The sequence below is a fragment of the Pristiophorus japonicus genome, chromosome 13, assembly GCF_044704955.1.
Source record: "Pristiophorus japonicus isolate sPriJap1 chromosome 13, sPriJap1.hap1, whole genome shotgun sequence".
NCBI lineage: Eukaryota > Metazoa > Chordata > Chondrichthyes > Pristiophoridae > Pristiophorus > Pristiophorus japonicus.
Genome location: NC_091989.1, coordinates 73,994,797 through 74,283,154, shown reverse-complemented (window position 1 = coordinate 74,283,154; position 288,358 = coordinate 73,994,797). Strand labels below are relative to the sequence as shown.

The window sequence follows — 288,358 nt, the reverse complement described above, 5'->3', positions numbered from 1 at the left end:
TACGCTCCATCTTATCTTTTACAGTTGGCTCTTACCTCACAATCTTTTCCACACCATTATTCTGTTATGTAGTAACTCTGCATCAAGTAATTAATTCTGGGATAACAAGTCTTTTGCGTTTTGGAAGGCTTATCATAAACCTAAATTGAACTGGCTGTCTCAGGTACCAAATGGTGAAATCTATGTCTATTATTCATAGTCTTGTGAATGTCTGTGTGATGTAGTGCAGTGTCTTTAACCAGTGTCCAGAACCAGACACCATTATCGCTTCATTCAGTCACTCACTCATCAGCTTTCAGCTGCCAAGGCCCTAAAGCTCTGGAATTCCCTTCCTAAACCTCTCCATCTCTTTCCCTCCTCCTTTAAGATGCTCCATAAAACCTACCTCTTTGACCAAGCTTTTGGTCATCTGTCACAATACTTCACAGGGCTCTGTGTCAATTTTTTTTCGATAACATTCCTCTATTGATTTCATTGTTACCATTTTCATCCCTGATGCAAGTAGTTCTTTCCATGGAAACGTCCGTCTCCAACTACCGGTACAAAGTTATAGTTCATTTGAAGGCAGCAATTTTACGCAATTAATGGCTGGAACTAAACCATATTTTGTCCTGTTGCTTTTAATACTGGTTGCACACCTTATGTGACTATACAGTTAGTATACATGGTCTACATACATGGCAGACTAAGCATGGTGTTAGATACTGGTTTGTGGTCTGTTCGTCAAAGTCCACAGGTGGTATACCCATGCTACTCTGCCGGCTGTTCCTACCTGCGCACACGAGGTGGACTGCCAAGACTCCCCTCCTGGATGGCTCATTTTAAATGCTGGGAGAAAGCTAGAGAGAGCAGCAGCCCTTAAAAGTAATTCGCAAGTGCCCAGGTGGTCTGTTGGGACACTTTTCAAACTTGACTTTGCAGTCGGCTGGAGTGATACTACACCTGGTGTAAAGCCTAACTGGTAGGACATCATCAGCCAGAGGTGGCCTTGCACTTTCCGGCTTCAACACACTCGCGGGGCGGGGCGGGCAGATTGCTTTCCGAGTTACACTTCCATTCTTGCGTCAACATACACCAGACACTTCTTGGCATTGATACAAAATTAGCGAATAATGGCACTGCAAGTCTCCGATTTTACCGTACTTAAAGCGAAAACCACTGGACCTCTCCCCCCTCCCCGGTCAAGATCAGGAGCAGTGTAACGAGTATTAGGCACAATAAATGGTAACAGTGAGATTGGTTAATTACAAAACAGCATTTGCGATACTAATCACATTTTTATTTTTGCAATGTCCATTTAGGTCAGGCTAACAAGTCTCCAACTGTCGTCAACCCAATTGAATTCATCTTGACAACCGTAGGACAAAGGTTTCATTATTCAATACCTGCAGACACATTTTTTGATGAAGAAGATGGAGATGCCAGGAACCTAACTCTGACAGTAGCTTCAATTGATGGATCCCCTTCAGGAAGAGAGTCCTGGGTGAGATTTAATCAGTCACGGAGTACTCTGTTTGGATATCCACTGGAGACGGACTATCAGTATTCACCGCAAGAGTTTGTCTTAACTGCTACTGATTCAGGTGGACTTATTGTTCAAGAAGGTTTTGTGATTGAGCTCCGACTATCCCATGACACACCCTGCCACTTGTACATGGTCAGAACAAAAAACAGTTACCATTCTTTTCTTCAAGATAGAGGAAGAGTGCTCTACTTCCTAGAAAAACTTGCCAAGTATCTGAACGACTCCAGTAGTGAGGACATTGTCCTCTTCTCCATAAAACCAGGTTCCACACTGCTAACGTGGTACAACAATTCCTTATGTTCAGCTGGCAAAGGCCTTTTAAAGGAATGCCCAGTAAGTACCATTCAAAGGCTGCTCAAACTAATCCGCTTGCCAGATGGTCTTGCACATCCATCGTTTGTTGAGGCGATGTTACCAGAGTACAGAATTCTAACAGTTGAGAATGTCACTTATGGTGGAGCCTGCCTGCCTTTAATGCCCACAGCAGGTCTGAATACTACGATTATTCACCCTCGCAGCTCTTACTTGCTGACCACCGTCTGGCCCGCCATTCTCACAGTCTTGCTTCTTATTCTTCTAGTTGCTCTGTTAGTTACGATCTACTGCTTCTGCAGATACTCAGAGAAGATCCTCCCATCCGAGGAACTGAGTTTTCAAGAAAACCGACCAACTGCACGTGGCCAGCACTTCGAGATGGACGCATTAAGACCGAGAAAGCCACCCATGTTCATTCATCAGGCACCCCCGCCGTCACAACTGTGGGCAAGACTTCCCTCACCTCCACCATATCAACAAGTACACTCAACACACAGTGACATGCAACACGATACACCACCCCGCATCAGAGGGCTGAAATTACAATCTGAGCCGCCAAGATATCAACTGCCTCCTCCTTATGAGCTGCAATCCAAAAAACAACCACTGTCTCAAAAAATGCACATGAATAAAATCTAATTTATTTTGTTATAGAAGCTTTAAATTATTTTGAAACTGCACACTGTGTTACGCATCAGGGCAGAAAAGATAAAGACATTTACAAAATTAATCTTAAATGTGCAATGCTGGAACAAAATGCATGCGTTTTCACATAAAACAAACTTGTAGCACAAGCCAAAAATCAATGTTTGCATACCAAATAGTGTAAAATTACTGTTGATTTGCTGACTGGATCAACTGGGCCTGAATTCACTGGAGTTTAGAAGAATGAGAGGGAATCTCATAGAAACATATAAAATTCTGACGGGACTGGACAGGTTAGAGGCAGGAAGACTGTTCCCATTGCTGGGGAGTTCCAGAACCAGGGGTCACAGTCTAAGAATAAGGGGTAAGCCATTTAGGACCGAGATGAGGAGAAACTTCTTCACCCAGAGAGTGGTGAACCTGTGGAATTCTCTACCGCAGAGAGTTGTTGAGGCCAGTTCATTAGATATATTCAAAAGGGAGTTAGATATGGCCCTTACGGCCAAAGGGATCAAGGGGTATGGAGAGAAAGCAAGAAAGAGATACTGAGGTTGAATGATCAGCCATGATCTCATTGAATGGCGGTGCAGGCTTGAAGGACCGAATGACCTACTCCTGCACCTAATTTCTATCTTTCTATGTTCCTCTGTTTTGGAGACAAAGGTTTCTGGTGTCAAATGGCCCTAGAACAAATGCAACGGTCATGTTTTTAAAACAGCCTAACATTACTGTGCAGTAACATCCTGCGGATAGCTAAAGAACTGGCTTTCTTCTAAGACAATCGAGGAGTGCAGAAAAGTCTCATCTGTGTTCAACAGATACTTGCTCGATGCGGCAGTGTAGCTGTAGCACTGGGCAAGCAACCTACAAGTTGCGAGTTCAAATCCCACTATGGCAAGTGAGACTGAGGGCTCAAAATTGCCCAGGAGTTGCTCCGTTTTTTTTGGAGCAACTTGATTTTTCTGGAGTATCTTAAAAATCCCCATTTTGCACATTCAATTTGTGCCAGTGTAAGTGAGTTAGTTAGGATTTTTAAAGTTTTTTTCAAAAGGGGGCATTACCAGCCACCTACGCCCATTTTGGCCACTTTGGACAGCTAATAGTTACTCCAAACTAACTTAGGCCAATGTCTGTGGCCACTTGTGGCTGCACAGAAAACCCTTGTGGAGAGTTAAGAAATCAGCGCAGGTAGGTACATCGGAGGCCAGCAGAACTTAATGACTTGACTAAAGAATATGAATAGAATCAAACAGCTATACAGGACATCATATGACAAACTTCGCAAAGTTAATTTACTATACAACAGAAGTATTCATGGAAGCTTAAACTACAAAAATAATAGTAAAGAGACAAAACATATTTACATAATTTTTTCAAAATATCCAAATAAAAAAATAGAAGTACCTCCTGCTTGTAATTCTTATGTTCTTATTTAGGAAAGTATTTTCATCAACAGGGTTAAGGAAAGTCTTGATTAAGCTCATTAAAATTACTGGCTACACAGTTATCACCCCGCCCCCCTACCGACCTCCCCGGATCAAAACTCTTCTCTCTCCCGCCCCTGCCCCCGCCCCCACCCCCACCCCCAACCCGAGGAAAAATGTAATTGAGTGTGTGTAAAATTAAACTGGCAACCTAATGATATTTATAATTGTTTTTCTACAAAAATACCTGGATATAACTTTTGAAATGGATTTCAAAATAGACAATTCTACCTGAACCTTTGCATGGCAATGTCCTCAAGTCTTCAAGTTGTTTGTAGAATATTGACATAAAGTGGCAATAATGCAGGCAGCCAACAAAAGACCCAAGTGCTTTGGAAGAAGGCAGGCTTCTCTATCAAAGTCTCATTACTGTGCGGCAGGCCACCCGGCATGAGATAGGGGCGGGACGCATCGGGTCCTATGCTGCAGCACGCACACAGGGGCTGGGGGCAGGAGCTATTGCGCATGTGTGCACGCTCCAACGTGCATGTGCAGAGATGCCGGCACTGTTTCTGGTGCAGGGCCCTAGCTCCACCCCCCAATCGACTGGCCACGCCGCGCCAAGCCCCGGGAGAGGCAACACAGCGGCCAGAATCGGGGAGGAGGTTTTCGGCGTCGTTTTCAGCCCACAAAGTCGGCGCATTTCTGGTGAGTGCGCCGGAAAAAGGGGTGGGCCAAAGTTGAGCCCTGAACGTGGTCATTTGTGGGAAAACCATGACAGTTACTGGATTGTCATAAAAATTAATGTCCTTCACGTGATGCCAGTCCTGTACCAATGTGGTAGCCTAGCAAGCCACTCAAGCTGCATGTCACCGCCGCAGTGCAACCCAGATGATCAATAAATACACCACCTATATCCCAAGAACAAATGAAAATAAAAGGGAACTAACTGACTTTATATAACAAAGCAGTAAGTTAGATACAGTAGAACGGTGAACCATATTCTGTGACAAGTTGCGTGGATGTATATAGAACACTCATGAGTAACATTTTTAATAAGTAGAGCACTGAAATTTGTGTAGAGGCATAACGTTTATTTTGGAACAATGTAAGCTGTATGTAAAAATTGTCAATGTATTTTGCAGTAGAAAATGCCAACTTTAATAAAGACTAAAATTCTTCTTGATCTTCGTACACAGCACAAACATGTAATCTTTGTACAATGTGTTGCAAGTCATTTCAACAGCAGCAGTTTTGGAGACTGAGGTCGATTTCCTGAAAATGTCTCAGATCTTTTGTGGGAATTATTCATTTACAAACAGCACGACAGCTAACCTGGGCTTCGAAAACATCTTGCGTTGAAGCATCTCTTCACTGTCTGCTGGCTTTACCGTTTTCATGTGTATCCATTCTATAACACACAAAAAAAAACTATTTGCCAATATAGAGACAATGTACTACAAAATAATGAGGGGGGGGGGTGGAAATTGCGGTCAGAGGTTTCCTTCGGGCGAACGCCTCCGCCCGGAATTTTTTTTTATATAAACAAAAATACCTGGTGCCAGGGGAACGTAGGATTGCGGTCGGAGGCCTAGTTTCGCAATCCAGCGTATGGGAACATGTCTTCCAGGTACATACCACCAATGGACATCTAGGGGCCAAAATTGCCCCCCCCGACGAAAATGCGGTGCACTTACCCTGTTTCAGTTGTTTTTACCGACGCAGTTGAGCGATATTCCGCTCTTTGGCCTTTTTTTCCCCGGTCACAATGGGGGCGGAAGTGCTGCAGTGAGCGGAAGTTCACACACTAGAGGGGCGGAAGTTAAAGGGGAGAGCCGCTGTGATTCTTTAAGTTCGATCCACTGGGCTACCAGGGAAGGTTTCGGCTGGGCCAGCGGCCTGGCACCCAAGAGGGGGTGCCAGGCTGCCTGTTGATGGCCCAGCCAAACCTGGGGGCATAATCAGCGGCCCGACATGGCAGTCGGCCATCAGAAACATAAGATGGTGGCTGAGGCAGCAGGTCCTCCCCTTTAATGGCAGCCTCATCGCCATTTTGAGCACACTCCAAGCACAGTGCACCGGCAGAAAAAGCTGCCAGTGGCACCGAGTGGGAAGAGTAAGATTTTCTCGGCGGAATTTCACGATCGGTGTAACATTGGCGGTGCACACACCAATGACGCACTTAGGACAGATCGGCAGCAGTGGAGTGGTGGGGGGAAAAGAGAGTGGGTCACCGCTGGTGTGGAACATTCAAAACGGCGGCCATTCCGCCAAAAAGAAAATCGGGGGCCATTCCACTCCGCAGCATGGCCGCCGATTTCCGGCGATAACAGGCCTTAAGGGAAGGGGCAATTTCAGCTCCCTAGTATTCTCACTGATAATAATGGGAACTCCGTTGTACGAGCTCCCATTACGATCAATGAGAATATCCCCCAAAAACAAGAAACACAACACAATAAATAAATAAAAATACCTCAATTTTTAAAAATTAATTGAAATTGAAATTAATTAAATGTTTTAATGTGTTTTAATAGGGTTAAAAAACTTACCTTAATGGACAAGGTTTTTAATATAAAAATTAGTGATTAAATTTAATTTTTCTATGTTTTAAAACTCTTACGCTGGTAAAAGTAAGCTATGCGCCTGTTTTTTTACCAGGCGTAAGAGTTTGAAGGACATTCGCTGGGCAGGAGTTGGGCAAATAGCCCAATCTCTGTCCCGCGGATGTCCTTCCCCCGGAGATGCGTGTGATCCGTCAAAAGACATTTTGACAGATTGTAAAAGCCGGTTCTTGGCGCAAGTGCATCACACAGAGACAACCGGCTCTTGCGCACACCGTATGCACCCAGAGAGGCCGCAATTTTTGGTCCGTTGTCTTACTATTACTGCACCACAAACATCTTACAAATATTTGAACTACAAAGCAACATCATACAAATAATTATAGTAACACGAATCAAAGCAAGATTTGTCTTTAAAACCAGTTTTCAAAGGAAATGATTGGCGTTCATCGAACATTTTAGCGTGCATTACAGTGCAATTAATAGCCACGACTTACTAAGCAGATGCAGAGATGTACAAAAACAGGAGAAGGCTACTGACCCGTTTTCTTCCTTAAGATGCTGGTACAACTCAGCTTTGTTGTTAACAGAACTCAAGCGGCCAGCAAATTCCTGATGCTTTCTTGAATTTGCTGTATTTATCCTATTAGTCCACATAGTGAGCAAGGAAACTGGGCCTGCAGATTGTTGAGACAGACGGGGTAAAAAGTCAGTGCTTATGCAAAACAATACAAATATGTTACAGCTCCCCATCTGCACCTATAAACATGTAACACAAGGCATGGCCGACAACCAGAGCCCCTCGTATTCTGCAAACTCTTCCAATGAATTTTAATCTCAGCAGCTATACTTCACAATTTCCCTGCAAACGACAGGGCGGGTGGGACAGACAAAGACACTTTTCTCATGTCAACTGGTCATGGTCACCAGAGTCCAATTTCTGTTCACTACATCATAAATTGCCTGAAACTCTTTTTAACGTTGTACCTATATTAATCTTATAACTACAAAACCCTACTTCCTGTTATTACGTTTTTGTCACACTTGTGTTAACGGTTTACCATTATATATTCCTGTCCACACTGCAACAGAAATTGCCAATCTGAACTCTTCATACATCCAAGTTCACTGGATATATTCAAGAGGGAGTTGGATATGGCCCTTGCGGCTAAAGGGATAAAGGGGTATGGAGAGAAAGCAGGAAAGGGGTACTGAGGTGAATGATCAGCCATGATCTTATTGAATGGTGTTGCAGGCTCGAAGGGCCGAATGGCCTACTCCTGCACCTATTTTCTATGTTTACACCCTGCCATCAGTAGTAGCGCTATAGTGCGTCAGTTGTGCATCTCCCAGCTCTTCAGCTTGTACTGCAGAGAAACTCCTACACTCCAAACAATGCTGCATCTAGAATCATAGAAATTTACAGCACAGGAGGCCATTTCGGCCCATCGTGTCCGCACCGGCCGACAAACAGCTATCCAGCCTAATCCCATTTTCCAGCTCTAGGTCCATAGCCCTGTAGGTTACGGCACTTCAGGTGCACATCCAAGTACTTTTTAAACGTGGTGAGGGTTTTTGCCTCTACCACCCTTTCAGGCAGTGAGTTCCAGACCCCCACCACCCTCTGGGTGAAAAGATTTCCCCTCAAATCTCCTCTAAACCTCCTACCAATTACTTTAAATCTACACCCCCTGGTTATTGACCTCTCTGCTAAGGGAAATAGGTCCTTCCTATTCACTCTATCTAGACCCTTCATAATTTTATACACCTCAATAAGGTCTCCTCTGTACCAAAGAAAACAAACCCAGTCTATCCAATCTTTCCTCAAAGCTAAAATTCTCCAGTCCAGGCAACATCCTCGTAAATCTCCTCTGCACCTTCTCTACTGCAATCACATCTTACCTGTAATGTGGTGACCAGAACTGCACGCAGTATGCAAGCTGTGGCCTAACTAGTGTTTTATACAGTTCAAGCATAACACCCCTGCTCTTGTATTCTATGCCTCTGCTAATAAAGGCAAGTATTCCGTATGCCTTCTTAACCTCTTTATCTATCTGGCCTGCTACCTTCAGGGAACTATGGACATGCACTTCAAGGTCCCTCTGCTCTTCTACTCTTCTCAGTGTCCTATCATTTAATGTGTACTCCCTTGCCTTGTTAGCAGGCCGGTGCCATTGGAAGGAGCAGCGTGCGGCGGCCTGGCTCGGAAATTGGCACGGTCCTGGCCTACAAGACCATCAGCACGCCGATTTCAATTTGCCACTGTTCTGCCCATCTGACCAGTTTATTGATATCTTCCTGCAGTTTACAGCTTTCTTCTTCATCATCGACCACTCAGCCAATTTTTGTATCATCTGCAAACTTCTTAATCCTACCCCCTACATTCAAGTCTAAATCATTGATATATACCACAAAAAGCAAGGGACCTAGTACTGAGCCCTGCAGAACCCCACTGGAAACAGCCTTCCAGTCACAAAAACACCCATCAACCATTACCCTTTGCTTCCTGCCTCTGAGCCAATTTTGGATCCAACTTGCCATTTTGCTCTGGATCCCATGGGCGTTTACTTTCATGCCTATGCCATGTGGGACCTTATCAAAAGCCTTGCTATATACACTACATCATATGCACTACCCTCATCGACCCTCCTTGTTATCTTCTCAAAAAATTCAATCAAGTCTTTGCTTTCCAAATTGCTATTTCATTTGATACTATTATTTATAGTTAAACTCTTACATATAAATAAGAAAAGGTACTACTTTCACATGGGGAGTGAATTACATCTCCGTACCCTAGTCTCATCATCCCTCACCCTCGAACACTGCTTCTCCTTAAGTCTACACATAGTCTAAATCCGTCCCTCACCGCAAGCAATGCCCCAGGTTTATAACACATTATAAAGAACAAATTCAGAGGACTATGTTTTACAGCAATTGGATGTCACAGGTTCAGATAGCATTTTGAGACATGTTAGATTAATCCACTGCTTTGAGAACACGCTGTATATAACATGGGATAATAAATACCCAATGGAGACAACACAACTCACCTTTAACCTTTTCGAGTGGCTGTATCTCTCCTATGCTGACCCGGGGTTTTTTGTTTAGTGGTTCAGGGGAGTCGGGAGAGTCCTTGATTATCTCGGCTTCAGCCAGTTCCTCCTTCTCCCGTTCCAGCGCTCCTTTTAACCTTTACAAACAAGTTCCAAATTTCTATCATTCGTGACCGTGCACGGATAACATCAAATCATGTTAACATTCACAGATAACTCACGTTGGCATATGGTTAAACCTCAAACAAAGGGGTGCAGCATTTTGCAGCACCACCATGTTACGCTAGAGCAGTTGGTGCGGGGTCAAACGCTTGTGCTGCTGTCAGGAGGGGTCGAGCAGAGGCTGTGTGACCACCTCTCCTCCATTAGGATAATAGAGTGCGTCATCCCGGAGTTTAATTTATACATCTGTTCTTAGGATGTGGGTTACACCAACAAGGCAGGATTTATTCTCCATTCCTAGTTGCCATGAGGCCATTCAGAATCAGAAAGTGTAGGACTGGAGGCTAGACCAGGGAAGGGATGACAGGTTCCCGTCCCTGAAGGACATCAGTGAACCAGTTGGGTTTTTACATCGAAATAGCAGCTTTAATGGTCAGTTTTTTCTAGTGTTAGTCCACAAATTACCAGATTAATAGAATTCAATTTTGCGATGGTCGGATTTAAACTCATGACACCTGGGTTACCAGTCCAGTACCAGAAGCTCGAGGCTTTGGCACCCTTGACGTGACTCCAGGCAAGCAGCTTACACTGGCACTAGAGGATACCTTGATGGAGGTTAGCTGCCCACCCTCAATAATGCCATAGCTTGTGGAGACCAGTAAGAGTGGAGGCCCAAGGAGATAAGTAAAATCAATACAAGCATGATCAACACTGGAAATCGCAGCGGGTCAGGCAGCATTTGTGGAGAGAAACAGAGTTAACGTTTCGGGTTGATGACCCGTCGTCAGAACTAGAAACATCGACCTGAAACGTTAAAACATTACCATCTCAAGTCGGCCCATCATCCCTTTTGTCTCTCAAATCTCTCCTACCTTCCACCCTGTCACAGACCTTCCCTTTTGTTCTTTCCTCCCCTCCCCCCTTTCAGTGCTCCTTAAAAATCTGTTAATTTGGAACATTCGACAGTTCTGACGAAGGGTCATCGGCCTGAAACATTAACTCGTTTCTCTCCACAGATGCTGCCTGACCCGCTGAGATTTCCAGCATTTTCTGTTTTTATTTCAGATTCCAGCATCCGCAGTATTTTGCTTTTGTACAAGCATGATCAATTTGTTTTTGGCCATTTAGATTTCACAGCATGCCATTCTTTTTCATAAACATACTACAGTCCACACAGCTTTTAGCAGGAGCAATGGCGCTAATGCAATTTGCCCGCTATACAAGTTGGACGGTTTATACCACCGTTTAAAGCCCGCTAATCTCCTGCCGCTGACCATACCGGAACTATCCTGCACTAATCAGGTACATGGGCGGCGCTGCTGGAATTCAGCACTCTCTAAATCTGGCCCACCCATACTTTTCCCCAAAGCAACGTACACCATAGTTCTTGTGTAATGTACTGCACAATTGTCACACTGACAGGGATGCGGCACTTCCATACCAAGTCTGTCCACAGAGATCAGTCAGCTGTGCCTAGCTTCTCTCCTGCCGAATTTCCCATGTGGCACCATAACCGAGAAGTGTAACAGGTAACTGCACTGTAACAAAGTGCCACCTACCCACTGAACACCTGCTTCTGCCCGCAATACCCCGACAGGCTTAGTTAACACGCTGCAAGCAGCGACTCTGTAATTGACACTAACGCTGATTGCAAGTGGTTTGCGCTACTTGTCCAATTTAAACCACTGTGATTTAAATGTGGGCCGTTTACGTAGCAAGGACTGTATTTACAAACTCAGCACATCCTGGAGATCCTGCCTTACTGACCAAGAGCAGTGTAGACCAGAAGAGCTGTTATTGTATGGTGCAAGTGTAAGCAACAGTGCAGCTATATATCCTGCTGTATTTTGATCTGTAAGCAAATGTTGTCATTAATAAGGGTATGGGATACTCTTAATGGAGAAAACAACCTTTTTGTCTTTAGCACGCAATGACAGGATTAAGTACTCCCAATCAGCCATTCCATAGATGCCCCGATCAGTGGTGCCATCGATCTCCCGGTTCACTATACCATATACATTTTCCCAATCAGCCATACCATGCAAGATTTGTCTACACTGTCAGCGGGCAAGCAAGCCCCAGGTGGGCAGAGGAAACGTTTCCAGGACACCCCCAAAGCCCCCTTTATAAAGTGTAATATCCCCACCGGCACCTGGGAGTCCCTAGCCCAAGACCGCGCTAAGTGGAGGAAGAGCATCCGGGAGGGCGCTGAGCACCCAGAGTCTCATCGCCGAGAGCATGCAGAAACCAAGCGCAGACAGCGGAAAGAGCGTGCGGCAAACCAGGCTCCCCAAACACCCTTTCCTTCAACCACTGTCTGTCTCACCTATGACAGAGACTGTAATTCCCGTATTGGACTGTACAGCCACCCGAGAACTCACTTTTAGAGTCAAAGCAAGTCTTGCTTCCGAGGGATTGCCTATGATGATGATTCGTCCCAGCTTGCAGAGAGTGCCCCTAGAGTGAAATCATTCTTCTCCCATAGCGTCCTTATGGGAGTGGTATTGCCAATTGATGCTGAACTAGGGGTAGCCCTCTACACTTCATTCTGTTCATCTGCGAAGTCTGTAATGCCGTTTACTGGCACTGGGGAAGCGTTCCCTCTAGTTGCTGTAGCTAGAGTGGTTAAGCAAGGAGGGACATCCTAATCGGAGGCCTTGGTGTCAGTAATAAAACGGCAGCCTTTTAAAAGGCATCAATTAGTTTTCTTTTAAAGATTGACTTTCTTCATTGAAGCGGAGTACTTTAAAACAGGAGCATCCTTCCTTAGACACAGCATTACTTAATTGGCCCCAATGGCCTCTTCGTTTGGACGAGGTTGTACTCACCGCTCTGAATCTTGCCAGGATTTGTCAGGCTCGTAGTCTTTCACTACCTTTTCCGATTTATCTTCTTTATCTTCTCTCTTCCTCCGGGTCTTCTTGCGTTCCTCCTCTTCGGGAGGTTTGCTGCGGCACGCCAGCAGACATTCCAGCACGCGCTGGTGCTTCTCAGAATTGTTTAAGTGCGCTCTGACTAATGTTTCCAACTCATTCCACATTATCCGGTACTGTTCATCTCTGCAAGGGAGAGAATTGGAAGTACACTATAGTTATTACTGGCAAGCAGAGAAGATTGATCAGAATGGTACCGGGGTTGGGGGGGGAACACTTCAGTTCTGTGGAGTCTAGAGAAATTGGGATTGCTCTCCTTAGAGCAGAGAAGGTTAAGATGAGATTTGATAGAGGTGTTCAAAATCACAAACTGGCCAGAGGACATAGATTTAAGGTAACTGGCAAAAGAACTAGAGGCGACATGAGGAAACATTGTTTTTTTTTTTACACAGCGAGTTGTTGGGATCTGGAATGAACTGCCTGAAAGGGCGGTGGAAGCAAGATCAATAGCAACACTCAAGGAAATCGGATAAATAACTTGAAGGGAAAAAATTGGAGGCTATGGGGCAAGAGCGGGGGAGTGGGACTAATTGGATAACTTTGCCAAAGAGCCTGCACAGGCACGATGGGCCGAATGGCCTCCTTCCGTTCTGTAAGATTCTATCAAAACAAAAAAATCAAAATGCCACCATTTAATTCTGGCAGTGCACTGTGGTGTTATGACTCACTGTCAATGTATTTTCACTTTACGGTTGAACATTGGTAACCCAGCAAAGACTGCATGTGCACCGCCTTTCACCAGCTCTCTCCAGAGGTGCTGCTGTGTGTCTCACCTGTGTCGAGGCGTATAACACCGTTTCTAACAGCACTACATAGCTATATACTGCTTTAGGGAGTTACCATTTTTTGTAACTTTTTTTTTTTAAAAAAAAGGTTGCATATAGTGAAAGAAAAAAGACTTGGATTTATAAAACGCCTTTCACGACCAGCGGACGTCTCAATGCGTTTTACAGCCAATGAAGTACTTTTTGGAGTGTAGTCACTGTTGTAATGTGGGAAACGCATCAGCCAATTTGCGCACAGCAAGTTCCCACAAACAGCAATGTGATAGTGACCAGATAATCTGTTTTTTTGTTATGTTGATTGAGGGATAAATATTGGCCCCAGGACACCAGGGATAACTCCCCTGCTCTTCTTAGAGATTGTGCCACGGGATCTTTTACATCCATCTAAAAGATGGCACCTCCAACAGTGCAGCACTCCCTCAGCACTGCACTGGAGTGACACCAAAAATCCAGGACAGAATGGAGATGATTTGGTAATTCTCCCATCAACCACACCCAGAGACGGCACCGTTGGTAACTGGGATAGATTTTACACACATAATTTGTATTATGTAACTATCCTCACTGAATGTTACTGGAGAAATGATTCTACTTTTATCAGGAAACTCTGTTTGCTGTAAAATAGGTAGTTTGATGCAAGTCCTGCCCCATATCCAGCTCATTGGCTGACACAGTAGTGTCAATACTAACTCTGATTTTTCAAAGAGATATTGAAAGTATACATCTAGTATCTTTACAAAAACCCCACTAAAATAGAGACACAATCAATAGGTTAAAAGAAGCACAAAAGCTTAATCCAACACGAACCCCCCCACCCCCCCCTCCCCCCGAGAATGATGAGAGAGCTGAGCCCTGGTAAGAATGGGTCCATTGTGATGTACAAACTCACAGCTACTATAGGTAACCAAGCCAGTGAGTCTCTGCACCCCCTCCAAAGCTAGTATATCCTTCCTTAAGTAAGGTAACCAAAACTGCACGCAGTACTCCAGGTGCGGCCTCACCAATACCCTATACAGTTGCAGCAGGACCTCCCTGCTTTTGTATTCCATCCCTCTCGCAATGAAGGCCAACATTCCATTCGCCTTCCTGATTACCTGCTGCACCTGCAAACTAACTTTTTGGGATTGATTCCATGGTGTAATGGTGAGCACTCTGGACTCTGAATCTAGCAATCCTGGTTCAAATCTCGGTGGAGACTTCATGCTTGTTTCTAAAAGAGTTTCATGCACAAGGACCTCCAGGTCCCTCTGCAAAAATTTGGCAGATGGAGTATAATGTTGGAAAGTGAGAGGTCATGCACTTTGGCAGAAAAAAAAATCAAAGAGCAAGTTATTATTTGAATGGAGAAAGATTGCAGTACAGCAGGACCTGGGGGTACTTGTGCATGAAACAAAAAAGGATAGTATGCAGGTACAGCAAGTGATCAGGAAGACCAATGGAATCTTGGCCTTTATTGCAAAGGGGATGGAGTATAAAAGCAGGGAAGTCTTGCTACAGTTATACAGGGTATTGGTGAGGCCACACCTGGAATAATGCGTGCAGTTTTGGTTTCCATATTTACAAAAGGATATACTTGTTTTGGAGGCAGTTCAGAGAAGGTTCACGAGGTTGATTCCAGAGATGAGGGAGTTGACTTATGAGGAAAGGTTGAGTAGGTTGGGCCTCTACTCATGGGAATTCAGAAGAATGAGAGGTGATCTTATCGAAACGTATAAGATTATGAGGAGGCTTGACAAGGTGGATGCAGAGACAATGTATCCACTGATAGGGGAGACTATAACTAGAGGGCATAATCTTAGAATAAGGGGCCGCCCATTTAAAACTGAGATGAGGAGAAATTTCTTCTCTCAGGAGGGTTGTAAAATCTTGGAATTTGCTGCCTCACAGAGCTGTGGAAGCTGGGACATTGAATAAATTTAAGACAGAAATAGACAGTCATTGAAGGTTGGCATGCAGGTGCAGCAGGCGGTTAAGAAAGCAAATGGCATGTTGGCCTTCATAGCAAGGGGATTTGAGTACAGGGGCAGGGAGGTGTTGCTACAGTTGTACAGGGCATTGGTGAGGCCACACCTGGAGTATTGTGTACAGTTTTGGTCTCCTAACCTGAGGAAGGACATTCTTGCTATTGAGGGAGTGCAGCGAAGGTTCACCAGACTGATTCCCGGGATGGCGGGACTGACCTATCAAGAAAGACTGGATCAACTGGGCTTGTATTCACTGGAGTTCAGAAGAATGAGGGGACCTCATAGAAACATTTAAAATTCTGACGGGGTTAGACGCAGGAAGAATGTTCCCAATGTTGGGGAAGTCCAGAACCAGAGGTCACAGTCTAAGGATAAGGGGTAAGCCATTTAGGACCGAGATGCGGAGGAACTTCTTCACCCAGAGAGTGGTGAACCTGTGGAATTCTCTACCACAGAAAGTTGTTGAGGCCAATTCACTAAATATATTCAAAAAGGAGTTAGATGAGGTCCTTACTACTAGGGGGATCAAGGGGTATGGCGAGAAAGCAGGAATGGGGTACTGAAGTTGAATGTTCGGCCATGAACTCATTGAATGGCGGTGCAGGCTAGAAGGGCCGAATGGCCCACTCCTGCACCTATTTTCTATGTTTCTATGTTAACCGATAAGGGGATAAGGGGTTATGGGGAGCGGACAGGGAAGTGGAGCTGAGTCCATGATTGGATCAGCCATGATCGTATTAAGTGGCGGAGCAGGCTCGAGGGTCGTATGGCCTACTCTTGCTCCTATTTCTTATGTTCTTATTGAGGTGCGATCTTTTGGAAGGATTCCCCATCTCACTGGTACTGGTGGACATTAATGATCCCATGGTACTATTCAAAGAGCAGGTAATCTCTCCAGGTATGTTGGTCCTCCCTCAAGTACCACCACTGTTTATGGGATCTCCTGCTGTATGCAAAAACGGGCGCTATGTTATTTACACAAGTCAAGTTGCACTTCAAATTAATTTGAATACATCAGAGAAATGTGACAAGGAGCTACATAAATACAAACTTTATATAAGTTACAAAAATAGTAGAAAATGTTAAAAAACAAAAGATGCCATATTCAGATACAGGACATTGAAGCTTTTGACTAACTGCAATACTTCTGTATTCAACAATTATCAGTTCGTAAGAAAACATTTTACCTTTTGGATCCTTTGCCTCTGGTGCCAACTGTGGAAATGGGTAAGTGATCATTTTTTCTTTCCATATCTACTAAGTTGTAGATAGTTTTTTGACAGTTGAGGACGTCATCATCGGTTAGGCTCTCCTTCACAATTAGACTAGCTAAGGGAACAACCTGGGCATCAAATAACACAGGAAGAGTAAGTGAGTACATTGAACAACTGGGCAATTGGCAGCTTTGGACATACCAGGGAGCAATACTGCAAGTAAAATTTCCTTTCTCAACTCCCCACAACGTCTCAAGTTACTTTAGCCTGGCACCTACTGTGGATCATGGATCACGCTGCCTTAGAAGCTTGCAAAGGGGAGAATATAAAATAGGATGGCAATGCACTGAAAGGGTCAGGAATCTGAAAAAGGTCCACGGTATCAGCTTTGACTCAGTGGGTAGCACACTTGCCTCTGAGTCAGAAGGTTGTGGGTTCAAGGTTCCACTTCAGGAACTTAAGCACATAAATCTAGGCCGACACGCCAGTGCAGTGCTGAGGGAGTGCTGCACAGTTGCAGGTGCCGTCTTTCAGATGAGATGTTAAACCGAGGCCTCGTCTGCTCTCTCAGGTGGATGTAAAAGATCCCATGACACTATTTCAAAGAAGAGCAGGGGAGTTATCCCCAGTGTCCTGGTTAATATTTATCCCTCAATCAACATGACAAAAACAGATTATCTGGTCATTATCACATTACTGTTTATGGGAGTTTGTTGCGCACAAATTGGCGGCCACGTTTCCTAATTACAACAGTGACTACACTCCAAAAGTACTTAATTGGCTGTAAAGCACTTTGAGACGTCCGGTGGTCGTGAAAGGTGTTATATAAATGCAAGTATTTCTTTCTTTTACTTTGGAGCTATGCTGTCTTCAACGGCTGATTTCTCTGCGTCATATTCAAAGTGTCAGCAACCTGCAACGCAACGCAACGCAACACTAGAACCTACAGATTGTGTTTGCACCAGCTGGGCTCAGTTGGTAGTATGCATTTCACCAAATTAAAAAGTTCCAAGTTCAAGACCTACAAAATCTAAGCTGACACTGTACTGTAGGACTAAGAGTGCTCTGCATTGTCGATCTCAACCGAGACTTCATTCCACCTCTTCCAGTGGATCAGTAGTTTGTTAACTTCAATTGCACTATGCGAAGAGGAGCAGGGAGTTCTCCCAGTGTACTGACCAACATTCCTCCAACCTCCACCAAAATCCCATCAACTAGTCATTCCTCTCATGATTATCCTTTGTGGCAGGCTTTTGTTAACCCCACAGGGGAGTCTTTGAGGCAGCCGACCAGTTCATTTTTGACAGCGAAGCCGACTCCATGAAGGCGGCGTTCTTCCTCTGGTTTTTAATGCCAGGGTCGGCAAAGACACAGCCGTCTGGAGAGGCGTGATTGGCAGAGAGCGGGTCGGGAAATCCAACTCCGACGACACCCTACTCCTGACAAAATGTCTAGAACACGAACTCATCACCAACACCCTGTTCCGCCAGAGGGACAAATACAAGGCATCGTGGCAACACCCTCGCTCCAAACACTGGCACCTGCTCGACTATGTCATCATCCGAGCCAAGGATCGCAAGGATGTGCGCATCACCCGCGCCATGACAGGAGCTGACGACTGCTGGACGGACCATCGCCTAATCCGATCCTTTGTGAAGTGGGACACTAAATGTGAGTCTGTCTGTCTTCTTGATTGTTAGGGTAAGAATTAGTGGGTGCATAGCTTTAATCAGAGAATGATAGGAAAAGATGTCAAGTAAGCTAAATGTAAGACTCAAAGGCAGATTAAAAGAATGGCTTAGGTAAATAAGTCTTTTGAAAACAGACTGGTCAGCAGGGAAGGATCCACAGGTACAGCAGAGAAAAGCTTGCGAAGTGATCTTCAGTGATTGTGTAGAGATCATCAATCAATCAAATCATCATCATCATCATCATCATCGGCAGTCCCTCGGAATCGAGGAAGACTTACTTCGACTCTTGGAATGAGTCCTTAGGTGGCTGAACAGTCCAATATGAGATCCGCAGTCCCCGTCACAGGTGGGACAGATAGTCGTTGAGGGAAAGGATGGGTTGGACAGGTTTGCCGCACGCTCTTTCTGCTGCCTGCGCTTGATTTCTGAATGCTCTCGGCGATGAGACTCTAGGTGCTCAGCGCCCTCCCGGATGCACTTCCTCCACTTAGGGCGGTCTTTGGCCAGGGACTCCCAGGTGTCAGTGGGGATGTTGCACTTTATCAGGGAGGCTTTGAGGGTATCCTTGTAATGTTTCCTCTGCCCACCTTTGGCTCGTTTGCCGTGAAAGAGTTCAGAGTAGAGCGCTTGCTTTGGGAGTCTCGTGTCTGGCATGCGAACTATGTGGCCTGCCCAGTGGAGCTGATCAAGTGTGGTCAGTGCTTCAATGATGGGGATGTTGGCCTGGCCGAGGACGCCAACGTTGGTGCATCTGTCCTCCCAGGGGATTTGTAGGATCTTGTGGAGACATCGTTGGTGGTATTTCTCCAGTGACTTGAGGCGTCTACTGTACATGGTCCATGTCTCTGAGCCATACAGAAGGGCGGGTATTACTACAGCTCTGTAGACCATGAGCTTGGTGTCAGATTTGAGGGCCTGCCTTCAAACACTATTTTCCTCAGGCGGCCAAAGGCTACACTGGAGGCGGTGTCGAATGTCGTCATCAATGCCTGCTCTTGTTGATAAGAGGCTCTTGTGATATGGGAAATGGTCCACATTGTCCAGGGCTGCGCCGTGGATCTTGATGACTTGGGGGGCAGTGCTGTGCGGCGAGGACAGGCTGGTGGAGGTCCTTTGTCTTACTGATGATTCGCGTAAGGCCTATGCTCAGTAAATACGTTGACTATGACTTGGAGTTCAGCCTCTGTTTATGCGCAGATGCAGGTGTCGTCCACGTACTGTAGCTCGACGACAGAGGTTGGGGTGGTCTTGGATGAATACCGGGGGATCTCAGCAATGCAGTGATCGTGACCATCTTTAAAAAAGGGGACAAGTCCAACTGCGGCAACTACAGAGGAATCTCCCTGCTATCGGCCACTGGGAAAGTAGTCGCTAGAGTCCTCCTCAACCGTCTTCTCCCTGTGGCTGAGGAGCTCCTCCCGGAATCACAGTGCGGATTTCGTCCCCTACGGGGCACAACTGACATGATTTTTACAACGCGACAGCTGCAGGAAAAATGCAGGGAACAGCACCAGCCCTTATACATGTCCTTCTTCGACTTACAAACTTACAAAGGCCTTTGACACGGTCAACCGCCAGGGTCTCTGGAGTGTTCTCCTCCGTTTCGGATGCCCCCAAAGGATCTTCACCATCCTCCGCCTGCTCCACGATGACATGCAGGCCGTGATCCTTACCAACGGATCCATTACAGACCCAATCCACATCCGGACCGGGGTCAAACAGGGCTGAGTCATCGCCCCAACCCTCTTCTCAATCTTCTTCGCTGCCATGCTCCACCTCAGTCAACAAGTGGAGTGGAACTAAACTACAGAACTAGTTGGAACCTGTTCAACCTTCGCCGTGTGTGGAGAAACCAGCTGCTAAACACATTACAATTAAATGAACGAGGCAGTTAGGAAAAGCTTAGAAAAGGAGAAATGCACAGACAGGAAGGACAGATAATACAACTCGTGATAAGAATGGGAGGGAGACTTTCATTGTGCAGGGAAACCAGCTAATAGACCCCTGATTACGGAGCTCACGGACTATCAAAGCCATTGTGTGCACCATAAATTTATTAACTTAAAGGCAATATCTATATGCACACGAAACACAATGTAATCCATATATAACTGGTGGCAGAATTGTATTTGATTGAGAAGGCGGTGGTAGACAACCATACCTCGCCCGTGCATATGCTCGAGAAATAAAAACCTGATGTTGAATTAAGACCTACCCGACTGTGTCATGTATCTTACATTATTATATATAACTGTATCCTAACATGCTATACATGACTGTAATAAGATATGACCTGTAACCACCAGCATACCTTACCACCAGGGGTGCACTTGCAAGAGACAGGTATATAAGGACAGGTCTCAGGCAAGTGCAGCATTCCAGAGCTGTGAAATAAAGGTGCAGGTCCAGAGTGACCTTGACTTCACTACATGCCTCGTGTGAATCTGTACTGAGGGGACAGGACTTTACAGACTGGACTCGAGCGAAGAACCAGAGGTGGTCTCGGTTGAAAAGCAACTGAGACAGCGCGGACGCATTTCACCCGGACGAGGTCTGGTCTTTGAGGTGTTACCTCAACATTGATGTTGGTACATTTTGTGCTCATACCTAAATAAACTCTTGGCAAAAAGTGTACGATGTTTAAGAGATACCAAAGTCCCCCGTAAGCTGTGCCGCCTGCCTCCCCTAATGCACGGCCCACTCAAATGTTTGCGTATGTGCGGCATCTATAGTGGGAAAGCCGATAAGCGGCTGGCGTGGGTCCTTGCAGAAAACTACATGACCGCGCAGCGTCGTGGGAACATTGCCCGCTACATCATTTTTAGCTTGTGAAAACAAACTGTACCCTTCATAATGCAGAACTGGCACGATTTTATTTTAAAGAAGAACCTTAATAGTCGAGATTAATAACCCCGAGGCCCAACAGAATCTACCCTATGACATAGTGACTGGCAAGAGAGGGAAAACCAAACCGCTCAAAGCATGAAGTCGCAGAATAGTGCAAGGAAATGCTCTCGGTTTGGTCAACATTTGGCAACTTTAGCCTCCAACAGTGTGAAGATGCTGTAACAGTGTGAACAGTGTGTCATAAAACTATCATAGGCGGTCCCTTGTATCGAGGATGACTTGCTTTCGCACCAAAAGGGATGAGTTCACAGATGTTTCAATGAAGGACCCGATATTGCAGTCCTGAACTCCAATTGAAGGGTGGAAGATGCCTGTGCATGGATTTTTTTTAACATGTGGTGACCGTTGCACATCAGTCACCACACAGGCTTGACAGAGCTAGGCCTTTATCCAGTGGTAAGGGTTAACCAAGACGACTGGAGACCTGCTCTGCTGCACAGACCTAGTGCACACACATCGCAGTGTGGGCTGGGTCCTCGGCTCTTCTGGCCCCCTTACACGCATTTGCCGCACCTCCGCCACGATCTCTCACCGCATCTCCGCACCAAACATTTGCCGAACCTCCGCCATGATCAGTCGCCGAATCTCAGCCACGATTTCCCATCGTTCCTCTGCCTCAATCACTCGCCGCACCTTCGCCACGATCTCTTGCTGCTCATCTGCCCCGACCTTCCTGCTCCTTTGCTGTACCTGTGCCCTGCCGATGTTCCTGCCCACGCTCCAAACAGCGACCTGGGTTTTGATGATGCCCACTTCAAAATCGTCGGAAACTTGGAAAGGCATGCGCTGGAAGTTGTAGTGGTATACTCTTTTATAGGAGGTTTAGAGGGGGTATGAGAGGAATTTTTTTTCACTGCCTGAAAGAGTGGTAGAGGCACAAACCTTCAACACATTTAAAAAGTACTTGGATACGCACTTGAAGTGGCATAACCTACAAGGCTATTGTCCAAGAGCTGGAAAGTGGGAGTCGGCTGGATAGATCTTTGTCGGGCGGCACGGACACAATGTGCCGAATGAATGAATGACTTAAGATTTATACAGCGCCCTTCACGACCTTCATAAAACTATAGCTGAAGGAAGACAACAGTTTAATCTTTGTTCTGAAGGTATGGGTGTTGTATTTACTGAAAAGACAGGCTGAAATTGTGAATGTTGGACAACAACCAGAAAGAGAAAGATGACATTGTTACCCTTGAAAGATGTAAACAAGGCGAAGATTAATCCCATCACCTAATATGATGTGATTGGGATTACGGAGACGTGGCTCCAGGATGAGCAGGGCTGGGAACTCAACATCCAGGGGTATTCAACATTCAGGAAGGATAGAATAAAAGGAAAAGGAGGTGGGGTAGCATTGCTGGTTAAGGAGGAGATTAAGGCAATAGTTAGGAAGGACATTAGCTTGGATGATGTGGAATCTATATGGGGAGAGCTGCAGAACACCAAAGGGCAAAAAACATTAGTGGGAGTTGTGTACAGACCTCCAAACAGTAGTAGTGATGTTGGGGAGGGCATCAAACAGGAAATTAGGGGTGCGTGCAATAAAGGTGCAGCAGTTATAATGGGTGACTTTAATATGCACATAGATTGGGCTAACCAAACTGGAAGCAATACGGTGGAGGAGGATTTTCTGGAGTGCATAAGGGATGGTTTTTTAGACCAATATGTCGAGGAACCAACTAGGGGGGAGGCCATCTTAGACTGGGTGTTATGTAATGAGAGAGGATTAATTAGCAATCTCGTTGTGCGAGGCCCCTTGGGGAAGAGTGACCATAATATGGTGGAATTCTGCATTGGGATGGAGAATGAAACAGTTAATGCAGAGACCATGGTCCAGAACTTAAAGAAGGCTAACTTTGAAGGTATGAGGCGTGAATTGGCTGGGATGGATTGGCGAATGATACTTAAGGGGTTGACTGTGGATGGGCAATGGCAGACATTTAGAGACCGCATGGATGAACTACAACAATTGTACATTCCTGTCTGGCATAGAAATAAAAAAGGGAAGGTGGCTCAACCGTGGCTATCAAGGGAAATCAGGGATAGTATTAAAGCCAAGGAAGTGGCATACAAATTGGCCAGAAATAGCAGCGAACCTGGGGACTGGGAGAAATTTAGAACTCAGCAGAGGAGGACAAAGGGTTTGATTAGGGCAGGGAAAATGGAGTATGAGAAGAAGCTTGCAGGGAACATTAAGACGGATTGCAAAAGTTTCTATAGATATGTAAAGAGAAAAAGGTTAGTAAAGACAAACGTAGGTCCCCTGCAGTCAGAATCAGGGGAAGTCATAACGGGGAACAAAGAAATGGCGGACCAATTGAACAAGTACTTTGGTTCGGTATTCACAAAGGAGGACATGAACAACCTTCCGGTTATAAAAGGGGTCTAGTAAGGAGGAGGAACTGAGGGAAATCCTTATTAGCCGGGAAATTGTGTTGGGGAAATTGATGGGATTGAAGGCCGATAAATCCCCAGGGCCTGATGGACTGCATCCCAGAGTACTTAAGGAGGTGGCCTTGGAAATAGTGGATGCGTTGACAGTCATTTTCCAACATTCCATTGACTCTGGATCAGTTCCTATGGAGTGGAGGGTAGCCAATGTAACCCCACTTTTTAAAAAAGGAGGGAGAGAGAAAACAGGGAATTATAGACCGGTCAGCCTGACATCGGTAGTGGGTAAAATGATGGAATCAATTATTAAGGATGTCATAGCAGTGCATTTGGAAAGAGGTGACATGATAGGTCCAAGTCAGCATGGATTTGTGAAAGGGAAATCATGCTTGACAAATCTTCTGGAATTTTTTGAGGATGTTTCCAGTAGAGTGGATAAGGGAGAACCAGTTGATGTGGTATATTTGGACTTTCAGAAGGCGTTCGACAAGGTCCCACACAAGAGATTGATGTGCAAAGTTAAAGCACATGGGATTGGGGGTAGTGTACTGACATGGATTGAGAACTGGTTGTCAGACAGGAAGCAAAGAGTAGGAGTAAATGGGTACTTTTCAGAATGGCAGGCAGTGACTAGTGGGGTACCGCAAGGTTCTGTGCTGGGGCCCCAGCTGTTTACACTGTACATTAATGATTTAGATGAGGGGATTAAATGTAGTATCTCCAAATTTGCAGATGACACGAAGTTGGGTGGCAGTGTGAGCTGCGAGGAGGATGCTGTGAGGCTGCAGAGCGACTTGGATAGGTTAGGTGAGTGGGCAAATGCATGGCAGATGAAGTATAATGTGGATAAATGTGAGGTTATCCACTTTGGTGGTAAAAACAGAGAGACAGACTATTATCTGAATGGTGACAGATTAGGAAAAGGGGAGGTGCAAAGAGACCTGGGTGTCATGGTACATCAGTCATTGAAGGTTGGCATGCAGGTGCAGCAGGCGGTTAAGAAAGCAAATGGCATGTTGGCCTTCATAGCAAGGGGATTTGAGTACAGGGGCAGGGAGGTGTTGCTACAGTTGTACAGGGCATTGGTGAGGCCACACCTGGAGTATTGTGTACAGTTTTGGTCTCCTAACCTGAGGAAGGACATTCTTGCTATTGAGGGAGTGCAGCGAAGGTTCACCAGACTGATTCCCGGGATGGCGGGACTGACCTATCAAGAAAGACTGGATCAACTGGGCTTGTATTCACTGGAGTTCAGAAGAATGAGGGGACCTCATAGAAACATTTAAAATTCTGACGGGGTTAGACAGGTTAGATGCAGGAAGAATGTTCCCAATGTTGGGGAAGTCCAGAACCAGAGGTCACAGTCTAAGGATAAGGGGTAAGCCATTTAGGACCAAGATGTGGAGGAACTTCTTCACCCAGAGAGTGGTGAACCTGTGGAATTCTCTACCACAGAAAGTTGTTGAGGCCAACTCACTAAATATATTCAAAAAGGAGTTAGATAAGGTCCTTACTACTAGGGGGATCAAGGGGTATGGCGAGAAAGCAGGAATGGGGTACTGAAGTTGAATGTTCAGCCATGAACTCATTGAATGGCGGTGCAGGCTAGAAGGGCCGAATGGCCTACTCCTGCACCTATTTTCTATGTTTCTATGTTTCTATGAACTCCCCTGTGCACGCTCAACGTGTGAAAGTGACACTGCCGTGTGAATCAATGGCAACAGAAATTTCCTTACAGCCTGCATGTTGAAGATCGTGGTTTGAGATATAATCATTGGCCAATAGCGTGTATGTCTCTCGAGCTGGGACTTGGCCCTCTCCAATGGCACTTCCGTACTCCCATCCATCATGTAGCGCGTTTCCAGTACAGGAGCTAGTCTGTTTTCCCTCATGAACTCACCAAAGTCCTAAAAAAAAAAGAATAGTGCTGTGAGCCAAAAACACTGGATGTGCTGCAGGTCTTAACTGTTTATTGGAGGTGCATGTTCTTGAATTGATCAAGCCTTTTTTTTTTTAAGATGAGTAATTATTTTTATATCCCCCGCTTTGTCTGTAATAAAGGAGGATAGACGGATGATAACAAATTTTACTGAGACCGACAATTGCTTCTACTTAAGTCATTCAAAACAGTAATATTAGAAGACCAGTGAGAGCAATGTACAACTAATAACATTTAAAAGCTAACTCGCAATGTGTAATAGTAATAATAAATTGATCTGTCTGGATTCTCCTTGTACCATCTGTACTGTACATTATTTATTTCTTAGACAAGGAGTACCTGGCACAGAATCAAATATAAGAATGAGTGAGGGGAGCTAACCTGTTGGCTCAGTTGGCAACAGTGAGGTGCAACAACAGAGCCATACAGGTCAGGAGATGCAGGTCTGATTCTTGGTCTGTGCAGAGTTGGCTGGGAGAGCAGGGGGGGCTCGACAATTGGCCACAACGCTACCGAGCAGGACAGGGAGGGGAGGGGAGAGAGAGAAAATCCAGTCAGGGTATCTATTCCTGAGCACTACCTGGGAAGTCCAATGTCTAGGGGTCAGGTAAAGAGAGGAATGAGTGGGAACAGAATCAAATGGTCAACCAATGCTCAACGTCTGAGCACACACACGCGTGCGCGCGACACCAGAAAGTACCTGTGGAGCCATATCCCAGCCAGTGTCTATACCTCAGCACAGGAGGAGCAAACCGGTGGCTACTTCCCCGCTCAAAAATGAACAAAGGTGCTTTAGTATACTTGAGACAGCATATCCTGTAATGTCAATCAAGGCCAATGTGATCTCCTGGACTAGCTTTAATCGTCTAAGGGGATCAGAGAGGAATTTTCTAATTTCCCCACCCCCTTGCCTGTGTTTTTTGATTACGTTTGGTAGATGGGTAGTGTGTGTACTGTGATACATAAATTATCAGTTTCTTAAACGATAAGGAGATAAAGGGCAGGGAAGTGGACCCGAGTCCATCATCAGGTCAGCCATGATCATATTGAATGGTGGAGCAGGCTCGAGAGGCCGTATGGCCTACTCCTGCTCCTATTTCTTATGTTCTTCCAAGGCATCACAACTGCGTGGGACAGGCTGGATGAGGTCTTTTCCTGTCCATCATTTTTGTATGATTGTATGGATCTAGGTAAAACTGTCAAGTAAAACTTTCTAGTTTAAAAAGGAACCGCAAGTAAATCTCAAGTTATCAGTGTGCAGACACAAGTCAAAAATGAAAAACCAAATGAAGTAATGGCAAATATTATGCAGCATCCACATTCCTATTAGCTAATGCAACTAACATATATTAAGGATGACTGCATTTGAAGACAAGTACTCCACTGTCAGTGAATACATTACAGGATTCGATTTTCTGCCACAGAGCATCAATCAATGCTGACGTAGAATTTGTTTACAAGAAATAAGTAGTCAGCTTCAAAGTAAAAAAAAATTTAAGTCTTCTTGAAAGTCGTACTAAAGGCTATTCCTGTGAAAGAATGCATATATAAGCCTGTCTGGGGGTTGATTTTCTCATTGTACACTGCTGATTTAGCTTTTAAGCAGGCAGTCCGCACTGTCACTACCATTTGACATCAGGTCATGAAAACAAATCAATGATTAAAAACATACATTTTTGCAAAGTGACTAACCGTAATCCTGTAATCAGTAACCCTTCCTCCACACCCTTCACTAATCGATGGGGGGTCCTCCAGAATGGAGCGAACACTGCTTAATACATGCAGGAAAATCTCACCACCGTGGCTGCAAAGCATGTGACTAATCACTTTGGAACCTGACTTACGAGGCTGTTCCAACAAAACTGATCGACCTGATGTATACAAAAGGACAGAAACATCAGTTGTTTTGTAAATAGAACATTAGTTTCCTACATTGCTACATTACAACAGTGACGACACTTCAAAAGTACTTGTTTGGCTGTTACGCGCTTTAGGATGTCCAGAGGTTGCGGAAGGCGCTATAGAAATGCAAACTTTTCTTTTTAGAAGTGGTGCCAGTAGACATAGCTGAAGTTGGAAGGCTGTACACTGAACAGATTGCATATGCAGTTGTTGTTGCGATAAAAATGTTTCATACATCGCCAGATGTGCAATACAGGAGGAGAACCTGGCTGTAGTCGGACAACTTGCGTCAATTTGATTTATCTAGTGATTGAAGTGCATACAGAGAGGTTTGGACTTGAATCGCAGAGCTGGCCACAACTCAAACTGGGCGACCTCACAAAGTAAGTGATTGTTAACACACCAGTTCTGTTAACAGTGGAAACAGGATTAGTCGGATTTACTTATACATTTTGGAAAAACAGGATCGGCTGTATCTGTGGCTTTTGAGAGTTTTATTGCATAGTAAATGTTCTTGTCCATAAGAATATGTAATGCACTATTGTTTCCTCTGGTTTCTTCTCTCTCTCTCGATGCACCAAATAAGTCTGTAACAGATGGAGGGATGAATTTGAAAAACATGACGCCATGGTCAACCCAGAGGGAGGAATGGCGGTGTCCGCCCGAGGAATAAAAGCTGTGGGCTGGACATTCCGCAACCTTGCGCCGGGTTTTTCGGCCTTATTTCACCATTTTGAACAGAAAACAGTGTGGCGGGAAATTCCTCAAAGTCTTGTGCCGGTGGTTTTGAAACACCGCTGGGGAGTGGCCAACTTACATTTCTCCTAGCACGGCGTATGTGACCACTCCCAGAAAACTTTCTGGGCACTTAAGAAAAACCAGCGCACATTTAAAAAAATCAGCACAGAAAGATCCTGTTGTTTTTATGCGAAGTTTTGGAGGGAGTCAAGAAGACATGAAATATGCATCATGAAGCTTAATTTTTTCAAACTTAATACGGAGAAAATGGAAGTCTAATACAATTTTTTAATTTTAGATTTTTTTTCAAAGTGCCATATCACCCCCAAACATCTCATCGGGCTCGAGGATCGGAACGTTGGCTGGCAGAATCGCTCCCTCGCCCGGACACAGGGGCTTGGAAGCCGAACTGAAGGAATGAGAAGCCTTACACTATGCAGCAGCTTCAAAAGAAGCCCCGGGTAGGGGGAGGGGCGAGGGTGTTGTGTCGAGCCCGTGTTCAGGCAAGGGAGCGATTCTGCCGGTCAACCCTCGAGCCCGGTGAGGAGATGTTCGGTCAGTGGTGGGGTGGTACTTTGAATGTCCTCATTTGAATACCTAGCTTCCCGTTCTAAGCAAGCCTAGTGCGCATGCACAGACCAGGGTGTCGTCCATGTTGGACGTCAACCTTGGAGAGAGAGCAGAGAAGCTTTAAGCTTTTTGCAAAGGTACAAATTAATTATGGGGGCAATATTGACAATGCCATACCTTGTGCAAGCCTTCTGCATGAAGGTGTTGCGGAGGAGACGATTGATTCAACGTCATCGCATGAGAAACCTCAGAGCCGGTTGGGTGATGAGCAGGAGGCCTTACCTACGTCGGGTATATCGAGACAGGCGTTCATACCTGCACCCAAGTGATGCAGACTGTGTGAGAAGGCTGCGTTTCCACAAAGAAGTTGTAACTGAGATCTGTGAGTTAGTAAAAGCAGACCTGCACCCTAGAAGTGTCAGGAGGACTGCTTTGTCAGTTGAAATGAAGGTTCCAGCTGCTCTTTCATTCTATGCATCTGGATCATTCCAGGCCACAACTGGGGATTTGCGCACCATTTCTCAACATGCAACACATATCTGCACGGCAAGTGACTGCTGCACTATATGCCCGGAGGAATGACTAGATGAAGTTCCCCATGACCGCCCAGGCAATGCGTGAAAGGGCTGTGGGCTTCTCCAGGATTGCTGACTTCCCAAAGGTAAAGGGCTGCATTGATTGTACCCACATCGCTGTGCGAGCACCTTTGGAGGATTCCAAAATGTACAGGAACAGAAAAGGTTTCCACTCCGTTAATGTTCAGCGTGTGTGTGACGACATGCATCGCATCATGTTAGTTGATGAGAGATCTTGTGTTCATCCTACGCAAGAGCGTTATACACGCCATGTTTCAGCAGCAGCCAGAGGGGCAGTGCTGGCTGCGGGAGACATAGGGTTCGGCCTCGCCACCTGGCTCATGACGCCCCTACACGCAACCCGGATACAAGCTGATTGGGAATACAACATGTCGCACAATGCGACGCGCAACATAAGAGAGAGGATCATTGATATCTTGAAACAGCGTTTCCGATGCCTGGACCATTCCGGAGGCTACTTGCTGTACTCCCCTGAGATTGTCAGTCAGTTCACTGTTGTGTGCTGTATGCTGCATAACTTAGCCATCATGAGGCAGCAGCAGCTGGTAGTAGAAAACCCACCTGAGGGGAGAGTGGCTGATGATGAGGAGGAAGATGCAGATGACAGGGAGGAGGACAAGGAAGCCATGCAACTACCTGAACCCAGAGTACGACGGCGGAGGAGGGCGGGCCGTCGTGCCCCTTTAACCATTGCTTGAGCCTTGCGCCAGCAGCTCATCCGTGAACGCTTTGCTGCCTGAAGGCTCAGTGGCAACTATTCCAAAATGAACCATATTTACTGTTTGGACCTGTTCCGTAATGTGTTGTGCTAATGGAACAAATAATGGAAATGATTCAGTTATAATTTAAAATATATTTTATTCAAAAATGTAACACTTGTTTGTACTTAAGTTAACTAAAAATATTCTTGAATCAAACTTTAAAGTTTTCAGTGAAGATCACTTACAAACTTTTAAACTTGTAAATTTACATAACTTAAAAAAACTTTTAATGAGAATAGTTACAACAGTAACAACAACAACAGCAACAAAGAAAGGCTGCACCTATCTCTTTTCCATCTTATTCTAAGACCGCCCGCTGCGCTTGGTGACTCCATTCCCGCCCGCAGGCGGTGGCGCAGCATTTCTCGGGTTGGTACCAAGCTTATTCTTTCAAACATCGCGGACAATGCGCACTTCTTGATGGGAAGCGTGGGCAGGCGGTAATGTGGAGGGCCCGGCTTAGGCCTCTTCAGAGGCCGGTCTGGGGATTGCAGTGGGAGTGCAGTTGATTCTGTCAATGGGCGCAGGTCTGGGCGTGTTCCCTTATCCCTCCCTCACGTGCCCTGACAGTGTGTTAACTACCTGCAACATTCCCTCCCTCATGTCCCCGGGCATTGTTCCCATTTCTCGTGAGAGTGTTGTTACTTCTCCCGACAGTCCTGATACCTCATCACCCACCCCACTGATGGTGTCCAGGAGCGATCGGGTAAGGTCAATGCTCTCCGCACTCATTGCCATCATCTGAACCACATCTGTTACATCCTGCACCTCAGGAGAGAGCTGTCGAGCTCTCCTTCCCCTCCTCACCCTGGGTGAGCCTCGCTGCATCCCACTGGGAACTCCAGCCTCGCTCTGTGAAAAACCATGGAACGTCCCAACACTCGACCACTCAGGAAAGGGGCTGGCTCCTCAATGAGCGACACCTGCACCTCCTCCAGAGTGAGTACAACAGTGGGGGCTTCATCCATCACCTCCCCCTCCCCCTCATCCTATACTCTTGGTCTGGAAGGTGGGATTGAAGATGTTCTCTTCTGCATCGGCTTCAGCCTCATCAGGGTTGACCTCAAGTTCTGCAAAATATAATAGAACAGACAAATGGTTAGCAGCAGAGGAGGGGGCAGGGTGGGTGGCATGAGTAGGCTCACACAGTGCAGGCAGCAGGCTGATTTGAAGGACCACAGTGAATGATAGCACATTGCATCAATCGAAGCGTAGCTGACGGAGACATCCCCATGAACCGAAGCATGACTAGCCCGCGCAGTACTTGACATTTAGCAAAGCCAGACTATGGAATTTGCAGGACCTACCCTCTCCCTCGAGTGCGGGCCCGCCTGTGCAGTGGTGATTGCTTTTCTCCAGGCAGGACCCATCAAAACAGCGACCCTGTCTTCTAAGGATGTCAGTGGGTGCAGATTTGCAGGGCCTCCTCCTGTTCGAGTTCTTTCCAGTTTGTTGTGCACCACCTTCCTCTGCAAAGATGAAAACATAACTTTTTAGAGAGGGTGTCTTTCTGCTGGGTGGAACATATACAGATGGTCACATTTACAATTCCATTGAATAAATGAAAATATTACTTACACTAACTACTTGACCAAGGTCCTGCCACTTCTTTTTGCACTGGCCTCCAGACCTCGGGGTGGTCACCATTGGACAGTAATCTCCTGCAAGTTGGTTCCAGCGTTTCTTAATTTCTTTTGGTGAAACTTTTATGTGACCTCTGCTGGTGTCCAGCTTGTGCCATCTGACCTCAGTTACAGTAACCAGTGCCTCCATTTCATCCTGTGAGACATTCTTGGTCCTTGAGCCATGTTGCATATTGTATTGCAGCTCCGGTTTTCCCACTGAGAATTAAAGTTCTCACACACAATGGCTCTTTAAAAATGGCCGAATGCAGACCGGGAGCTGTACTGGGCATGCGCGCCCATAGCAGTCACATCAAAAATGTCATTTTTTTTTTGCACATGCGCAGAAGTGGAAGGAAATCTTTTTTTTTGACGCAGACAATAGTCTTCACCGCTCCGAAGCTAAAGGACAGGCTGCGTGGTGCCAATTTCAAAAAATAGAACGTGGAAACTGGCAAGTTTTTTTTTTGGAGTAGTTGGGGCCAAAAGAAACGGGCGTAACTCTTGCAATATGCCAAAAAACAGCATTGGGGAAAATTGAGCCCTTAGTCCCCGTGTTCTAAGTTCCCCAGCCAGGGGAAACATTTTCTCAGCATTAACCCTGTCAAGCCCCTTAAGAATTTTATATGTTTCAATTCGATCTCCTCTCATTCTTCTAGGGAATATAGGCCTAATCTACTCAATCTCTTCTCGTAGGGCAATCCCCTTATCCCAGGAACCAGTCTAGTAAGCCTTTGATGCACTCCCAAAGCAAGTATGTCTTTCCTTAGGTAACGAGACAAGAACTGTACACAGTACTCCAGGTGTAGCCTCACCAACACCCTGTATAATTGTAGTAAGACTTCTTTATTCTCATATTCTAATCCCTTTGTAACAAAAGCGAACATACCATTAGGTTTCCTGATTGCTTGCTGTACCTGCATGTTAACTTTCTGTGATTCATGTACAAGGGCACCCAGGTCCCTCTGAATGCAAATATTTCCCAGTCTCTCACCATTCAAACAATATTCTGCTTTTTTGTTTTTCCTACAAAAGTGGATAACTTCACACTTCCTCGCATTGTATTCCATTTGCCATGTTCTTGCCCACTCACTCAGTCAATCTCTCTGCAGCCTCCTCCCACCTAACTTTATATAATTAGAAAACTTAAGATACATTACACTCAGCCCCTTCATCGAAGTAATTAATTATAGATTGTAAATAGCTGAGAACCCCAGCACTGATCCTTGTGGTACCCCGCTAGTTACAGCCTGCCAGCCCGAAAATATTCTGTTTATTCCTACTCTCCATTCTCTGACCATTAACTAATCCTCAATCCATGCCAATATATTATCGCCAATCCCATGAGTCCTAATTTTGTGTAATAACCTCGTGGGGCATCTTATCGAATGCTTTTTGAAGATCCATACACTACATCCATTAGTTTCCCCATATCCGTCCTACTAGTTACATCTTTGAAAAATTAAAATTTGTCAAACACTATTTCCCCTTCATAAAACCAGGTGAAATCATATTACGATTTTCTAAGTGTCCTGTTACTACATCCCTAATAATAGATTCTAGCATTTTGCCTACGACTGATGTCAGGTTAACTGGCCTATAATTCCCCGTTTTTTTCTCTTCCTCCTTTCTTCAACAGTGAGGTTATGTTTGCTACCCTCCAATCCTTGGGGACTGCTCTAGTTTCTGGGGAATTCTGGAAGATTAATACCATGCATCCACTATCTCTGCAGCTACCTCCTTTAAAGCCCTAGAATGCAGGTTATCAGGTACAGGGGATTTGTCACCACCTGGTCACTTTAATTTCTCCAGTACTATGGGCTAGAACCCCCACTTTTTTTTCCTGCTTAATGCCCATTTAACCGCTGAAATGACGTATAACGCCAATATATCGCCCATTTTGGCCCAAAATGGAAACTGCCAGGCATTTTTCGGAAACTTATCGCCGAGCGTTAATTTCCCCATGTGCTTAACGCGGGAAAATATATTACCGCCCAGCCACTTTTTTTGGGCGGAATCAGCAGATGCAACGCTCATGATATTACTCAGCGTTATTTTCCACAGATTTAACGGCGAGATTAAATATTAATGCCCGCTCACTTTTTTTGTCGTAAAGAGCATATTTACCGAAACTAGCGGCAATGAAATCGCCCTGCATCAATTTCACCACCTCGCACACATATCGCCCACAATATCGCTCGCCCAAAAAACCGCCCACAAAAAGTGGAACTAACCAGAACGAATCACAGCGTTATGGACGCCATGTTCTAGATCACATGTCGCGTCCTTTAAAAGGCTGCTTTGCTTGAACCTCGGCGGAGTTCGGATGTACTCTGCAGGGAGTTGATGTGAACATCTAAAAACATCTTGACCGCACTGTGACCAATTGGAATTGAAGAAGTGATTTCGTCGGGACATTCCTCGTTTGTGACCAATCGGTGGAAAACAGAGAGCTACTGCAATGGGGCCTGTCCTTTCTCACCCTCTCTTGCTGACCAATTACATGCAGCAGATTCAACATCGTCGAAGGAACGCTCCACTGCATTATGTGCCCAATGTAAGACGTGACAGACGAGGAGGACAAGATGTTACACCCCCCACAAGTACATGGAGAAGCATTCTTACCTCCACTTGCCCGACACCACCTGCCTTCGGAGACTGCGCTTCCACAAAGAGGTTATCACTGAGGTATGCCAGCTGATAAGGGCAGATCTGCAGCCTGCCAGCACCATCAGAACTGCACTGTCCGTCGAGATCAAAGTCACTGCGGCACTGTCATTCTACGCCTCAGGTTGTTTTCAGGCCACAGCTGGAGATATTTGCGGACTTTCTCAGCATGCCACACATCGCTGCATTAGACAGGTCACTGAAGCCCTGTACACACGCAGGAGGGGACTTGATCAGCTTCCCTATGACCAGGGAGGCACAGAGTGAATTGCAAACTTCCCCAAGGTGCAGGGAGCAATAGACTGTACACACAATGCGATGCAGGCACTTTTTCGGGATGCTGAGGTTTTCAGGAACCGCAGGGGACTCCACTCCCTGAATGTCCAACTGGTTGTCGAGCACCAGCAAATTATACTGGCAGTGAATGCTCAATTTCCGAGCAGCATCCATGATGCTCACATCCTGCGAGAGAGCACTGTATTGGACTTGTTTAACAATGAGCCACAAGGTCAATGCTGGAGGCTTGGTGACTAAGGATATGGCCTTGCCACCTGGCTGATGACCCCTCTGTGTGACACCCATAACGGAAGCTGAGAGGCGATATAATGAGAGCCACAGAGCAACTCGCAACATCGTAGAGAAAACCATTGGAGTGCTGAAGCAGCGCTTTAGATGTCTGGACCACTCAGGAAACGAGCTCCAATACCACCTTGAGCAGGTAGCTCAATTCGTGGTGGTGTGCTCCATGCTGCACAACTTGGCTATCAGGAGGGGACAAGAATTGCCTGATGAATCTGACAGTCCACCTCACCAGAGAGAGGAAGAGGAGGATGAGAAAGCGGATGCTGACATCGGCCCAGACATTCATGCTGACGGTGAAGCCGTTCCCACGTCCCCCTGTAGATCGCATGAAAGGGCACATGGTGGCATCATAGCTGCAAGAGCCTTACGTCAGGAGCTCATCAATGATCGCTTTGCCTGAAAGAACATGTGTGTTATTTACAAGGCTGACAAACTGCTGGGTGTGCAGGTCATACATCAATGGTGGGCATCACCTTGGTACAGTTAAAGTTTAAGTTGATTTATGAAATTGTGATGATACCCTTTGATGTAAAGGAATCATCAGCATGTAATGGTGCAGCTATCGGAGCCAATGTGCTACAAGATTTTGTTAAATAAAAAACATTTAACCAGACACTAGTCTGAAATCATCAGTATTTCTGTACAAACCAACACTCCCCACTCCCCCACCCACCCCCCTCTCTTCCCCACCTCTACCCCTACCCCTCCTGACTCCAAGCCGCCTGGCCGAGGAGGTCCTTAGGCGATGTTTCATTGGGGGAGATGGGGCGACGGCCAAAGCGCTGCTTGGACGGATATGGGAGACGACGGTCCCGAGGTGGGAACGTACTCCGAGCCAGAAGCAAGATATTGCTGCTGGCTCTCGTGTGGTTGGCAATGGGGGTACGGCACCTTGGGGTGCAGTGCGACGCTCCGGGACCACTGGGAGCCCTCTGCCACCAGTGTTCCTGGCTACTAGCTCCAGGGCCTCCTCCATCCCTTCCATGTTATATCTTATTTATTGGACAAAAACTCGGTGCCAACTATGTTCTTGGTGCTTAGTAGGCTTTTTGCTACTGATGAATCTCCATCATTCCTCCCACAACAGCCAGACAGGCACACACCACAGCCGCACATGCTTTCAGTGCCTCTGAGCTCCCTCTCTCTGTCTCCTCATCTGCGCATGTCATGATGACCCATGACCTCCTGAATCGCAGGAATCGAGCGTTGCCATGCCGTTGCTAAGGACGGCCATACTTTATGGTAGAAGGTCAAAAAATTTAATGCTACCACCCATTTGATATCGCTCACGGTAACGCCCATTTTCAAAAATGGAAACTAAATGTTTTGAGAATGGGCGAGAAATCGGTGATCTGAAAACCCTTTTTTAACGCCCACGTTGGAAATAACGCCTATTTTTGGGGATAAGCACAAAAGTTCAAGTTCTAGCCCCTTGTCTTTACTTACTCTGATTTCTTTAAGTTCCTCATTCTCTCTGGACCCTTGGTTCCTATTTAATGTCTCTGCCATTTCCTTATTTCCCATTATAATTTCTCCTGTCACTGCCTCTAATGGGCCCACGTTTAATTTCACTAATCTCTTTCTATTTACATACTTTTGGAAACATTTACAATCAGTTTTTATGTCTCTTGCTAGTTTACTTTCATATTCAGAGATCAGAGTATAAAAAGTGAGAGATAATAAAGGCAGTAAGCAGGGTCAGGAAACTTAGTAGAGACACGGAAGGAGGAACGCAGAACCTGGTCCTGTCTAACAGGAAAAAGGGAATTCTCCACAGTCACCATCGAGAGCCCAGAAGGGTGTGTCACCTACACAATGCCAGGATAAGGGATGTCTCAAAAGTAGTTGGAAAGGAACTTGGGGGGAAAAAAAAGAGAAAGCACCAGTTGTGTGATTCATGTCGGAACCAATGACATGGGAAGGAACGGGGAAGAGGCTCTGCGTAGGGAGTATCAGGAGCTTTGGGAGGCGCGAGGGGGTAAAATCTCCGGATTACTACCGGACATGCTAATTGGCATTGGGACCAACAGATCAGGGAAGTAAATGTGCAGGGTGTTTCCTTTTCACGGGACGCTGGCACCAGTACTGGGACAGGAAGGAACTGTACCATGAGGGCGAGCTGTACCTGAATCAGGCTGAAATCAAGATCCTAGTGGAAAGGATAAATAGGGCTGTAGAAAGAACTTTAAACCAGTACGGAGGAAGGCAGAAGGGATGGAGTAGAAAAACTAGTACCCTAAAGATAAGAAAAAGTCAGAGTATAAAAAGTGAGAGATAATATAGCGATCATAAAATTCCTCTCTTCAAATTCTCTCCCTTTTGTCACCATTTGCCAATGGTTCTGCCCACAGCATCAATGCTGCTCTGCAACCATCCAGTCGGAGGGGTCATTCAAGTGAGGCACGTCAAACAATGCTAGGTTTTTTTTCCCCCACAGGAAAGTTTAACCAATAGCTTCACTTGGACAACATGAAAGGCAACTTATCTAACGAGTGTCTAATCTAATGAAAAAGAATGTGAAAAATGTAACTGTCACGTAATATCATAAAACTCGTCTTACAAATGATGTTTTAACTGCCTTGCTGAACTCAGGGAAATGTCAAGATTATTGCTAAACATTCTGAGAAGTTCTGACTCTTCGAACAAACAACTCTTCCAGCTGGCTCCAATCAATGCCCGAAACTGGTAGACCAAGGTTGTCAAAGTTTAGAGATAATGGATGAGTTATAATGCCTGGGTAAGATCAAGGAGTGACCGAATGGAAACCCAATTTTATTTGGTACATGGTTTATCGCTATTTAAGGCTGGGAAAGGAAAAGGAGTTTATCAGCTAATAAGCCTGTTCATTGTCAAATAGTAAAAATCTGCTCATAAGTTCTTAAAGTATGTCTGTTTAAGGTGATTGCGTCCTAAACACAAATACATGCAGTGAGTTATCTTGATTGGTCAGGCATTGGAATATTTGGGGCAAAGGGCCTTATAGTTTGTGAAATTGTGTAAAGATTGTGCTTTTAACACCAGAGAGAGGGGAAAGTTTGGCAAAAACGAGACAAGGGCCGAGGAGGAGCAGTACAGGTTTAACAAAAGAGTCTTCAAAACTGAGAAAGTGCCAAGTCCAAGTTCAAATGTTAAAGAAGTTTAGTCAGATACAGACGAATGTTTTACATACATCAGCAGTATGTAACAGTTGTATGTGTGAGAACAAAGAGGGAAAGTTTGCGCAGGATACGCCTGTATATGTATAGGCACGTGCGAGGTTAGATCCACCAGGAAGTGAAGCAGATGGAAGGGATACCAACTCCAAGTGAGGCATGCTTATATCATGCAGAGGTACCAGTTAGTGGATCGAGAGACCTGGAGTCAGTAGGTGACCATTCATTAAAGAAGTGCAAAGTGACCAACAGGATCAGAAAATAATTTTAGGTTGCACTGCTCCAAGTACAAATTGAAGAAAGACTTACATTTATATAGTCCCATTCACGACCCCAGGACGTCCCAAATTGCTGTACAGCCAAAGAAGTACTTTTTGAAGTGTAGTCACTGTTGTAATGTAGGAAACGCTACAGCCAATTTGCACACAGCAAGCTCCCACAAACAGCAATAGAATGAACAGATAAACATTTTTTTTTTTAAAAGTGATGTTGGTTGAGGGATAAATATTGGCCCCAGGACACCGGAGAGAACTCCCCTGCTCATCTTCAAAATAGTGCCACGGGTTCTTTTATGTCCACCCGAGAGAGTAGACGGGGCCGTAGTTTAATGTCTCATTCGAAAGACTGCACCTCCAACAGTCAGCACACTCTCAGTCCTGCACTAGAGTGACAGCCCGGATTCTGTGCTCAGGTCTGTGGAGCAGGACTTGAACCCACAACCTTCTGACTCAAGAGTGCTACCCACTGAACCACGACTTGCATTATTAGTATTCAGTTACAGTCAGTGCATATGAAGGATATCAAGCCTCTATAGAAAGTGTAGGATAACGAGAAAGATATCTTACCTTAGAGCCCTCAGTAATGAGGACAGGCTTCAAGAATTTGGACCATGTTCTTTAGAGAAATGCGGCCGAAGAAGGGGCAGGCTTGAGGTTGTTAAAATGAAGGGATTGGACTTAGACTGGTTACTTTGGGGCCAAGTTTCGGCCTGAGTTGCTCCTGTTTTTTTGGAGCAACCGGTTTAGAATGGAGTATCTTAGAAATTTGAATTCTCGGCATTTAGTTTGCTCCAGTTCTAGTCAGTTAGAATAGTTTCACTTTGGAACAGAAATTTTTTTTCCAAAAGGGGGCGTGTGCAGCTACTTACGCCTGTTTTCAAAGTTTAGGCAGTGAAAACTTACTCCAAACTAACTTAGAATAGAGTAAGTGAAGATTTTTGTAGTTTGAAAAAACCTTGTCTACACTTTAGAAAATCAGGCATAGGTTACAAATTAGGCGTAGAGAATGGGGAGGGGTTTAAAGGGAAGTTTACAAACATTAAACACTTCAGTTTTACAAATAAAGAGCCATCATCAATAATAAATGATAAATACATCAATAAATCAACCAATAAATCAATCAAAAAAAATTAATAAATAAATTTTTTTTTTTTTTTTTAAATCAATAAATAAAACATTTTCTACTTACCGACTGCAGCACCGGGAGTCCTCCAACAGCATGCTGGGATGGCCCCCCCAGTGTGTCTCTATCTCTCTGTCTATCTGTGTGTATGTCTCTCTCACACTGTCTGTCAGTGTCTGTGTTTCTGACAGCTGGGGGGGTGAAGGAGAGAGGAGGGAGGGGGAGGGGGTGAAGGAGAGAGGAGAGAAGAGGGAGGGGGAGGGGGTGAAGGAGAGAGGAGAGAGGAGGGAGGGGGAGGGGGTGAAGGAGAGAGGAGAGAGGAGGGAGGGGGTGAAGGAGAGAGGAGAGAAGAGGGAGGGGGAGGGGGAGGGGGTGAAGGAGAGAGGAGAGAAGAGGGAGGGGAAGGGGGTGAAGGAGAGAGGAGAGAAGAGGGAGGGGGAGGGGGTGAAGGAGAGAGGAGAGAAGAGGGAGGGGGAGGGGGTGAAGGAGAGAGGAGAGAAGAGGGAGGGGGAGGGGGTGAAGGAGAGAGGAGAGAAGAGGGAGGGGGAGGGGGTGAAGGAGAGAGGAGAGAAGAGGGAGGGGGAGGGGGTGAAGGAGAGAGGAGAGAAGAGGGAGGGGGAGGGGGTGAAGGAGAGAGGAGAGAGGAGGGAGGGGGTGAAGGAGAGAGGAGGGAGGGGGAGGGGGTGAAGGAGAGAGGGGAGGGAGGGGAGGGGGTGAAGGAGAGAGGGGAGGGAGGGGAGGGGGTGAAGGAGAGAGGGGAGGGAGGGGAGGGGGTGAAGGAGAGAGGGGAGGGAGGGGAGGGGGTGAAGGAGAGAGGGGAGGGAGGGGAGGGGGTGAAGGAGAGAGGGGAGGGAGGGGAGGGGGTGAAGGAGAGAGGGGAGGGAGGGGAGGGGGTGAAGGAGAGAGGGGAGGGAGGGGAGGGGGTGAAGGAGAGAGGGGAGGGAGGGGAGGGGGTGAAGGAGAGAGGGGAGAGAGGGGAGGGGGTGAAGGAGAGAGGGGAGAGAGGGGAGGGGAGGGGGTGAAGGAGAGAGGGGAGGGAGGGGAGGGGGTGAAGGAGAGAGGGGAGGGAGGGGAGGGGGTGAAGGAGAGAGGGGAGGGAGGGGAGGGGGTGAAGGAGAGAGGGGAGGGAGGGGAGGGGGTGAAGGAGAGAGGGGAGGGAGGGGAGGGGGTGAAGGAGAGAGGGGAGGGAGGGGAGGGGGTGAAGGAGGGAGGGGAGGGAGGGGAGGGGGTGAAGGAGAGAGGGGAGGGAGGGGAGGGGGTGAAGGAGAGAGGGGAGGGAGGGGAGGGGGTGAAGGAGAGAGGGGAGGGAGGGGAGGGGGTGAAGGAGAGAGGGGAGGGAGGGGAGGGGATGAAGGAGAGAGGGGAGGGAGGGGAGGGGGTGAAGGAGAGAGGGGAGGGGGTGAAGGAGAGAGGGGAGGGGGTGAAGGAGAGAGGGGAGGGGGTGAAGGAGAGAGGGGAGGGGGTGAAGGAGAGAGGGGAGGGAGGGGGTGAAGGAGAGAGGGGAGGGAGGGGAGGGGGTGAAGGAGAGAGGGGAGGGAGGGGAGGGGTTGAGGAGAGAGGGGAGGGAGGGAGAGGGGAGGGGGTGAAGGAGAGAGGAGGGAGGGGAGGGGGTGAAGGAGAGAGGGAGGGAGGGAGGGAGTGAAGGAGAGAGGGAGGGAGGGAGTGAAGGAGAGAGGGAGGGAGGGAGTGAAGGAGAGAGGGAGGGAGGGAGGGAGTGAAGGAGAGAGGGAGGGAGGGAGGGAGTGAAGGAGAGAGGGAGGGAGGGAGTGAAGGAGAGAGGGAGGGAGGGAGTGAAGGAGAGAGGGAGTGAAGGAGAGAGGGAGGGAGGGAGTGAAGGAGAGAGGGAGGGAGGGAGTGAAGGAGAGAGGGAGGGAGGGAGTGAAGGAGAGAGGGAGGGAGGGAGTGAAGGAGAGAGGGAGGGAGGGAGTGAAGGAGAGAGGGAGGAAGGAGGGAGTGAAAGAGAGAGGGAGGGAGGGAGGGAGTGAAGGAGAGAGGGAGGGAAGGAGAGAGGGGGGAGGGGGGGGAAGGGAGAGAAGGAGGCTGAACGGCCGGGCCCAAGACCTCGGGCTGGATTTACAGGTAGGTGGCGCCGGGTCTTGGGGCAGGTCGCGGAGGTCCGGTGGGGCGGGGGGGGAAAGAGAGTCGCGGAGGTCAGGTCGCCAGGGGGAGGGTCCGGTCGGATGGGTGGAGCCTTATGCACGCAGCCCCAGTGAGGCCATTCGGCCAGGGCTAGGAGCTGCGTGCTTCGGGCCCCTCCCACAGAGTTTTGGGCACCTGGAGCTATTGCGCATGCGCGCCCATTGCAGCACGCATGTGCAGAGGTCCCGGCACTGTTTTCAGTGCAGGAACCTGGCTCCGCCCCCTACAGCTCGTGCTGCGCCGCGCCCAGCTCCAGAGGCCTCCAGTGAGCCGGAAAATGGGTAAGTTTTTTTTAGGTGCACTTTCTGGCGCGAAAAACGGGCATCCAGGTCCGGGCTGCGCAGTTTTAGGCACGGCCCGAAACTTGGGCCCTTTCGGTGGATTATAGGTCTAGAAGGCATCCTATAAAATCCATAAATTGCCATAAAGCACTTCACACATCGTCACTACCTTCTGAAAAAGTGCTGAGACACGCGTTGACAGGGAATTGCTACAGTCCTTTTTAAAAGAGAACCTGACATGTTGCTGAGAGACAAATATATTTCTAGTTAGATATAGATATAGATATAGATATAGATATAGATATAGATATAGATATAGAGTGTTGGTTGTGATAATGACAAGTTACAGGGTACCTGCTCTACTCTTTAACTTAGCATTTGCGGAACTTTCCGGAATTTGACATCGTTTTTTTCCCTCTGGTTTTCTCACTCTCCCACAAGATTGTGTGGTTTAGGGGTGGATCAGTAATTTTTTTTTTCAATTCATTCACTGGATGTGGGCGTCGCTGGCAAGGCCAGCATTAATTGAGGTGGTGGTGGTGAGTCACCAATTCAGAGAGCACATTGTTGTGGGCCCGGGCTCACGTACAGGCCATACCGGGTAAGACAGCAGATTTCCTTTGAAGGACATTAGTGAACCAGATGGGTTTTTATGACAATACAGTCATTTCAAGGTCACTATTACTGACTTTTGTTTCATTCCAGATTTATTGAATTAACTAAATTTAAGTTCCCCAGCTGCTGAGGTGGGATTTGAACTGGCGTCTCTGGATCTAGTCCAGGGCTCTGGATTACTCGTCCAGTAACATAACCACTATGCTATTGTACCCCTGTGTACGAGGGTTCACTGTTGTCTGGCTGTGGTGGGTTTGATGGACTTTCCTTGCCTTTCTTTTCATAGATTAACATGCAGACTACATTTGTGAATCTTTAGCATTGTCAGCACAAAATCATTAACATGTGCAACAGTCGCAAACTGCTACAATACATAAATATGGGCAAAGGAGGTGCGATGCAATGCACCAAAACAGACGTTCTAATAGCCACAAATATCTCTGGGTTCTGGGACTGAATCTATCCACACAAATGGGAACGCAATTTCCTCTCTAATGGACAGTAACAAAATTACTTCAGGTATTTTAAAAATAGAAATGCCCGAAACACAGCAAGTCCTAGGGGGCGGAATTGCGTAGCGTACCGTCTGGGGGCGGTAACAGCCACGAGGCAGGAGTTCCTGCGGCAGGCGCGGAAGTCCCGCCCTGCGACCTATATTCGGGTTACCGCCCCCGAGAGCAAGAGGGGTGCAAAATATCGCGCTCCACCGGCTCTATGGGGCGCGAGCGGGACGGAAGGACTCAGTGAGGGGCGCAGCGCTACGTGCTGGGGGGCGCAGCGCTGCCGCATAGACAGGGCCCTCCCCTTCATTAAAGGGGAGGGGTAAGCTGCCAACCCTACCTGGACCCCAGAGGAGCGGGTGCCGTGGCAGCAGCCCGGTACGCAAGCAGAGTGCCGGGCTGCAAGATCACGGCATGGACCCCTGATCCAACCTGAAGGTGGCCATTTTTTTTCACAATTCCCCACCTCCACGTTAAATTTCACCCCGCAAGCAGTCTACAACCCGGTAAGCGCCCCCTGAAGCTGTCGCTGGCATCGCCCAGCGCAGCTTCAGGGGGCACTCCCGAAATTTTTCTCCGTGGCAAAAATGGGGCGCTGCGCATGGTGATGACATTGAGGGAAAAGGTCTGCACACACTTGCGCTCCTTTCATGAGTTCATCCTCTACTTCCTCTGTGCTTGAAGTTTGATTACCTGGCTGTAGTGTTTTTTTTCCACTCTTGAATGTAATCCTATTGTAATGTATGCACCTGCTCACAGGTTTGCAGAGCTGTTGAGTTGGGAGGCTCCTCAATTTCTGGTTGCACTTCAGTCCCACACTCCTGATCTTTGGGCACCCTGTGTGGAGGGGAGCGGGTAGGTCCGAGGGCCTCCTCATAGGACTGCTCCTGGGCATGGCCAAGGGTGTCATCAGCCGGTCCAGGCAGCGGGCGGTCGAGGGAGTCGTTCCGCGCGTACATCCGTGCCAGGGTGTCCTTGGAGATGGAGCACGCGGTGTCCACCGGTACGCTCGCGGCCTTCCATGAGAGGTGGGCGCTGGAGGGACTGGAGTGCATCATCACCCCCGGCAACCAAATTTTAATTTGATTTTACATGTTTTAAAGTTTAATTTGTTTATTGCTGGATTTTGAGTGTCCCCCTCCCCTTTTATAGGGGGCACTTGTAAAGATTTATGATTTTATTGCCCAAAAAAAAAAAATCACAAAAAAAAACAACAAAAAAAAGTCAAAAAAACCCAAAAAAAGGGCAGTTGAAAAATGTTTGGAGTGTCCTCCAGATTGGGGGGCACTTGACTTAACTGGTTAATTTTGTCTCCTATTAAAAGAGTTGTCGAGCTGTTGCCTAAGGGGGTACTTGATTTAATGTTTATTTATTTGCAACAAAAGAGTTGTTGAGTTGGGAATGGCTTAGCCAGTCATGTGATGTTCACAAGACTCAATAAAACCCCAGCCAGTTGGATTCAGGGGATCCATGATGAGGCAGGTGGTTGTGAGCCTGGTGGATGAACTGGTAATGTGTTGTGTGATTGTTCAACCCTTTGCTAATAAACCAACTAGTTCTTAATAGTAATGTGTTGCTATGAATTCTTAAGCAAAGAACCCATAAAGCAAATACATTACACCTACCTGCACATGCAAACAACTAAATCCTACCAGAAAGACTAGGGATGGAGGGGAAAGACATTTGGGCTGGAACTTGGTTCAGAGCAGGTAAGCAGAATGATTCCAAGCCTTAAGGAACTAATTTACAAAGTAAACTAATTTTCATTGGTGAAAAGACCAAAGGGAAACATGATACAGGTTCTAACGAAGGAACTACGTCTGAAATATTAACCTGCTTTTTCTCTTTTCAGGTGCTGACGGACTTTGTGCGGATTTCCGGGATTTGAAGTTTTAAAAAAAAATAATTCAAGGTCCCTGTTGAATACTTGCCTTTCTCCTTTTTAAGTTCCTTGTGCAATTTCCCAACTCAGTGGGACAGGCAGGAACTCTGACATCTACATAACCTGATGCCTGCTTCATTGTTGAACACACAACAGTAGCGTGCACTTTAATACTAATCATGTTTGGTCACTTGTACCAGAAGAAACAGCAAGGTAAAGTAAGTAGAAATGAAAGTGGTGCGGCTTTTAATCTGGACACGTAGCTTGGCCCCTGTCCAAAAGATATGCAGTAACGCTGTGATACAGTCCCATTCATTACTGTTTAATGAGACAAGGTTAAAGCAGCCAAGGTTTATTTAACCAACCTTCAGGAGGCAGGTCTACAATAGGGCATGACCTCATCTCATCACTGGTACATTTACAACTTAAACACTATGTTTTCCGATTGTAATGGTAACTCATTTATTTTAAATGGGTTACATTATGTTTGAGTTGGACAATCTGGGCCTTTATGTAGAATTCATGAACAAAACTAAATAATTAGTACATAAATACTAGCAATAAATTGCAGGGAGCAGCTATGGGAACAATGGCTGCAGTAAGCTAACTACACCTACACACACACACACACACACACACACATATATATATATATACAAACTCCTCACCTAATTGGCCATTAAGTCTTACTGTTGTCACAAGTATCAACTCTAGCCAATTCGGGTCTTGCTGCAAAAGCGGTTTACACAGAAATATTAAAATTACAATTAGCAAAACACAGTATCACCCTGATATTTGGCATAAGGTAGTGCTGAGGGTGAAAGGAGCTTTTAATGCAATGCAGTGTGTCATTCTATTTAGCACGCAATTTAATACATAGCTCAATGTACTCAGCTGAAGTGTCTTTGTGGAAGTATAACAGCAATCAAATATGACAAAATTACCCACCATTTAGTAAAAAGTTGGTTAGGCAGGAGGAGGGTCGGCTGTTTACATCTACGGGTGATATTCTGTAAGCTCCTGTGCAATAGTGCAACTCTGAAAGAAATACTTTATATTACACATTTTAATACAGTAGTGTTATCATATCATATAAAAAAGGATAAGAGAAATCTATATTCTTCTACATAAATGAATGTAATCATTCTAAACTGCGTCCAGAAGTAACATGATGCACTCTCTCACTGAGGCAAAGCAGTCCACCTCCACCTGGGAAAACATGCTTGGCGCTGCCAAGCACAAGAGAAATTATAATTGCAGTTCCACGGCAAAGTGGTACAATACCACAAGAACTGGTCACAACAAGCACCTGAACGTGTTTAGGTTCAGGGACATGCACCCAAATGAGCCACAGTAGTTTCCAGTTCCTTAACATGGGACTATGGAAAATTTAAAAATTTGGGTGTGATGTGGAGGGAGCTGCAGGGGGACAACAGAAAGGGGAGCAACAGAGGGGCCGAGGTCGCAGGAGGCAATATCTAACTGACAGGGTCTACAGAGGCTCAGCTTCTTTGCCCTCTCGGAAGACCTGTGCTTCTGAAGGCTGAGATCGTCACATCAGGTGGTGGCAGACATCTACAGTCTCCTGGTAGAGCATCTGCTCCCTGCTGGTCCTGGTGGCCACGCATTACCAGTCGCTGTAAAAGTCAACATTGCCCTCAATTTCTTCGCCTCGGGTTCCTTCCAGGGCACTCTACCAGATGGATTTATATGGGGTCCCACAGTCAGCTGCACATAAATGCACAAGACAGATTGTTTGCCAGGGCTGGCAATTATGTAAATTCCGTGTGATGACAATAGCCAGAATGTGCAAGCACTCGGATCTGTTTCTCTGGCTGGCTTCCCACAGGTGCCATCGATTGCACACACGTGGCAACCCGGGCACCACCAGATCAACCAAAGTGCATTCATCAACCGCAAGGCAAATCATTCCATCCATGTTCAGTTGGATGCAACCACAAGAAAAGGTTCATGCACGCCAGATTCCCTGGGAGCTGCCACGATGCTTTCATACTGCCGCAGTCCAACATCCCCGACCTGTTCGTACCTGGAAGTACCCTTAAGGGGTGGGTGGCTGCCAGACGACAAAGGATACCTCCTTCAAACCCGGCTGATGACACCTCTGAGAAACCTCACCAGTGAACTCCAAGAGTGCTACAACCTGAGCCAAATGACAACCGGATGCACCATCGAGCAAGCCGTCAGCATGCTCAAGATGTGCTTCAGGTGCCTGGACAGGTCTGAAGGTGTTCTTCAGTACTCACCAGCGAGGGTCATAAGAACAACATAAGAACATAAGAAATAGGCCATACGGCCCCTCGAGCTTGCTCCACCATTTAATACGATCATGGCTGATCTGATCATGGACTCAGCTCCACTTCCCTGCCCGCTCTCCATAACCCCTTATTCCCTTATCGTTTAAGAAACTGTCTATTTCTGTCTTAAATTTATTCAATGTCCCAGCTTCCACAGCTCTCTGAGGTAGCGAATTCCATAGATCCACAACCCTGAGAAGAAATTTCTCCTCATCTCAGTTTTAAATGGGCGGCCCCTTATTCTAAGATTATGCCCTCTAGTTCGAGTCTCCCCCATCAGTGGAAACATCCTCTCTGCATCCACCTTGTCAAGCCCCCTCATAATCTTATACGTTTTGATAAGATCACCACTTATTCTTCTGAATTCCAATGAGTAGAGGCCCAACCTACTCAATCTTTCCTCATAAGTTAACCCCTCATCTCTGGAATCAACCTTGTTAACTGCCTCCAAAGCAAGTATATCCTTTCATAAATATGGAAACCAAAACTGCACACAGTATTCCAGGTGTGGCCTCACCAATATCCTGTACAACTGTAGCAAGACTTCCCTGCTTTTATACTCCATCCCCTTTGCAACAAAGGCCAAGATTCCATTGGCCTTCCCGATCACTTGCTGTACCTGCATACTAACCTTTTGTGTTTCATGCACAAGTACCTCCAGGTCCTGCTGTACTGCAGCACTGTGCAATCTTTCTCCATTTAAATAATAACTTGCTCTTTGATTTTTTTTCTGCCAATGTGCATGACCTCACACTTTCCAACATTATACTCCATCTGCCAAATTTTTGCCCACTTACTTAGCCTGTCTATGTCCTTTTGCAGATTTTGTGTGTTCTCCTCAGACATTGCTTTTCCTCCCATTTTTGTATCGTCGGCAAACTTGGCTATGTTACACTCGGTCCCTTCCTCCAAGTCGTTAATATAGATTGTAAATAGTTGGGGTCCCAGCACTGATCCCTGCGGCACTCCACCGGTTACTGATTGCCAACCCAAGAATGAATCATTTATCCCGACTCTGTTTTCTGTTCGTTAGCCAATCCTCTATCCATACGAATATATTACCCCCAACCCAGTAACCTTTTATGTGGCACCTTCTGGAAGTCCAAATACATCACATCCATTGGTTCCCCTTTATCCACCCTGTTCGTTACATCTTCAAAGAATTCTAGCAAATTTGTCAAACATGACTTCCGCTTCATAAATCCATGCTGACTCTGACTGACCGAATTTTGCTTTTCCAAATGTCCTGCTACTGCTTCTTTAATAATGGACTTCCAACATTTTCCCAACCACAGATGTTAGGCTAACTGGTCTAGTTTCCTGCTTTCTGCCTCCCTCCTTTCTTAAATAGGGGCATTACATTTGCAGTTTTCCAATCTGCTGGGACCTCCCCAGAATCCAGGGAATTTTGGTAAATTACAACCAATGCATCCACTATCCCTGCCGTTACTTCTCTTAAGACCCTAGGATGCAAGCCATCAGGTCCAAGGGATTTATCCGCCTTTAGTCCCATTATCTTACTGAGTACCATCTCCTCAGTGATTTTGATTGTGTTAAGTTCCTCCCCCTCCATAGCCCCTTGACTATCCACTGTTGGAATATTATTAGTGTCCTCTACCGTAAAGACTGATACAAAATATTTGTTGAGACAATCGCGGTGTGTTGCATTCTGCACAACATAGCGCGGCAGCGAGGACGAGAGTTGCAAGAGGAACAAGCCACTCAGCACTCTTCATCTGATGACTATTCTAAATGGAGAGGAGCAGGAAGGTGAAGATGGGGCCCCCAACGCCAGACCAGCCGACCACATTGGCGTTTGGGACCCCAACGATGCCCTAATAGCTCGAAGGTTTAGCTACTCACTCACACTGGACCAAAGCAATAATCACACTCCCTGCCCCCCAACCCTGCTGACACAAAGCAGTCCTGAAAACAACCACCCAACCAATGCACGTGCACCAATTGGTCCTGTCATTTCATGCCTTTACATTCATCAACAAGCAATTAAAAAACCAAGTTGGCACTCGCCAGGCAAGAATGGTGAACACTGGAAAGTGGTACAAATTAATACATTTTATGTAAATAACGAATGACACTGACGAACACAGCATTTTCACAAACAACCATGTGCACACCCTCGGTGAAATACAAAGCTATTCCATTTCTTTCCCTACCGCTCATAGATGGTGCAACCCCTGTGGCTTCAGCAGAGGCAGAGACAGGCTGCTCTGATCCCTGCTGACTTCGGAGATGCTCGTGGTCGACACTCTCTGGGTGTTGGAGCCCCCGAGGGCCCCGCCAAAGACTGCTCCACCTCCACCTGTGGAGGAACAGACTTGGCTATCAGAAGAGGAGGCTGACTTGGGGGGTGCGGGGGGTGGGGCGGGTGGCAACTGGTAAGACATGGAAACACTTTGGCTGGAGTTCCCATTTCCATATCCTCTTTCATCATTATCCCTCGCCTAAGTCAGCAGCACATCAATATTACATCATTATTTCCTGTGCTCATCATTCTTGCCTTGCACGTGCCAACTCATATTTGCAATTGCTTGGTGATGAATGTTCCCAACTCCATGTTTGCATTGGCCTTTCAAAGAGTCATGGTGAAATCGCATCTGGCAAGAACGCATCACGCTCGCCGAGATGTATTGGAGATGCGAAACACAGAAGTAAAATGATGAAGAGGCATCCCTATTGAAATCGCCCCCTCCCCCACTCCCCCCAACTCAGATCCCCCATAATATCCACCCATAAATGTCTTGAAGATTCAGACAAGATTGCACTTTGTTTTGCAATAATTATACAACTTAGGGAACAGGTTTATGCTAATTTGTTAAATTGACCAAAATATTCCAAAATGAAACCTGTGATTTAGGGGACTAAAGAACTGGATTTAAGTGGCAACAGCTGAGAGTTCATTTGTTAATAATTCACTGGATGAAAGGCATAGCAGCATCAATTGCACCAGCGAGTTTAATCTTACTTCATACTTACCAACATTATTGGTTCGTGGGGTACACCACTTTAATGTCACAGTCTCTTTGGCAGCACTCTCTCTATTGCTACTGCATAGATGTGGATCAACTGCAAGATAAAACCAAAAACAGAAGATAGAATTTTGGTTGAACAAGGAAAATTCAAAACATTTAAAGCAAACTTAAATTCAATCTCAGTGTTCTAGAAGAGACGAGGTATCAAAAAAATATATAGTTCAACTCTTTCAAAGAGCATTTTCATTGGAATTCAAGTTCAATCCAAAGTGACTTGGATAATTTAACCACATAATTATCAGACAGACCCAATTTCAGACATAGTTTAAATTAAGTGTTTTGGCACATAATAGTCACAACTTCAGCCAGGAGAACAGTGCATGTGTTCCACAGCTTTCTCTATGGCTCCCATCAACACTGCTCTGTGATTAGTGAACATAACCAGGTTTTGCCCTTCTGCTGACACATGGCACTCCATCTAGTGAACGAGGTGAGAGCTGATGAAACTCAGCCAAGTCATTGGGAGTGAGTAGGAGTACCAACCATTCCTTTCTACGAGGAGTTTTGCATTTCTGACACAATTCATCATCAATCTTAACCTGCAACTTCCAAATAAAATCCTCGCAAGAACATAAAATACCGTACTTTAAAATCGATGGCATTCTGGTGATGGTGGTTACATTAAGTCACAGAATGTAAGAGCACAGAAAGAGGCAAATCGACCCATCGTGCCTGTGCCGGTTCGCGGAAAGATTTAATTTAAACCAATTCCCCTGCCCTTTCCCCGTACTTTAAGTTTTTATTTTTCAAATACTTATCCATTTCCATTTTAAAAGTGATGATGAATTTGGTTTCCAATGTCCTAACACGACCCGCTGTGTAAATAACTATCTCCTAGCCTCTCCCTTTGTTCTTCTGATGATGCCCTTCATTTTATGCCTTCTAATTACTGGCACGCCACCAGAGGAAAGAGGTTTTCTCCTGATTTTGTTTATTATTAAGATAGCTGATAGTTTGGAACACTTCTCTCAACCTTCTCTGTTCTAATGAAAAGAGCCCCATTTTCTTTAGTCTCTCCTCATAATGAAAGGAGTTCATCTCTGGTATCATCTCCATGAAACTCTGCTGCACCCTCTCCATGGCCTAGACATCTGTTGTGAAGTAAGGTACCCAAATGGTCAAAATTAATTAAATAGATTGTTCAAGGTTGATTTATATATATATTTATATTGATTCATGTACTGTACTGCACACAGCTGCAACAGAAATTTTAACCAACATTTTGATATATACATCATTGACTCACAGGATAAATAACTTTCAGGGGCACTCCTCGTCAGTATTAAACTTGAGCCATACCATTCAATACCCTCCAGCAATCATTTTGGAAGAAATTCTAAACCTGTTAAATGAAACACTAAGTTACACTACCAGTTACCTTTCTTTCCTTTGAAGTGGTCACCTACAAATGTTAGAAGAAGCGATATTAAAATTTTCTTCTACTAGGAAGAGGAATTCAAGCAATCAATCTAGTATGCTGCAACAGTTTCAGTGCAGGCATTGGAAATCCAAATTCAACTTACAAATGTGATCAGAATATTTACATACTAACTGGGAATGATGGAGCCATTTTCTGTAATGTAGGTGGCAAGTTATGGAGGATTTCGGCATGTCTGAATCACGTGTTTGTGTATTATTAGAACCATGGCGACAAATGCTTGAAATAACATGAGCTTTGTACAATATGTTAACATTCCTGCATCACTTGAGGCTTCTGTTCAACAGATTCTTAAAATTTAAATATACGAGTGCACTTAAATATATTCAATATTAAATTTCAGCCCCAGTTATCTTTCTCAAAATGGATAAAATGTGATTCTGTGTCACAGTGGAAACCACCTTGCTACTGCGATTAGTCATTAACTTCGTATTTACCACAGCCGAAGGGAAGGAGGGAGGAAGGAAAGGTCCCACAAAGAGCAATGAGATAAATGACCATGCGACTGGTTTTGGTAGTGCTGATTGAGGGATAACTATTGGCCTATGGGAGAACTCCCTTACTCTTCTTCATACCAGCCATGGGATCTTTTGCATTCATTTGAACAGGCAGATAGGGCCTTAGTTTTAACATCTGATCTGAAAGGCAGCAACTCTGACAATGCAGCACGATCCAATAACCGCCTGACTCAGATGAGAGTGCTGCCACTGAATGGTGAGATTTCAATGCAAGTGCAGATGATTGCATTTCAACTGGATTTCATACTTTAATGTGTTCAAAATTGCGTGCCATTACGGAAAAGGTACAATCAAGCAATAACACAATCATAGCAGCAAACATAACCCTGCTATTTAAGAAAGGAGGAATAGAAAAAAGGGGGAACTATAGGTCAACTGGCCAGACATCAGTAGTCGGCAAAATGCTAGAATCTATATTTGGGCACTTAGAAAATCGTAATATGATTCGGCAGAGTCAACATGGTTTTATGAAAGGGAGATTGTGCTTTTGACAAATCTTTTGAGTTTTTTGAAGATGTAACAAGTAGGATAGATAAGAGGGAACCAGTTGGATGCAGTGTATTGGATTTTCAAAAAGCATTTGATAAGGTGCCACACAAGAGGTTAATACACAAAATTAGGACTCATGTGATTGGGGATAATAAATGAGCAGGATTGAGGATTGGTTTATGGACAGAAAACAGAGTAGGAATAAACTGGACTTTTTCAGGTTGGCAGGCTGTAACTAGCAGGGTACTGCAAGGATCAGTACTTTGGTCTCAGCTATTCACAATCTATATTAATGACTTAGATGAAGGGACCGAGTGTACCGTATCCAAGTTTGTTGATGATACAAAGTTAGGTGCGAAAGTAAGCTGTGAGGAGGTCACAAAGAGGCTGCAGAGAGATATAGACAGGTTGACTGAGTGGGCAAGAACATGGCAAATGGAATACAATGTAGGAAGGGTGAAGTTATCCACTTTGGTAGAAATAACAAAAAAGCAGAATATTGTTTGAATGGTGAGAGACTGGGAAATATTTGCATTCAGAGGGACCTGGGTGTCCTTGTACATGAATCACAGAAAGTTAACATGCAGGTACAGCAAGCAATTAGGAAAGCAAATGGTATGTTAGCTTTTGTTACAAAGAGATTAGAGTTTAAGAATAAAGAAGTCTTACTACAATTATACAGGGCGTTGGTGAGGCCACACCTGGAGTACTGTGTACAGTTCTGGTCTCCCTACCTAAGGAAAGACATACTTGCCTTGGAGGGAGTGCAGCGAAGGTTCATTAGGCTGGGTCTTGGGATGAGGGGATTGCTTTATGAGGAGACATTGAGTAGACTAGGCCTATATTCCCTAGAGTTTAGAAGAATGAGAGGTGATCGAATTGAAACATATAAAATTCTTAAGGGGCTTGACAGGGTTAATGCTGAGAAAAGGTTTCCCCTGGCTGGGGAATCTAGAACACGGGGTCACAGTCTCAGAATAAGGGGTATAAGGACTGAGATGAGGGGGAATTTCTTCACTCAAAGGGGCCAAGTTTCCACAGGATAAAAAACGGGCGCCCCTCCGAGCTGGGCGCCCATTTTTCGCGCCTAGAACGGCGCCAGAAAAAAACCACGCTATTCTCGAGTGCTTTGCAGCTCCTGGTCGGTTTGGCGCGGCGCCCAGGGGGGCGGAGCCTACACTCGCGCCGATTTTGTAAGTGGGAGGGGGCGGGTACTATTCAAATTAGTTTTTTTCCTGCCGGCAACGCTGCGCATGCGCGTTGAAGCGTTCGCGCACGCGCAGTGTGAAGGAAACATTGGCACTCGGCCATTTTTGTAGTTCTTTGTAGCTGTTTAATTTTTGAACATTTTTTAATAAAAGCATATTGCCATCAGCACATCAGCACGGAGGCTACCCTTCTCACTGTCTCCTTCCCCTCCCCATCCTCCACGGCAATAAACGGCGGTTTCCTCCCCCTCCCTCCCCTCCACGGCAACAAACGGTGGTTTCCTCCCCCTCCCTCCCCTCCACGGCAACAAACAGCAGTTTCCTCCCCCTCCCTTCCCTCCACGGCGGCAATAAACCGCTGTCTCCTTCCCCTCCCTCCCCTCCGCGGCAACAAACGGCGGTTTCCTTCCCCACCCCCCGCGGGAACAAACGATGGCTGAAGCACTTTCACACAGGTAGGAAGATGGTTTATTTAATCTTTTCTTTGCTTATAAATGTTTATTCAGGTTGGATTTATTTGTATAATATTTGTAGAAGTATAAATAAGGATTGATTGTAGAATTTAATGACTTCCCTTCCCCCCACCTCGTTCTGGACGCCTAATTTGTAACCTGCGCCTGATTTTTTTAATGTGTAGAACAGGTTTTTTCAGTTCTACAAAAATCTTCACTTGCTCCATTCTACTTTAGTTTGAAGTACGTTTTCACTGTGGAAACTTTGAAATCAGGCGTCAGTGGCCGGACACGCCCCCTTTTGAAGAAAAAATTCTGTTCCAAAGTAGAACTGTTCTACCTCACTAGAACTGCAGAAAAAAAAATGTGGAGAATTGCGATTTCTAAGATAGTCCGTTCTCCACCAGTTGCTCCTAAAAATCAGGCGCAAATCATATGGAAACTTGGGCCCAAAGTGTTGTGAATCTTTGGAATTTGTCTATCCTAGAGAGCTGTGGATGCTCAGTCATTGATTATGTTCAAGACAGAGGTCGATAAATTTTTGGGAACTAAGGGAATTAAGGGATATGGGGATGGGGATAGTGCAGGACAGTGGAATTGAGGTAGATGATCCGCCATGTGATCTTGTTGAATGGCAGAGCAGTCTCGAAGAGCCAAATGACCTACTCCTGCTCTTATTAGGTTATGTTCTTATCTGATGGAACGGTCATTGAAAAGTACAACTAGGGAGCAACTTAAAATTGTAATCCACCAAACTCAAAACTAATTACAAAATATGCTGATTTAAAATTTGAAATTTCTTCAAAATGATCAGCAACACTCGGGATCGGCGGGAGGGGAAAGCGGAGTTGAGGTCGAAGATCAGCCAGGATCTTATCAAATGGCGGAGTAGGCTCGAGGGGCCACCTGGCCTACTCCTGCTCCTAATTCTTAATTTAACTTTACTGAAATTGTGCACAGAACAAATACTCAACAACCGAATGGAGGATCTTAAATTCCTGCACCACTCCACTGATTTCTGAGTCCACCACACTGCCACTAAAAGGTGTCCAACAGAGGGAGATATTGGGAGACAACTCAGAAAAGCCACATTACCATACCACTGCATTGAGCCTCCAATGGACAGCTAAATGGCTGCATTGGTGGCAAGACGTTTGTAGCCCAGTGAGTAAAAAACAAATGGTGTCACACAGTCAGCTTAAAAAAAGTGTTTTGAACAACTTAATGATTGATCCTCTAAACTTAAATCACAAAGGTTTCACTTTGGAACAGCGGTCCTGCTCACTCTACACCTCATCATCATCATAGACAGTCCCTCGGAATCAAAGAAGACTTGCTTCCACTCTTAACATGAGTTCTTAGGTGGCTGTACAGTCCAATACAAGAACCACAGTCCCTGTCACAGGTGGGACACAGTCATTGAGGGAAGGGGTGAGTGGGACAGGTTTGCCGCGTGTTCCTTCCGCTGCCTGCGCTTGATTTCTGCATGCTCTCGGCGATGAGACTCGAGGTGCTCAGCGCCCTCCCGGTCTTTGGCAAGGGTCAGTGGGGATGTTGCACTTTATCAGGGAGGCTTTGAGGGTGTCCTTGTAACATTTCCACTGCCCACCTTTGGCTTGTTTGCCGTGAAGGAGTTCAGAGTACCAGCATCGAAGCACTGACCACACTTGATCAGATTTGTTGGACAGGCCACATAGTTCACATGCCAGACACGAGACTCTACACCTAGCCTTCTACTGTTGTATGCCCAAGTTCAAACGTATTTAGATGGGAAAAGTTTTGCTTAGGTCTGTTGGAGAACTAGACTGAGTGAGTTCACAGTCGGATCCCCATCTCAACAGGTTGGCAAATTATCGGTGCCCATCAACAACTTTTATTTATATAACGTAGTTAAATGTCCCAAGGCGCTTCACAGCAGTATTATGAGACAAAACAGATAAATGTGACACCGAGCCACATAAGATGATGACCAAAAGCTTGGTCAAAGAGGTAACTTTTAAGGAGCGTCTTAAAGGAGGTAGAGAAGCGGAGAGGTTTAGGCAGGGAGTTCCAGAGATTGGGACCCCAAGCAGTTGAAGGCACGGCCACTGATGGTTGAGCAGTTATAATGAGAAATGCTCAAGGAGGGCAGAAAGTTCACCTCCGAGTGGCTTTGACTGCAACCCATCATCATCATTGGCAGTCCCTCGAAATCGAGGAGACTTGCTTCCACTCTAAAAGTGAGTTCTCAGGTGACTGTCCAGTCCGATTAAGTGTCCAAGACCCCCTAGTAGGGTCTAGGGAGGTTTAGACAGTGAGAGGGGGGAAGCTGGGGTGCAAGTTGTCGGACAGCAGATGATGATAGTTGTTCAGCAGGGGAGCTCCCTAGGGAGCTGCCACCCCGGCGGCCATCTTCTGGCACCACAATGCGGATTTCGTCCCCTACGGGGCACAACGGACAGGATCTTTGCAGCTCGACAGCTGCAGGAAAAATGCAGGGAGCAACACCAGCCCTTATACATGGCCCTCTTTGACCTTACAAAGGCCTTTGACACTGTCAACCGCCAGGGTCTATGAAGTGTCCTCCTCCGTTTCGGATGCTGCCAAAGGTTCGTCAACATCCTCCGCCTGCTCCACAATAACATGCAGGCCACGATCCTTATCAACAGATCCATTACAGACCCAATCCACGTCCGGACCGGGGTCAAACAGGGCTGCGTCATCGCCCCAACACTCTTTTCAATCTTCCTCGCTGCCATGCTCCACCTCATAGTCAACAAGCTCCCCGCTGGAGTGGAACTTATTGTGTTCCTAACACAGATGAGGCTGCACATAGGGAGGTTAAAGTAACAGTGACCTCAGTCTTTCATAAGACACTCCAGAGTGAGGAACAGGCCTTAGGGGCCGGCTTATATACAGTGCTCCCAAAGGATGCTGGGATCCCTTGGGACTTCAGGGGATGCACTCCCTGGTGGCGGAACATGGGAGTGCATGCTTTACAGATACACAACAGAACTAAACTAAACTACAGAACCAGTAGGAAGCTGTTCAACTTTCGCCGCCTCCGGGCCAGGTCCAACACCACCCCAACCTCTGTTGTTGAGCTACAGTACACGGATGACGCCTGCACACATTCAGAGGCTGAACTCCAGGACATAGTCGACATATTTACAGAGACGTAAGAAAGCATGAGCCTTACGCTAAACATCCATAAGACAAAGGTCCTCGCCGCACAGCACTGTCCCCCAGTCATCAAGATCCATGGCGCGGCCCTCGACAACGTGGACAATTTCCCATACCTCGGGAGCCTTTTATCAACAAAAACAGACATTGATGAGGATATTCAATACCCACCCCAGTGAGCCAGCGCAGCCTTCGGCCACCTGAGGAAAAGAGTGTTGGAAGACCAGGCCCTCAAATCTGCCACAAAGCTCATGGTCTGCAGGGCTGTAGTAATACCTGCCCTCCTGTATGGCTCAGAGACATGGACCATGTACAGTAGACACCTCAAGTCACTGGAGAAATACCACCAACGATGTCTCTGCAAGATCCTACAAATCCCCTGGGAGGACAGATACCCCAACATCCTCGTCCAGGCCAACATCACCAGCATTGAAGCACTGACCACACTTGATCAGCTCCGCTGGGCAGGCCACATTGTCCGCATGTCAGACATGAGACTCCCAAAGCAAGCACTCTACTCGGAATTCAGTCATGGCAAACGAGCCAAAGGTGGGCAGAGGAAACGTTACAAGGACACCCTCAAAGCCTCCCTGATAAAGTGCAACATCCCCACCGACACCTGGGAGTCCCTGGCCAAAGATCGCTCCAAGTGCAGGAAGTGTATCTGGGATGGCGCTGAGCACCTCGAGTCTCATCGACGAGAGCATGCAGAAATCAAGCGCAGGCAGCGGAAAGAGCTTGCAGCAAACCTGCCCCACCCATCCTTTCCGTCAACAACTGTCTGTCCCACCTGTGACAGAGACTGTGGCTCTCGTATTGGACTGTTCAGTCACCTGAGAACTCCATATTTAGAGTGGAAGCAAGTCTTCCTCGATTCCGAGGGACTGCCTATGATGATGATGATGATGTACAGTCCAATACGGGAATTACAGTCTCTGTCACAGGTGGGACAGACAGTAGTTGAAGGAAAGGATGGAATTGCGAATATCACGTCTTCTGTCTAAAGGAGGAAGCTTGGAAAGAAAGGAATAAAGAACACACAAAAGCTGGATGTTTCTTTTTTTGTTCTATAAAAAGTTAGGTGCAGCAGAATCAGAATTTTGTAATTTTTCAGATGTCTTCTTATTCCAGTGGCCATATGTTCTTATCCCACCCTATAGCAGTTGCTCGATGAGCTGGCTAACACAATAGAAAAGTTAATATCTGTATAATTTTACCAACATCTACTAATTCAATGATAATAAAATTTGGCATACATGTTATCGGTGTCATGTTCCTCCCTTCTGTGAAAAAAACAAAAAAGAACTGTCAGTCACGACCAAAATAATAGCACAGATGACACACTCTATATTTCACAATGTTAATAACCTTAGATACTTTATTTTGTGGCTGCATACTGATGTTTTTTTTTTTTAAATGGGTTCTCAAGAAAGTACATCCATGTTTTATGAAGCTACTGTGTATGCAATCACATATATTCCATGAAACCATTGTATAAAACAGACTAAGGCTGGATTTTCGGTCTTCCGCTGTCCCAGTTAGTGCCCCGGAGGGGCGGCAATGGCGGCAGTAAGCACTTCCGGGCGGCCAGCTAACAGCACCACGCCGGGGTTTTCGGGGCCGGTTTCGACGGGACGCGGAGCATTACCACCCGGTAGAGGCGAGCCGGTGTGCAACAACCCTGATCGTGACACTGACTCGATTTTTGGCTGCCGTCCGATCCGTAGCGCCACATAGAGCGCCCCCTGTTGGTACCGCCTGTGAAAGCGGGCGGTCCGAGCTGTCGCGGCCGCAGTGAGGTCAGTAAATGTCCACCTCAGGTAAGTGTGATTGTTTTTTTTTTGCGATTTATGTTGTCGTGGTGTGAATTATTTATTGGGAATGTTTTTGGTTGGTATTTTTTTTTAAAAAGCTCCCCCCAGGCCGGCTGTTTAGCTGGGGATTTTCACTTGCTCAGCCAGCCTAGCGCTCTAAAGGCTAGATTTTCAGTTGTCCACGAAGTTTTACGCCAAAATTACCATTTTTGATGCGTTTTTAGGCCTAAATTTCAGCCTTTACGTCTGCGCCATTGGTAAAGTCGGCATTGCATGAGGATTCGTGGTATAAACTGCGAGTTTCGGCAACTTAGTCCGGGGCCGGTAGTTCTGCAAGAGAGGCCTTGGTGGGGAGGGGGGGGGGGCGGGGAGAAATTGCAAAAAAAAAATTCACAAAACCCTTACTTACTAAATTGCTGAAAAATAATTAATAAAACCTTTAACTTACCTTTTTTTTTGCAGGTCTTCATACTTATTGCTGCTGACAGGGCTGCACCGACAGGTTTGACCCGTCGGTATTCTGAGCATGGCGGAGAGTGCCAAAGGTACGACGGTAACGCAATTTGCGGCGTTGCACGTGGGCGCACCTCTTCCCGGCGGTACGTGGAAACGCCGCCGGCAAAAGATGCCCGAAGATCTTGCCGACCGGGTTTTCGCCGTGGAGGGTCAAATCGCAGCGAAAATCCAGTCGCAAAGTTGGCAAAAATCTAGCCCTAAGGGAGGTGTTACACACACGCCTCCCTTAGCGCTCCACCCCATACTCAGGGCCCAGCTGATGAATTTTGTTGACTGAGGCGCAAACTGTTCCCAGGCGCAAACTTTACCGCCCCGCCGCCATTGAGCAGAAACGAAAATCTAGCCCACTATATATATTGCAGAAAATATTGTGTGAATTAAGAACTGATAATTACATGGCACCAATCACAACCTCAGGATGTCCCAAGGCACTTTACTGCCAGTGAAATACTTTTGGAGTGTAGTCACTGTTGTAATGTAACAACACGGCAGCCAATTTACACACAGCAAGCTCCCACAAACAGCAATGTAATAATGACCAGATTAACCGTTTTAGTGATGTTGGTTGAGGGATAAATATTGACCAGAACTCTGCAAGAATTCCCCTGCTCTTTGAATAGTCACATGGGATCTGTTAAGCCCACCTGAGAGGGCAGATGAGGCCCCGGTTTAACGTCTCTGTAAACTTTAGCTTATCTAAAACTCTGCTGCCTGTATCCTAACTCGCACAAAGTCCAGTTCACGCATCACCCCTGTGCTCACTGACCTACATTGGTTCACGGTCCAACAACACCTCAATTTTAAAATTCTCATCCTTGTGTTCAAATCCCTCCATGGTCCCGCCCTCCCTATCTCTATCTTCCTGCAGCCCTACAACCCTCAAAACTCTGCGTTTCTCTGACTCAGGCCTCTTGTACATCCCCCACTTCTTTTGGATCAGTTCAAGTTTACAGAGTGTGCAAGGTGGGAGGCTAGTCGGGAGAGCATTGGAATTCAGTCCCCAGTTAGCAAAAGAAAAATGGCTAAAAACTGCTTTTAGAGCCAGAGGAATGAATACTGAAAGGGGAGGGTTAATCTGCTTTTTTATTCCTAGCACTCGGCAATTTTATAAAATTTGATGACATTTATGACGAATTTTGACTAAACGGAGTCTAAACTGTGACTTACCACTTCTTAGTAGTTCAGTATGAGCCTCTTTTTGATGGAGAAGCTCCACATCATAATTTGCAGAAGTGTTTGCATGTTGTTCTTCCTTTAAATGAAGGACAGTCAGAATGTAATCGCAATATGGATTTGTTTGTAGTCGATGAACAAGCATTATATCCTAAGCTGCCATAAACCGACCAGGGTTGCAATTCCTGTTTGACTTGCTTCTATCTTTTGGGAAAACTGATTTGGTCCAGTTTTGTCGTTGTTAAAAGCATTACTTTTAAGCTCAGCAAGAAAAAAAGTTTTTTAAAATCCGTTCTATGATCACCCGAAGACTTACCTATATATTAAGACTGATTTTGGGGTCTAGTTTACTTGCAAAACACATGACAGCACATGGCTCTGCAGTAGCACCATAACAATATAAGAAATAGGAGCAGGAGTAAGCCATATGGCCCCTTGAGCCTGCTCTGCCATTTAATACGATCATGGCTGATCTGATCATGGACTCAGCTCCACTTTCCTGCCAGCTCTCCATAACCCCTTATCATTTAAGAAACTGTCTATTTCTGTCTTAAATTTATTCAATGTCCCAGCTTCCACAGGTCTCTGAGGCATCGAATTCCACAAATCCACAACCCTCAGAGAAGAAGTTTCTCCTCATCTCAGTTTTAAATGGGCAGCCCCTTATTCTAAGATTATGCCCTCTAGTTCTAGTCTTCCCTATCAGTGGAAACACCTTTCTGCATCCTTGTCAAGCCCCCTCATAATCTTATACATTTCAATAAGATCACCTCTCAATCTTCTGAATTCCAATGAGTAGAGGCCCAACCTACTCAACCTTTCCTCATAAGTCAACCCCCTCATCTCCGGAACCAACCTTGTGAACCTTCTATGAACTGCCTCCAAAGCAAGTATATCCTTTCGCAAATATGGAAACCAAAACTGCACGCAGTATTCCAGGTGTGGCCTCACCAATACCCTGTACAACTGTAGCAAGACTTCCGTGTTTTTATACTCCATCCCCTTTGCAATAAAGGCCAAGATTCCATTGGCCTTCCTGATTACTTGCTGTACCTGCATACTAACCTTTTGTGTTTCATGCACAAGTACCCCCAGGTCCTGCTTTACTGCGGCACTTTGTAATCTTTATCCATTTAAATAATAACTTGCTCTTTGATTTTTTTTCTGCCAAAGTGCATGACCTCACACTTTCCAACATTATACTCCATGTGCCAAATTTTTGCCCACTTACTTAGCCTGTCTATGTCCTTTTGCAGATTTTTTGTGTCCTCCTCACACATTGCTTTTCCTCCCACCATGTCAGTGCACACCACATTTAGTACCATTGAACCCTTGAACTCAATTATGCACTTCATCATCATCATCATCATAGGCAGTCCCTCAGAATCGAGGATGAGTTGCTTCCACTCTTAGCATGAGTTCTTAGGTGGCTGTACGTCCAATACGAGACTCATAGTCTCTGTCACAGGTGGGACAAATCGTCGTTGAGGAAAAGGGTGGGCAGGGAGCCTGGTTTGCCGCACGCTCCTTCCGCTGCCTGTGCTTGATTTCTGCATGCTCTCGGTGACCCAGCGCCCTCCTGAATGCACTTCCTCCACTTAGGGCGGTCTTTGGTCAGGGACTCCCAGGTGTCAGTGGGGATGTTGCACTTTATCAGGGAGGCTTTGAGGGTGTCCTTGTAAAGTTTCCTCTGCCCGCCTTTGGCTCATTTGCCGTGGACGAGTTCAGAGTAGAGCGCTTGCTTTGGGAGTCTCGTGTCTGGCATGCAAACTATGTGGCCTGCCCAGCGGAGCTGATCAAGTGTGGTCAGTGCTTCAATGCTGGGGATGTTGGCCTGGACGAGGACGTTAATGTTTGTGCGTCTGTCCTCCCAGGGGATTTGCAGGATCTTGTGGAGACATCGCTGGTGGTATTTCTCCAGCGACTTGAGGTGTCTACTGTCATGGTCCACGTCTCTGAGCCATAAAGGAGGACGGGTATTACTACAGCCCTGTAGACCATGCACAACAAGCCTGAACAGCAGCATCTTGTGTTAGCTCAGTATGTGAATAGGTATAAATAATATGTTCCTCATCTTTAGCCGCAAGACCACCAACACGTTAGTTTTATATGCCACTGCAAAATTCAGATGGCTCACAGGGGATTTTCAAGAACAGTACTGGAGTAAAATTTCACTGTGTTATGTTAATATAAATGCCAAATTGATATTTGGGGTATTAGATGATGCAAGAGTTTAAAATTGCTAAAGCACTTTGCAACTTTCAATATGCACGTTCTATAATTTTGCTGCAGAATCAACTATCGTTCCTCAGCTGAAAGATTGTCAGGACTTTGAAAAGGAGACATTATATGATGGACAGCCATCCAACGCATAATGTACATACAAAGGCTAAAACAATTTAAGTTTTAATTTCCCCCCCACAGAGCACTGGACTTGATCTGGTTTGTGTACAAGTGATAACATAGCCATTAAGATTTGAAAATAATTTCTAGTTTTGTTTCTCACAATATTAGTTCTCAATCTCCATTACTGTGGTTCTATATTGTTGCAGGATTGACACAAGTATTGATGGAGGAGCCCATTTGGTCCATCCAGTTTATTTTTCTACAGAAACCTAATGAATCCCCAATTTAGCACCTGCCTTTAAAATGGCTCCAGAGTTTCTTCCTCCTGTACTTTATCCAGAAGGCCATTCCAGGCATGAATCACTCGGCTGAAGTGATTCCCGACACCAGTTCTGAACTTCCCTTTTACCCAGGAGTATCTGTGCCTTTATCCTGCACTTGTGGTTTAACTTTAATACTGCTCCCGATTAACTTTTACTATTTGTAACTTGTTTTTCCTGGGTGTCGCTGGGAAGGCTGGCATTTATTGCCCCTCTCTAGTTGCTCGGAGAACATGGTGATGGGCCGCCATCTTCAACAGTCCGTGCTGGTCGCAGGTTGATACAACGGAGTGACATGTTAAGCCACTTCAGAGGGCAGTCAAGAGTTAACCACGTTGGTGTGGGACTGGAATCATATATAGGCCAGATCGGGTAAAGACAGCGTGTTTCCATCCCTGAAGGACACTGATGTTGGGTCTTTACAACAATCCAACAGCTTCACACTCGCGTTTTACCGATATCGGCTTTTAATATCCAGATTTTTAAAACTGAATTAAATTCTTAAATTGTCATGGCGGGATTTGAACTGAAGTTCCCTGGATTAGTACCAACACTGTAACCTCCACCTGACACTAAGGATTTGCCTCATAGTCGTTTTCCGCACCATACCTGTGGACCTAGATGGTCAGTGATCAAAGCTGAACACAGACCCCACAACGTGTCCTTCCAACGCACCGCGCGGTTTCAGAATGACTGCTTCAGACTCCAGACTCAGATGCGGCAGCATTGCTTGGCTTTGTTAGTATACTCAGTCATTGTAGAACAACAAAGCTAACTCTACTGCCCACCGTCATTCCCAGGTCTCTCTCACTCCTCTCCTCGTTAGCTCAACACCATTCATTTAAATAAATGTGTCAATGTGCAATCCCCTGCACTTATCTGCACTGAATTTCATCTGCCATATTTTTGCATACTTGCAAATTACGCCCAGATCTTTCTGCAGCACCACAGCAGCCTCATCAGGACATTTAGGGGCCGAAATTGCCCCGCGCTTAGCGATTCGTTTTGCACCAGCGCCAAAGCCAGTGAGGATTTGCTCTCTTTTGGAGAAAAAATAGTGGGGACAGTAACCATGTGTTCTGGTGGCATGCTACTCACAGCACCACGGCGCTGATGAGGTCAGCTTATCGGGGCGCGTCATATCACCGCATCGCTGCTGCAATCGAAGCAGCACCTTCAGTGCCGCCCGCTGGGAGGGTGTCGGCCGAGCCAGCGGTCGCCATTGTTGGGCCGACTGAAAAGTCGGCCGACACAAAAAGATGGCGACCGCCACCGCAGCTTCTCGCACTGGGAAAATTTACCCCATGGGGCGCAAAGGGGTTGGCGCGCACGGCGATTAAGTTACCAGGGCACAGCGCAAACTCCTTCTCACCCGCTGAACCCCGGGGGTAATTCTGGAGATGAAAAGTCTTCAGTGTCCCCTTATCGCCGGCATTAACTGGCCCTGCGCAAAGGGGCAATTTCGGCCCCTTCGTATCATTTGCAAACTTAAAAAAACTGCATCAAGCTCTTGAATTCTGACAGTTTATGTAGCATAGAAATATTTATCAAGATTTCAAATTTACTTTTAAATGCATTAATCTGTGTTATTCATTAACTTGACCCTTCCTTTTAGGACAGCATGATGGTGATGTGCAGATCATCAATTCTAGTTTCCCTTTACCACTCTTAAAACGACGTATTTTGATTAGATTACTGTGCCACCTTGTGGCAACATTGCACCAGTTAGCTCGACGGCACAATTCAACCGAATCTGGGAGTACCGGCACAACATGATGCAGTAAAACCTTCACTACAATCTCATTGTACTCAGAATAGTACAGTTAAAAACCCTTGAACCGTATAAAAGCTAATTTTCACTGGTAAAATACTACTTTGAAAAACACAATGTATAAATATTTTACGCTTATTTTAAAAACATTTCCGTAAAGCACTTTTTTCCAATCAGTGTGTAGAAAGCGTTCCAACAATACACAAATTGCAGCAGGTACATTATCATTGCATGCCACACAAATACTATACAGGGCAGATACATTAAAACACATACAATGGAAAGAACAATACGGATGTAAGGGAGCAATATTTATGACAGTATCATACAAAGGGTCATAAGGTAATGTTACTACAAGAGCAGACAGTTTGAGAGTGACTGCAAAATTGAAACGGAAAACTATTAAAACAAAAAAAAAAAGATTATATTGCACACCGCCATGTGTTACATGCAATATAACCGACTGATCAGTTTTCGTGATCGTATGTTCTATTTTAAATTCAAATTTCAAATTTACTAACCTGTTCACTGACACTGAATGTGGGCTAGCAAACAGAAATATGATGTGGAGAGAAAATAATTTGAAAATTACTTTGAAAAATGTTAATTTTCACAAACTGAAAATAAGAAATAAAAAACAATTAGATGCTGCACTCTACTTAAAAAAAAACTCATTTGAGGGATTAGACCCACCTTCATGGGTATGTTAGTAATAGTAGTGCAGGCAAGGTCAAAGTGCTGCTGGACAAGCGTGGTGAGTTTTGCAGGCAGCTGCCTTCCTGCACGGACACTGTGCACTTCGCTCGTTAGAACCAAAGAGATCTGTGGGAAACAACATGGACACGGGACGATGACATGTTTCATTAGACACCAATGTTATATTAGTGCTAAATTAACATGGTTACTACAAAACACACATTTGGTATATACACCACTTTTTCATTTAAGGCACAACATAGATAATTTGTACTAAACATCGAACGTTTTTAAAAAAAAAAGTATTTTAGGCTGGAAGTTTAATTGGGAGTAATTTTATAACAACTTGCATTTATTTAGCGCCTTTAACATAGTAAAACGTCCCAAAGCGATTCACAGGAGCGTGGTCAGACACAAAGTGACACTGAGCCAAAGGATGAGCTATTAGGACAAGCGACCAAAAGCTTGGTCGAAGAGGTAGGGTTTAAGGAGCATCTCAAGTTGAAAGAGGTGGAGAGGTTTATGGAGGGAATTCCAGAGCCTAGGGCTTAGGTTTTAAACTATCAAATTAGTCATTCATTACACATCACGCTGGAATTTTATTTCATAGAAGGGAACATCAGGAGGTGTATAATGGCCAGTTCAATATCACCCAAAATTAAAATCACCACCATTATTTTTAAAGCACTCCCATAAACACCTCAAACTTGGCAGAAAAAGTAGTTCCAGTTCTCCAGGGAAACCATCTTGCTGCAAGTGCAGTTCTGTGGTACGACCACATCTTGAATGCTACATTGGCACAGGGACGAATGGCCTTCTTCCGTGCTGCAAGACTCATAGGGCCCAAGTTTCCACACGATAGAAAAAAGGGCGACCCTCCGAGCTAGGCACCCGTTTTTCACGCCTAAAACGGCGCCTAAAAAAAAAAAATCGCGATTCTGGAGCGTTCTGCAGCTCCTTGTCTGCCTGGCGCGGCGCCCAGGGGGGCGGAGCCTACACTCGCACCGATTTTGTAAGTGGGAGGGGCGCGGGTACTATTTAAATTAGTTTTTTTCCAGCCGGCAACGCTGCGCGTGCCTGTTTAAGCGTTCGCGCATGCGCAGTGAAAAAAACATTGGCACTTGGCCATTTTTGTAGTTCTTTTCGCTGCTTAATTTTTGAACACTTTTTTAATAAAAGCACATTGCCATCAGCACATCAGCACTTGCAGCCTTCTCACTGTCTCCTCCCCCGCGGGAAGAACGGGCGCCTCCCCCCCCCGCGGGAAGAACGGGCGCCTCCTCCTCCTCCCCCTCCCCGCGGGAAGAACGGGCGCCTCAGGCTGACTGCAGAATTCTCCGTGGCTGAAGCACTTTCACACAGGTAGGAAGATGGTTTATTTAATCTTTTCTTTGCTTATAAATGTTTATTCCGGTTGGATTTATTTGTATACTATTTGTAGAAGTATAAATAAGGATTTATTGTAGAATTTAATGACTTCCCTTCCCCCTACCTCATTCTGGACACCTAATTTGTAACCTGCGCCTGATTTTTTAATGTGTAGAACAGGTTTTTTCAGTTCTACAAAAATCTTCACTTGCTCCATTCTAGCTTAGTTTGGAGTACGTTTTCACTGTGGAAACTTTCAAATCAGGCGTCAGTGGCCGGACACGCCCCCTTTTGAAGAAAAAATTCTGTTCCAAAGTAGAACTGTTCTACCTGACGAGAACTGCAGAAAAAAAAATGTGGAGAATTGCGATTTCTAAGATAGTCCGTTCTCCACCAGTTGCTCCTAAAAATCAGGCGCAAATCATGTGGAAACTTGGGCCCTATAAGTGCATTTTTTGTGACAAGTGAAGGGCAGGGGGTGGAAGAGAGGTTTTTGTTCAAATGAGTCTCATTTTGGGAACCAATTCACACAAAATGATAGAAATTCAATGGGAACCGCTTTACCACTGAAAAATGTATTTGCCCAAACCAGTGTATTTTATCAAAAAGAACAGGAAATTTTAGTATTGTCATTTTTAATGTGTCTATTAGAATCATAGGGCCCAAACCTGGATGCCCGTTTTTCGCGCCACAAAATGCGCTTAAAAAAAAACTTAGATTCTCCGCCTCCCTGCTGGTCCTCTTGAGTCGGGCGCGGCGCAGCACGAGCTGTGGGGGGCGGAGCTAGGTCCCTGCGTTGAAAACAGTGCCGGGACCTCTGCACATGCGCGCTACAGTGGGCGCACATGTGCAGTAGCTCCAGGTGCCCAAAACTGTGTGGGAGGGACCCGAAGCACGCAGCCCCTAGCCCTGGCTGAATGGCCTCACTGGGGCTGCGTGCATAAGACTGCCTCCCATGCCCAGCTCCTGCTTCCTCCATCCCGACTCGACTCCTGCTCCCCCGCCCCCCCCCCCCCCCGCCCACACCGGACCCGACCCCCCCGGACTGGACGTGACCCGCGCTCACCCACCCCCCCCACCTGACCTGACCTCCCTCTCCCCGACCCGAACCGACCTCCCTCTTTTCCCCCCCCCCCGGACCCGACCCCGACACAGACTCCCGCTTCCCCCGCCCGCCCCCGGACATGACCCGACCCGCGCTCCCCACCCCACCCCCCCCACCCGACCTCCCTCTCCCTCTCCCTCTCTCCCTCCCTCCCTCCCCACCCGCCCCCCGACCTGACCTCCCTCCCTCTCCCCTCCCTCCCCCCCCCGACCCGAACCAACCCGATCGCCCTCCTCCCCCCCCCCCACCCGACCCCGACCCGACCCAACGCCACCTACCTGTGAATCTGGTGCTGGGGACGGGCCCTGCCCGAAGTCTTCAGCCCGGCCCGGCCAGCCTCCCCCTGCACCCCCCTTCTCCTTTCCTTTCCCCTTCTCCCTTCCCCTTCCCCTTCTCCCCATCCCTCCCCCCCCTCGCTGTCAGAAACACAGACACTGACAGACAGAGAGCGAGAGACACAGACAGACAGACAGAGACACACTGGGGTGGGGGGGGAGGGGGGGTGGCATCCCAGCACGCTGTTGGAGGGCTTCCGGTGTTGCAGTCGGTAAGTAGAAAATGTTTTATTTATTGATTTAAAAAAATATATTTATTAATTTTTTTTGATTGATTTATTGGTTGGTTTATTGATGTTTTTATCATTTATTATTGATGATGGCTCTTTATTTGTAAAACTGAAGTGTTTAATGTTTGTAAACTTCCCTTTAAGCACCCCCTCCCCCCATTCCCTACGCCTGATTTTCGAAAGTGTAGACAAGGTTTTTTCGAGCGTACAAAAATCTTCACTTACTCCATTCTAAGTTAGTTTGGAGTAAGTTTTCACTGCCGAAACTTTGAAAACAGGCGTAAGTGGCCGGACACGCCCCCTTTTGAAAAAAAAATTCTGTTCCAAAGTGAAACTGTTCAACTGACTAGAACTGGAGCAAACTAAATGCCGAGAATTTGAATTTCTAAGATACTCCGTTCTACACCAGTTGCAAAATCAGGAGCAACTGAGGCCGAAACTTGGGCCCATAGAATGGTTACAGCAAGGAAGGTAGCCATTCAGCCCGTCGAGCCCGTGGCGGCTCTCTGCAAGAGCACCTCAGCCCCACTCCCACTCCCCCGCCCTTTCCCCATAACCTTGCAAATTATTTTCCTTCAGGTACTTATCCAACTCACTTTTGAAAGTTGTGATTGAGTCTGCCTCCACCACCCTCTCAGGCCGTGAATTCCAGATCCTAACCACTCGCTGTGTAAAAACATTTTTTCTTATGTAGCCTTTGGTTCCTCTGCCAATCACCTTAAATCTGTTTCCTCTAGTTCTCGACCCTTCCGCCAATGGGAACAGATTCCCTATCTACGCTGTCCAGACCCCTCATGATTTTGAACAGCTCTATCAAATCTTCTCCCAATCTTCTTTGCTCCAAGGAGAACAACCCCAGCTTCTCCAGTCTATCCACGTAACTGAAGTCCCTCATCCCTGGAATCATTCTCGTAAATCTTATCTGCTCCCTCTCTAAGGCCTTCACATCCTTCCTAAAGTGCGGTGCCCAGAATTAGATACAATTCTGCAGTATTCAAGTTCACCATAATATCCACGCTTTTGTACTCTATAGCTCTATTCATGAAGCCTAGGATCCCATAAGTCTTTTTAATTGCTTTCTCAACCTGACTGGTCACCTTCAACGATTTGTGCACATATACCCCAAGGTGTCTGTTCCTGCACTCCTTTAGGCTTGAACCCTTTAGTTTATATTTACTCTCCTTATTCTTTCGACCAAAATATATCACTTCGCACTTTTCTGCGTTAAATTTCATCTGCCACGTGTCCGCCCATTCCACCAGCCTGTGTATGTCCTCTTGAAGTCGATCACTATACTTCCAAGTTTTGCGTCATCTGCAAATTTTGGAATTGTACCCTATACACCCACATCCAAGTCATTAATATATATGAAGAAAAGCAGTGATCCTAGTACCGACTCTGGGGAACACCACTGTTTACCTTCCTCCAGTCCGAAAAACAACCGTTCCCCACTACTCTGTTTCCTGTCACTGAGCCAGTTTCATATCCATGCTGCCACTGTCTTTTTATTCCATGGGCTTCAACTTTGCTATTATGTGGCATTGCCCTAAACAACCCTCTGTTACCTCATCAAAAAACTCGATCAAGTTGGTTAAACAGAATTTGCCTTTAACAAATCCATGCTGACTTTCCTTAATTAATCCACACTTATCCAAGTGACTTAATTTTGTCGCTGATTATTGTTTCTAAAAGCTTCCCTACTACCAAGGTTAATCTATAGTTTCTGGGTTTATCGTTATACCTTTTTTTGAACAAGGGTGTAACATTTGCAATTCTCCGGTCCTCTGGTACTACCCCTGTTTCTAGGGAGGATTGGAAGATTACGGCCAGTTTTTCCACAATTTCTTCCTTCACTTCCCTCAGTGCCCTAGGATGCATCTCATCCAGTCCTGGTGACTTATCTACTTTAAGTACAGCTAACCTTTCGAGTACCTCGTCTTTATTGATTTTTATCCCATCCAGTATTTCCTCTACCTCACCTTCACTACGTCTTCTTCCTTGGTGAAGACAGATGCAAAGTAATCATTTAGTACCTCAGCCATACCCTCTGCCGCGATGCGTAGATCTCCATTTTGGTCCCTAATCGGCCCCACCCCTCCTCTTACTATTTATGTGCCTATAGACGACTTTTGGATTATCTTTTACGTTGGCTGTCATTCTATTCTCATACCCTCTCTTGGCCCCCCCTTATTTTTTATTTCCAACAAAAATGCAAGATCAGGTAATACGAAACAAAGAATGTTGCAAAGCTCAATTTCAGAGTCATTTAGTGTTTGCACAAATCATGTGAATAAAACAGATTTGCAAATGCACAGACTGAACTTGTTTGGCGTTATACTGCTGCATGTTGAACAAGAGCAAACAACTAGTTAAGGACTCCCAATTTCAGCTCCTTTAATTTTAAGCCGCTTTCAGGTTATCAGTTCCTCCTTTCGAGGAGTAAGATTCAGACTGCCGTTCCATTACGCCGGCGGACTGAGATGGGCGGCCACTGAGTGCCGTTCACAGCCAGGAATGGCTGAGTTTTGTCACACACTGTGAATCACAATCCAGCAACCAGGTCAGAGGTCTGTGCGAACCTGCTTACGCACACGCACTCCCAGCTAGACGACTTAAACCATTTTGTGAACAGGAGCTCCTGCTTTCTCAGAACATTGAAACAAAACTCTGCTTTACTTTGACAAGAATGTGACGGGCCACTTTTTTTCCATGCAGTGTCATACGAACAATGACGGACAGGTAAAGACCATCTGGTCTATCGAGCCTGTCCCACACAATTGCGATACCCCGTGTATCACAACATATACTCTCCACCCCACCCGAAACCACCACGCTCAAGTGGCCTGAAACACCTTCCCCCAAGCTGGTCTCACACTGCTACATTTTACAGTCCAATGCAGAAGTGACTTATACTGTCCTTTGTGTATCATTAATGTACGAGTCCCTTTGCAATGCTTCACAGCAATGCAGAAGTGACGATTTGTACAACTCATGTCCCATCAGTCCAGAGTTTAAAATTACGTTAAATTGCAATGGTGTGTTGTGTTCCAAATCTACAGAAAATAGAACTCACATCTTTCTTTGGACGATCTGAAACCAGGCTGTCTTCACCCACTGTGTAGGTGTGAATTAAGACCAGTTCACAATGTTGGATTTGCATCAAGCTGAAAGGAAACAACAGACATTTAGCAAACCATCTGCTGTTTAAAGAAAATGCCATACTTGTCTCATTTTACATAAGAACATAAGAATTAGGAACAGGAATAGGCCATCTAGCCCCTCGAGCCTGCTCCGCCATTCAAAAAGATCATGGCTGATCTGGCTGTGGACTCAGCTCCACTTACCCACCCGCTCCCCATAACCCTTAATTCCCTTATTGGTTAAAAATCTATCTATCTGTGATTTGAATATATTCAATGAGCTAGCCTCAACTGCTTCCTTGGGCAGAGAATTCCACAGATTCACAACCCTCTGGGAGAAGAAATTCCTTCGCAACTCGGTTTTAAATTGGTTCCCCCGTATTTTGAGGCTGTGACTAGTTCTAGTCTTCCTGACCAGTGAAAACAACCTCTCTGCCTCTATCTTGTCTATCCCTTTCATTATTTTAAATGTTTCTATAAGATCAACCCTCATCCTTCTGAACTCCAACGAGTAAAGACCCAGTCTACTCAATCTGTCATCATAAGGTAACCCCCTCATCTGCGGAATCAGCCTAGTTAATCGTCTCTGTACCCCGTCCAAAGCTAATATATCCTTCCTTCCTTAAGTAAGGTGACCAAAACTGCACGCAGTACTCCAGGTGCGGCCTCACCAATACCCTGTACAGTTGCAGCAGGACCTCCCTGCTTTTGTACTCCATCCCTCTCGCAATGAAGGCCAACATTCCATTCGCCTTCCTGATTACCTGCTGCACCTGCAAACTAACTTTTTGGGATTCATGCACAAGGACGAGAGGTGGGCACCGGAGGGACTGGAGTGCATCATCACGCCCGGCAACCAAATTTTAATTTGATTTTACGTTTTTAAGTTTAATTTGTTTTAATTGCCGGTGCTTTTAGTGTCCCCCTTCCCTTTTATAGGGGGCACTGGGGAAAAATTGTGATTTTAGTGCCAAAAAAAAACACAAAAAAAAAACACAAAAAAGGGGGAAAAAAAAAAAAAGGGCCTTGTAAATGTCTGGAGTGTCACCCAGGTCGGGTGGCACCGTTTAATGTTTTATGTTTTCACAGATAAACTCAAAAGAGTTTCATGCACAAGGACGAGAGGTGGGCACCGGAGGGACTGGAGTGCATCATCACGCCCGGCAACCAAATTTTAATTTGATTTTGCGTTTTAAAGTTTAATTTGTTTTAATTGCCGGTGCTTTTAGTGTCCTCCTCCCCTTTTATAGGGGGCACTGGAAAAAATTTGATGTTAGCGCCCCAAAAAAAAAAAAAAAAGGGGGCCTTGTAAATGTCTGGTGTGTCATCCAGGTCGGGTGGCACGGATAAATGTTTTATGTTTTGCAGGTAGACTCAAAGAGTTTCATGCACAAGGACCCCCAGGTCCCTCTGCACCACAGCATGTTGTAATTTCTCCCCATTCAAATAATATTCCCTTTTACTGTTTTTTTTTCCCCCCCCAAGGTGGATGACCTCACATTTTCCAACATTGTATTCCATCTGCCAAACCTTAGCCCATTCGCTTAACCTATCTAAATCTCTTTGCAGCCTCTCTCTGTCCTCTACACAACCCATTTTCCCACTAATCTTAGTGTCATCTGCAAATGTTGTTACACTACACTCTGTCCCCTCTTCCAGATCATCTATGTATATTGTAAACAGTTGTGGTCCCAGCACCGATCCCTGTGGCACACCACTAACCACCGATTTCCAACCCGAAAAGGACCCATTTATCCCGACTCTCTGCTTTCTGTTAGCCAGCCAATTCTCGATCCATGCTAATACATTTCCTCTGACTCCGCGTACCTTTATCTTCTGCAGTAACCTTTTGTGTGGCACCTTATCGAAGGCCTTTTGGAAATCTAAATACACCACATCCATCGGTACACCTCTATCCACCATGCTCGTTATATCCTCAAAGAATTCCAGTAAATTAGTTAAACATGATTTCCCCTTCATGAATCCATGTTGCGTCTGCTTGATTGCACTATTCCTATCTAGATGTCCCGCTATTTCTTCCTTAATGATAGCTTCAAGCATTTCAAATCTAGTCACTGTAAGCTGGTAGGTTGTCCAACATCTCACTGAGATAATAAGAAGCCGTCTGGCATATTTGTTCTTCAGCTTTGATAAATAAGAATTAAACGTTTTAAAAACAAGTCCTTTCACTTCAACAGAAAATATTCCATGCTAAGTAGTTAAGTAGGATGAAGATCTTTAAGTAGACCTTGCATTGCAATAGAATATTTTTCTGTTCTCTCAGTCCACCTTCTGACAAGCTTGGGAATACTTTTAAGCAGCCAAGTAAGAAAAGTGGTCACTGAAACTGTTCTCATGTCATTCAAGGTGGGACAATTGGCCCATGATACCAATCAAAAGTGGCGCAACACTCAAAGAACCATTTTTTAAACACAACGGATAGATATGAATAAAGTTTTAAAAAAGTACATTCGCTAAATTGAAACTTACTTATCAGAACTAGCTGCTAACTTGTTGTGTTCATGGATTGTCTCTTGGACGCAGTCTTCTAACATTCGCACATGGCTGTCACTGCAAGCCGCATTATAAACAAAGAGAAATAGAAGTGAATCAGAACAAACTTGGCAAAAGCAGTACCTAGTTCACAGTAGAGAGAGATTGCTAAAAGACTTAGATTAATATAGCGCTTTTCACAACCACCGGACGTCTCATGGCGCTTTACAGCCAATGGAATACTCTTGGAGTGTAGTCACTGTTAGAATGTGGGAATGCTAATGTAAAAATCACTAACTAAAAGCTTAAAGCAGCCTCATCAATCATCAGAGTCTGGTCCATTATCAGCAATACATTCCAGGTACAAGAAACAATACCATGGTAAAAGCTATTTTATTATTACATTATTGAACACTGATCCAAAGATGTTCAGGTTTTGATCAACAGAGTTGTCTCTTTAATAGCATCAGTTACAGGTCAGTCCTGCATCCCTCAAAATGACGTTGATAGCAGTTTGCATTTATGCAGTGCCTTTAGCAAAGAAAAATGTCCCAAGGCGTTTCACACAGGCACAGTCCAAAAGAGGGCGCCGTGTAAAAGGAGATATTAAAAGCGTGGTCAGAGAGGGCTCTAAGGAGGGTCTTGAAGGAGATGGAGGACATGGGGATGCACAAGGTGGGGATGCAGAGGATGTTTCCCCTCATGGGGAAATCTAGAACTAGGGGGAATAATTTCAGAATAAGGGTATGTTGTGTTTAATTTATTAAATTTAAAAACAAACTCCCATTTAAAACGGAGATGAGGAGGAATTTCTTCTCTGAGGGTCGTAAATCTTTGGAATTTTCTGCCCCAGAGAGCTGTGGAGGCTGGGTCATTGAATATATTTAAGGTGGAGATAGACAAATTTTTGAACGATAAGAGAGCCAAAGGTTATGGGGAGCAGGCAGGGAAGTGGAGTTGAGGCCAAGATCAGATCAGCCATGATCTTATTGAATGGCGGAGCAGGCCAGAGGAGCCAAATGACCCACTCCTGCTCACGTTATCATGTAAGAGGCGAGGGTCAGAGTTAGGGGGAGGTGTGGCTGTGTTGGGGCTAAATGAGGTTAGAGATGGTGAGAAGCAAGACCATAGCGGGATTTGAACGCTAGGCATAAGAATTTTAAATTTGAGGCATCGGGGGACCAGGCACCAACGTAGGTTAGCAAGCAGAGGGCAGATGGGTGAACGGAGCTTGATGTAGGATCATACATGGACAGCAGAGTCTTGCAATGAGCTGAAGTGCAGAGGATGGAGGGTTGGAGCCTGCCTACAAGTGCACTGGAATAAACAAGTCTGGAGCAACTGTGGAATATTGGATCCTTACACCGTGTCAAGAATCAAAATATGCTGAACAGACATTAAATCTCACGGGGCCTCATTAGGTGAATTTTACTCGATGCCAGGTGAATGGTGCCCATACTGACAAAGCACTGCCTGTGCAAGAAGGGAGAGTCAGAACAAAAGTCTAGAATGTCCAACGGTTTGAAGAAGAGTCTTGTACCCAGATCACGTCACATCCGATTCTAATTGTGACATACATTTGCCATCTGAATTAATATTCACGTCATTAATAAAGTTTTTTAAAATATTATGATGATATGTTCCAAAGAACTGCATTCTCACACATAAAATAGGCCAACCATCAATGAAACTAGCCCACAATTGCATCTAACACACCATTAAACACAGTTAAAGTACAAATGTTAAAATGACTATGTAACAGACTACAGTATGAAGAACCACCCCCTAAATGTAGCTCATAAGTGACTACGGCAAGCAGTTATTCCATTTGAGGAAGGCAAGTAATATTTTGTATGCATTCATAATGCATTTTATGATGATACAATTGACAAACAGCACACAAAATGAAAAGCAATCATTTTAATTCAATTCAGCTCAACTTAGCAATTTAATAGCTCAAACAGAATGGAATTAAAATGACAATATTTGCTCAAACGATTGATAAAGAATCATTGTAGGCAATACGCAGAAAGTTACCTTTTGGCGTTAGTTATACAGATGATGCGACCCCTGTTGCTGACACGGTCTGCGTTCTCCATTAACGTGGTGCGGGCTTCGTGCTGGTAATCTGTACATTTGCACAGGACCTCCACTGCTTCGACCAAGCCATGCAGCACGCTGCAGCATTCTGGATCCATGCGCGGGTTGGGAGGCCCAACAGCTGCCAAGGCCGCCATCAACTGTTACAGAAATAGGATCCATCAGTGCGCGCTTGTTGACGCAATAGAAAAACTCTGCTCGATTAAGATTTTCACAGTTCGCGTAGAGTTGACCAAGAACAGAAACGGTCATTTCCAAAAAAAGTGAAGTAAATTCTGAAACCATTCGGCCCATCGTGCCTGTGCCGGCTCTTTGGTCCAATTAGTCCCACTCCCCCGCTCTTTCCCCATAGCCCCCCAATTTTTTCCTTCAAGTTTTTTTATCCAATTTCCTTTTGAAAGTTGCTATTGAATCTGCTTCCACCACCCTTTCAGGCAGTGCATGCTAAATCACAACTCGCTGAGTAAAAAAAATGTTTTCCTCATGTAGCCTCTGGTTCTTTTGCCAATTACCTTCAATCTATGTCCTCTGGCCCGTTCATGGTTTTTGAACACCTCTATCAAATCTCTTTACCTTCTCTGATCGAAGGAGAACAATCCCAATTTCTCTAGTTTCCACAGAACTCAAGTCACTCATCCCTGGTCCATTCTGATCAATCTTCTCTGCACTCTCTCCAAGGCCTTGACATCCTTTCAAACTGTGGTGCCCAGAATTGAGCACAATACTCCAGCTGAGCATAACTCGTGTTTTATAAAGGTTTAGCATACCTTCCTTGCTTTTGTACTCTTTTAAAAAAAAGCATACGGAGAGAAATAAAGTGCCTTCTCAACTTGTCCTATCACCTTCAAAGATTTGTGTACATACACCAAGTCTCTCCTTTTAAAATTGTATCCTTTAGTTTATATTGCCTCTCCTCATTCTTCCTACTAAAATGTATCACTTCACACTTGTCTGCATTAAATTTCATCTGCCATGTGTCTGCCCATTTCACCAGTCTGTCTATGTCCTTCTGAAGTCTGTTACTTTCCTCCTCAATGTTTACTATATATCCTAGTTTCATGTTATCTGCAAACTTTGAAATTATGCCCTGTATACCCAAGGCCAGGTCATTAATATATATCAAAAAAAGCAGTGGTCCCAGTGGGGAACACCACTGTATACCTTCCTCCAGTCCGAGAAACAACCGTTCACCCATACTCTCTGCTTTCTGTCCTTTAACCAATTTCATATCCACACTGCCACTGTCCCTATGATCCCGTAAGCTTTAATTTTGCTAACAAGTCTATTATGTGGTATTCTGTCAAAGGCCTTTTCAAAGTCCATATCATTATCATCATCATCATAGGCAATCCCTCATATCGAGGATGGCTTGCTTCCACGCCAAAAAAGGATGAGTTCACAGGTGTTTCAATGAAGGACCTAATATTCCAGGTCCCGAACTACATCCTGAAGGGTGGAAGATGTCTGTGTGTGGATTTTTTTAACGTGTGGTGGCCGTTGCACACCAGCCACCACACAGGCGTGACAGAGCTAGGTCTTGGCTCAGTGGCAAGGGTTAACCAGGACGACTGGAGACCAGCTCTACTGCACGGACCTAGTGCACACAAAGATCGCAGTGTAGGCTGGCCCGTGCTGCCCCTGGGCCCTCGCCTCTTTTGGGTCCCAAACTCACGCCTCTCCTGTGCCCCGATCAATAAGTCCATGTACACAACATAAACTGCACTAACCTCATCAAACCTCTCCCTTACTTCATCAAAGAAATCAATCAAGTTAGTCAAACATGATTTGCCTTTAACAAATCTTTCATTCATTAGCCCATTCTTTGCCAAATATCAATTAAAGGCGGTGATGGCAGCGAGGCCCCAGCTCACCACGACCTCAGGTAAACACCTCCCCCCCCCTCCCACAGGCAGCTTAAAGGCAGTGGAAGCGGCTAGATACTCCAGGGAGCAGCACGAGTAGGTTGGTGACTGCGACGAAGTGGAACTGGGCGACTACCTGCCTCTCTTCCGCGGTTACATTCAAATCAGGGTGTCCCTGGTGATGGAGCACGTGGTGTCCATTGGTACGCTCGTGGCCTTCCATGAGAGGTGGGCGCCAGAGTGACTGGAGTGCATCATCACCCCCGGCAACCAAATTTTAATTTGACTGTTTAATGTCTAAAGTTTAATTTGTTAAGTTGTCGTTTCTAGTGCCCCTTTTAAGGGGGCACTTGATTTACAGTGAACTGGTGATGTGTAGTGTGATTGTTAAACCTTTGTTAATAAACTAACTAACCCTAACTAGTTCTTAATAGCAATGTGTTGCTATGAATTCTTTGGTAAGAACCCATGAAGCAAATACATTACAACCCTAAACTCTGGAATTCCCTGCCTAATCCTCTCCACCTCGCTATCTCCAAATTTGCGGATGACACTAAGTTGGGTGGCAGTGTGAGCTGCGAGGAGGATGCTGTGAGGCTGCAGAGCGACTTGGATAGGTTAGGTGAGTGGGCAAATGCATGGCAGATGAAGTATAATGTGGATAAATGTGAGGTTATCCACTTTGGTGGTAAAAACAGAGAGACAGACTATTATCTGAATGGTGACAGATTAGGAAAAGGGGAGGTGCAATGAGACCTGGATGTCATGGTACATCATTCATTGAAGGTTGGCATGCAGGTACAGCAGGCGGTTAAGAAAGCAAATGGCATGTTGGCCTTCATAGCGAGGGGATTTGAGTACAGGGGCAGGGAGGTGTTGCTACAGTTGTACAGGGCATTGGTGAGGCCACACCTGGAGTATTGTGTACAGTTTTGGTCTCCTAACCTGAGGAAGGACATTCTTGCTATTGAGGGAGTGCAGCGAAGGTTCACCAGACTGATTCCCGGGATGGCGGGACTGACCTATCAAGAAAGACTGGATCAACTGGGCTTGTATTCACTGGAGTTCAGAAGAATGAGAGGGGACCTCATAGAAACATTTAAAATTCTGACGGGGTTAGACAGGTTAGATGCAGGAAGAATGTTCCCAATGTTGGGGAAGTCCAGAACCAGAGGTCACAGTCTAAGGATAAGGGGTAAGCCATTTAGGACCGAGATGCAGAGGAACTTCTTCACCCAGAGAGTGGTGAACCTGTGGAATTCTCTACCACAGAAAGTTGTTGAGGCCAATTCACTAAATATATTCAAAAAGGAGTTAGATGAGGTCCTTACTACTAGGGGGATCAAGGGGTATGGCGAGAAAGCAGGAATGGGGTACTGAAGTTGAATGTTCAGCCATGAACTCATTGAATGGCGGTGCAGGCTAGAAGGGCCGAATGGCCTACTCCTGCACCTATTTTCTATGTTTCTATGTTTCTAAGATGCTCCTTAAAACCTACCTCTTTGACCAATCTGCCCTAATTTCTTCTTACATGGTCAATTTTTTGTCTTCCAGTACGCCAGTGAAGCATCTTGGGATATTTTATCCCTGTTCTGATGGAAGGTCATCGGGTCTGAAATCGCGCTCCCCACAGGCGTGTACGAGGTGTGCACATGCCCGAGGGGTCCCCGCAAGCTCCATCGTTAGGTATGCGAAGCGCATGCGCCTAAACCTAGCATTTGCAATCTGTCAAAAATTCAAAACTAAAGGGCGGGTGGATTTTCGGCTTGCTGTCGCCTCTGTTTTCGCCCCAGAGGGGCGGCAATGTCCTTCAAATTCTTACGACTGAATAAAGCAGGCGTAAAGGCCTGCTTTTATCAGCGTAGGACTTTTAAAGAACAGAAAAAGACATGAAAAAACATTTTTAAACATTTAATATCCTGTTAAATAAGGTAAGTTTATTTTTAGACCCTTTAAAATATGTAAATTTATTTTTCTAAAAATAAAATTTTTGTTTTAAATAATTAATTAAATTCCATTTTTATTAATTTGAAATGTGAGATTTTTTTTTTTTTTAAAAACAGTTATTTTCAGTGTTCCTGGAGGCATTCCCATTCATACTTATTCGGAATCACCACAAGTATGAATGGGGATTCCCCCTACTCCGATAGGTTGGGCCAGCTCACATGATCCCGATGATGCGTGCGAAACCCTTACAATCCTGGGATATGGGTGTGTCGACGAAGTCCTTGTGTCGAGGGCCAGTAATAGAAGTCTCCGAATCTCCTGGACCACCAGGTACATTTGTGGAAATCTTTCATGTCGGATGCCTCCGACCGCAATTTCTGGGCCTTTAGAGGGGTTGAATTTTCGGCTCGTTGCCGCCTCTGCTGCCCCTCCGGGGCGAAAACAATGTAAGCTCTTCCGGGCAGGCGGCCAACTAGCAGCACCCGCCAGGATATTCGGGGCCAGATTCGGCAGGGCGCGGAGCATTACCGCCCGGAAGAGGCAAACGGGTGTGCAACACCGGCTGGATTTTTGGCTGCCGCCCGATCCGTAGCACTCCATAGAGTGCCGTGCTGGGACCGCCTGTGAAAGCGGGCGGTCCGAGCTGTAGCGGCTGCAGATAGGTAGATAATGCCGCCCTCAGATAAGCGTGATTGATTTGTATTTTAGTTTTTTTTGCGAATTATGTTGTGGTGGCAAGTTATTTACTGGGAATGTTTTAGGTGGGGTTTTTTTTCTCCCCGAGCCTCTCTCAGAGCGCTCCGAGGCCGGCTGTTTAGTTCGGGATTTTCCCATGCTCAGCCGGCCTAGCGCCCTGAGAGAGGTGTGTAACGCCTCCCTTAGCACTCCGCCCCATACTCAGGGCCCAGTTGCCCAATTTTGCTGACTGAGGTGCAAACTGTCCCCGGGCGCAAACTTTACCACCCCGTCGCCATGGTAATGAGCAAAACCAAAAATCCAGCCCATGATTTTTTTTTTAAATGACTAATGTCACATCAGAAACCAAAATACAAACACTAACTCAAAGCCAATTTAAATAACACTTAGGGCCCAAGTTTCCACATGATTTGCACCTGATTTTTAGGAGCAACTGGTGGAGAACGGACTATCTTAGAAATCGCAATTCTCCACATTTTTTTTTCTGCAGTTCTAGTCAGGTAGAACAGTTCCACTTTAGAACAGAATTTTTTCTTCAAAAGAGGGCGTGTCCAGCCACTGACGCCTGATTTCAAAGTTTCCACAGTGAAAACATACTCCAAACTAACTTAGAATGGAGTAAGTGAAGATTTTTGTAGAACTGAAAAAACTTGTTCTACACATTAAAAAAATCAGGCGCAGGTTACAAATTAGGCATCCAGAACGAGGAGGGGGGGGGAAGGGAAGTCATTAAATTCTATAATAAATCCTTATTTATACTTATACAAATATATCCAACCTGAATAAACATTTATAAGCAAAGAAAAGATTAAATAAACCATCTTCCTACCTGTGTGAAAGTGCTTCAGCCAGGGAGAATGCTGCAGGCGTTCGTTCCCGCGGGGGGGGGGGGGGGGGGGAAGAGAAAGCCGTTCATTCCCACCGGGGGGGGGGGGGGGGGGGGGGGAGGGAAACGGCTACCTCAACTTTGAGGCTTCCTGCAGCCTTCTCAGTGCTGATGGCAATGTGCTTTTATTAAAAAATGTTTAAAAATTAAACAGCTACAAAGAACTACAAAAATGGCCGAGTGCCAATGTTTCCTTCACACTGCGCGTGCACGAACGCTTCAACACGCACGCGCAGCGTTGCCGGCAGGAAAAAAAACTAATTTAAATGGTACCCACCCCCTCCCACTTACAAAATCGGCGCGAGTGTAGGCTCCGCCCCCCAGGCGCCGCGCCAAACAGACAAGGAGCTGCAGGGCGCTCCAGAATCGCGCATTTTTTTTCCGGCGCCATTTTAGGCGCGAAAAACGGGCGCCCATCGTTTTTTATCGTGTGGAAACTTGGGCCCTATGTGTTTAAAAAGGGAGAAGAAAGCTCATTGATTTGACTGCCTCCAGCGCCCACACAAGGCGAGGACAGCCCTTCGATCTCAACCTTCCAGAGAATCGGCTTTACCTTCTGCCAATTAAGAGCGCCTATAGTGGTTTCTCGAACAACTCCAATGCCCTGGTCTCAACCAAGGTACGTAAAACCCGTCCCAGCTGTTCATCCTGTGCAAAACATTCTACCTAGCTCCTGTCCTAAACTTCCATCTCATAACTCGCAATTTGTCTTCTCCTGCTGTCTTGGCATATCTGAAAGTGTTACAAATAAAGCTAAAATGCTCCAGCCTTGGCAACATCTAGTACCCTTCTCTCGTGCAATCACATCTTTCCTGTAATGTGGTGACCAGATATTCTTCCAGGTTTTCTCTATCCAATTATGTTTTTTGTTTGACTCTATAAGGCCCCTTCAGAAGCAAACCATTTCAGACTGCAGACCTCTAGTAAAAGCTTCTCAGATTCACTGTTTTTTGACAGCCCTATTGTGTATTTATTAGCTTCCTTTCGCAGTTTTTCAGTTCTCGGTTCAATCTTGTGTTTTTCAACACCTCCTTTGGCCAGAATAGCTGAGCTACTTACTAAGTGCCAGAGCCTAAAATAATTAGGTAAAAAATAATTTGCATCTGAAATGCAACAATATTCGAGTGCTTTAAAGAACAGTTGCTTGAAAATTAACCATAAAAAATGCAAGAATATTTAAGGTACAATGGAGCGGATCGCAACAAGGGATATTTACTCCCCACTCCAAGATCAAAAAGATATGCTTTACCTCCTGCAGGTTTTGATCTTCTTGCCCCCAGGAGTTCAGTGTATGTGCTCTGGAATCACTTACAATGAAATTCACCTAAAAGTAAGAATCAAAACTAGAAATGAAAGAACTAAAACACAAATTGTTAAAGTGAATTTTAAAAGTGCTTTAAAATGGAGCAAAATACATTAAATTCTCCACAGAACATGCACACTGTTAGGACTGGATTTTCGGTCTTCTGCCGCCCGTTAACGCCCCGGTGGTAACCATGTCTGAGTGGGTGGCTAGCTTCCTGTGCCCTGCCGGGAAACTTGGTGCCGATTTGGAGGGGGCGTGGAGCATTACTGCCCAGAAGTGGTGAGCCAGTGTGCAATGCCCCTGGTTGCAACACCAGTTCGATTTTTGGCTGCTACCCGGCCCGCGGCGCTCCATAGTGCGCCCTGGTGGGAACACCTGTGAAAGCGGGCGGTCCGAGTTGTAGTGGCCACAGCAAGGTAAGTAATGTCGACCTCAGGTAAGTGTGATTGTTTTTTTTCGTTTGCGATGTATGTTGTGGTGGCGTGAATAAATAAATGTTGTAATTTTGTAAATAAATGTTTTTGGTATTTTTGTCCCCCCAGGCCTCTCTTACAGCGCTCCCAGGTCGGCTGTTTAGCTCAGGATTTTCACTTGCTCTGCCGGCCTAGTGCCTTAAGTGAGTTGTGCAACGCCTCCCTTAGTGCTCCGCTCCAATTTTGTGGCTGAGGACACAAACCATTTACCGGCTCAAACTTTACCGCCCCGCCATCATTACCGCCCCAAAATGACCAGAACCGAAAATCCAGCCCTCATCAGAATTCAAACTTCATTTATCTTTAACATATGAAGTAAATCACCAAAACACTGCGAGAACTGTCTGCCACATCTTTCACCCAAACTAAGTGGGCAGATTTGCCAAAGCAGTATTGTTTCCCACAATGAGCGATCACCGCACTGCGACACACATTACAATGTCCCTACATGAGTGGGGAACACTTGTCTGATCAGTAAACAAATAGTTTAATTCACATTTTGTAAATAAATCATTTTAATAACTGAGCCTGTTCTTTCCACATGGGTAAATATTCCATTAAACTGCTATCCCTCCCTCAACTGAAAATGATTCTTAAGACCTCTTTTTAAGCAAAAAAAAATAAGCGAGAAGAGGAAGAGATCATAACCCATCCCAAACCGAGAATTCATGAATTCTGACTTTTTTTGCTGGCTGAAGTTGACTCCTGTAGTTTGCAGTGACATTTTGATCAAAAAGTGGGTTCCAAACAATATGCAGAATTTGAAAATATTTGTGGGTATTAAGGCGCTTTTTTAAAAAAAAAACACTGCAAATACTCTGAGTAGAGACTACTGCATTAAAAAAAACTGGATAAATATTTGAAGCCAAGCAAGATTTGTGGGAGCGCAGCACAGTGGGATTGGTTTGCATTGCTGTAGCAAAGAGCTAGCACAGGCACGATGGGTCGGAAGACCTGCTTTGGTGCTGTCGCCTTCGATGGGTGTTTAAAGTACAGGCAAGGAAAATTAGATAATTGGGGATCTATTTGTACGGGATTCCTTCCACGAACTAAGTAAAGGTTTCAATTATAAAGAGACAAATGTTAACAATACTTAAATTAGGGACACGGTTCAGTAAACTTTGGGATAAAAAGAATGGAATGGAGATGGTCCTTATATTTAAAATTTGAACAAGTAATATCCAATATAAATAGGATAGCAAGCTGGTATCTATAATATATGCTAGTTTGGGAGAAAATGAGAAAGATTTCACGATAAATAGAGCTGGGAAGATGAGTTGGAGAGAAAGGGCAGCGATGGGTGTGGAGCAACCAGGCAATAGCAGAATGAAAGGAATCGTAGTTAAAGATAAGTCGGGGGAGGGGGGATTGGAGGCGGAGGCAAAGTAAAACTCTTGAAAAGCAGGAAAGAATGAAGGTTTACAACAGGGGATACTGAACAATTCACAGCTGCTGAATAAGAACGGAGGGTGGGGTTGGTATAGAGAGTGCATTTTGCTGAAACGTCTGTCAGCAATTATGGGGAAGTGCAGTGGAATGATTTATTTTTAAACGGCGAAAGAAATACTAAAACATATCGCTTTGGTGGTTCTGCGATCTACAAAATTGACTAGAGTAGGAAGTGCCCAATCACAGATCTTACTATGAAAGGACTTTTTGTATGATGATGCCTTGCAAACATAGATGCATCGGATGAACCATAATTACCAAACATATACAGTCATCATCGGAAGCATCCTAAAACTTTCTTTTGAGGGCAACATTTACTTACAAGAGAAACCATTAAGTAGCAATCATTCTTTTCAACCAAGAATGAGAACCACCCAGTTCAAGATATTAGATGCGCTCCTCCAAATCAGTTACAAATACAATTACTACAAATAACTACTTTTATTTATATAGCGCCTTTAATGTAGTAAAACGTTCCAAGGCTTCTTCACAGCAGTGTTATAAGACAAAACAAATAAATTTGACACCAAGCCATGTAAGAAATTACGGCAGAAAAAGAGCTAGGTTTTAAGGAATGTCTTAAAGGAGGAAAGAGAGGTATAGAGGCGGAGAGGTTTAGGGAGGGAGTTCCAGAGTTTAGGGCCCAGGCAGCTGAAGGCACGGCTGCCAATGGTTGATTGAGCAGTTGTAATCACGAATGCTTAGGAGGGCAGAATTAGAGTAGCGCAGACATCTCGTGGGGCTGGAGGAGATTACAGAGATAGGGAGGGGCAAGGCTATGGAGGGATTTGTAAACAAGGTTGAGAATTTTGAAATCGAGGCATTGCTTAAAAAAAACCATGTAACAGCCAGTTTTTCGACTATTGTATTTGTCACTGGGAATTAAAAACTATCACTGATCGTGCCAATTTTGAGTAAGCATTTATGAACTGTATTTAGTATCTGTAACAAGTACGGTAGGGTAGTGGTTATATAATCCTCAGATGTGACCTAGTAAGCCATTCTGTTGCATCAAAGAAAATGCTCCCCTGCGGTTCAAGAAATTACGGCAGAAAAAGGGCTAGGTTTTAAGGAATGTCTTAAAGGAGGAACTAGGGATGGGCAACAAACATCGGCCTCGCCAGTGACGCCCACGTCCAGTCAATGAATTTTGAAAAACTGCCGACTTTATTGGAATTTTGTGAAATGCTTGCATTGCATCCATACTTGTTGATTATAAAGGCAACCATTTTGCTACAACCTTCACCCGAAACTGCAGCTGGCTAAGCAATCCATTACGAGACATAATTATTAGTTGATCTCCATGGCATTGCTCACAAGAAAATAGAACATTTGTCGTTCGCTTTAAGTGAAGAATTGGTTGAAGATAGTACCAACATTTGTTGAATTGGGCACTGAATCGTCCAACAATCCCGGTTCTCTACAAGGACCAGATCCAATGCATCGACTTATCGAAATTCAGTTATTTAAAAAAAAGGCCATTTTTATTTAAGGAGGGATATACTTGCATTGGATGCAGTTAAGAAGGTTCACTCGGTTGATTCCCGAAGGTTCTCGGTTGAAGGGGTTGCCTTATGAAGAAAGGTTGAGCAAGTTGGGACTGTATTCATTGGGGTTTAGAAAAATGAGAGGTGATCTCATTGAAATGCATAAGATTCTGAGGGGGCTTGACAGGGTAGATGTTTCCCCTAGTGGGGGCATAGTTTCAGAATAAGGGATCACCCATTTAAAAACAGAGATGAGGAGGAATTTCTTCTCTCAGAGGGCAGGGAAGTGGAGTTGAGGCCAAGATTAGATCAGCCATGAGCACAAACTAAATCTAGGTTGACACTCCAGTGCAGTGCGGAGGGAGCGTATCTTCCGTCTTTCGGATGAGACGCTAAACTAGGTGGACATAAAAGATCCCATGGCACTATTTCAAAGAAGAGCAGGAGATTTATCGCCAGTGTCCTGGCCAATATTTATCCCTCAATCAACATAATAAAAACAGATTATCTGATCATTTATCACATTGCTGTTTGTGGGAGCTTGCTGTGCGCAAATTGGCTGCTGCATTCCGCACATTACAACAGTGACTACGCTCCAAAAGTACTTCATTGGCTGTAAAGCGCTTTGAGACATCCGGTGGTCATGAAAGGCACTATATAAATGCAAATCTTTCTTTTCTTTTTTAATAATCCATCCTTCGGAGAACTCCCAATTCCAAATTACAAACAAAATATTGGACTCTCCCTCCTCCAAGGTCTGGAGCTTTGTTTTTCCATTGTTCGTTAATCTGTTTCAATTCCAGTACACAATGACAAAAAAAGCAGCATCTCAATGGACATGTATTTTTACTTACCCTGGTTGCACCCATTAATTGCTTTGGAGCAACTGTTAGCAGCCTTTGGTCACCAGATGTGGACGACATGCTGCTTAATGTTGCTGGCTGAGATACACAGGGAAATTAAATATTACAAATGGTGTATAAAATATGTTCTAGCTATTCAAAATGGAATGTCAACACTCCAGGAACCGCACATTGTCCAATGCATATTTCAGTATCATACAATCATAGACCACAGAAGAGCACCAATCGGCCCATCATGTCTGTGCCGGAAACCAAGAACTAACCAATTCGTCCCACTCCCCCCAGCCCTCCCCCTCCCGCTCTTTCCCCACAGCACTGCAAATTTTCCCTTTTCAAGTATTTATCCAATTCTCTTTTCAAAGTTATTATTGAATCCGCTTCCTCCGCCTTTTCAGACAGTGCCTTCCAGATCATCATAACTTGGTGCGTAAGTTAAAATTCTCATCTCCTCCACCCCCCAGCTCTTTTACCAATTGTCTTAAATCTACATCCTCGGGTTACCGATCCTCCTGCCAATAGAAACAGTTTCTTGTAATTTACTCTATGAAAACTCTTATAATAATGACCACCTCTATTAAATCACCCCGAAACCTCCTTTGCTCTAAGGAGATCAATCCCAGCTTTTTTAATCTCTCCGCATAACAGTTAAAACCAGAGCCAGAATGCCAGCAGCTTCTTCTAAGTGAGCCTTCCAGCAGAGCCAATGTTCTGAGCCCCCAATCAAGACTTGTAACTGAGCAGAGCATTCAATGTCATCCCATCATCACCATAGGCAGTCCCTCGGAATCAAGGAAGACTTGCTTCCACTCCTGAAGTGAGCCCTTAGGTGACTGAACAGTCCAATACGAGAACCACAGTCCCTGTCACAGGTGGGACGGATAGTCGTTGAGGGAAAGGGATGGGTGGGACAGGTTTGCCGCACGCTCTTTCCGCTGCCTGCGCTTGATTTCTGCATGCTCTCGGCGATGAGACTCGAGGAGCTCAGCGCCTTCCCGGATGCACTTCCTCTACTTAGGGCGGTCTTTGGCCAGGGACTCCCAAGTGTCAGTAGGGATGTTGCATTTTATCAGGGAGACTTTGAGGGTATGCTTGTAACGTTTCCGCTGCCCACCTTTGGCTTGTATGCCAATGTCAACACTGCACAGCAAATTACACCTTGTAGCCTTATACACATCAGCACTTGAGCAGCAGGACAACACAGGAGGTTTTGCATTGTATAATGATCCCATCTTTATCAAAACATGCATCTTTGACTTATCAGCAGCATTGCCAGCCACAGAAGAAGGAAATATTTTTGACCTATTTTAGGAAGGTTTACAAAACGGTTTTATTGATGAAAGGTAGGTACATAACTGACCTAAACTGTTTGGAAAGTGAAGAGACAAGAAATGTAGAGAACTACACCACCTATTTTAACCATCAGCACGTGCTATTATTCTGTACCAAATGCTGCAAACTATCACTCCAGTGTTAATCGTTGCTTGGCTCGTAAACTACCTCCTACTTCCCATTTTTCAAATCAGAGACCCATGCATTCATAAGTAAGGAAGATCAGTTAGGAGCTTCAATATCTAAGAAGACATTAGTACCAAACTACTGACTGATATGAATAGTTTTAGTAGGGTGATCATTTCTCAGTAAGTAATCAGTTACATTAGATTTTTTTGACACCAATTGAACATTCACTGTTGGCCCTACACAGAGCTCATTATATGTATCCTATTAACTATTTACCCCACTCAGAGCTCACTGCTTAGCACAGTGCCCATCCCCTGCCCCTAGTACCGCATTGCCCAGCCCAATACCTCAGTGCCTAATGCCTCTGCCCCCCATTGCCCCAGGGCCCTGTCCCTAGACCCCTAGTGCCCCATCATCCCCCCCGCTCCTTACCCACCGTGCCCCTTACCCTGGCCCCCCTGCCCCTTACCCCCAATGCCTCCCTTGCCCCACAGGCCCCCTATCACCCTGCCCCCTGTGCCCCCCCAGCTCCTAACCACCTGTGCCCCCCCTATCCCCCAGGCCCCTATCCCCCCCAGGCCCCTATCTCGATGTACTCCCCGGCCCCCTGTACCCCCCAGACCCCTATCCCCCTGTATCTCCCAGGCTCCAGGCCCCTGTCCCCTCCAGGCCCCCTGTGCCCCCCAGGCCCCTATCCCCCTGTACCCCCCAGGCCCCTATCCCCCTGTATCTCCCAGGCTCCAGGCCCCTGTCCCCTCCAGGCCCCCTGTGCCCCCCAGGCCCCTATCCCTATGTACCCCCCCAGGCCCCTATCCCCCTGTGCCCCCCAGGCCCCTATCCCTATCCCCCTGTACCCCCCAGGCCCCTATCCCCCTGTACCCCCCAGGCCCCTATCCCTATGTACCCCCCAGGCTCCTATCCCCCTGTATCTCCCAGGCTCCTATCCCCCTATCTCCCAGGCCCCCTGTCCCCCCCAGGCCCCCTATCCCCCTCACCAGTTTGCGGGCCGGGAACACGTCATACATGATGCGGCAGTACTCCATGGCCGACTCCACGGCGCAGGTCCACAGCGACTTGGCGATGGGCGCGAGCGGGATGATGCCCGGGGCCCGGCTCTTGGTGAACATGTCGAACTCCACCGTCTGCCGGCAGGACTCGGCCATGTACGGGCAGTGATCCACCACGAACACCGTCTTGTGGGCCTCGGAGAACAGCTTCATGCTGAACGGCGGCGCGCCGGAGCCCGAGGCCGCGAGCGGGGGAGCGGGGCGGGCGGCGCCGTCACACCAAACAACAAACTGAGGCCATGCCCGACCGAGCGGGGAATAAAACAATAAAACAAACACCACCAGTGGGCGGGGCTCAGCCCCCTCCCGCGCCGCCGCGGTCACCTGGCAACCTGCAGCATCACGTGAGCGGTTTGCGTCGGCCCTCGGAGCGCAGTCGTGGTGACGTCAGCACGCCGGCAGGCGCTCCTGCCGCCCAGCAGGAAGTGAAATGCAACGTGCCCGGCAATGGGAGGCAGCAGGGCACGTGGCACGTTTTTAGCAATAGCCCCAGTTGTGTTTGTAACCTGTGCACCGCACTGGAAAGTCAAGACTCATGCAGTTTGCAAAATAAAGAAAGTACATGCAAAGAGCTCTACATTCCTCTAATTCTGGCCTCTTGCGCATTCATAGAAACATAGAAAATAGGTGCAGGAGTAGGCCATTCGGCCCCTCGCGCCTGCACCACCATTCAATAAGATCATGGCTGGTCATTCACCTCAGTATCCCTTTCCTGCTTTCCCTCCATACCCTTTGATCCCTTTAGCCATAAGGGCCATACCCAACTCCCTCTTGAATATATCCAATGAACTGTTTCAACAACTCCCTGTGGCAGGTAATTCCACAGGTTAACAACTCTCTGAGTGAAGAAGTTTCTCCTCATCTCAGTCCTAAATGGCTTACCCCTTACCCTTAGACTGTGACCCCTGGTTCTTGACTCCCCCAACATCGGGAACATTCTTCCTGCATCTAACCTGTCCAGTCCCGTCAGAATTTTATATGTTTCTATGAGATCCCCTCTCATCCTTCTAAACTTCAGTGAATACAGGCCCAGTCGATTCCTTCGCTCCACTATTGAAAGAACATCAATGTCCTCAGGGAGGACAGATGCACCAACGTTAGCGTCCTCAACCAGGCCGACATCCCTAGCATTGAATCACTGACCACACTCGATCAGCTCCGCTGGGCAAGCCACATTGTCCGCATGCCAGACACAAGACTCCCAAAGCAAGCGCTCTACTCGGAACTCCTTCACGGCAAACGAGCCAAAGATGGGCAGCGGAAACGTTACAAGGACACCCCCAAAGCTTCCCTGATAAAGTGCACCATCCCCACTGACACCTGGGAGTCCCTCGCCAAAGACCACCCTAAGTGGAGGAAGTGCATCTGGGAGGGCGCTGTGCACCTCGAGTCTCGTCGCCGAGAGAATGCAGAAATCAAGCGCAGGCAGCGGAAAGAACGTGCGGCAAACCTGTCCCACCCATCCCTTCCCCCAACAACTATCTGTCCCACCTGTGACAGAGACTGTGGTTCTCGTATTGGACTGTTCAGCCACCTAAGAACTCACTTCAGGAGTGGAAGCAAGTCTTTCTCGATTCCGAGGGACTGCCTATGATGATGATTGAAAGATTCCACAGCACCTTTCACAACTCTAATATATGCACTTGTGAGGATGCTCATAGGTGTGTAGAGCTGTTGCTGCCTGCCTCTCTTCCGCGCTTACATCCGAGATGGAGCACGCGGTGTCCGCCGGTACGCTCGCGGCCTTCCGTAAGAGGTGGGCGCAGGAGGGACTGGAGTGCATCATTGTATCATTACCCCCGGCAACCAAATTTTAATTTGATTTTATATGTTTTAAAGTTTAATTTGTTTTTATTGCCAGGTTTTAGTGTCCCCCTCTTCCTTTATAGGGGGCACTTGTTTAATTTAGAATTTAGTGCACAAAAAAAGCACACAAAAAAACAAAAACCCCCCCCCAAAAAACAAAAAAAGGGCCTTGAAAAATGTTTGGAGTGTCCTCCAGATCAGGGGGCACTTGATTTAACTGTTTAATTTTATTTTTCAGAAAGAGTTGTAGAGCTGTTGACACCCTGTGCGGAGGCGAGCGGGCAGGTCGGAAGGCCTCCTCGTAGGCCTGCTCCTGGGCACGGCCAAGGGGGCCATCAGCCAGTCCAGGCAGCGGGCGGTCGAGAGGGTCGTTCAGCCTGACTGCCTGCCTCTCTTCCACGGTTACATCCGAGCCAGGGTGTCCCTGGAGATGGAGCACGCGGTGTCCACCGGTACGCTTGCGGCTTTCCGCGAGAGTTGGGCACCGGAGGGACTGGAGTGCATCATCACCCCCGGCAACCAAATTTTAATTTGATTATTATTGTTTAAAGCTTAATTTGTTTAATTGTCAGTTTTAGTGTCCCCCACCCCCCCTCCCCCCCATTTTTAGCCAAGGGGCACTTGTATAATTTGTGTCTTTAGTGCCCTAAAAAAAAAGGGGCACTTGAAATGTGTTTGGTGTTCCCCCGGCCCCACCCCCCCCCCCTTTAATCAGGGGGCACTTGATTTAATTGTTTATTTTGTCTTCAACTAAAATAGTTGTAGAGCTGTTGACACCCTGTGCGGAGGGGAGCGGGCATGTCGGAAGGCCTCTTCGTAGGACTGCTCCTGGGCATGGCCAAGGGGGCCATCACCCGGTCCAGGCAGTGGCGGTTGAGGAGGTCGTTCAGCCCGACTGCCTGCCTCTCTTCCACAGTTAAGATGGAGCACACGGTGTCCACCGCTACGCTTGCGGCCTTCCGCGAGAGGTGGGCACCAGATGGACTGGAGTGCATCATCACCCCCGGCAACCAAATATTAATTTGAACCATGTCTAAAGTTTAATTTGTTTAAGTTTGTCGGTTTTAGTGCCTCACCCCTTTTAGCCAGGGGACACTTGTATAATTTGTGTTTTGGTGCCCTCAAAAAAAAACACAAAAACCAAAAAAAACAAGGGGGCACTTGAAAAGTTTTTGGAGTGTGCCCGCCCCCCTTTAATCAGGGGGCACTTGATTAATGTTTACAACAAAATAGTTGTAGAGCTGTTGAGTTGGGAGTGGCTTAGCCAGTCAATTGATGTTCACAAGACTCAATAAAACCCCAGCCAGTTGGGTTCGGGGATCCACGATGGTTGTGAGCCTGGTGGATGAACTGGTAATGTGTAGTGTGATTGTTAAACCTTTTGCTAATAAACCAACTAGTTCTTAATAGCAATGTGTTGCTATGAATTCTTAAGCGAAGAACTCAAGTAGCAAATGCATTACAACAAGCACCGGATGTCCCAAAGCTCTCTTAGAGCCAATGAAGTACCTGTGGCGTGTAGTCACAGTTGTAATGTGGGAAACAGAGCAGCCAATTTGCGCACAGCAAGCTCCCACAAACAGCAATGTGATAATGACCAGAAAATCTGTTTCAGTGATGTTGATTGCGAGATCATTATTGGCCAGGACACCAGGTAGAACTCCCCTGCTCTTCTTCGAAATAGTGCCATGGGACCTATTACATCTCATCCAAAAGACAGCATCTCTGACAATGCAGTGCTCCCTCAGTACTGCACGGGAGCCTAGATTTTTGTGCTCAAGTCTCTGGAGTAAATTAGAACGTGACTGATGGGGGAGCATTTGCCTTATTTTTAATTGCCCCAGTTGTCATCAACCTCTGCTTCGGCACTGGAAAGTTAAGACTCATTTATTTTTCAAAAAAAGTAAATGCGTAGAACTCTGTGTTCTTCCAATTCTGGCCTCGAGTGCATTCCCCGGTTTCCATTGTTCCTGTCTTGGCCCAAACTTGTAAATGTCCTCGATAAACCTCTCTACCTCTCCTCCTTTAAGGCACTCCTTAATACTTACCTCTTTGACCAAGCTTTTGGTGACCTGTCCTAATATTTCCTTATATGGCTTGGTGAACATTTTGGTTGGAAACGCTCCTGTGAAACACCTTGGGACATTTTACTACGTTAAAGGCACTATATAAATGCAAGTTGTTGTTGAATCAAGGATATTTCCAGTGATCGGGAGGTCAAGAAATGAGTGGACATGGGTCTTAAATTAAATGTAACAGATTTATGACAGTGAGCTGGAGAAACATTTATTCACACGGAGTATTGTGAGATTGTGGAATGCACACATTCGAAGTAAGTGATTGAAGCAGAGACCATGTCTCCTTTTCAAAGTAGGTTAGATCGATGGTTGCAGGAAAAGGGCATAAAAGGATATGGGAGCTGAGCAGGCACTTGGGGCTGGAGTTTGCAGTGGATAGTAACGGTGAACTATCAGCGCTTTGAAACTGACCGCAACTTCAGGATGGTGCACATGCCCATCCTACACAGGATGACATCGGACATACAGCACAGAAACAGGCCATTCGGCCCAACCAGTCCATGCCGGTGTTTATGCTCAACTCGAGCCTCCTCACATCTTTCCTCATCTAAATCTATCAGCATAACGCTCTATTCCCTTCTCCCTCATATGCTTGTCCAGCCTCCCCTTAAATAGAAAGGATTCTATTATTTTTCCTACCACCTATGCTAAGCTGACTGGTCTATAATTCCCTGGACATGTTCTATCCCCCTTCTTAAATATAGATATTATGTTAGCTATCTGCCAGTCCCCTGGCACTACACCTTTTTCTAACGAATTATTAAATATGTGTAATAATGCCTTTGCTATCCCTTCCCTAGACTCTTTTAAAATGCATGAATGCAATCCATCCGGACCAGGGACTTTATCCTCTTTGAGTTTGATTAGTTTATTTCATTTTTTCCCCTCTTTATTTTAAATGCTCTTATTTAATTACTAATCTCATCATCCAATGTCATGTCCACCTGTTCTACCTCCCTGAAGCAAAATAATGATTTAATATCTCTGCCATCTCCCTATCGTTACCAGTGGTATTATCCTGTCTGTCCCTTAATGGTCATATTCCCATCCAAACCTTCCTTTTTTATTGATGTGCCTGTAAAATATTTTACTATATTGTCTTATGTTCCATGATAATTTAATTTTATAGCTCCTCTTCGCCGTCCTAATTGTTTTTTTGACTTCTCTCCTAATCTTTACCTATACTCCCTTATCATGCACTCCCCTGCTGTCTATGTACTCAATGTATTGAATATGTGTAGTAATGCCTCTGCTATCTCTTCCCTAGATTCTTTTAAAATGCATGAATGCAATCTATCCGGACCAGGGCCAGCATCCCCAGCATCGAAGCACTGACCACACTCAACCAGCTCCGTTGGGCGGGCCACATTGTTCGCATGCCTGACGCAAGTCTCCCAAAGCAAGCGCTCTACTTGGAACTCCTACACAGCAAGTGAGCCCCAGGCAGGCAGAGAAAACGTTTCAGGGACACCCTCTAAGCCTCCCTGATAAAATACAACATCCCCACCGACACCTGGGAGTCCCTGGCCAAAGACCGCCCTAAGTGGAGGAAGAGCATCCGGGAGGGCGCTGAGCACCTCGAGTCTCATCGCCAAGAGCATGCAGAAATCAAGCACAAGCAGCGGAAGGAGCGTGCGGCAAACCAGTCCCACCCACCCTTTCCTTCAACCACTGTCTGTCCCACCTGTGATAGGGACTGTGGTTCTCGTATTGGACTGTTCAGTCACCTGAGAACTCACTTTTAGAGTGGAAGCAAGTCTTCCTTGAAGGACTGCCTATGATGGATGTACTTAATGTATGCCTCTTTCCTTACCTTCAATTGTTCCCTCATGGCATTATTCATCCATAGAGTCTCATTAGTGTTTAGTTTGTTCTTTCCTTGTATCGGAATATATTGTTCCTGGACTCTGTTGAACGGGGAAATCCTGAAGTTGTGGTCAATCATTCACTGCTCTGTCACTGGCTGTGCTGTACCCCCTCCCCGCCCCCCCCCCCCCCCCGGTCTGGCAATCAGTGAAACTGCCGAAAACTTGGGCATTTCTGCAGTAATATCGCTGTTAACATAAGAACATAAGAATTAGAAGCAAGAGTTGGCCATTTGGCCCCTCGAGCCTGCTCTGCCATTTAATATGATCATAGACTCAGCTCCACTTCCCTGCCCGCTCCCCATAACCCTTTATTCCCTTATCGCTCAAAAATCTGACTATCTCTGCCTTAAATATATTCAATGATCCAGCCTCCACAGCTCTCTGGGGCAGAGTATTCCACAGATTTACAACCCTCCGAGTGAAGAAATTCCTCCTCATCTCCGTTTTAAATGGGCGGCCCCTTATTCTGAGTTTTTGTTTCCCCTATGAGTGGAAACATCCTCTCTGCATCCATTTTATCGAGCCTCGTCATTATCTTCTAAACTCCAATGTGTATAGGTCCAACCTGCTCATACTTTCTTCATAAGTCAACCCCCTCATCTCCAGAATCAACCTAATGAACCTTCTCTGAACAGCCTCCAATGCAAGTATATCCTTCCTTAAATACGAGACCAAAACTGCACACAGTACTCTAGGTGCGGCCTCACCAACACCCTGTACAGTTGTAGCAGGACTTCTCTGCTTTTATACTCTAGCCCTCTTGCAATAAAGACCACCTTTCCATTTGTCTTCCTGATTACTTGCTGTACCTGCATTCTAACTTTTTGTATTTCATGCACAAGGACCCTCAGGTCCCTCTGTACTGCAGAACTTGGCAATTTTTCTCCATTGAAATTATAATTTGCTTTTCTATTTTTTCTGCCAAAGTGGATAACCTCACATTTTCCCATATTATACTCCATCTGTCAAATTTTTGCCCACTCACTTAGCCTGTCTATATCCCTTTGCAGATTTTTTTGTGTCCTCCTCACAATTTGCTTTCCCACCATCTTTGTATCATCAGCAAATTTGGTTACATTGCACTCGGTCCCTTCATCCAAGTCATTAATATAGATTGTAAATAGTTGGAGTCCCAGCATCGATCCCTGCGGCACCCCGTTAGTTACTGGTTGCCAACCGGAAAATTACCCATTTATCCCAACTCTCTATTTTCTCTGAGTTAGCCAATCCTCTATCCATGCTAATATATTAATCCCAACCCTGTGAACTTTTATCTTGTGCAGTAATCTTTTATGTGGCACCTTATCGAATGCCTTCTGGAAATCCAAATACACCACATCCACTGGTTCCCCCTTATCCACCCAGCTCATTACATCCTCAAAGAACTCCAGCATTAAATGGTAGACCTTGTTGCATTCGGTGTAATTGGGGTTTTAACAGCATATTGACTGCTAAACTAATGTTATGGCCCTGAAAAACTCATTTTTAATTTTGTGGAGTGTCAAATGTCTTCATTATGATAAAATTTACAATTTTTAAGAAACTTTAAAAAATATATTTTTTTTAAGTTTGTTCATCTTTCATGTGAGAGCCCCAATCTTTGTTTTGCTCTCTATAACAATTTTTAAAAGTCTGAATAAAAGGAGCTTATTCACCTCTTGGTTTGCTGTCTGTGGGAATTCTGCAATGTGATTGGCTGCTTAGACAGCTTGTTGATGTCACAGCAGATCGCGTTCGGGATTCCCCACTATGGAGCATTGCAATCTCTTACGCATCCAATAAGGCAAACTTCTCACCACCGAGATGGTGAAATCTCTGTGGGCAGCTTTCGTTGGCAAACGCTTTCCTCGCTGACCGCAAATTACGGGCCATAGTGGGATTAGAACGCCTGCTTGTGTGAAGGACAGGGTGGCCAACTCTGATTGGAGCCATTCCTGGAGGTTTGATCATGTGATGTTCTGACCACATGATGGCAATCACATGACATCTGATCACGTGACATCTGCACATCTTCTTGTATTTACCTGGAGATTAGAGATTTGGACCCTTGCAGGTGAGGAGTTTGCGGCAACAGCTGTTGTGTGAGAAGTTCCAAGTATGAGGAAGAAGGGAAACCAAGGGTAGGGAAGAGGGGAAACCGAAGAGGGGGGGGGAAGTAGAAAGACTTGCATTTATATAGCGTCTTTCGCGCCCTCAGGAAGTCCCAAAGTGCTTTATAGCCAATTAAGAACGTTTGATGTGTAATCACTGTTGTAATGTAGGAAATATGACAGCTAATTTGTGCACAGCAAGGTCCCACAAACAGCAATGAGATAATGATCAGTTAATCTGTTTTAGTGATGTTGGTTGAGGGATAAATCTTGCCCAGGACACCGGGGAGAACTCCCCTGCTCTTCTTTTACATCCAGTCAAGGGGCAGACAGAGCCTCCGTTTAACATCACATCAGAAAGGCGGTTCCTCCGACAGTGTTCAATATTGAAATGTAAATTTAGATTATGTGTGCTTAAATCTCTGGATTGGGGCTTGAACCCACAACCTTCTGACTCCGAGACGAGAGTGCTATCACTGAGCCAAGGCTGACACCAAGGAAGAGAAATGGCTAATTGCAAAAAAAATGGCGTTGCTGGAGAGACAGCCTTTACTGCAACAAACTTTTCCCTGGTGGCTAGCAGAAAGGAGAACTATACCTGCCTGAAATATCCCCCAGCTCGGTGATGATTTAACTCTTGTGTAGGTGCTTTGTTTTATCTCTAGATGGCGATATAACCATTTGTTCGTACTTTGTGAGGTAAAGGGCTAGACTTTCCACTATGGTCGCTATCGCCCAAAAATGGGCCATATTTCCGGCCTTAGTGCTTTTTTTATTTTTCCCTCTCTACCCTATTGTATCCTTTTAGTATTTTTAACATCTCAATTAGATAAACCCTCAATCTTCTAAATTCAAGGCAATACAAACCAAGTTTATGCAAACTTAAATACACCTGAGAGTTTTAAATGTCTCAACAATTATGTCACCTGATCTAAATTTGTAAAAATAAATAGCTACATATCAACTCTGCTTTAGCAACTAAAACCATAAAATTGCTCTTTTGATGTCAATCTTCAGTTGGAGTTTGGAGATAAAAAATGTTACTTTATAGCTGTAAAAAATCGTGAACTGGAAGAAATAACTTGAGACCAAAAAGTCTCTTCAGACTGGTGTTAGAATTGAAGATTCATTCTGCAATACAATAGCTAAAGCTACTTGTGCATCGTGAACATAAATAACTGATAACAGGCAGCTACAAACATCTGCAGGCCAAGAACGGCCTGTCTGACTCCAACCCTGGGAGGGTAAATGTGAAGGGGAGGGTTTCACCCACAAGTTGAGACAAAGAACCCGACATATCACAGGTTAAATGGTCCTGCCAATATCCTACTCCAGGCCCACCCCTAAAAAGAGAATAAAAGAAAGACCCAGAAGGCGTTTCAGGGCAGACGGTGAAGATAAGAACTGTTCATGTCACCAGCCGTCTGTCCGATCGGGACTAGTACCAGCTACTTGTCATGGTCGTATGTCTACTATGTCTATCCTGATTGTGTCTTGTGTTTGACTATATTTGAACTATTGCTCCCTTAATAAAATGCCTTATAACTCCTAAGACCCTTTGGTATCTGTGTGTGACCTGTGATCCCAAATCTTACATAGCTGAGAATACTGTCTTCAATAGACAGGTTCAGATTTACGCTTAAATTCCAGTCATTTTATCTTACTCAATATGATAAAAAAAAGTACCTGTCATCATTCTAATTTACCAACAAGTATTTGGGTTTTTTGAACTAGGAACTGTGGTGCCAAGATTTATTTTAGTGCAATCGACAACCATTTCCCCAGTAATCAGCCTGGATCTAACAGCATCAGCTGGGAGTTTGTTTGAAGTGGGACTTCCACAGGGCACTCAGAGGCATTCTGCAGATGACTTAAGTGCGTGAGTCTTGTGGCTGAATTCCATCCTAGAGATAGTTAGATAAGCAGGTGGTTCAGTGACCAGAAGTCATTAGTCAAAGTTAGATTGAAAAGTAGACAGACTCATTCTGGAAATGTAGTTTAAATCATTGTTAGTTTGATGGAGGAAATGGACTGTACCTAATGCCTCATCAGCAAATGTATTTCAGTTTATTATTTCCTCATTTAAGCATCTTATATTCCCCTTTGGTTGCTTAGCATTTTATTATGCACATAGATTTGGTGTTATATACATATTCATTTTGTTCACTTGTTCATTTATCTCTGTGAAACAACCAGAGTTCCTGGCACATTTTAGTTTCAAGCAAGGTATTTTGAACAAGAAAGCTCTACAACTCATATGAATACCTACATGTTCGGAGAACACCGATTAGACCTGGTGACTTACTAGCTATATTTGCAAATTCTTAAAGAAAAAAGAAAGACTTGGATTTATGTAGCGCCTTTCACGACCACCCGGACATCTTAAAGTGCTTTACAGCCAATGAAGTACTGTTAACAACACACTGTTGTCCACCTTGTTCAATGTTGTAATATTGACTTCATGAAGTATCACTCATTTAACACTAAGGTGTCAGCCATGACTCAACGGTAACACTGAGTCAGAAGGTTGTGGGTTCAAGTCCCACTCCAGAGACTTGAGCACATAAATCTAGGCTGACACTCCAGTGCAGTGGTGAGGGAGTGCCGCACTGTCGGAGGTGCCGTCTTTCTGGATGAGACTTTTAATCGGGACCCTGTCTGACCTCTCAGGTGGATGTAAAAGATCCCACAGCATCATTTCAAAGAAGAGCAGGGGAGCTCTCCCCAGTGTCCTGGCCAATAATTATCCTTCAACCAACATCACTAAAACAGATGGTCTGGTCATTTATTTCATTGCTGTTTGTGGGAGCTTGCTGTGCACAAATTGGCTGTCATGTTTTCTACATTACAACAGTGACTACATTTCAAAATTTTCCTTCCTTCCTTTCCTTTCCTTTCTCTTAACCTATTTGCTTCTATGAATGTAAGTAATCTATTATTTTTAATTGGGATTTCCTATGCAGTTCTGATCTAATTTCAGAGAGAGGATTAATTTTCCATTGTTCAGTCTCCTTGGGAAAACCATGAATAAAGTGAAGACTTTAGGACCTTATAATGATCTTGAAATGTTCCATCTCTTAAAATGTATGCTTTTCCCAAGGCATCCCGTCCTCTGCATCCTGCTGCTGCTATTTCCAGACTGCTGCCAACAGCGGATCGGAGCAGATCTTCCGGTAAAGAGTGCTATGTATGTGCAGAAACCTGGAGAAACTGGAAAAAGCAGTTGGCAAATTGGCAGGAGGTGGAAATAAAACAAATATTTTAAAATCGCATCGTTTTATGCGGGGGGAACTATCCTTAAACCATTTGGAAGAAGAAGAAAAAACACATCTCTACGAAGACTCTGAGGTCAGATAACGCGTCACAGAGTGGTGTAAATTTGTATTCACAATACGTTAACTCATTATTAACAGGTGCATACCGAACATCTTTGACAAAGCCTGAGTTTAGAAGATTGAGGTTTGATTGAGGGGTTTACAATGATAAACAGATTCAATAGGGTAGATAGGGAGAAACTATATCCTCAGGTGGGAGAATCTGGAACAAGGGGACGTAATCTTAAAATTGGAGCTAGGCCGTTCAGGAGTGAAATCAGGAAATGCTTTTTCACATAAAGAGTAGTAAAAATCTGGAACTCTCTCTCCCAGAACACTGTTGAAATTTTCAAGACTGACGACGATGGATGTTTGTTGGGTAAGTGTATCAAGGGATATGAAGCAACAGCGGGTAAATGGAGTGAAGTAACGCTCAGCTGTGATTTGACTGAATTGTGGAACAGGTTTAAGGGGCTGAATGGCCTACTCCTGTTTCTATGTTTCTAAAATACAAAACTTTAAAATTTGTATATTAAACCATCTTCCTTTTTTGCTAAAGAATTCTTAGAATTGTAGATTGTGAGAACTTGTTTATTACCTCACTGTAGTATATGCACCTGTGAGGGTGCTCTGTTGCACTGTGAGTGGCTTAGCCAGTCATGTGATGTTCACAAAACTCAATAAAACCCTGACCAGTTGGGTTCGGGGGATCCACAACGAGGCAGGTGGTTGTGAGCCTGGTGGATGAACTGGTAATGTGTAGTGTGATTGTTCAACCTTTGCTAATAAACCAACTAGTTCTTAATAGCAATGTGCTGCTATGAATTCTTAAGCAAAGAACCCATGAAGCAAATACACTACATTCACTTTCAAGGGCCAAAGTGACTCTTTTTAATCTTGTTGATATCTTGCAGTATGAGCGTTGGCCCCTCTCCAATAGCACGGGCTAACCATGATATGTTGATTTTGGCTCAGGAAAGGGAATGAGTCTTCATTAAACATAAGGGGGCTGAAATTGCACCGCCCCCCCCACCCGAAATGAGGCGCACGCACCCCCTTTCAATGGTTTTTACCGCAACTGTGGTTGAGGTTGCCTCTTGAGTGAAATTCTGCTCTTTGTTGTTTTTTTAAAATTCGGATCTGGAAGTCGCTCTTAATGGGGGCGGTGAGTACACGAGAGGGGCGGACCCGGGGCGATGAGTACAAGAGAAGGGCAGAGCCGAGGCAGTGAGTACACGTGAGGGGCGGATCCGGGGCGGTGAGTACACAAGAGGGGCGGACCCGGGACGATGAGTACACGAGAGGGGCAGATCCGTGGCAGTGAGTACACAAGAGGGGCAGATCCGAGGCAGTGAGTACACGAGAGGGGCAGATCCGAGGCAGTGAGTACACGAGAGGGGCGGACCCGGGGCAGTGAGTACTCAAGAGGGGTGGATACGAGGCAGTGAGTACACGAGAGGGGCGGACACGAGGCGGTGAGTACACGAGAGGGGCGCATACAAGGCGGTGAGTACACGAGAGGGGCGGATCTGGGGCAGTAAGTACACGAGAGGGGTGGATCCGGGGCAGTAAGTACATGAGAGGGGCGGACCCGGGGCGATGAGTACTCGAGAGGGGCAGATCCGTGGCAGTGAGTACACGAGAGGGGCAGATCCGAGGCAGTGAGTACACGAGAGGGGCAGATCCGAGGCAGTGAGTACACGAGAGGGGCGGACCCGGGGCGGTGAGTACTCAAGAGGGGTGGATACGAGGCAGTGAGTACACGAGAGGGGCGGATCTGGGGCGGTAAGTACAGGAGAGGGGTGGATCTGGGGCGGTAAGTACAGGAGAGGGGCGGATCCGGGGCAGTAAGTACATGAGAGGGGCGGATACAAGGCGGTGAGTACACGAGAGGGGCGGATACGAGGCGGTGAGTACACGAGAGGGGCGGATACGAGGCAGTGAGTACACGAGAGGGGCGGATACGAGGCGGTGAGTACACGAGAGGGGCGCATACAAGGTGGTGAGTACACGAGAGGGGCGGATCTGGGGCAGTAAGTACACGAGAGGGGTGAATCTGGGGCAGTAAGTACACGAGAGGGGCGGATCTGGGGCGGTAAGTACAGGAGAGGGGCGGATCTGGGGCGGTGGCAACACGTGAGGGGCGGAAGTTGGTGGCAGTGCGGAGTGACCGCTGCGATGGCAGCGCGTCACCATGGCTCTCCCCTTCACTTAAAGGGGCGAGCCTCCGTGACTTTAAAACTTCAGCCCACTGGGCCACCAGGGAGGGTTTCAGCTGGGCCAGCGGCCTGGCACCCAAGAGCGGTTGACAGGCTGCCTATCGGCGGCCCGGCCGAACCCGAGGACATAATTGTCAGCCCGGCCTGGCAAGTCGGCTGACAAAAAAATACATGGCGACAGCGGCAGTGTGCCCTCCCCTTTAGGGGGACCCACACTGCCGCTGCAGAAGGCCAGAGCCTCACTGGACCGCCGGGAAAAAGCTTGCTTTGCCACCACTGGGCGGGCCGAAGATTTTCTAGGGGGAATGTCGCAGTTGAGGGGGTGCAGATCGGTGGTGCACACGGTGATGACTCGCTTAACACGGATCGGCAGCAGTGGAGCGGTGGGGTGGGGGTGGGGTGGGGGATTGGGGCACCACCGGGAAACCTCGGGAGGGCAACTGGGCTACCAGCAACCATTCCACCAAAAATCGACAGCTACTCCACTCCGCAGCGTGGTCGCCGATTTGCGGTGGTAACAGGCCTTAAGGAGAGGGGCAATTCGGCCTCAAGAGGTAGTCCAATAATTTCATTCTGGAGATTCTGTATAATGGTGGGGTTGCTGTTAATGTATCTTCTCGCCCCTGACGGGGGAATTACACGTGGCCCGATCGCACTTCAGTGTTCATCAGGGCACCTTCACACCTAATACAGGTCTTTAACATTACGATAGGTTTTGATGGAGTGGATACAGAGAAAGTGTTTCCACTTGTGGGGAAGAGCATAACTAGAGGCCATCAATATAAGAAATCCAATCGGAAATTCAGAAGAAACTTCTTTACCCAGAGAGTGGTGAGAAAGTGAAACTCGCTGCCACAGGGAGTGGTTGAGGCAAATAGTATCGATGCATTTAAGGGGAGGCCAAACAAGCATATGAGGGAGAAGGGGATAGAGGGTAATGCTGATGGAGTTAGATGAGGAAAGATGGGAGGAGACTCGAGTGGAGCATAAACGCCGACATGGACTGGATGGGCCGAATGGTCTGTTTCTGTGCCGTATATCCGATGTAATCCTAACAGAAATACACGTGGGGGCAAGTGAGAGGTTACAGTATCTATTTCACGAATGCCTTCATTGCCATAACACTGATCATGGTACCATTCATCTCGATCGGGGTGGGCCATTATTTGGGCCGGAGGGCCACTGAACAGGTTTTGGTGAGCTGATGAGGGCTGCACATCAATGCCCCCCCTGAGGTGCACAGCCACACGTCGCGAGGTCTCCCGCAGGCTGCTCACTGGCTCCTGCCGCTGGAAGAGACACTGCATAGCAAATTTAAAGGGACCACGCAAGTTGCTGGAAGCAAAGTGTTAAAATGGTAAATGTGAAACAGGCTAACTCATTGTATTGATCATCACTCCCACTTCTACGCTCCCAATAATTTATGAACAGAAATTCAGATAGTAGTCAGGTACTATCTTAAATACACAAGGAATCCCTGGCTAAAGACCGCCCTAAGTGGAGGAAGTGCATCTGGGAGGGCGCTGAGCACCTCGAGTCTCATCGCCGAGAGCGTGCAGAAATCAAGCGCCGGGCAGCGGAAAGAGCGTGCGGCAAACCAGTCCCACCCACCCCTTCCCTCAACGACTATCTGTCCCATCTGTGACAGGGACTGTGGTTCTCGTATTGGACTGTTCAGCCACCTAAGGACTCATTTTTAGAGTGGAAGCAAGTCTTCCTCGATTCCGAGGGACTGCCTATGTTGATGATGATGAAAATGAACAAAATTTAGTGCAAAATAATAAAACCTTCCATTACTGAATGAATGAAATGATTGATCGATCGATTAGACGTTGTACTGAAGGTCCATGTGGCTGTTGGGCCGAGTGGCTCGAGTCCGCGGGGCCTCCGATACGAGAGGTGTTGGTGCTTAGTGCGCTGAGTACGGGAACTCGAGGCTTTGCAAGGCCTGAACTACAATCAGTGCCATTGCCCGGAGCCCTTGTGTTCCAGGTTCCGTACCTGGGTGTAAAATGGTGATACAAACCCCTCCTGCCATCGCACTCTGGGTACCGGGGGAGGAAAGATGCAGCACCGGTCTCCTTCTTTGGTAAAAGAGTCATCACGATGGGCGGCCGTGACTCGACTCAGGCTAATGTGCAGCTCGAGCTCTGGCTTGCGTTCTATTTCTGTCCCGTCCAGTGAGCCGATAGAATGAACTGAAGGGCCAAGGTATATTTTGCCCACCACTGGGCTAGAAGCCCCACCCTGCTCTTTACTGAGGAAACTCCCAGAAACAGCAGGGACCTGATGTAACTGGGCCTGCGCCAGAGTTACTCCAGGCGATACCTTGCTGAATTCAGACACCTTTGACCCAGTTGCACCAAGAGACAAAAGTAGCAGTTTATAACTCACTGGAATGAAATCAAGTCCAGGACTAATTAAGAATGAGTCACTAAAATTCCGAAAGAGACAAGTTGAGACTAAAAACTCCGTTTTACAAACAAGTTCAAGTGAACAATCTTCCAATCAATGCGATTGTGTCAATTCTGAGTCATGCTGCCAATGGCGTTATTTTCTATATTTAAAGTATTTATGTTGCCGTGCATTTATCTGGAAGGTTGGCACAGATTTATGGAAACTGAGCCCACAAACCAAGAGTAACTCGTTGTTCACGTTGCAGTTACTGAGCGGAAGCTGAGGTTTCGGATGTGAATTACGACTCACTGCTACAAAGAACCCCAGATTTGATTCTCCCGCCTCTGTTTTTGGTTCTGACTCCCCAGCTGCCTCAGAGACAATGACCCGCCTCATGACGTTAAGTGGGGCAGGGGTCAGGCTAGGGGTCAGGTGCGGCGGCGTTTGGCTTCGAAGCCAGGCCTTGGCAGGCTGGATTGATTCCATTGGCAGTATTTGGCTGTATTTTGGCCACCACTGATCTAGATATTGGGCTGGATTTTCGGCTTTGCTGATTTCGGGGCGGTAATGGCGGTGGGGCGGTAAAGTTTGCGCCCGGGAACAGTTTGCGCCTCAGTCATCAAGATTGGGCAGCTGTGCCCTGAGTGTGGGGCGGGCACTAAGGGAGGCGTTGTACACCTGTCTCAGGGCGCTAGGCCGACTGAGTGAGGGAAAATCCCGAGCTAAACAGCCGGCCTTGGAGCGCCATGAGAGAGGCCTGGGGGGAAAAACACGCTGAAAAAACCCATCAAAAACATTCCCAATACATGGCCCATGCCACCACAACATAAATCGCAAAAAAAAACAAAAGAAAAGACAATCTCACTTACCTGAGGTGGACATTACTGACCTCACCGCAGCCAGTATAGGTTGGACTGCCCGCTTCCACAGGCGGTCCCAGCAGGGGGCGCTGCGGGGTGCACGACTCAGGCGGGAGTGCAAAAGCGAGCCGGTGTCGTAACCAGGGGCCTTGCACACCGGCTCGCCTCTCCCGGGCGGTAATGCTCCGCGCCCCCACCGAAACCGTCCCCAAAAACCCCGGCAGGGCGCTGGAAGCTTGCCCCCCCGCCCGGTAAAGCTCACCTCCACCACTGCTGTCCTTCCCGAGCACAAACAGAGGCGGACATCACCGGAAAATCCAGCCCATTGAGCAGTATAGGTACTCTCCGGGTCAGAGGGATTGTGTGATCTGCTTACTGAAGAGGCTGAAACCGAGAGACTATCTAGTAAGACTCCAAATTTGTAACAATGTTATTCAATCCATTTGCTTATTACCATCTTACAGGTGAGATGTTTAACGGAGGCCTCACCTGCTCACTCAGGTGGATGTAAAAGATCCCATGGCACTATTTTGAAGAAGAGCAGGGGAGTTCTCCCCAGTGTCCTGGCCACTATTTATCGCTCAACCGCCATCACTAAAACAGATTATCTGGTCTTTTATTTTGTCACTGTTTACTGTGCAAATATTGGCTGCAGGATTCACCTCCATTCATCAAAGGAATTTCATTGATTTTCGGATGCCTGAGGTGGTGAAAGGCGTTAAAGTGTCTTTCTTCTTACCAGCGGCCAACCTAAAATCATACAAAGCATAAGAAAGAAAGATTTGGAGTTATATAACACTGTTCCACGACCACTGGACGTCTCAAAGTGCTTTACAGCCAATGAAGTACTTTTGAAGTGTAGTCACTGTTGTAATATGGGAAACGCGGCAGCCAATTTGCTCACAGCAAACTCCCACACACAGTAATGTGACAATCACCAGATAATCTGTTTTTGTTATGTTGATTGAGGGATAAATATTGGCCAGGACACCAGGGATAACACCCCTGCTCTTCTTCAAAAAAGTGCCATGAGATCTTTTACATCCACCTGAGTTTAACATCTCATCCAAACAACAGCACCGCTGACAGTGCAGCACCCCCTCAGCACTGCAGTATCAGCCTAGATTTATGTGCTCAACTCTCTGGAGTGGGACTTGAACCCACAGCCTTACTGATCCAGAGGTGAGAGTGCTACCTACTGAGCCACAGCTGACTGTAACAATAATATTGAAAGAAAGAGGAAGGTAGATCGCAACTAAGATTTGCCTAAAATAAAAATAAACTCTGACTTTGCATGTGGACACATCATGGCACAGAGAAGAGTTGGCAGCTGAAAAAGACTTGCATTTATATAGTGTCTTTCACGACCCCAGGACGTCCCAAAGCTTTACATCCAATGAAGAAATGTAGCCACTGTTGTAATGTAGGAAAGGCGGCAGCCAATTTGGGCACAGCAAGCTCCCACAAACAGCAATGAGATAAATTTGAAGAAGTGAGTCAGTCAGCGGCCAGACATCTTTTACTGTGTGGGTGTTTGCCCCACCCTCCTGATGTTTCGAAATGATTATTTCTGAATTGTAGGGGATTTTGATAAAGGTCACTTTGTAGTTTTTCTGGTTTAGATGTTAATCTCCCAAACCCCGCCCACCTCCTCAAGAAATAAAGGTTGAGAAAGATAGAAGGCAAATCAAGCTGGTGCTTCAAGTCACAGATGTGGAACGTCGGGATTCCTCAGTAAAGATTTCTTATTCTTTTTAAAAAGCTGTCCTTCTGATAATGGCGGAGTGAGAATGGGTTGCCGTAGTTACAAGGCAGTCACAGTGGGAGATCAGCAGGAACTTGGAGCAGTTAGGCCATTCAGCCCCTCAAGCCTGCTCTGCCATTCAATTCAATCATGGCTGATCTACCCCTCAACTTCATTTACCCGCCTTGGTTCCATACCCCTTAATACCCCAGTCTAACAAAAATCTGTCGATCTCAGTCATGAAATTCTCAATTCCTCCTCAGTATCTGTGTGAAAAAGCACTTCCTGGTTTCATCCTTAAATGGCCAAGCTCTAATGTTAAAAGTCTGCCCCCTTGTGCCGGATACCCCCGCCAGAGAATTGCACGATGTTTAATTACACTTATTTAATTATTTTGATATGTAAATGATAGATTACAAGTTAATATTACACTCTGTCACCATGCAGTGTTCACAGTGACCCTTGGACCTCAGAGCTAAGCTCACGTATCAATGCTTTAAGAGACACAAGTATAAAATTGGATACTTTTTAACTACCTAAATATTCATATTGCTTGTGATTGAAAAACCTGAATGGAGAAGTGATTCTGTTTGGAGGGACCACAACATAAATATTCACCTCACCAGCACAGGCAGGGTGGTATCTGTGGAAAGAGAAGCAAATTAGAATGTGATAAAGGTTAAACAGAAACTGCTATTTAACATCAGATGTAAATATTATGACTAGCGGACTGATATCATTATGCCAAAAGTATGCACATTTAAAAAAATGACAAGTGGTGGATCCTTGTGTATCCTGTTTTTGGAAAGGAGGAAATAAAAATATTACCAAACTCCTGGTATATTGTATCGTTTGAGTGCAATGTAAGGAATGCATGATTGCTGACAGACACAGGAGTGGTGATCTCAGTCGGAGCAGCCTTGTTGCTGTTTACCTGCTGTGCTGGTCACCGGGGCTGAGCAGGGCAGCATTAACTGGCAGCTTACTGCAGCTCTGCAAAAGCCTCTTGTGACTGCCTCTCGGAGCCGGGCTCATCGGAAAATCCTCCTCCCTCCTTGCCTGACCCGACCTGGATCCGCCCCACAGCCGAGTCTTGAATCGCCTCCTCGCTGCTGGGAGGCAACGCCAGATCGGAGCCGGAGTGACATCTCCCTCGGAGCCCAGGGCAGGAGCAGAAGTGTCTTACCGACCGGCTGAGCCTCCCAGTCCGAAGGTGCTCTGAAAGAGAATCTTCAGCACAGACAGGTTAGAGAGATGCTGCTTTATGCTTTGTTTATTCTTGTCACTTGTGGGATTGGTTACTTAACGTTGTAAAGTTTCATACTTGTATCAGGACAGGGAGCAGAGTGTACAGCAGGAATGAGGGATGGTGCAGAAACTCCCAGTTCATGTGTTGCTATACAGGGTTCAGAGAAGCAGTCTGACTCCCCCCCCCCACCCCCCTCAGCAGGGTTCATGCTGCTCCCCAAAGCACTCCCCAAACTGTCCAAGGTGTCAGATCTGGCTCACTCTGGCCCCTGAGTCCAAAGGTTGTGGGTTCAAATCCCACTCCAGAAACTTGAGCACAAAAATCTAGGCTGACACTCCATGATCAGATCAGCCACAATCTTATTGAATGGCGGAGCAGGCTCAAGGGGCTGTATGGCCTACTCCTGCTCCTATTTCTTATGTTATGCTTTCCCTTTTAAATAAAATTTTAGTATTAGTTACACTGTAAATGTTAACAACTTACATTGATATAGTGCCTTTAATGCACAAGAAACATCCCATGGTATTCACAGAGGTGAGGAGAAAATAGTGCAGTGCTGAGTTGTTAAACCGAGGCCCCCTCTGCCCTCTCAGGTACAAGTAAAAAGGTCCTGTTTTGCAGAAGAGCAGGGAAGTGCTCCCCAGTGTCCTGGTCAATATTTATCTCTTGACCAACATCACTAAAATCAGATTAATTGATCATTATCACATTGCTGTTTGTGGGAGCTTGCTGTGCACAAATTGGCTGTCGCATTTCCTACATTACAACAGTGACTGCACTCCAAAAGTTGGCTGCAAAGTGCTTTGGGACTACCTGATGGTGTGAAAGGCACTTTAGAAATGCAAGTCTTTCTTTTAAGAGTGAAGGAACGGGCCTCTGAAGGAATCCTGCCCCAGTGACCATCTTCAGATACATTCCATTGGTTTCTGTGCCTTTGCACGCTGGCTTTCTGTGAAGACACCATGCTGACACAGCCTGGTAAAGGACACGGTTAATGCAAAAAATACCAGAATGGTGCTTTTAACTTTCCCTCACGTATACCTTTTGTCCCAGCGACATTGCACCAACCGAGCTAAAGTGGTTCCTATCTAAAACAAAAGATACAAAAAAGGAACTTGGTATTAGTTCCACTGCTGTTCCAGGGCTAGCTTTAACAGAAACCAGTCGCACCGGTACCATGGGCCACTCAAGTGGTTATGAAACAACTTTCATTCATCACACAATATGTGGTCATTGAAATGGAGCTTTCAAGCTCTGCTATAATTAAAGGGTTAAGAACGGGTCTCAGAACTAAAAAGAGCTAAATAGGCTTTTGTGGTGGTCAACTTTACAGACTGTGTAACTTGAAGACAATTACAAATATCACCATCATAAGTGATCCCTCGAATCGAGGATGACTTGCTTCCACGCCAAAAAGTTCACAGGTGTTTCAATGAAGGACCTAATATTCCAGATCCCAAACTACATCCTGAAGGGCGGAAGATGACTGCGTGTGGATTTTTTTAACATGTGGTGGCCGTTGTACACCAGCCATCACACGGGCTTGACAGAGCTAGGTCTTGGTCCAGTGGTAAGGATTAACCAAGACGACTGGAGACCAGCTCTGCTGCACGGACCTAGCGCGCCCACATATAGCAGTGTGGGCTGGCCCGTGCACCCCTGGGCCCTCGGCTCTTCTGAGCCCCGAACTCTCTCCTCTCCTAGGCCCTGATCACATCCCTCTACGAACTCTTGCCGCTCCTTCGCCCCTCCTGCTGTGCCTGCCCGCACTGCAATCAGCAACCTGGCTTCACAGCCGTCGCCCTCCTGCAGCAGCATGTGCTGCTCCCTGCAGTGGTATGCCACCGCATACTGCTCCCTGTAATGGCCCTGGCCTGCTGATGGTCTTGCAGGCGGGGACCGCGCCGATTTCCGGGCTGGGCCGCCGCACGCTGCTCCCTCCAATGGCCCTGGCCTGCTGATGGTCTTGCAAATTACAAATAGCCAAACTGTTGAACCACAAGAAGCCCAGAGAGGCAGTTAAACTGAGCAAGGGGTCAGAGGTAACATGTTGGAGAAACTCCATCTGGTATGAGACATAGGCCAATGATTGTGTGATGCGAAAGGGAATTCGTCAATCAGTAATTGTGCACGCGGGTTTTGGGCCAATGAAACGGCTGAGTGGGGCCATGCATGAGGCTGATATGCATCATTCAGTGTATGAAAGATTGCTTAGAACTTTGTATCATCGGAGAGGCCTGGCGACAGACAACCACCAGTGCAAAATAAAGACTACTTGAATCTTCGAACCCAGACCTGGTGTTGTGTTTATTTTAAATACTCCATTATAGTCATACTTCCCAATAAAGTAAATGATTCATTTGAATTTGTAAAGAAAATATAATAGCAATGATGAATTGGTCATAAAGAGCATGTTTGCACCGTGTCAGTGCGAGGTGGTTTTGAACTGGCACTAAGGTTGCAGTTTCCAAGCGTATGCCAGTGGCCAGCAAGCTCACTTGCAATTTTCCCATCTGCACTGGTGGTTGCTATGATTTCTTGCTGCCCTTTTGCACGCTTGGAAAATTTAAGCTGTAGGGGCCAAAATTGCCCCCTGACTAAAAGTAGGTGCACCTACCATTTTTAAAGATGTTTGTAGTGCGGAGAGTAGAACGATTTTCAGCTTTTTTCACGGTTTTCAGCTTCCGGGCGTTGCTGAGGGGCAGAGGTGGCCATCGCTCCAAGTTATCAGCGCCAACTGACGCGTCACAACGTTCCTCCCCTTCAGTTAAAGGGGAGGGTCGCTGCAAACTCTGCAGTAAGTTTAGTTAGGCCCACTGGGCCACCCGGAAGGGTTTCGGCTGGGCCAGCCAGCCTGGCACCCAAGAGGGGGGGGTACCGGCCTGCCTATTGACAGCCCGGACGAACCCATGGGCATAATTGTCGGGCCAACCTGGTAGTCAGCCGATAATTAAAATAAAATGGAGTCGCCGGCAGTGCGCCTTCTCCTTTTAAGGGACACGCCGCCCAGGCACACACAGCTTCCCGCCGGGAAACCTGTCAGTGGCAGGGCGGAAAGGGGGTCACCGCTGGTCGGAAGGGGGTTGGCGCCTACCTGACGGGCGGCAGCACGTGTGGTGTGGAATCCCGTTTCCCCCCGTTCCCGCCGCTCCCGGCCTGGGGGCAATTTCGGTCAGGTCAGCCCATCCGTCTGCCCCCAGTCGCTGAGGCCTCTCCGCTGCATTTCCATCTCTTAAATAGGCCTTAAAGAGGGGGGTAATTACGGCCCCGTAGTGTTGTGGTTGCCATCCGTCTCGGATTGACCTAGAGTCTCCAGGAATGAAAGATTCATCTCCGTGAGCAAACCCGGAAGAAAAATATAAGTTCTGGGGGGGGGGGGAAAGAGGCTGTTTGACCGACAGTCAAGAATCATCCAATCGGGTAACAAAGAGTCTATTCGCTTTCCAATTGGCTGGGAAGGCGGTGAGCCGCGAGGATCGATGTGTCAGGTGACCAATGGCGGGAGCCGGGGTGGCTGGAGGTGGGAGGTCATGTGATGAAGCCTCCTAGAACATATCCAACCAGAGTTGGAAATCCGATGTGTTGTGAATCTGAAATCAGGGCCTGAGCAAAGAGGACTAAGACTTGGAGGAGGTTGCTTCCATTCAACACCGCGTGATGTATAACTCCCAGTGTGGTATCAAACTGGTTCACTACAGCCCTGTAGATCATAAGCTTGGTGCCAGATTTGAGGTCCTAGTCTTTGAACACTCTCTTCCTCAGGCTACCGAAGGCTGCGCTGGCGCACTGGAGGTGGTGTTGGACCTCATCGTCGATATCTGCCCTTGCTAATAGTAGGCTCCTGAAGTATGGAAAGTGGTTCACGTTGTCCAAGGCCGTGCCATGGATTTTGATATCAAAGAGGCTTTGAGGGTGTCCTTGAAACGTTTCCCATGCCCACCTGGGGATCGCTTGCCTTGTTCAGAGACGTGGACCATATACTGTAGACACCTTAAGCCGCTGGAGAAATACCACCAACACTGTCTCCGCAAGATCCTGCAAATCCCCATGGAGGATAGACGCACCAACGTCAGTGTCCTCGATCAGGCCAACATCCCCAGCATCGAAGCGCTGACTACACTCGACCAGCTCCGTTGGGCGGGCCACATTGTCCACATGCCAGACACAAGACTCCCAAAGCAAGCGCTCGACTAGGAACTCCCACACGGCAGGCGATCCGCAGGTGGGCAGAGGAAATGTCTCAAGGACACCCTCAAAGCCTCCTTGATAAAGTGCAACATCCCCACCGACACCTGGGAATCTCTGGCCCAAGACGGCCCTAAGTGGAGGAAGAGCATCCGGGAAGGCGCTGAGCACCTCGAGTCTCGTCACCGAGAGCATGCAAAAAACAAGCGCAGGCAGCGAAAGAAGTGTGCGGCAAACCAGTCCCACCCACCCTTTCCTTCAACGACTGTCTGTCCCACTTGTGACAGAGACTGTAATTCCCGTATTGGACTGTACAGCCACCTGAAAACTCACTTTTACAGTGGAAGCAAGTCTTCCTCGATTTCAAGGGACTGCCTATGATGATGATGATGATGGTCAAACTGATTGTAAAAAGTGCCCAGGGATCCGTGGAAACATCCTGAACACTTTTTGAATCAACCTGCAAGTAAGTTGAATGTGTACCATTGGGAAGTCCGAAGCCATTGCCTTCGGCCCCGCACCCTCCCTGGCCACTGTCTGAGGCTGAACCAGACTGTTCGCAACCTTGCCGTCCTATTTGACCCTGAGCTGAGCTTCCAACCACATCTCCTCTGTAGAATTTACCAATATCTCGCAAAGATTCCAGGTACCTTTCCCCTGCAGAGGAGAAGAATCCCTTTCTGGGCTTTTAAAATGAGTTTAAAGGGGCAGATGAAGCCTGCGGGGGATAAAAGGGGATGCATTTATGGAGACCCCCCCCCCCCCCAGTGTTTGGACTCATAGGAAAGGGAATTCAAAATGGACCTAAATTACTGAAGCTTGAGATCCCCTAAACATCTATGGGAAGGAGCATATCAATTTTAAGATTCTATAACATTTTGGCTGCGAAAAAGAGTTACCAAATACAGGAGGTGGGGCCAACCTCTGAAGCAAATTCGTGTATTAAGGATCCCAGACTATTCACCCCCTAAGAGATAATCGAATTACCCAATCAAGCACAATGGAAATCATGGTCAGGAAACTGGACAATCCTAAAACAAAGCAAAACCAGTGATAACACATTCTCACACCCTAATCGAGTTACTGCTGACAAAGGAGACATTTGAAAATCAATGGACAGAACAGTTTAAACAGAGCCCAAGAGATTTGATGGGAGATAACGGAGCTTTTTTTGGGGATATATCTATCCACCAGTTTTACAAGGAAAAACTAGCAGAACACAGACTGGAACTCGCACAGACTCGAACAAGGACACAGACTGGAACTCGCACAGACTCGAACAAGGACACAGACTGGAACTCACACAGACTCGAACAAGGACACTCCTGGAACACAGACACAGACACAAGCAGCCTGCTTCCACTACAGTGAAGAAATGGAATAGTGAAGGAAACTACCAGAGCTCATCAGGAACTGACCGAGCATGAGGCCCACGAAACAGAAGGTTGTCAGCAACCAAATTGACAACCACTCTACAATCTACTTCTGAATGACCCAACGGGGGAAAAATTACCAAAAGGGACGAACTAAAATTATTCTTAACCAAAGAAAGTGGGTACTTACCCCAAACATCCAAAACGCAACTTAGCGCATCAACGGACGCACCCCAACCGAAGACTACGCAGTCCGAAGTCCTCTCCTCCGTCCGGGGTGTGGTCTCACCCAAAAGGCCAAGTGCAGAGAACCCCGAAACCGTGATTCACCGGCAACTGTCTAAAGGGATTGGTGAGCATAGCCCCTGAACCCTCAGAGCTATAACTTAGTTAGTTTGGGGAATTGGGAGGGGGGAGGCTGGGATAACTTGTGTAAGTGAATCTGCATTCTCCTCTTTACCCAATTTAGAGTTTAAGCTGTATTCTTTTCCCCACAGGCTGTAATTTGACATTTTATTCAATGTGTTGTACCCCTCAGTGTGTATTGGTCTGTGTGTGTTATTAAAGGTGTGCCTTTTACTTCATTTTAAACACAGTAAAGCCATACCTGCTTCCTACCTTGAAACCGATTGTCTGTCCAAGTCTGTCACAGTCCCTTCAAAATTCCAGTGTCTAGAACCAAGAGTGTGGGAGCGATTTGGAACCACTCATATAAGGTCAGAAGGGAAAGCTGACCCCCTGAAAACTACCCCTTACATAATGGCGAACTAGGTGGGACACTGGTACAAGAGATGTGATAAGAGAGAGACTGGTTTCAGGAAACGAAGCAAAATGGAAGAGGGGATTTCCTCGTATGTGTTTAAGAGGGTAAATGTGGCTAAGGAGTGGGTACTCGATTTATTGCATGCTGAGCGTCCAGAAGATGCTCAGCTCAATGGACCGAGAGCAAGGACCATAAAAAGTCGATAGAGAAGGCCATTTGGCTAATTTGCCTTCAGCGACAGATGAGGAGAATGAGAAATTAAAGGAAGTATTGAGGCAGGCAGAAGAGAGGTCCAGCGCAAGGGCCACAGTCGGGGAAAGGCTGTGGACAGAGGCGGGACAGTTAAAGGAAAGTAGAGAGCTCACTAAAGAAAGGCACAAAACCCAACTGGACCTTTTACAGTGTCAGATTATTGAGCCAAGAATAGCGAACTGGCGTTGCGGAAAGAGAATTCCTGCCTCGCCAAGCAAGTTAAAGAGTACAGGGAGAGGGTGAGAGACATTCAGGTAGCATATAAGGTAGCCAGTATGAGGGAATTTGCGGCAGGAGACCACGGACCCTGCCAGCAGCAGATCCAAAGTTTGAACCTTGCTCTATCCCGGGGTAAAGGCATGGTGTCCCTGATAAACCCGGGTTTAGCCCAGGAACACCTGGTTGGGCAAGGAGAAACCCCTCAGTCACCGCCTGCAGCTCCCAGGAATGGCCCAGGGCAGCAGGGGTGTCAGCCAGAGTGCGGTGCAGGCAAGGATTGCGAACTACCAACACCGGCAGCCCCGAGTTTTAACTCGGACTTGGCAGCAGGGGGAAGAGGGCGAGCCAATACAAGAAAGGCCGGAACCAGGGCCAATGCACCTGGTCCGGCAGCAGAAGTTTGGCCCGCCTGATGCCAATGGGGCAGCAGGACCCCTAGAAAGCAACTTCATAGTCCCCCACGACACCCAAAAACTGAGGGCTATGATAGACCACCTAAGTAAGCTCACCCAACGGGGGATCCCTCGGTACACTTTCTGGAAGTGGAACATACAGGGGATATTAACGGGTGCGATGATTCAGAGCAGGCTAAGCTGTTGCTCTTCTCGCTAGACACCAAGCTGTGCCATTCCCTCTCTGTAGACAGCAGAAAGGGACGAAACACATACGCTACGGTTAAGGAGGAGGTTCTAGAGGCCATGGGTATGAACGACGGGAGTCCTTTCTCCCGGGTGGAGAAAACAGTGCAGCTCGATGGGGAGACTCCACAGGCTTTCGCCGACAGGTTGTGGCCAGTCTACGAAAGGGCCTGTAGTGGGATTCTTGACCGGGCCCACCTAATCCCTAACGAGCTGGCTCACTGGCTCCGCAGCCTGGTGGCAAACAGCTTACTTGGGGTAAAGGCAAAAGCCGAGGTCTGGTTCGATCCAAGAGATCCCAGAATCACCGAGGAGACAGTGGTCAGACAGTTGACCCTGGCTTACCGGAACGGTAGAGGGACAGAGGAGCCCTCCTCTGAAGGGAGGGTTCATGAGATTAAACCCAGCCAAGGCAAGAGGGAGTGGCATCAGGAAGGTGGGAACCCTCCCCACAAAGGGGGCGCGTGTTTTGGGTGTGGGAAAATTGGGCACTGGAGGAAGGACTGTAGGAACCCGTGGAAAGAGACTAAGGGAAAGGCCACTCCAGCCCCAGCCCCTAAGGCCGGGGCAGGAACACCCGACTCATATGAGACACTCGTAGCCGCCCTACAGACACTCATAAGCGGACAGGGAGCAGTAGCCATCGCAACTGGTCCAGTAGCCGGTACAGTAAAACCCTCTGCTCCAACCCACCCAAATGCATGACTAGAGCCAGCGCAGCCTGTGTACCTGTGTTCCCTAGAGTATGATGCCTGGAAGAGACCGTGCGTTACGATGGAGGTGGAGAAAGTGAAAGGGACCTACTTGGTAGATACTGGTGCTTCCAGCACCCTTGTATAATGCAGATAACCCAGCTACCTCACTTCTATCGAACGGGGTCCCGTACAGTCTAGTGGGGTTCACAGGCAATGAGCAAACTGGTTCGTTTTCCATCCCGTTCACCATTCAGTTAGGGACACTCAAAACCAAATGGTAGTGTGTCCTGATGAAATGGGAGCAGAAGGGAAAGGGATCCTGGGAACTGATTTTATCATTAGCCACCAGATCCTCGTAGATCTAAGGAACCACTGTCTATGGGGAGCCATAGGGACTGACAGGGAAGGTGAGGTGACGGTGATCCCAGAAAAAGGGGCCAAGGGAATGTTGTGTACCGTGAAGCCAAAGGAGGGTTATGACTTGGAATTACTGGTCAGTAACACCCCAGTGGAGTACCAGGCATATGTACGGGCACACCTTGCAGCATTTGCCACCCACAAACATGACTGTGGTAGGGTAATGGGGGTGGAAATTAGTATAGTAGGGGACCCCATGACCCGACCACAAAAGCAATATAACTTCCCCAGGGAGGCAGAGGCAGACCTGACAACGGCGCTGGGATCACTGGTAGAGCAAGGGGCGTTAAGACCGATAGCTACCCATGTAAACTCTCCACTGTGGTGGGTTAAGAAACCGGACAACTCATGGATGGCCACCATGGACTATTGAGTACTAAATAAGAATATCCCTGCCTGTGCACCCACTGTAGCAGCAGTAGTGGATCTCATAGGGAGTATTCCAGCATCCGCGACCACTTTCACGGTGCTGGACATTTCAAATGGGTTCTGGTCCATTCCTTTAAAACAGGAGGACCAGTACAAGTTCGCCTTTACCTTTAAGGGCCAACAATACACGTGGAACTGTCTTCCCCAAGGCTTCCACAATAGTCCCAGCATTTTTCACCAATGTATGGCGAACTGTTTAAAGGGCTTTAGCAGACCTCAGCAGTTGGTGTAGTATGTGGATGACTTGCTTCTATTCACCGATCAGGGGGAGGAGCATGGCCCACTGCTGGCTGAACTGCTGAAGCTGCTAAAAGAAGAAGGATTTAAAGTAAACCCCAAGAAGGCACAGATCGGCCAGAAGGAAGTCAAATTGCTGGGGCTGACTGTGCGCGCTGGGGAAAGGGCCATAGACAAGGTTAGAAGGGAGGCAGTACAGGTTACCAGCCCCCAACACAGTGACAGGGGTAAGATCCTTTCTAGGACTCACTGGGTACTGCAGAGACTTCATTGAGGATCATGCAGCCACCGCAGCCCCTCTGCTCAGGCTCCTACACAGGGTGTAGAGTGGTACTGGGATGAGGGTTGTGAGGCAGCATTTAATCAGCTCAAGAAGGATTTGCAGACCACGCCAGCCTTGGGAGCGATAGATGTAGGAAAGGAGTTTTTCCTGGAGGTGGCAGCCAGCTGGGACAGTTTGAGCTCAGTGCTGCTTCAAGAGCGGCACAGCCAGCTGAGGCCGGTGGTTTACTCCTCCAGGATCCTCATAGATGTGGAGAAGGGGTACTCCAACTGTGAGAGACACCTCCTAGCCACACATTGGGCAGTGAAAAGATCCTAGATCTTCACGGGAGGGTCTCCTCTAACACTCCTAACCCACCACACACCTACTCAGATGCTCCTGGATGGGAGGATTAAGGACGGGATGGTGAGCAGTGCCCGCATTGCTTGCTGGACCCTGCTCCTCTCCCAGATGGACCTCAGAGTAGAAGGCCCCCGCGAGCCAAGGCTCGCAGCCAACCTAATCTACCCAGGGAAAGCCCACAGGTGCTCCATAGAAGGGGTATGGGAGGTGAACATTGGCCTTCGGGCGGGGTTACACCCTACAGGCTGGGACATCTACGTGGACGGGTCCAGCACGGTATCTGCTGGCGAACGACTCACTGGGTGTGGAGTTTATGACCCAAGGGCAGGTATTGCCCTGGCAATCAAGCTCCCCAGCACCATGAGCGCCCAGCATGCTGAACTGTCCGCCGTATTGTATGTGGTGACCCACCCCGAGGAATTCCCTACTCCGTACACGATTTGCTCGGACAGTATGTTCACCTGCAATTCATGTACGAAGTACCTGGCTATCTGGTCCCATCGCGGATACACGTCCGCTGACGGGAGACCCCTGCAATCAAGTCCCTGCTGGAGAAAATCATGATAGTGGTGGGGGAAGAGGGAAAGATCTACATACATAAGGTGAAGGCCCATTCAAAAATCGAACCCCGTGCAGAGGGAAACCAACAGGTTGACAAACTGGCCAAAGAAGGTGCCCGGACGGGAAAGTTCTGGGACCCCTATGACACCGGCCGCATAGCAGCGGTCAAGAATAAGAACAGGGCAGCAGAGAGTACAGGGATAGCTTTGGCCCCGGACTTAAAAACAGTTCAGGCACAGGACCCAGTCCTGAAAGCTGTCCTGAACGCGCTAGCTAGAGGAGAGAGAGTAGAAGGTCCGTATGGCACAGCAGCCATTACCGTTCAGGAAGGCATGCTGTTTAAAGAGGGACAATGGGTCGTGCCGGAGCAGCACCAGAGGGAATTCCTAAAACTGGCCCATGAGGGTCCAGGAGCGGGACACCCTGGGCCTGAGACCACCTGGCAACGGATGGAACAAGCAGGATGGTGGCCTGGACTCAGGGAGGACGTCCGCGAGTTCTGTGCGAACTGCCTGGTGTGTGCTGCGAACAACCCTGACCCCCAGAAAAGGAAGGTGTCCCTAGGACATGTCAGGAGGGTAGAGGGACCATGGCAGTCAATCCAAATTGACTACATCGGGCCCCTACCCACTGCCCAGGGAGGCTACAAATACTGCCTCGTCCTGGTGGACGTGTTCTCAAAATGGGTTGAAGCCTTCCCCTGCTGAACAGCCACTGCACTAGGGACAACTAAGATTCTAGTGAGGAAAGTGTTCTCCCGGCGGGGACTCCCACAGTATGTGGAGTCAGACCAGGGGAGCCATTTCACCGGGCAGGTATTGCAGGCAACCCTTAACGTGCTCAGCATTGAGGGGAAATGGCACGTTGCCCACAATCCACAGTCATCTGGTATTGTGGAGCATTTAAATCGCACCATTAAAGAAAGGCTGTGGAAGGAAACGGGAGACTCACCCCAAAAGTGGGTGGAGGTCTTACCGTTGGTCCTAATTGGGATCCGAGCCAGCCAGTCAAAGAGCACCGGGTATTCCCCATACGAGCTCATGACTGGCTGGATCATGCGGACCCCCACCCATGTCCTAGCCCCGGGGCTCACAGAAGGTCAGCTCAGAGAGGTGAACCGTGACCGGTTTGTCAGGAACCTGTTTGAACACCTCAGACAGATTCACTGGCAGGCTGCTAGTAACATGGGCCAACAGCATCAGAGTAATCGATTGCTGCTAGAACCCAGCAAACACCACGAATGGGAGATAGGGGACCAGGTCATGGTGAGGAACTATGCTCAGGTAGGGGTTTTTGAAGCATTATCTATGGGGCCATACAGCATTGTCGACAAGGCAAGCCCGAAGGTTTATGCCATAAAGCTGTCCCGCCGTACTAAGTGGTTCCACATCAACCAGTGCAAGCTATACAACCCAGGGTCAGCCAAGCACAGAGGGCAGCTGGGAGTTGTGAACCGTCCTCAGGGCAGGGACCCTCCGTTGGCCGCCCCCGACGGTGGAGGGCCCACAGGGAATGTGGCAGGCTCAGAAACCGTGCCTATAGGGACGGTGAATTGCAGTACTGGAGGGGCTATCCCACCCATCGTTTGGGATTCGGATGCACCCCCAGTAACCCAAGCCCTGAGAAGGACCTTCCGTACACCATGGCCAAAGATACCGTGGTCACCGGCATCTGAGCCTCAGCGATTCTACCCTAGGAGAAGGGCAGCCCGACAGAAAAGGCTGAAGGTCAAAAGTACAGAGGCCGCTCAGAGTAGGGACCACCAACCAGCCGCCTCCAGCGGTGAGGGTCTCACTGGAGCAGTAGCAACGAGCTGTCCCAGAGACAAGGGTCTCCAGCTCACCGGCTGCGGGGAAACCCTAGCATCCAGGCGGCTATCAGGCCGCACAAGGCATGGGCCTGACAGGGACTAACCAGGCCACCGGAGTCGGGTGGCGGTTGTACATAGCTCTAGTTTTAGTTTAAGGCAGCTGACTGCACCGTTTTACATTAGGTTTAGAATTGAGGGTAATGTTGCAGTAATGTTTAAGTGATTGTTTTGAGTTTGTCTTGTGTGTCAGCCAGTCTGAGAGCAATTCTCAAGGGCAGGATGGACAAACCTCAGGAGACCAATTGATGTTGTTTAATTTTAATCTAGGTTTTTTCCTTCTGTAATGTGGTTGTACGTTGCCTATATGCTGGTGAATATAATGTAACTGAAATGAAATGTAACTGTGCTGAAATGCAATTGTAGTGATTGAACCCCCTCCAAGCTGGGAGGGTGTAAATATAAAGGTTTGTACCTGTAAAGGGAAAAGTGTGCATCTATGGTGATGTTGCATAAGTGTAATGCATTTTGGGTATTAGTTTAGCTAATTTACGGGGAAGTTCATCTCTTGGGAGTCAGGAACTTTGCTCACCTCGAAGAATGATACCATAAGTGATATGGTATCACAGGGGGGAATGTAGAATTTACCAATATCTCGCAAAGATTCCAGGTACCTTTCCCCTGCAGAGGAGAAGAATCCCTTTCTGGGCTTTTAAAATGAGTTTAAAGGGGCAGATGAAGCCTGCGGGGGATAAAAGGGGATGCATTCATGGAGACCCCCCCTCCCCAGTGTTTGGACTCATAGGAAAGGGAATTCAAAATGGACCTAAATTACAGAAGCTTGTGATCCCCTAAACATCTATGGGAAGGAGCATATCAATTTTAAGATTCTATAACATTTTGGCTGCGAAAAAGAGTTACATAGAAACATAGAAACATAGATAATAGGTGCAGGAGTAGGCCATTCGGCCCTTCTAGCCTGCACCGCCATTCAATGAGTTCATGGCTGAACATTCAACTTCAGTACCCCATTCCTGCTTTCTCGCCATACCCCTTGATCCCCCTAGCAGTAAGGACCTCATCTAACTCCTTTTTGCATATATTTAGTGAATTGGCCTCAACAACTTTCTGTGGTAGAGAATTCCACAGGTTCACCACTCTCTGGGTGAAGAAGTTCCTCCGCATCTCGGTCCTAAATGGCTTACCCCTTATCCTTAGACTGTGACCCCTGGTTCTGGACTTCCCCAACATTGGGAACATTCTTCCTGCATCTAACCTGTCTAACCCCGTCAGAATTTTATATGTTTCTATGAGGTCCCCTCTCATTCTTCTGAACTCCAGTGAATACAAGCCCAGTTGATCCAGTCTTTCTTGATAGGTCAGTCCCGCCATCCCGGGAATCAGTCTGGTGAACCTTCGCTGCACTCCCTCAATAGCAAGAATGTCCTTCCTCAGGTTAGGAGACCAAAACTGTACACAATACTCCAGGTGTGGCCTCACCAATGCCCTGTACAACTGTAGCAACACCTCCCTGCCCCTGTACTCAAATCCCCTTGCTATGAAGGCCAACATGCCATTTGCTTTCTTAACCGCCTGCTGCACCTGCATGCCAACCTTCAATGACTGATGTACCATGACACCCAGGTCTCTTTGCACCTCCCCTTTTCCTAATCTGTCACCATTCAGATAATAGTCTGTCTCTCTGTTTTTACCACCAAAGTGGATAACCTCACATTTATCCACATTATACTTCATCTGCCATGCATTTGCCCACTCACCTAACCTATCCAAGTCGCTCTGCAGCCTCACAGCATCCTCCTCGCAGCTCACACTGCCACCCAACTTAGTGTCATCCGCAAATTTGGAGATACTACATTTAATCCCCTCATCTAAATCATTAATGTACAGTGTAAACAGCTGGGGCCCCAGCACAGAACCTTGCGGTACCCCACTAGTCACTGCCTGCCATTCTGAAAAGTACCCATTTACTCCTACTCTTTGCTTCCTGTCTGACAACCAGTTCTCAATCCATGTCAGTACACTACCAAATACAGGAGATGGGGCCAACCTCTGAAGCAAATTCGTGTATTAAGGATCCCAGGCTATTCACCCCCTAAGAGATAATCGAATTACCCAATCAAGCACAATGGAAATCATGGTCAGGAAACTGGACAATCCTAAAACAAAGCAAAACCAGTGATAACACATTCTCACACCCTAATTGAGTTACTGCTGACAAAGGAGACATTTGAAAATCAATGGACAGAACAGTTTAAACAGAGCCCAAGAGATTTGATGGGAGATAACGGAGCTTTTTTTTGGGATATATCTATCCACCAGTTTTACAAGGAAAAACTAGCAGAACACAGACTGGAACTCGCACAGACTCGAACAAGGACACAGACTGGAACACAGACACAGACACAAGCAGCCTGCTTCCACTACAGTGAAGAAATGGAATAGTGAAGGAAACTACCAGAACTCATCAGGAACTGACCGAGCATGAGGCCCATGAAACGGAAGGTTGTCAGCAACCAAATTGACAACCACTCTACAATCTACTTCTGAATGACCCAACGGGGGAGAAATTACCAAAAGGGACGAACTAAAATTATTCCTAACCAAAGAAAGTGGGTACTTACCCCAAACATCCAAAACGCAACTTAGCGCATCAACGGACGCACCCCAACCGAAGACTATGCAGTCCGAAGTCCTCTCCTCCGTCCGGGGTGCGGCCTCGCCTAGAAGGCCAAGTGCAGCGAACCCCGAAACCGTGATTCACCGGCAACTGTCTAAAGGGATTGGTGAGCATAGCCCCTGAACCCTCCGAGCTATAACTTAGTTAGTTAGGGGAATTGGGAGGGGGGAGGCTGGGATAACTTGTGTAAGTGAATCTGCATTCTCCTCTTTACCCAATTTAGAGTTTAAGCTGTATTCTTTTCCCCACAGGCTGTAATTTGACATTTTATTCAATGTGTTGTACCCCTCAATGTGTATTGGTCTGTGTGTGTTATTAAAGGTGTGCCTTTTACTTCTTTTTAAACACAGTAAAGCCATACCTGCTCCTACCTTGAAACCGATTGTCTGTCCAAGTCTGTCACAATCCCTTCAAAATTCCAGTGTCTAGAACCAAGGGTGTGGGAGCGATTCGGAGCCGCTCATATAAGGTCAGAAGGGAAAGCTGACCCCCTGAAAACCACCCCTTACACCTCTCCATTACTAAGACCGCCTACCTCCATCTTTGTAAAATCGCCCATCTCCACCCCGCCCATGGAATCATAGAAATTTACGGCATACGTGTCTGGGCCAGCCGAAAAATAGCTATCCAACCTAATTCTACTTTCCAGCTCTTGGTCCATAGCCATTGTACATATCCTGTAACTGTTCCTGGCTGCAACCCTCATCCATGTCTTTGTTACATTCAGACTTGACTATTCCAATGCTCTCCTGGCCGGCCTCCCATCTTCCACCCTCCGTATACTTCAACTCATCCAAAACCTTGCTACCCATTGTAATGTATGTATGCTTGGTGTTACTAGCCACCAGGGGCGCCACTGTCGGAGATCATTGGGCTGTACGCACGTGTGTGCGGGCCAGGTATATAAAGGAAGCCACCATGTAATGCGGGCACTTTGAGCCGAATAAAGTTGACCCAGATTTGCACCTGAGTGAGTTTACAATATTCAGTCTATCGAGTTATTACATACATAACATTTGGCGACGAAGTAACTCAAGAACCTTCACATGCAAAATGAGCACCATTGGAATTCTGGAGAGATTCGTGGAGGGAGAGGACTGGTCTGATTTTATCGATCGCCTGGACCAGTACTTCGTGGCCAACAAAATGGAGGAAGCTACTGATGCAGTTAGGCGCAGGGCGGTTTTCCTCACTGTTTGCGGTCCAAAAATCTATGGCCTCATAAAGAATCTCCTCTTGCCTGCACATCCAACGAACAAGGACTATGAGGAATTGTGTGCTCTGGTACATGACCATCTCAAACCAAAAGAAGGCATCATCATCTCACGCTATCGATTCTACACGCATGCTCGTTCTGAGGGCCAGGATGTGTCGGAATTCGTCGCTGACCTAAGACGTCTTGCTGGGCCATGTAGGTTCGAAGACGTGTTGGAAGACATGCTGCGAGATTTCTTCATAATAGGAATCAACCACGAGGTGATCCTTCGGAAGTTATTGACTGCGGAGACGCTGGATTTGAGCAAGGCCATCGCAATTGCCCAGGCATGCATGACGATGAATGATAATTTAAGGCAGATATTATCAAAGAGTCGGAGCTCCACGGCAAGTACTGTAAACAAGATTGTGTCGTTGTATGGCAGAGCTGCTTATGGCAGGGCCTACTCGACTGCGTATACGAAACCTGTAGCTGCTCAAAGTCTGCCAACGGGTACGAATCCGATTTCACCCTGCTGGCGTTGTGGGGGAAATCATCGGCATCATCAGTGTCGCTTTAAACAATACATCTGTAAAGGCTGTTCGAAAGTGGGGTATCTTCAGCGAATATGTCCACAACTGAGCAAGCATGCTGTGACTCACCACATGGATGATGACGACCAGTCCAACGCGGACCTGGATATGCAACCTGAGATAGCTGAGGAGGAAGTGTATGGACTGTATTTGTTCCTGACAAAGAGACAACCGATAATGGTTCATGGTGTGCCTGTATCAATGGAGCTGGACACGGGTGCGAGTCAGTCGATAATGAGCCAAAGGACATTCGACAAGCTGTGGGACACTAAGGCTGTGAAGCCTAAGCTGAGTCCAGTCAATGCCAAGTTGCGTACTTACACCAAAGAACTCATACCGGTGATTGGCAGTGCAACAGTCAAGGTGTTGTATGATGGTGTGGTTCATGATTTACTGTTATGGATCGTTCCAGGAAATGGTCCAACGCTGTTCGGCAGGAATTGGCTCGAAAAAATCAAATGGAATTGGAACGATATCAAAGCGTTGTCATCAGTGGATGACACTTCGTGTGCTCAAGCACTGAGCAAGTTTCCCTCGCTGTTTGAACCGGGCATCGTCAATTTCACGGGAGACAAGGTGCAGATTCACCTAGACTCGAATGCAAGACCCTTCCATCACAAAGCTCGGGCTGTTCTGTACATGATGAGGGAGAAGGTCGAAATTGAGCTGGACAGACTCCAATGTGAAGGGGTCATATCACTAGTCGAAATTAACGAATGGGCCAGTCCCATTGTTCCTGTGTTGAAGAGTGATGGCACTGTCAGGATTTGTGGAGACTACAAAGTTACGATCAACTGATTTTCAAAACAAGATCAGTAACCGTTACCGAAGGCTGATGACCTGTTTGCAACGCTAGCCGGTGGGAAGTCATTCACTAAACTGGATCTGACGTCGGCCTATATGACACAGAAGCTCGTCGACACGTCGAAGAAACTTAAGTGCATCAACACTCATAAAGGACTGTTTATCTACAACAGGTGTCCTTTTGGAATTCGCTCGGCTGCAGCCATATTTCAGAGGAACATGGAGAGTCTTCTAAAGTCCCTCCCTAGAACCGTCGTGTTTCAAGATGACATTCTGGTCACAGGCTGTAACACTGTTGAACACCTGAACAACCTTGAAGAGGTTCTACATCGTCTGGACAAAGTGGGACTCAGGCTGAAAAGTTTGAAGTGCATCTTCATGGCACCGGAAGTCGAATTTCTGGGGAGGAAGATTGCTGCTGATGGCATCAGGCCTACGGACTCAAAAACCAAGGCCATCAAAAATGCACCCAGGCCTCAGAATGTGATGGAGCTGTGTTCGTTCCTTGGTCTAATCAACTACTTTGGTCATTTCTTACCTAGATTGAGCACTTTATTAGAGCCACTACACAAGCTGCTCAGAAAAGGCTACAACTGGGTTTGGGGTGTGTCTCAAGATAGAGCTTTCGAGAAAGCTACAAATCTGCTTTGTTCTAACAAGTTGCTGGTACATTATGATCCGTGTAAGCGTCAAGTATTGGCCTATGATGCTTCATCATATGGGGTTGGCTGCATGCTCCAAAAAGCTAATGTCCGGTAAACTACAATCTGTTGCATATGCTTCGAAAAGTTTATCAAAGGCGGAAAGAGCCTACAACATGGTAAAAAAAAAAGCTTTAGCCTGTGTGTATGGGGTTAAAAAGATGCCAACTCGAAACGGATCACAAGCCACTCATTTCATTGTTTTCGGAAAACAAAGGTATCAATACCAATGCACCGTCCCGCATCCAGAGGTGGGCGCTGACATTATCTGCCTATGATTATGTCATTTGCCATAGACCTGGCACCGAGAATTGTGCCGATGCACTGAGCCATCTGCCTTTGCCCACCCCGGAGGTGGAGACGCCACAACCTGCAGATCTACTGTTAGTTATGGATGCTTTTGAGAGTGAAGGAACCCCTGTCACTGCTCAACAAGTTAGGACCTGGACCAGACAGGACCCGATTTTATCAGTTGTAAAATGTTGTGTCCTTAGTGGTGTAAGTTCTGCTATACCTATGGAAATGTGTGATGAGACCAAACCTTACAACCGTCACAAAGATGAACTATCCATTCAGTCAGATTGTTTACTGTGGGGTAATTGTGTTGTTATGCCTAAGAAAGGCAGAGAGAAATTTGTACGTGAGCTACACAGCATTCATCCCGGTATTGTCATGATGAAAGCCATTGCCAGGTCTCACATATGGTGGCCTGGAATTGACTGTGTTCTGGAATTATGTGTGCATCAGTGCAACACTTGCATGTAGCTAAGTAAAGTACCAGCGGAATCTCCGCTGAGTCTGTGGTCGTGGCCATCTAAACCATGGTCAAGGATCCACATTGACTTTGCGGGTCCTTTCCTGGGTATGATGTTTTTAGTTGTGGTGGATGCATATTCCAAGTGGATAGAGTGTATAATCATGTCATCCAGTACATCCACAGCTACCATTGAGAGCCTTCGTGTCATGTTTGCTACTCGTGGTCTACCTGACATCATTGTGAGCGACAACGGATCTTGCTTCACAAGTCTGGAGTTTCAAGAGTTCATGAAACTCAATGGTAACAAACATGTGAGGTCAGCACCATTCAAAGCTGCTTCTAATGGTCAAGCCGAGAGTGCTGTCCAAACAATCAAGCAGAGTATGAAACGTGTAACTCAGGTTCACTGCAGACTCGCTTGTCATGCATATTGCTTAATTACAGGACAAGACCCCACACGCTTACTGGGATCTCCCCTGCTGAACTATTGATGAAGGGAGGTCTCTCTCTCGTCCATCCTGACTTGAATGATCGTGTTGAAAACAGACGTCAAAATCAGCAGTGGCATCATGATCATGCTGCTGTGTCACGCGACATCTCTGTTAACGATCCTGTGTATGTGCTAAATTATGGTCAAGGTTCCAAGTGGGTCGCCGGTACTGTTACAGCCAAGGAGGGTAACAGAGTGTTTATTGTCAGGTTCAAGAATGGGCAAACATGCAGGAAACATGTTGATCAGATAAAGCTGCGGCACACGGATGAACTGGAGCAAGTTGAGGAAGATACGATCAGTGACCAACCAACCTATATTCATTCATCAGAGGACTCCGCCGTCATCAATGAATCTGGACTTTCAATCTCTGACATGGTCATTGCCACTCCCACCAGATCGGCTACCCAGCCTCCAGTCATAACTGACTCAGAACGCTCGCCCAGAACTGGAGTTGAACTGAGACGATCAATTCGTGAGCGGAAAGCCCAGACCGTCTTAAGTTGTAAAAAGACTGATACTAAGATCTTGAAGGGGGATTGTAAAGTCCTTACTCTATAGCATGAAACCACATGAGGCACATTCCAGGGACAAGGCCACTCTGTGACCTTAACTCTTTATTACAGGACTCCAGAAGTGATGACCCTGCGTGGGACCTCCCTTTATATACCTGTGTGGTCAGGTAGGGAGTGTCTCCCACAAGTTCACCCCCTGTGGTCAAGGTGTGCATCTAATTTGAGTGTGTACAGTAATACAGTGGTGTTACATTGTAGTTACAAACATGACATCACCTCCCCCCCCCCCCCCCCCCATAGTCTTACTGGGATCAAAGGTTTAGTCTTTCAGGTGGTCTATGCTCCCTCATGGAGTGCCGCAGTTGGGGCTCTGGTTGTTGGACACTGACGTGAGTGTCTGTCACCTGTGGTGATTCCGGCCTGTCCGGGCTGACCGCAGGGACTGTGCATTCTTCCGATTGCTCTTGTTGCTCGTTCGCTGGCGGTAGTGTGAGCTCCATCTCATGGTCTTCTCCAGGTTCCTCCGTGTCCATACTGAACCCTTTTTTTACTTGGTCCAGATGCTTACGGCATATCTGGCCATTGTTGAGTTTTACCACGATGACCTTATTCCCCTCTTTGTCAATTACAGTACCCTCAAGCCATTTGGGCCCCATGGCGTGATTGAGGATGAATACAGGATCATTTATTTCTATACATCTCCCCCTTGATATACGGTCATGGTTCTCATTTTGTGACTTGCGTTTGTCCTCAACTATGTCGGTCAGAACTGGGTGGATGAGGGACAACTGAGTTTTGAGTGTCCGTTTCATGAGTAGCTCTGCGGGCGGAACCCCTTGAGCGAGTGCAGGCGGAATCTATAGGCCAGCAGGAGGCGTGATAGGCGGCATTGTAGGGAGGGTCCTTGAATTCTGAGCATACCTTACTTAATGATTTGGACTGCACGTTCCACCTGGCCATTGGAGGCCGGCTTGAACGGCGCAGTCCTGACGTGGTTGATGCCATTGCCCAACATAAACTCCCGGAATTCATAGCTCGTGAAACATGGGCCATTATCACTAACCAGGATGTCCGGCAAGCCATGGGTTGCAAAGATTGCACCTAGGCTTTCCACGGTGGTGGATGACATGCATGAATTCAGGATGATGCACTCAATCCATTTCGAGTACACATCTACTACAATGAGGAACATCTTCCCCATGAACGGGCCCGCGTAGTCAACATGAATGTGTGATCATGGCTTGGTGGGCCAAGGCCACGGGCTGAGCGGGGCCGCCCTGGGGGCATTACCCAGCTGGGCACAGGTCGTGCACCTGCGAACACAGTGTTCTAGGTCTGAGTCAATTCCAGGCCACCAAATGTGTGACCGGGCAATGGCCTTCATTATTACAATGCCTGGGTGCTCTCTGTGGAGTTCCCTGATGAATGCCTCCCTGCCCTTCTGGGGCATGACTACCCGGCTGCCCCATAGTAGGCAGTCGGCTTGGATGGAGAGCTTATCCATCCGCCTGTGGATGACCTCCTCAGGACATGCTCCGTGTGCGCGCACCCAATCCCCAGTCAGGACACATTTCTTAATCAGGGATAGGAGGGGATCTCTGTTTGTCCAGATTTTGATCTGGCGGGCAGTGATGGGGGAGCCTGTGCTGTCAAAGGCATCGAATGCCATGACCATCTCAGTGCTTTGCTCAGCTGCCCCCTCGGTAGTGGGCAGTGGGAGCCTGCTGAGCGCGTCAGCACAGTTTTCAGTGCCGGGCCGGTGCCGGATGGAGTAATCATAAGTAGCTAGCATGAGAGCCCACCGCTGTATGCGAGCTGATGCGTTGGCATTGACTGCCTTGCTGTCTGACAACAGGGATGTGAGTGGCTTGTGGTCCGTCTCTAATTCAAACTTCCGACCGAAGAGGTACTGATGCATTTTTTTTACACCATAGGCACATGCAAGCGCTTCCTGTTCGACCATCCCATATCCCCGTTCTGCTTGAGAGAGCGACCTGGAGGCATAAACCACAGGTTGTAGCTGACCCTCAGCATTACCCTGCTGCAACATGCACCCAACCCCATAGGACGATGCATCACATGTCAGAACTAAATGTTTACAGGGGTCGTACAGGGTCAACAACTTGTTTGAACAAAGTAGGTTTCGCGCCCGATCAAATGCCCGTTCCTGACAATCCCCCCAAAACCAATCGCAACCCTTACGCAGGAGCACATGTGGCGGCTCCAACAATGTGCTTAAGTTCGGCAGAAAGTTCCCGAAATAGTTCAACAATCCCAGGAATGAACGCAGCTCCGATATGTTGCAGGGCCTGGGTAATCGTCAAATCACCTCTGTTTTGGATTCGCTGGGCTGAATCCCACCTGTAGCAACCCTCCTGCCCAGAAACTTAACCTCAGGAGCTAAAAACATGTATTTAGACTTCTTGAGTCGCAGGCCTACCCGGTCCAGTCAGCGTAGTACCTCCTCCAGGTTGTGGAGGTGTTCCTCGGTGTCTCGACCCGTGATGAGGATGTCGTTCTGGAATACGATCGTTCCCGGAATGGATTTAAGCAAGTTTTCCATGTTACGCTGAAAAATCGCAGCCGCTGATCGAATGCCAAACGGGCACCTGTTATAAACGAACAGTCCCTTGTGCGTGGTGTTGGTGGTCAGTAGTTTAGATTCGTCGGCCAGTTCCTGGGTCATATAGACTGAAGTGAGGTCCAACTTGGTGAACAGCTTGCCGCCTGCCAGCGTGGTGAAGAGGTCCTCCGCTCTTGGGAACGGGTATTGGTCTTGTAGGGGTACCTGATTGATGGTGGCCTTGTAGTCGCCACAGATCCTGACAGAGCCATCCGCTTTTAGAACGGGAACGATGGGGCTCACCCAGTCACTGAATTCAACAGGCGAGATGATGCCCTCTCGCAACAGCCGGTCCAATTCGCTCTCGATCTTTTCCCGCATCACATACGGCACCGCTCTGGCTTTGTGGTGCACTGGCCTGGCGTCCGAGGTGATGTGTATCACTACTTTAGTGCCTTTGAAAGTCCCGACGCCCGGTTGGAATAGTGACTCAAATTGTTGTAGGACTTGTGAGCATGAACTTCGCTCGTCCGGGGACATTGCGTGAACATCCCCCCATTTCCAGTTCATCTCGGCTAACCAGCTCCTCCCCAACAGTGCGGGACCATTGCCCGGGACAATCCAAAGTGGCAGCCGGTTCACTAATCCATTGTGTGTGACAGCCATCATTGTACTGCCTAGCACCAGAATGATTTCTTTGGTGTAAGTCCGCAATTGTGTCTCAATACGTTCTAATTTGGGTCTACTCGCTTTGAGTGGCCATAGCTTCTTAAACTGCTGAACGCCCATGAGTGACTGGCTGGCCCCAGTGTCCAGCTCCATGCGTACTGGGATGCCGTTCAACAAAACCCTCATCATCATTGGTGGCGTTTTGGTGTATGAACTGTGAATATTTGCCACATGGATCCGCTGAACCTCGGCGTCTATCGATTTACCCCAAAAGTCATCCTGCCTCAAAAAACCCTCTTCTGGTCCATCTGCCTCATATATTAGTCTGGTTGCAGGTTTTCTGCACATTTGAGCTAATTGGCCACTGAGATTGCAGTTTCTGCAGACAAACTGTTGGAATCTGCAGGATCTGGCTGAGTGTTTTCCCCCACACCTCTAGCATGAGTTAAAGTTTCCATTGTTGGGGACAAAGGGACTATGGCCAGGAATTCCATGCTGACTGTCCCGTTGACTGCTCTTAAGTACCCTATTAGTGGATGTCAATGGCTCATCCCGGGCCGCATTGTCCACTGTGATGGCGTGAACGTCCGTTCAGCCTGCCATTGTCTCTGTTGAGGTCCTGCTCTGGGTCTATTGCTGCCTGGTAAATGTCGGACTGCCCCTGCCTGCTTGCGGGGCTCTGAGCAGCATTGATGATGTTGACTCCCTGATCCATCGCCGCGTTAGAGGCAGAATTGCGAGCGCAAATCATTTTCGTCTCTTCCTCCACCGCCATGAAAGTTTGAGCTAACAACGCCGCCCCTTCCAAGGTCAAGTTCTTGGTCTCAATTAACTTGTGAAAAATTCCCGCATGACCGATACCCTCGATAAAGAAGTCACTTAGCATCTCCCCCCTGCAGGCGTCTGTGAACTTACAGAGGCTGGCCAAACGCTGGAGGTTGGCTACAAAGTCCGGTATGCTCTGTCCTTCACGATGTCGGTGGGTGTAGAATCTGTGTTGAGCCATGTGTATGCTGCTCGCCGGTTTGAGGTGCTCCCCGATTAATTTGCTAAACTCTTCAAAGGTTTTGTCCGACGGCTTTTCGGGTGCCAGTAAGTCCTTCATGAGCGCATAAGTCTTTGGCCCGTGGCTGGTCAAAAGATGAGCCCTTCGATTGTCGGCCGCTGCATCCCCCAGTCATTCTTTCGTGACGAAGCTTTGCTGAAGCCTCTCGACAAAATTGTCCCAGTCTTCCCCAACACAGTACCGTTCCTCTGTGCCACCGGTGGCCATTCTCGTGGGTCGTGAATTCCCGTTTCTCGTCGCCAATGTAAAGTCCTTACTCTACAGCATGAAACCACACGAGGCACATTCCAGGGACAAGGCCACTCTGTGACCTTAACTTTTTATTACAGGACTCCAGAAGTGATGACCCTGCGTGGGACCTCCCTTTATATACCTGTGTGGTCAGGTAAGGAGTGTCTCCCACAAGTTCACCCCCTGTGGTCAAGGTGTGCATCTAATTTGAGTGTATACAGTAATACAGTGGTGTTACATTGTAGTTACAAACATGACAGGGATGTTGTCATGTCTGTTTACTTGGGGTTATTAGCCACCAGGGGGTGCCACTGTCGGAGGTCATTGGGCTGTACACACGTGAGTGCGGGTCAGGTATATAAAGGCAGCCACCATGTAATGCGGGCACTTAGGGTCTGAATAAAGTTGAGCCAGCTTTGCACCTGAGTGAGTTTACAGTATTCAGTCTATCGAGTTATTACATACATAACACCCATATCCTCACCAAGTCCCATTCACCCATCACCCCTGTGCTCACCTCGATTTTAAAATTCTCATTTTTGGTTTCAAATCCCTCTATGGTCTCGCCCCTCCCTACCTCAGTAACCTCCTCCAGCCCTACAACCCTCCAAGAACTCAGACCTCTTGTACATTCCCCACTTCCTTCACCCGACCATTGGCAGCCTTGCTTTCAGGTGTCTCGGCCCTAATTTATGGAACTCCTTCCCTAAACTTCCATGCCTCTCCATCTCTCCACCTTTAAGATGCTCCTTAAAACCTATCCTTGTGACCAAGCTTTTGCTCATTCTAATGTCCCCTTCTTTGGCTCGGTGTGGCTAGAAATTCGTTGTAACCAAGAAATGGGCAATGGATTAAAAACAGTTAAGTGGTGCCAATTGAAAATTGTCTAGACTGCACGCAAAATTCGTCCTCACTCCTCATTAAAATGATTGCAGTCATGATTCTTGTCTAAAAACCCAAGCTCATTGGCGTTACACTGAAAAGCTGGACCAATATCAGGGGCAGCCTAAGCGCAAGTGATGATTGCCACCGGCTTCTGACACGACTTAAAGGGGAGGTCCATTGATGCTGGAGCACCTCATTCTCAGCATTGTTGGCTGCACAGCTGCCTCAACAACCATAAGACGGACAAAGAGAAGGAGCAATTATTTACAAATCCTGATGACAGATCGCCGCCCCAGGGAGAGAGCCCGTTTTCCGATGAAGTTTTGGAGGCATTGGTTTTAGCAAAAAAGAAAAGTAAGAAAGATTTGCATTTATATAGCGCCTTTCATGACCACTGGACATCTCAAAGTGTTTTACAGCCAATGAAGTACTTTTGGAGTGCAGTCACTGTTGTAATGTAACGTGGGAAACACGGGATAATGACCAGGTAATCTGTTTTTGTTATGTAGATTAAGAGATAAATATTGGCCAGGACACCGGGGATAACTCCCCTGCACTTCTTCGAAATAGTACCATGGGATCTTTTATGTCCACCTGAGAGAGCAGACAGGGCCTCAGTTTAACATCTCATCTGAAAGACGCCATCTCCAACACTCCATCAGCACTGCACTGGAGTGTCAGCCTAGATTTATGTGCTCAAGTCCCTGGAGTGGGACTTGAACCCACAACCTTCTGACTCAGGCGAGTGTGCTGCCCACTGGGCCACAGCTGACATGGTGGAGAGAAGGCGGGCGGTTCTGTACCCACCATCTGGCAGGAGGTCCTCACCATAAGTCTGCCACACTATATGCAGGGAGGTGGCACACCACGTCACGGGCAGCACCGTGTTCCCCAGGATCCACACCCAGTGCAGGAAGAAGTTTAACGACCTCACATGGGTGGTCAGGGAGAGTGAAGGCTTCAACAAATGCTACATATCACCCTCTGTACCACAAGCTTCACACACTGCTCAATGCACCACACCCCCAGCACTCACCCATCAACAGTCTCTACCTAGCAACACCCACATCGCACACCTTGCACACAATGACAGCTATTCAACTATGGCAGGCACAAGGGTCATTAGTTATTAGAATACATGTCATATGTGTGGTATGTTTATAGATAAAGTTATTAATTATGTTTGGAATATTTTGTGGTGTCTCTCATTTCACCTATGTGCCCAGGAGGACGCTGTGATATGGCGTGAGACAAGGATGGTATGATGGGAATGTGGTGAATTACGGGGATAAGAACATAAGAAATAGGAGCAGGAGTAGGCCATACAGCCCCTCGAGCCTGCTCCACCATTTAATACGATCATGGCTGATCCGATCATGGACTCAGCTCCACTTCCCTGCCTGCTCCCCATAACCCCTTATCGGTTAAGAAACTGTCTATTTCTGTCTTAAATTTATTCAATGTCCCAGCTTCCACAGCTCTCTGAGGCAGCGAATTTCACAGATTAACAACCCTCTGAGAGAAGAAATTCCTCCTCATCTCAGTTTTAAATGGGCGGCCCCTTATTCTAGGATAATGCCTCCCAGTTCTAGTCTACCCCATCAGTGGAAATATCCTCTCTGCATTCACCTTGTCGAGCCCTCTCATAATCTTTTACGTTTTGATAAGATCACCTCTCATTCTTCTGAATTCCAATGAGTATAGGCCCAACCTTCTCAACCATTCCTAATAAGTTAACTCCCTCACCTCCGGAATTAACCTAGTGAACCTTCTCTGATCTGGGGTTTCATTCATGCGAATCGGAGTCTGATGAACCAGCCATGGACAGCCCATCCGGAAGGCCAGTTGACTTCGCTCTCACCGCTGTAGATCCTGGAGGGCGAGGTCCACTGCCTGTACAGCCCCCATGATTTTTAGCAAGTGTTATAAATTGGAGCATTTCAGAAATAATTATGGAATTTTGTACTTTCCACATCACTCCCTGATACTAAAGAACCTTGAAATGAGTAAGGAAAACTCTTCCAGCACTAGGAAGTAGCACACAGCCACTCAAACTTCACAAACCTGTCAGGTCTGAGTGACTGATGGGGATCTCTTTGAATAGCATCGTGGGAGCCGGCTTCCTGCTGCTGCACGCCACCTCAACCTGTCGCTGCTTTCACCAGCCGGTAAGTTTATTGGTTGCAACGAAGTTGGGGGATCGGGCGTCAAATGAGCATTGCATACTCTCCGTCACAATCTCTGTGATGGCAAGGTCTCCGGCGATCAGATTCAGCGGCAGCATTACCGACAAGATCGATTATGGCGTGCGGCGCTGGAATCGGCATCAGGTTGGCGTTCAAACTTTCAACTGCGTTTTAGCCCCATCTCATGGTGCTAATGGGAAGCACAAACCACACGAATTTCTCCCCCTTAAAATTGAAGTCCTGGGGGAAGGAGCTTTTTTTATTTCCATGACATCACACGCAATTCCTGCCTGGGCAGCGGGAATGAAGTTGGAACCAGTTGGTATAAACAGGACAGTGTCTAACTGGGGCACCTACTGTAGCTCCTGGTCTGAGTCCAGCAGTTGCAGTGTAAATACGCCCAAGGATTCGAAGGCAGATTAGGCCGTTAGTCAAGGTGGAGCGCAGCGTCGTGTAGGGAAAGATATGGGGCTAGATTTTCGCCGACTCTGCGACCGGGTTTTCGCCACGATTTGACCCACCGCGGCAAAAAACCCGGTCGGCAGGATCTTCGGGCACCTTTTTGCGGTGGCGTTTCCACGTACCACCAGGGAGAGGAGCACCGACGTGTAACGCCGCGCATTGCATTACCGTCGTACTTTTGACACTTTCCGCCATGCACAGAATACCGACGGGTCAAACCTGTCGGTGCAGCCCTGCCAGCAGCGGTAAGTATGAATACCTGCAAAAAAAGGTAAGTTAAAGGTTTTAATTTTTAATTCTTTTTCAGCGATTTAGTAGGTAAGGGTTTTGTGAATGTTTTGTAATTCCCCCCGCCTCCCCCCCTCACCCCTCCCAAGGCCTCTCTCGCAGGCACTCCCGGCCCCGGACTAAAGTTGCCGAAACTCACGGTTTGCCCCGCGAATCCTCGTTCAACGCCGACTTTACTGAAGTAAAGGCCGAAATTTAGGCATAAAAACGGTAGCGCCGCGAAAACGGTAATTTTGGCATAAAACTACCATTTTTGCCGACAACTGAAATTCCAGCCCATGGAGTTTCCGGCGTGGAAATTGCTTGAAGCTTGTTGGCCACAGGATGGTACCAAAGAAGCGGAACATAACTGCAGTTTAAATGGTTAGAAGCATGATTTTAGAAATGGAGAGTCTGTTACTGAGCATTGCAGTAGCAAAAATAGTGTTACCGTTAATTACAATGGAAACAGTTTATGAGCATATATTGAGGTATAAGTATGAGAAAACTGTAATTTTTGCCTGTATTAAATTTTTTAAATTTAGATTCTTTATTGCTTAAAAGCAGCATGTGAGGGGATAAAAGCCAGGGTCACACCAGGTTACCATTAGTCATTTTCTGCAAAGTGGGAAGAATTTGGAGCTGAAGTTGCCCCTTCCCTTAAGGTCTGTTCCTGACGGAAATCGGCGACTGCCCTGCGGAGTGGAATGGCCAGCGATTTTTCAAGGAATGGCCGCCGTTTTGAAAATCCCGCTCCTGCGGTATCCCGGCAGTGACCCGCTCCCTCCCCACCGCTCCGCTGTTGCCGACTCGTCCTAAGTCCGTCATCAGAGCATGCACCGCCGATATCACCCCCCCCCCCCCCCCCACCCCACTCCCCGCCAATCTTGAAATAATTCCACCAAGAAAATCTTGCTCCCACCGCTCGGTGCCACCGGCAGCTTTTTGAGCCGGTGCACTGTGCTTGGAGTGTGTTCAAAATGGTGGTGCGGCTGCCATTAAAGGGAGGATGCCCTGCCGCGGCCGCCATATTTTGTTTTTTGTCGGTTGACAACAGGCCGTTGGCCCAGCCGAAACCCTCCCTGGTGGCCCATTAGACCGAACTTAAAGAATCACAGAGCTCGCAGGGGCTCTCCCCTTTAAGTGAAGGGGAGAGACGTGGTGACGCGCCAGCGCGATGACATCATCAGCGCTACGCTGATGAGTGACAGCGGCGGACACTCCGCCCGCGCCTCACTTCCGCCCCTCCAGTGTGTGAACTTCCGATCACCGCCGCACTTCCGCCCCCGTTATGACCGACTTCCGGTCCACCGGAAAAAAAGCCAAAGAGCGGACTTTTTCTCAAGAGGCCACCTCGGTGGTGAAAACAGCTTAAACAGGGCAGGTGCGCCTTGATGTCGGCGGGGGGCACTTTCAGCCCCTTTATGTTATAGTCTAGGATGCAGAAGGGGTCACATCAGTAGCATTGTTGCTAAGGTGTACCATTTAACATCTGGTGGGGGGGGGGGTGTAATTTTGGCTTTACGTGATAATGTAAGGCAGATGATCATCATCATAGGCAGTCCCTCGAAGCGAGGATGACTTGCTTCCACGCCAAAAAGGAATGAGTTTCCAGGTGTTTCAATGAAGGACCTAATATTCCGGATCCCGAACTACATCCTGAAATGTGGAAGATGCCTGTGCGTGGATTTTTTTAACGTGGGGTGGCCATTGCACACCAGCCACCACACGGGCTTGACAGAGCTAGGTTTTGGTCCAGTGGCAAGGGTTACCCAAGACGACTGGAGACCTGCTCTGCTGCATGGACCTAGTGCGCACACATATCGCAGTGTGGGCTAGCCCGTGCTGCCCCTGGGCCCTCGCCTCTCCTGGGCCCCGATCATGTTGCACCACAATCACTCGCTGCTCCTGCTCTACCTGCCCATGCTCCAATCAGCAACCTGGATTTTGGTGACGTCCAATCCAGTCGCTCTCTTCACAGCCGTCGCTCTCCAGCATGCATTGCACCTTGAAGAGGTACGCTGCTTTGAAGGCCCCGCCCTGCTGATGGTCCTTGCAGGTTGAGGCTGCCAGGCCGAATGCCAGCACTCGGAGGCTTCATTTAAAGATAAAGTGTCATCATCCCTCAGCCAAGTTTCCGTCAGGGCCATGATGTTGATGCAATCATCAATGATAAGCTCATGGATGGCAAGGGCCTTGTTCGCAAGTGAACAGACATGCTGCCGGTGATAGCGAATCAGCAGCGATCATCGCCTTCAATGGAAATCGAGGGAGATGTAAAATGGGACGCTGACGAATGTTGCCCCCCGAAGCTCCGTGCACCGATCGGGAGGTCCCCCGCAGGCTGTTCACCAGCTGCGGCTGGAACAGATAGCACGCAAGCATGGCCGCACTGCTAATTCAACATTAGAGGGAACGTGTCTGCTGACTCATTAGCATTCGTTTTACACTATCGCTTGAAGTCAAAATAACGTACACCACGCCCCCCCCCCCCCCCCGTTTTTATGTACTATTCTATTTAATTTGCTCAGCGTGACATTTTGGGGAGAAATTGTCAAGCTGCACAACATCTCGTTAGATGACTGGAAATGGAAATTGTATTTGGGTGGACAAACATTCCACGTAATTGTTAATCTGTGAATGGCTTTTTATCTAATATAATTATGAGAGATAGACTTGTCTTATCTTTTGCTTCAGTATATACGCACAGGATGTTTAACGGAGAGTCTGGTCAGGCTCTACGTCAGTGGGCAGTCGTCAACAGAAGGCAGTCTACTTTCCAGTCAGCAACAATAGCAACAACGTGTATTTATATAGCGCCTTCAATGTAGTAAAACATCCCAAGGCGCTTCACAGGAGTGTTATAACACAACAAAATAATAATTTGGCACCGAGTCACATAAGAAGAAATTACGGCAGATGACCAAAAGGAAACAGGCGGTTTTGTTATGCCGCGGATATGTGGCTGGAAGCTCATTTCATTGTCAAATGTGAGACCTCGGTTGCGAACAGTTTTGTTCAGCCTCAGACAGATGCTTGTCAACAGAACAGTTGTGTATTTCACATTGTGCCTACTAGCAAAGAAGCTCGGTCGGTTTAGAAACTGTCTATGTACCAAGAGAAAGTGAGGGGTATCTTTATTATTTTATATTTTGAAAAGAATAGTGAAAGTGACCTGTTTTATACTCTTCATTTACTCATTTTCTTTAAAAAACGCTGGCTTTGAGCCTGACTCTCAGTCTGATAAGAGTGCGTATTCGGTCTGCTTGTCAGAGACAATAACACAATGGCATATAGTAAATTTCAGTAGCGATGTTTCAAATAGAGGTTTTCTGTTGTAATCACTGTCTCTGGTTCTCTACCGAGATATTGGACTGGACCACAGGGGACACAAGGCCTACTTACAGGAGTGGTCAGTCACACTGACCCAGAGAAAATATCTAGTGTAAAAAATTCAAAAATATGACAAAGTAATGACATGGTATAAAATTTAAGGGATCTTGGGTTTGCACAAGATAAGTTTACTAGAAATCTTTGAAGATGAGCACTGTTTGTGGTTGAGAGTCAATATTAGGTATCTTAACAATCAGAAAGTGTTGCCCAAGGTTCAGGAGTGGAGTGAAATTCAAAAAATGAAGTTGTAAAGCGGGTATCAGGTTACATTTACACAACTAATGGAGAGACCACAGAAGCTGAGACTGTTTTCCTTAGACAAAGGTTATGGGGAGATTTAAAAGATGCATTTAAAATCATGAAGGGTTTTGATAGAATAAATAAGGAGAAACTCTTTCCACTGGCAGAAGAGATGGTAACCAGAGGACATGGATTTAAGATCATAAGTATTAGGAGCAGGAGTTGGCCATTCGGCCCCTTGAGCCTGCTCTGCCATTCAATGAGATCATGGTTGATCGTCGACCTCAACTCCATTTTCCTACCCTATCCCCATATCCTGTTCTAAGGCAAGCCTATTGCGCATGTTCAGACCTGGGTGTGGTCCATACTAGGGCGTCGACCTTGGGGAGAGAGACAACAAAGAAGCTTGTCCTGCCTGCTGTTTTGTGCTTCTTGTAAAGATACAATTTAATTATGGGAGCAATATTGACAATGCCATACATCGTGCAAGCCTTCTGCATGATGGTGCTGCGGAGGAGACGATTGATTCAATGTCATCGCATGAGGAACCTCAGAGCACGTAGGGTGATGGGCGGGAGGCCTTACCCACGTCGGGTATATCGAGACAGGCGTTCATACCTCACGTTTCCGCAAAGAAGTTGTAACTGAGATCTGTGAGTTTGTAAAAACAGACCTGCAACCTAGAAAATCAGGAAGACTGCTTTGTCAGTTGAAGTGAAGGTTACAGCTGCACTTTCGTTCTATGCATCTGGATCGTTCTAGGCCACAACTGGAGATTTGTGCACCATTTCTCAACATGCAACACATATCTGCATTTGGCAGGTGACTGCTGCACTATATGTCCGGAGGAATGACTACAATGGCCCAGAAATCCCTGTTTCTTCTTCCCGCGGGCGTTCGACTAAAAATAAGAGAAAAGATGCGCACTTACCTTTTGGTCGAATGCCCGCCAGAGATCCAGGACTCGAGGCCTCCTCTTTTTGCGCAATGCAGCGTGTTCACGTTGAGATGTCTGCGGGAGTCACGTGGGCCTGGACACCCAATCACGGTAAAGTATTTTCTCATTCATAGTAATAGGAGTTTTGTGAATTCGAAACTCTGATTACTATGAATGAGAAACATCCCTAAACATCCAAACACTACATAAAACATTTAAAAAAACTCACATAAATACACTATAGAAATTAAAGTTGTTAGAAATGTTTTTTAAAGAAAAAAAATTGTCAATTTAAAAAAAAAGTTTTAATTATGGTTAAAAATAATGTAACGTAGTGGGCAGGGTCTTTAAAAATAATATGTGTTTTTTAAATTGAATTTAATTATATTTTTGTATGTTTTTAAACTCTTACGCCTATAAAAGTAGGCGAGGCGCCTGCTTTTATCAGGCGCAAGAGTTTTGAGGACATTTGCTGGGCAAGATATGGGTAAATCCCGCAATCTTTCCCTTGCAAACGTCCTCGCTCCCGAGATACGGAGGATCTGTCAAGCCAGAAACTTGACAGATCGGAAAAGCCGGTTTTCTGCGGCATGCGCATTGCACGTTGAAAACCGACTTTTCCGATGCCTTCCCGGGTCCGTAGAAGCTTCGTACAGACCCGGGGAGGCCACGATTTCTGGGCCATAAAGTTCCCCATGACTGCCCAGGCAATGCGTGACAGGGCTATGGGCTTCTCCAGAATTGCTGGCTTCCCAAAGGTACAGGTACAGGGCTGCATTGACTGTACCCACATCGCCTTGCGAGCACCTTTGGAGGATTCTGAGATGTACAGGAACAGAAAAGGCTTGTACTCTGTTAACCTGCAGCTCGTGTGTGACGACATACATCGCATCATGTCAGTCGATGCAAGATACCCTGGCAACACCCGTGGTGCATTCATCCTATGCGGGAGCGCTATATCTGCCATGTTTCAGCAGCAGCCAGAAGGGCAGAGCTGGCTGCTGGGAGACAAAGGGTACGGCCTCGCCACCTGGCTCATGACGCCAACCCGGACAGGGCTGAGCGGGAACACAACATGTCGCACATTGCAATGCGCAGCAACTTAGAGAGGACCATGGCATCTTGAAGCAGCGTTTCCGATGCCTGGACCATTCCGGAGGCTACATGCAATACTCCCCTGAGATTGTTGGTCAGCTCACTGTTGTGTGCTGCATGCTGCATAACTTAGCAATCATGAGGCAGCAGCAGCTTTTAGTAGTAGACCCACCTGAGGTGAGAGTGGCTGATGATGAGGAGGAAGATGCAGATGATGAGGAGGAGGTTGAGGACGAGGAAGCCACGCAACTACCTGAACCCGGAGCACAACGGCGGAGGAGGGCCATCATGCCCCTTTAACGATTGCTCGAGCCTTGTGCCAGCAGCTGTTGTGTTAATAATGGAACAAATAATGGAAATGATTCAGTTATATTTTAAAATATATTTTATTCAAAAGTTTAACAAACATTTGTTTGTACTTAACTTTAATAAAAATATTCTTGTATCAAACTTTAAAGTTTTCAGTTAAGATCACTTACAAACTTTAAGATCACTTACAAACTTTTAAACTTGTAAATTTACATAACTTAAAAAAAACTTTTAATTTGTGAACAGTTACAACAGTACTGGCTGGGATTGCAGCGGGCCAAGGTGTTCAGGCTCCCGACGGCGTCCAGATCACTTCCCAGCGGCGTCCAGGCCTTCAGGCCCCCTTCGGAGATGACTGGGCCTCTACTTCCCCGCAGTGCTTCAGGTGTGGTCTAGCCAGGGCTTTGTACATCGTGGGAGTACATTCAGCACTCTGGGTCCCTTCAGCCAGCCGGCCTGACCCAGCCTCGCACTCCGGGTCTCTTCAACCAGCCGGCCCGGCCCAACGACGCGCTGTACCTGCCCTAGATCGCTAGCGGTGAACACTAATTTTTGATTTACATTTTAGACATTTTTTTTTATCAACTTTTAACCAACTCTTAATCTATTTATTAAACCTCAATCAACCTGTGTAATTTTTTTTAAAATAATTTGGAAATACTTTTAAACTCTTAAACTTTTAAAACAACTTCGAAACTTTGGGGGAAAATTTTAACCTTGGAAGAAACTTTCCAAAACATCTCTTGGAACCCCAGCGGACAAGTGACCTTCCTAAAGACTGCCCCCTAACCAAGCCTCGGGCCATCTACCATCAGCGGCGCTACTCGGCGCCGAGCTTGCGGCCAACATCTCGCCGTAGGCAATTAGACTTATACAGCAGTGCCTGGTCTCCAGTCGTCTTGGACCCCCTTGCCACTGGACCAAGACCTAGATCTGTCAAACCCGTGTGGTTGCCGGTGTGCAGCAGCCACCACGTTAAAAGAACTCACGCACAGGCATCTTCCACTTCGCTAATATGAAGTTCGGGACCTGGAACATCAGGACCCTCATGGATAATTCCAACGCCACACCGCCATAGTTGCCCGGGAACTAAGACGTTTTGGCCTTGACATTGCCACCCTAAGCGAGACCCGGCGGGCAAGGGAAGGCCAGTTCAAGGAACAAGGTGGAGGTTACACCTTTTTCTGGAAAGGAAAACCAGAGGAAGAACGCCGCCATCATGGAGTCGGCTTCGCTGTCAAAAATGAGCTGGTCGACTGCCTCAAAGGCTCCCCCTGTGGTGTTAACGAACACCTCATGACTCTTCGCCTTACCCTATCCCGGAACCAATGCGCCACAGTCTTCAGCGCGTACGCCCCAACACTTGATGCAACGGATTAGGCTAAAGAGGGATTTTATTCCAACCTCGAGACATCCCTGTCTTGCATCCTCACGGGCGACAAATTGATCTTCCTGGGTGACTTTAATGCCAGGGTCGGCAAAGACACAGCCCTCTTGGGAGGCGTGATTGGCAGAGAGGGGGTAGGGAAAGCCAACTCCAGCAGTAACCTACTCTTGACAAAATGTCTAAAACACAAACTCCTCATCACCAACACCCTGTTCCGCCAGAGGGACAAATACAAGGCATCATGGCAACACCCACGGTCCAAACACTGACACCTGCTCGACTATGTCATCGTCCGAGCCAGGAATCGTAAGGATATGCGCATCACCCGCGCCATGACAGGAGTTGACAACTGCCTAATCTGATCCATCATCAACATTAACATTGCCCCAAAGCCGAGGGGACAGCAGAAGCAGTGCAGCAAAAAAGTTAATGCCGAGGCACTTAAAGACCCAGCTAAGAGAGCCCTATACAGCCAGCGCCTCACAGCTAACCTGGTGTGCCTTGATGACTCCGAGATGCTGAATGCCCACAGCGCTTGGTCTGCCCTCCAGGCCTCCATAACCAGTGCCTGTGAAGAGACACTTGGTCACTCAACCAGAAAACACCAGGACTGGTTTGATGAAAATGATCAGGAGATCCAAGAACTAATAGATTGTAAGTGCAGAGCATTTCTGAGCCTCAAGAACAACCCAACTCGGGAGTTGCAAAACAACATTACAGGCGGCTCAAGGCTGAGATCCAACAAAAAACCCGGAACCTAAAGAACAGGTGGTAGATGGAGAAAGCACAGGAAATACAACAATTGGCCGACAGCCAGGATATGCGAGGATTCTTCATTGCCGTCAAGGCCATCTACGGTCCAAACTCCCAAGGCCCCACCCCACTGCTGGCCAAGAACGGGGAAACACTCATCAAGGACACCGAGGCAGTCAGGGCCCGCTGGAAGGAGCACTTTGAGGATCTCCTCAATCGAGACTCTGCCTTTGATTCGAGTGTTCTCAACTCCATCCCGCAGCATGCGATCCGCCACCACCTCAGTGAAACCCCAATGCTGCACGAGGTAGGAAAAGCCATAAAACAGCTCAAGAATAACAAGGCTACGGGTGCGGATGGAGCTAAAGTATGGCGGAGAGGCACTGTTGGCGCGGATACATGACCTCATCTCTCTCATCTGGAGGGAGGAGAGCATGCCGTGAGATCTCAGAGATGCAGTGGTCGTGACCATCTTTGAAAAAGGGGACAAGTCCGACTGCGATAACGATAGGGGAATCTCCCTGCTATCAGCCATTGGGAAGGTTGCCGCTCGAGTTCTCCTCAACCGTCTGCTCCCTGTGGCCGAGCAGCTCCTCCCGGTTCTTGAGCCGCGTTGCATCTTGTATTGTAGCTCCGATATTTTTAATGAGAATTTAAGTTCTCACACACAACTGGCTCTTTAAAAATGGCCGAATGCAGACCGGGAGCTGTACAGGGCATGCACGCCCATAGCAGTCACATCAAAAACGCCTTTTTTTTTGGCGCAGGCGCAGAAGGGGTGGTATTATTTTTTCGGCACTGACATTAGTCTCCACCCCCCCAAAAGGACAGGCTGCGCTGCGCCATTTTCAAAAAATCAAACGGGGAAACTTTTTGGAGTAGTTGGGGCCAAAAGGAAGGGCATAACTCTGGTCATGCGCAAAAAAACAGCATTGGGGAAAGTTGAGCCCACTGAATGGGCCACGCACTCAAAAACAATTCTGGCGAACATTGTTCACAACCCCCTGAATGAAGAAATCTCTCCTCATCTATGTCTTAAATGGCCGACCCCTTATCCTGAGACTATGCCCCCTAGTTCTAGACTCTCCAGCCAGGGCCCCTCAGCATCTACCCTGTCAAGCCCTCTCAGAATTTTAAACATTGCAATGAGGTCACCTCTCATTCTTCTATACCCCAGAGGGTATAGGCCAATTTTATTTAATCTCTCATCCTGGGAATCAATCCAGTGAACCTTTGTTGCATCGCCCCTAAGGCATGTATGTCCTTTCTCAGAACTGTGCATAGTACTCCAGGTGTGGTCTCACCAAAGCTCTGCACAATCGCAATAAGACTTCCTTATTCTTGAACTTCAACCCCTTTGTAATACCATTAGCCTTCCTTATTGCTTGCTGTACTTGCATGTTAACTTTCTGGGCTAGACTTTCCCCTGATGATTGCTGGGCTATCGCCCATCTATATCCCAAATAGGCAGACTATCGCCCATTTTACCTAAAAAGTGGAAAGTTGGGCCGGAACATCGCCCAAAGATCGCCGGTCCAACTTTCGGCACACAAGCATTTCACATCGCCGAGGTGATTGTCCACCGCAACTTTCAGCACATCGCCCAGACATCGCCGGGCTGATCGCTCGTCGAGAAGATCGCTGGAGATCTCTGGCACTGTTCGGCAGGACTCAGCACTACGGACGCCGTTTTGAACGTTGGAGGAAGTGAGAGGCTGCTTGAAGAAGGGGCTTATCAGGAGAAATAATCTGTGAGTTATTTTAAGGGCCTTACTGACTCTTTGGCAATCATCTGCTCACATTTCTATTTATTGTGGACAAAATTTAGAGCATTTATAGCAATAGTGATGGGGTCTGTAATTTCTCTACCATTATTGGTGAATAATCACATGCTGGAGAATGAAGATGGGTTTATTGAAGAGCATTATGTGCCCAATCAGAGAGATGGCAGACAGATGGGGAGGAGGAGACCTTACACCTGACGAACTTACAGGGCAAAGCAGTCATACCTGAACTTGTCCAATAACACGTGCGTTAGAAGGCTGCGCTTCCGGAAGAAGATCATCAATGAGATATGCCAGCTAATTAAGGGAGATCTGCAGCCTACCAGCACCATCAGGACCGCACTGTCTGTTGAGGTTAAGGTTACTGCAGCACTTTCCTTCTATGTATCGGGCTCCTTTCAGGCCTCAGCTGGCATTATTTGTGGTATCTCTCAGCACGCCACATATTGCTGCATTCGACAGGTCACTAAAGCCCTTTACGCTCACAGGATGGACTTTATAAACTTCTCTATGACCAGGGAGGCACAGACCAGGTGGGCTTTGGGGTTCTCAAGAATAGCAAACTTCCCCAAGGTGCAGGGAGCAATAGACTGTATGCACATTGCCCTGAGAGCACCTTTACAGGATGTGAAGGTGTTTTGGAACCGAAAGGGATTCCACTCCCTGAATGTGCAGCTCGTTGTTGACCACAAGCAAATAATCATGGCAGTAAATGCTAATTTTCCAGGCAGCATCCATGTTGTGCACATCTTGTGTGAGAGCACTGTCTCTGACCTGTTTAAGAGTCAGCCACAAGGTCACGGTTGGATGCTGGAGGGATAAAGGATATGGCCTTGCCAGCTGGCTCATGACTCCCCTGCATAAGCCCCAGACAGAAGCCGAGAAGCGTTACAACGAAAGCCATATAGCCACATGCAATATTGTCGAAAAGACAATTGGCCCATCCCTACCTGCGGCTACGCTTCCCTCCAGATCCTGTACCCCCCGTGTCTTAGCACCCCAGTTTAATTCCCCGGGTATCGGGACGAGGACAACTTGCAGTAGGTGTCCTCAAGACTTCCTGCTGTGTGAGGGCGGGGCTGGGGGGTGACGGTGGCAGGATCCTCTCGGAGTGGTGGAGGAGATGTTTCTGACGAAACGACTTTCTAGCCAGAAGGAAGTTCTTCCACCTGACTCGCATCTGTGCTGCCGGTTGGTGGGATGGCACCTTAGAGTGCAGTGTCGTCTCCCGCCAGTATCGCATGCCACAAGGCGTGGATGGCAGCGGTCTGTTCACGCATTGCCCTGCTGGAGGAGCTCGCGACTTATCGCAGCGCTCTCCCTGCACAGTCGGTACATGCCCTCGTATCGATCTGCATGACCTTGCTGACTCAACCTCCGTGGGGTCGGCGTGGGCATTGTACGCCTTGGAGTCGCCTGCTGCAAGCCGCTTGGGCCCGCTACTTCTTCTGTCGAAGACGATGCTGAAGTGGCCGCAGGTACAACATTTTCAGAGATGCAAGGGGCATCCTCCTCGGTTTCCATAATTTCCTCCTCCTCTGGCTCGGTGCTCTCCTCCTCCCCCTCCTCACCACCCGTGGTGATGACCACCTGCAATGGGGCAGGGGCAGGGGCAGGGGAAGCCTCCCTACACGCCTCTGGTGCTGGGTGATCTGCAAAACACAATTGAGCTTTTTGAGCTTATTAGAATAGAAGGGTACACAAGATTCTTGCGCTGCGCTGGCATACGTAGGAGGAGCAGCACTACTGCAATAAACGTGACCGAGAGACGTTACATATTAATGCATCATATGGTAGTACATATGGTAGTACATCTGTGTGGAATTCACTGCCCCAGAGAGCTGTGGAGCCTGGATCAGTCACTATATTTGAGTCGGAGATAGACAGAATGATAAGGGAGTGAAGGTTTATGAGGAGCGGGCAGGGAAGTGGAGCCGAAAGCCTACATCAGATCAGCCATGATCTTATTAAATGGCGGAGTAGGCTCAAAGGGCCAGATGGCCTACTCTTGCTCCTATTTCTTATGTTCTAATGTTGTTAACCTGAGAGTAACACAGAAGCTGCATGCATAACATGACATCATTCGTATATTATAATGAAATGACATTACATTACTTTACCACTGCTTTACACATTACGTGATGCAAGGGAGGGATCTGCACCACCACAGGTGGTGGCCGAGTGACTGTGGGTGCCCACAAGTGCTGCTGCATGTTCCTCGAGCAGCTGCAACTGAGCAGGGCCTCTGCTCTGTTCAGTTGTTCAATATCTTCCTCTGCAAACGTGACAAGAGCATGGCATGAGCTAAGATACTATCATGGAAAGACAATAGGTACCAATGTTATATGCTCATACAGTCTGTATCCACACTTGATGCATGGTTATAACATCTACGTTCGGATAAGATATTTCTTAAGATCGTGTTTAGGATCTAATGCTTGACATAAAACATCTTGACTGCAATCTTCATGAGGGCCCCCAGGGGGGTGAAGAGGTAATCAGGACAGCTCGGGAATGACAGGAGCTAATGTCCGAAAGTGTCTCAGGGCAGACTCCCCCAGTCCAGGCTGGCTCACTGTGTAAGTGACAGGAGCCGGAGAGACTGACACAGTCTGGGTAAAGGTCATCGGATCCCTCAGTGCTCAGTCGTGCCCCATCCGCCAACCTAACCAAAAAGATGACGGTGCTAAATTTAGACTTAAAAAGACTTCAGGGCTCAGATTCCGAGCCCTGCCCAGATCTTAGCAGGGATTATATGCAAGAATAACCAGCTTAATTTCAATCCGGGAGATTTACATATTATGTGGATCATGACAATGTAAAATATATTTAATACTTACTCTTGCCAAAGCAACCAGGCTGTTCCAGCGCTTGCGGCACTGGTCTGAGCCTCGAGCCTTGTTGGATGCCGCCGAGACCACATCAGTGATCTCGCTCCACAGTTTGCGGTAGGCCTGAGGTGGAGGTTTCCCACGCCCACCCCGGGTTAGTTGCCCCACCGGTTGTGGACCTCACTTTCGAGGGCCTCATTGGCCTCATCAGAGAAAGGCTTTGCCCTCCTCCTCCCCTCCACCTCCTGCCCACTGTCAAACTTGTGCCCTGACATAATATTAATAACAAATTGCTTTTAACTTTTCTCTCTCTCTCTTTCTCTATCTCTCTATCTATCTACTGTCCAATGCCTTTCTCTCTTTCTCCCCTTACCTTCTGTGCATACCTGGATAACCCCTGACCTCCCGAATCACAGGAAAATTTCTTTGCAAAAAAAACCGCATGCGCAGAAAGGCCGTTACTAGGGAAGCCTTGCCTTCCACTTCGCTGAGCTATCGCTGGGCTATCATCCCCCAAAAATGCCACAAGTAGCGAGCCGAAAAATGGCCGCTGTTCCAGTGATCCTGAGAGCTGAAACATCGCTAAGGCTGGAACATCGCCCATTTTTGGGTCCTAGCGATCTAAGTGGAAAGTCCAGCCCTCTGTGTTTCGTGTTTAAGAACACCCAAATCCCTCTGAACAGGAATATTTAATCGTTTCTCAGCATTTAAAAATATTCTGTTTTCTATTCATCTAATCAAAGTGAATAACCTCACATTTCCCCACATTATATTCCATCTGCCACCATCCTGCTCACTCACTCAGTCTATCTATATCCCTTTGCAGACTGCTTGTGTACTCCTCACAGCTTACTTTCCCATCTAGCTTTGTATCATCAGCAAACTTAGATACATTACACTCGGTCCCGTCACCTAAGTCATAAATATAAATTATAAATAGCTGAGGCTACAACACTGATCCTTGCGGCACCTCATTAGTTACAGCCTGCTAACCTGAAAATGACCCATTTATCCCTACTCTGTTTTCTGCCTTTTAACCAATCCTTAATCTATACTAATATGTTACCACCAACCCCCAACCTTTTGTGTGGCACCTTATGAAATGTCTTTTGAAAATCCAAATATACTACCGTACATCCACTAATTCTCCTTTATCTACCCTGCCAGTTACACCCTCAAAAATCTCTAATACCTTTGTCAAACATGATTTCTCTTTCATCATGTGATTTTCTAAGTGCCCTGTTACCACTTCCTTAATAATGGACACCACCAGCATTTTTCCGACGATTAATGTCGAGCTAACTGGCTTGTAGTTCCCCATCTTCTCTCTCCTCCTTTCTTGAATAGTGGGATTACATTTTCTACCTTCCAAACGACTGGGACCGTTCCAGGTAATTAGCAAAAGAGCAAGAGGTCAGATGAGGAGATTTAAGGCCTGAATTTGCGGTCGAAGGCTTCCCATGGGCAGATGTCTCCGAACCGCAATAAATCTACGAACCTAGCTGATGGTCCTGGATTGAGGGAGACTTGGCTCCTGGGCCTGTGAGCATAGGCCTGCGTGGAGGCCCACGTATCACGGGGGCGCAGGTGGTTTGCAAGCGTCCCAGTGATCACGTGGGCAGGCCCAACCAATCAGAAAGGTCGGTTATGGGAATTCCAGTTACTTACAGAATTCCCATAAGCGTAATAGGAATCACTTAATAAATACCTTTTAACAGCACTGAAATCATTACATGTTCAAAATTAATTGAAATACAATTTCATGAAACATTTAAAACAAAAATTTTATTTTTGGAAAAATAAATGTAAACATTTTTTAAGGGGCTAAAGATACCACAAACCTATTTTACAGGTTTTTGAATGTTAAAATGATGAACAAAAAAATATTTTAATATTTATTTTCACCCTATGCAGGTAAAAGAGGGCCTTATGCCTACATTTACCAGGCATAAGAGTTCCATGGGCATTCCTGCGCAAGAGTTGGGCAAATCGCTCAATCCTGCGCCAGCGAATGTCCATTTCCCAGCGATGCGGAGGACCTGATGGAAGATTCTTGACAGATCACAAGTGGCGGGTTTTCGTGCATACGCCACCCATGCGTAAACCCGGAACTTGCGAGGCACTTATGGTCACATCATAGGCCATGGAAAATCCAGGCCTTTATTTTAAAGCAGCGTTATTATAATCTGGAATGCACTGCCTGGAAGCGGATTCAATGGTAACTTTCAGAAGTGAATGGGTTAAATATTTAAAGGAGGAAATAGCGGGGAAGTGGGACTATCAGCGAGCAGTTTCAAAGAGCCGGCATGGGCACAATGGGCTCCTTCTGTGCTGTGAGATTCTAAGATTCAATGATTCTATCTGTAGTGCCAGTGCAAAATGATTTTCTTTGCACCCATACAAAAGTTGTAGTGTCAACTTAGACAGTTCAAGATGGTGTGTGACTTGGTGGGGAACTTGGAGGTGGTCGTGTTCTCATGCGCCTGCTGCTCTTGTCCGTCTAGGTGGTAGAGGTCGCGGATTTGGGAGGTGCTGCCGAAAAAGCCTTGGCGAGTTGCTGCAGTGCATCTTGTCGATGGTACACACTGCAGCCACGGTGCGCCGGTGGTGGAGGGAGTGAACGTTGAAGGTGCTGAAGGGGTGTCTTATCAAGTGGGCTGCTTTGTCCTGGATGGTATCAAGCTTCTTGAGTGTTGTTGGAGTTGTACTCATCCAGGCAAGTGGAGAGTATTCCATCATACTCCTGACTTCTGCCTTGTAGATGATGGAAAGGCTTTGGAGAATCAGGAAGTGAGACACTTGTTGCAGAATACATAGCTTCCTCTGACCTGCTCTTGTAGCCACAGTATTTATGTGGCTGGTCCAGTTAAGTTTCGGGTCAATGGGAACCCCCAGGATGTTGATGGTGGGGAATTCGGTGAAGGTAATGCCGTTGAATGTCAAGGGGCGGTGGTTAGACTCTCGCTTGTTGGAGATGGTCATTGCCTGGCACTTGTGTGGCATGAATGTTACTTGCCATTTATTAGCTCAAGCCTGAATGTTGTTCAGGTCTTGTTGCATGCGGGCATGGACTATTTCATTATCTGAGGAGTTGTGAATGGCACTGAACACTGTGCAAGCAACAGCGAACATCCCCATTTCTGACTTTATGATGGAGGGAACTTCTTCCCTCGCAGCACTGTGGGAATAGCTTCACCGCCCAGCCTTCTCACAGGCAACTAGGGATGGGTAAAAGCAACACCCATATCCCACAAAGAATTTAAAAAAATGAATGAACAAAAAGATTTGTTGACGCACTGTCCCAACTATTTGCTTCTGCTGGATTTCTGAAATAAGTTACTTGTGGGTCTATAAAAAATAACCATCGTTAATTACTTACAGCATTCTGCAAAAATTTGAGCTTATCAGGTTTACTACTGTCCTGCTCGTTCTCGTGACTATGAACCTCTCTATCTCTGTAATCTCCTGCATCCCCACAGACCTCTGAGATGTCTGCACATCTCAAATTCTGCCTTCTTGAGCATCCTTGATTATATTCGCTCAACCATTTGTGGCCGTGCCTTCTGTTGCCTGGGCCCCAAGCTCTGGAACTCCCTCCCTAAACCTCTCCGCCTCTCTACCTCTCTTTCCTCCTTCAAGACACTCCTTAAAACCAACTCTTTGACCAAGCTTTTAGTCACCTGCGCTAATTTTTACTTATGCGGCTCGGTGTCAAATTTATTATCTCATAATACTCCTGTGAAGCGCCTTGGGATGTTTCACTACGTTAAAGGCGCTATATAAATACAAGTTGTTATTACTCCATTCATACCCCTTCACATCACACTTTTCATTGTCAATGGGGTTCCAACATTTTTGCTGTTTTCATTCAGGCATATTACATTCTCTGTTCACATGATGATGGAGCTGGTTGTTGCCTTTAACCTGTGGATGAATTCATGTAGCATCAGGAATAAAACAAGCCAATTAGAAACACAAATTCAGCTTCAAAGGTGTGATGTAGTAGCCATTACAGAGACCTGCACGTTATATATTTCCAGGCTATGAGGTCTTCAGAACGGACTCGCAAATTGGGAATGGAGGAGAAGCAATATTGATAAAAAACACAATTACAGCGGTTGAAAGGATGGATTTCAGGAAGGGTGATCGGGCATTGGAAGCTCACTGGATGGAATTAAACAGACAATCATATAAGACCCTGGAGGGAGCTGTCTACACATCACCTGACAGGAGTGATGCAGTAGCGGGATTCATAAATGCAGAGATCAGGGAAGTATGTAGCAAAAACAATGTGATTCTAGTGGGTGATTTTAATTTTCAGAGAGAGAAGCAGAAGAACACAAATTATAGAGTGTATTCGGGACAGTTTCTCTGGAACAATTTGTTTTATAACCTTACGATGGGAACAGGCCAGACTGGATTTAGTGTTGAGTAATGAACCAGAATTAATTAACAATCTGACGGCGAGAAAACATCTTGCAAACAGTGACCATCACATGATCAAATTTGATTTTACATTTGGGAGGGAGAAGGGAGAGTCACAAACCAAGATTTTAAACTTAAGTAAAGCAACCTTAGAAGAGATGAGACACAAACTGACCACGGTAAACTGGGCTGAGCTGTAAACAGCGAAACCTGCAGACAGTGGGAGGTAGTCAAAGGAATGTTTGGATCAAAAAAGACCAGTGCATACCCCTAAAAGGCAATAGCTCCACTTACATTGCTAGGGAGCCAGGGTCAACAAATGAGGCAAAATACCAGAATAAATCTAAAGGACGAGGCTTACACAAGTGCAGAGAAAATTGGAAACCCAGCAAATTGGGTAATTTTAATTTATTCGTTCATGGGATGTGGGCGTCGGCAGCAAGGCCAACATTTATTGCCCATCCCTAATTGCTCTCGAGAAGATGGGGGTGAGCCACCTTATACAACGGAGTGTCTCGCGAGGCCATTTCAGAGGGCAGTTTACAGTCAACCACATTGCTGTGGGTCTGGAGTCACATATAGACCAGACCGGGTAAGGACGGCAGATTTCCTTCCCTAAAGGACATGAGTGAGCTATATGTCATGTATTCAACTTTCATTATAACCCATGTATAAGCTGACCTAAGTTGTACACCTTGAGAACATTGACCACAGGGGGCGAACTTGTGGGAGGCTTTCTTGAGGTCTTGGTAATAAAGGTAACTGGCCACAGAGTGACCTTCTCTCAAGTATGGGCCTCGTGTGCATTTATACTGGATAGTATAGTATACGGTATAGTAAGGACATATCATTGGCGACGAGAAACTGGGATTTAAACCATGCGAGCATGGCCACTAGCAGCAGAAGAGAGGTACTGTGTTGGTGATGATTGGGACAACTTTATTGAGAGACTACAGCAAAGTTTTCTCACTAAGGAATGGTTGGGACAGGATTCGGCCGACAAACGCAGGGCTCACCTCCTGACGGTTTGTGGATCCAGAATGTATTCCCTGATGAAGGATCTTCTAGCTCCAGAAAAGCCGGCGGACAAGACGTTCGAAGAGCTCAGTAATTTGATCGGGGAACACCTTAAACCGGCGAGCAGCATGCACATGGCAAGACACTGGTTTTACACGCATTGGCGGCGAGAAGGGCAAAGCGTTCCAGACTTCGTGGCAGATATCCAGTGACTGGCGAGCCGATGTAAGTTCCCAGATGCATGCAGAGCGGAGATTCTGCGAGACTTTTTTATTGAGGGCATCAGGCACGCTGGGGTTTTTAGGAAACTGATTGAGACCAAAGACTTGACCTTGGAAGCGGCGGCTCTGATAGCTCAGCCATTTATCTCAGGGGAGGAAGAGACCAGAATGATTTATGGCAAAAATCTTGGCTCAAATGCGGCAAACGACCAGGGAGTCAACATTGTTAACGCGGCACACAGTTCTCCAGGCAGACAAGGGCAATCGGACATGCCCCAGCATGCAGTCGAACCCAAAGGGGGAATTCAACAGAGACAATGGCTAGCTGAACGGCAATTCATGCCACCGCAATGGACAATGCGGCCAGTAATGGGGCCATCAACACCTGTTAATGGTGCACTTAAGGACAGTTACAGAGACAGTCAGAGACGATCGACTGGTAATGGACCTTTTGTTTCCAACAACGGTGCCTCTAGCTCATGCTGGAGATGTGGAGGCAAACACTCAGCCAGAGCTTGCAGGTATCAGCAATATACCTGTAGAAACTGCAACGTCAGCGGTCACTTGGCGCGTTATACCTGTAGAAACTGCAACGTCAGCGGTCACTTGGCGCGTATGTGCAGGAAGCCCACAGCCAGGTTGATATACGAGGAGGACGGGCCCGATGTAAGCCCTACGAGGCCAAATGAATACTGGGGGAAATCGCTGGAAGCTGAAGTTCAGCGAGTTCATGTGGAGCATATATACAGTTCATATACCAGGACGCCACCGATAATGATGAAAGTGCTCCTCATTGGCATCCCAGTATTAATGGAACTAGACACGGGGGCCAGCCAATGAGTATCAAACAGTTTGAAAGGTTGTGGGTGTCCAAGGCCAGGAGGCCAAAATTATTGCCGATTGACGCACTGGTACGGACATATACAAAGGAGATCATTCCGGTGCTCGGCAGCGCCACGGTAGTCGTGACCCACAAAGATTCGGAGAACAGGTTGCCACTCTGGATTGTCCTGGGGGACGGTCCCGCACTTTGGCAGGAGTTGGCTTGCTGTCATAAACTGGAAATGGGGCGATGTCAATGCAATTTCTTCTGTGGAGCGAGTATCATGCTCACAGGTCCTGGACAAATTTGACTCATTATTTCAACCCGGCATCGGCACTTTCATGGGGACCAAGGTAGTGATTCACATAAAACCAGATGCCAGGCCAGTACACCACAAGGCCAGAGCAGTGCCGTATGTGATGCGGGAAAAGATAGAATGTGAATTGGACCGCCTGCTGAGGGAAGGCATCATCTCGCCAGTCGAATTCAGTGACTGGGCGAGCCCAATCATGCCGGTGCTCAAGGCGGATGGGTCGGTCAGGATATGTGGCGATTACAAGACCACCATCAATCAGGTGTCACTCCAAGACCAGTACCCGCTACTGAGAGCGGAGGACCTCTTTGCGACGCTATCCGGTGTCAAACTTTTTTCAAAATTGGACCTGACCTCAGCTTACATGACCCAGGAGCTGGCGAGTGAATCGAAGAAGCTGACCACCATCACGACACACAAGGGGTTGTTTGAGTATAACAGATGTCCGTTCGGGATTCGTTCGGCCGCCGCAATCTTTCAGTAAAATATGGAAAGCCTCCTCAAGTCGATTCCAAGGACGGTGGTTTTTCAAAACGACATCCTCGTCATGGGTCGCGATACTGAAGAACACCTCCACAACCTGAAAGAGGTGCTACGCAGACTAGACCAGGTAGGTCTGCGACTGAAAAAGGCGAAGTGCGTCTTCTTAGCTCCAGAGGTAGAATTCCTGGGGAGGAGGGTAGCAGAAGACGGGATCAGACCTACTGCGTCCAAAATGGAAGCGATCCAGAGAGCACCAAGACCCCGTAACAAGACGGAGCTGCTGAACTATTTTGGCAACTTTCTTCCCAAATTGAGCACGCTGTTAGAGCCGCTACAAGTGCTCCTATGCAAAGGTCGCGATTGGGTCTGGGGGGACAGCCAGGAAAGGACTTTTGATAGAGCACGCAATTTGTTATGCTCCAACAAACTGTTAACGTTATATGACCCGTGTAAGAAACTAGTTTTAACGTGCGATTCGTCGTCCTATGGGGTCGGGTGTGTGTTGCAACATGTGAATACCAATGGTCAGTTACAGCCGGTAGCTTATGCCTCCAGAAGTCTGGCGCAGGCAGAAAGGGGCTACGGGATGGTAGAAAAGGAAGCGCTAGCATGTGTATATACAGTAAAAAAAAATGCACCAGTACCTGTTTGTCAGGAAATTTGAGCTGGAGACAGATCGCAAACCCCTAACGTCCCTTTTGGCCGACAATAAGGCCATAAATGCGAATGCATCGGCCCGCATACAGAGATGGGCACTTATGTTATCCGCCTATGACTAAACAATTCGGCACAGACCGGGCACTGAAAACTGTGCTGATGCACTCAGCAGGCTCCCACTAGCCATCACTAATGGGGCAACTGAGCATGATGCTGTTGAAGCGAAGGCTCACCTGTGACAGCACGTCAGATTAAAGTCTGGCCAAATAAAGACCCGCTACTGTCTTTAGTTAAGAAATGTGTCCTGAATGGGGACTGGGCAGCCACGTACGGGACACGCAGTGAGGAGTTTAAACCGTTTCATATGCGCAAGGATGAACTCTCGATTCAGGCCGATTGCCTACTGTGGGGAAACCGAGTAGTCATGCCCCAGAGGGACAGAGAGGCGTTATCAGAGAACTCCACAATGAGCACCCGGGCATTGTCATGATGAAGGCAATTGCCAGGTCACACGTTTGGTGGCCAGGGATAGATGCAGACCTGGAACTTTGTGTTCGCAGGCGCAACACGTGTGCTCAGCTGGACAATGCACCCAGGGAAGCCCCCCTTAGCCCCTGGTCCTGGCCCACCAAGCCATGGTCACGCATGCATGTGGACTACGCAGGTCCTTTCATGGGAAAAATGTTTTTGGTTGTAGTAGACACCTACTCCAAATGGATTGAGTGTTTTTTTAAATTTCAAAATATACTTTATTCATATACATCGGAAGGCAGTTCAGTACATTTGGATGCGGTCAGCAATTCCATACAATACATTTGCATGCTGACAGCAGTTCCGTTCAATACATTTGCTTGCTTTACATTTCGAGGTACATTTCAGTACAATCCAGGCTACATTGTAATACAGTCATCATATTGCTTTCCTAGTGGCACTATACGATACATGGAATGGGTGAGGGTACAGTTACATTTCTTTGCAACATACATTACGAAACAAAACTTGCATTATACATGGCACTGCATAGGTGTTTTCAGATCATGGTGCTCTATGTATACAAAAAGTTTACAAGTACAGCCCGAGGGGAGTTTTATACTGATTCCAGCCTCTGGGTTTATCGTGATGGAAGGGCTTTAAACTGTGGCTCTTCCCCACCGTGCCTTTGTGGCGACTGCACCAATTTTTAGTGCGTCCCTCAGCATGTACTCCTGGATCTTGGATTGCGCCAGTCTGCAACACGCAGACGTGGATATCTCCTTGCTCTGGAAGACCAGCAAGTTTTGGCAAGACCAAAGTGTGCCATTTTAAATTCAAGCACATCCTCTGCCACGGTAGAAAGTCTACAGGCAATATTCGCCGCCCATGGTTTACCGGACATCTTGGTCAGCGACAATGGCCCGTGCTTCATAAGCACTGAATTCCAGGACTTCATGGCAGGCAATGGAATCAACCATGTCAGAACGGCACCGTTCAAGCTGACCTCAAACGGCCAGGCGGAACGAGCAGTGCAGATAATCAAACAGGGATGCTCAGAATCCAAGGGGGTTCCCTACAAAGATGCTTATCACGCCTCCTGTTGGCCAATAGATCCCGACCACACTCGCTCACAGGGGTTCCACCCGCAGAGCTGCTAATGAAAAGGAAGCTCAAAACCAGGTTATCCCTTATACACCCTACTATGAAAGAAATTGTTGAGACTATGTGACTACCATGACAGGAATGCGAAGGCGCGATGTATTGATGTCAATGACCCTGTTTTTGTCCTTAATTATGCTGCAGGGCCCAAATGGCTTGCAGACACTGTTAAAGAGGGGAATAGGATTTTGGTAGTTAAACTTACCAATGGACAAATCTGCCACAAACACATGGATCAAACTAAGAGGAGGTTCAGCAACCCGATAAAAGAAGTAGAGGAAGAACACGACGTAGAGTTTACTCCACCACAGGTGACCGAACACCGGAACCAAAGGGAGGAGAGTCCAGTCACTGTAGGCAGTCCGGACAGGCCTGAGGCACCGCAAACAGCAGACACTCAGGCCAGCGCCCAACAATCGGAGCCCCAACTCAGGCGCTCTACAAGGGAGCGTAAACCACCAGAGAGACTTAACCTGTGATCCCAATAAGACTTTGGGGGGGAGATGATGTCATGTATTCAACTATCATTGTAACCCATGTATAAGCTGACCTAAGTTGTACACCTTGAGAACATTGACCACAGGGGGCGAACTTATGGGAGACACTCCTAACCTGGACTTTCCAGTATAAAAGGGGATGCTCCACCCACCTTCAGTCTCTTGAGGTCTTGGTAATAAAGGTAACTGGTCACAGAGTGACCTTCTCTCAAGTATGGGCCTCGTGTGCATTTATACTGTATAGTAAGGACATATCACTATAAACATCAACAAAGGGACATAAAACAATAATTAAGAGCTGCCGAAAGGAAATATGAACTAAAACTTGCAAGGGATATCCAAGCTAGCTGTAAAAGGTTTTATAAACATATTAAGACAACGACAGTGATGAAGGGAAATATGGCCGATTAAAGGCAGACACAGGTGATACTGAAATCACCAATTAGGAAATGGCTGACTTGTTAAACAAGTACTTTATATCCTTCTTCACAACAGAGGAAGGGAATTAAATACCAGAGGGATTATGAAAATGAAAAATAAATCACTGGGTTTAATGTAAGTAAAAAAAGGCTAATGGAGGAAATAATGACACTTAAGGTAGACCAATCTCCAGGCCATGATGGTTTCCCCCTCAGTGTATTAAAGGTAAACCGGTAAATTGCAAGCGCATTGGTCAATATCATCCAAAGCTCTCTTCATTCGGGAATTGTGAGATGGATTGGAAAATTGCAAATGTCATTCCATTATTTAAGAAGCGGGAAGGGGGGGGCTGAGAGAGAAATCGGGTAACTACAGACTTGTCCATCTACTGTGAGTTGTAGGGAAATGACTATAATCTGTCATTAGGGACAGAGTGACATGGGCAAAGTTTCGCTGATCAGAGATAGTCAGCATGGTTTAGTTATGGGTTTTGTTTGCAGCGATGAGTTCAGTGAAAGAGGCTCGTGCTCATAACTTGCTGGTCGGGTTTAAATATTTGCCCCTGTGAGCGGGCGTGGGGGTTTGCTGCTGTGATTGGCGGGGTGACAATAGGTCAGTATATGAGGAATATGAGGTGCGACGAATGTTTGTGGCAGAGGAGCAGTAAGAGTCGTGGCGGAGGTGCCGTGAATGAGGGTGCGGGGCCCAGAAGAGGCGAGGACCCAGCGGCCTGCCCACACTGTGATATGTGTGCGCAGTAGGTCCGTGCAGCAGAGCAGGTCTCCAGACGTCCTGGTTAACCCTTGCCACTGGATACAGGCCTAGCTCTGTCAAGCCCGTGTGGTGGCTGGTGTGCAATGGTCACCATACGTTAAAAAAATACACGCACAGGCATCTTCCACCCCCTCCATTGGAGTTCAGGACCTGGAACATCGGGTCCTTCATTGAAACATCTGTGAACTCATGTGGAAGCAAGTCATCCTCGTTCGAAGGACCATCCATGATGATGATGAGTTACGGGTGATATATCTCTAGCGACTTGAGGTGTCTTCTGTACATCGTCCATGCCTCTGATCCATACAGGAGGGTGGGTATTATTACAGCCCTGTAGACCATGAGCTTGGTGGTAGATTTGAGGGCCTGGTCTTCGAACACTCTTTTCCTCAGGCGGCCAACATCAGTGTCCTTGCCCAGGCTAACATCCCCAGCATTGAAGCACTGACCACACTTGATCAGCTTCGTTGGGCAGGCCACATAGTTCGCATGCCAGACACGAGGCTCCCTAAGCAATTGCTCTATGTGGGGCTCCTTCACGGCAAACGAGCCAAAGGTGGGCAGTGGAAACATTACAAGGACAACCTCAAAGCCTCCCTGGTAAAGTGCGACATCACCACTGACACCTGGGAGTTCCTGGCCGAAGACCACCCAAGGTGGAGAAAGTGCATCCGGGAGGCGTTGAGCTCCTCGAATCTCAACGACACGAGCGTGAAGAGGTCAGGCACAGGCAGCGGAAGGCGCGTGCGGCAAATCAGTCCCACCCCTCCGGCCCCCATCTGTGGTTCTCGCATTGGACTGTTCAGCCACCAGAGGACTCACTTTGGGAGTGAAGCAAGTCTTTCTCGATTCCGAGGGACTGCCTATGATGATAATGAGTTACGGGTGAGACATGTCTGACCATTTTGTGGAGGTTACTAACGTGGGGGGGAGGGAGTGTCTGTGGATGTTTCTATACAGACTCGCAGAAGGCAATTGATAAGATTCCGCACTAGAGATTGTTCGCAAAAATGTTCCCTGAGGATCTGTACTGAGGACTCAGCTTTTCACCCCATTAATCAATGAGTTGGATGAAGGAATAGAGTGTTGTTTACCCAAGGTTTCTGATGACACTAAGTTAGGAGGCAGAGTAAGTAGTGTAGATGGAAGCAGGAGGTTACAAAGGGACATAGAGAGACTTATCTTCATCATAGGTGGTCCCTCGTATCGAGAATGACTTGCTTCCACGTCAAAAAGGGATGAGTTCACAGGTGTTTCAATGAAGGACCTAATATTCCAGATCCCGAACTGCATATTGAAGGGTGGAAGATGCCTGTGTGTGGATTCTTTTAACGTGTGGTGACCGTTGCACACCATCCACCACACGGGCTTGACAGAGCTCGGCCTGTATCCAGTGGCAAGGGTTAACCAGGACGCCTGGAGACCAGCTCTGCTGCACAGACCTAGTGCGCACACATATCGCAGTGTGGGCTGGCCCATGGAGAGACGTGAGTTTGGGCCCAGAAGAGGATGGAGGGACTACGTGGGCAAAGCTGTGACAATGGAGTTCAATGTGGAGAAGTGCGAGGTCATCCACTTTAGATCCAAGAAAGATAGATCAGAGTATTTTCTAAACAGTGAGAAACTAGGAACTGTGGAAGAGCAAAGAAATTTGGGAGTCCAAATACACAAATCAAGAAAAGCTAGTGCACAGGTACAAAAAGCAATCAGAAAGACTAATGCAGTGGTGACCTTTATCTCAGGGAGCTGAAATAAAAAAGGGAGGAAGTTAGGCTTCATTTGTATAGCACCTTGCTCAGACCCGATCTGCTACGATGGTTATTGCACCTCAGGAAGATATATTGTCCTTGGACGGGGAGTACAAATTCACCAGACTAATACCGGTGGTTAAAGGGTTAACTTATGAGGGCATGTTCCATAACGTTGGCTTGTATTACCTTGAGTACAGGCGATTGAGGGGTGATTTCATCGCAGTGTTTAAAATGATAAAAAGGATTTGATAGGGTAAAATAAAAAGAAAGACTTGCATTTATATAGCGCCTTTCACAACCACCGGATGTCCCAAAGCATTTTACGGACAATTAAGTACTTTTTGAAGTGTAGTCACTGTTGTAATGTAGGAAACGCGGCAGCCAATTTGCGCACAGCAAGCTCCCACAAACAGCAATGTGATAATGACCAGATAATCAGTTTTAGTGATGTTGAAAACAGGAAAGATGTTAAGTTTATGTAAAGCTTATCACAAAGTGTTTCACAACCAATGAATGTATTTTGATGCAGTATTACAAAGCAGCCAAGTTCCACACAGGAATGTCCAGCAAACTGGATTGGAATAAATGACCAGATAATCTGTGTTAATAAGGTTGGTTGGTTGAAGGGTGATTTGAGGGCCAGGATGGAGAACTCCCCTGTTATTCTTCAAATTGTACCAAAGGGATCTATTGCTTCCAACTGAGAGGGCAGATAAGGCCTCAGTTACATCTCAACCAAAAGACGGTACCTCCGACAATGCAGCACTCTTTCAACACTGCACTGATGTGTCAGCCTGGACTATGTTCTCTACGTCTTGCAGTGGGGCTAAAATCTGCAACCTTCTGACTCACAGGTGACTGCGCCACCACTAAGCCAAGCTGACACCGTGTTAACAATAACTTCAGGTATCTACTTCACACTCAGTGAATGATCTCCCACAAACAATGAGGACAGCTGAAGCATTCAGATACAAAATGGCGAGCTAGTGACTGTCGGAAATGGGCCTGCTCTAACTGAGACCAAACCTGGAGTACTGCCTACACTTTTGGTCTCCTTATTTAAGGAGCGATATACTTGTATTGGAGGCAGTTCAAACAAGGTTCACAAGGTTGAATCCTGAGATGAAGGGGTTGTCTTATGAAGAAAGGTTGAGAAGGTTGGATCTTTTGAAGTTTAGAAGAATGAGTGGTGATCTTATTGAAAGATATAAGATTCTGAGGGTGCTTGACAGGGTAGATGCAGAGAGGATGTTTCCCCTTGTGGGGGAATCTAGAACTAGGGAGCATAGTTTCAGAATAAGGGGGTCGCCCATTTAAAATGGAGACGGGCCGTGAATCTGTGGAATTCTCTACCCCAGAGAGTTGTGGAGGCTGGGTCAGTGAATGTATTTAAGGTGGGGATAGACTGATTTTTGAAAGATAAGGGAGTCAAAAAGGTTATGGGGAGTGGGCCGGGAAGTGGAGTTGAGGCCAAGATCAGATCAGCCAGGCTCAAGGGGCCAAATGGCCTACTCCTGCTCCTATTTCTTATGTTCTTATCAAACCATCAGAGAGATAAAAAAAAGAATCTGCTGTGGTCTTTTTCATGAACCTAAACAGAGTAATGAATGACATTTTTTCCCCTATGACTAACACGGAATAAATGGGCAAAACATAAATAACCTGAAAGGTTTGACTTGACATTGGCATAAATAGCTTATTCATTTATGTCTGAGAACCCAGCCAAAGGAAGCAATGGCAATTCAGCCTCATTATGACTTAGGGTGTGTGTTACACAGCGGGAAGTAGTTCTACAGGTTCCTCTTCATGACTTTAGTGTGTGGAATTTCTATAATTTCTGACAAAATAAGACTTTGGCAGCTTAATAATATTGAGTGAATTTTATGGTCATAAAACATTGGGCTGTTTTGGACGACTGATGTGATCAAATATTTGGTATAGAATTGTGCCAGTCTGTTTTGGGCATTCTTGAGATTCATTTTGTAATCCAAAGGGTCATAATTTACCTTGCATAACTTCAAAACTGTGGCCAGTCTTTGTTGTTATTCGAACCTTGGGCTGGGATTTAATTTAATAATGAGCCTTCCAGGAGCTCAGTTGTTGCTAGTTGCTTTGCAATCTCAAAGGATGGCAAGGGGCTGGGTGAAGTTCGGTGACATTACCAAACTGCGAGGCTACAATTTTGAGACAACATGAGTGAAGAACATCCAAAGATAGGAATTTTTTTTTTGTGGCAGCATGAAATTCTTCTGTTGAGGAAACAAAATATAGAAAATAGGTGCAGGAGTAGGCCATTCGGCCCTTCACCACCATTCAATAAGATCATGGCTGATCATTCACCTCAGTACCCCTTCCCTGCTTTCTCTCCTTACCCCTTGATCCCAATAAAGATACAAAGCTCTGGGAGTGTCAGCCTAGATTTTAAATTTTTTTGTGCTCAAGTCCTTGGAGTGGGACTTGAACCCACAACCTTCTGACGCCGAGGCGAGAGTACTGCCCACTGAGCCAGAATCCTTTCTGTCAACAATAACAGCAGCTTACATTCATATAGCGCATTTAATGTAGCAAAACGTCCCAAAGCGCTTAACAAGAGTGAGATCAATAAAACATTTTTCACACCGACCCACACAAGGAGATATCAGGACAAATGACTAAAAGTTAGGTCAAAGAGGCAGGTTTTAAGGTGTATCTTAAAGGAGGAGAGGTAGAGAGGCTGAGAGATTCAGGGAGAGAATTCCATAACTTAGGACCAAAGCAGCTGAAAGCACGGCCACCCCAATGGTGGAGTGATTAAAATTGGGGATGCAGAAGTAGCCAGAATTGGAGGAGAGCAGAGATCTCAAAGGCTTGTAGAGATGGAGAAGGTTACAGAGATAGGGATATTCATGTAATAGAATGTGCTCGCTGGCCTTGTAAAATACCTTTCAGAACAGGTAATCCAAATAGTAAATACTGGGTGTGGAACAGTAGCTAAATGAATTTGGTGCAATCATTTACAGTCAAAAGGTTTTCTCCCATCATTCCCCACACAGCAATTGTCCATTGTCCAACAATTGGATGGAAGAGAAGACAAATCACAGGCGAAGCAGTACCCCATATTAAGTGAAGGTTGAAGGGCAAGTTATCTTTTACATACCTTCGAGCAGTCAACTGATGAGTGGCATTGCTGAAGATCTAGCTGCAACTTGCCTACCTGGCCTTTCAACCAGAGGTGACTGGATAATGTTGAACATGGCGAGCTATTTCACCTTGTCCAGAACAGTAGACCCAAAGGACACAGCCTGCGCTTGAAGTGGGGTAAATTCAAAATCAATCCGTGGAAACATTATTTCAGTGAGTGAGTGGTCAATCTATGGAATAGATTCCCTAGGGAGATATAAGATCAATGGACTGGTCAGGTGGGCAGAATGGTGGCAAATGGAATTCAATTTGGAGAAGTGTGAGGTAATGCATTTGGAGAAGACTAACAAGGCAAGGGAATACACATTAAATGATAGGACACTGAGAAGTGTAGAGGAACAGAGGGACCTTGGAGTGCATGTCCACAAATCCCTGAAGGTAGCAGGCCAGGTAGATAAGATGGTTAAGAGGCATACGGAATAATTGCCTTTATTAGCCGAGGCATAAAATACAAGAGCAGGGAGGTTATGCTTGAGCTGTATAAGACACTAGTTGAGCCACAGCTAGAGTACTGTGTGCAGTTCTGGTCACCACATTACAGGAAGGTGTGATTGCACTAGAGAGGGTACAGAGGAGATTTACGACGATGTTGCCTAGACTGAGAATTTTAACTGTGAGAAAAGATTGGATAGACTGGGGTTGTTTTCTTTAGAACAGAGGAGGCAGAGGGAAGACCTTAGTGAGGTGTATAAAATTATGAGGGGCCTCGATAGAGTGGATAGTGCGGACACGGTGGGCCGAAATGGCCTCCTTCTGTGCTGTAAATTTCTATGATTCTATGGTAGAAGCAGATAGTGCTGATTCATTCAAATTAGATGGCTTTCTTTCAGAAAATAATATCTTGAGATACAGTATTGTATATGAGTAATTTGGGACATGCCGTGTGGTGAGTGCAACGAGCTTGGGAGGAATGGGTGACTGTAGACCTGTGGTCCCCAAAGCTCTCCCCCACTGGGGGCTTTCCTCGCCCCATGTCTGCGTCTGTTGTAGACTCATTGACAGAGATTGATTGCTGTGATTGGTCTACAACTCATTATTGTATCATGTGACTCCCAGGATGGTCGAAGGTGAACGAGGTGGGCCTTGCTCATTTACTGATGACCAATTTCTAAGTGTGTGGCATATAGAGTGGTAAAGAGGGAAGTCCAGAACCAGGGGTCACAGTCTAAGGATAAGGGGTAAGCCATTTAGGACCGAGATAAGGAGAAACCTCTTCACTCAGAGAGTTGTGAACCTGTGGAATTCTCTACCACAGAAAGTTGTTGAGGCCAGTTCATTAGATATATTCAAAAGGGAGTTAGATATGGCCCTCACGGCTAAAGGGATCAAGGGATATGGAGAGAAAGCGGGAAAGGGGTACAGAAGTTGCATGATCAGCCATGATCATATTGAATGGTGGTGCAGGCTCGAAGGGCCGAATGGCCAGCCCCTGCACCTATTTTCTGTGTTTCTATGTTTCAAATAAATAAGAAAAGTCAGGCATTAAGATTTCTACTATCGGTGAATAATTTGAAGGTTTCTGTGATGAACAGTTTTATACAGTGATAAAAATTGTTAAAAAGTAGCTACATTATTTTCAGCCATTTGTATGGAATATTGATGGGGTTTGTGGCATTATGAGTAATAGTCCCTGTTCTATTGTTTGCTGATATATTGGTGAATATTATGCCGCTAAGCTTGCTTTTACAGGAACTTGATTTTAATCAGTTGTTCACTATTATTTTGTGTTTGGCTGAAATGTTCAGATTTATAATATATTCAAAATCTTACGCCAGCACCCATTTCCTGTGCATGAAACTGTGCTTTCTATGGTCAACCTTTTTAAATTCCTATCTCCACATTTATGATGGAAACTGCCTATGTAAACGTGTCACACTGTAATTACACCATCCCACCAGTGGTGGTGCCAGAGAGTCTCAGGTTTGTGTCTCCTAGCTCTTCAATCTGGCCTGCTGTGCTCCAATCAACTCCACTTCACTGCTTCCCAAATTGCCGTAACTTTGTTATTTAACTGTAAATAATATTACAAAATAAAGTATTATACAAAATAAGGAAAAAATGTGTGACTTTAAAATGGAGCAAGTGAATTTGCTCAGCAAGTCCTGGTTCATTTAGCCTCTGCCCTGTAACCTTGCTTTATCTGAAAACTACACTTGGGGCTGGATTTTCGGCTTTGCTGATTTCGGGGCGGTAATGGCGGCGGGGCGGTAAAGTTTGCGCCCGGGAACAGTTTGTGCCTCAGTCAGAAAAATTGGGCAGCTGGGCCCTGAGTGTGGGGTGGAGCGCTAAGGGAGGCATTGTACACCTCTCTCAGGGTGCTAGGCCGGCTGAGCATGGGAAAATCCTGAGCTAAACAGCCGGCCGCAGAGCGCTGTGAGAGAGGCCACCATTGCCACTGCCGCTCTGGGGGAAAAAACAGAAGCACAAATCACCGGAAAATCTGCCCCTTGGTCTTAACTCCCATTGTAATGCTAGGGAAGAAAGACCATTAATATAAATAAAGTTATATGATTTAAAGTATATTTATTTTCCTTTTTTAATAGGTGCGACTCTATAAGTAATGATTCATGGATGTCAATGTGCCAAACCTGCAGGACCAAGGATGTGAAGTCGTGAATTTAGATGCTGGTGCAGATACCTTTGAAGAAAAGAATGGTTTGCAGGAGAGTCTTTGTGCCTGGAAGCACAACACTGAGGTACAGACAAGTCCATTTCAAACGGAAAACGAAGAGGGCCAATGCATCAAGAGTTTGGAAAACACAAAACCGTTGCCCATCTTTAAATATTCTTGCTCCCCGGAACTAGAGGTCTCCCAAAGTCCCTGCTTTCAGTTCGACAGGCTAGCCCCTGCCAGGGTTTCCTTGTCTCCGTCTCTTTGGAAAATAAGAAAAAAGTTGCAAATGCCGTCGCAGGAATTCTGGGAGGTGGGGCGGCGATTCAAAGACATTGAAGCGCACACCTCTGACAGCAACTCCTCTGTGTCAGATACCTTACAGTGTCCACATCCTGCCGCTGGCCCGTCCTGCCATGGCCAAAGACCATGTAAGGAGACTCCAATACTGCAGCAATCTCACGGCTCGGTACCAAGTGTGGAAGGCCTGTTATCTGCAAACCAGCAAAAGGATGACCACGTCGGGTGTGTGCAGATCACCGCTCAGACCGACAAAGATACTCCTCTATGGGCGAGACGAAGAGGTGACTGCAAGTTTGCTTTATTGGATGAGCTTCAGCAGGTAAAACACATTTACTTTGTACTTTCATACTTTTATCACTGTACTTAGCTTTCCATTGGCACAGGATAAACAATTTCCAGGCATTTGCCATTCTACATGTACAAGGGGCCTCTGAGGCCTAGACTTTCCACTCAGATCGCTAAGGCCCAGCCTTGGCGATGTGTCAACCTTCATGATCGCTGGAATATCGCCCATTGGGCGATATATGGGTACTAGCCCAGCGATCTGAAGTGGAAAGTCTATTCCTACGTCTTCCCACTTTTGTTGTTTATTTTTTGGGCCAAATTTGACCCTCCCACTTGTTTCCTTCGTTATGTGCAAATGCTGTCCTCCCCTTGGCCACCCAGCAAGTGTTGATTCTTTGCAGGGATATGGCTCCTTGGATATCACATACCTTCTGCTACCTCAACCACGTGTGAACCTTGACTGTGAGTATCAATGGACTGATTGATTGTGAGGGCCATAATTTTCCAGCCCAATACTGTTCTCATCGGATGGCGAGCTTTCATTTGGGCTTGTTGAATGGTGATCAGGAGTAGGGCCCTGGCTGAAACATAAGAAACATAGGAAATAGGAGCAGGAGTAGGCCATTTGGCCCCTCAAGCCTGCTCTGACATTTAATAAGATCATGGCTGATCTGACCTTGGGCTCAGCTCCACTTCCCTGCCTACTCCTCATAACCCTTCACTCCCTTATCGTTCAAAAATCTGTCTATCTCCGCCTTAAATATATTCAATGACCCAGCCTCCACAGCTCTCTGGGGCAGAGAATTCCACAGATTTACAACTCTCAGAGAAAAGAAATTCCTCCTCATCTCAGTTCTAAATGGATGACCCCTTATTCTGAAACTATGCCTCCTAGTTCTAGATTCCCCCACGAGTGGAATCATCCTCTCTGCACCTACCCTGTCAAGCCCCCTCAAAATCTTATATGTTTCTTCAGAAATCCAATGAGTACAGGCCCAACCTGCTCAACCTTTCTTCATATGACAACCCCTTCATCTCAGGAATCAACCTCGTGAACCTTCTCTGAACTGCCTCCACTGCAAGTATATCCCTCCTCTTGCTAATCTGGAAGCTTTTGTTTTCCTTTCAAAAATATACTTTATTCATATAAAATTTTCACAATACATTGGAAATGTTTTTTTAAATTTCAAAATATATACTTTATTCATATAAAATTTGCACGTTACATCGGAAGGCAGTTCAGTACATTTGGATGCGGTCAGCAATCCCATACAATACATTTGCATGCTGACGGCAGTTCCGTTCAATACATTTGCTTGCTTTACATTTCAGGGTACAATTCAGTACAATCCAGGATACATTGTAATACAGTCATCAAATTACGTTACATGTGGCACTATACAGTACACGGAATGGGTGAGGGTACAGTTACATTTCTTTACAATATACATTACTAAACAGTTGCAGAACTTGCATTATACATGGCACTACATAGGTGTTTTCAGATCATGGTGCTTTATGTATACAAAAGTTTACAAGTACAGCCCGAGGGGAGTTTTATACTGATTCCAGCCCCTGGGTTTACCGTGGCGGAAGGGCCTCAAACTGTGGCTCTTCCCCACCGTGCCTTTGTGGCGACTGCGCCAATTTTTAGTGCGTCCCTCAGCACGTACTCCTGGATCTTGGATTGCGCCAGTCTGCAACACACAGACGTGGATATCTCCTTGCTCTGGAAGATCAGCAAATTTCGGCAAGACCAAAGTGCGTCTTTCACCGAGTTGATGGCACTCCAGCAGCAGATGATGTCTGTCTCGGTGTGTGTCCCTGGGAACAGTCCATAGAGCACAGAGTCCTGTGTTACGGAGCTGCTTGGGCTGAACCTCGACAGCAACCATTGCATCTCCTTCCAGACCTGGCAGTCCCAAAGGAGGTGGATGACTTTCTCGTCCGCACCACAGCTAACTCGGGGGCAGAGTGCCGTGTTTCTGAAACCCCGGCTGTGCATGAAGAATCTGACAGGTAGGGCCCTTCTCACCGCCAACCAAGCTACGTCTTGGTGCTTGTGTGAAAGTTTTGGTGACGAGACATTCTGCCAAATGAGTTTGACAGTCTGCTCGGGGAACTGTCAGACAGGATCCACCATAGCCTTCTTTTGTAGGGCATCCAGGACCTTGCGTGCCGACCACTGCTTTATGGCCTTATGGTCAAAAGTGTTTTTCTTGGAAAAACTTTTCCACGAAGGACAGATGCTGAGGCATGGTCCAACTGCTCGGAGCGTTCTGCGGCAGCCTGGCCAGACCCATCCTTCGCAACACCGGGGACAGGTAGAATCTCAGCACATACTGACACTTGGCGGTTGCGTACGAAGGGTCTATGCACAGCTTGATGCAGCCGCACACAAAGGTGGCCATCAGGATGAGGGCCACATTCGGAACGTCCTTGCCCCCCTCGTCCAGAGATTTGTACATCGTGTCTCTGCAGACACGGTCCATTTTCGATCTCCAGACGAAATGGAAGACAGCTCAGGTGACTACCACAGCACAGGAGCGGGAATGGGCCAGACAGTTCGGGAAGCGCTGAAGCCAGTAGCATCCCAGCGGAGACCAAGGAACTCAGTACAGACCCAAGCTATCCTGGGGCCTTCCTGATCAGTATGGCCCCAGTACTCACCAAGCTATGGGCGGTGCTGTGCTTCCAATTGTTCCTAAATCACAATAAAAACGGGACCATGGGGTGTCATTTATACAGATGGTCTTGTCTAAAAGGTTAGAGAGAAGGCAATATTGCAAGGCTGCTGGGTAAATTCTCACTGCATGGGTTATGCACCAAGCAACCTCCCAGTTAGTATTCAAACCAACAGGCAGCACAACCTCTCTCAAACCGAGCTGACAGTTTTATTTTAAAAAGCTGTACGTTTTAGACTGCAGAAACAGTATATACACTCCTCCCCGCCTCCCGCCCCCACCCAACCACCCCCGGCCTTCCCCTCCTCACCGCTCACCCCTCCACTCACCCCTCCCCCCGGCCTTCCCCCCCTCCTCCCTGCCCACCCCTCCCCCCTCCCCGCCCCTCACACCCGCTTCCCGCCCCACCTAACCCCTCCCCACTCCCCATCCCTCCCTCCCTCACCGTCCCCCCATCCCTCCCCTTCCCCCCTGCCCGCCCCTCCCCCGCTCACCACCCACCCCCACCAAACCCCATCCCTCCCCCCTCCTCCATGCCCACCCCTCCCCCCTCCCCGCCCACCACTCCCCCCTCCCCCCACCCCTTCCCCCCTCCCCGCCCACCCCTCCCCCGCCTCCCCCCTCCCCGCCCACCACACCCCCCCTCCCCGCCCACCTCTCCCCCCATCCCTCCCCCCGCCTCCCCCCCACCCCGCCCAACCCTCCCCCTCCTCCCGCCCCTCCTCCCCACCTTCCTGCCCCCCCCCTTACTCCCCCCCCCCACCCAATGTCATCCAACTGGCTTTTGAACGTTGAAGGTTTTTACTTCCGCTGCTGGATTTGGCAGTCTAGTCCGAGAGTTGATTGCTCGTTGTGTGAAGATATTCTTCTCAACATCTGACCTAATTTGCCCATCTATGCCCCTAGTCTTATGTCAAGGCTTACCTTGAGAAAGCGCTGCAATTTACTTTTTCTGTACCATTTAAAAAGCACGTGGACTTATATATGATGTCAAGGTGCCCCAATGCATTTCACAGCCAGTGGAGTACTTTTTGAAGTGTAATCATTGTGTTAATGTAGGAAACGTGGCTGCCATATTTACACACAGAGAAGTCCCACAAACAGCACTGAGATAAATGAGCAGAAAATTGGTTTTAATGATGTTGGTTGAAGGATAAATATTGGCCAGTACATTGGGGATTACTCCCCTGCTCTTCAAACAGTGCCGTGGGATCTGTTACATCCACCTGAGGGAGCAGACAGGGCCTCGGTTTAACGTCTCATCCGAAAGATGTCACTTCCGACAGTGCCCTCACAGGTGGACGTAAAAGATCCCAAGGCACTATTTTGAAGAAGAATAGCGGAGTTCTTTCCGGTGTCCTGAGCAAAATTTATTCCTCAACCAACATAATTAAAAGAGGAAATTTAGTCATTATCACATTACTGTTTGTGGGAGCTCTCTGTGCACAAATTGGCTGCCGCGTTTCCCACAACACAACAGTGACTATCCATCAAAAAATTTACTTAATTGGCTGTAATGTGCTTTGGGATGTGCTGAAAATGTGAAAGGTGCTATATAAATGCAATTTATTTCTTTTCAACTATCTCCAACTGTCATGTAAGTACATGCTATTTGTAGCCACCAGATGGTGTCATTGCTGGAGGCCACTGAGCAGCGCGCACATGGTGCTGCTCTGGTATAAAAGACCAGTCATTTTGTGAGTCAGACACTTTTGGGCCAAAATAAAGCAGAAGCAAGGTTCTACCTTGCTTAGTTAAACATTACTCAGTTTGAACCTTTATTGCATACGTAACACCAGCACAAGTGCCTGACTGGCGTGCCACACAGATAGATTATCTTCAACATAACAGTCTTAATTTTTTTATTTGAATGAGGGAATGAAAACTTGCATTTACACTGCACTTTATCATATCTTTAGTAATCTCATGCTGAGCAGGCAATGAATTACTTTTGAAGTGTTATGGAGCAGCCAATTTGTGCACAGCAAGGTCTCACAATAATAACCTGCATTAATGTAGCATCTTTAACATAAAACAAATGTCCTAAGGTGCTTCACAGAGATATGTGGGAAAGTGGGCACTGAACCAAAGGAGATATTAGGAGGGATGGCCATTAGCTTGATCAAAGAGGTGTATTTTAAGGGGGGTTTTAAATGAGGGGAGGGAGGTAGAGAAGTGGAGGGAATTAGGGAGGGAATTTGAGAACTTTGGGCTTAAATGGCTAAAGGCACAGCTATCAGTAGTGGCGATAAAGAAAAAAGGGATATCCAGAAAAGGCCAGAGTCAGAGGAATGGGAAAGTTTGGTGGGGATGTGGGGTTTTAGGTCAGGAGGAGGTTACAGAAGAACAAGCTGTAAATGATCCCACGACAATATTCGAAGAGGAGCAAGGGAGTTTTCCCTGGTATCCTGGGAAATATTTATCTCTCAACCAATGCCACTAAAACAGATTATCTGGTCATTATCACATTACTGCACACATTGGCAATCATGTTTCCAACATTACAACAGTGACTACACTTTGAAAGTATTTCAATGGATGTAAAGCACTTTGGGACATCATGAAAGGTGCCATATAAATATAAGTTCCGTACTTCTTTCTTGCTGTATCTGTTTGCAACTCATTGGGGCTAATTGTGACTTTGGGCTATAGTGTAAAATGGGGGGTTTTGATTCAGGAGCGCGTTATATGTCCCTCCCGATTGAAGTCAATAGAAAGGAGGATTGGGAGAGATGTGTAACCAGCGGCTGATCGATATCGCCCATTTACGCTGTCGCCCATTGTCACAATGACCCCCATTCTTCCTGCTCTGTACACTGAACTGATTGCCGAGGGGAAGTTCGGGGAAAGTCCTTGGAGCCATTTTCAAAGCTCTGTAAAACTGCGCTGCATTCCTCCTCAGTGTGTGTTTGACTCAAGTCGCGGGAGAAATACCACCAACGATGTCTCCGCAAGATCCTACAAATCCCCTGGGAGGGCAGACGCACCAAAGTTAGCGTCCTCGTCCAGGCCAACATCCCCAGCATTGAAGCACTGACCACACTTGATCAGCTCCATTGGGCAGGCCACATTGTCCGCATGCCAGACATGAGACTCCTAAAGAAAGCGCTCCACTCGGAACTCCTTCACGGCAAACGAGCCAAAGATGGGCAGTGGAAACGTTACAAGGTCACCCTCAAAGCCTCCCTGATAAAGTGCGACATCCCCACTGACACCTGGGAGTCCCTGGCCAAAGACCGCTCTAAGTGGAGGAAGTGCATCCGGGAGGGCTCTGAGCACCTCGAGTCTCGTCGCCGAGAGCATACAGAAATCAAGTGCAGGCAGCGGAAAGAGCATGCGGCAAACCAGTCCCACCCTCCCTTTCCCTCAATGACTATCTGCCCCACCTGTGACAGGGACTGTGGCTCTCGTATTGGACTGTACAGCCACCTAAGGACTCATTCTAAGAGCAAGTCTTCCTCGGTGCAGGCTCGAAGGGCCGAATGGCATGCTCCTGCACCTAATTTCTATGTTTCCAAGGGACTGCCTATGATGATGTGTTTGACTAGTTGGAGCCATTAGTGAGCTGATCCATGCTGGGTCCCGAGGAGCGTACCTCTCTATTTACACGTTTCGGAGGGGGAGGTGCATCGGAGTTGAGTTTACACCTGAGTTGCTTCATTAGGATTAGTCTTATGTCATCACTCATATAGAATAACACCCTCTCTTATCTGGAGCTGTCCACAGACAAGATTAAGATTGCCGACGGAGAGTAGAACAGGACTATGCACATGCCTGCTCCCTCCGTGGATCCATTCAATGGAGATGTGCACACCACACTCCTACACCGCCCCCTGTAGTAGCAAAATGTCTGGCTCACTGTGAGCAATGTCCGAGGGCATCCGCTAGTCTATATAATATATGCTCCACTCAGCAAATAGGTCATCTGCTGCATTACCGCGACACTTTTGTTTGTTGGATTGTAAGACTGTTCTTCCTACATAAACTAGAGGTGACCCAAAACTCGGCTGCCCGTGTGCTAACTCGCACCAAGTCCCGCTCACCCATCACCCCCTGTGCTCACCGACCTACATTGGCTCCCAGTTAAACAGCGCCTCAATTTCAAAATTCTCATCCTTGTTTTCAAATCCCTCCATGGCCTCGCCCCTCCCTATCTCTGTAATCTCCTCCAGCCCCACAACCTCTCGAGATGTCTACGTTCCTCTAATTCGGCCCTTTTGAGCATCCCGGATTATAATCCCTCAACCATTGGTGTCCGTGCCTTCTGTTGCCTGGGCCCCAAGCTCTGGAACTCCCTCCCTAAACCTCTCCGCCTCTCTACCTCTCTTTCCTCCTTCAAAACGCTCCTTAAAACAAATCTCTTTGACCAACTGCCCTAATTTCTCCCTATTCGGCTCGGTGTCAAATTTTTAATCTCATAATACTCCTGTGAAGCATTTTGGAATGTTACACTACGTTAAAGGTGCTATATAAATACAAGTTGTTGTTGTTTTAAAACGGTTGCTAAGGCACTCATGTTTTCTATAGCCTATCTCACTAAATTCAAATGACCAAAGACTTACCTGCAATTGAACTCTTGCTTATAGTGTATGCTGTGATAAGCTAAACTAGATCAACAGGACGAACAAGATTCATGGAATGTCGATGGAGAAAGGCTATGGTGTTAGAAAAGAAAAGACTTGCAGTTATACTACGCCTTTCATGATCTCAGGATGTCCCAAAGCGCTGTACATCCAATTACGTACCTTTGATGTGTAGTCTCTGTTACAATGCAGGAAATTGGACAGCTAAACTGCACACAGCAAGCTCCCATAAAGAGCAATGTGGTACATGACCAGATATTCTGTTTTAGCGATGTTGATTGAGGGATAAATATTGGCCAGGGCACCGGGGATAACTCCCCTGCTCTTCTTCGAAATAGTGCCATGGGATCTTTTACGTCCAGTTGAGAGAGCAGACGGGACCTCGATTTAACGTATCATCTGATAGACGGCACCTCCGACAGCGCAGCACTCCCTCAGTAGTGCCAATCCACACACAGGCATCTTCCACCCCTGGAGTTCAGGACTAGAACATCGGGTCCTTCATTGAAACATCTGTGAACTCATCCCTTTTGATGTGGAAGCAAGTCAGCCTCGTTCGAGGGACCGCCTATGATGATTATGATGAGGGCGGCCTTAGACTCGGCTCAGAGCCTAAAACAAACCTCTTCCGAAACCTTTACTCAAATACCAGGGATAATGGAATGTTACAGTAGGCACGCCATTTCCGATCGACAGCACACACTTCCCCAGTGTGGATCAGAGAGAAAATCTCCAAAAGCCAGAAATCAGAGGCAATAAAAGGGTTTCTAAACAAAATCATTACATTCACTCTTGCAGACCTCTTGTATATATTCCAGTGATTTATGTTAATTTCATCCTTTCTGTCATGTATTCAACTGTCATTGTAATCCATGTATAAATTGACCTAAGTTGTACACCGCGAGAACATTGATCACTAGGTGGTGAACTGTGGAAATGTATTTTTATCTAAGCTGATACCATACGGTATTTGTGTGCCTTTTGATCAAAATGGAGTCCTGGCCCTTCCAGAACTTTCTGCATTTTAGCAGTCAGCTTGCATAAACAGCTAAACCTGGTTTGAGATGGCTGATGGCCATCAGACAGCTAGGAGACAAGTCATGCTGAGACAAGTAACCCCCCCCCCCCATGGTGCTTTCCTTTTGTCTACACTACAGGAGTTCCATGTCACCCCACCCTTATCTTCTAGCCATTATCTCTTTCCGAGACCTCATCCATTTGATGCAAACAGATAAACTGACCAGGAAATTGGAACAATCCTGACACAATACAAGACAGGTGATAGCCCATTACCTATGATTCATGGAGTAATGGCCGGCTGGCCAACTGATAACCCTGACAAAAGGAAATATCTGGATACCATGTCAGGACCAGGATATAGTAATTAACTCTTTATCTGTATTCACTGACTGTGAGACAGAGCAATACACAGGGAGAGGCCAGAACTCGGGTTTTACTGTATAAATATCTTGTTAAACTGAACCATTTCAGAGGTGTTCACTTAGCCCTTGACTGAGTGTAACCTACCCCTTGCGAGCAAGTAAATTAAAGAAACTTCTACCGGAGCTGTAAGTGTCGGAGTCATTCTTTTCGGAGGTCGAGATTTCGACAGAACTTGTGGGTGACACTCCTAACCTGGACTTTCAGGTATAAAAGGGAAAGCTCCACCCATCTTCTTCACTTCAGTGCTGGAATAAAGGTTACTGGTCATGAATGACCTTCTCTCTAGTATGGGCCTCGTGTGCATTTGTACTGTATAGTAAGGACATATTATTGGCGATGAGAAACTGGGATTTAAACTACGCAAGCATGGCCACTAGCAGCACAGATGAGAGGTACTGTGTTGGTGATGATTGGGACGATTTTACTGGGAGACTACAGCAAAGTTTCATCACTAAGGAATGGCTGGGACAGGATTCGGCCGACAAACGCAGGGCTCATCTCCTGACGGTTTGTGGATCCAGGACGTACTCCCTGATGAAGGACCTTCTAGCGCCAGAGAAGCCGGCGGACAAGACATTTGAAGAGCTCAGTAAGTTGATTGGGGAACACTTTAAACCGGCGAGCAGCATGCACATGGCGAGACACCGGTTTTACACGTACCGGCGGCGAGAAGGGCAAAGCGTTCAGACTTCGTGGCAGACCTCCGGCGACTGGCGAGCCTATGTAAGTTCCCAGATGCATGCAGAGCGGAGATGCTGCGAGACTTTTTTATTGAGGGCATCGGGCATGCTGGGGTTTTCAGGAAACTGATTGAGACCAAAGATTTGACCGTGGAAATGGCGGCTTTGATGGCCCAGACATTTATCTCAGGGGAGGAAGAGACCAGAATGATGTTTGACAAAAATCTTGGTCTAAATGCAGCAAATGGACAGGAATTCAACAGAGACAATGGCTAGCTGAACGGCGATTCATGCCATGGCAAGGGCAAATGCGGCCAGTAATGGGGCCATCAACACCTGTCAATGGTGCGTTTAAGGACAGTTACAGAGATAGTCAGAGACAGTAATGGACCTTTTGTTTCCAACAACGGCTCATGTTGGAGGTGTGGAGGCAAACACACAGCCAGAGCTTGCAGGTATCAGCAATATACCTGCAGAAATTGCAACGTCAGCGGTCACTTGGCGCGTATGTGCAGGAAGCCTGCAGCCAGGTTGATGTACGAGGAGGACGGGCCCGATGTAAGCCCTACAAGGCCAAATGGATACTGGGGGAAATCGCTGGAAGCTGAAGTTCAGCGAGTTCATGTGGAGCACATATACAGTTTATACACCAGGACGCCACCGATAATGATGAAAGTGCTCCTCAATGGCATCCCAGTATCAATGGAGCTAGACACGGGGGCCAGCCAGTCCCTGATGAGTATCAAACAGTTCGACAAGTTGTGGGCGTCCAAGGCCAGGGGGCCAAAATTATCGCTGATTGACGCACAGCTACGGACATATACAAAGGAAATCATTCCGGTGCTAGGCAGCGCCACGATAGTCGTGACCCACAAAGATTCGGAGAACAGGTTGCCACTCTGGATTGTCCCGGGGGACGGTCCCGGACTACTGGGGAGGAGTTGGCTTGCTGTCATGAACTGGAAATGGGGCGATGTCAATGCAATTTCTTCAGTGGAGCGAATATCATGCTCACAGGTCCTGGACGAATTTGACTCACTATTTCAACCCGGCATTGGCACTTTCATGGGGACCAAGGTAATGATTCACATAAAACGGATGCCAGGCCAGTACACCACAAGGCCAGAGCGGTGCCTTATGTGATGCGGGAAAAGATAGAAGACAAATTGAACCGCCTGCTGAGGGAAGGCATCATCTCGCCAGTCGAATTCAGTGACTGGGTGAGCCCGATTGTGCCAGTGCTCAATGGGTTGGTCAGGATATGTGGTGATTACAAAGCCACCATCAATCAGGTGTCACTCCAAGACCAGTACCCACTACTGAGAGCGGAGAACCTCTTTGTGACGCTATCCAGTGGCAAACCTTTTACAAAATTGGACCTGACCTCAGCTTACATGACCCAGGAGCTGGCAAGTGAGTCGAAGAAGCTGACCACCATCACGACACACAAGGGGTTGTTTGAGTACAACAGATGTCCATTCAGGATTCGCTCGGCTGCCGCGATCGTTCAACGAAACATGGAAAGTCTCCTCAAGTCGATTCCAAGGACAGTGGTTTTTCAAGACGACATCCTCATCACGGGTTGCGATACTGAAGAACGCCTTCACAACCTGGAGGAGATGCTACGCAGACTGGACTGGGTAGGTCTGCGACTGAAAAAGGCGAAGTGCGTCTTCCTAGCTTCAGAGGTAGAATCCCTGGGGATGAGGGTAGCAGCAGACGGGATCAGACCTACTGCGTCCAAAACGGAAGCGATCCAGAGAGCACCCAGACCCCGTAACACGATGGAGCTGCGTTCGTTCCTGGGGCTCCTATTCTGGTAACTTTCTTCCCAAATTGAGCACGCTGTTAGAGCCGCTACATGTGCTCCTACGCAAAGGTCGCGAATGGTTCTCGGGGGACAGCCAGGAAAGGGCTTTTCATAGAGCATGCAATTTGTTATGCTGCAACAATCTGTTAACGCTATATGACCCATGTAAGAAACTTGTTTTAACGTGCGATGCAGGTACAACACGTGTGCCCAGCTGGGCAATGCACCCAGGGAAGCCCCCTCTTAGCCCTTGGTCCTGGCCTGCCAAGCCATGGTCACGCATCCATGTGGACTACGCAGGTCCTTTATGGGAAAAATGTTTTTGGTTGTAGTAGACACCTACTCCAAATGGGTCAAGTGTGACATTCTCAATTCAAGCACATCCTCTACCACGGTAGAAAGTCTACGGGAAATATTCGCCACCCATGGTCTACCGGACGTCTTGGTCAGTGACAATGGCCCGTGCTTTACAAACATTGAATTCCAGGACTTCATGGCAGAAAATGGTATCAACCATGTTAGAATGGCACCATTCAAGCCGACCTCAAACGGCCAGGCGAAACGAGCAGTGCAGATAATCAAACAGGGGATGTTCAGAATCCAAGGGGGTTCCCTACAAAGCTGCTTATCACGCCTCCTGTTGGCCAATAGATCCCGACCACACTCGCTAACAGGGGGTCCACCCGCAGAGCTGCTTATGAAAAGGACATTCAAAACCAGGTTATTCCTTATACACCCCACCATGAAAGAAATTGTTGAGAGCAGGTGCCGGTCACAATGTGACTACCATGACGGGAATGCGAGGGCGTGATGTATTGATGTCAATGACCCTGTCTTTGTCCTCAACTACGCTGCAGGGCCCAAATGCCTTGCAGGCACTGTGATTGCCAAAGAGGGGAATAGGATTCTGGTAGTTAAACTTACCAATGGACAAATCTGCCGCAAACACGTGGATCAAACAAAAAGGAGGTTCAGCAACCCCATAGAAGAAGCAGAGGAAGAACACGATGTAGAGTTCACTCCACCCCAGGTGACCAAACACCGGAACCAAGTGGAGGAGAGCCCAGTCACTGTGGGCAGTCCGGACAGGTCTGAGGCACCGCAAACAGCAGACACTCAGGCCAGTGCCCAACAACCGGAGCCCCAACTGAGGCACTCTACAAGGGAGCGTAAACCACCAGAGAGACTTAACCTGTGATCCCAATAAGACTTTGGGGGGGAGGTGATGTCATGTATTCAACTATCATTGTAACCCATATGTAAGCTGACCTAAGTTGTACACCGTGAGAACATTGACCACTAGGTGGCGAACTTGTGGGAGACACTCCTAACCTGGACTTTCAGGTATAATAGGGGAAGCTCCACCCATCTTCTCCACTTCAGTGCTGGAATAAAGGTTATTGGTCACAGAGTGACCTTCTCTCTAGTATAGGCCTCATGTTCATTTGTACTGTATAGTAAGGACGTATTACTTTCACAATGTTATTTTCAGATTTTTATCATTTTTATTTCAAAATTGACAAAAGCTGGGGTACAGTAGTGTACTGGTTATTTTTCCCCACTGACACCTGGGAGTCCCTGGCCCAAGACTGCCCAAAGTGGAGGAAGAGCATCCGGGAGGGCGCTGAGCACCTCGAGTCTCGTCGCCGAGAGTGCGCAGCAAACAAGCGCAGGCAGCGGAAGGAGCGTGCGGCAAACCTGTCCCACCCACCCTTTCCTTCAACCACTGTCTGCCCCACCTGTGACAGAGACTGTAATTCCCGCATTGGACTGTTCAGTCACTGAGAATTCACTTTTAGTGTGGAAGCAAGTCTTCCTCGATTTCAAGGGACTGTCTATGATGATGATTTTACTGGGCTAATAATCTAGAAGCCTTGACTAACAATCCAAAGAATGTGAGGTGAAATCCCAAATTGAATTCAGTTTTCCAAATCTGGAAATATAAACATAGAAACATAGAAACATAGAAAATAGGTGCAGGAATAGACCATTCGTCCCTTAGAGCCTGCACCACCATTCAATAAGATCATGGCTGATCATTCCCTCAGTATCCCTTTCCTGCTTTCTCTCCATACCTTTAGCCGTAAGGGCCACATCTAACTCTCTCTTGAATATATCCAATGAACTGGCATCAACAACTCTCTGCGGTAGGGAATTCCACAGGTTAACAACTCTCTGAGTGAAGAAGTTTCTCCTCATCTTAGTCCTAAATGGCCTACCCCTTATCCTAAGACTATGTCCCCTGGTCCTGGACTTCACCAACATCGGGAACATTCTTCCCGCATCTAACCTGTCCAGTCCTGTCAGAATCTTATACGTTTCTATGAGATCCCCTCTCATCCTTCGAAACTCCAGTGAATAAAGGCCCAGTTGATCCAGTCTCTCCTCATATGACAATCCACCCATCCCTGGAATTAGTCTGGTGAACGTTCGCTGCACTCCCTCAATAGCAAGAACATCCTTCCTCAGATTAGGAGACCAAAACTGAACACAATATTCCAGGTGAGGCCTCACTAAGGCCCTGTACAACTGCAGTAAGACCTCCTTGCTCCTATACTCAAATCTCCTAGCTATGAAGGCCAACATACCATTTGCGTTCTTGCCGCCTATTGTACTTGCATGCCAACCTTCAGCGACTGATGAACCATGACACCCAGATCTCGTTGCACCTCCACTTTTCCTAATCTACCACCATTCAGATAATATTCTGCCTTCATGTTTTTGCCCCCAAAATGGATAACCTCACATTTATCCACATTATAATGCATCTGCCATGCATTTACCCACTTTCCTAACCTGTCCAAGTCACCCTGCAGCCTCTTAGCTTCCCCTCACAGCTCACACTGCCACCCAGTTTAGTGTCATCTGCAAACTTGGAGATATTACACTCAATTCCTTCTTCCAAATCGTTATTGTATATTGTAAAGAGCTGGGGTCCCAGCACTGAGCCTTGCGGCACTCCACTAGTCACTGCCTGCCATTCTGAAAAGAGTTAAAGTGACCATGAAGCTGTCGGATTGTCGTAAAAACCCAACTGGTTTAGGGAAGGAAACCGGCCGTCGTTACCTGGTCTGGCCTACACATTTTATTATTTGTTCATAGCATGTGGGCGTCGCTGGCAAGGCCAGCATTTATTGCCCATCCCTAATTGCCCTTGCGAAGGTGGTGGTGAGCCGCCTTCTTGAACCACTGCAGTCCATGTGAAGATACACCCACAGTGTTGTTATGGAGCGAGTTCCAGGATTTTCACCCAGCGACGATGAAGGAACGGCAAAATACTTCCAAGTAAGGATGGTGTGTGACTTGGAGGGGAACATGGATTATTAGCCCAGTAAAATGGTGGTGCTCCCATGCACTTCCTGCCCTTGTCCTTCTCGGTGGGAGAGGTCACGGGTTTGGGAGGTGCTGCCGAAGAAGCCTTGGCGAGTTGCTGCAGTGCATCTTGTAGATAGTACACACTGCAGCCATGGTACGTCGGTGGTGGAGGGAATGAATATTGGGGTGCCAATCAAGTGGGCTTCTTTGTCCTGCATGATGTCAAGCTTCTTGAGTGTTGTTGGAGCTGCACTCCTCCAGGCAAGTGGAGAGTATTCCATCACACTCCTGACTTGTGCCTTGTAGATGGTGGAAAGACTTTGGGGAATCAGGAGGTGAGACACTCGCCGCAGAATACCTAGCCTCTGACCTGCTCTTGTTGCTACAGTATTTATGTGACTGGTCCAGTGAAGTTTCTGGTCAATAGTGACCCCCAGGATGTTAATGGGGGTTTCGGCGATGGTAATGCCATTATATGTCAAGGAGCGGTGGTTAGACTCTCGTTTGTTGGAGATGATCATTGCCAGGCACTTGTGTGGCATGAATGTTACTTGCCACTTATCAGCCCAAACCTGAATATCATCCAGGTCTTGCTGCATACGGGTATGGGCCGCTCTATTATCTGAGGAGTTGCGAATGGCACTGAACACTGTGCAGTCATCAGCGAACATTCCCACTTCTGATTTTATGATGGAGTGAAGGTCATTGATGAAGCAGCTGAAGATGGTTGGGCCTAGGACACTGCCCTGAGGAATTCCTACAGTGATGTCCTGGGGCTGGGATGATTGGCTTCCAACAACCACAACCATCTTCCTTTGTGCTCAGTATGACTCCAGCCAGTGGAGAGTTTTCCCCTGATTCCCATTGACTTCAGTTTTACAAGGACTCCTTGATGGCACACTCAGTCAAATGCTGCCTTGATGTCAAGGGCAGTCACTCTCACCTCACCTCTGGAATTCAGTTCTTTTGTCCATGTTTGGCCCAAGGCTGTAATGAGGTCTGGAGCTGAGTGGTCCTGGCGGAACCCAAGCTGAGCATCGGTGAGCAGGTTATTGGTGAGTAAGTGCTGCTTGATAGCACTGTCGACACCTTCCATCATTTTGCTGATATTGAGAGTAGACTGATGGAGCGGTAATTGGCCAGCAAAGAACGACCAAAAAAAAATAAAGAGAGTGAATATAGATTATGAATGCAAACTAGCACAAAATATAAAAACAGATAGTAAGATTTTCTACAGGTCCATAAAAAGGACAAGAGTGGCTAAAGTAAATATTGGTCCCCTGGAAGATGAGACTGGGGAATTAATAATGGGTAACAGGAAAATGGCAGAGACTTTGAACAAATATTTTGTATCGGTCTTCACGGTACACTAAAAACATCCCAATAGTGGATAATCAAGGGGCTATAGGGAGGGAAGAACTTAATACAATCACTGTCACTAAAGAAGTAGTACTCGGTAAAATAATGGGACTAAAGGTGGATAAGTCCCCTGGACCTGAAGACTTGCATCCTAGGGTCTTAAAAGAAGTGGCTGCAGAGATAGTGGATGCATTGGTTGTAATTTACCAAAATTCCCTGGATTCTGGGGTGGTCCCAGCAGATTGGAAAACTGCAAATGTAACGCCCCTATTTACAAAAGGAGGCAGACAAAAAGCAGGAAACTGTAGACCAGTTAGCCTAATATCTGTCGTTGGGAAAATGCTGGAGTCCATTATTAAGGAAGCAGTAGCAGGCATTTGGAAAATCATAATTCAGTCAGGCAGAGTCAGCGTGGTTTTATGAAAGTGAAATCATGTTTGACAAATTTTCTGGAGTTCTTTGAGGATGTAATGAACAGGGTGGATAAGGGGGAACCAGTGGATGTGGTGTATTTGGATTTCCAGAATGTATTCGATAAGGTGCCACATAAAAGGTTACTGCACAAGATAAAGGTTCATGGGGTTGGCGGTAATATATTAGCATGGATAGAGGATTGGCTAACTAACAGAAAACAGAGAGTCGGGATAAATGGGTACTTTTCAGGTTGGCAAACAGTAACTAGTGGGGTGCTGCAGGGATCAGTGCTGGGGCCTCAACTATTTACAAACTATATTAATGACTTGGATGAAGGGACCGAGTGTAATGTAGCCAAGTTTGCTGATGATACAAAGATGGGTGGGAAAGCAAATTGTGAGCAGGACACAAAAAATCTGCAAAGGGATATAGACAGGCTAAGTGAGTGGGCAAAAATTTGGCAGATGGAGTATAATGTAGGAAAATGTGAGGTTATCCACTTTGGCAGAAAAAATAGAAAAGAAAAATATAATTTAAATGGAGAAAAATTGCAAAGTGCTGCAGTACAGAGGGACCTGGGTGTCCTTGTGCATGAAATACAAAAAGTTAGTATGCAGGTACAGCAAGTAATCAGGAAGGCAAATGTTGGCCTTTATTGCAAGGGTGATGGAGTATAAAAGCAGAGAAGTCCTGCTACATTATACAGAATATTGGTGAGGCCACACCTAGAGTATTGCGTACAATTTTGGTCTCCGTATTTAAGGAAGGATATACTTGCATTGGAGGCTGTTCAGAGAAGGTTCACTAGGTTGGTTCCAGAGATGAGGGGGTTGACTTATGAAGATAGCTTTAGTTTGGGCCTATAGTCATTGGAGTTCAGAAGAAAGAGAGGTGATCTTATCGAAAAATATAAGATAATGAGGGGGCTCGACAAGTTGGCTGCAGAGAGGATATTTCCACACATAAGGGAAACTAAAACTAGGGGGCATAGTCTCAGAATAAAACAGATAAGGAGGAATTTCTTCTCTTAGCGGATTGTAAATTTGTGGAATTCTCTTCCCCAGAGAGCTGTGGAGGCTGGCTCATTGGATATATTTAAGGTGGAGATCGACAGATCTTTGAGCGATAAGGGAGAAGGGAGTCAAGGGTTATGGGGAGCGGGGAGAGAAGTGGAGCTGAGTCCATGATCAGATCAGCCATGATCTTATTAAATGGCGGAGCAGGCTCGAGGGGCCAAATGGCCGACTCCTGCTCCCATTTCTTATTTTCTTATGGCCGGATTGCATTTATTCTGCATTTTGTGGCCAGAACATACCTGGGCAGTTTTCCATATTGTCGGATAGATGCCAGTGTTGTAGCTGTACTGGAACAGCTTGGCTAGAGGCGCGGCTTGTTCTGGAGCACGAGTCTTCTGCACGACAGCCCGGATGTTGTCGGGGCCCATTGCCTTTGCTGTATCCAGTGCGCTCAGCCGTTTCTTGATATGATGTGGAGTGAATCAAATTGGCTGAAGACTGGTTTCTGTGATGGTGGCGACCTCAGGAGGAAGCAGATATGGATCATCCATTCGGCACTTATGGTTGAGAATGGGGACATTCATGGATCCTCCTGCTCCCATTAGTTGTTTAATGATCCAGTACCATTCACAACTGGATGTGACAGGACTACAGAACTTTGATCTGATCCCTTGATTGTGGGATCGCTTAGCTCTGTCTATAGCATGCTGCTTTCGCTGTTTAGCATGCATGTAGTCCTGTGTCGCGCTACAGTACGCGGACGACAACTGCGTCTGTGCACATACAGAGGCTGTATAGTCATAGCCAACGTATTCACTGAGGCATACGAAAACATGGGCCTTACGCTAAACATCAGTAAAACAAAGGTCCTCCACCAACCTGTCCCCACCGCACAGCACTGCTCCCCAGTCATCAAGATCCATGGCGCGGCCCTGGACAACGTGGACCATTTCCCATACTTGGGGAGCCTCTTATCAACAAGAGCAGACATTGACGACGAGATTCAACACTGCCTCCAGTGCACCAGTGCAGCCTTCGGCCGCCTGAGGAAAAGAGTGTTCGAAGACCAGGCCCTCAAATCTGCCACCAAGCTCATGGTCTACAGGGCTGTAGTAATACTTGCCTTCCTGTATGGCTCAGAAACATGGACCATGTACAGTAGACACCTCAAGTCGCTGGAGAAATACCACCAATGATGTCACCGCAAGATCCTACAAATCCCCTGGGAGGACAGACGCACCAACATTAGCGTCCTCGACCAGGCCAACATCCCCAGCATTGAAGCACTGACCACATTTGATCAGCTCTGCTGGGCAGGCCACATTGTTCGCATGCCAGACACGAGACTCCCAAAGCAAGCACTCTACTCGGAACTCGTCCACGGCAAACGAGACCAAGGTGGACAGAGGAAACGTAACAAGGACACCCTCAAAGTCTCCCTGATAAAGTGCAACATCCCCACTGACACCGGGGAGTCCCTGGGCAAAGACCGCCCTAAGTGGAGGAAGTGCATCCGGGAGGGCGCTGAGCACCTCGAGTCTCATCGCCGAGAGCATACAAAAATCAAGCGCAGGCAACAGAAAGAGCGTGCGGCAAATCTGTCCCACCCACCCTTTCCCTCAACGACTATCTGTCCCACCTGTGACAGGGACTGTGGTTCTCGTATTGGACTGTTCAGCCACCTAAGGACTCATTTTTAGAGAGGAAGAATGCCTTCCTCAATTCCGAGGGACTGCCTATGATGATGATGATGAGTCCTGTTTTGCAGCTTCCCCAGGTTGGTACCTCATTTTTAGGTGTGCCTGGTGCTGCTCCTGGCATGCTCTTCTGCACTCCTCATTGAACCAGTGTTGGTCCCCTGGCTTGATAGTAATGGTAGAGTGAGGGATATGCTCATACTGTGGTGGAATACAATTCTGCTGTTGCTGATGGCCCACAGCACCTCATGAGTGCCCAGTTTTAAGTTGCTAGATCTGTTCTGCATCTATCCCATTTAGCACACAACATGATGGAGGGTGTCCTCAGTGTGAAGACGGGACTTCGTCTCCACAATGATTGTGCGGTGGTCACTGCTACCAATGCTGTCATGGACAGATGCATCTGCGACAGGTAGATTGGTGAGGACGAGTCAAGTAGGTTTTTCCCTTGTGTTGGTTCTCTCATCACCTGTCACAGGCCCAGTCTGGCAGCTATGTCCTTCAGGACTCGGCCAGCTCGGTCAGTAGTGGTGCTACCGACTCACTGTTGGTGATGGACAATGGAGTCCCCCACCCAGAGTACATTCTGTGCCCTTGCTACCATCAGTGCTTCTTCCAACTGGTGTTCAATATAGAGGAGTACTGATTCATCAGCTGAGGGAGGGCAGTAGGTGGTGATCAGCAGGAGGTTTCCTTGCCCATGCTTGACCAGAAGCCATGAGACTTCATGGAGTCCCAGGGCCACTCCCTCCCAACTGTATATCACTGTGCCGCCACCTTGCGTGGATCTGTCCTGCCGGTGGGACAGGACATACCAGGGAGGAGCCTGGGACGTTGGCTGAAAGGTATGATTCTGTGAGAATAAGAACATAAGAAATAGGAGCATGAGTAGGCCATTTGGCCCCTCATGCCTGCTCCGCCATTTAATAAGATCATGGATGATCAGGATAAGACTATGTTAGACTGTTGCTTGACCAGTTTGTGGGACAGCTCTTCCAATTTTGACAAAATTCCCCAGATGTTGGTGAGAAGGACTTTGCAGGGTCGACTGGGTTGAGTGTGCGCACAAGATACAACCAAATTTACCGTTCCATCACACTGCCTGTCTCCCCATGAACGCAGCACTGAGCGAGTTGCTCTTGATTGTGTGCAACGTAACTGCGTTGTGATGTCATTAACTAGTGAGCAAAGGTGTATGGGACTGACATATATACATGGCGACTTCGTGATGGGGATTGGCCATATACAGAGTGAAGGTGCCGGAAAAGTTGGGGCATCAAATGCTCACAAGTTTTTAGAGCAGAATTTTAATTTGATTTGCCAAGGTTCCCAGTAAATGTGTGGGTTCTCATGCCCTTACCAAAAGAGGGCACTTGACGTAAGGTAATTTTAAAATAGTTGTAGAGCTGTTGAGTTGGGACTCAATAAAACCCCAGCCAGTTGGGTTCAGGGATCCACGATGAGGCAGGTGGTTGTGAGCCTGGTGGATGAACTGCTAATGTGTAGTGTGATTGTTAAACCTTTTGCTAATAAACCAACTAGTTCTTAATAGCAACGTGTTGCTATGAATTCTTAAACAAAGAACCCATGGAGAAAATACATTACAGCCTCCTACTGTGCTGTACTATTCTATAAAGATTTAGAGGAAGAAGAAAGTTACTTGTATCTTCAGCAAGTTTTGGATAGTGGTGAGTCAGTGGTATTACAAATATTATAATCTATGAGGCCTCTATCTTTTCGTATCAATAATATGCTCAATATTTTATGTTGCTTGAATAAATGTTCTGCCCTTCATGACCACAGGACATCCCAAAGCGCTTCACAGTCAATGAATTATTTCGATGTACAATCAGTGTTTTAATGTAGGTAAATGTGGCGAAACAATTTGCGCTCAGCAAGCTCCCACAACAGCAATGAGACAAATGACCAGAACGTAGAAACTAGAAATTGCTTGCTGTAAAAAGACCATCTAGTCCATCTTCTACCATCCTGGGAGTCACCTGGTACAACAATGGAGTTATTGACCAATCCCAGCGATCGATCTCTATCAGTGAGTCTACAACAGACCCAGGCACGAGGTGAGGAAAACCCCCGGTGGGGGGAGGGCTTTGGGAACCACAGGTCCACAGTCACCCATTCCTCCTGAGCTCGCTACACTCACCACACGTCATGTCCCAAGTTACTCATATACTGGATCCTAAAATATTATTTTCTGAAAGAAATCTATCTAATTTGTATTTGAATGAATCAATATTAACTGCTTGCGCCGTCTCCGTAGGGAGCCTGTTCCATAGATTGACCACTCACTCACTGAAAAACTAATGCTTCCGCAAATTAGTTCTGAATTTACCGCCCTTCAAGTGCAGGCCATGTCCTTTTTCTACTGCTCTGGACAAGGTGAAGCAGAATCTCATGGTCTACATTACCCAGACCCTGTAGCAATCAATGCACAGCAACCGTATTACCTCTCAACCTTCTCTTTTACAGTGAGAACGTGCTCAATTTACGTAATCCGTCCCAATAATCCAATCCCTCCATCCTCTCATTCATTTTGGCTGCTCTCTTCTGATTCCCCAATAGCAGCAATATCCCTTGTGTGCTGTGATGACCAGAACTGTCCACATTATTCTAAGTGTGGTCACACCAATGATTTATAAAATGGCAGGATTATCTCACTATTTCACTCAATATTGTCTTTTCATTCATCCAAACATCTGATTTTCCACTCCCCAGGCACCTCTGCAGTATTCAGTGATTTCTGGATGATTTCTGACTCAGTTGCTGCAATTTCTTCCCTTATTACCTCAAGGTTGATCTTTGAATAGTGCCGTGAGATATTTTATCTCCACCTGAGGTCGAGAGAGAGTCAAAGTCCTCATGATTTTTAAAGCTTCCCTTAAATCTCCTCTTAACTTTCTCTGCTCTAAGGAGAAACAACCCCAGCTTCTCCAGTCTATCCACATAACTGAAGTCCCTCATCCCTGGGACCATTCTGGTAAACCTCCTCTGCGCCCTCTCCAAGGACTTGACATCATTCCTAAAGTGTGATGCTCAGAGACTTTATCCCCACTCTGTCTCCCACCTCCCAAACAATCTCCAACCCAAGTCAAAATGCTATCTCCACTTCCACACACTCTCATTTTCCCTTCTTATTAAATATTCCGATCATTCTCACTAGATTGCTTTGTCAGCTTGTTGGTTGACATAGATAAGCAGCCAAATTCACTCAGCATTTTACTTCAGGGAAAGGCGTTTTCACTGTTAGACACCAGGCTGAGACATTCATGTCCAAACATGCCTTCACAAACCCCGGAAGGAATCTCTGAGCACCCACCAAGATCTCATGCAAGAATGAAAAGCTGCAATTGTTCAACAACAACAGTAACTTGTATTTATATAGCGCCTTTAATGTAGTAAAACTTCCCAAGGTGCTTCACAGCAGTGTTATAAGACAAAACAGATAAATTTGACACTGAGCCACATAAGAAGAAATTATGGCAGATGACCAAAAGCTTGGTTAAAGAGGTAGGTTTTAAGGAGTGTCTTAAAGTGTCATATCTTCGGAGAGCACACAACACACAACCTGTATGTAAAATGGCTGCAGGTTCCGGAATCTTCTGACCTGTTGGTCAGGTGACCTGCTCTTTATTAAACAGCACTAGCTGCAGTAACATAGGCATCCACAGTGTGGAGCTAGAGACATGACATTTCTCCCTCCTTAATGAAGAAGTAATTATAACAAACAATCATACGTAACTTGCATGGTTATACATAACAAAGGATATGGACTTATTTTGCCATATTTACAAATCAAGTTTAACCACTTGTTTTCTGTTTTGAAGAGGATACCTTCGCTCTCGAACAGAACCTTCCAAATATGGTGTCGGATTTAAACTCATCCGAGGCTGATCCTGAGGAACGTTTTCCTCCAAGGGATGCCCTTGATTTCCATTTAAACTCACTCTAACTTCAGACTGTTTGTTTTCCTGACTCGGACTCAGACTTAAATTCCGACTTTCTCTTGAATTTGTTTCCAGTACATTGGATGTAGGATATGCTACTGGTGTATCAAAACTATCTGATGAGTCAGAAATAATTGAATCACTCCCACCTTCAACTCCTTCCATGGCTGTGGGCAAAATATGATCAATGTGAACAAACCTAACCCTGTCCATTATCAAACAATTGACCAAATATGTGCGAGGACCACATATCTTCACCACTCTTCCTGGTAACCACTTTAACCATTTATGGTGATGGTTCTTCACTCTCACCTTCTGATTTAATTTCACACTTCTCTCTTTTACTCTACCTCTATCATGATTCACTTTCTGTCTTAATTGTGTCGCCTCTACGGACTGTGCCAAGTTTGGTTTTAACAATGAGAATCTGGTTCGTGGCTGTCGTTTGAGAAACAACTCTGCTCGTGTTCTACCAATAGTTGTGTGAGGAGTATTATGAAATGTTATTAGAAAATTAGCCAATTTGTGGTCCAATGACAACTGTCGATTCTTTGGATTTGGATCCAACATTTATTTGATGAAGGCATGTTTTAAAATTTGTACAGTGCGCTCTGCTGCACCATTCGAAGCAGGGTGGTACGGTGGAACCTTGGTATGTTTCACACCATTTTTGCTCGTGAATTGTGCAAATTCTTCTGAACGAAATTGTGGTCCATTATCCGAAACAATTTCTTCTGGGAGACCAAATGAAGAAAATAATCTTCGCAAAATGTCTAATGTTTTACTTGTTGTTATTTTCCACATTGGAAACACCTCGACCCAATTCGAATAGTTACAATCACAATGAACAATTGTTGCCCTTCTAGCTCAGCAAAATCAATAAGTAGCCTTTGCCACACCCTGGGAAGCCATTTCCATGGCTGTAATGGTACTGATGGTGGTTGCTTGCTTACCGATTGACATGTCGTACACTGACTTACGATGTACTCTATATCTTTATCAAGACCTGGCCACCATAAGTAACTGCATGCAAAACTCTTGGTCAAGCACATTCCCAGGTGCTGGTCATGGAGGTCTCCTAATAATTTGGACCTGAATTTATTTGGTATAACCACTCTTACACCCCACATGATACAATCTTTATCAACTAATAATTCATTGCTATGAATGAAGAATGGATGAATATCTTTGTCTGTTACCTGGTTTGGTCATCCGTTTGCAAGATAATCATACACCTTTGACATAACTGGGCTACGTTTGGTTGCTCTACCAATCTCTTCAGCTGTGACTGGCAGTTCATCAATGTATGAAAAATAGAACACCTCTTCCCTAACGGGTGTAACTTGTGATGGGGAAGGCAGTCTAGACATAGCATCAGCATTACTGTGATCAGCTGATCGTCTGTATTCAAATTCAAAGCCCATCTCTGCATTCGGACTGCAGTTAATGTTGGAACTGGGGACTTTGGATGGAGAATTGCTGTCAGGGGCTTATGGTCCATAACGAGAGTAAACTTATGACCATATAAGTATTTGTGGAACTTCTTGACCCCAAAAATTAATGCCAAAGCTTCCCTTTCAATTTGCGCAGAGTTACGCTCACTGGCACTGAGAGTGCGTGAAGCAAAAGCAATTGGTCTCTCCTCCCCTCTATGTAATACACGAGAGATTACTGCCCCAACTCCATACGGAGAGGCATCACATGCTAGCTTGATCTCCTGAGATACATCATAGTGAACTAACATGGTGCTCCCTACCAAGTTGCTTTTACACTCCTTGAATGCTGTATCGCATTCTTTTGACCACTTCCAATGAACTTGTTTTTTCAATAGGTCATTTAGTGGATGTAATACAGTCGCCAAATTTGGTAGGAACTTCTCATAATAGTTCAAAAGACCCAAAAATGATCAAAGTTCAGTGACATTCTTGGCAGTGGGTGCATTTCTGATTGCATCCGGTTTTTCCTTGGTTGGATGCAAACCAGCTTTGTCTACTCTGTACCCTAAGTACTCCACTGAGTTTTGAAATAACTCACACTTGCAAGCAGACACTCGTACTCTGTGCTTCTCTAGCCATTTGAGGACTTCATTCAATATGTTATTATGAATTTGCCTTTTTGATGCTGAAATTAGTATGTCATCTAAATAACATACTACCCCTTCAATACCTTGCAAAATCTGGTTCATTACCCTTGGAATATGGTAGGGGCAGAAGACACTCCAAATGGTAGCCTATTAAATTGATATAGGCCTAGATGGGTATTTATAGTCAAGCATGACTTGGACTCCTCATCTAGTTCAAGCTGTAAGTAGGCATTCATAAGATCCAACTTTGAGAAGATCTGACCACCTGTCAGTGTTGTGAACAAATCTTCTATATTCGGCAATGTATTGAGGACATTACCCTCTAGAACCTGGTTTACGGTTACTTTATAATCACCACACAATCTTACCTTACCATCAGACTTAGGTACAACAACAATGGGTGTAGCCCAATTACATCGATCTATCTTACATATAATGTTCTCAGTCTCTCGTCTTTTGAGTTCTTGCTCAACTTTCTCCTTGAGTGCATATGGTACGGAATGTGGCTTGTAGTAAACCGATCTAGCGTCCTTCTGTACCCTGACACTCGCCTTGATGCCTTGGCTCGGACTGCCCGTTTCGCAGAACACCTTCGGATAATTCTTGATGACTTCATCCATTTGATGCAAATCTCGTTTCAACACGAAAAATCTCATTCCAATCCAGCTTCAGTGAGCTCAACCAATTTCTTCCTAGTAAGGCAGGCTTATCTCCTGCCACTACTTTTAGAGGCAAGCTCTGAACTTGATCCTTGTATTTCACTGGTACGGTGATACGACCTACCACCGGAATGTTCTCTCGAATAGCCTCGCAGCTCTATCTTGGCTTTCTCCAATGGGAAATCCCGCAATTTGTCGAGGCATAGCGACTCCAATACTATACTCACGGATGCACCAGTGTCGATTTCCATGGCTATCTTGAATCCTGCAACATCTATGTGGATTATGATACTTTTCGAATCGCCATCCATTAACCTCTTGCTCCTGATGACGTTTAACTCTAACATCTCCTCCTGTTGTTATGCTATGTAGTCTCTGGGGATTTCTATTCATAGCTTTGAAAGCTGGTTTACCCTTCAGTCGGCATGTCTTCGCAAGATGCCCAGTTTTCTTGCAGACGAAACACTCTGCCTTCACATATGGACAACTTTGAACAATGTTGGTAGACCACTTAATAGTGTAGATGAACAAAGGGACCTTGGGGTACTTGTCCACAGATTCCTGAAAGTAGCAGGTCAGGTGGATAAGGTGGTTAAGAAGGCATATGGAATGCTTGCCTTTATTGGCCAAGGCATAGAATATAAGAGCAGGGAGGTTATGCTTAAATTGTATAATACTTTGGTTAGGCCACAGCTGGAGTACTGCGTGCAGTTCTGGTCGCCTTATTATAGGAAGGACGTGATTGCACTAGAGAGGGTGCAGACGAGATTTACTAGGATGCTGCCTGGAATGGAGAATCTTAGTTATGAGGACAGATTGGATAGGCTGGGTTTGTTCTCATTGGAACAGAGGAGGTTGAGGGAGACCTCATCCAGGTGTACAAAATATTGAGGGGCCTGGACATAGTGGATAGTAAGGGTCTATTTCCATTGGTGGAGGGGGTTATTACGAGGGGGCATAGTTTTAAGATGGTTGGTGGAAGGTTTAGAGGGGATTAGAGGGGGGGGCTTCTTTACACAGAGGGTTGTGGGGATCTGGAACTCGCTGCCTGGAAGAGTGGTGGATGCAGAAACCCTCACCACTTTTAAGAGATGGTTGGATGGGCACTTAAAGTTCAGTAACCTGCAGGGTTACGGACCTAGAGCTGGTAATTGGGATTAGACTGGATGACCTTTTGTTGGTCAGCGCAGATATAATGGTAAGTACTGCAGGGAATTGAATACGGTCAGGGTGATCTGGACTAGTTTCGATCACCTGGATGGGTCGGAGAGGAATTTTCCCAGATTTTTTCTTCCTAAATTGGCCTGGGTTTTTATCTGGTTTTTGCCTCTTCCAGGAGATCACATGGCTCCGGTTGGGGTAGAATGTTTTTAGTATAAGGTGTGTCACAGTAATGTGAAGCAGACTGGTTGGGTTGGGTGCTCTTTGCCTTTCCGTTGTTGTTCATGGATTTGTATGTAACCTTTAGGGCTGCTGACCAAGGGCCGTGCAGCTGTTTGTCGGCCGGCGCGGACACGATGGGCCGAAATGGCCTCCTTCTGCGCTGTAAATTTCTATGTTTCTATGTTTCTATGTTTTCCCAGGCACCGATAGCAAGACATTAATGCACTGTTCCTATTTCCAGTTTCTGAGACTTTAGGACTCCACCGCGTTTTACTTTGAACCTGCAGGCGATTCACCTCGGTTGACTGATGACTGAAATTAGTATGAAATTCTTGGCAATATTGGTCGGCCATGCTCAGTGACCTATCTGTCTGACAAGCTAAATCAAAAGTCAAGTTAGGCGTCGTCAATAACTTTCTTCTGATCGCATCATTTTTCGTCCCACAAACAAAATGGTCACACAGTGCTCGGTTCTGAAAGTCTCTGAAATTACAGTGAATAGATAGCTTTTTTAATACTACAATGTACTCGATATTTTCTTCGGCCTTCTGATTTCGTATTCCGAAATGATAACTTTCCGCAATTTCTAACGGAACGGGGCTGTAATGTTGTTCTAACTTAGTTAGAATCTGTTTTAGCATTATATCCTTTGGCTTGTCAGGCACAAACAAATTTATCAGCATTTCGTACAACTCAGGCCCGGCCTCAGTTAAGAATATAGCTCTTTTTCATTCCAACACTGCCCGGTTATTTTCTTCATTACCGGGAAATTCGATGATATTATTTGCAGTGAAAAACATTTCTAGCCGATCCACATACGCTCTGAAAGTTTCACGGTCGTGTTGAAATTCCCCCACATGCCATAACTCCCAATGGGGCAGCCATTTTGACTCTGGCAGTTTAACCAAGTGTGCTCGTAATTTACCTCGGATTTGTAGCTGTTTCCAAAAACAAAGATGCTCTCAAAGTCTCTCTGTCGGCTGGCTGAATCCTCCACCAACAGAAATTTTAGCTTTGTATTATGCGATTACATCCCATTCTTGTCGCCAAGTATCATATCTTCGGAGAGCACACAACACACAACCTGTAAAATGGCTGCAGGTTCCCGAATCTTCTCACCTGCTGGTCAGGTAACCTGCTCTTTATTAAACAGCACTAGCTGCAGTAACACAGGCATCCACAGTGTGGAGCTACAGACATTATATAAAGGAGGAAAGAGAGGTGGAGGGGTTTAGGCAGGGAGTTCCAGAGCTTGGAGCCCAAGCACCTGAAGGCACGGCCACCAATGGTTAAGCAATTATAATCAGGGATGCTCAAGAGGGCAGAATGTGAGGAGCGCAGACATCTCGGGGGAGGGGGGTGGGTGGCTGGAGGAGATTACAGAGGTAGGGAGTGGCGAGGCCATGGAGGGATTTGTAAATAAGGATGAGAATTTTGAAATCGAGGCGTTTTTATCCGGAAGCCAATGTAAGTCAGTGAGCACAGGGGTGATGGGTGAGCGGGACTTGGTGCGAGTTAGGACACGGACAGCCGAGTTTTGGATCACCTCTAATTTGCGCAGTGTGGAATGTGGGAGGCCAGCCAGGAGTGGGTTGGAATAGTCAAGTCTAGAGGTAACAAAGGCATGGTGAGTGTTTCAGCAGCGGAAGAGCTGAGAAAGGGACTAGCAGCAACAGGACTTGTGCAAGCACTTCCCAAAAATCTGACAAAAACAAAGGTGACAATTGGATGAGGAACTCCTTCATTACCGAGCCAAAACTTGCAGTTAATTTGGGAAGAGGGAAAGCCTCACTAAGTTGGCAAGTGATCAGGTACTGACGCTGGCAGCTGTTAGTTGGCAAGCCTAAAGTTGGCCTGAATTGGCACTGTGGCCTCTGTGGTTACCCATTCCCTTCATGCGCATTACCTGCAAGTCAGAATTCTCAGACTTGGGCCAAAATACCGAGCTCGTTTCATACTTGGGACTGACCTCAGATTTTACAATAACAGCAACAACTTATAATTCTATAATGCTTTTAACATGGTAACACGTCTCAAGATGCTTCACAGAGCGTTATCAAAAATGCGAGGGTATACATATTAGGAAAGGATGAACAGACTGGGGGATCGAAATTCAGATGCGTCAGAAAGCTGGCACACCTATGAGCTTTGGAGTGGTACTCACCGCTGGAACTTCTGGTACGGTAAGTAGCTCCATTTTTAGGACTTTGAAGTTCTGCAGGAAATGGATCATAATGGGGCCTTAGACTCAAAGCCAGGCTGATTGGCTGAAAATGGGTTGGTTGGGCCGTCCGCCGCTGACAAACAACGTGGTGACGTCAAAGCGCGGGTGCGTCACCATGCTCTCTCCTCTCCGTTAAAGGGGAGAGAATCTATCATTGCTTAACTTTGGCCACTGGGCCACCAGGGAGGGTTTCGGCTGGGCCAGCGGCCTGGCACCCAAGAGGGGGTGCCAGGCTGCCTGTTGGTGGCCCGGCCAAACCCAGGGGCAGTATTTTGCTAGCCGATCGGCAAGTCGGCCGGCAAACTTTTCTCCATTGCGGTCACAGCAGTGGGCCCTGCCGGGGGCACCGCACAGCGGGGGATCGACGGATTCAGCTGAAAATGGCTGGTAAGTATTTTTTTATTGCTTTAAATTGGCGGTGCAACCACTCGGGCAGAATGGGATTGTAGGTGTTGTTTGTTTTTCACTCTACTCTGATTCTCAGACCTCGAAATTTATAGTGAGAAAGGACAACACGTGGCGCAAAATTTAGGCTTAACCCAGTGTCCGTTTTATTACGCAACAAAAAACGACTAAAACTACAGGACTAGACTTCTGAGAGAAATTTGACTTTAGACATACAATCACCAGAGATTTGTGGTCGTTGATTCCGTGACCTGCTGTTTCTTCTTCTGGCTGTACATAAGAACATAAGAAATAGGAACAGGAGTAGGCCATACGGTCCCTCGAGCCTGCTCCATTATTCAATAAGATCATGGCTGATCCGATCATGGACTCAGCTCCACTTGCTCCCTATATCCCCTTATCCCCTTATCGCTTAAGAAACTGTCTATTTCTGTCTTAAATTTATTCAATGTCCCAGCTTCCACAGCTCTCTGAGACAGCGAATTCCACAGATTTACAACCCTCTGAGAGTAGAAATTTCTCCTCATCTCTGTTTTAAATGGACGGCCCCTTATTCTAAGATTGTACCCTCTAGTTCGAGTCTCCCCCATCAGTGGAAACATCCTCTCTGCATCCACTCTGTCAAGCCCCCTTATAATCTTATACGTTTTGATAAGATCACCTCTCATTCTTCTGAACTCCAATGAGTAGAGGCACAACCTACTCAACCTTTCCTCATAAGTCAACCCCCTCATCCCTGGAATCAACCTAGTGACCTTCTCTGAACTGCCTCCAAAGCAAGTATATCCTTTCATAAATATGGAAACCAAAACTGCACGCAGTATTCCAGGTGTGGCCTCACCAATACCTTATATAGCTGTAGCAAGACTTCCCTGTTTTTATACTCCATCCCCTTTGCAATAAAGGCCAAGATACCATTGAAATTCCTGATCACTTGCTGTGCCTGCATACTATCCTTTTGTGTTTCATGCACAAGTACCCCCAGGTCCCGCTGTACTGCAGCACTTTGCAATCTTTCTCCATTTAAATAATAACTTGTTCTTTGATTTTTTTCTGCCAAAGTGCATGACCTCACACTTTCCAACATTATACTCCGTCTGCCAAATTTTTGCCCATTCACTTAGCCTGTTTATGTCCTTTTACAGATGTTTTGTGTCCTCCTCACACATTGCTTTTCCTCCCATCTTTGTATCATCAGCAAACTTGGCTATGTTACACTCAGTCCCTTTTTCAAAGTCATTAATATAGATTGTAAACAGTTGGGGTCCCAGCACTGATCCTATGGCACCCCACTGGTTACTGGTTGCCAACCCGAGAATGAACCATTTTTTCTGACTGTTTTCTGTTAGTTAGCCAATTCTCTATCCATGCTAATATTTTACCCCCAACCCCGTGAACTCTTATCTTGTGCAGTAACCTTTTATGTGGCACCTTGTCAAATGCCTTCTGGAAGTCCAAATACACTACATCCACTGGTTCCCCTTTATTCACCCTGTTCGTTACATCCTCAAAGAACTCCAACAAATTTGTCAAACATGACTTCCCCTTCATAAATCCATGCTGACTCTGCCTGACCGAATTATGCTTTTCCAAATGTCCTGCTACTGCTTCTTTAATAATGGACTTCAACATTTTCCCAACCACAGATGTTAGGCTAACTGGTGTAGAGTTTCCTGTTGCTTCTTCTGTCTTCCTGTTCTTCTTGTGTTACCTGTCCTTCTTCTGCTGAGCTGCCTTTTTGCTCGCATATTTATCCAGGTTTTGAATAAGTTTCCCTGCTGGGCCGAGATCCGATTATCAATGTGGTGATTTGTTTAACTGGTTGTGGTGATGAATTTGAATGGCTACTAATTTGCACATGGAGTCGACAATGCACAAGGTATTTCCTTGTGCTGAATGTTGTTATCCAAAAATTTGCATTTGGTGGGGTCCTTTGTTGTCTGGTCTTTTTACAGACTTGATGTCTCCAGTGGCTGTTTTCTCACCCTGGTCAATCAAGTTCAAGGCCTCATGTAACAACTCCATTGTTGTTATGTAGGAAGTCAGTTTTAGTTCCTGACCACAGAATGTCCTTAATTGTCCAGTTTAATTCCAAAAGCTTGTATTAAATTCCAAAAGCTTGTATTAAATTCCAAAAGCTTGGATTAATCAATTTTTAGTTCATGGTTTGTGTTTTTCTGAAGGTTAGCGACCTTACACTCCCTCCTTTTAATGTCTCTTATAATAAACTCAGAGACATTATTCTGGGTGGTGTCTTCTTTTCCACGAGCGTTTTGGGTGATTGCAGCCTTCAGTCAAATCTCCCCATTACACTTCTTTTTATACACAAAATCCAATGTTTTTACAATGCAACAGTGTTTCTTACAACAAAGCCTTATTCTGACTTCGGTTTATACCGTTTTTACAAACATTTCGGCCTGGGTTTACTTTAATAAACCTTCCAGATTCCCTTCCTTCGTCCTTTTCTTTAATTTACAGGACAGGACAAGCAGATACAATACTATTATCAACTGTACAATTACTAATGAGTGTGGTATGATTCAAACCCGGGGGAGGGGGGGGGGGGCGGGGATTTCAATATTGAGTCCCAGATCCCGTTGCGGAGGGGCCATCATTTCCTTGATTTCTCCCCTTACTTTATCATTCTCTTGGTCTAATGTGTAATAATGTTTGTGGGACAGCTCGATATTCTTTATTAGTTCAGTCAGATGTTCAGGTAATGGCGGGATATCGTATCCAAAACGCGATATGTATTCCTGGAGGTTCGGTAAAGTATCGTTGACTGTGATACTTATGTGTTTGTGGTCTGAAATAGGAATTATCCTTTCTTGTGCTACTTGTGTCTCTACCTGGGGTTTGAAACAAAAGGTAGACTCCCTCACTGGGCACCAAGTGCCCTGGTGTACTCTATACCGACTTTCGCTGGTGGTGACGGTATGTCCCGTTTCCCTTATACGCAACCTGTGGCGGGACATGGTCGTGAGCTGTCACTTCCATGATACAGCTTATAGGCTGCCTATCCTCATATATGAATCCACATACCGGCCGGTCGAAATGGTTCAGATGATAGGGGCACAATATCATATGTGTGCCCTCTTTCTGGCATCGCTCCGGACTAGCACCGGTTATTGAGTCTCCCAATTTCACCATATACTGAGGGGTTTTATGATGTTTCACATGTACCCCGTTCCGAATTACACCAATGTTTTCCACCCGGTATACCGATACGGGTCGTTGTGACTGATCCGTTACCGGTATTCGAAGCACTATCCCCATTATAGATTGTTTACTTTGACCACAGTTGACTGGGACTGGATACGCTTCGGAGACTGACCGTAGCTGACATATTCAGGAGGTTATTATAGATACTCAATGCTTTTAAATGCTTGTTACTGACCTACGATGGTACGTGGCCTTGTTTTAAATCCTCTAAATTACCGTGTCCTTCATTTTAAAAACCAAGCTCCGTACATGACACACACGTCATTCTGAGCAGCTTGATCTGACGCGTTTCTACCCTCCTTGATTAAAGATTGATGGTCTGAGCGTGTTTTTCCACCTCAGCTACCATCTCTTGCAAATGAATTGTCATTGCCTGGTCCTCCTGTAATTCGTTACCCTCTATGTCACTACCCTCCTCTAGTATTTTCTTTAACTGATCCCTTAGGGTATTCACTTGGACTTGCAACTGCGCGTTGTCCACACTATGTACCAGTTATGTCCCTGTATTAAATGTTGTAGCTACATCACTCATTAGCCCCCTTTTCCGTCTCGGTTTGTATACTTCCCCATGACTCTCGTCCATGTAATTCTTTTGATAGAATTGTTTGAACATTTCCTTTAACAATTTTTCATATAACGTTTCCATTTATGACGGGCACCACCGAGGTAATTGTAACTCTGTTATTTTTAGAATAACCGACACTACTTTATAATTTACAGAATGATACAACGTTTTCCCTGTTGGAATTAACACCAGCCCATTCTTAGGCCTGGGTTTTAGGACAGGACATGGAATTTCTTGGTTTGGAATCTCCAGCATTTTAGGGAGAGGTTTTAATCTGCTCGCGATCAGCTCGGTTACATTGACTGTTTTTGACGGGTTCAAGGTTACACAGGAATCAAAACCCTGCGTCCAATTCATTCCTGACCCAGAATCCTGCCATTGTCTTTTAAGACAATCCCCACACCTCCCCTGCACTTGTGGCTAGATCCAACCACACAGACATAAATCCCTTGTTCCTCCTTCCACCACTTTTCCCAACACTTTCTCCAACACTTTCTCCCTTTGTTCCTATGGTCCGCCTGTTTGAGCTATTACCCAGTTTCTCCCACTCTATGGGTGCATTAGTTTTTCCCCTGTCTGTTTTCCATAACCACCACCATCCTCCCATGGGGGTAATGCCTTTACATTCCAGACAAACTCATTCACCCTCTCTCACCCATACCATCCTATTCATGACGTTTAGCCTGGGACAGGATACCGATACCTCCCCAAGTTTGTTTCCGGTTTGTCTGCAGTACTTGGTCGAATTTGACCCTAACCACTCTGACCAACTCCCAGTGTGAGTATAGGCGTTTCTGCCCTTGTCCCAATCCTTTAATAATAATGGTCTCCACAAGCTTATCCACAATGTCCACCTCATCTCATATCCCTGGCTCAATTCGCTTCTATTAGGACAAAAAAAATGAAAGAAAATTCTTTTGCTTTGTGGGGCCTGCCCCTCACAGGTCCATCTTCAGTTATTCACATATTTACGTAACACCTTTTTACGATCACTGATTCCCTCTCAAAGTTCAAGTTCGGTAACACCTTGAGGACATTTCCATATTAAAGGTCCTCTTTCGGTAATCAGCACTCCTGCTTAAAAGAAAAGAAAAAGAACATCTATTGTGGCTTTCCTGCCATCCCAATGGGTTAATTCGTCAATTCTGATCCCCTTTCAGTTACTGAGGGAGAACATCCACTCAAATTCCAAACTTAAAATTTTCTTTAAAATTTTACAAATGCGCAGAATATTTATTCAACTCTTCACAAGGTGTTGCTTTCTGAAGTCTTGTACAGAGAACCTTCCTTTTTTTTGCATTTTAAAAGTTCGACAAACACATAACAATGGTACCACGCATCTGTAAAGCAACACCCCGCATACCAATAGCTTACACATTACAATGGTTCTCTCTTTCACGCATAATAGCAATACACATCCTTTTTCTCACACATTCTTCAAATTGGTCAGAATTTTTAAAAAGACATTTTTTAAATACCAAAATATATGTGATTGCCTCATCTCCGGAACTAGAGCTTTTTCACACAATTGAAACCAACCAAAATTCCACCATGGCCATAGTAAAAGTCTGGTTTTCACAGGTTAATTAATAACTCCAAATTAATTCAAACCAATCTCAAACTAACCAGTGCCAGTTGGAAAAAACTACAGACACACAGACAAATAAACATCCACATGTTTTTAACTTTACCATTCACACTGAAACATCGCACGCAATAAATTACATGACTTCTCAAACATCCATAGCAGCAAATTCTATGTTTTATTTCTCTTGGCACGAAAGTTAGAAGCTTAAGTGTCGAGTTCACCTTCTTAGACTCGTAGAAATGCTTTTCTATTTTCTCATCTCTTAAACAAACGGTTTACTACCGTAAACACAATGCTTTCCTGCCATGCTTTTTTCTTCCTTTTGGATCCCGTAGGGTCCTTCTGCTCATCTTGTTTCACCTTTTGTTCCACCACATTACTGTCAGCTTTCAAATTTCTAAAACTGCTTTTGCAGCTACTGAAGAGGATCTGCTTCAAGTTCACATCCCCCAACTCCGGGTTACCCCTCCAAAAATCCGCCCAGCGTCTAATAACATCCAGTGAACTATCCGTAGAATTAATGGGGCTTATATCCTGGCTCAATGCTGCCAATTCGTCCTCATCACAGTTATTGATCAGTCTCGGTGGTCCTGGTGCTTCGGGAGCTGGCCGACTCTCACTGTACTGAGTCCCATCATCGGGATCCTTTCTCTCCTCATCCCAATCTACCCCAACTTCCGCCGGTGTCATAAGACAATCCATACCCCTGGCCCCGGATAATGCTAGGGTCACCTTACTGATTTTTTCATTACGGGGCCCGTGATCGGCCTCTTCACATACCCGATTTTGAGCTACCCTGGATGCCATTTTTATATCTTTTAACTGACCCTCAACCTTGTCAGCTCTCTTTGCTAGTCGGGAATGTTCTTCGAGGAGGACTTGCTCATTGAACTTAGCCTCGGTAACCTGGCACTGTAAATAATCTGTGATTCCGCGCCGTTTCTTCCTTCCTACCCTGGTTCTGCCTTTCTTTCTTGGAACTGACTGCCTCGTCTTTTAATCTTTTTATTCTCCTCCTCCAACTTTTTTTCATTTTCTCTTAACAGCTGTGTCTGCTTTCGCAGGCACATGAACCAAACTGCCTTCTCTTTTGACCCTCTGTTGTTGCTACTGACTGTCCACTCTGCCGCTTTTTCCTGCGGATCCCCAGAGTGCAGCATTTCCTGTGCCCATGGCTTTGAAATGTCCAATTTGTTACTTATATATGCAGCTACCTTAGCCTCCATAGACGTTCTACAACTGCTCTTAGCTGCAGGCTGTACCGTGTTTTTCTGCAGTGAGTCCATTTCCTGTGCCTCTGGCTGAGAAATTCTCCCTGACTACCTTGGTCTCCCCTGAGACCACCTCGCGGTGACCTGCGGTTCCTGTTACTCAGGCTTCTCTCTGTGGCTAACCTATTTGACCCGAGACTACCCCGGCCTGTCATAGATGGTTTCTCTCCTGGTCCCCTAGTCACCTTCGAGATCACCCTCGATATCATCCTTGATATCACCCTTAGCCGCCCTGAGACCCCTGTTCGCAGATTGCCCGCGAGTACCTTTTGGCTTATCTCGGTCAGCTGGGATTACTCCAGCCTATCCGAGACTGTTTCTTTCCTCTGGCTGCCCTGGCTGTCCATGAGAGCACTATGGTCTCCCTGAGACCCCTGCGCAGACTACCTGCAACTTCTTTTCTCCATGGCTACTCTAGTCAACTTGGGATTACTCCAGCCTACCTAAAACTGTTTCCTTCCTCTGCTGGCTGCCCTAGCTGACCCTGAGAAGATCTTTTCCGACTACCTTAGCCAACCTTAGACTTAACCAAGCCTCCCTCGGGATTCTTGCCCTGGTTTTGTATCAGTGATCCTATTCCCAATACCGAGGTCCTGCCGCAGTCGCCAATTTCTGCAGGGTGTTTGTTTTTCAATCTACTCTGATTCTTAGACCTCGGAACATATAGTGGGAAAGGACAACATGTGGCACAAAATTTTAGGCTTAACCCAGTGTCCATTTTATTACGCAACAAAAAACGACTAAAACTATAGGACTAGACTGCTGAGAGAAATTTGACTTTAGACATACAATCACCAGAGATTCGTGGTCGTTGATTCCGTAACCTGCTATTTCTTCTTCTGGCTGTTCTCTGCAGCTTTTGCCTTTTTGCTGCATCTTCTGTCTTCCTGTCCTTCTTCTTGTGTTACCTGTCCTTCTTCTGCTGAGCTGCCTTTTTGCTCACATATTTATCCAGGTTTTGAATAAGTTTCCCCGCTGGGCCGAGATCCGATTATCGATTTGGTGATCTGATTAACTGGTTGGTAATGGGTTTGAATGGCTACTAATTTGCACACGGAGTCGACAATGCAAAATATATTTCCTTATGATGAATGCTGTTATCCAAAAATTTGCATTTCGTAGGGTCTTTTGTTGTCTGGTCTTTTTACAGACTTGATGTCTCCAGTGGCTGTTTTCCCCGCCCTGGTCAATCAAGCTCAGGGCCTCACGTAACAACTCCATTGTTATGCATGAAGTCAGTTTTAGTTCCTGACCACGGAATGTCCATAATTGTCCAGCTTAATTCCTTAATTAGTTTGTATTAAATTCCAAAAACTTGGATTAATCAATTGTTAGTTCATGGTCTGTGTTTTTCTGAAGATGGGTAACCTTACAGGGTCCAGGCCGAAAAATTCCCAACCTATATTTAGGTCCAGTCGGCCTGTTGACCCCAAAGCGGTGGGCATTCGATTTTTAGGAATGGCCGCCGCAAACAGGTACCAACAGGTCTCTTTGGGACCCTGAATTTCAGCCCCACAGTTTCTTTTTTTCTTGAAAAAAGACCTAATAGAGATCTATAAAATTCTGAAAGGTTTTGATAGAGTTGATACACAGAGAAAATGTTTCCACTTGTGGGGAACAGCATAACTAGAGGCCATCAATATAAGATAATCACCAAGAAATCCAATAGGGAATTCAGAAGAAAATTCTTTACCGATGAGAATATGGAACTCGCTACCACAGGGAGTATTTGAAACAGATAGTTTAGATGAATTTCAGGGGAGGCTAGACAAGCATATGAGGGAGAAGGGAATAGAGGGTTATGCTGATGGGGTTAGATGAGGAAAGACTGGAGGAGGCTTGAGTGGAGCACCAATGCCGGTATGGGCTATTTCTGTGCGGTATATCCTATGTAGTCCTCTGTAAAATTTAACACCGGCCCACATAAGGGGATATTAGGGCAGATGAGCAAAAGCTTGGTCAAAGAGGTAGGCTTTAAGGAGTGTCTTAAGGAGGAGAGAGAGGTAGAGAGGTAGAGAGCTTTAGGGAGGGAATTCCAGAGCTTAGGCCCCAGGCAGCTGAAGGCACGGCCTCCAATGGTGGAGTGATTAAAATCGGGGATGCACAAGAGGCCAGAATTGGAGGAGCGCAGAGATCTCAGAGGTCTGGAGGAGATCAGCTTTCTGCCCAGCAACCCTGAAAAGAAATTCCCATCCATATAGGCAGTCCCTCGACTTGCTTTCACTCTAAAAGTGAGTTCTCAGGTGACTGAACAATCCAATTAGGGAATTACAGTCTCTGTCACAGGTGGGACAGACAGTGGTTGAGGGAAAGGGTGGGTGGGGAGTCTGGTTTGCCGCACGCTCCTTCCGCTGTCTGTGCTTGTTTTCTGCATGCTCTCGGCGACGAGACTCGAGGTGCTCAGCGCCCTCCCGGATGCTCTTCCTCCACTTAGTGCGGTCTTTGGCCAGGGATTCCCAGGTGTCGGTGGGGATGTTGTATTTTATCAGGGAGGCTTTGAGAGTGTCCTTGAAATGTTTCCTCTGCCCACCTGGGGCTTGCTTGCCATGTAGGAGTTCCGAGTAGAGCGCTTGCTTTGGGAGACTTGCGTCAGGCATGCGAACAATGTAGCCTACCCAACGGAGCTGGTCGAGTGTGGTCAGTGTTTCGATGCTGGGGATGTTGGCCCTGGTCGAGGACGTTAAAGTTGGTGCATCTGTCCTCCCAGGGGATTTGCAGGATCTTACAGAGACATCGTTGGTGGTATTTCTCCAGCAATTTGAGGCACTGCTGATGACACAGTTAATCACAAATGGTACTTCAGTTCTTTTTCTATTGCTGAGGGCAACAGTGGTATTTTTCTGTTAATATTTTTATATTTTGTATTTTATCATTTGATTTTGCTGTGTCTGATGTGGTTTGGAAAATGCAGCAATTGATTTTCCCTTCTTTGCTTTATTGGGTAACAACCAAGTTTCGCTCGGGGAGGCCTGGTCTTGAAATCTGAGAACCAGAACCCTTGGCGTGGGCTGATTAACAGTATTAATGATAGTTGGGGAATATTACAACCATACAATATTACACACACATGGGGCTGTAAATTCGCTAGTGCCCATTTTGAGGCGTTATTCCTGGTGGGGCAGTAAGGATAGCACCCTCGAAATGTTTGTGCCTCCTAGCGAGAAAAATTTGGTTGAATTGCCCCAAGAGGGAAAGGGGGTGCTGAATCAGGCGTTCCACACCTCTCCTCGGGCGCTGCAACCGAAATTCTCAGCGCCAAAATGGAAGGCGAAGGCCGCTATGGATCCCGGGCCCAGCCGATTCTGAAAGGCGCAGCACAGTATGTTTATGCTTGCGCAGTTCCAGCTAAAATAGAGGAGCAGGAAGTCGCCTGCGTGCACGCCGCATCTCAGCCACGGCTGATAGAGGCAACTGAAAGGAGCTGCATGTGCTGCAGCCTCCAGGATGGAGGAGGCCCGTCCCACGAGTTTTTCACAGACTTTGGAGGGAGGTGGCCCAGGACGTTTCTGCAAGAGACACGGTGCCACGAACTGCGACACAAAGAAGTTCAACGACCTCACTAGGTTCGTCAGGGTGAGTACCCCTTCTATTAATGGCATGATGTGAACCTCACTGTCTCACACAATGTAAGGTCTTTGCACTATCTACCCCTTCGCCATGTGTTCCAGGCCATGGTGTGGGTTGGTGGAGCCACCTGAAAAGGTGAGGCTCAGTTCATCAGCCATGCCCTGTGCATGCAAGCGTCGCGCACCCTCTTGTTCCCTACTCAGTCTCAACCCTCCCCGCACTACCCGTTGACTCTTGATATGCGTTTCCAAAACGTTAGCCTGATCCACAATCCTAGGTGGCTCTCACCTCATCACACCATTCGCACGTGCACTGTGTGCAGCCACGCATATTCCATTGGACATCTAAACACATCCAGACAGTAGGAGCTACTCTACTATGGGAGGCACATGTGCCACATGATGAGCTGCACACTCACTCACACCTTCTCATTTTTCTTTTTCAGGCGAAATTGGTTCCAAATTGTAGAGAGCAGCAGCGCACCAAAGGTGGCAAGCCTGATCCACAGGTCCTCAGTCAGGTCGAGGAACGAGTGTCCGGCCTCCTGGACACCCCGGATCGCGCCGTGGCGGGCGGCAAAGCAGAGCCCCCTGTGGACAGTGATGGTATGTGAAGGGCATTTGCAACTTATGTGAGATCCGTGACCCTTGATATCAAATGGCCTGCTCCCTTTACATATAGATGTCCAATGTCACCTTCCTCTTATCTCGCTGCCCCCTCCCCTGCTGCTAACCACACGTCTGATGCTTTGTGCTTACAGGTGATGAGCCAGAAGCGCGGTAGCCTACCCCGAACCATCAACATCGGGCAACGGGGGAGATGACGAGGGAAGGGACGACAGTTTGTTGACTGAGCAGGACACTCCATCAGTCCCGCCGAGTGGGGAAGCCACATCGGTCGAATACCCTGAATTCCTGGGGTTTGAACAGTCTGAGGCTCCTGGCCCCAGAGGCCTACAGCAATGCACAGCAGGAGGGGAGGCTTGGAGGCCAGTCCCCAGAGGGTGAGTCAGCTCAGGAGTCCTGCTGAGAGACAGGCAGACGTGGACCTGGCCATGGAGGCTATGTCCAGGGAGTCCATGCAAATGCACCGCGAGCTGATGGGTGCATTGGAGAAGGTCCCACAGAGCATGGACACACTTGCTCTGAGTTTGGGGAAGGCCGCCTCAAGCATTACCCTTGCCTCTCAGGCATCCACTGAGCCCATCCTTGCCCGCTTACAGAGGGAGATGGGCTCAACGAGCGACAGTGGAGTCCCAGAGGGGATGGTGCGTGCCATGGTAGATGTGGCAGCAGCTATCGCATCAGAGGCCCAAGCCACGCAAGGATTTTGCGATGTGATGCTGTCAGTGATTGCTGGCATAAACTCTCAGACTGCTGCGTTTCAGACTCAGTGTGCTCTGAGTCAGTCTCAGTGTGATGCCATGCAAACACTGACTGCTGCCATCCTCTCTGTTCTCCACAGTCCAACGAGGAAAGTGATGGTGCTGAAGCAGGCCAGCGATGTGTGTTCACACGGATTGCTCCGGATGCTGAGGCTCTGCCCCGGGGGAGTGACAGTGGGCCGCTGGAAATGGAAGGTGCTGCCTTGCTCAAGGTGACAGCATTTCGGCTCCCACTTGCCACTCCACCTTTGCACCTGCTGCGGTCTACACACGAGCCATCCGAGCCGGCTGCCGCTGATGCTGAGGCGGTGGAGTCCGCAGTCAGGCTCTAGGGCATCCTGCTAGGCCGTCTGTACTGTCTCCCCCACAAACACAGCAGCCCTCAAGCAGCCTTGCTGCAGGCACTGAGGCAACATTGAGGAGGACACTAGGCGTGGGAGGGGGTTCAAGTTTAGGGGTGGAAAATGTCATGTATCCTACATGGCTACTGTTGGTATTATCACAAGGTGTGCCACCAGAGGGCACATCAGTGGGAGACTTGTAGGTTACCTGTACAGGTGTGCCTGGCCTAGTATTAAAGGCAGGCCACCAGTTGTGATCCTCACTCTGGAGTTAATAAATAAAGGACTAAGGTCACTGCAATTCAAGTACAACACATTGCTTCGTGGAGTCATTATTAGAGCATCCAAGGACACAACAGAAAATGCCAAAGGATGTCTGAGTGAAGACTTTGGCCACCATAGACAGATGTCTTCATTGTGTAAACAATGGTTGTAACTATTTTGTTGCATTGTTCGACGCATCCTATTGTTGTGAGTGCGTGAGCCTAATATGCCACATGGAAGCTGCTGTGGGATGTCTGATGCAAGGGGCCTTTGTCCAGACATTGTTTAAGTTCATTGTGTGATGGTCAATGGGACATTGTGTTGTGTTTTGTTTTGTTACTTGCTGGTGAGGAGCTTTGTTTTGTTGTTTGAGGCGACTATGTTGGTGTCGTCAATAAAATGTTAGTTTGACCATTTTGCATTGGCGTTTTGTGTCTGATTGTGGACTTTCACGGAGATGTGCCATTATCATAGCGTGATCAGTATTAGCTGCATCCCTCAGCTTCCTCCATTCAAGAGAACCGATGCATTATGAGCCGCTGATGTGTGGCTCCTGGTACGGCAACATTGCCCGCTGCCTCCACCTTGTCTGGCTGGCCATTCGGGGCCTCGCCAGGCTCGTCTTCCTCCTCCTCCTGAGATGGGGCTGTAATCCCCACTGGCAAGGCCTGGCTCCTCATAATGGCCAAGTTATGCAGCATACAGCACACCACAATGAACAGCGACACCTGTTGAGAGGAGTATTGAAGGTTGCCTCCAGAGCAGTCCAAGCATCAGAAACGTTGCTTCAGCACCCCTACTGCCTGCTCGATGATGTTTCGGGTGGCCGAGTGGCTCTCATTGTAACGTTCCTCTGGCTCTGTGGTGGGGTTGCGGAGGGAGTGCCATTAGCCAGGCGGACAGGCTGCATCCTTTGTCTCCGAGCAGCCAGCCGCTTGCTTTTAAAGGGTTTACATGGACATGCTCAGAATATACAATCCAAACCCTGCTCATATCATCACAGCTCTGGGCACAAATATCAAAGCCAAGCCCGGGTTTTTGGGAGAGGTTGAAGTCGTCCAGTAAACTGCAATGAAAGCATTAAAAGATACAAAAGTCAATTCAACAGGAAAATATAATCATGTTATGGTAAAATATGGAATATTTTGGAATTTAACATTTTTTGTTTCAACCTTACTTTCGACAATAGAATTTTTAGTGACGGAGGAAAGCATTTTGCGAGAATTGTGGGAACCCAGTGGCCAGATTGCACGATCACGTTGATAAGTTCACTTCGACATTCCCATTATGAATGTGGAGATAGGAATTTATAATGGGAAAAGATAACACCAAAAATGTGACATAAACATGACAAGAAAAACTCAAAGTGGTGCAGACGGGGACTGCGCCAACAATTATCCCTCAATCTGGACAATGATCACATTGCTGTTTGTGGGAGCTTGCTGTGTGCAGTTTGGATGTCCAATATCCTACATTGCAACAGTCTCTACACTTTAAAGGTACTTAATTAGCTGTAAAGCGCTTTGGGATGTCCAGAGGTCGTGAAAGGCACTATATAAATGCAAATCTTTTTTCCTTTCGTTGGAGCGACAACACCAGCCATAAAAATTGGCTGCTGTATTCCCTTCATTACACCAGCGATTACGCTTCAAAAATACTTCACTTTGGGACATCCAGAGGGAGTGAAAGGTGTTATATAACCCCAAGTCTTTCTTTTCTCTCTTTCACTGGATGACAGGACATGGGCTCTTGCCAGCAATTTATCACATTGAGAACAATATTAATCCCATTAACCTCACACATTTGAGTGCAAGGCTGAGTTTCCCATTGGCTGGTACTGACCAAAGGTGAGACATCTCATCATAGAAAGGGAGGGAGGGCCCGATTGTGAATCAGTGCCCAGTGTGGACATAGAACATAAGAACATAAGAAATAGGAGCAGGAATGGCCACCCGGCCCCTCGAGCCTGCTCTGCCATTCAATAAGATCATGGTTGATCTGATCAAGGACTCAACTCCACTTCTCTGCCCGCTCCCCATAATCCTTGACTCCCTTATCGTTCAAAAATCTGTCTATCTCCACCATAAATATATTCAATGACCCAACCTCCACAGCTCTCTGGGGCAGAGAATTCCACAGATTTACAACCCTCTGAGAGAAGAAATTCCTCCTCATCTCAGTTTTAAATGGGCAGCCCCTTATTCTGAGACTATGCCCCCTAGTTTTAGTTTCCCTTATGAGTGGAAATATCCTCTCTGCATCCACCTTGTCGAGCCCCCTCATTATCTGATATGTTTCGATAAGATCACCTCGTGATTGTGATTGGGAACTGTCATCTTCCTTTGAGGTGAGCGTGTGTGAGCGAGAGGGTCGTACAAAGTGGGTGGGGGTTGGGGGAGGGGGTTGTGGGAGGGGAAGGGGTAGCGCGGGGGTGTGGGGGAGGGCGGTTGCAGGGGATAGTGCAGGGGAGAGATATCATTTTGTTTTATTGACAATAATATTGCTAAACCATGCTCAGTAGCACTTGTCCTCCAGTCGAAAGTTGGCAGGTTTGATAAACAGAATAAGGCACGGCAAGCAGTCAGATACAATGGCTCTGAAATTCCGGTTTGGCCTTCCCGCGGGCATGTTAGAGAAAAAATACGCACCGACCTTAAGCTGGTGACCCGTTGGACCTTCCGATGCTGTGGCCTCCTTCGACTGCGATTCGCAGCACGTGCACGTCGATGCATGCGCAGGCCTCGAGCTGGAGTCACATGGCTCTGGGCAGCCAATTAGGTAAGGTATCATAGTAATAGGAGTTCCGCAGGGTCCTAAACTCCTATTACTATGATTGTGATAGAACCCGAAACACCCAAAACACAGCCCCAAAGACCCAAAACACTAATAAAAAATAGAAAATAGTTACACTATATTCATTTAAATTAAAGTTAGTAATGTCTTAAAAAACTTTTTTCCTGATTTTTAAAAAAGTTTTAAAAAATAAACTTACTGTTGTGGGGAGGGTTTTTAATGATAAAATATGTTTTAATAACTTTATTTTTAGATGCTTTTGTGTTTTTTAAAACACTTATGCCTGTAAAAGTAGGCTATACACCTGCTTTTTCAGGCGCAAGATTTTTGAGGACATTTGTAAGCGTAAATATGGGAAATTTCCACTTACAGTGTTCTCGCTCCCGATCTGGCTATGATCTGTCAAGCCAGAAACTTGACAGATCGGAAATACCGGTTTCCAGCACATGCGCATTGCGCGCAGGAAACCAGCATTTCCGATGCCTTCCCGGGTCCGTAGGAACTCCGTACGGATTGGGGGAGGCTGGAATTTCAGGGCCAATGAGCATCTCCACGTGGGAATCTGATTGTAACTCAGTTTCTCTGCTGTCTCCAAATCACACAGAATGTTTTATACAAACTAATTGAGTTGTATTTGAATGTGCAATAATTTTCCATGGTGTGCCTAGCTCAATCTTTTGTTAAAAAAAAAGGATGGTTAGTAAACTTTCCCGACTGTTTGCTGAATCCCAACTTATTTTCTTTCTTTTCTTCTCTCTTACCAGACAGCCCCGGATTCAGAGCCTGAAAGGTGAGCAACTTCACAGTCCTACTTCAACCCAACTGTGACCAGGCAGTGCTGCTTTCTGTGCTTGCTGTTTGTGCGGAGGTTAATTGATGACCAGGAGGAATTTGACAATTCAGGTGTTTTTATCATTCAACCAACACCGATTACGAGGTGATATGATGGAAGTGTTTAAAATGGTGAAAGGATCAGACAGGGTAGAAAGCAGCAGACTGTTTCCGGTAGGAAGTGGAACGAGGGCCACAGAGACAAGATTAAATGTAGGATAGTTAGAACAGAGAGCAGGAGAGATTCCTTCGCACAGAGGGTTGTGAGGCTATGGAATTCACTTCCGGGGTTAGTGGCTGAGGCAGAAACGATGTCAACATTCAAGAAAAGATTGGAGAGGTGGATGAAGAAAAAGGGTTTGAAGGGATATGTGAACAGGGCAGGTAAATGTGATTTTAAACAATTGCTTACATGGAGGGTAAACGCTGGTTGGCCAAGTGGCCTGTTTATTTATTAGAACATCTATTTTACATAGAAACATAGAAACATAGAAAATAGGTGCAGGAGTAGGCCATTCGGCCCTTCTTGCCTGCACCGCCATTCAATGAGTTCATGGCTGAACATGCAACTTCAGTACCCCATTCCTGCTTTCTTGACTTCAGTACCCCATTCCTGCTTTCTCGTGGAGAGGTTTAGGGAGGGAATTCCAGCGCTTAGGGCCTAGGCAGCTGAAGGCACGGCCACCAATGGTGGAGCGATTATAATCAGTGATGCTCAAGAGGCCAGAATTGGAGGAGCGCAGAGATCTCGGAGGTTTGTAGGGCTGGAGGAGGTTACAGAGATCGGGAGTTGTCTTAAATCCCTTTAAGGGAGATGTAAAAGTTATAATCACACTGGTGCACAGGGGATGCAAAAACTGAATGAAATAAACACTTGGGAGCAGTTTCTGAGTTTGTATTTACAAAGAATGAGATAGTAGCCAGCGGAAGTTACCATCAAACTGTACAGGACTATGGTCAGACCACAGCTTAAGCGGTATGTCCAGTTCTGTGAATCGGGACACAAGGGAGACAGTGGATCATTGGCGGCCGTGCAGAGGTCTGAGTTACGAGGAAGGACTGGAAGAACTTGGGCTCTTCAACCGCGAGAGAAAGCATTAAAGAGGCGATCACATAGAGGCACGTATAGATCAGGGAATGGAACAGGTAAATCTGGAATATTGCTTTAAACAGTAGGAGTAGAACAAATGTTCACAGATTAAAACCGCAAAATGCAAGTTGTGGAGCTTTCCTTCACACAGTGGGGCAGATGTTGATTAACCGGAGTGTAAAACAGGTGATAGTGAGTCAGCAACTCGTTTTACTTCAATAGGAATAAAATGGGGAGCGATGTAAACCGGGCTGATGACTCACTAGCACCTGTCAGAGTCCAGCCCAGAAACTATTATGGGGAATAAGGAAATGGCAGAAATGTTAAACAAATAATTTGTATCTATCTTCACAGTACACAAAAAGTATATCTAAAATGGTGGGGAACCAAGGGTCTAATGAGGGTAAGGAACTTAACGTAATTAATATAAGTAGAGTAAAAGTACTAGAGAAACTAATGGGACTAAAAGCCGACAAATCCCCTGGACCTGACGGCCTACATCCTAGGGGCCTATAAAAGAAGTGGCTGCAGAGATAGTGGATGCATTGCTTATGATCTTCCAAAATCCCCTAGATTCTGGAATGGTCCCAGCGGATTGGAAGGTAACACAGCTATTCAAGAAAGGAGGGAGAGAGAAAACAGGGAACTACAGTTCGCCTGACATCAGTTGTCGGGAAAATGCTGGAATCCATTGTTAAGGAAGTGGTATCAGGGCACTTAGAAAATCATAACATGATTAGGCAGAGTTAACGTGGTTTTATGAAAGGGAAATCATGTTTGACACATTTATTAGAGTTTTTTGAGGATGTAATTAGCAGGGTAGATAAAGCGGAACCAGTGGATGTAGTATATTTGGATTTCCAAAAGGCATTCGATAAGGTGCCACATAAAAGGTTATTACACATGATAAGGGCTCATAGGATTGGAGGAACTGTATTAGCATGGATAGAGGATTGGTTAACGGAGTGAAAACAGAGAGTCGGGATAAACGGGTCAATTTCAGGTTGGCAAGCTGTAACTAGTGGGGTGCCGCAAAGATCAGTGCTGGGGCCTCAGCTATTTACAGTCTATATTAATGACCTAGATGAAAGGATCTAGTGTAATGTATCCAAGTTTGCTGACAATACAAAGCCAGGTGGAACAGTTAGCTGTGAGGAGAACACAAAGGGCCGCATTTTCAGGTCTTTTCCGCTCCATTTTTCACCCCGGAAATATCTGTATATCTGTAAAGCATGCACTCCCATGTTCCGCCACTTGGGAGCACTGTATATAAGCCAGCCCCTAAGGCCTGTTCCTCACTCTGGAGTGTCTTATTAAAGACTGAGGTCAATGTTACTTTAACCTCCCTGTGTGCAGCCTCATCTGTGTTCGGAACACAATAACTGGCGACGAGAATATGAATCCAACGCAAAGATGCAGCAAATTGTGGGCATCCTGCAGAAGTTCTTGGAGGGTGAGGACTGAGAAGCCTATGTCGAAAGGCTAGACCAGTACTTTGTAGCCAACGAGCTGGACGGAGAAGGAAGCGCTGCAAAAAGGAGAGCGGTCCTCCTCACAGTCTGCGGGGCACCGACTACAGCCTCATGAAGAATCTTCTGGCTCCTGTGAAACCCACAGATAAGTCGTATGAGGAGCTGTGTACACTGGTTCGGGATCATCTTAACCCGAGGGAGAGCATGCTTGGCGAGGTATCAGTTCTACACATGCCAGCGATCTGAAGGTCAGGAAGTGGCGAGCTACGTCGCCGAGCTAAGGCGACCAGTAGGACAATGTGAGTTTGATGGCTACCTGGAGCAATTGCTCAGAGACTTTTTTGTACTGGGCATTGGCCACAAGACCATCCGCCGAAAACTTTTGACTGTAGAGACACCGATCCTCAGTAAGGCCATTGCGATAGCACAGGCGTTTATGTCCACCAGTGATAACACCAAACAAATCTCTCAGCACACAAGAGCTAGCAATGTTCATAAATTAACTGGAACTGTGTTTGCGAGCAGTAATGTACAGGGCAGAAACCACGAGTCTGCAACTGCCAGCAGGCCTCAGGTGACCCAGATGACTCAGAGTCCGCAACAAAGGATGAATGCAAGGCAATTCACACCTTGTTGGCGTTGTGGAGGCTTCCATTCAGCCTAATAATGCTACTTCAAAGTGTACGTTTGCAAGAGCTGTGGAACAATGGGGCACCTCCAACATGCTGCAAACGAGCTGCAAGCTCTGTAAAACCTGCTAACCACCACATGTCAGAGGAAGATCGGTCCATGGTGGATCAAAGCAATTTCGAGCCTTAGAGACAGGAGGCAGATGCTGAAGTACACGGGGTGCACACATTTTCGATGCAACGTCCACCTATAATGTTAAACGTAAAATTGAATGGCTTACCTGTAGCCATGGAACTGGACACTGGCGCTATCCAATCCATCATGAGTAAAAAGCTGTTTGAGAGACTGTGGTGCAACAAGGCATTCAGACCAGCCCTGAGCCCCATCCACATGAAATTCAGAATGTACACCAAAGAGCTTAACACTGTCCTGGGTAGCACCATGGTCAAGGTCACCTATGAGGGCACGGTGCACGAACTGCCACTCTGGATTGTCCCGGGCGATGGCCCCACACTGCTTGGAAGAAGCTGGCTGGGCAAAATCCACTGGAACTGGGATGACATCCGAGCGCTATCACATGTCGATGAGGCCTCATGTACTCAGGTTCTTAACAAATTTCCTTCCCTTTTTGAGCCAGGCATTGGAAGCTTTTCCAGGGCGAAGATGCTGATCCGCTTGGTCCCAGAGGCACGACCCATTCACCACAAGGCGCGAGCGGTACCTCACATGATGAGGGAGAGAGTGGAAATCGAGCTGGACAGGCTGCAACATGAGGGCACCATCTCCCCAGTGGAATTCAGCGAGTGGGCCAGTCCGATTGTTCCAGTACTCAAAAGTGATGGCACGGTCAGGATTTGCGGCGATTATAAAGTAACTATTAATTGTTTCTCGCTCCAGGACCAATACCCGCTACCTCAGGCAGACGACCTATTTGCGACGCTGGCAGGAGGCAAGACGTTCTCCAAGCTCGACCTGACTTCGGCCTACATGACGCAGGAGCTGGAGAAGTCTTCGAAGGGCCTCACCTGCATCAACACGCACAAGGGACTGTTCATCTACAACAGATGCCCGTTTGGAATTCGGTCGGCTGCAGCGATCTTCCAGAGAAACATGGAGAGCCTACTCAAGTCGGTACCACACATGGTGGTCTTTCAGGACGACATATTGGTCACGGGCTGGTACACCGCCGAGCACCTACAAAACTTGGAGGAGGTCCCTCTAGCGACTGGATCGCGTAGGGCTGCGGCTGAAGAGGTCGAAATGCGTCTTCATGGCAACAGAAGTGGAGCTTTTGGGGAGAAAGATCGCGGTGGATGGCATGCGGACGCCAAGACAGAGGCTATCAGGAACACGCCCAGGCCACAGAACGTCACGGAGCTGCGGTCGTTCCTGAGACTCCTTAACTATTTTGGTAACTTCCTACCGGGAAGCCCCTACATGTGTTATTGTGCAAAGGTGAGAACTGGGTATGGGGGAAAAACCAAGTAATTGCTTTTGAGAAAGCCAGAAACATTTTATGCTCTAACAAGCTGCTTGTATTGTATAACCGTGGTAAAAGACACAAGCTAGCACAAGCTAGCATATGATGCGTTGTTGTACGGAGTCGGGTGTGTATTACAACAAGCTAACGTTGTGGGGAAGTTGCAACCTGTCGCCTATGCTTCCAGGAGCTTGTCTAAGGCCGAGAGGGCCTACAGCATGATTGAGAAACATAGAAACATAGAAACATAGAAAATAGGTGCAGGAGTAGCCTGCACCACCATTCAATAAGATCATGGCTGTTCATTCACCTCAGTACCCCTTTCCCGCTTTCTCTCCATAGCGCTTGATCCCTTTAGCCGTATGGGCCATTTCTAACACCCTCTTGAATATATCCAATAAATTGGCATCAACGACTCTCTGCGGCAGAGAATTCCACAGGTTAACAACTCTCTGAGTGAAGAGGTTTCTCCTCATCTCAGTCCTAAATGGCCTACCCTTTATCCTAAGACTGTGTCCCCTGGTTCTGAACTCCCCCAACATCGGGAGCATTCTTCCCGCATCTAACCTGTCCCATCCCGTCAGAATCTTATACGTTTCTATGAGATCCCCTCTCGTCCTTCTCAACTCCAGTGTATAAAGGCCCAGTTGATCCAGTCTCTCCTCATATGTTAGTCCAGCCATCCCTGGAATCAGTCTGGCGAACCTTTGCTGCACTCCCTCAATAGCAAGAATGTCCTTCCTCAGATTAGGAGACCAAAACTGAACACAATATTCTAGGTGAGGCCTCACCAAGGCCCTGTACAATTGCAGTAAGACCTCCCTGCTCCTATACTCAAATCCCCTAGCTATGAAGGCCAACATGCCATTTGCCTTCTTCACCACCTGCTGTACCTGCATGCCAACTTTCAATGACTGGTGAACCATGACACCCAGGTCTCGTTGCACCTCCCCTTTTCCTAATCTGCCACCATTCAGATAATATTCTGCTTTCGTGTTTTTGCCACCAAACTGGGTAACCTCACATTTATCCACATGATACTGCATCTGCCATGCATTTGCTCACTCACCTAACCTGTCCAAATCACCCTGCAGCCTCTTAGCATCCTCCTCACAGCTCACACCACCACCCAGTTTAGTGTCATCTGCAAACTTGGAGATATTACACTCAATTCCTGCATCCAAATCATTAATGTATATTGTAAAGAGCTGGGGTCCCAGCACTGAGCCCTGGGGCACTCCACTAGTCACTGCCGCCCATTTCGAAAAGGACCCGTTTATCCCGACTCTCTGCTTCCTGTCTGCCAACCAATTCTCTATCCACACCAGTACATTACCCCCAATACCATGTGCTTTGATTTTGCACACCAATCTCTTATGTGGAACCTTGTCAAAGGCCTTTTGAAAGTCCAAATACACCACATCCACTGGTTCTCCCTTGTCCACTCTACTAGTTACATCCTCAAAAAATTCCAGAAGATTTGTCAAGCATGATTTCCTTTTCACAAATCCATGCTGACTTGGACTGATCCTTTCACTGCTTTCCAAATGCGCTGCTATTTCATCTTTAATAATTGATTCCAACATTTTCCCCACTACTGATGTCAGGCTAACCGGTCTATAATTTCCTGATTTCTCTTTCCCTCCTTTCTTAAAAAGTGGTATTACATTAGCTACCCTCCAGTCCATAGGAACTGATCCAGAGTCGATAGACTGTTGGAAAATGATCACCAATGCATCCACTATTTCTCGGGCCACCTCCTTAAGTAATCTGGGATGCAGACAATCAGGCCCGAGGGATTTGTCGGCCTTCAATCCCATCAGTTTCCCCAACACAATTTTCCGCCTAATAAGGATATCCTTCAGTTCCTCCTTCTCACTAGATCCTCGGTCCCCTAGTACATCCGGAAGGTCATTTGTGTCTTCCTTCCTAAAGACAGAACCAAAGTATTTGTTTAATTGGTCTGCCGTTTCTTTGTTCCCCATTATTAATTCACCTGAGTCCGACTGCAAGGGACCTACATTTGTCTTGACTAATCTTTTTCTCTTCACATATCTATAGAAGCTTTTGCAGTCAGTTTTTACGTTCCTGGCAAGCTTCCTCTCGTACTCTATTTTCCCCCTCCTAATTAAGCCCTTTGACCTCCTCTGCTGAATTCTAAATTTCTCCCAGTCCTCAGGTTTGCTGCTTTTTCTGGCCAATTTATATGCCTCTTCCTTGGATCTAACACGATTCTTAATTTCCCTTGTTAGCCACGGTTGAGCCACCTTCCCTGTTTTATTTTTACTCCAGACAGGGATGTACAATTGTTGAAGTTCATCCATGTGATCTGTAAATGTTTGCCATTGCCTATCCACCGTCAACCCTTTAAGTATCATTTGCCAGACTATTCTAGCCAATACACACCTCATGCCATCGAAGTTAGCTTTCCTTAAGTTTAGGACCCTAGTTTCTGAATTAACTGTGTCGCTCTCCACCTTAATAACGAATTCTACCATATTATGGTCACTCTTCCCCAAGAGGCCTCGCACAACAAGATTGCTAATTAGTCCCTTCTCATTACACATCACCCAGTCTAGGATGGCCAGCTCTCTAATTGGTTCCTCGACATATTGGTCAAGAAAACCATTCCTAATACATTCCAGAAAGAGGCATTAGCGTGTGTGTTTGGGGTAAAGAAAATGCATCAGTACCTGTTTGGCCTCAAATTTGAGCTGGAAACCGATCACAAACCCCTCATATCCCTGTTCGCTGAAAACAAGGGGATAAGTACTAATACCTCAGCCCGCATACAAAGGTGGACACTCACGCTATCAGCGTATAACTATACCATCCACCACAGGTCAGGCACTGAGAACTGTGCGGATTCTCTCAGTCGGCTACCATTGCCCACCACGGGGGTGGAAATGGCGTAGCCTGCAAACTTGTTGATGGTGGCGCAGCCCGCAAACTTGTTGATGGTCATGGAAGCATTTGAAAATGATAAATCATCTGAAACAGCCCGCCAGATTAGGACTTGGACCAGCCAAGATCCTCTGCTCTCCCTAGTAAAAAACTGTGTACTGCATGGGAGCTGGGCCAGCATCCCCGTTGAAATGCAAGAGCCAATCAAGCCGTTGCAGCGGCGAAAGGACGAACTGTCCATTCAGGCAGACTGCCTGTTGTGGGGTGACTGTGTAGTGCTACCAAAAAAGGGCAGGGAGACATTTATCTCGGATCTCCACAGCACACACCCGGGTATAGTAATGATGAAAACAATAGTCAGATCCCACGTGTAGTGGCCCGGTATCGACTCTGACTTATAGTCCTGTGTACGGCAATGCAGCGTGTGAGCTCAGTTGAACAACGCGCCCATAGAGGCACCACTAGGTTTGTGGTCCTGGAGTTCCAGACCATGGTCAAGGATCCATGTCGACTATGCGGGCCCGTTTCTCGGTAAAATGTTCCTGGTGGTGGTGGATGCTTTTTCAAAATGGATTGAATGTGAAATAATGTCGGGAAGCACCGCCACCGCCACCATTGAAAGCCTGAGGGCCATGTTTGCCACCCATGGCCTGCCTGACATACTGGTCAGTGACAACGGGCCATGTTTCACCAATGCCAAATTTAAAGAATTCATGACTTGCAATGGGATCAAACATGTCACCTCGGCCCCATTTAAACCAGCCTCCAATCGGCAGGCAGAGCGGGCAGTACAAACCATGAAAAACAGAACCTTAAACCAGTCACAGAAGGCTCACTCCAAACCCACCTGTCCCAAGTACTGCTCAGCTACCGCACGAGACCCCACTCGCTCACAGGGGTGCCCCCGGCTGAGCTACTCATGAAAAGGACACGTAAAACCAGACTCTCGCTGGTTCACCCCAACCTGCATGATCAGGTCGAGAGCAGGCGGCAGCAACAAAATGTAAATGATGATCGCGCCACTGTGTCACGGGAAATTGATCTGATTGACCCTGTGTATGTGCTAAACTATGGACATGGTCCCAAGTGGATCGCGGGCACGGTGATAGCTAAAGAAGGGAGTCGGGTGTTTGTAGTCAAACTAGACAATGGACAAATTTGCAGAAAGCACCTGGACCAAACGAGGCTGCGGTTCACAGACTGCCCTGAATAACCCACAGCAGACACCACCTTTTTCGAGCCCACAACACACACCCAAAGGATCAACGACACCACCCCGGACCAGGAAATCGAACCCATCAAGCCCAACAGCCCAGCAAGGCCAGGCTCACCCAACAGCCCTGCAGGGCCAACAACACGCCAGCCCAGCGAGGGCACAGCCAACACACCAGAACAGACATTTGTACCTAGGCGGTCCACCAGGGAAAGAAAGGCTCCCAACCGCCTCAACCTTGGGAGCACTATATATAAGCCAGCCCCTCAGGCCTGTTCTTCACTCTGGAGTGTCTTATTAAAGACTGTTACTTTAACTTCCCTGTGTGCAGCCTCATCTGTGTTAGGAACACAATAGTTTTGGTCTCCTTATCTAAGGAAGTTGCCTTGGAGGCGGTGCAACGGAGGTTCATCAGATTGATTCCTGGGATGAGAGGGTTGTCTTATGATGAGAGATTGTGTAGAATGGGCCTATACTCTCTGGAGTTTAGAAGAATGAGAGGTGATCTCATGAAAACATACAAGATTCTGAGGGGGATTGACAGGGTAGATGCTGAGAGGTTGTTTCCCCCTGGAGTGTCTAGAACCAGTGGGGGCACAGTCTCAGGATAAGGGGTCGGCCATTTAAGATTAAGATATGGAGGAATTTCTTCACTCAGAGGATTGTGAATCTTTGGAATTCTCTGCCCCGGAGGGCTGTGGATGCTGAGTCTCTGAATATATTCAGGGCTGAGATAGATGGATTTTTGGGGTCTAGCAGGAAAGTGGAGTTGAGATTGATGATCAGCCATGATCTTATTGAATGGCAGAGCAGGCTCGTGGGGCTGTATGGCCTACTCCTGCTCCTGTTTCTTATGTTCTTATGTGATCAACACATGGAATGGACTCCCAGTATCATGCAGGAAAAAGCCTTGGAATCATTTAGGATGGTAGAATGAAGGGGAGGGGGAGCATTAGGGTTTTCTGGCTGGATGAGCTGAGGTGCGATGAATGGCATCCCTCATCCATGATCATCTTGATCTTAGTTTAATAGGAAACCAATTCCAATTTATTGACTAGTGTCAGCTGTGGCTCAGTGGATAGCACACTTACCTTAGAGTCAGAAGGTTATGGGTTCACGTCCCACTCCAGGGACTTGAGCACATAAATCTAGGCTGACTCTTCAGTGGAGTGCTGCATTGTCAGAGGTGCTGTCTTTTGGATGCGATGTTAAACCGAGGCCCCGTCTGCTCTCTCAGGTGGGCGTAAAAAGATTCCTTGGCATTATTTTGAAGAAGAGCAGGGGAGTTATACCCAGTGTCCTGGCCAATATTCATCCCTCAATCAACATCACAAAAAAACAGATTATCTGGTCATTGTCACATTGCTGTTTGTGGGAGCTCCCGCGTTTCCCACATTACAACAGTGACTACACTCCAAAAGTACTTCATTGGCTGAAAAGCACTTTGAGACGCTATATAAATGCAAGTCTTTCTTTTTTATTTTATCCCGTTAGTGCGACTGCACACGCAAACTCCATTAGTTACATTGGGAAGTGTCAGACACCGTGTCTGTAGAGACCACCCAAGCCCCCGAAGTCTCTGTCCTCACACTGCCAGAAGACATTTGTGAAAGAATAGTGGTTTGCTATTTGTTACTGATGCTGCTATTTTGCTTTGTGAAGTAAAGTACCCTTTCCATGTGACAATACCAGGATCATGATTTAGATACATCACTTGCGTGATGAGGTTGTTAAGGATATGAATAAGATTTCTTGTGAAGGGTTCCTCAGGTTATGAAGACCAGCCCTCCTAATGCCTGTTCGGTGAAAGACTTGCACCACATTATGAAGCTTACCGATTGGATCCAAATTCCATTTCAGTCACAATGTTAGAGGGGTCCCTTCAACAAGCCCAGCTTCATCTCCAGACGCTGGTCGGATTAGACCTGTGTAAACATGTCAGCAAATAACATGTGCGTAATCAAACAATAATATATTTTAATTGACTGCACAAATATTGTGATTGTTGTGCCTGGAATGAAGTGTGGACCACGGAACTGTTTCCAAAGCGGAATTAACTGACCTTTATAATGTGTAACTATTTACAATTGCCAAAGCAGACTTAGCATGAAAAATTGGCATGCAAGCAGTAAAATCAAATGGTGGCGAAATTGCAAACATTTGATGTAAACTGAACATTTGTAAGGGACAGTACGCTGCTGATTTGAATCAAATGATTAGTTGGTGATAAATTTGAGATAATAAGGGATTAGCTAGATGGATTACACCCTGGGCTTTCTATCTGTCAGATCGATCGGGCATTAAGCACCGAGTGATTCATTGAATGAAGAACAATCAACGGTTGAAAGGAGTAACTGGGCAACACAAACAACAGCACTGTTTGTGTGAAACATCTGATCATATTTCGCTGATTCCTTTCTATTGTGTTCCTAACACAGATGAGACTGCACACAGGGAGGTTAAAGTAAAAGTGACCTCAGTCTTTATTAAGACACTCCAGAGTGAGGAACAGGCCTTAGGGGCCGGCTTATATACAGTGCTCCCAAGGGATGCTGGGATCCCTTGCGACTTCAGGGGAGGAGCTCCCTGGTGGCGGAACATGGGAGTGCATGCTTTACAGATACACAACATCACTCGCCCCCAAAGTCGAAGTGAAAACTATTTACAAGGCGAGACGGTTGGGAGCCTTTCTTTCCCTGGTGGACTGCCTCGGTACAAATGTCTGTTCTGGTGTGTTGGCTGTGCCCTCGCTGGGCTGGTGTGTTGTTGGCCCTGCAGGGCTGCTGGGTGAGCCTGGCCTTGCTGGGCTGTTGAGTGTGATGGATTCGATTTCCCGGTCCGGGGTGGTGTCGTTGATAATTTGAGTGTGTGTTGTGGGCTCGAAAAAGTTGGTGTCTGCTGTGGGTTGTTCAGAGCAGCCTGTGAACCGCAGCCTCGTTTGGTCCAGGTGCTTTCTGCAAATTTGTCCATTGTCTAGTTTGACTACAAACACCCTACTCCCTTCTTTAGCTATCACCATGCCCGCGATCCACTTGGGACCATGTCCATAGTTTAGCACATACACAGGGTCATTCAGATCAATTTCCCGTGAGACAGTGGCGTGACCATCGTTTACATTTTGTTGCTGCCGCCTGCTCTCTACCTGATCATGCAGGTTGGGGTGAACCAGCGAGAGTCTGGTTTTAAGTGTCCTTTTCATGAGTAGCTCAGCCGGGGGCACCCCTGTGAGTGAGTGGGGTCTCGTGCAGTAGCTGAGCAGTACTCGGGACAGGCGGGTTTGGAGTGAACCTTCTGTGACTGGTTTAAGGCTCTGTTTGATTGTTTGTACTGCCCGCTCTGTCTGCCGATTGGAGGCTGGTTTAAACGGGGCCGAGGTGACATGTTTGATCCTGTGGTGGGTCATGAATTCTTTAAATTTGGCACCGGTGAAACATGGCCCGTTGTCACTGACTAGTATGTCAGGCAGGCCGTGGGTGGCAAACATGGCCCTCAGGCTTTCAATGGTGGCGGTGGCGGTGCTTCCCGACATTATTTCACATTCAATCCATTTTGAAAAAGCATTCACCACCACCAGGAACAATTTACCGAGAAACGGGCCCGCATAGTCGACATGGATCCTTGACCATGGTCTGGAGGGCCAGGACCACAAACTTAGTGGTGCCTCTCTGGGCACGTTGCTCAACTGAGCACACATGCTACATTGCCGTACACAGGACTCTCAGTCAGAGTCGATACCGGGCCACCACATGTGGGATCTGGCTATCGCTTTCATCATTACTATACCCGGGTGTGTGCTGTGGAGATCCGAGATGAACGTCTCCCTACCCTTTTTTGGTAGCACTACACAGTCACCCCACAACAGGCAGTCTGCCTGAATGGACAGCTCGTCCTTTCGCCGCTGGAACGGCTTGATTAGCTCTTGCATCTCAACGGGGATGCTGGCCCAGCTCCCATGCAGTAAGCAGTGTTTTTTACTAGGGACAGCAGAGGATCTTGGCTGGTCCAAGTCCTAATCTGGTGGGCCATGACAGGTGATTTATCATTTTCAAACTCTTGCATGCGGGCTGCGTCACCATCAACAAGTTTGCAGGCTGCGCCATTCCCACCCCCGTGGTGGGCAATGGTAGCTGACTGAGAGCATCCGCACAGTTCTCGGTGCCTGGCCTGTGGCGGATGGTATAGTTATACACTGATAGCGCGAGTGCCCACCTTGTGGGCTGAGGCATGTGGGCATGTGGGCTGAGGCATTCGTATTTATCCCCTTGTTTTCAGCGAACAGGGATATGAGGGGCTTGTGATCAGTTTCCAGCTCAAATCTGAGGCCAAAAGGTACTGATGCATTTTCTTTACCCCGAACACACATGCTAATGCCTCTTTCTCAATCATGCTGTCGGCCCTCTCGGCCTTAGACAAGCTCCTGGAGTCATAGGCGAGAGGTTGCAACTTCCCCGCAACGTTAGCTTGTTGTAATACACACCCGACTCCGTACGACGACGCATCACATGCTAGCACAAGTCTTTTACACGGGTGATAACATACAAGCAGCTTGTTGGAGCATAAAATGTTTCTGGCTTTCTCAAAAGCAATTACTTGTTTTTTTCCCCATACCCAGTTCTCATCTTTATGCAATAACACATGTTACGAGGGTGCTTAACCATGGTAGAAAGTTACCAAAATAGTTGAGGAGTCCCAGGAATGACCGCAGCTCCGTGACGTTCTGTGTCCTGGGCGCGTTACTGATAGCGTCTGTCTTGGCATCTGTGGGCCGAATGCCGTCCGCCGCGATCTTTTTCCCCAAAAACTCCACTTCTGTTGCCATGAAGACGCATTTCGACCTCTTCAGCCGCAGCCCTACGTGATCCAGTCGCTGGAGGACCTCATCCAGGTTTTGTAGGTGCTCGACGGTGTCCCAACCCATGACCAATATGTCGTCCTGAAAAATCACCATGCGTGGTACCGACTTGAGTAGGCTCTCCATGTTTCTCTGGAAGAACGCTGCAGCCGACCGAATTCCAAACGGGCACCTGTTGTCGATGAACAGCCCCTTGTGCGTGTTGATGCAGGTGAGGCCCTTCAAAGACTCCTCCAGCTCTTGCATCATGTTGGCCAAAGTCAGGCCGAGCTTGGTGAACGTCTTGCCTCCTGCTAGCGACGCAAATAGGTCATCAGCCTTAGGTAACACGTATTGGTCCTGTAGCGAGAAACGATTAATAGTTACTTTATAATCGCCGCAAATCCTGACCGTGCCATCACTTTTGAGTACTGGAACAATCGGATTGGCCTTCTCGCTGAATTCCACTGGGGAGATGATGACCTCGCGTTGCAGCCTGTCCAGCTCAATATCCACACTCTCCCTCATCATGTGAGGTACCGCTCGCGCCTTGTAGTCAATGGGTCGTGCCTCTGGGACCCAGTGGATCCGTACCTTTGCCCCGGAAAAGTTTCCAATGCCTGGCTCAAAAAGGGAAGGAAATTTGTTAAGAACCTTGGTACATGAGGCCTCATCGACATGTGATAGTGCTCGGATGTCATCCCAGTTCCAGCGGATTTTGCCCAGCGAACTCCTTCCAAGCAGAGTGGGGCCATCGCCCGGGACAATCCAGAGTGGCAGTTCGTGCACCGTGCCCTCATAGGTGACCTTGACCATGGTGCTGCCCAGGACAGTGTTAAGCTCTTTGGTGTACATTCTCAGCTTCGTGTGGATGAGGCTCAGGGCTGGTCTGAGTGCCTTGTTGCATCACAGTCTCTCAAACATCTTTTTACTCATGATGGATTGGCTAGCGCCAGTGTCCAGTTCCATGGCTATGGGTAAGCCATTCAATTTTGCATTTAGTATTATAGGTGGATATTTTGTCGAAAATGTGTGCACCCCGTGTAGTTCAGCATCTGCCTCCTCTCTCTGAGGCTCGAAATTGCTTTGATCCACCCTGGACCGATCTTCCTCTGCCACGTGGTGGTTAGCAGGTTTTGCAGAGCTTGCAGCTCGTCTGCAAGCACGTTGGAGATGGCCCATTGTTCCACAGCTCTTGCAAACATACCCTTTGAAATGGCATGAATAGGCTGAATGGATGCCTCCACAATGCCAATAAGATGTGAATTGCCTTGCATTCACCCTTTGTTGCGAACTCTGAGTCATCTGGGTCACCTGAGGCCTGCTGGCAGTTGCAGACTTGTGGTTTCTGCCCTGTACATTTCAGCTCGCAAGCATAGTTCCAGTTATAATTTATGAACATCGCTAGCTGCTGAGAGATTTGTTTGGTGTTATCACTGGTGGACATAAACGCCTGTGCTATCGCAATGGCCTTACTGAGGGTCGGTGTCTCTACAGTCAAAAGTTTTCGTAAGATGGTCTCGTGGCCAATGCCCAGTACAAAAAAGTCTCTGAGCAATTGCTCCAGGTAGTCATCAAACTCACATTGTCCTGCATGTCGCCTTAGCTCGGCGACGTAGCTTGCCACTTCCTGACCTTCAGATCGCTGGCACGTGTAGAACCGATACCTCGCCATCAGCACGCTCTCTCTCGGGTTAAGATGCTCCCGAACCAGTGTACACAGCTCCTCATACGACTTATCTGTGGGTTTCACAGGAGCCAGAAGATTCTTCATGAGGCTGTAGGTCGGTGCCCCGCAGACCGTGAGGAGGACCGCTCTCCTTTTTGCAACGCTTCCTTCTCCGTCCAGCTCGTTGGCTACAAAGTACTGGTCTAACCGTTCGACATAGGCTTCCCAGTCCTCACCCTCCGAGAACTTCTCCAGGATGCCCATAGTTTGCTGCATCTTTGCGTTGGATTCATATACTCGTCGCCAGTTATTGTGTTCCTAACACAGATGAGACTGCACACAGGGAGGTTAAAGTAACAGTGACCTCAGTCTTTATTAAGACATTCCAGAGTAAGGAATAGGCCTCAGGGGCCAGCTTATATACAGTGCTCCCAAGAGATGCTGGGATCCCTTGTGACTTCAGGGGATGCACTCCCTGGTGGTGGAACATGGGAGTGCATGCTTTACAGATACACAACACTTGGGAACACTTCCCATTGAAACGAGTTGCATTTTTCCTTCAGGGACATTGGGGCAGAAATCTGATCGTGTCTCCATTGCAGCGATGCCCCGGGCCGAGCGGTACAGTTTGCGCCAGCAAATGGTTTGCGTCTGCCGCCGGAAAATTCACCAGCTGGACCCTCAGTGTGGGGCGGGAGCTAAGGGAGGCATTTCAGACCTCTATTAGGGGTGCTTGGCCGGCTGAGCCACTAAAATTCCCGGGCTAAACAACCGGCCTCGGAGCGCCCGAACAGAGGCTTCCGTGGAGAAAAAAAAACCTGACCAAACCCCACCAAAACCATTCCCAATTTGTTACTGACGCGACCCCAACATAAAAAATACAATCGCACTTACCTGAGGCGGGCATTTCTTCAATCACTGCAGACAGTACAGCTCGGAATGGCAGCTTTCACTGACGTTCCCACCAGGGCGCGCGTGGGGGCGCTACGGAGCGGGCGCGATCCAAACATCGAGCCGGTGTCGCAGTCACAGGCGTTGCACGCCAGCTCACCTCTCGTGGGCGGTACTGCTCCGCGCCCCCGCAAACCGGCACCGTGTGTCCCAGCAGGGCGCTGGAAGCTGTGCTTTCTGCCTCTATGGCCGATCCTCCAGGGCACTAACAGGGGCGGCGGAAGTCCGAAAAACCAGCCCGAAGAGTATGAGAGAAGCAGAAAGCTTCGATAGACATTTTGGGGGAGATTTTCGACTTCCCTCCCCAGCGTAAGGCAGGGGTTGTGAATCGGCCGCCCATGATAGGAACCGCCCAGTTTTACTTTCCAGCAACATCAGGGGAATTGAAAACCTGGCGGTTTCTGTAACAGACGGGAAAGTGCATCATTAGCTTTACAAACACTGGAAATCTGAAAAACAATCAATTCTGGCAATGCTCGGCAAATCAGGCGGCATCTGTGGAGAGAGAAACAGTCACCGTTTCAGGTCGGTGACCCTTCATCAGAACTGGAAGAAGTTCGAGATGAACAGCTTTTAAGCAAATGCAGAGGCTTGGAAAGAGGGCTGGGTGAGGAGAGAACAAAAGAGAGGTCTGTGATAGGGTGGAACACAGGACAGATTAAATGACAAAAGTGGTTTGGTGCAAGGTAAAAGTAAAAGAAAGACTTGCATTTATATAGCGCCTTTCACGACCACCGGACGTCTCAAAGTGCTTTACATAGAAACATAGAAACATAGCAAATAGGTGCAGGAGTAGGCCATTCAGCCCTTCGAGCCTGCACCGCCATTCAATAAGATCATGGCTGATCATTCCCTCAGTATCCCTTTCCTGCTTTCTCTCCATACCCCTTGATCCCCTTAGCCATAAGGGCCATATCTAACTCCCTCTTGAATATATCCAACAAACTGGCATCAACAACTCTCTGCAGCAGGGACTTCCACAGGGTAACAACTCTCTGAGTGAAGACGTTTCTCCTCATCTCAGTCCTAAATGGCCTACCCCTTATCCTAAGACTATGTCCCCTGGTTCTGGACTTCCCCAACATCGGGAACATTCTTCCCGCATTTAACCTGTCCAGTCCTGTCAGAATCTTATACGTTTCTATGAGACCCCCTCTCATCCTTCTAAACTGTAGTGAATAAAGTCCCAGTTGATCCAGTCTCTCCTCATATGACAGACCAGCCATCACTGGAATCGGTCTGGTGAACCTTCGCTGCACTCCCTCAATAGCAAGAACGTCTTTCCTCAGGTTAGGAGACCAAAACTGAACACAATATTCCAGGTGAGGCCTCACTAAGGCCCTGTACAACTGCAGTAAGACCTCCCTGCTCCTATACTCAAACCCCTAGCTATGAAGGCCAACATACCACTTGTCTTCTTCACCACCTGCTGTACCTGCATGCCAACTTTCAATGACTGATGAACCATGACACCCAGGTCTCGTTGCACCTCCCCTTTTCCTAATCTGCCGCCATTCACATAATATTCTGCCTTCGTGTTTTTGCCCCCAAAATGGATAACCTCACATTTATCCGCATTATACTGTATTTGCCATGCATTTGCCCACTCACCTAACCTGTCCAAGTCACCCTGCAGCCTCTTAGCGTCCTTCTCACAGTTCACACCGCCACCCAGTTTAGTGTCATCTACAAACTTGGAGATATTACACTCAATTCCTTTATCTAAATCGTTAATGTATATTGTAAAGAGCTAGGGTCCCAGCACTGAGCCCTGCCGCACTCCACTAGTCATTGCCTACCATTCTGAAAAGGACCCATTTATCCCGACTCTCTGCTTCCTGTCTGCCAACCAGTTCTCTATCCACGTCAGTACATTACCCCCAATACCATGCGCTTTGATTTGCACACCAATCTCTTGTGCGGAACCTTGTCAAAAGCCTTTTGAAAGTCCAAATACACCACATCCACTGGTTCTCCCTTGTCTACTCTGCTAGTTACATCCTCAAAAAATTCCAGAAGATTCGTCAAGCATGATTTCCCTTTCATAAATCCATGCTGACTTGGACCGATCCTGTCACTGCTTTCCAAATGTGCTGCTATTTCATCCTTAATGATTGATTGCAACATTTTCCCCACTACTGATGTCAGGCTAACCGGTCTATAATTACCCGTTTTCTCTCTCCCTCCCTTTTTAAAAAGTGGTGTTACATTAGCTACCCTCCAGTCCATGGAACTGATCCAGAGTCGGTAGACTGTTGGAAAATGATCACCAATGCATCCACTATTTCTATGGTCACTTCCTTAAGTACTCTGCGATGCAGACTATCAGGCCCCAGGGATTTATCGGCCTTCAATCCCATCAATTTCCCTAACACAATTACCCACCTAATAAGGATATCCTTCAGTTCCTCCTTCTCACTAGACCCACTGTCCCCTAGTACATTCGGAAGGTTATTTGTGTCTTCCTTCGTGAAGACAGAACCGAAGTATTTGTTTAACTGGTCTGCCATTTCTTTGTTCTCCATTATAAATTCACCTGAAGCTGACTGCAAGGGACCTACGTTTGTTTTCACTAATCTATTTCTCTTCACATATCTATAGACGCTTTTGCAGTCAGTTTTTATGTTCCCTGCAAGCTTCCTCTCGTACTCTATTTTCCCCCTCTTAATTAAACCCTTAGTCCTCTGCTGTTGAATTCTAAATTTCTCCCAGTCCTCAGGTTTGTTGCTTTTTCTAGCCAATTTATATGCCTCTTCCTTGGTTTTAACACTATTCTTAATTTCCCTTGTTAGCCACGGTTGAGCCACCTTCCCCGTTTTATTTTTACTCCAGACAGGGATATACAATTGTTGAAGTTCATCCATGTGATCTTTAAATGTTTGCCATTGCCTATCCACCGTCAACCCTTTAAGTATCACTCGCCAATCTATTCTAGCCAATTCACGTCTCATACCATAAAAGTTACCTTTCCTTTTCAGGACCCTAGTTTCCGAATTAACTGTGTCACTCTCCATCTTAATAAAGAATTCTACCATATTATGGTCACTCTTCCCCAAGGGGCCTCGCACAACAAGATTGCTCATTAGTCCCTTCTCATTACACATCACCCAGTCTAGTTGGTTCCTCGACACATTGGTCTAGAAAACCATCCCTAATACACTCCAGGAAATCCTCCTCCACCGCATTGCCAATGAAGTACTTTTTGAAGTGTAGTCGCTGTTGCAATGTAGGAAATGCGGCAGCCAATTTGCGCACAGCAAGCTCCCACAAACAGCAAAGTGATAATGACCAGACAATTTGTTGCTGAGGTGATAATAAGACAAGTATAGAAACAAAAGATTTTAAATGTAATGCCAGTTATGCACGAGGCGGTAAATTTAAAATCTACCCCATTTGAGTAGAATTCTTTTTGCATTTGTTCAGATGTTGAACCAGAATCATCAGTATTAATGAACAACAACATCTTGCATTTGTATAGCGCCTTTTCCCTGAAAGAAAATGACAGCGCTTTACAGTACCGTACCGTTATCAGATGAAAATGGATTCCGAGCCAAAGTGGGGGAGGGGGGGGGGCAGAGGGGAGGCGTGACCAAAAGCTTGTTCAAAGAGGTAGGTTTTAAAGAGCGTCCCTAAGGAGGAGAGAGGCAGAGAGGTTTAGGCAAGGAATTCCAGAGCCTGGGGCAGAGACGGCTGAAGGCACGGCCGCCAATAGTGGGGTGAAGTGAGTGAGGGGGATATACACAAGAGGCCATAATCAGAGGAACAAAGAGTTTGGGTGTAGGGCTAGAGGAGGTTAGAGAGATAGGGAGGGGAAAAAACACAAAGGGATTTGAACGCGACAGTGGGAATTAAAAATTGGAGACGCTGTGGGGGGGGGAGCCAAAGTAGGTCAGCGAGCACAGGGGTGATGGGTGAGAGGGACTTAGAGTGGGATGGGACACGGGCAGCAGAGTTTTGGATGAGTTACGGTGCGCCCTGCTCTGAATTTTTTACACACAGATATTTTGTTCAGATCAGTAGAGATAATGGGCGCGAATTTGGCCCACCCATTTTTTTGGCGCACTCAGGTGAGATGTGCCGACTTCCTCGGCTCAAAACTGCACCAAAAAGATGTCCCCGGATTCAGGCCGCTCTGTCGACTCTCCCAGGGCTTGGCGCAGCGTGGCGATTCCATTGGGAGGGGGGGGCGGAGCTAGGGCCGGCAGCTGTCCGCACGCGTATTAGAGCGTTTGCGCATGTGCAGTAGCTCCTCCTATGATGCTAATGATGCGTGCTGCAGCGTGGGACCCGATGCGTCCCGCCCCTATCCCGGGCCGAGTGGTTTCTTGCACCAGCCGCCCGGCCCGCTGATTCCTGCAGACTGTGTGTTGTGCGAGCCCAGCCTCGCCTGTGTGTGTGTGTTCTGCAAGCCTGTGGCCAGCTCCCTGTGCTCTCCCGCCCGGTCGTCCCGCCTGCACCTATTCCCGGCTGAGTGGCCTCTCGCACCGGCCGGCCCGCTGGCTTTCCAGACCGAGTCAGGAAGGTAGGACTTAAGTTTCATTTTTTATTTATTATTGATGGTTTTTATGCTTCTTGAATGTGGTTGTGAAGGTGTTTTGTGCTTTGCAAGGTCCTCTCCACTTCCCTCCCCCCCCGCTCCCCCCCCTCCCCCCCATCTCTGGCTACCTGCGCTGATTTCTTAACTCTTCGCAAGGATTTCTGTGCAGCCACAAGTGGCCACATACGCTGGCCTAAGTTAGTTTGGAGCAACTATTAGCTATCCAAACTGGCTTAAATGGCCAAAACAGGCGTAGGTGGCTGGTAATGTCCCCATTTGAACAAAACTAAATTGAACTAAAAAAAAGTCCTAACTAACTCACTTACACTGGCGCAAATTGAATGTGCAAAATGGGGATTTTTAAGATAAGCCAGAAAAATCAAGTTGCTCCAAAAAAAATGGAGCAACTCCTGGGTAATTTTGGGCTCATTGAGCCCAGTTTTTCTTCAGAAGGGGGAAAGTTGCTAAGATGGGTGTCATGGGGTTCAGCATGTGCTCGATTGAAAGATCAGAGGTTGGTTTGTTTTGGAACAAAGGTGCTGTCTTTGATAATGGACGTTAATCTAATGTTATATAAAACAGAAAATGCTGGAAATCTCAGCAGGTCAGGCAGCATCTGTGGAGAGGTCACCCGAAACGTTAACTCTGTTTCCTCTCCACAGATGCTGCCTGACCCGCTGAGATTTCCAGCATTTTCTGTTTTTATTCCAGATTCCAGCATCCGCAGTATTTTGCTTTTGTATTAATCTAATGTTACTCTTGCTGCAAGTAAGACCCTCTTGATCCGCCAATGCCCATTGTAAAATCTACCTCGCTGTGTTTGTTTTTTCTCCATTACAGGTCCTGGTCTCACCGTAGGCGCAGTTCTCTGGTCGTTTGCTTACCTGGGCTGGAGATATTTCCTGGGGATTTATTAATTTCTAATGACGCTGAGCAACTTTATCGTACAGTTTCAACTCCCACGCTCAGCACTGGTAAGCATACGGACTTGTATGGAGGTCATTCGCCTCAGTATATTTCCCATCTTCCAGATCCTATGCTTTTCAGATACGTCACATTTCAGAAACTTGGTTGAGCATTGTAATCGTCTGTTAGGTAGGACAGGCTGGCCTCCCACATTCCACCCTACGTAAACTGGAGGTGATCCAAAACTTGGCTGCCCCGTGTCCTAACTCACACCAAGTCTCGTTCACCCATTATCATCATCATAGGTGGTCCCTCGAAAGAGGATGACTTGCTTCCACACAAAAAGGATGAGTTCGCAGATGTTTCATTGAAGGACCCGATGTTTCAGTCCTGAACTCCAGGGTGGAAGATGCCTGTGCGTGGATTTTTTTAACGTGGGGTGACCGTTGCACATCAGCCACCACACGGGCTTGACAGAGCGAGACCTTTATCCAGCGGCAAGGTTAACCAGGACGACTGGAGACCAGCTCTGCTGCACGGACCCAGTGCGCACACATATCGCAGTATGGGCTGGCCCGTGCTGCCCCTGGGCCCTCACCTCTTCTTAGCCCCGTACCCCAATTGCCGCACCTCCGCCACGATCTCTTGCCACTCCTCCGCCACAAACATTCGCCGCACCTCCGCCACGATCTCTCAATGCACCTCCGCCGCGATCACTCGGCGAATCTCAGCCATGATCCCTCACCGCTCCTCCACCCCGATCATCCACCGCGTTTCTACCTCAATCTCTCCATCTCAATCATTCGTCACACCTCCGCCACAATCTCCCTATGCTCAGTGACCTACATTGGCTCCTGGTTAAGCAATGCCTCGGTTTCAAAATTCTCATACTTATTTTAAAATCCCTGTATGGCCTCGCCCCTCCCTATCTCTCTAATCTCCTCCAGCCCCACAACCCCCCGAGATATCTGCGCTCCTCCAATTCTGCCCTCCTGAGCATCCCTGATTATAATCGCTCAACCATTGATGGCCGTGCCTTCTGTTGCTAAGGCCTTAAGCTTTGGAAATCCCTCCCCAAACCTCTCTGCCTCTCTATCTCTCTTTCCTTCAATGATTTAAATGAAGGAATTGAGTGTAATATCTCCAAGTTTGCAGATGACACTAAGCTGGGGGGGCGATTTGAGCTTTGTGGAGGATGCTAAGAGGCTGCAGGATGATTTGGACAGGTTAGGTGAGTGGGCAAATGCATGGCAGATGCAGTATAGTGTGGATAAATGTGAGGTTATCCACTTTGGGGGCAAAAACACGAAGGCAGTATATTATCTGAATGGTGGCAGATCAGGAAAAGGGGAGGTGCAACGAGACCTGGGTGTCATAGTACATCAGTCACTGAAAGTTGGCATGCAGATGCAGCAGGCGGTGAAGAAGGCAAATGGTATGTTGGCCTTCATAGCTAGGGGATTTGAGTATAGGAGAGGGAGGTCTTACTGCAGTTGTACAGGGCCTTGGTGAGGCCTCACCTGGAATATTGTGTTCAGTTTTGGTCTCCTAATCTGAGGAAGGACGTTCTTGCTATTGAGGGAGTGTAGTGAAGGTTCACCAGACTGATTCCAGGGATGGCTGGACTGACATATGAGGCGAGACTGGATTGACTGGGCCTGTATTCACCGGAGTTTAGAAGGATGAGATGGGATCTCATAGAAACGGATAAGATTCTGTCGAGATTGGACAGGTTAAATGCGTGAATAATGTTCCCGATATTTAACACTATCCTTAATTTCCCTTGTTAGCCACGGTTGAGCCACCTTCCCTGTTTTATTTTTACTCCAGACAGGGATGTACAATTGTTGAAGTTCATCCATGTGATCTTTAAATGTTTGCCATTGCCTATCCACCGTCAACCCTTTAAGTATCACTTGCCAGTCTATTCCAGCCAATTCGTGTCTCATACCATCGAAGTTACCTTTCCCCAAGTTCAGGACCCTAGTCTCTGAATTAACTATGTCACTCTCAAGCTTAATAAAGAATTCTGCCATATTATGGTCACTCTTCCCCAAGAGGCCTCGCACAACAAGATTGTTAATTAGTCCTTTCTCATTACACATCACCCAGTCTAGGATGGCCAGCACGATAGTTGGTTCCTCGACATATTGGTCTAGCAAACCATCCATAATACACTCCAGGAAATCCTCCTCCACCGTATTGCTACCAGACAATGTGTAGATTGAAGTCGCCCATGATAACAGCTGTACCTTTATTGCACGCATCCCTAATTTCTTGTTTGATGCTGTCCCCATCCTCACTACTACTGTTTGGAGGTCTGTACACAACTCCCATTAGCGTTTTTTGCCCTTTTGTATTCCGTAGCTCCACCCATACAGATTCAACATCATCCAAGCTAATGTCCTTCCTTACTATTGCATTAATTTCCTCTTTAACCAGCAACGCCACCCCGCCTCCTTTTCCTTTCTGTCTATCCTTCCTAAATGCTGAATTCCCCAGGAAGTTAAGTTCCCAGCCTTGTCTCTGTGATGCCAATTACATCATATCCGTTAACTGCTATCTGCACAGTTAATTCATCTACCTTATTCCGAATACTCCTCGCATTGAGGCACAGAGCCTTCAGGCTTGTCTTTTTAACACCCTTTACCTCTTTTGGATTTTGCTGTAATGTGGCCCTTTTTGCTTTTTGCCTTGGGTTTCTCTGCCCTCCGCTTTTACTTTTCTTATTTCTATCTTTTGCTGCTTCTGCCCCCATTCTACTTCCCTCTGTCTCCCTACATAGGTTCCCATCCCCCTGCCATATTAGTTTAACTCCTCCCTAACAGCACAAGCAAACACTCTCCCTAGGACATTGGTTCCGATCCTGCCCAGGTGCAGACTGTCCAGTTTGTACTGGTCCCACCTCCCCCAGAACCGGTTCTAATGTCCCAGGAATTTGAATCCCTCCCTTCTGCATCACTCCTCAAGCATCATATTCATCTGAGCTATCCTGCGATTCCTACTCTGACTAGCATGTGGCACTGGTAGCAATCCTGAGATTACTACTTTTGAGGTCCTACTTCTTAATTTAGCTCCTAGCTCCCTAAATTCGTCTTGTAGGACCTCATCCCGTTTTTTACTATATTGTTGGTACCTATATGCACCATGACAACTGGCTGTTTATCCTCCCCCTTCAAAACGTCTGCACCCGCTCTGAGACATCCTTGACCCTTGCACCAGGGAGCCAACATACCATCCTAGAGTCTCTGTTGCGGCCGCAGAAACGTCTATCTATTCCTCTTACAATCGAATCCCCTATCACTATAGCTCTCCCACTCTTTTTCCTACCCTTCTGTGCAGCAGAGCCACCCACGGTGCCATGGACTTGGCTGCTGCTGCCCTCCCCTGATGAGTCATCCCCCTCAACAGTACCCAAAGCGGTGTATCTGTTTTGCAGGGGGATGACTGCAGGAGACCCCTGCACTACCTTCCTTCCATTGCTCTTCCTGTTGGTCACCCATCCCCTATCTGGCTGTGTAACCTTTACCTGCGGTAAGACCAACTCACTAAATGTGCTATACACGATATCCTCAGCATCGTGGATGCTCCAGAGTGAATCCACCCGCAGCTCCAGTGCCACAATGCAGTCTGTCAGGAGCTGCAGCTGGATACACTTCCCACATAGGTAGTCGTCAGGGACACTGGAAGCGTCCCTGACTTCTCACATAGTACAGGACGAGCATAACACATGTCCGAGCTCTCCTACCATGACTTCACCCCTATATTAACTTAATATGGCAACAATAATGCTAAAGGTTATTTACTAATAAAGAAAAAGAAAAAACTACTCACCAATCACCAGCCAATCACTTACCCCCTTGGCTGTGACGTCACCTTTCGATTTCTTTCTACTTTTTTGCCTTCTCTCCCTGCTGCAGCTGCACCAGCTGGCCTTTATAGGCCACTCCGACGTCCCCGAACCTCTTGCTGTGACGTCACACCTCGTTTTCGTTTCCTTCCAGGTCGGGGAGTCAGCACTGGTGGGGAAAACAAGACAAAGCAACACCTCCCACTCCCACTTGCCCGTATTCTCCCACTTACCAAACTCTTACCTTTGCACTCTGACCTGCTGCTGGGTAGGCGGGGAGCCTGGTTTGCTACACGCTCCTTCCGCTGCCTGCGCTTGGTTTCTGCATGCTCTCGGCAATGAGACTCGAGGTGCTCAGCGCCCTCCCAGATGCACTTCCTCCACTTAGGGCAGTCTTTGGCCAAGGACTCCCAGGTGTCAGTGGGGATGTCGCACTTTATCAGGGAGGCTTTGAGGGTGTCCTTGTAACATTTTCTCTGCCCACCTTTGGCTCGTTTGCCATGGACGAGTTCCAAGTAGAGCGCTTGCTTTGGGAGTCTCGTGTCTGGCATGCGAACAATGTGGCCTGCCCAGCGGAGCTGATCAAGTGTGGTCAGTGCTTCAATGCTGGGGATGTTGGCCTGGCCGAGGATGCTAATGTTGGTGCATCTGTCCTCCCAGGGGATTTGCGGAGACATCGTTGGCGGCATTTCTCCAGTGTCTCTGAGCCATACAGGAGGGCGGGTATTACTACAGCCCTGTAGACCATGAACTTGGTGACAGTTTTGAGGGCCTGGTCTATGTTAAAGACATTATGTAACTACAAGTTGTTGTTGTTGTTGATATCCTAATTCTAAAACCATCCCAATTTCCTGTTTCAGAATCCAAGAAGTCAAAATGGCCCTTCATCAAACGAGGAATGGTAATTGTACTTTGTAACGTTTTAATCAAGCGTTTACTATTCCAACACTCGCCCAGGATTGTAGGTGGAATGTGGTGCCGATTGAACAAACAATGCATGTAGAATGAGCAACTTGCAGCCTTTTCAGAATGGCAGGCAGTGACTAGTGGGGTATCGCAAGGTTCTGTGCTGGGGCCCCAGCTGTTTACACTGTACATTAATGATTTAGATGAGGGGATTAAATGTAGTATCTCCAAATTTGCAGATGACACTAAGTTGGTGGCAGTGTGAGCTGTGAGGAGGATGCTGTGAGGCTGCAGAGCGACTTGGATAGGTTAGGTGAGTGGGCAAATGCATGGCAGATGAAGTATAATGTGGATAAATGTGAGGTTATCCACTTTGGTGGTAAAAACAGAGAGACAGACTATTATCTGAATGGTGACAGATTAGGAAAAGGGGAGGTGCAAAGAGACCTGGGTGTCATGGTACATCAGTCATTGAAGGTTGGCATGCAGGTGCAGCAGGCGGTTAAGAAAGCAAATGGCATGTTGGCCTTCATAGCAAGGGGATTTGAGTACAGGGGCAGGGAGGTGTTGCTACAGTTGTACAGGGCATTGGTGAGGCCACACCTGGAGTATTGTGTACAGTTTTGGTCTCCTAACCTGAGGAAGGACATTCTTGCTATTGAGGGAGTGCAGCGAAGGTTCACCAGACTGATTCCCGGGATGGCGGGACTGACCTATCAAGAAAGACTGGATCAACTGGGCTTGTATTCACTGGAGTTCAGAAGAATGAGAGGGGACCTCATAGAAACATTTAAAATTCTGACGGGGTTAGACAGGTTAGATGCAGGAAGAATGTTCCCAATGTTGGGGAAGTCCAGAACCAGAGGTCACAGTCTAAGGATAAGGGGTAAGCCATTTAGGACCGAGATGCGGAGGAACTTCTTCACCCAGAGAGTGGTGAACCTGTGGAATTCTCTACCACAGAAAGTTGTTGAGGCCAATTCACTAAATATATTCAAAAAGGAGTTAGATGAGGTCCTTACTACTAGGGGGATCAAGGGGTATGGCGAGAAAGCAGGAATGGGGTACTGAAGTTGAATGTTCAGCCATGAACTCATTGAATGGCGGTGCAGGCTAGAAGGGCCGAATGGCCTACTCCTGCATCTATTTTCTATGTTTCTATGTTTCTATGACCCTTCCCGAGAGAGCAGAAAGTTGTACCTCACTCACCTCCTTGCACATGTATTTGGCCAGGTTATATTCAGTGATTTTCCTAAACCCCGGTAAAGATAGCAGCTGCAAAATCATTCAACCTAACCTAACCTGAACCTTAACCCTAATGTGCTACACCTCTGACATTGTTAGCTGTCTATTCACATATCTGTAACACCAATAACTAAAAGACAAAAGTTTTAAGTTTCCCTGTTGGATTTCTTCATTTTGGCGTGACCTAACCTGTCCTTTAGTTTTGGGGGTGGAGCCTTGATCTGCGCCAAAAAGATCGTGTTGCCATGGTAACCGGGGACACAATGCGAGCTGAGGCTGCAAAGTGAAGCATACAGCCAGCTCCCAACACATTAAAACATATTGCATCAACTTAAAAACACATTAAAACACATTGCATCAACTTAAAAACACGTTGAAATGTATTGCAGCAACTTACCTCCAATGCCCTCAGCCGAAGGGCTTGCCAATCCGCTCCGGTCGTGAATCGGTTTCCCAGTCTCCCGGTCTCTCTCTCTCGGCTCTGCTATCTGGGCATCTGCTGCTCCGATTTCCTTACCTGCACCGATTTCCTTACCTGCGCTGATTTCCTTACCTGCGCTGATTTCCTTACCTGCACCGATTTCCTTACCTGCACCGATTTCCTTACCTGCACCGATTTCCTTACCTGCACCAATTTCCTTACCTGCACCGATTTCCTTACCTGCACCGATTTCCTTACCTGCACCGATTTCCTTACCTGCGCTGATTTCCTTACCTGCGCCGATTTCTTTAACGCTCCAGAAGGTTTTTCTGCAGAGGCCACATATGCCGGCCTAAGCAGAACTGGAGTAACTCTCAGCTGGCCAAACTTGCCTAAGTTTCTTTCTTGCAATAAATCTTGGTGTAAAATACCGTGTTATATACAATTAACTAGTATCCTCCTGTAGAAACAGCATTAACCTTCATCACTGGCCGTGGATTAGCACGATCTTCATCCACTCCTCTTCCTTGGGCTCCTCTTGCATCGCTGGTCTTCAGTCAAGTGAGGCCACAGGGCTAATATCCAGGGCTCCTCAGACCTCACCATACGTTCCCCAAAAATGGGCGCTCCCGAATTTCTAGGCCTATGTTTGGATGAACATTCCTGTTGTCGGTTATAATCATTTTCCTTTTTTTTTAAGCCCAATTTACCTCTTCTCCCCAAACAATGACTCCAGCCACCCTCCAATGTCTTACCCAAGGAGCCATTATACGTGGGCAAGCCTTGTCAGTGTTTACAGACTGTCCAACTCTAGGGCGTTAGAGGCTGTTTCCTTCCCCACTCAGCAGCAATTGACATGTGTTAGGAGCAGGGTTTATTGACCAGGAACTCCGGGTCAGATTTTTGCTCCCTAACTCAGGGTGCAAAGGTCAATTGTGGCACTGTGACCTCTGCTCCAAGCGGAGATCAACGAACTCAGGCTGGACCAGGGATTGAACCCGGGTAACCTTCCATGTCAGGAGCGGCTAAGCTGCTCACTGACTGAACCCTGTTGAACCATGGGGGATGGGCGGGGGCGGCGTGGGGAAGCTGTGATTTGCAGTGTTTGTATCTCAATTCATTCATGTTTGGTCCTTGCCATGAAAGCTGAATTAGAGCATGTTATTATACAAGAGGGCCAACACTACAAGTTTAGGATTGGTTATGGTAGTGTAGTCGACCTGTTACAGAACAAATAATCCAAAGGCCTAGGACTGGATTTTTGGCTTTTAGGATTTCGGGGCGTTAATGACGGTGGGGGGGGGGGGGGGGGGGGGGAGTCCTGATACCGCCCGGAAAACGTTTGCGTCTCAGTCAGCAAAATTGGGCAGCTGGGCCCTGAGTGTGGGGCGGAGTGCTAAGGGAGGTGTTGTACACCTGTCTTGGGGCGCTAGGCCGGCTGAGCATGGGAAAATCCCAAGCTAAACAGCCGGCTTTGGAGCACCCTGAGAGAGGCCTGGGGGGGGGTGGCGAAACCTGAAAAAACCCACCAAAAACATTCCCAATAAATACCTCAAGCCACCACTACATAAATCGCAAAAAAAATTACATTAAAAACAATCGCATTTACCTCAGGTGGACATTACTGATCTCACTGCAGCTGGTACAGCTCGGACTGCCCGCTTCCACAGGTGGTCCCACCAGAGGGCGCTATGGAGCGCTACGGGTTGGAACGCCCGCTTCCACAGGCAGTCCCACCAGGGGGCGCTATGGAGCGCTACGGGTTGGAATGCCCACTTCCACAGGCAGTCCCACCAGGGGGCGCTACGGGTTGATTGCGATCCAAATACCGAGCCGGTGTTGTATTCAGGGGGCGTTGCACACCAGCTCACCTCTCCCGGGCGGTAATGCTTTGCGCCCCCTCGAAACTGGCACTGAATGTCCCGGCGGGGTGCTGGCTGCCCACCCGGAAACGCTTACCGCTCCATTGCTGTCCCTCTGGGGCGCTAACAGGGGCAGCTGAAGGCTGAAAATCCAGCCCCTAAACGATTAATCCGGAAGACGTGAGTTCAAATCCCACCACGGGATTTGTGAATTAGAATTCTGTTAAAAAAATATAAATCCAGAAATAAAAGTGACCATGAAGCTGTCAGATTGCTGAAAAAACCCAACTAATTCCCTAATGTTCTTTAGGGAAGGAAAGGTCTGGGCCTACATGTGACTCCAGTCCCACTCCAACGTGGCCGACTCTTAACTACCCCCTGAAGTGGCCAAGAAAAGCCCTCAGTTGGAGCAACACTGCTATAAGGATTTTCAGTTCAAGAAGGTTCACTACCACCTTCACAGGGCAACTAGAGATGGACAATAAATGCTGACCTTACCAGGGACGCCCACATCCGAGAATTCATTTTTGGAAAGTCCACACAGCCTGTGGGGACACTCGCAGTGCATATCTGAAATTCAGGACATGATTGAGCACAATTTTCCAATCGTGATCGGTAAATCATGCTCAGCGTATACGGAGTTTCCAACGGGGTGGGGGTGTGGGGGGAGGACGAGTCCCCCATGCACACCCCAGTCTCTTAAAATCACCCTTGATGAGTCACATTCACAAAAAATAATAGATGCACTTAACTAGGAATCAGAATCACGTGTATTTTAAGGGGTAGAATTGAGTCTCGGGCAATGGTGCAAAGCAGATTGCCCGCCTGTTATACGCAACGCCTCATGTTCAGTCCCATTGACTGCCGTGGAACTGAATATCGGGTGTTGTGTATAACGGGCAGCCGATCGATACTGCCCGTTATACACCCCCGCCCGAGACTAATTTCTACACCGAAGTCCGTTGCCTGTACACAGATTTGTTAGTGGCAGCATGAGGATTGTGTAAATCACATGGATTGCAGGAGTCCCCGAGTCGGTCAGGGGTCCCGAGTGGATCCGCGATAAATTTACGGATTGAGGTAAATCGTTCCCGACTTTATCGAGGGGCTCCCCCAAAACCGAGCTGTTGCACAAGGACTCCTGCCAGGCAAACGTCACCCCCGAGAGTGCTGTACAGCGGAAGTGCACTGTAATGGTATTTTTCCACACTCTAACTTCACACAAGCGGTTTACCTTTGTGGTTTCAGAGCAAGGTGAAGCAAAAGCAAATATCCGATCTGGAGAACCTTCTGGCGTCACTAGAGATTGCGGACTGTGCAGATCACGGCTTCCAGCAGTACAAGGTACCCATCATCGCAGGCAGTCCCTCGGAATCGAGGAAGACTTGCTTCCACTCTTAAAATGAGTCTTTAGGTGGCTGAACAGTCCAATACGAGAACCACAGTCCCTGTCACAGGTGGGACAGACAGTCGTTGAGGGAAAGGGTGGGTGGGACTGGTTTGCCGCACGCTCTTTCCGCTGCCTGCGCTTGATTTCTGCATGCTCTCGGCGATGAGACTCGAGGTGCTCAGCGCCCTCCCAGATGCTCTTCCTCCACTTAGGGCAGTCTTTGGCCAGGGACTCCCAGGTGTCAGTAGGGATGTTGCACTTTATCAGGGAGGCTTTGAGGGTGTGCTTGTAACGTTTCCTCTGCCCACCTTTGGCTCATTTGCTGTGAAGGAGTTCTGAGTAGAGCACTTGCTTTGGGAGTCTCGTGTCCGGCATGCGAATAATGTGGCCTGCCCAGCGGAGCTGATCAAGTGTGGTCAGTGCTTCGATGCTGGGGATGTTGACCTGGTCGAGGATGCTAATGTTGGTGTGTCTGTCCTCCCAGGGGATTTGTAAGATCTTGCGGAGGCATTGTTGCATGGTACACTCATCACGGTCACCCACCAAACGTCTCTCCTGTCTTCATGCCCCACCTCGCTCAGTCACGAGGGAAGGAGTTGGCAGTTCACCTCTCTCTGACTTCCCACCTCAGTGCTCTGAAGCAACTCTGCTGATGTCTGGTGTTTCTAGAGCTACAGAGGTCGAAGTTCGGTCCTGCCGTGTTTGAGTTGGTGACACCGGCTAAGTGCTGATTTTAATGCCAGGCAATAGGCACCACCTCAAACTGCAAAATTCAGTTTTTCCTCCCAAAGATGAGAGAGGAGCGCTAAAGGTGGTGATGCACACTTGCCCTCGGGCGTCAAGGGAGTGGTGTCTCAGGAGGCCGACCGAATTTCCCCACGGTAGCGTGACGGCATGCGAGATGAAAAAATGAAAAAAAAAGTTTCCGACAATTTTCCTCGCCCACACACACACTTCCCCACTGGTCCCATTAATACATAAATGATAAAACAAATAAACCTCACCACTTCCCCCCTGGGACACCTGATGTCCCACCACCTTTCCCCGGCTGTGCGGACGTCTGCCGGTAAGGTCACCGAATCTCGGAACCGCGACGGTGAGGGGTCTTTGCACGCTCGATGACGTCACCACGTGGGTGGTGCCGAGCGCACAACGGTACGTCTTGGTGCTGCCCCCACTGCCCAACTCTATTTACCGTGAGCCGAGGAATCCGCTCACTGCCGACGGTAAGGACTTAACTGCCCGTTAGACGCCGGGTGGTGTTAGAAACCGAATTTCGACCCCTATAGTCTTTAGTATATTTTCGCTATCAGCTCCCCTCTTAGTCACCTTTCATGCTCTCACTCTCCAATTAACCAGTCTCAGCAGCCACAGACTTTTGGGGGAGAGAGTTCCACATTTCCACCACCCTTTGTGTCAAAAAATGCTTCTTGATTTTGCTCCTGAATGGCCGAGCTCTCATTTTACTATTCTGCCCCTTATTCTGGATTCCCCGAGCAGAGGAAATCGTTTCTCTGCATCTATCCTATCGAATCCATTTATCATTTTAAACAGCTCGATCAGATCAACCCTCAATCTTCCAAACCTGAGGGAATACAAGCCTACTTCATGCAACTTGATATTATATTTTAACCCTTTTAGGTGTCATTTTTGTGAACCTGCGCTGCTCCCTCTCCGAGGCTAATATATCCTTCCTGTGGTATGGTGCCCAGAACTGAACACAGTGCTCCCATAAGTACATAAGAATTAGGAGCAGGAGTAGGCCATTCGGCCCCTCGAGCCTGCTCCGCCATTCAATAAGATCATGGCTGATCTTCTACCTCAACTCTACTTTCCTGCACTATCCCCATATCCTTTGATTCCCTTAATATCCAAAAATCTATCGATCTCTGGCTTGAATATACTCAGACTGAGCCTCCGCAGCCCTCTAGGGTAGAGAATTCACCACCCTCTGAGTGAAGAAAATTTTCCTCATCTCAGTCCTAAATGGCTGACCTCTTATTCTGAGACTGTGACCCCTGGTTCTAGACTCCCCAGCCAGGGGGAACATCCTCCCTGCAGTGACCCTGTCAAGCCCTGTAAGAATTTTGTATGTTTCAATGAAATCACCTTGTTCTTCTAAACTCGAGAGAATATCAGCCTAGTCTATTTAATCTTAGGGAACGGTAGTTTAGTGGTTATGTACTGGCCTATATGTGACTCCAGACCCACAGCAGTGTGGTTGACTCTTACCTGTGCTAGCAAGCCACTCAGCTCTACAAGGGCAATTAGGGATGGGCAATAAATGTCGGCCTTGCCAGCGACGCCCACATACCGTGAATGAATTTTTAAAAATCTCTCTTCATAGGACAATCCCCCCATCCCAGGAATCAGTCTTGTGAACCTTCGTTGCACTCCATCAATGGCAAGTATATCCTTCCTTAGGTAAGGAGACCAAAACTGTACACAGTACTCCAGGTGCGGTCTCACCAGGGCCCGATATAATTACAGTAAAACGTCTTTACTCTTATACTTATATATCCCGATGGGGCTTTTCAAAGTTGAAGAGCTGAAGTTTCTCTCATAACAGGGTTCCTCTGTTGTTCGGGATTAGTTAAATGGTTTCTGCGCCTGCAGAGTTGAAGTGTCTCCCTGGTGCCAGTGTGCTGGCCTTTCGGTATCGGTGTATATAATATTTGTTTTACTTTGTCAGGGTAAAAGCTGGACACATGCAATGAAGATGCAGAACCTTCCCCTGGAGACCAGGATTGAGCAGAAGGACAAGAAGCTACGAGGGGCCATGTGGGAGATCTTCACCAGCGAATGCACCTATTTCGGGGACCAATTACTGGTGATGGAGGAGGTGGGTTTGTCAAACTTGCCCATCGCTTCAATCCTAACTGTTCAAAGTGTTATATAAAAAAATCCCAAAGTACCCTGTAACACATTCAATGTCTCTTTACGCAGTTCCTCGGTGTCGGGGATGACTTGCTTCCACACTAAAATGAGTTCTAAGGTGACCGATGAGACCAATGTGGGACCTACAGTCTGTCACAGGTGGAGCAGACGGTGGTTGGAGGGACGGGTGGCTGGGGTGCTTGGTTTGTCGTATGCTCCTTCCGATGTTTGTTCTTGGTCTCCGCGTGCTCCCGGCGAAGAGACTCGAGGTGCTCAGCGCCTTCCCGGATGCTTCTCCTCCACTTTGGGCAGTCTTGGGCCAGGGATTCCCAGGTGTCAATGGGGATGTTGCTCTTTTTCAAGAAGGATTTGAGGGTTTCCTTGAAGCCTTCAGTGTGCCAGTGCAGCCTTTGGTCACCTGAGGAAGAGAGTGTTCGAAGACCAGGATGTCAAACCCGGCACCAAGCTCATGTGTGATACCCGTCCTACTATATGTTTCAGAAACATGGACTATGTACAGCAGGCACCTCAAAGCACTGGAGAAGTACCACCAACGCTGCCTCTGCAAAATCCTGCAAATTCATCAGCAGGATAGACTCTGGACTCTGGGGAGGTACCAGCGGATTGGAGAGCAGCTAATGTAACGCCTCTGTTTAAAAAAGGGAGCAGGCAAAAGGCAGTTAACTATAGGCCGGTTAGTTTAACATTTGTAGTGGGGAAAATGCTTGAAGCTATCATTAAGGAAGAAATAGCGGGACATCTAGATAGGAATAGTGCAATCAAGCAGACGCAGCATGGATTCATGAAGGGGAAATCATGTTTAACTAACTTACTGGAATTCTTTGAGGATATAATGAGCATGGTGGATAGAGGTGTACCGATGGATGTGGTGTATTTAGATTTCCAAAAGGCATTCGATAAGGTGCCACACAAAAGGTTACTGCAGAAGATAAAGGTACGCGGAGTCAGAGGAAATGTATTAGCATGGATAGAGAATTGGCTGGCGAACAGAAAGCAGAGAGTCGGGATAAATGGGTCCTTTTCCGGTTGGAAATCAGTGGTTAGTGGTGTGCCACAGGGATCAGTACTGGGACCACAACTGTTTACAATATACATAGATGACCTAGAAGAGGGGACAGAGTGTAGTGCAACAAAATTTGCAGATGACACTAAGATTAGTGGGAAAGCGGGTTGTGTAGAGGACTCAGAGAGGCTGCAAGGAGATTTGGATAGGTTAAGCGAATGGGCTAAGGTTTGACAGATGGAATACAATGTCTGAAAGTGTGAGGTCATCCACCTTGGGGATAAAAACAGTAAAAGGGAATATTATTTGAATGGGGAGAAATTACAACATGCTGTGGTGCAGAGGGACCTGGGGATCTTGTGCATGAAACTCTTTTGAGTTTACCTGCAAAAACATAAACATTAAAACCATGCCACCCGACCTGGGTGACACAGCAGACATTTTCAAGGCCCCTTTTTTTTTTTTATTTATTTTTTTTGGGTTTTTTTTGGGGCGCTAAAATCAAATTTTTCCAGTGCCCCCTATAAAAGGGGAGGGGGACACTAAAAGCACCGGCAATGAAAACAAATTAAACTTTAAAACGTAAAGTCAAATTAAAATTTGGTTGCCGGGCGTGATGATGCACTCCAGTCCCTCCGGGTCTTGTGCATGAATCCCAAAAGGTTAGTTTGCAGGTGCAGCAGGTAATCAGGAAGGCAAATGGAATGTTGGCCTTCATTGCGAGAGGGATGGAGTACAAAAGCAGGGAGGTCTTGCTGCAACTGTATAAGGTATTGGTAAGGCCGCACCTGGAGTACTGCGTGCAGTTTTGGTTACCTTACTTAAGGAAGGATATACTAGCTTTGGAAGGGGTACAGACACGATTCACTAGGCTGATTCCAGAAATGAGGGGGTTACCTTATGATGATAGATTGAGTCGACTTGGTCTTTACTCCTTGGAGTTCAGAAGGATGAGGGGCGATCTTATAGAAACATTTAAAATAATGAAAGGGATAGACAAGATAGAGGCAGAGAGGTTGTTTCCACTGGTGGGGGAGACTAGAACTAGGGGGCACAGCCTCAAAATACGGAGGAGCCAATTTAAAACCGAGTTGAGAAGGAATTTCTTCTCCCAGAGGGTTGGGAATCTGTGGAATTCTCTGCCCAAGGAAGCAGTTGAGGCTAGCTCATTGAATGTTTTCAAGTCAAAGATAGATAGATTTTTAAGCAATAAGGGAATTAAGGGTTACGGGGAGAGGGCGGGTAAGTGGAGCTGAGTCCACGACCAGATCAGCCATGATCTTATTGAATGGCGGAGCAGGCTCGAGGGGCTAGATGGCCTACTCCTGTTCCTAATTCTTATGTTCTTATTATAGACGCAACAACGTCAGTGTCCTCGTCCAGGCCAACATCCCCAGCATCGAAGCACTGACCACACTCAATCAGCTCCGCTGGGCAGGCCACATTGTCCGCATGCCTGACACTAGACTCCCAAAACAAGCGCTCGACTCTGAGCTCTGACACGACAAGTGAGCCCCAGGTGGGCAGAGGAAGCACATTCAAAGGGCAGTGAATCTGGCGGACATCAAGAATATTCTGCACAGCTGGAAGTAAAGGGGAGGATCAGAGACGATTGATATTTACAGATTTTAGATACTGAAGCGTGAAGTCTTCTTCTTTTCCTACAGCTTAAGTGTACAAGTAGTTCACGTGGGCAGTTTATATCCCTTTGGCACTGCTCCCAGTCTCCCATTGCCCCTCCCCCAGTATTCCATTGCCCCTCCCCCAGTCTCCCATTGCCCCTCCCCCAGTCTCCCATTGCCCCTCCCCAGTCTCCCATTGCCCCTCCCCCAGTCTTCCATTGCCCCTCCCCCAGTCTCTCATTGTCCCTCCCCCAGTCTCCCATTGCCCCTCCCCCAGTCTCCCATTGCCCCTTCCCCAGTCTCCCATTGCCCCTCCCCCAGTCTCCCATTGTCCCTCCCCCACTTTCCCATTGTCCCTCCCCCACTTTCCCATTGCCCCGCCCCCGGTCTCTCATTGCCCCTCCCCTAGTTTCCCGTTGCCCCTCCTCCAGTCGCCCATTGCCCCTCCCCCAGTTTCCCATTACCCCTCCCCCAGTTTCCCATTACCCCTCCCCCAGTTTCCCATTGCCCCTCCCCCAGTTTGCCATTGCCCCTCCCCCAGTCTCACATTGCTCCTCCCCCAGTCTCCCATTGCCCCTCACCCAGTCTCCCATTGCCCCTCCCCCAGTATCCCCCTGCCCCTCCCCTAATCTCCCATTGCCCCTCCCCCAATCTCCCATTGCCCCTCCCCCAGTCTCCCATTGCCCCTCCCCAGTCTCCCATTGCCTCTCCCCAGTTTCCCATTGCCCCTCCCCTACTTTCCCATTGTCCCTCCCCCGGTCTCCCATTGCCCCTCCCCAGTTTCCCATTGCCCCTCCCCTACTTTCCTATTGTCCCTCCCCCAGTCTCCCATTGCCCCTCCCCCAGTCTCCCATTGCCCCTCCCCAGTTTCCCATTGCCCCTTCCCTACTTTCCCATTGTCCCTCCCCCGGTCTCCCATTGCCCATCCCCAGTATCCCAGTGCCTCTCTCCTTTGGCCTGGCTCTTGTTGACCTTGAAAACAACCATTTCTGTCTTCATGTTCAGATATCGGGGCCAATCTTAACGAGCAAAAATTGCCGTAAAAGGGGCGGCCACAGCTTCAAACTGGGGTCGGTAGATTCACTGCCTCGTTATCGCTGACGCTGAGGCCTCCGCCATTTTTAAAGGGGCTTTCTCAGGGGCGGCTGGATCGATGGCCTGTTTCAGGTGGTAGGCCTTTTTACTATGAAAATTGGGGTCTTATGAAGTAGTTCGGGCCTCAGTGGCGATTTTACGGGACCCGTGGCTGGAGCGTGTGCTGTGTATAGTCCACCCATGGGTCCTGTCGTTGAGCGGCCTAACCAGCTCCAGTTATATATTTGTGGTGCTAGGAGGAGCAAGGGTGTTTCAAGAATGGGACCTTCCAGGTTCAGCAGTGCAGCACACACCCCACTGAAAGTTATAAAGGGAGCCCCATTTTATTAGTTGTGAATGCAGACTTTGATCTCCTGACTTTTAGAAGTTTCTCCAACGTCTTTCTCTTTTATAGGTCTTCCTGAACACATTGAAACATCTGCAGAGCAATGGATGGCTTCTGGACATTGATTCTTGGAGACTCTTTGCAAACCTCAATGAACTGTCCAAGGTAACCAGAGCATCAGTAATGGGAATAGGGAGGAAGAAGAATAGTGTTACACTAGTGTTGCACCAGCAAGGTTTGTGGTTTAATAGAATCATAGAATAGCACAGCACAAGAGGAGGCCATTCGGCCCTTCGAGTCTGTGCTGGCTCTTTCGAAGAGCCATCCCGTCAGTCCCACTCTCCCGTTCTTGCCCCATATCCCTGCAATTGTTTCTCCTTCAAGTATTTATCCAATTCCCCTTTGAAGGCTACTATTGAATCTGTATCCACTGCCCTATCAGGCAGTGCATTCCAAATCCTAACCACTCGCCGCGTTAAAAAGTTTTTCCTCTGGTTTCTGTTATAAAGTAAGTTCACGTTATGTAGACAGAATGGACGTAACCTTCAGCTTCGGTAGGAGCCTAAAACAGAGCACACGACTTTCCTTTTCATGGGAGAGGAAAATTGGGCGAGGTGTATAACCATAGAATCATAGAATTTTACAGTACAGGAGGAGGTCATTCAGCCCATCATGCCTTTGACGGCTCTTTGAAAGAGCTACCCAATTAGTCCTAAACCCCTGCTCTTCCCCCATAGCCTTGCAGACTTTTCCTTTTCATGTATATATGTTAGCTCTGTGTCCTAAAAACATAGAAACATAGAAAATAGGTGCAGGAGTAGGCCATTCGGCCCTTTGAGCCAGCACCACCATTCAATATGATCATGGCTGATCATGCAACTTCAGTACCCCATTTCTGCTTTCTCTCCATACCCCTTGATCTCTTTAGCCATAAGGGCCACATCTAACTCCCTTTTGAATATATCTAACAAACTGGCCTCAACAACTTTCTGTGGTAGAGAATTCCACAGGTTCACAACTCTCTGAGTGAAGAAGTTTCTCCTCATCTCGTTCCTAAATGGCTTACCCCTTATCCTTAGACTGTGACCCTTGGTTCTGGACTCCCCAACATCGGTTTGCAGATGACACTGAACTGGGTTGTGGTGTGAGCTGTGAGGAGGACACTAAAAGGCTGCAGGGTTACTTGGACAGGTTAGGTGAGTGGGCAAACGCCGGGAACATTTGGGAACATTCTTCCTGCATCTAACCTGTCCAGTCTCGTCAGAATTTTCTATGTTTCTATTAGATCCCCTCTCATTCTTCTAAATTCCAGTGAATATAAGCCTAGTCGATCCAGTCTTCCTTCATATGTCAATCCTGCCACCCCGGGAATCAGTCTGGTGAACCTTCGCTGCACTCCCTCAATAGCAAGGATGTCCTTCCTCAGATTAGGAGACCAAAACTGTACAAATATTCAAGGTGAGGCCTCACCAAGGCCCTGTACAACTGCAGTAAGACCTCCCTACTGCTATACTCAAATCCCCTAGCTATGAAGGCCAGCATGCCATTTGCCTTCTTCACCACCTGCTGTACCTGCATGCCAACTTTCAATGACTGATGTACCATGACACCCAGGTCTCGTTGCACCTCCCCCTTTTCCTAATCTGCTGCCATGCAGATAATATTCTGCCTTCGTGTTTTTGCCCCCAAACTGGATAACCTCACATTTATCCACATTATACTGCATCTGCCATGCGTTTGCCCACTCACCCAACCTGTCCAAGTCACCCTGCAGCCTCTTTGCGTCCTCCTCACAGCTCACACTGCCTCTGGTTACCATGAATCCTGTCAGTAGAAACAATTTCTCCTTATGATTTTGAATGCCTCCATTAAATCTCCCCTTAACCTTCTTTGCTCTAAGGAGAACAACCCCAGCTTCTCCAGTCTCTCCACATAACTGGAGTCTCTCATCCCTGGTATAACTCTGTACAACCTCCTCTGCTGCCTCTCCAAGGCCATAACATCCTTCTACCGATTTTGAAAGTTCTGCCCACTATCAAAAATATTGATAAAATTCAACAAAGAATGTTACGCAGTGTTATTCGAGGGGTTAGTAAGTGTGGTAAATGTTTGCACGTATATTGTGCATTTACTGGCGTGCCATAAGAAACTAAAGTGCAAAAAGGATATTCAACCCCTCGAGCCTGCTCCACCATTCAATTCTATCATGGCTGATCTATAGCTCAACTCCATTGACCCACTATTGTTCCCTGTCCCTTGATACTCTTCCCCCCCCCCCCACCCCCGAAATATCTGTCCCTCTCAGCCTTGAAAATCCCATTTGACCCCAGCATCCACAGCCTTTTGTCTGTAGTGATGCGATTATTTGACCCCAGCAGGTTCAGGAAATGCCCGCACTCCCTGGGCTGCCCAGTTTTGGTCGTTTGTTCCCCCAACCTCCAGTTTGGAGGGTTTTCATTGATTTGCAACCAGCCAAAAGATAGTCGCATTCAAAATGGCTGCTGCTAAAGAATATCATAGTGGAGGGTAATGAGCATCTACTGTTGTAAAACTCGTACAAGGTGTTTACAAAGATATATGTTTGTGAGCAAGTATCAACATATAAATAGAGGACGAGTTATCACAGTAGGAAGGAATTGGAAAGACTCCAGGCCGAACAACATCGAGAGATGTCCGTCTGTCAGTCCTTGAATTATTACTGAATCATAAGAACATAAGGAATAAGAGCAGGAGTAGGCCATTCGGCCCCTCGAGCATGCTCCTCCATTCAATGAGATCATGGCTGATCTTCGACCTCAACTCCATTTTCCAGCCCTATCCCCATATCCCTTAATTCCATAGATTCAGAATTGTAAAACCTCTTGTTTACATTACAATAAACATTATGAAGCCAACCAGCAATTTAATGCGGGTGCTGGAAATCAGAAACAAAAACCGAAGATGCTGGAATCGCTCAGCGGGTCAGGCAGCATCTGTGTAAAGAGAAAGGAAGGGTTAATCTCCCAGGTCGACGACCTAGCGCAAGAAAAATGTGAAACCCACTTAAATTATTGAGTAAAAAGTAATATTTCTCAGTTTCAGCTTGTGCTACAGAACTACAACCCCTTAATTCAGCCCTGCCTTTATCGAAGTTTATTGCAGTCCCTAAGATGTGGCCTAGCAACCCACTCAGATGTAACAAACCGTGACCGGGGGGTTCAAAGAGAAGTCCCACCACCATCTTCGCAGGGCAACTAGGGATGGGCAATAAATGCCAGCCTTGCCAGCGACGCCCACATATCCAGAATTAATTTATTTTTAAGCCTTAAGGTGCTTTGAAAAAATCTTCCACTTTCTTTACTGATGCTGAGCAGAATCTCTTGGGTAAAACTCTGCTACTCATCATCATCATAGGCAGTCCCTCGGAATCGAGGAAGACTCGCTTCCACTCTAAAAGTGAGTTTTCAGGTGACTGAGCAGTCCAATATGAGAACCACAGTCTCTGTCACAGGTGGGACAGACAGTGGTTGAGGGAAAGGGTGGGTGGGGAGTCTGGTTTGGCGCACGCTCCTTCCGCTGCCTGCGCTTGGTTTCTGCGCGCTGTCGGTGACGAGACTCGAGGTGCTCAGCGCCCTCCCGGATGCACTTCCTCCACTTAGGGCGATCTTTGGCCAGGGACTCCCAGGTGTCAGTGGCAATGTCGCACTTTATCAGGGAGGCTTTGAGGGTGTCCCTGTAACGTTTCCTCTGCCCACCTTGGGCTCGCTTGCCGTGTGGGAGTTCCACATTACACTTTGAGGAATACGCATCAATATCTCCTTAGGGAACATTAGGGACTGACTGTATCGACTTAATCGTGGAATAAAGGGGACGGTGTACGTTGTGTGGCACGAGATACTCTGGTGTAAAACTGACACAAAACTTACTCTGGGTTTGGTTTACACTGAAATATTGACAAAATTAAAGAAACAATCCTGATATCCTGTAATGTTGCTGTAAGTGCCATAATGTCTGCATATATTACACTGGATATCTCATACAATGAATTAATGTGCTTGCCCAAACCTTGTCAGCAACGCATTTCTTACTTGAGCTTGTTCTTTCTTCTCTTTCCTTTGCCCCATTATTGATGGGCCGTGCCTTGGGAATATAGGCACAGAAGGAGGCCATTAAACCCCTCGAGCCTGTTCCACCATTCAATGAGATCATGGCTGACCTGTGACCTAACTCCATATATTTGTCTTCACCCGCCTGGGTCCCACTCACTAGAATTCCCAACCTAAGCCCCTCCACCTCTCCTCTTTTGAGACCCACCTTAAAATCCACCTCTTTGACCAAGCATTAGCCACTCCTCTTAATCTCTCATTTGGCCCAATCCTCTGAACCACCTTAGGACTTAAAAAAAAAATTACTTTGGAGATATGGGCGTCGCTGACAAGGCCGGCATTTATTGCCCATTCCTAGTTGTCCTGCGAAGATGGTGGTGAGCCGCCACCTTGAACCGCTGGTCGCGGTTTGTTACATCTGAGTAGATTGCTAGGCTACATTACAGGGCAGTTAGGAGTCAACCACATTGGTGTGGGACTGGAGTCACATGTAGGCCAGACTGGGTGAGGACGGCAGGTTTCCTTCCCTGAAGGCCATTAATAGAAAGAAAGTCTTGCATTTATATAGCGCCTTTCACGACCACCGGACGTCTCAAAGCGCTTTACAGCCAATGAAGTACTTTTGAAGTGTAGTCACTGTTGTAATGAAGTGACTACATTAGTGAACAAGTTGGGATTTTCTCTGTATTAAAATGGTTATATAAATGCAAGTTGTTGTTGAGTTGTGAGTACAGTACACTGGGAGCATCCGGAACCTTCTCTCATTGAAACCGAATGTAAATAATACAGAGGTTGCTGAATGGTGCTCATGATTCACACTCCAAGAATAGTTTGAGTGGGATTTAGATTTTGAGGTGCGTTGTGAGCATCTACAGTACAACGTGTTAAGTGTCTTACACTTCAATAATCCTGTGCCTTGTTTGATCATATTAGGTGAGTTTGGAATTCTTGACCAGTCTGCTGGACGCACTTCAGAGTTCTTGGAAGCTCTCCTCTCTCATTGCCGTGCTGTCAAAGGTACTTGCTACTAAATATTTTCTATATCGGACTTTTAGCATCTGAAATTCCCTCACCCCGGTTGGGGGCGGTACCCTCTCCGGGGCCGGAGATTCAGTGCCCGGCAGAGAAGTCCCGCCCCAGAAGTGAAATTCGGGTTACCGGCCCTCACAGGAAGTGGAGTGCAATGTCGCGCGCTCCATTTCCTCTCGGGCAGGATCAGGGGCGCTACCAGAGCGCTACACGGCCTCTCCGCGTAGCGCTGACGCGGTTCAGTGCCTCTCCCCTTCCGTTAAAGGGGCGGGACGCTGCGAGCTCTGCAGGCCCTTCGAAGGCCTCCAGTAGGCCACCGGGGCTGGGGGTGACGTGGCCACAGTCCAGCACCGATACGGAGTGCCGGGCTGTACAGTCGTGGTCTGGACCCTGCGAGACCATCGCACAACAGCCCGATGCATTGGCGCCTCCACTAACTCCCATGCAATTTCGCAGGAGCCGGTAGCCGGTAGCGCCCCCCCACTCCCCTCCCCCCGCCCCCGGGCGGCACTGACAGGAGGCGCACAACTGGGGCATTTCAGCCCCTAAATGTCAAGTGATATATAAATACCAGAAAGTAACAGCTATGAACTCAGAAGAACAAATCTTGAGCAATTGTTGTGTTACAGCCTTTAGCTCCCTCTTACCCAGTGTTCCCTGTGCTATATAACACCGAGCTTCACGCACTTGGTCTTGTAACTGTTAACAAACAGTTCCCAGGTCCTGGCAACATGAAAGGTCACTGCACGACAATCAGCAGCAGGAGACCGGCTGGTTTTCCTTGGGCTGCAGAGGCCAATTCTAGAACTGTTAAGGCCACTTGGCTGAGAGAAACTAACTTGGAGCAGGTCGGGAATCAAACCTGGGTGTTCAGCTTACAGCGCAGCAACACATCACACACAGCTACATAGAGGGGGTAGATTGGCTTTGGCCCACCGTGTAAAACGGGCGATAGCAAATCTGCAGTACGCTTTACATCTCTCCCCATTTTCATTTGCACTGACCTCGACGGAGGTCCGATTTACACCATCGGCCAAAGTCACAATGCCTCCCATTGTATTTACTGATGGAGCCTTCAGGGGAGCTGAATTGTTCAATATCTTGTGTAGAGAAAAAAGATCTTGCATTTATATAGTGCCTTTCGTAGCCTCACGATATTCCAAAGCATTTCTAGCCAATTAAGTACTTTTGAATAAAGTGTCATCACTGCTGTAACATAGGAAACGTGGTAGCTCATTTGCGCACAGCAAGCTCCCATCAACAGCAATAAGATAATGAGCAGATAATCCGATTTCCTGATATTGGTTGAGGGATAAATATTGGCCAGGTCACCAGGGAGAACTCCCCTGCTCTTCTTTGAATCGTGTCGTGCGATATAACTGTGAGGGTTCTACACAATGTATTCACACTTTATTGTTGCAATCATTGAAAACATAGGAGCCTATTAGCAGAAGAGGAGGCCTGTCCGCCCATCATGTCTGTGCTGGCTGTTTTCAAGAGTAATACCAGATTCACTGATCACTGTGTAAACAGTCAGTCTCATTCTGAGAGTTCATAAGGATGGTTGGGTTAGGAACTGGAAAAATAAACACTGGTGCAATATTATAACATACAATCTTACACTGGAACAGACATAAGCGCACAAGTCGTTTTGTTGTTTAATTCATCCTTGTATTCAAATCCCTCCATAGCCTCGCCCCTCCCTATCTCCCTAACCTCCTCCAGCCCTACAACCCTCCTGTGCTACACCTGACTGGGGAATACTGATACTGAGACAGGTACAAGAATGGAGACATAGTCCGTTCCCCTTCAGTGACATCTCAGAACCTGGTGCAGAGAACCAGTAGTAATGATCACCGTTTGATCACCACATTCATATTTTTGGATTTGACTTATTGCAATGGAAATCATTATTTTTTCTAATGCAGAAAGGTATCCCATCAGTTTCAGGACAGTGTGTGTTGCAGTCACCAGAAGTATTGCCTGAATTATTCCTCGGCTAACCTCTACCTCTATAAGCTGAAGACGAGGGAAGACTTTGCAATCTTTCTGAAGGTATGGCACCGATTCAGATTCTCTGATACTGCCCACTGTGTACAAGCATTAGCGGCACACTCTCACACAGGGTATGGTAAGGCAACAGCTCTGGTACAAGTGCAGCGTCCAAAATCCGGAGTTCCGGAATCCGGACTCCAGACCGATTGGTGGCAGGGTCGTCTGGAATTGATCAAATGTTCCGGAATCCGGACCCGCCGACCCTGCTGACCTCTGGCCTCGCCTCGCCGCCGCTGCCCTTACCTCAGGGCCTCCTCACTGGCCCACCCCAACACCTCCTCTGCGGCGGGGCCCACCCCAACACCTCCTCTGCGGCGGGGCCCACCCCAACACCTCCTCAGCGGCGGGGCCCACCCCAACACCTCCTCAGCGGCGGGGCCCACCCAAACAGCTCCTCTGCGGCGGGGCCCACCCCAACACCTCCTCAGCGGCGGGGCCCACCCCAACACCTCCTCAGCGGCGGGGCCCACCCAAACAGCTCCTCTGCGGCGGGGCCCACCCCAACACCTCCTCAGCGGCGGGGCCCACCCCAACACCTCCTCAGCGGCGGGGCCCACCCAAACAGCTCCTCTGCGGCGGGGCCCACCCCAACACCTCCTCTGCGGCGGGGCCCACCCCAACACCTCCTCAGCGGCGGGGCCCACCCCAACACCTCCTCAGCGGCGGGGCCCACCCCAACACCTCCTCAGCGGCGGGGCCCACCCCAACACCTCCTCAGCGGCGGGGCCCACCCCAACACCTCCTCTGCGGCGGGGCCCACCCCAACACCTCCTCTGCGGCGGGGCCCACCCCAACACCTCCTCTGCGGCGGGGCCCACCCCAACACCTCCTCTGCGGCGGGGCCCACCCAAACACCTCCTCTGCGGCGGGGCCCACCCAAACACCTCCTCTGCGGCGGGGCCCACCCCAACACCTCCTCAGCGGCGGGGCCCGCCCAAACACCTCCTCTGCGGCGGGGCCCACCCCAACACCTCCTCTGCGGCGGGGCCCACCCCAACACCTCCTCTGCGGCGGGGCCCACCCCAACACCTCCTCTGCGGCGGGGCCCACCCAAACAGCTCCTCTGCGGCGGGGCCCACCCCAACAGCTCCTCTGCGGCGGGGCCCACCCCAACACCTCCTCACCGGCGGGGCCCACCCCAACAGCTCCTCTGCGGTGAACCCTCCCCCCCCCCCCCTTTTCTGACGTTCCAAAATCCGGAAATACCCGAACCTGGGCTCGGATGTTTCCGGATTCGTGACGTCAGAAAGACGATCCAAAGTCCGGATGAACGCGGAATCTGGAACAGCCTCGGTCCCAAGGATTCCAGATTCCGGACGCTGTACTGGACAGGCAGCCCAAGGGTCACCACCATGAGTTGTGAATCCAATTTTGTGGGTCGGCACCAAGGGTAACAGAACCAAGGGGAGAAATTCACATGGTTTGTGACTCCCCTTAGTGTCCCTGGGGGGGGGGGCGGGGTCGGGGCGCTAACAGGGTGCAGACCATTTATCATCCGGGGGTGTGGTGGGGAAAACCAGCTCCCACGCAATTACACCCCGCTCCTGCCTTTGGCGCCCCGAGCCGCTACGTCACCGTTTTCGCCCCGCGGTGGAAATTGTCCAGCGCCCTGTGGGGCCGTTGCAGGCGATGTCAGCGCCAGCCTCGCGGGTCGCGAACCGGGCCCCACTCCGCTCGCCGGGCGAAACTTAAAAGAGGAGGTGCCGCCATTTTGATTTTTCGGCCAACCTACTGGTCCTGCCATCAGTCCCGTTTTCGGCGGGGTCCGTGCCGCGATGGTGCAGCTCGGCACTCCGCTTCTGTGCCGGGCTGTGGCCACGGCACTCCTCATCCCTGGTGGCCCAGCGGAGGCCCCCCTCGCCCCACTGCAGAGCTCGCAGCGCGCCCTCCCCTTTAATGGAGGGGGAGGGCCCAGTGCTCGCGGAGAAGCTGCGCACAGCGCTGCGACATCCCCACGGTTAGCGCCCCAGACACGCCCCCGAGAGGAAGTGGACGCCCGACATTGCACTCCCCTTCCTCGCTGGGGGTGGTAACGCAGGGCGGGACTTTGGGTGCAGGAGGTCCTGGATCACCAAGGTTACCGCCATCCAAAATGGGGCGATATGCAATTTCGCCCCCTCAATCTTTTACATTTTGCAGATTGTGGTCAAAGCCCAACTCGTTCACTGATGTCCTTCAGGGACGGGAGCCTGCTGTCCTTACCCGGTCCGTGCCCGCACGTGACTCCAGTCCCACACCGGCTGATTCTACATTTCCACTCAAGTGACAAGTCATTCAATTGTAACAAGAATCACCGGGGTAGAACTTCGCTGTGGGCAGTGGCGCTAAACTAACGGTGCCACATTTGCCGCCTGTTATACGCCCCGCTTAATATTCAGTCCTATTGAAGTCAACGGGGCTGAGCATCGACCGTGGAGTTTAGCCTATTGGCTCTCACCCGTGTTGCATTGCTGCGCGAGACGGATTTATACCCCACTGTATTCAGGGCAATAAATTCAGCCTTGCTAACATCCTGGGCATGATTTTTTTTTGAAGTCGATTAACAAAACCTCCCAGTATAAAAGCTTGTGGAATCATCAAAATATGAAATCTGTGGGCATGTATGCAAATACTACATTGTACCATCTGTAACAACAACAACAAATTGTATTTATTTAGCGCCTTTAAGGTAGTGAAACGTGCCAATGCACCTTTCAGGAGTATTAGGAGATTAAAAAATTGATACTGAGCTGCATAAGGAGAAATCAGGGCCAGTGACCAAAAGCTTGGTCAAAGAGGTAGGTTTTAAGGAGCATCTTGAAGGATGAAAGAGAGGTAGAGAGGCAGAGAGGTTTAGGCAGGGAGTTCCAGAGCTTGGGGCCCAGGCAACAGAAGGCACGGCCACCAATGGTTGAGGGATTATAATCAGAGATGCTCAGGAGGGCAGAATTAGAGGAGCGCAGATATCTCGGGGGTTGTGGTGCTGGAGGAGATTACAGAGCTAGGGAGGGGCGAGTCCATGGAGGGATTTGAAAACAAGGATGAGAGTTTTGAAATCGAGGCATTGCTTAACCGGAAGCCAATGTAGGTCAGCGAGCACAGGGGGTGATGGGTGAATGGGACTTGGTTAGGACACGAGCAGCTGAGTTTTGGATCACCTCTAGTTTACGTAGGGTAGAATGTGGGAGGCCAGCCAGGAGTGCGTTGGAATAGTCAAGTCTAGAGGTAACAAAGGCATGGATGAGGGCTTCAGCAGCGGATAAGCTGAGGCAAAGGGTGGAGACGAGCGATCTTACAGAGGTGGAAATAGGCCGGTCTTAGTTATGCTGTGGATATGTGGTTGAAAGCTCATTTCAGGGTCAAATATGACATCAAGGTTGTGAACAGTCTGGTTCAGCCTCAGACAGAAGGTGGGGAGAGGGATGGAGTCAGTGGTTAGGGAACGCAGTTTGTAGCGGGGACAGAAAACAATGGCTTCAGTTTTTCCAATATTCAATTGGAGAAAATTTCAGCTCATCCAGAACTGGATGACGGACAAGTAGTCTGACAATTTAGAGACCGTGGAGGGGTCGAGAGAAGTGGTGGTGAGGTGGAGCTGGGTGTCATCAGCGTACATGTGGAAACTGACACTGTGTTTTCGGATGATGTCGCCAAGGTTGTGAATGTTACAAAAATTAGTGTCAGAAACTAGACCCAAGGGCTGGAGATACAAGTGATGAAGATTTTTCTTCTACATGTAACAAGGTCTGTCCCACATAACCCATTGTTTGCTGTTGTACATGCCTTGCTTTTCATACCATGCTGCTCCTCCAGAAACCTCCCTGTGTTTTATTTGCATGGGACAGTGGTGTGAACAGAATGAACAGTGCAAGCGGCTGCACCTGTCCGACCTCCTGGTCTCCCCCCTGCAGAGGTTCATGAGGTACCCCTTACTCCTGAGGAACATTTGGAAGAGAATCACCGAGGCAGCAGAGAAACAGAGGGTTGAAGTGATCATCAAACAGGTGGACAATTCTATTTGTGAGTGCATTTTCCTAACTGCAGGGGGTTTCGTTTTGAATTGCGATGACTGTCTTTTTCTAACTGAGTGGAGCCAGACTCGTTCAGTACTTGCCAGTTTTACCACAAAGGGAGATCCATAATCTTCTTGGTTCTTTAAAAGCTTCGGTACCGAACATTGTAATAGAGGGGCGACATCAGTTAACTGAAATGTGACGAGCCATTTCACCATGTCCAGAACAGCAGAACCCAGAGGACACGATTGAGCTTGAAGGGCGGTAAATTGAAAACCTATGTGCGGAAACAATATTTCAGTGATCGAGTGGTCAATCTATGGAACAGATGCCAGAGGGAGATGGTGGAAACAGTTTGTACTGATTAATTCCAATACAAATGAGATAGATTTCTTTCAGAAAATAACATTTGGGATACAGTATATGAGTAATTTGAGACATGATGTGGTGAGTGTAGCGAGCTCGGGAGGAATGGTTGACTGTGGACCTGTGGTTCCCAAAGCTCTCCCCCCACTGGGGGTTTTCCTCACCTCGTGTCTGGGTCTGTTGTAGACACATTGATAGAGATTGGTTGCTGTGATTGGTCAACAACTCCATTATCGTATCATGTGCCGACCAGGATGGTAGAAGGCGAACTAGATGGACCTCGCTCTCTTCTTGCCTCGCAGTTCCTATGTTCTTATGATGTTGAACTAACTGCGATTGGCAGGAAAGAAGTGGGGATGCAGTTAAAATTGAGCAGCTCCATTTCCCACCAATTTCCCATTTTAAAACTGCAGGGTTTTTTGGGGCGGGGGGTGAATGAGGCTCCTGTTAATAAATATAACTCAGGGTGCCAGGATGTACACGGGACCCGGAGGGTGTTTTAACGAGCGACCGGCCAGTGTTGCCAACTCTGGCCGGGTGTAATCCTGGAGATTGTATCACATGATCTCCTCCCTCCAACAGCCCCGCCCCCACCCTCCCGTCATTGGTCATCTAACACGTCCATCCTTACAGGGCCCCGCCTCCCCACACCCATTGGTTGGCGAGCAGACTTGCCCGATTGGATGATTCTTGACTGTCAGTCAAACAGCCTTTTCTTTCTCGACTCCAACATTTTTGCAACAAATAAACAAAAGTGTTGAAAGAAAATTATTTTTTGTTTTATTGCCCCGGTGATTTTTCTCCCGGGTTGTTGCTCACAGCCATGTCCCGGAGATTAATCTTCAATTCCTGAAGACTCCAGGACAATCCTGGAGGGTTGGCAACCCATGTCCCTCCCACCAGGTACAACTTTCGGGAAGCTGGCTAAGGGAAGGGAAAACAGAAATTCCTTAGCGGGGTGCCAGGAGGAGCAGGGGTGCTGCTGCGGACCCCACAAGGAAATTCCGGACCTCTGCTGCCACAAGAGTCTCACAAGACACCTCAAGCCCCCCTGCAGTGGAGTATTTAAAATAAACACAACACCAGGTCTGGGTTCGAAGATTCAAGCAGTCTTTATTTTGCACCGGTGGTTGTCTGAAGCCATGCCTCTCCGATGCTACAAAGTTCCAAGCAACCTTTCATAAACAGAATGATGCATGTCAGCCTCATGCATGGCCTCCCTCAGCCGTTTCATTGGCCCAAAGCCCGTGTGCACAATTACTGATTGACGAATTCCCTTTCACGTCACACAATCATTGGCCTATGTCTCAAAACAGATGGAGTTTCTCCAATGTGTTACCTCTGACCCCTTGCTCTGTTTAACTGCCTCTCTGGGCCTGCTGTGGTTCAACAGCTTGGCTATTTGTAATTACCCTCAGGTTACACTGCTTGCAACAGTTAATCATTCTGATATGTTATATTTAGCGTTATCTCTTCTGCCCGTTAAGCAACTTAGAATGCTGACCACTGCAAAAGCCTATTTATCTCATTTTAGTCCCGAGACCCATTCTTAACCCTTTAAGCAGAGCTTGAAAGCCCCACTTCACCCCCCACCGGCCCCCCTGGCTCAATGGTGCTGCTGTAATCCTTCTTCAGGCCGCCCAATCTTCACCCCTACCCCCGCTGGCCAGCTCCCCTGTGAGGACAGACGCACCAGCATTAGCATCCTCAACCAGGCCAACATCCCCAGCATTGAAGTACTGACCACACTTGATCAGCTCCGCTGGGCGGGCCACATAGTTCGCATGCCAGACACGAGACTACCAAAGCAAGCACTCTATTCAGAACTCCTTCACGGCAAATGAGGCCCAGGTGGGCAGAGGAAACGTTACAGGAACACCCTCAAAGCCTCCCTGATAAAGTGCAACATCCCCACCATCACCTGGGAGTCCCTGGCCAAAGACCGCTCTAAGTGGAGGAAGTGCTTCCAGGAGGGCGCTGAGCACCTCGAGTCTCATCGCCGAGAGCATGCAGAAATCAAGCGCAGGCAGCGGAAAGAGCATGCGGCAAACCAGTCCCACCCTCCCCTTTCCCTCAACCACTGTCTGTCCCACCTGTGACAGGGACTGTGGTTCTCGTATTGGACTGTTCAGCCACCTAAGGACTCATTTTTAGATTGGCGGCAATCGCCTATGATGATGATTTCCACCTGAAATGGGCGATCTGCTGACCGGTGGCACTCCCAGCAGTCCTCCCGCTCGGGATTGCCGCCTGCTCCAGCGGGGGTTAAAATCGGACTCTGCCAGTAGCTTTGCCAAGCTAAACAGTCAGCCTCCAATACTTTCTGGCTCTTGCACAAATATTTCAACGCGGAAAATCCCCGTCGTTAATAGATTTTTTTTTTGTGTCCTGTGTGTCAGGTGACCTTGAGGGGAAAGTGAAGTGGCTGCAAAGGTTTCAGCAATTTCAGCAGCTCCAAGAGATCATTGTTTGGCCTCCAATCTGGGAAAGAAATAAGCAAGCGTTTGTACCTGAGGTGGGTGTGTTCTCCGGACCGCTGGTTGGAGCCTTACATCCAGAACCCGCTAACGATCGTCTCTGCCATGTGTCTTAAACGCTTTGTTCTGATGATCGCCGTGCAATTTATAAGTTTATGCCCATCTCCCACTCTCCACCGACTTGAGCTCCTCCAAACCTCTCTCGCCCCCTATCCTAACTCGCACCAAGTCCTGCAGTCAATGTTAACGATGCTTAGCTGGGGGGGAAAGCCAATTTCAATGAGATAGAAAAGGAACTAACCGAGATACAGCGGTAAATAAGACCGTGCGCAAGCAATGGGAAATGTTCAAAGGGATGATTATGTTCCCATGAGGAGTAAAGGTGATGGAGCAGGAGCCCAAAATCCTGGGTTGAGAAATTTACACAAAAGAGTTAAATGGTGTTGAGGAACACAGAGACTTGGGGGCTCAGATACACAAATGTTTACAAGTAGGAGGATAAGTTGGTAAAGCTGGCAAAAAAAAGGTCAGAGGAATGCTAGGTTTTATAAATAGAAGCACAGTGTGCAAAATCATTGGTTAGGTCATCGTGAGAATATTGTGGCCAGTTTTGGCCACCTTACTTTCGGAAGGGTGACGAGGCCATGGAGAAGGTCCATGGAGACGAGAATCACCAGGGATGATGCCAGAGATGAGAGGCTTTAGTTATGAGGAGAGCTGAGAGAAATTAGGGCTTTTTAAAATTAGAACAGAGACAATTAAGAGGAGATAGGATAGAGGTGTTCAGAATTCGGAGAGGTTTTGATATGGTAAATTGGGGAAACTTATATTCGCAGGTTGGTGAGTCAGTAACTGTCGTGTATCTATATACCCTGTACACTTAATGTACAGTTACATGAATGTATCTTCACACTGTATACAATATGCCTGTACCACCAGAGGGTGCAACTGGTGGAGACCTAAAGGTCATCTGCACACTGCAGGTAAGCAAGTATAAAAGGGAGCTCACCTTACTGTACCCTCATGCAATAAATGGACTTAGGTCACAACAGTTCAAGTACAATACCTTACCTCGTGGAGTCATTACTAGAGTGCTTATAGACACAATAGTAAGGAAAGGGCGTAAATTTAAGTTCATCACCAAAGGAACAAAGAAAGAATGTGTGTGTGTTTGGGGGGGTGGGGGAGAGGGTTTCCACAGAGGGGTGGTCGGAGATGGAATGTCCTACCAGAAATAGTGGTAGAAGTAGAATCCATAATAACTTTTAAACGCCAATTTGATAAATATTTGAAAAAGAGCAATGTAGAAAGGCCATGGGGCAGGGGAATAGGACTGAGTGGATAGCTGGTCCAGGGAGCCAGTACAGACACATTGGGCCAAGTGGCCTCCTTCTGTGCCGCAAAGTTCCACGATTCCATAATTAGTAGCGGAGCGCAAGAATATGTTAAGTTAAGTAAAACATTCCTGGAAATGGGATCATTGTTAACACTTTAGCTACACAGAGGGCGTAGAGATAGTAGTTTCTCAATCATAGCGACAAGGCCAGCTGATGGGAAAAGAAGAAAGACTTGCATTTATGTAGCGCCTTTCACGACCACCGGACGTCACAAAGCGCTTTGCGGCCAATGAAGTACTTTTGGAGTGTAGTCACTGTTGTAATGTGGGAATCACAGCAGCCAATTTATGCACAGCAAGCTCCCACAAACAGATAATCTGTTTTTGTTATGTTGATTGAGGAATAAATATTGGCCCCAGGGATAACTCCCCTGCTCTTCTTCAAAATAGTGCCACAGGATCTTTTACAGTCACTTGAGAGAGCAGTCAGTGCCTCGGTTTAACATCTCATCTGAGAGACAGCATCTTTGACAGTGCAACGCTCCCTCAGCACTGCACTGGAGTGTCAGCCTAGATTTTAGTGCTCAAGTACCTGGAGTGGGATTTGAACCCACAACCTTCTGACGTTGAGACAAGCATGCTACCCACTGAGCCACAGTTGACACCTTGAGAACTCAGGTAACACATCTGAAGAGAAGGTTCTAAAATTGTAGGAAAAAAGCTTTTCATTTAAAGGGGAATGAATTCACGGTCTTCAAGTTACAAAGGAAGATATCAGCACACTTGCCTGTGTCTGTGTCTCAGTCTTTTCTTAGCTTATGCTTTAGATTTGATGATTGCAGATGACCAGGGAACATGTACTGTGTAGATTCCCGGATGCGATCTTGCAAACATGACCCAAATCTACTGTCCTTGTTCAGTGGGAGATCTACGCAAAATGTCAGTACAAGGCCAGGCCGAATGAGCGATTGAGTATAAAGACTGTTACAATTACTGACTCAAAACACCAATAAGTGTATCTAAAAACAGAAAATGCTGGAAATACTCAGCAGGTCAGGCAGAATCTGTGGAGAGAGAAACAGAGTTAACGTTTCAGGTCGATAACCAGTTCTGACGAAGGGTCATCGACCTGAAACATTAACTCTGTTTCTCTCTCCACACTTGCTGCCTGACCTGCTGAGTATTTCCAGCATTTTCTGTGTTTATTTCAGATTCCAGTATCCGCAGTATTTTTCTCGTGCACCAGTAAGTATATAGACGTCTTCCTTTATAACACTTAGAGATTACATGACGAACTGGTACAACAACTGCAACTTGCATTTATATAGCGCCTTTAATGTAGGAAAACGTCCCATGGCGCTTCACAGGAACGCAATCAGACAAAATTTGTCACTGAGCCAAAGAAGGCGACATTAGGCCAGGTGACCGAAAGTTTGCACAAACCGGTCGGTTTTAAGGAGCATCCTAAAGGAGGAGAGAGAGGTGGAGAGGTTTGGGGAGGGGATTCCAGAGCTTGGGGCCCAGGCAACAGAAGGCAGTTGTCTGGCGAAGGAGGTGGGGACTTGCAAGAGAGCAGAGTTGGAGGAACGCAGAGTTCTTGGGGGCAGAGTGACATTGACTCCCAAATACTTGAACCCTTTTAACACTTGTTGTGCGATAAAAACTGAAGGAGATGCTAGTCGGTACCAGGTCATAGATTGGCATTGGTTGACTCTTATCACCCTGATTGATTTTATATTCTTAGTGCCAAGCAAGTTGTGAATCACTCAGTGCACTGGGGAGGATAACATTGTCTCAGAGACAGAATGGAATGTCACCGACATAAATAATGATTATATTTATCACCGCTTACTCCATCATCATTACAATTCCTATCGTTTAAAGCTCACTTGCCAAGACATTGGAACTTTGATTATCTGCCAGGAATTTTATGGCATTGAGTTTATGAGGAGGTTTGGGGCAAATGCCTGATGACCAACGTGGGCTCAGCCCCGTTAACTGCTTCAGTTTAAAACAGAACGCCGTTGGAAGAAATTTGGGACTCTCGATTATCCACTAATTTCCAATCGCCGCCAATGCATCCTGCTCCATTATGGCAGATGATCCAGCTCTCCTGTGTAGAACGCCGGGTGATAGGAAGCATAACTGAAGCCATTTTCTTCTCGGTAAATAAAACAACAACAACAACTTGTCTTTGTATAGCGCCTTTAACATAGTGAAACGTCCCAAGGCGCTTCACAGGAGAGTTATGAGATAAAACAATTTGGCACAAAGCCACATAGGTAGAAATTAGCGCAGGTGAAAGAGGTATGTTTTAAGGAGTGTCTTGAAGGAGGAAAGAGAGGTAGAGAGATGGAGAGTTTAGGCAGGGAGTTCCAGAGCTTGGGGTCGAGGCAACAGAAGGCACGGCCGCCAATGGTAGAGCGATTATAATCAGCGATGCTCAAGAGGGCAGAATTACTGCCTATCTGAAGTGGTTCGAAAGGGTTCTGGTGTGCTATTCCTTGCTGCAACTCACTGAAGTATCTATTAACTCCTAGCAACTTCATAGACTCTGACCCGTTGACATGGCAACCACAATCTCTCAAGTGATTTTCCCACAGCTGTAACCATGCATACCTAGTTCAGACAGTATTGATTTAGAGAAAGGCTTTTTATCACAAATAAATCAACAATTCTCATCTCCAAAATAAAGTAAACTGTGCGTCAGCTGAAGGGCCAAAAGAGTGATTTGGTTTTAGACCCACTATTTTGGGAGATTTGTTTCCTTTCCTTTCCTCTCCAAAGTCCTTGAATATGTTGTTGCCTCTCAAAGCCATGCCCAGCTTTCCCGCAATTCCATGTTTGAATCCCCCCAAATCCGGTTTCCGCCCCGGCCACAGTACCGAAACGACTCTCATCAAAGGCACAAATAACATCCTTTGTGACTGTGACAAAAGCAAACTATCCCGCCTCATCGTTCTTGACCTGTCTGCAGTCTATGACACGGTTGACCACTCCATCCTTCTCCAACGCCTCTCCACCATCGTCCAGCTGGGTGGGACTGCACTCGCCTGGTTCCATTCTTATCCATCTAATCGTAGTCAGAGAATCACCTGCAATGGCTTCTCTTCCCATTCCCGCATCATTACATCTGGTGTTCCCCAAGGATCTATCCTTGGACCCTCCTATTTCTCATCTACATGTTGTCCCTTTGGTGACATCATCCGGAAACACAGCGTCAGTTTCCACATGTACGCTGATGACACCCAGCTCTACCTCACCACCACTTCTCTCGACCCCTCCATGGTCTCTAAATTGTCAGACTACTTGTCCGACATCCAGTTCTGGATGAGCAGAAATTTTCTCCACTTAAATGTTTGGAAACTGAACCCTGCCACAAACTCCGTTCCCTAGCCACTGACTCCACCCCTCTCCCCAACTCCTGTCTGAGGTTGAACCAGACTGTTCGCAACCTTGGTGTCATATTTAATCCTGAAATGAGCTTTCGACCACATATCCGCAGCATAACTAAGACCACCTATTTCCACCTCTGTAACATCGCCTATCTCTGCCCTTGCTTCAGCTCATCCGTTGCTGAAGCCCTCATCCATTCCTTTGTTACCTCTAGACTTGACTATTCCAAAGCACTCCTGGCTGGCCTCCCACATTCTACCCTACGTAAACTCGAGGTGATCCAAAACGTGGCTGCCCATGTCCTAAATCGCACCAAGTCCCGCTCACCCATCACCCCTGTGCTCGCTGACCTACATTGGCTGACGGTTAAGCAACGTCTCAATTTCATAATTATCATCTTTGTTTTCAAATCCCTCCATGGCCTCGCCCCTCCCTATCTCTGTAATCGCCTCCAGCCCCACAACCCCCCCCCCCCCACCGCCGGAGATGTCTGCGCTCCTCTAATTCTGCCCTCCTGAGCATCCCTGATTATAATCGCTCAACCATCGGTGGCTGTGCCTTCTGTTGCCTTGGCCCCAAGCTCTGGAACTCCATCCCTAAACCTCTCCACCTCTCTACCTCTCTTTCCTCCTTCAGGACGCTCCTTAAAACCTACCTCTTTACCTGCGCTAATGTCGCCTTATGCGGTTTGGTGTCAAATTTTCTGTCTCATAACTCTTCCGTGAAGCGCCTTGGGACATTTCACTACGTTAAAGGCGCTATATAAATACAAGTTGTTGTTGTTGTCCTGTCAGTCTGAACACAGGGAAACCCTGGAAGCCCCTTCACCAAGCCGACTGTCTAGTGAAGCTTCTCCAGTTTTAGATGATGTTTATTGGCCCGGGTTTCTCCTTTATTGTGCTTGCCCACTGGTGGGGCTACAGCATGTTTGCGGGACATGCGTGAGAGACACACTGGTATCATGGAACAGGCGCCTCCAGTCTAATAAATGAAAGGAAGTCAGACTGTTCTTGTTAGCAAATAATTTATCACTGGGGAGTGTTGCCAAGTGCCAGTCAGCTGGGGACCTCGAATAATGCTTCATTTAGAGCAGTTCGGTGTCAGATTAACAGGAAACCCGTAGGATACATGGAGATAAATAAACAGCGTTGAATATCCTTCCCCTGCGGGCACTTGTGGATTAGTGGGAATACACAGGTGTGAGACTATATCATGTTGCCATGGTTCCACTGCTTCCTCCATTGGAGGGAACAGCGGAACCAAGGCCATTGGGGCCATTGGGCCCATGGCCATCAGGGCCATTGGAGGGAGCAGCGTGTGGCGGCAGGAGAGCGATAGCTGTGAAGCCGGGTCGCTGACTTCAGTGCGGGCAGGCACAGCAGGAGGGGCGAACGAGCGGCAAAAGTCCGTAGAGGGAAGTGACCGGGGCCCAGGAGAGACGTGAATCTGGGGCCCAGAAGAGGCGAGGGCCCAGGGGCAGCACGGGCCAGCCCACACTGCGATATGTGTGCGCTCGGTCTGTGCAGCAGAGCTGGCCTCCAGTTAATCTTGGTCAATCCTTGCCACTGGACCAAGACCTAGCTCTGTCAAGCCCGTGTGGTGGCTGGTGTGCAACGGCCACCACGCGTTAAAAAAATCCACGCACAGGCATCTTCCACCCTTCAGGATGTAGTTCGGGACCTGGAATAGTAGGGGCTTCATTGAAACACCTGTGAACTCATCCCTTTTTGGCGTGGGAGCAAGTCATCCTCGCTTCGAGGGACTGCCTATGATGATGATGATGCTTCCTCCCATGTTGTTTATGCAACAGCTGACCTTATTTCAGGGAGAGAGCCATCGATTTAGTACAGAACGACCTTGCATTTCTATAGCTCCTTTCACAACCTCAGGACATCCCGAAGCGCTTTACAGCCAATGATGTACTTTTGAGTGCAGTCACTATTGTAATGTAGGAAACGCGCCAACCAATTCACACACAGCAATGTGACAATAACCAGATCATCTCTTTTTAGTGATGTCAATTGAGGGATAAATATTGGCCCCAGGGAGAACTCCCCTGCTCTTCTGCGGGATCTTTTACATCTACCCAAGAGAGCAGACGGTTTAACATCTCATCCAAAAGACGGTACCTCTGGCTGTGCAGCACTCCCTCAGCACTGCACTGGAGTGTCAGCCTAGATTTTTGTGCTTAAGTCTCTGGAGTGGAACTTGAACCCACAACCTTCTGACCCAGAGGCAAGTGTGCTACCCACTGAGCCACAGCTGACGCCTTAGTTCTAGTATTCCCCCCTTTTAGCCAGAAGGTGAAGGGTTCTCGCATGGGGGGGGGAGCTCTGACAGGGAATTTTTCCTGATTTCTCATGTCCCTAAAAAAAGCAGAGGTCCATCAGCAAGTTGGCCATTGAGCTGCAGGATGGTGTGAGGGGAGAATAAACTAGAATGAGTATAACTGGTGTGTGGGATGAGTGCCAACAGGGCTATTCTGGTGATCTTCCAAATGCAAACAATGCATTCCAGGCGTGATAATAAATCAATCAAAACTATTTAAATAATTGCATAACTCTTGTTAATTGTTAGGAGACACAACTGGGACATTAAGAGCAAAAGAAACATGGCAAGTGGAGCAGGCCAGTCAACCCCTTGAGCCTGTTCTGCCATTCAATGACATCATGGCTGATCTGTATCTTAACTCCATCTACCCACCATGGGTCCGTAACTCTTACTACCCTTGCCTAACAAAAATCTATCAATCTGAATTTTGACATTGTCAATTGCCCCTCCACCCTCAACAGCTTTTGTGTGACGAAGTGCTTCCTGACATCGCCCGTGATCAGCCTAACTCTCACTTTAGCCTCCTTGCTCTGGATTTCCTTCACCAGAGGGAATATTGCTTGCTCTACCTTAGTAACTCCATTGATTGTCTTAAACACCTTAATTAGATCATCCCTCAAACTTCTGTACTCAAGGTAATACAGGGCTAGCCTATGCAACCTGTTCTCATAATTTAATCCGTTTAACTGGTGACTCTGCGCTGCTCCCCTCCAAGGCCAATATATCCTTTCTAAGGAGCCGGGCCCAGAACTGAAAGCAATGCTCTAAATGGGGTCTAACCAGAGTTTTATATAATGTAGCCTAACTTCCCCCCCTTGTATTCCAGCTCCTCAGCTGCATAACCTTAATAAAATTGTGATGTAATTATATTTGTCTGAAATGCACTTAGATATTAGCTGTTAGCACTCTCGTCTCTGAATCAGAAGGTTGTGGGTTCAAGTTCCACTCCGGAGACTTGAGCACATAATCTAGGCTGACAATGCAGTCAATGAAGTACTGAGGGAGTGCTGCACTGTCAGAGGTACCATCTTTTGGACGAGACATTAAACTGAGGCCCCGTCTTTACAGCCATTGGACGTCGTGAAAGCAGGGATATAAATGCATTCTTTATTCCATTTCATTTGCACTAATACAGCAGCGTAAAAAACGGATTTAATTGCCCAAGTACCTAAGATCTAAAAGTTGCATTGGAAAGAGACCCATAATTTATCTCAATGGCAATCAAACCTCAATTGTAACTTGAGCACTGGCCGAATGGCACTTGCCGGCGAGATGTACGTTTGCCCAAGAAACATCGCTGGTGGAAAGTGCCCTCAGCTTGCTGGAGTTTTGTAAATCAGATGGCCTTATTGTTCCTTCTCATGGAGACCATCATTGACGCAGTTTAAGGCAGAAATGTTTGCATTTAAGTTTTGCGGCAGATAGGTATCGAGCTAATTATTCGGTACTATAACACCATGCAAAATACTGACTTGAGATTTCACATATATGCAAACTTACATAGTGAGAAACAAAACCTTTCACTTACACTAAGAATAAGGCTCCCTCAAGGTGGGAAGATAGTAAGTTGATCACAGATATGTCATCTCCACTTTCTCCCACAAGAACTGCAGACAGACATAAATACTTTTAAAGGGGAGTCACACTGCATTAAATATTCAGATACTATTAGCTCATTCTGGGCAGAGATTCATACACCTTGTATATTAGATTTAAACTGGTGCTGACTCTTACTGCGATTTGATTCAACGTGCACTCCAAGTACCCATTCTTAACATGAACTTCGACAATGAGTGTTAGGCTATTCAGCTAAGCGTTGGCAGACACAGCAGGAGCAGCGAGAGGGGCGAAGGAGCGGCGAGAGAGTGTAGAGGGACGTGATTGGGGCCCATGGGAGGCATGAGTTCGGGGCCAGGGGCAGCACGGGCCAGCCCACACTGTGATATGTGTGCACTGTGATAGGTCCGTGCAGCAGAGCAGGTCTCCAGTCATCCTGGTTAGCCCTTGCCACTGGACCAAGACCTAACTCTGTCAAGCCCGTGTGGTGACTGATGTGCAACGGTCACCACATGTTTAAAAAAATCGTCCACCCCCTCAATTGGAGCTCAGGACTGGAACATCGGGTCCTTCATTGAAACATCTGTGAACTCTTGTGGAAGCAAGTCATCCTCGTTCCAGGGACCGTCTATGATGATGTGCTCACGCCCCTGGAGTGTGATTTGAACCCACAACCTAGAAGTGTTTGTGTGTGATGAACACACAGTGAGGGCAAATTAGGCTGAGCCTGAGTGCCCATGTTGAAATAGCTTGCTGAGGTTCACTGCCCATGCTCACATCAATGAAGTTCGACAAAACAGCAGAAGGTGACTCGTGCCCACGGAATGTTCCAGCACAGACATGGGACATTTGCCCAGCACTCCGCACCAATGTTTGTCATCATGGGTAATATGTCCTTACTATACAGTATAAATGCACAAGAGGTCCATACTTGAGAGAAGGTCACTCTGTGACCAGTAACCATTATTAGCCAGCACTGAAGTGATGAAGGTGGGTGGAGCTTCCCCTTTTATACCTGAAAGTCCAGGTTAGGAGTATCTCCCACAAGTTCACCACCGAGTGGTCAATGTTCTCACAGGGTACAACTTAGGTCAGTTTATACATGGGTTACAATGACAGTTGAATACATGACATCACCTCCCCCCCAAAGTCTTATTGGGATCATTGGTTGAGTCTCTCTGGTGGTTTACGCTCCCTTGTAGGGCGCCTGAGTTGGGGCTCCGGTTGTTGGGCGCTGGCCTGAGTGTCTGCTATTTGCGGTGCCTCAGGCCTGTCCGGACTGCCCACAGTGACTGGGCTCTCCTCCGCTTGGTTCCTGTGTTCGGTCCCCTGTGGAGGAGTGAACTCTACATCGTGTTCTTCCTCTGCTTCCTCTATGGGCTGAACCTCCTTTTCGTTTGATCCATGTGTTTGCGGCAGATTTGTCCATTGGTATGTTTAACTACCAAAACCCTATTCCCCTCTTTGGCAATCACAGTGCCTGCGAGCCATTTAGGCCCTGCAGCGTCGTTGAGGACAAAGACAGGGTCATTGACATCAATACATCGCGCCCTCGCATTCCCGTCATGGTAGTCATATTGTGACTGGCGCCTGCTCTCAACAATTTCTTTCATGTTGGGGTGTATAAGGGATAACCTGGTTTTGAGCGTCCTTTTCATTAGCAGCTCTGTGGGTGGGACCTCTGTGAGCAAGTGTGGTCGGGATCTATTGGCCAACAGGAGGTATGATAAGCGGCTTTGTAGGAAACCCCCTTGGATTCTGAGCATCCCCTGTTTGATTATCTGCACTGCTCGTTCCACCTGGCCGTTTGAGGCCGGCTTGAACGGTGCCGTTCTGACATGGTTGATACCATTTCCTGCCATGAAGTCCTGGAATTCAATGCTTGTAAAGCACGGGCCATTGTCGCTGACCAAGACATCCGGTAGACCATGGGTGGCGAACATTTCCCGTAGACTTTCTACCATGGCAGAGGATGTGCTTGAATTGAGAATGTCACACTTGATCCATTTGGAGTAGGTGTCTACTACAACCAAAAACATTTTTCCCATGAAAGGACCTGCGTAGTCCACATGGATGCGTGACCATGGCTTGGCGGGCCAGGACCAGGGGCTAAGGGGGGGCTTCCCTGTGTGCATTGCCCAGCTGGGCACACGTGTTGCACCTGCGAACACAAAGTTCCATCTATCCCTGGCAACCAAACGTGTGACCTGGCAATTGCCTTCATCATGACAATGCCCGGGTGCTCATTGTGAAGTTCTCGAATGCCCATCTGTGGCATGACTACTCGGTTTCCCCATAGTAGGCGATCGGCCTGAATCAAGAGTTCATCCTTACGCCTGTGAAATGGTTTGAATTCCTCAGGGCATGCCCCGTACGTGGCTGCCCAGTCCCCATTCAGGACACATTTCTTTATTAAAGACAGTAGCGGGTCTCTATTTGTCCAGATTTTGATCTGACGGGCTGTCACGGGTGAGCCTTCACTTTCAAAAGCTTCAACAGCCATGACCGTCTCAGCAGCATGCTCGGTTGCCCCCTTGGTGGTGGCTAGTGGGAGCCTGCTGAGTGCATCGGCGCAGTTTTCAGTGCCCAGTCTGTGCTGAATTGTATAGTCATAGGCGGCTAACGTGAGTGCCCATCTCTGTATGCGGGCCAATGCATTCGCATTTATGGCCTTGTTGTCGGCCAAAAGGGACGTTAGGGGTTTGTGCTCTGTCTCCAGCTCAAATTTCCTGCCAAACAGGTACTGGTGCATTTTTTTTACAGCATCTACACATGCAAGCGCTTCCTTTTCTACCATCCTGTAACCCCGTTCTGCCTGGGACAGACTTCTGGAGGCATAAGCTACCGGCTGTAACTGACCCTTGGCATTAACATGCTGCAACACACACCCGATCCCATAGGACGACGCATCGCACGTTAAAACAAGTTTCTTACATGAGTCATATAGCGTTAACAGATTGTTGGAACATAACAAATTGCGTGCTCTATCAAAAGCCTTTTCTTGGCTGTCCCCCCAGACCCATTCACGACCTTTGTGTAAGAGCACGTGTAGCGGCTCTAACAGCGTGCTCAATTTGGGAAGAAAGTTACCAAAATAGTTCAGGAGCCCCAGGAACGAAAGCAGTTCCGTCATGTTACGGGGTCTGGGTGCTCTCTGGATCGCTTCTGTTTTGGAGGCCGGAGGTCTGATCCCGTCTGCTGCTACCCTCATCCCCAGGAATTCTACCTCTGGAGCTAGGAAGACGCACTTCACCTTTTTCAGTCGCAGATCTACCCGGTCCAGTCTGCGTAGCACCTCCTCCAGGTTGTGGAGGTGTTCTTCAGTATCGCAACCCGTGATGAGGATGTCGTCTTGAAAAACCACTGTCCTTGGAATCGACTTGAGAAGACTTTCTATATTTTGTTGGAAGATCGCGGCGGCCGAGCGAATCCCAAACGGACATCTGTTGTACTCAAACAACCCCTTGTGTGTCGTGATGTTGGTCAGCTTCTTCAACTCACTCGCCAGCTCCTGGGTTATGTAAGCTGAGGTCAGGTCCAATTTTGAAAAAAGTTTGCCTCCGGATAGCGTCGCAAAGAGGTCCTCCGCTCTCGGTAGCGGGTACTGATCTTGGAGTGACACCCGATTGATGGTGGCCTTGTAATCACCACATATCCTGACCGACCCATCCGCCTTGAGCACCAGCACAATCGGGCTCGCCCAGTCACTGAATTCGACTGACGAGATGATGCCTTCCCTCAGCAGGCGGTCCAATTCGCATTCTATCTTTTCCCGCATCACGTACGGCACCGCTCTGGCCTTGTGGTGTACTGGCCTGGTGTCCGGGTTTATGTGAATCACTACCTTGGTCCCCATGAAAGTGCCAATGCTGGGCTGAAATAGTGAGTCAAATTTGTCCAGGACCTGTGAGCATGATATTCGCTCCACAGAAGAAATTGCATTGACATCGCCCCATTTCCAGTTCATGACAGCAAGCCAACTCCTCCCCAGCAATGCGGGACCGTCCCCCGGGACAATCCAGAGTGGCAACCTGTTCTCCGAATCTTTGTGGGTCACGACTACTGTGGCGCTGCCTAGCACCGGAATGATTTCCTTTGTATATGTCCATAACTGTGCGTCAATTGGCAATAATTTTGGCTTCCTGGCCTTGGACGCCCACAACTTGTCGAACTGTTTGATACTCATCAGGGACTGGCTGGCCCCCGTGTCTAGCTCCATTGATACTGGGATGCCATTGAGGAGCACTTTCATCATTATCGGTGGCGTCCTGGTGTATGAACTGTATATGTGCTCCACATGAACTCGCTGAACTTCAGCTTCCAGCGATTTCCACCAGTGTTCATTTGGCCTCGTAGGGCTTACATCGGGCCCGTCCTCCTCGTACATCAACCTGGCTGCAGGCTTCCTGCACATACGCGTCAAGTGACCGCCGACGTTGCAGTTTGTGCAGGTATATTGCTGATACCTGCAAGCTCTGGCTGTGTGTTTGCCTCCACACTTCCAACATGAGCCGTTGTTGGAAACAAAAGGTCCATTACCAGTCGATCATCTCTGACTGTCTCTGTAACTGTCCTTAAACGCACCATTGACAGGTGTTGATGGCCCCATTACTGGCTGCATTGTCCCTTGCGATGGCATGAATCGCCGTTCAGCTAGCCATTGTCTCTGTTGAATTCCCCCTTTGGGTTCGACTACATGCTCGGGCATATCCGATTGTCCCTGTCTGCCTGGAGAACTGTATGCCGCGTTAACAATGTTGACTCCCTGTCCATTTGCTGCATTTAAACCAAGATTTTTGTCAAACCTCATTCTGGTCTCTTCCTCCCCTGAGGTAAATGTCTGGGCCATCAAAACCGCCGTTTCCAGGGTCAAGTCTTTGGTCTCAATCACTTTCCTGAAAACTCCAGCGTGCCCGATGCCCTCAATAAAAAAGTCTTGCGGCATCTCCGCTCTGCATGCATCTGGGAACTTACATAGGCTCGGTAGTCGCCGGAGATCTGCCACGAAGTCTGGAACGCTTTTCCCTTCTTGCCGCCGGTGTGTGTAAAACCGGTGTCTCGCCATATGCATGCTGCTCGCCGGTTTAAAGTGTTCCCCGATCAACTTACTGAGCTCTTCAAAAGTCTGGTCCGCCGGCTTCTCTGGTGCTAGAAGGTTCTTCATCAGGGAGTACATCCTGGATCCACAAATCGTCAGGAGATGAGCCCTGCGTTTGTCAGCCGAATCATGTCCCAGCCATTCCTTAGTGATGAAACTTTGCTGTAGTCTCTCAATACAATCATCCCAATCATCCCAATCATCACCAACACAGTACCTCTCATCTGTGCTGCTAGTGGCCATGCTCGCGTGGTTTAAATCCCAGTTTCTCGTCGCCAATAATATGTCTTTACTATGCAGTATAAATGCACACGAGGCCCATACTTGAGAGAAGGTCACTCTGTGACCAGCAACCTTTATTAGCCAGCACTGAAGTGATGAAGGTGGGTGGAGCTTCCCCTTTTATACCTGAAAGTCCAGGTTAGGAGTGTCTCCCACAAGTTCACCACCTAGTGGTCAATGTTCTCACGGTGTAGTTAGGTCAGTTTATACATGGGTTACAATGATAGTTGAATACATGACAATGGGGAGTCAGGTCTAATTCCACCATCTAGTTCGCTCCCCACATACTCTTCGATACTCAGCTGTGGCTCAGTGGGTAGCACTCTTGCTTCGGGGTCAGAAGGTTGCGGGTTCATGTCCCACTCCAGAAGACCTGAACTCAAAAAAATCTAGCCTAACAATCCCAATGCTGCACTGTTGGAGGTGCTGTCTTTTGGATGTGAAATTAAACTGAGGCCCTGTCTATTCTCTCAAGTGGACATAAAAGATCCTATTTTGAAGAAGAGCAGGGGAGCTATGCCCGGTGTCCTGCCCAATATTTATCCCTCAATCAACATAACAAAAAAACAGATTATCTGGTCATTATCACATTGCTGTTTGTGGGAGCTTGCTGTGTACAGGTTGGCTGCTGCGTTTCCCACATTACAACACTGACTACACTCCAAAAGTAGTTAGTTGCCTGTAAAGCGCTTTGAGACTTCCGGTGGTCATGAAAGGCGCTATATAAATGCAAATCTTTCTTTTCACATACTCTTCAATATTCAATGGCTATCTAATGCCATTTTAAAAGTCTTTACGGACTCTGCGTCAACAACAGTTAACAGCCGAGAATTCCACACGCTAACCTCCCCCTGTGTAAAGGCAATGTCCTCTCACCTCCCTTCAATTCTTTGTGATTATCTTCAATTTGTGCCTGCTGGCCACTGCCCCTTTGACCAGTGGGAGCAATCTATCGGGGTTAACCTTATGGTGACCCTTCACAGCCAATTCAAACATCTGCAAGAAAATTGACAAAGTGAACGAAAACTAGCATTGTAACCTGAAGCTTAGATTGGAAGAGGTTTTCATAGATACCATTTTAACACATGATGGATAATTCACATGAATGGAAGCAGTAGATTGCAACTGGCACTGGGGAAAGAATGGGGTAGATTTTTATTTCCACTGAAGTCTTCTCTGGAAATAAGAATGGGGAGAGGTGTAAATGGGTTGCCGATTCTCTCGCACTCACTTCATACCATCACACAAAGTTAAAATCACCTCTGTTGTGTACAAAAAGTAATCTATGGATTGACTTACCCCTTGTGTCATGGTGCAGAACTTCCTGTATGCTCTTACCCCTCCCACACACACACACAAACAAAATGGCAGGGGTCTTGCTCCCCACGGGAGTTGACGATGAAACTAGGACCAGGGTTAATGAGGTGGACACAATGTTGGAGTGTGGATCGTGCCAAGTGGGTATCTGTATCACCCCCCCCCCCCGTTATAATCGCAGTGTCCTCCGACTAAAGTCTTTCAATGTTATGGAAGGACTATGGTCTTAAATAACGGTCTGATTTTGTCATTTGCACTCCCATTTCCCAATCCTCACCAGAGTCTTCGATATCTGCTCAAAGATAACAGTGCTGATGGCCTCCTCTCGCCTGCTAACAGACACCTTCTACATGAAGGCAGGTTAAGTCTCGCAGGTAAGTGCTACTTATTCCCGATTGGAAACATCATTACTTTAGTGTCAAAATACTTGAAACTAAAATATTTCTAATTGTCCTTTTCTTACAGGGACTACGAAATTCCTGGATGTACATTTGTTTCTTTTTGATGATTTACTTTTAATCACAAAGGTTAAAAATGCTAAAAAGGTAATAAATTATTTCCACGTAAAAGAAAAGGTTAGGGGCGGGTTCCGAGTTCCTGAGATCATTAGACAGGCTACGATGACAATCCAAATATATTACCCGCTTCTAATTGTGAGACACAGCTCTGGCCGCTGACCAGCCAAACAAAGGAACAGATGTAAAAAGACCACGGTCCATCTAGTTCATAGAAACATAGAAAATAGGTGCGGGAGTAGGCCATTCGGCCCTTCGAGCCTGCACCATCATTCAATAAGATCATGGCTGATTATTCACCTCAGTACCCCTTTCCTGCTTCACCTTCTACCATCCTGGTGATCGCATGATACAATAATGAGTTGTTGACCAATCACAGCAACCAATCTCGATCAATGAGTCTACAACATACCCAGACATGGGGCGAGGAAGGCCCTCAGTGGGGGAGGGCTTTGGGAACCACAGGTCCACAGTCACCTGTTCCTCCCAAGCTCGCTGCACTTACCACACGGCATGTCCCAAGTTACTAATATCTTTATCAAATGACTCAGCCCCGATGCAGCGAATCATTTTGTGCCCTTTCGAACAAGTCTTAGAAGTGAAAGGAGTGAGAACAATAACAAACTAATGCACCAGATATCAAAAATGTATAAATAATATCGAGTCATTGAAACAACAATTTTTCAATAGTTGAGGGGGTCAAGAACGAGGGGCCACAGATACAAGATTGAGTGTAAAAAGATTTAGAACAGAGGGCATGGTTAAGCTTCTTCGCACAGAAGGTTGTGAAGCTGAGGAATTCACTTCCGGGGTTAGTGGCTGAGGCAGAAACTGTGTCAACAGCCGAGATTAGATTGGAGAGGTGGATGAAGGAAAAGGGATTGCAGGGATATGGGAACAGGACGGGTAAATGTGATGAGAAGTATTTAGTAACGTGGAGGGCAAACGCTGACACGGACTGATTGGGCCGAATGGCCTGATTCCATGTTGCAACTTCTATGTATTTCTACATAAGTACATCTCAATTAAAGATAAATATTTATTAGTACTTCCATGTATTTATATTTTTTTAAACGCATATTGAACAGGGATGGCGTACTGAAGGTTTGGGCCACTGTGTGCTGAACTGGGATTTAAAGATAATGCAAAGATTCTATGCTGGGATGTGGGGTCCTGTACTGTGTATGTCAGTACACTGCCACTGCCCCAGGGTAGGCAGACTACCTGTCTCTGTTATTCCCACATTGTGACTTCCCCTGCTCAGCTGGTCTGCTTGCAGTAGCTGTTTTCATATCTTCACACTCTGCCCTTGGAGAATAGTGTGGATTAGTGGAAGGATTCACAGACTGATTAACAGTCTGGCAGAGCGCAACGCGAAGTCTCCTTCCATGGCCGTAACCATCTTTATGCCAGCCGGTAAGGTGGTTTGGCCTGTAGTAGTATTGAGTGGAAACAAGGTCCTTCTATTGAAGGGAAGGGGCAATTCAAAGACAAAGCAATCCACACAAGGCCCAGTCTCCTTGACATCGGATTAGAATCTTACAGCACAGAAGGAGGCCATTCGGCCCATCGTGCCTGTGCCGGCTCTTTGGTAGAACTATCCAATTAGTCCCACTCCCTGTTCTTTCCCCAAAGGCCTGTAAATGTTTTCACTTTAGTATTTATCCAATTCCCATTTGAAAGTCACTATTGATCCTGCTTCCTGCATCCTTTCAGGCAGTGCGTTCCAGTTCATAACGACTCGTGGCTGCCTAAAACAATGTTCCTCAGGTCGCCTCTGGTTCTTTTGCCAATCACCTTAAATCTGTGCCCTGCTGCCACCGGAAACAGTTTCGCCTTATTTACTCTATCAAAACCCCTCATGATTTTGAACACCTCTGTCAAATCTCCTCTTAACCTTCTCTGCTCCAAGGAGAATAACCCCAGCTGCTCCAGCCTCTCCACATAACCGAGTTATCCCCCAATTCGGACTGACATCGTCAGAAAGCCTAGCAGTAGGATGTCTGCCTGCTCTCCTGGCTTGGGAAGGATGTGAGTAGGAGAGGGATGTGGGGGAGGTCGGAAGAGAACATGCCTTACAAAACAGGAGCGGGGGATAAATGGTTTGTGTGTTATAGAGGTACTTTGTGGCTGATCAGAAGGTAATTTTGTACACCTGCAGAAATCGGGAGTCTTGGAAACTGGGCTCAAGAGTCCTTCCCCCAATTCTGAGTTACAAGGCATGGGCAGAGACGGAGTGGTGTGTTCTGTACTTGATCAGCCGATTCCCCTGGACAGATTGGTACTGAAGAACATTGATCCATTCCACTCAGCCGGTACGTTGTGCTATTTTATTTGAACCTCTGTATGCGCGAAGACTATTTGCAATGCTTGACTATTCCAACGCACTCCTGGCTGGCCTCCCACATTCTACCCTACGTAAACTTGAGGTGATCCAAAACTCGGCTGCCCGTGTCCTAACTCGCACCAAGTCCCGCTCACCCATCACCCACTGTGCCCCGTATCCTAACTCGCACCAAGTCCCGCTCACCCATCACCCCTGTGCTCGCTGACCTACATTGGCTTCCGGTTAAGCAACACCTCAATTTCAATATTCTCACCTTATTTTCAAATCCCTCCATTGCCTCGCCCCTCCCTATCTCTGTAATCTCCTCCAGCCCCACAATCCCCCCACGATATCTGCACTCCTCTAATTCTGCCCTCTTGAGCATCCCTGATTATAATCGCTCAACCATCGGTGGCCGTGCCTTCTGTTGCCTGGGCCCCAAGCTCTGGAACTCCCTGTCTAAACCTCTCCGCCTCTCTACCTCTCTTTCCTCCTTCAAGACACTCCTTAAAACCCACCTCTTTGACCAAGCTTTTGGTCACCTGCTCTCATTTCTCCTTATGCGGTTCGGTGTCAAATTTTATGTCTCATAATACTCCTGTGAAGTGCAATGGGACGTTTCACTACATTAACAGAGCTATCTAAATACAAGTTTTTGTTGTTGTTGCATCAGGATGATTAGAATAGTGTTGTCCATTATTTTAGCCTCCAGCCACATGTGGCTAATTGGGAATCCAGATGTGGCTAACTGTAATTCTGATTAGTGAATAAAAAATGAGTAATAGATACCGTCATTGGTCATCTGATTTCAATAATTATGTTCACACGGTGTATACGTGTGAACTTTAGCCTTTTAGTTTGTTGGTAAAATGGTGAGAGGAAAAGCAGAGTGTGTGAGTGTTTATTGCTCGTTGTGAGTGCTTCATTTCCTCGGTTACTGAATGGTGGGAGATGGTTGTTCCCTAAATATCCACATGTGAAAGACATTTACTGCAGTGTGTGAGCGTGTGAGGTGTTTTTTTTAAATAAAATTAGTGCCTGTGGTTGAAATGGTGTCTCTGTAACCTCACCTGTGGCTTGTCAGAGATTCTATTGGACAACACTGGGCTAAAGGCTTCAACAAGGGAACAAACGTTCGAGTAGCTAGAATAAATAGTTCTCAGTGTTATCATTCAGAGATTGGCATCTTCCTTTCACGACTCTCTGAACTTACTGACAATCCATGCCACTCTGCCACACCGGATAGTTTCATATATGCAATTGATTGGCACAAATATCATTCATAAAGCAAATCACAGCTGTCTTTTAAAAACTGAAAAGTAGACTTAAAAGCCAATCGTTTCTTGCTTACCTGGATAACCCTCCCAATCTCAGAGGGAAGGAGCCAAAAGTTTACAAGTAGCTGCCAACCTAAACACACATATCTCTGAGCAATCCCAAATGACCTACTTAGAGCTTTTCCCCCCAATGAACAGTGGGTTTAATATGGCCGATTAGAGGGAGCAATGTGCAGCGGGCCGGCCCGGAAATCGGCGCGGTCCCAGCCTGCAAGACCATCAGCAGGCCGGGACCATTAGAGAGAGCAGTGTGCGGCGACATACCACTGCAGGGAGCAGTGCGTGTTGCTGCAGGAGGGCGACGGCTGACTGCAGTGCAGGCAGGTACAGCAGGAGCGGTGAGGTCGGGGCGAAGGAGCAATGAGAGTTTGTAGAGGGATGTGATTGGGGCCCAGGAGAGGCGAGAGTTCAGGGCCCAGAAGAGGCGAGGGCCCAGGGACAGCACGGGCCAGCCCACACTGCGATATGTGTGCGCACTAGGTCCGTGCAGCAGAGCTGGTCTCCAGTCATCCTGGTTGCCCTTGCCACTGGACCAAG

The 288,358-nt window shown here is 47.1% G+C and overlaps 3 protein-coding genes across 5 annotated transcripts in view; 2 read left to right on the top strand and 1 right to left on the bottom strand.

Annotated features, from left to right (window-relative positions):
- LOC139278118 (mucin-3A-like) overlaps nucleotides 1-5,099 on the top strand; it is a 17,758-nt gene extending 12,659 nt beyond the window's left edge. Inside the window, exon 5 of the mRNA XM_070896774.1 lies at nucleotides 1,302-5,099. Coding sequence (XP_070752875.1) covers nucleotides 1,302-2,479 — 1,178 coding nt within the window. The 3' untranslated portion in view covers nucleotides 2,480-5,099. The remainder of the gene's footprint in view (nucleotides 1-1,301) is intronic.
- ints13 (integrator complex subunit 13) lies at nucleotides 4,983-90,717 on the bottom strand. 3 transcript variants are annotated; one of them, XM_070897663.1, is made up of 19 exons: nucleotides 90,379-90,717; nucleotides 87,917-88,003; nucleotides 83,597-83,671; nucleotides 76,894-77,096; nucleotides 74,854-74,934; nucleotides 72,297-72,387; nucleotides 66,183-66,311; nucleotides 61,047-61,131; nucleotides 58,806-58,832; nucleotides 51,661-51,684; nucleotides 50,227-50,316; nucleotides 45,866-45,955; nucleotides 27,202-27,380; nucleotides 25,307-25,477; nucleotides 16,555-16,709; nucleotides 12,514-12,744; nucleotides 9,521-9,660; nucleotides 7,012-7,147; nucleotides 4,983-5,320 (listed from the first exon to the last, which is right to left on the bottom strand). In XM_070897663.1, exons 1-19 carry the CDS (start codon nucleotides 90,601-90,603, stop codon nucleotides 5,281-5,283), a joined length of 2,259 nt encoding a protein of 752 aa, XP_070753764.1. In that variant the 5' UTR covers nucleotides 90,604-90,717; the 3' UTR covers nucleotides 4,983-5,280. The 3 variants fall into 3 exon arrangements, with proteins under 3 accessions (XP_070753764.1, XP_070753766.1, XP_070753765.1); XM_070897665.1 differs by lacking the exon at nucleotides 66,183-66,311; XM_070897664.1 differs by lacking the exon at nucleotides 51,661-51,684 and having other exon boundaries at nucleotides 90,379-90,716.
- Nucleotides 90,718-110,000: 19,283 nt separating this feature from the next.
- plekhg7 (pleckstrin homology domain containing, family G (with RhoGef domain) member 7) lies at nucleotides 110,001-287,627 on the top strand. Its single transcript, XM_070896773.1, is given in 20 exon segments — nucleotides 110,001-110,071; nucleotides 169,824-170,513; nucleotides 227,987-228,012; nucleotides 230,645-230,672; nucleotides 235,198-235,222; nucleotides 237,511-237,525; nucleotides 237,573-237,773; nucleotides 242,416-242,456; nucleotides 247,238-247,333; nucleotides 250,072-250,221; nucleotides 254,392-254,487; nucleotides 259,341-259,424; nucleotides 261,381-261,491; nucleotides 265,284-265,308; nucleotides 265,311-265,490; nucleotides 268,249-268,364; nucleotides 283,924-284,017; nucleotides 284,109-284,188; nucleotides 286,320-286,473; nucleotides 287,569-287,627. Coding segments are annotated over 19 exon segments (2,247 nt in total). The 5' UTR covers nucleotides 110,001-110,071; nucleotides 169,824-169,847.
- Nucleotides 287,628-288,358: the final 731 nt, after the last annotated feature.

Coding starts and splice junctions, on each gene's coding strand:
- ints13 (XM_070897663.1), bottom strand. CDS start 90,603: ATGAAGCTGTTCTCCGAGGCCCACAAGACGGTGTTCGTGGTGGATCAC. Junction 58,833..61,046: donor TACTGAACTACTAAGAAGTG/GTAAGTCACAGT, acceptor TTTTTTTCACAG/AAGGGAGGAACATGACACCG. Junction 16,710..25,306: donor CGATCTTCAACATGCAGGCT/GTAAGGAAATTT, acceptor TTTGATGCCCAG/GTTGTTCCCTTAGCTAGTCT.